Raw genomic sequence first — 210583 nt, forward strand, 5'->3', positions numbered from 1 at the left:
GTCCACACACACACACACACACACACACACACACACACACACACACACACACACACACAAGCGCGCGCGCACACACACACAAACAGTATACAAAAGCTCAAATCCAACAATATTCCACACTTCCACATTTGTTCAAAGTCGACAGTGTAATAGTCTCAAGACGACCGTGAATGCATTGGAGTCCATTTAGATTTTTAGATGACAAACATAAACCTGTGTGCAGTTTTGAAACTCAAACTGGTGTTTCTGGCGTCCATCAGAATGTATAGCCTGTACACTTAATGTTGTTAAAGCGTCCATATAAAACTATAAATATATAGATAAAAAGATTGTCATGGACTGTAGAGACAACACCCTGAGATCTAAAATGAACTATGGCTTTATCGTAACCAACAAGTTTGCAGTAATATTACACATGCTAGAATTCACAGGCTGGTCACATCGCACGAATAGTGCAACACAAACAGTAGACATCCTCTGCCGATAAATCGACATGCCGATAATATATATAGTTTCCTTAGTTTCCTCCCTGTTCTCACCCCGACGGTGTTGCCCTCAGCACTAATGACAGAGGGACAATAAAGAATCCTGTTCCGCGGCTCACAAAAGGGGTCCGGCACTTAAAACAGAAATCTGCATTTAATTTATTTAGTGACAAGGAAAAGCCTTTTATAGCTTGATTTTTATTGGTTCTTTTTCACTTTAAAGGAGGGGGGTGTGAGGTGCGTGTGTGGATGAGTGTGAGTGTTGCAGTGAGAGAGAGAGAAAGCATAACACACGCGCGCGCGCGCACACACACACACACACACACACCCCAGCCTCCCCCTCTGGTCCGTGTGCCAGCGCGAGCTACCCTATACGGTGGGAGGAGGGAGGTGGGGGGGCGCGCGGATAATTAATGCGGATTGACTGATTGCTCTTGAAACAGACCGGTCCTGCGCGCGGATTGTCCTCAAGCAATGAAGCGCTCCTGACTGACACTTTCCACCTTCCCTTCTCTTCGCCCCCCCCCCACACACACACTAGACCGGTGTGCGAGACTTCCTCCGCAACGAGGAGCCACACATCCCGGCCGCGCCTCTGGTCGTCCAGCCGGGCCAGTCGAGTTGCTCCCCCCCGCCCCACCAAGTGCTCTGGAGATGTGGCGCAAGCGTGTCACAAATGAACGAACCTGAATTGTACTAAATAAATCAGCAGATAAATTAAGCATGCACGGATTATTCATAGATTAGATTTTTGGGGTATTTTTGTTTCTTCTTGTGCGTAAAACCACATTTTCTCGCGCAGCCGGCTTGGCGCTGCCTTTTTTTTTCTTTTTTACGAAAATGAACTCTTTACTGCAACTTCCCCCCACGTGAGGAGTTATGCCTCCGTAAAACAGAACAAGGTGAGCAAGCCATTTTCCGCACATTAAAAAAGTGGAAGACGTGCGTTTAAAGTGGGTGCCGTATCCTCCAGTTGCAGCCATGACATTAATTGAATAAACTTCTGAACGTCTAAATAGGACCACATGAAAAAAAAGAAAGGAAAAAGAAAAAGCATAATTCACAGTGAACGGAAAACACATTGGCGAGGCTGGTTTTTAAATGAGGTCCAAATGGAGAGCTGTCTCCACGGGAGGCCCTCCGTACAGGGCAACCGTGCTATTCTCACCAGATATTTCTGATAGCCCTTTAATGAAGCGCATTTCCAAACAGGCTCGTTCACCAGGGAGACGCCCCTGCTATCTGAAGGTGGCGCAACCCCAGTGAGACAATAGAGCCATATTAGAGAGGAAAAGCCATGAGAAATGTGGAGCTGCTGCGCTTCACAACAAGGCTGTTTGTGTGCGTGCAGCGGCGGTGATGTGGGCACCGTTTCTCTCTCTCCACCCCCCCGCAGTCTTTGGTGGTAAAAATCCACCGCTGAGATGGAGCAGAAGACCTGATGGAGTCAGAAGTTGACTGGACACACACACGCTAAAAGTAAACCAAAAAAAATAACGTGACCTTTTCGTCTCTGTGTGCGCAGGACGGACGCTGCTCCCTCTGACGATCCTGACAGGAGAGAGAGAGCTGAGGCCCTCACGACGGGGTCATGCGATGCGATGACTCGAGATGTTCTCGACTAAAAGACGAAGTACTGCGAGGCTCCAGACACCCCAGATCAGGAGCAGGACGCTACAGCAGCAGCAGAAGAAGAAGAAGAAGAAGATGGCAGTGATGATGATGGTGACGGAGGCACCAAATTAGTAGCTGTCACAGAGCCATATATCCGGCTGTAACCACCAGCAGGCCTGTATGGATGAGATGAAAGCGCCAGCATCTATTTATAGGCCATCGAAACACGCAGGTGGAGGCTTTAATTAGCATTACCATTCCAACATAAACAGCCATGGCGTGCCGTCCTGCGCTGCGAGCTTCATGTGCAGTTAATATTCTGACAGGGAGGAGAATTGAAACTTAACAGCCAGTGAGAGAAACGCGCGCAAATAATGGGACTGAACGCGCCGCGCGCCTGACGTAGTGCCACCTCACTCTGCTGCGTCCGTCTCCCACAGTGTCACTTTCCTCTCCGGGACAACAAGGTGACGCGCACGTCCACGTAAGAAGAAACTTTTCGCTCTCCCTGGTAAAACGTGTTTTTGCTCAATCGGAAAAAATCTCGAAGCAAATGTTGAAAGTGCAATACTGAGCATCTCCAGCATGGGATGTGGGGGGGGGGTCAAAGGTCAGCTGACCATCTGCGATTCATCACTGGGGTTTTCAAGTGAGCCAATTGTTTCTTTCAGCAAAAACAAAGACTTATTTTGTAACCAAGTTCTTTGCATGACTCACAATTCAAAAGGTGCAGTACGTAGTTTTTGGGGAGGAAGACACAGACCCTCACCCACTGATATATATATATATTTTTTAAATATATGTCTAAATAAACAAAATAAACAAACTCTTTGCTTTCATGACAGAATAAACAGAATAAACAAACTGACCATAACACAATTTCATACTGTCTCACTTTGTTTTTTTTTTGGCGGACCCTGCCACCTTTTCTAGCTTCAAACACTTATTTCCCCCCGAGAACATCTTGTTTTGTCAGATATAGGAAAATACATATTTCTCAGTTTGAATTATTATTTGATTAATTTTGTAAATATCAAAATTATGTGTTTGAATTTCTTGTCCAAAACGACATAGCGCCCCTTTAAAGCCTTACACACAAAGCGCCAGCAACTGACTCCTCAGAGAGAAAACTGGATTTGAGAAAACCTTTCAGAGAAAAACACTACATCATGTCCTCTGTTGTTTTATGGTTCATTTAAAGCACCTGATCAGAGCTCTTCTCTGCGTCTGGATCTTCTCTCAAAGAGAAAACACAGCCAACAACAACTGCATGTCGAGTTCAACTCTGCGCGTAGGAGCCAGAAACATTTGGGAGTGGACACGCTGCAGCAAAGGGCGTCAGATTGTGTGGAAAAGTGTGGAGGACATAAGGGTCATATTTGAAAACAAAACAAAACAAAAAAACCAACTTGGATTTGTATGGTCTTCAACATATGCGATTTGAGGGGGAGGGGGACTGTATGAGGTCAGAGAGGATGGTCACAGCAGGGAGAACAAAACAAAACGGCGCATAAAAATTCATTTCACCTCATTTGTTTGTCAACACTTCAAGATATTTTATTTATTTATCATATAAATTTATCTATAAATCTATTTATTTTTTTGCTAATTATGATTTTTAAAAAGTCAGTTCAAAGAGTGTTTACATGGCACCCATGCGCTGCAGAATCAACGTTAAACTTAAATTCCAGCTACAGTGAACAGTGCCCAAACCACGACGCGACCTAGAATTTTTAAAAATGCATCACTTGTACGATCCACACACAGTAAATTACACTTTGTTATCGCTGCACATCATCATTTTGATAAGATTTCTTTATACCAAATGTGTCTTTAACTTGGTGATCTAAAACAAAATAAGATAAATAACATGAAATATAAATTAATTCCAAAGTCACAGTCAGTGCGCCTCTGTGCGCACAAACCAGTCAAGGTGTTTCTTGCAGACTTTCCTTCGCTGTGGCTTTTATTTTTCTTCACTGCAGCTAAACTACTGATGTGCACGTTCAGACGCGCGCATCAGGACGCTGGGTTCTGCTGCGCACATTGTGTTTAACTTGCTTGACCCCAGCATGACGGGCGCAATTATTCATAAATCAGACAATCGCGACAAAATCCAAATAAACAAAAGCGGAGTGCTGAATAATGGGTGTGCGTGGTGCGGATCTCTGTAGAAGACTCCCTCAGTCAACGTCCATCAACTTCATTACATCTGACTCCACTGCCACTGTCTCAGACTGAGTCAGAAATCACAAATGTGACCTGAAAAGGCAGCGTCATCTCGCGTGGACGGCTGTATGGCGAACGGTGTTGCCAAAAGCTCTTGCTGGTGTGTGTGTGTGTGTGTGTGTGTGTGTGTGTGTGTGTGAGAGAGAGAGAGAGAGAGAGAGAGAGAGAGAGAGAGAGAGAGGCAGATCAACTCCTTATACAGTTGTACCGTGTAACTCAATATAACACAAGTAAGCCTGACAAACTATAACACTCAACTGTGGAGCCGATCGACTGATGGGAACTCTGGTTTACATGGTTGGATCACCGTGTGTGTGTGTGTGTGTGTGTGTGTGTGTGTGTGTGTGTGTGTGTGTGTGTGTGTGTGTGTGTGTGTGTGTGTGTGTGCGTGCGTGCGTGTGTATTGGCACATGCCACCCCGAGAGGCCCCAACTGATACACCTTCTTGCGCGGGGCGCGCACCCAATGTTTAGGAGAGACGTCGAGATCCTTCGCTACATCCAGATAAACATCACAGTCATTATATTCACGTGTACAAAATAAGCACAAATACGAATGCGTGATTAGACGTTATAAAGTTGTCTGAAGCGTAAAAAACAGATTACGTAAACTTTTTTTTTCGCGTGTTTTATTCCGAACTAAAAAAAATTGCGTAAAACTCACAATCTAGGCCCTTCTAAATAGGTAAATAAATACACAAATAAATAAACAAATAAACAAACAAACTGGAGCCAGGAGCCTAAACCCCCGTCATTAAAAAACTCTTCAGGACTGTTATATCCCAAAACACAGGAGTCAAAACTCTGAAAAAACAGTGTAAAATTCTTATTTCTTACACAGAAAACTGAATACAAAATACAACACCTACCTATACAGTGACCGTCTCCGTCTGGCACCTTATTCTATTCAAGGAACGAAACAAGGAACGACAAAATGTGGTATGTCTTCCTCCCAGAAACTTAACAACTTAGTAGAAAAAAGAGAAGAAAAAAAAACAAACAAAAAAAGATCCTGCTCCTACACGCTTTATCCGAGCCAACGCGCATTCAAAATGTATGGCCTTAAATAGCCGCTCCTCCGCTTCCTTACGCGTTCATTCTCGGCTCAGTTTATCCACCGAGGGGTTTTCCCCGACTACAAGCTCCGGATCCGGTTAGATGCGAGTCTCCATGAGGCTGGAGAATAGCAAATTTATGTCTGGATGACGCGCCCGCTCTCTCTCCCACAATGGAGCCGGAGCGCTGACATTAAACAGAAAATTGATGGAGAAACTCTCTCTTTCTCTCGCTCTCTCTCCTTCCCTTTCCCATGCTCTCTCTCTCTCACTCTCTCTAGAAGGAAGCTTTCTTGAATTTTCTGTTGGGTGTGTGTGTGGGGTTTTTTTTTTTTTTTTTTTTTTAATCAGGGGAGGGGGCAGAGGGACATCAGTTACACATCAGGAATACACCCACTTCCATCCACGCCGACTAACATATAGCCTATACAAATGCAGGCTTCACACACACACACACACACACACACACACACACACACACACACACACACCTTTTTCTGACCAGTGTTTGCGTTTGTGATTGTGCTGGACTGGATCATGGAGGAGCAGGAGGTGGAGGCCCAGCACTTCTTCCACATTCATCTCGATAACGTGAGATCTGCACGAAAAGTTTGAACACAGCGAGCGGCGAGGATCGCTCCTACACCCGAGGCGTGGAGGCCGAGCTGCGAGGATGTTGTATGCTGGGAATAGTTTGACTCTGGCACGGAACGGAGCGACTCTCCTCCGGACATCCAGTTGATATTTGGATGTCCAGAGAAGAGCAATGACTGCAGGTCACAGTTTGCCCCCTTTTTTTAAAAAAGAAATCACCAACAATCCCTGCTACATACATACAAACATACATGCATACATGCATACATACAAACATACATACATACATACATGCATACATACAAACATATATAAAACATATATAAGCTCCTGCTGAGATTCACAAGCATTTTGTTTTCAGGATGACCGGCCGGCGCAGGCAAACACTGCTGTGCACACACACACACACACACACACACACACACACACACACACACACACACACACACACGGGTTCAATTGTAAGAGCACTATAAACATTTAGCACAGACGTTAAAAGAGTCCACGGCGTTCGAGCGCGTCTGCCCCGCAGCCTCTGATCCAGTCCAAACGCTCCCGACAAGTTTGTGCGTAAAAAGTGAATTTATCCCCCGCTCTCGCTCCTCGGCAAAAATAAAATAAATAAATAAATAAATAAATGGGGAGCTTCGGTGTGTCGCCGTGGACTCAAACAGACAAAGAAATGATCGTGCAGTAAACACACACACACACACACACACACACACACGTACACGGACAGTCGGGAAACTGAAGATGCGTCGGAACAAGAAGTGAGCCGCAGGTTGGAGATGAATGCGGAAGGAGCGGAGCTGCAGTTTGGAGGTAATTTGCAGGGACGCGGCGGTTGGTTTGGGAGTCTTCTTCCCCTCTTTCCCAAACGGGACCTCTCAGCCTCGGCTTTCTCCTCTCCTCGTCTCCCCCCGCAGCCCCCACCGGCTGCCCCCGTGGGTCACCGCTTCAGGAGCACCACGTCACCACGTTAACCCCTGCATCACCGGGTCCGGGGCAGAAGCGGGGCTGAGAGCCCTGTGGGGTGGTGCACGGTAGGTTAGGGAGGGAGGTGGAGGGCGGGGGAGGGGGGGGGGGGGGTCCCCAAATTGGGGTGCGGGGACCTCCAGGCGCCCCGAAGGGCGGGTCCAGGGGGTCTCTGGCAAAATGAGGGACAGGTTTCGTTTAATTTACTTCAATTCGGTGGAAATTCACCCTGCGACAGCTTCTATTAGAATAACTGCTGTAATTAGGCTGCAGCAGTCCTTCCTGTCTGTGTACACGAGCTGCTGAAGAACTGCACATTTCAAATGAGAGCCATTTAAAATCCTAATGACTTCAGGAAAAAAAAAAAAAAACGCGCGGGAAGGCCAGAAAACTGTGTTGCCATTGTCACAATCCGCATCAGCCCTGTCCAGATGTTATTTATGATTCATTTTCCCGAATTGATTTTTCAAGTAAATCAAACAAATCATGTGAATTCCTGAGTGGAGCAGCCGAACGCAGACCAAAGCCCTGACGGCGCAGTGAGCTCACGACAGGGATCTGACTTCGTCCCTTTGGTTTGTCACATATTTCGGCGGTCAGTTGACGGTGACATCAGACGTTTCCATCTGACAACAACAACAAAAAAAAATATGCATCGAGGCCCAGCAGGCAAATCCACTTAAACCAACTCACTGAAGCTCAGGCTAAGTAATTCTGTTATGACTTTCTCAAACCAAGGCTGCCCTCATCACAGTGATGAAAAATAGAAACTATTCACAAGACCAAGAGCAACAATACAAACATAAATCCTTCCAGTATGGTTTTGGCTCTGCCTTTGAAAGGATTTATGGGAAGGGGAAGTGGGAGGGTTCACGGCAGACCCCGCCCTCTCGGGAGCCTGACCTTTATTTGTGTATGTGATGGCCTTCTGTTGCATTGTGGGTTTTGCAGTTAGTCCATAAACTATTACACGTTTCACAAGTCACAAAGGACATTTTCTTCTCTGTGCACTAAATCGGATTCTAACGTAACTTATTGTTATCTTCTCATTTTAAATGAACATAGAACTTAAGTTAAATTCAACAATGTAACAGAACTTTAAAATGCACCTTTGACGTCTTTTGAAGAATTGTGTGTATTTTTTATTTCCAGTCCTGTTTCTGTCTTGTTTTTGGCTCTTCTTGACAACTTGAGCCTCTTTGTCACACTTCATCGTCATAAAGGCTGAAATATTTGCAGTGCAGGCTTCTGAAAAAGACGGATGCGTAGAATTTGCACCTTTCATATCACATGAACGTTTGTATGATACGTGTCAGGTCACATTCAGATTACATGTATAACATTTAGGTAAAAGTAAAAACATGTAAAGGGTGTATTTTTAACTAAAAAAAACTATTTTTATTTTACATAAGTATTCTAGTTCCCTACACAAAATAGCAACAAGAAACAAAAAAAGAGAAAGAAAACGATACGTAAACTCTGAACAGAACTGATTTTCATCACTGTTTTGTAAGTTGATGGTCCTGGTGCGACATCAATTATGGTGTTCCAGAAACAGCAATAGTTACACCTCCTTTGTGCCTAAACCTAAATGCACTATCAAAGCAGCATCGTCTCTACGTAAAATTCAGAATTGAACATTGAGAAATGTTAAGTTTCAACATGTCTGAGCTTTGCAGAAACATGCGTTGCAAACATTTACTCTGAGTCGTCTGATCGTAACTTTTTTCTGGAGGAATAATCGAGAGTCCACTCTTTTTTTCCTTTTGTGGTTGGATTTTTTGCATTGTTGAGGAACACATTACTGCACAGCAGCTTATACATCACATAGCTGTCCCTTTAAAACAAGTTCAAACAAGTCCTGCTTTATATGTGTCTAAATTCTTCAGCAAAACCTCATCGGAGCTTCCTGTCATAGCTGTGTCGCCCCTGGTCCTCGTCTTTCAACCCGAGTTCCAACTGCACACGCAAATCGGCCCGAGACCCAGCGGTTAAATAGATGCCGTTCATACACTCACTCATCCATCTACTTCAGCTCTGATGAGGGACGACTCTGCTGCATTGGAACCGTCGCCTGCGGCCTGAAATGCGACCCTTCGATCCTCATTAGAAGCGTCCCAAACAGGGCCAGTTTACAGCTAAACCCCTGGCCAGCCCGGACCCTCTCTGCTTGTGTTGGGTAAACACACCTTGATGAGATACTATCAGAGGTGTCAGGTGGTTTTCACTCCTGGATTCCTTCACATAGTGAAGTATATACAGCACCTGTTGGGAAACAAGAGTCTGTTTCTTGAGCAGAACTTTGCTTTTGGGAGCATGAAACTCCTTAAATAATATCCTCTACTAAGTTGTTTGCCAAAACGTCATTATGAAGTAAATACACTGATGCAGGAAACATCTGTAACATTCATTACAAAACACAGCAGCTGCTGAAAAGACAATAGTTGTCTTTTAGAGCATTTGGCTCGCGTGTTTCCGACAAGCTCTAAAGCCCATCATGATGTCGAACACATATGGTGGTATTGATAAACGTGGACAAATGTTTGAGATTTACTCCATAGATGTGATGCTTCTCATTTGCTGTGGTGTAATACAGTTGCTCACTCTTAACCCTGTTCAGATACCACTCGCCTGCTGCATGCGTGTGTATGTGGGCCCCTGGTATTAGTATGTGTGTGTGTGTGTGTGTGTGTGTGTGTGTGTGAGACACAGCTGCAATAGGTTAAGAATCAGACGCTAAACCTGTTTCTGGTTCCAGTTTGAGACCAGCTCCTCTTTGGCAAATGGAAAACACTTCAAGGTGCCACCGCGCCTAAAGACGGTTTCTGCACTTTACATGATCATGTGTTTTTTGGAGAACAGACGTTATTTGCCCCGGAGGCAAGTGCACTGCACACACGCGGAAACACACGCACACACTATGCACTTCTTCAAGTTTATGGAGGCCCAGTGGCCCCATAGGTGAGCGCGGCTGCATAACTGAGACCGCCACAAAGGGGTGAGCTAAGAGAGCAAAGCATCCTGGGACGTGACTTCTTGCCATAGCACTAAATTCTTTCATCTTTGCTCTCATATTGTAATGCATATCAGTCATAAAAGAGTGTGACATCACTGGACGCACAGTGGTGCCTTTATCCTGACTCTGCCATGTAGGTCCTCATCTCTCTCTATGAGTTATGGCGTATATGCATATTCTATGAAGCCACATTAAACCACAGTGTACTAAAGTGACAAACAGAGACATCTCTTAAACGTCATGCCAGCCCATTCAGTCCTCCATGCCATCGTCCATCCATCCTCTTCTCTCTCCGCTTTTTTTTTTTTTTTTTATTGCAGCTGCTAATGCAGCAGCCAGAACAGAAACAAAGCTAGCTTTGTGACCCCCCTCCCCTCCTCGCTGTCTGCTGACGCGTTTGCTTGTTCTCCATGTCACCCCCCAGCCCTTGTTCCCCTTCCAATCTTTCACTAAAAACTTCTTTTCTTCCTTTTATAATTTTTTTTTCTCCTCCTAACATCTGCAGCAGCATCACGCGGCCTGGCAATAGCCGGCCCGGAGAGTCATGTGATCTCCACAGTGGCTGTTGCTTGGGAGAAGAAAAGGGAAGTGTGTGTCAGAACCCATTTTTTGGCCCAGCTGGAAGGTCAGAGGTCAACTCAACGCTGATCCAATCAGTTCAAGCCACAAAAGGGCCGGCTCACTTTTACCCCGTCCTTGCCCTCTTTCTGCTGGTTCTAACTTTATCCTCCCTTTCTTCTTTGCTGCTCTTGCCTCTGGTCAGATCCAAATGTCAAAGCCTGAGGTTGACTGTGATTAAATATGCGCAGAAATGTGCTTTGTAAATCTTAACACCAGCAGAATATCAGGCGCTTCCCCACAACACGCCGGACACTGACTGTGTTTTGAGGAATTCTGACTATTCACTCTTGCAATTCATGTGAAAATGAGCACAAGTGTTATGCCTTATACATGTGAAACGCTGAGCCTTAAGGCATTTAGACAACAAGAGGTGTTGTGTCTATCACTGTGATTTTGTTTTATTTGAACATATCCACAGAATCAACCTGCAAAAAAGATCTGCAGGAACTTGGAATCAATTCACTCGCTCTCATGGTTCCAGTTAAAAAACATACAAACAGTTTAATGGTGGAATTCTCAGATCTGGATTAACATTAATCCCAAATCAATTTAGGGAGGTTGAGGGCTTTGTTTGAAGTTATACAGAACTTTAAACGGCCCAGTCGCTAGAATAAAATGTTTGTATTTCATGTTTCTGTAAACCATGAATACACTCGAATTTGCACTTGTCCTGTGTAACATTAGAGCATTTCTCCAGTGTCTGTGGAACTTCACACTAAATGTATAAGAGATGACTTTCACGTTGGGAGGTAAAAGGAATTGACCTCTGTAAAACTAATAGTTGAGATAACATACATACTTTCAACTGGAATATTTTTAATGAGACATTAGGACATTTTCCAGCCATGTTTGTTGTGACAGAACTAGCAAAATCTTGATCTTTTAACTCTAAACCTCACCAACCTTAAGCAGTGCTGGTCACATCATAAAGTAGAGAACCAAACCTCAAGAAACATGAAGTTGCAACATTATTAATAATTAAGTAGGCTATTAAGTCTGATCAAATAAAAAACTCTTAAATCCCCTAGATTTTTATTTGGATCCCCATCAAATTGTAACTCATAGATAAAAGGCACCTAAGTATATAAGATTTGTATTCTTCATTCATATTCATGCAGTACTGCCTAAGAAAAAAGGAGAAAAAGGAACCACCCTATCTCACTATGTTATAGAACATAAAAAATAATTCCTGGATCCGTAACTTTATCTGGATCCCCTCTGAAACATAATGGGGGTCTATTCTGGGCCGAAACTCAGCCTCCATCCGAATTTCTTGAAAATCTGTTCAGTAGTTTTTGTGAAATCCTGCCGACAAACCAACCGACTAACTAAAAAACTGATTGGTTAAGACGCAGAGGATGCAATACATACCACTCGGGGGTCCCTAAATCAAAACAATAAAAACAAATTGAGAGTTTGAATATATGTTGAAAAACTAGTGTGGGATCATGGGATTTGTTATCATTATTGTTAAGAAAAAACAACACTGCCACCAATGAAAATCTAACTGATGTGAGGCAGGCGGCATGTTCACTAAGAAAGTCTTGCTTTGACATTTTATTGACATTAGATTCAGTCACTTTCGCCAACGTCCTTCCTCTCTCCCTGACATATCATCTGATGTTTCATTGGACGGCAGAGCAACAGGCGAGCAAATGAAACGCGCCCTTGTCTTGAATAAGATACAGGATTTCTCTGGATTTGAAGATCGCTAGAAACATTTGGGATACTGTAAGCTGGGCAGGATCTTCAAGAACTTTATTCCAATGTGAATATTTCTATTTATTCATGTTTAAACACACACCGCGTTAGCTCTTCTATTCAACCACTCGAGTTATATTGCAATCATGTGGCATTTAAGTAATTTTGTTTGTTTACCAAATATGGAGGGGCCAAAACAAAAAGTCTGCCCAAAGTAATCTGTGCTTTTAATCCGGCCCTGAATTTAAGTATACAACTCAACAAAATATCAAACAAAGGTCCCGTCCCTTTTTAAACATTTTAAAGTGGAGGTTTAACATAATATAAAGGTCAGTGCTGTAAACTGATGCTGCTGCAGGTGTAACATCAGGAAGCTCCCTCGTAGACTTACAGCCATCATCCCCGACAACAGCAACAAGAGCTGGCGTGCACACACTCCGCTGATCAAACGTGAGTGAATGTGACGGCTGAGGAGTGAGTAGAAAACTTGTGCTGAGATGATGAAAGGGGAACAAAATGGGGATAGTTTATAGGTTCGTAGTGACTGTAATCATGATTGTCCTGTGTTGGCTTCTACTCTAACCAAATGTGGTTTGGGAGGGAAAAACCTTCTTAACTGCTGTTTTGTTTCATCAGCCCGGAGCTAATCCATCGAGCAGATAACGCAGAAATCCTTTTGATTGCCCGTGAATACGCTCAGAAATCAAACAGGAATCATGAAGAGGAGCTACACCCCGATGCTACACTGTACACACACGCACACACACGCACACACACACACGCACACCGCTTTAACTCTCCACCTCCTTTCTCCTCGGCATCCATAAAGACAGATATGTTTATGTGGCACATTGTGGAGGACTTTACACAAAGCAGATGCATTAAAACATCCATCTTACTTGGATGAAATTGTTCCACCCCCCTTTCCTTGCTATCGTCATCTCCAGCAACAAGTGGCCTCTTCCCCAGATGAATCTTTACGTCCGCGGTAATGCAGTCTGCTCCTCCTGACATGCAGCAAAGGGGGGTGTTGCATTGATTGTGCTCGTAGGGGTGACAGGTACACACGGAGGAAGTGTTCGGAAAAATAAAACAAGTGCATGCACGCACACTTCTGAGGCTTTTCCATCCCGCTTTCCACCCTCACCAACCCCCCCTCCCCCCCCTTGATCAACCTGAATGAGGGGGCTGCTCAAATAAAATTTTAGTGCCGTGGTAATGTTGCGGAGCAGCATGGCGCCACAGCTAATGGGGGGATCGTATCTACACCCCCCCCACCTCCGTTCCTGCACCCAGCTCTGCGTTAAAAACCCCCGGCGTCTGTCATCGTCCCGCGTGATACAACAAGCCTCGGAAAGTTCAAACGTCAAGCGCACATAAAAATTTTTTAAAAAAGATGGAAAAAAAACAACAATGTGATATTTCTGTGTTATGGAGGTTATGAAGGAACAGGCGGAGAAGAGCTGGTGAGTGTGTGGAGGGGAGAGATTGACACAGCTATTGTGCAGTTTGTGGAATCTCAAAGCCGGGCTCGATTTGCTATCGGGAGAAAAGAAATGCGAAAGTTAAAGGAGCGCTATTTGTAGTTCTGGAGAAGAGACTCGGCCTCGGAATTCTAACATTTGCAATATTAATGAGGTGATAATAAGAACACAGACATATTTACCTTTCCATAACAGAATAAACGAGCTGCTCTCAGAGGAAAATGAGGTTGCAGTTAGAAAGGTGGCAGGGTCCGCCACATATAAACAAAATAAACCAGTATGAAATTGTGTTAAGGCCAGTTTGTTTATTCAGTCATGAATACAAATACAGTTTATTTATTTAGTTTGTTTAGACATAAAAAAGATCAGTGAGTGAAGCTCTTTCTCCTCTTCCCCAAAAACTACATAGTGCTCCTTTAAAGAACTTCAAACTGACAATCGACGTGCAAGTGGTAAAAGGTGCATTTACTGCTCAGATAAACATACTCAACATGTCTAAAATCAAATTGAGGGGCCTGCAAGCGAAAGTGTGTGTGCATGTGAGTGAGTGAGAGTGTGTGTGTGTGTGTGCGTGTACATCATGTGAGCAGCGCATTATTAGGCCTTTCTGGGGAGTTATCCATTAATTCGGGGTTAAAGTCCATTTGCATCGAGACAAAAGGGACATGGGCCATCCATCTCTACACTGAGGGGAAGGGGGTAACAGAGGGAGGGAAGGGGGAGGGGTGTGTGTGTGTTCACATTTGTGTGTGTGTGTGTGTGTGAGAGAGAGAGAGGGAGGTGAACCGTCCTCTTGCAGATAAATCTGTTGCCCTCAGGGGTGCGTTTACATAGGTGAGGACTGACTGTTCTGCAAGCCGAGAGTGATTTATCTGAAAATACCACCACTAACACACACACACAAACACACACACACCTATAGCACTCCTCTGAATCAATTCCTTCACCATGGATGAAGCAGCCTATTTCACTTCCAGTGTGTGTGTAGATGAAGTCACAGCAGCAGGCTTGCACATGCAAACACTAATGTGCACAATAAACAGACACACACACACACCTACACACTGCTCAAGAAATCCATAACTTTTATTTTAAAGAAGGACCAAAATCTTTATTTGAAGGAGGATAAAAGTTGATGTCGTTTTGCAGAAGATTTTTTTTTTTTTTTCGAGTGCAGCTGCGATTTCATCCTGCTTGCAGATCCTCCCTCACACAACCACAGAAAGGATTTCCTAGCAACGATTATAATGCGCGCACACACACAGGCACACACACACGCACACACACAAGCTCAACGCGCTGGGGCTCCCTCCAGCTATCAGCGTGGGCTTCCCCCTCCTTCTCCCCCCCTCCTCCTCCTCCTCTTCTCCCTCGCCGCTCCGCCGTGGAGGGAAGGAGAGAGAGAGAGAGAGAGAGAGAGAGAGAGAGAGAGAGAGAGAGAGAGAGAGATCCCCTCCACACAACTCTCCCCTGGAAGCCCCAGCTGCTGGCTAGACTGCGCGGTTACACGGGCTGCCTGCCTGCTCGCGCATCGGAGTAGCGGTGTGCGGACCCGTTCTGCGTCAAAGCGGCCACCGGAGCGGCGGCCTGGAAGGAGCCGGGAGGACACGGCGGAGGAGACGGGGTTTGTGCGCACCGCCGCGGATCGTTTTCAAGCGAAAGTCGCGCGGAAGAGACGGGAAACGGCTCGTTGTTTTCGAGGAGAGAGGCAGCAGAGGGAGAGGGGGGATGGGGAGGCTCGGATAGCCGCGGAAGCCCGAGAGGTGCGCTTTTATTTGGTGCGTAATGACACGACGCGTCTCTCCGATGGTTGTACCGACGTGCTGTTGACGAGAAGGGGAGGGGGTTGGGGGGGTCGATTCAACGTGTGAGGTTTCACCGGCGAATACCGGGGACGGTTTTATATCCAGATACTACAACCGACACGGGAGCAGAGGCTACAGCCCCATTGCGCGTAACACGACGCACATGGCACGCCCCCCTCTGCCCCTCGCTCCGTCCTCCTCCCCACCTCCCCCTCCTCCCCACTGACAGGGAGGCGTTTGCTGCAGGGCGCCATTTTCAAAAGCCTTCTTTTGCATATGAGATTTATCTTGGTGCAGGAGGGCTGCAGCCGTCCTGCCGTCTCATGTTACACGCTAGAACAATATGGACCGACGAGCAGGAAAACAGGAAAAGTGGACCAAAAGTCAACCTGTCATCTTTTCTTCTTTTAACGATTGTTTTATTGTTGCAAAGGTGAGAAATTTTTATTTATTTATTTATTTATTTATTTATTTATTTATTTATTTATTTATTATTCATTAACAATAAGCACACGCAGCTGCAGCTCTGATCTCAGTGATATTGTTTGTTCCTCGTAGATTTGCACATAATTTGAATTTTACCCGAGTGGGAAACCGAAACAAAAAAAGATCGATGTTATTGTTTTAACATCATGCAAAAGCTTTTTTTTTCAATTATGAGGAGGTCTATAATTATGCAAAGTTATGCAATACAAAAAAACACACAATCTATCGTTTTAAAAGGAGATCAATGTGGGCCTGGTGTATGTCTGAACTAAATTACTTTACGTGTAATTAATTTTATTTGCAGTTTTATTTAATTTAAATTTAATGTTGGAATAATTTATTAAGAATACTAAAACTTTCCCGGATGTTTTCCCGTTATTTAAAAATCTGGCAGAAACAAGCGGTGGTGCGTTCAAGGCGCACAAATCGGAGCCAATAAAACGCAAAAATCGATCATTGGCGGGGTGGGCGAGCCACGACCAGCCATGTTGAGATCCTGTGTGTGTGTGTGTGTGTGTGTGTGTGTGTGTGTGTGTGTGTGTGTGTGTGTGTGTGTGTCCGGAGCTCCTATTACCCTGACCTCTATTTGTTTTTAACCAAAATATGAAATATAGCAAGCTTTATTAACATATCAAATGTAAGGTTTTTAAATGTAGAATACACACGAATTAAAATAAATTCTCTCGATTTAAGTCGCATTAAAATAGTTCAGAGAAGAAGAAAAAGAGCCTCAGAGATTCAGACTAAAGTTTTAGATTTGTTTTCACAGTTTCAGAGAGATTTCATCTGCTTTTCTCGCACTGGAAGTTTTTAATTTTAGGAACTTCTATTCTTGTGTCGTCTCGTCGTCTGATTCGGAGTTGTGTCTTCTTTTTTAAAGTCGACAGGCTTCAGAAAAAAAAGTGTTAAATTACAGGCTGGCTGCAGGAGCAGGCCTGCTTTACATAATTACACACGGTGGACTAGTCTGCTCACTTTGAAGAACACGCTTTTAGTTCTGCTAATCATCACAGCGTGTACAACGGCGGCTCATTAAAATGCAAACATATTATCCTTATTATCTTATTCGCACTTTTTCTGATTTGGTTTGAACATTTTTGACAAAAGGCAGCGTTTTGTTTTTCTTCTGTGCGTCTGTTTGTTTTCACCGCCAACACGGTCGATTAGTCGGAGTTTAGTTGAATAATCTCTCCGGACAAACAGCTAAAAAAAATAAAATAAAACCAAAGGAAAACACGTGTTTGTGTTTAGGTGTGTTTCCATAAAATTCAGAACATACTCAAACGTGTGTGTGTGTGTGTGTGTGTGTGTGTGTGTGTGTGTGTGTTTTGAGCTGCTGGAAGTGAGTGAGGAGTTTCCGTGTTGGTGAAGTTAATTCAAAGTGACTGCAGCAGGACGGACAGCTTTTCTGTGGCAGCAGGATGAGGCGATAATAGCAATAATAACAATAACAAGACACACACTCACCGGAACACACCGGAATATATATCGCCGGTATAAATCACCAGCAGCGGAGAGATACGAGCCTGGACCATTTCATTATTTTTATTCATTCAGGTGTGTTTGATACTCAGACCTGAGAGAGATGCATATGTCACTACATAAACAACAACAACAACAACAATACTACTACTACTACTAATAATAATAATAATAATGATAATAATAATAATAATAATAATACATTTTCAATCAAAAATTGGTAGTAAGTATTTACCATATACGTTATTATCTCACTCCAATTATCAAAATAACTAAAGTTTAAAAAATTTCATTCATGCTTTTAAATGTATGACTCACTGATTTCAAAATAATAAAATATGAAATGCTATAAATTATAAAAAATGTAAATTGTAAAAGATCCAAACGTTCCTTATGAAAAAAAGAACTGATTTAATTTTGCAATTAGATTACTGCTAATTTTATTTTGAATAAGCAGCTGCAGAGATACTCTAAACAATGATACTAAATACACAATTAAATAAATGAAAAAATAAACAAGACGATAAATGATTTTGACTGTGTTTATTTATCTTGCCTTACTTTTCATTTCCTCAGTCAGGCAGTGTTACTGGAGTGTGAATTTTATTTTTCTTTTCTTTTTTCCAATTAATTTTTACCAACATATTCACTTCATCGTAACATAGATTCCACAGCTGTGAACAGTCATGTGCTTTTATTTTGTAACTTTTAGAGAGATATTTGCGTAGCTTTATAAAAACTTTTGGCCATTTTTGGAATGTATTCTTTCAAAGCAGATCTGTTTGGCGAATCAAAAGTATATTTGACAGCTATAGGCTAATATAGTCATGTGCTGTTTTATTAATTAATTATTTATTTATTTACCTCGCTTTAACTGCATATACATTTACGTAATTTTGTGTCCTCTCAAATCAGCTATTTGCTTGTCTGTAGTCTAGACTTGACAGCTGTAGGCTGTATGCAATTGTGTTTTTTTGCCCTAATTATCTAAATATTTGTATAGATTTCTCAAGCTTTTGGTCATTTTTAGGTTTAGTTTCAGTTTTCTGTTACCTGACTGCCTGAAACACACGAGACATAAGTGGGGGTTTTTTGTTTGTTTGTTTGTTTTTTGACATCTCGTTGGTGTCTTTGTGTCATGATAATTATTCATTAAATACGTTAAACAAGTGAATGTTTCATATTTTCAGTTGTGGCCTATTTGCCTATAAAACGATTCCTGTGCGTGCAGGTGTGTCTGTTGTGCGTATGTAATTGCTGAGGGTCCACCTGAATTATTTAAAAATTTGCAAGACAAACAAGCTCCGTGTGTGTGTGTGTGTGTGTGCGTGCGTGCGTGCATGTGCGTTCACGTGTGTAATCTATGCAAACCTGAAAGAAGGCTGCTGCTCATAACTTCCATTATAGCCCAAAGTGCAGATAGATTTAATTTAAAAAAAAACAAACAAAAAAAAAAACGCGCACACTGTGGGTGGAGGAGAAAAGGGCTCGTGATGGGGGCCACAGCAGCGGGGCATGCTGGGATGTGTCCGTGCTGAGCTGCGTGGCGCTCGGAGGTGATTTTTTTTTTTTTTTTAGAAGCCAGTAGAGGCCACAAAATAAAAAGAAGAAAAAAAGAAAAGGAGCAAGTTCAGGGTGTCAGAGAGTTGATTTAAGAGGCCTGCGCCGTCCTCCTGCAGCACTGATGGGCGTCATGCAGACCATCCATATCTCCATAATTGCATCGCGGACAATTAAGACGCAAATTAACAAAGTGGTGGGCCCATGAAGTGGAATATAACAGAGTGCAGCCCTGTGCAACGTGTCTGCGATAACTCAGACAGCGATCAGACATTCAGGCTGCAGCAAGACGCACATAAACAGGTAAACCCTATTTGTTCTTCTTTATTTTTAATCCATCTAAACTCAGATAATCAGACTGATTATGAGAGCATACAAGGCTTTTCCAAACATGCTCACTTTTAACTTCTTTCCAACCATGGTGTTTGTTGAACCTATTTCTGCTGCCACGCACATTCAGAGAGCCATATCTGCAGCCCACTCTACATGAAAGAGGCCTATTTTCGCTACCAGTTGATTGTTTGGCATAAGACAGAGGCGGTGCTGAGAGGAGGAGGGGTGAGGGGGTGGAGGGGACCCCCACCCCTCCCTGCTGCACTGGGATGGCCTGAGAGAGACTCCCCCACCCTATAGCGAGAAGGCACCCAGCTACGAAACACAATACAAACTCAATTAAATGCAGTCTCCGCTGCGATTTACCCGCAATGAATGATAAATTGGCCGTCGTTCTCACACTGTAGGATCTCCGAAATTGCAATAATAGGCAGAATCGTTTTGTAAAATATGCACGGGCCCCACATTTACCAAATTTAGTCCAGGAGGGGCAAACTGTCCGTCCGCGCCTTTGTCCGGAAAATTCCTGCTCAAATAACCAGGTTTGTCTCTGGGAAGCGTGTGTTTAAGGTCAAACTGCTACATGGGCCAAATTGCCACATTGTTACCCGCGAGAGAGGACGGGGCCCCTCTGCTAAATAAAAATGAATCTACGTCTCACACATATTGCAAGAATGCTGAATAATTTTGTGGCTGTCTAGCGTGAAATTAGTACACGGCGAAAGATGGTTTAGCGGTAAACGGTGTAAACAATAATTACAAAGGGAGGGAGGGCGCGTGGGAGGGAGGGTCTTTACCTGCGGAGCAAGGGAGGAGAACAAAAACCACCTAAACTCATTTTAAACACAAACACACTCCCAATCATTCGCATGTATTTGCTTGAAACCAGAGAGCAATGTGGTGAGATTGCAAATAAGTCAGCGAGCGTTAAACCGCACGTCTTTTTTGTTACACGTTCATTCAAATATCCCGGGAGATGTGAGGATTTAAAAGATTAGACTAAAGTTAAGGGTAAGAATTTTTTTTAAATTTCCTTTAGGTTTAAAACTTGTTTAGCAGCTGTTTGTGTAATTAAAGCCTGGGGAGTGTTCATGTGTTACATAGTGGAGAGAAAACCCATTTTTTATAGATTTATACAGACCACAAGGACATGAGTGACCTTTATATCTAATTTTTTAGTGAAGCAAAATGGTCATTTTAGAGAAACTTTTCTGAGATCTGTCATTTTATACTTACACTTCTAAATTAGATAGATAGATAGATAGATAGATAGATAGATAGATAGATAGATAGATACTTTATTGACATCCCAAACTGAAAAACATCTATAGTAGCTGCAAAGTACTTGAAATAACTTAATAAAATAATACAAATAATTAAATATATAATGTAATTTATAATAAAACAGTCAGTGTGCAATGTGCCCAAATGCTGCCCATTACAAGTCAGTAATTCTGTAAAGGCTGGTTACATTCAAAATTTATTTAAAAAAAAAAAAAAAAAAAGTTATACAACTATTTTCAAAATAAAATAATTTGTTTTTAAAAACACTGAAATTCAGTGGGTAAAATATTTAGCCAGTGGAGAAACCGAGGTGAGTCACTGCTTTGATCCCATAATCCAACAGTTACAAGAAAAATAACACGAACGTTGAGTTAAAATATCCCATTGCTGCTTAACCCATTTAATTAGATGGGCATGACTGGATATGTAGATTTATACAAAATGTACTACTTTTCATCACATCTTTGCTATTGTTGCGGAATATTTTTGTACTTCACCAGATATATGAATGGAACTACCGTTTCCTGTGTAAATCTGATAGTCACTGCAGATTTCACAAGTTCAATCAGTAGATTTCCCTTTAGTCTGACTCTACTCGCTGTTTTCAGCATCAGATAAAAGCTCAAATACAAATTTCAGTCCTCATTTAAAGCCTAAATGTCACTCCTCAGCCTCAGAAATAAACCTCCAGAGGGTCTCGCATAAAAAAAGGAAAGAAAAACAGTAATGAGTTTGTAATTCCATGTAAAAAACATAACACAATTATTGGTTATATAAATTTCCACATTCATTTCAGATTCTAGATGTTGTGCCGGAGTCACCTGGTGAGTGTGTAAATACGCTGAGAGTCAAACCACTGAAACTCTTCTTTTATGACTCACACTCTCAGCAAATATCACAGTAAGTGGTATCGCGCTCATGTCAGTTATATGAGCTCGTAAGGCCCCCGGAGGAGAAGTGAAACCCGTGCTGAATGTATTTTATTTTCTTTCTTCTTTTTTTTTCTTTAATAAGAGTTATTTTTGATTATATTAACAGCACTGTTAAAGTGATCCTGCCGCTTTGGATTCAATCCATTTGTCGCAAAACTTGTATATTTGAAAAAAAAAAAAAAAAAAAAAAGAAGGACTGCATCTGGTGTTTTACCCCCCACCCCCCTCCCGTCAGGCTCTGCTCCCCCTTTGAGACAATCAACGCATAGTTCAATTCTCTCCTTACTGAGAGCATAAAACAACAAGGCCACTATTCATTTGTATCTGCACATTCCCCTTTTCTTCTTCTTCTTCTTCCTCTTCTTCTTCTCTCCCTCTCTACAATTACCCCGCCACGCTGAAACACACTAATTTAATAGAACTGAGAAATCGATGCACTATTATGCTCCTTGGGCTTCTTATTCTTTTTAGTCCCCCCCTCCCCTCCACTCACAGACACCAGCATGTTGACGTGAAGGAGGCACAACATGTTGGAACTGGGCGCAAAATATTATTCGCAAAGTGAGGAATGGTTTGCACTGCGAGCTATAGGAGGGACGGCCCGCTTGTATCTCAAAAAATGGCAAACCTCAGGATGAGATTCGTAAACAAATCAAATACTACAATTTCAAACAGACGCGTCCAATTAACTCAGATGTCAGATCGCAGTTCAGGACGGCTAATATTTAGGTTTTGATGGGGGTATTTTGTGCTTGTGTACGGCCAACAGCGAGGGCCGTGTATCATGGGAAAATATTGATTTTGCAGTGGCCAGAGAAAGACAGACACTCACTCACTCACTCACTCTTTCTCCTCCCTCTCCTCCTCTTCCTCCTCCTCCTCCTCTCCTCTTTATTCCATTAATCTCTCGGAGCAGTGTAAGATACTGGAGGGTTAGTGTAACATCGTGCAGCTCTAATGTATTCCAGCCCTCACTTTGCCTGTGGCATCCATATGTTTAATTCCACTACAAATGTTTTGACAGCAAATGAAACTCGTTTCTTTCTCCTGGAAAAAAAACAGTTCTTTTTCTCCTTTCTACCTTCTCTCTTTGCATCTAGAGGGCTTCTCGTTCTCTCTCTTTCTCTCTCTCGTGTGTGTGAGTGTGTGTGTGAGTGTGTGTGTGTGTGTGTGTGTGATGCTTTATTTAATTGGTTGTGGACCACCTGGAGTTTCAACATTTCCCCTGGCTGATTTCAGACTCCCTCAGGTCACCTATACATGTGATGTCTATAGCTGCAGAGGAGACGGATGAATTGTGTCATTTGCAATGCTAAACTGGTGTAATGTTGCACGGATTATGTTTCAACTCTTTGTTGTTTATTTGTGTTGTTAAAAAAAAAGCTGCAATGAAAAAAATAATAAAGAATTACAAAGGGAAATCTTTGAATTTTGGGGCTCTTATTTGCTAATAGCTTCACACACGCACACACACAAAGCGCACAATGAACACAAATGAACTGTGTGTAGGGCAGTGGACACCACAGACAGACCGACACTGCATCAGAATAGTGTGTGTGTGTGTGTGTGTGTGTGTGTGTGCGTGTGTGTGTGTGAACATGTGTCGGCCAAGGAAGGAAGGAGGCTTATGAGGTCACCAGGAGAGGAGGAGAAGGAGAGAGGATAGTGGACAAGAAAGCAAAGGAGGGAGAGGGACAGTGTGTGTGTGTGTGTGTGTGTGTGTGTGTGTGTGTGTGTGTGTGTGTGTGTGTGTGTGTGTGTTACGTGTGTGCATGAGTGTGTGGCAGTGGCTTTGTAACGTGTGCTTCCGGTGCAGGATAGCCCATTCATCATTTTCACATGGTGGATTTACTTTGCCAGTGATAGAGACGGGGGTGAGGAGCAGCAGCACCACGGGGAGAATTAATGTATGTGTGTGTGTGTGTGTGTGTGTGTGTGTGTGTGTGTGTGTGTGTGTGTGTGTGTGTGTGTTGGAGGAGGGGCACGTCAATTTAAGAATGGGACGGATGGCCAAACCAGATGTGAAGGAAGGTGTGCGTGTTTCTCCAGTGTGTGTGTGTGTGTGTGTGTGTGTGTGTGTGTGTGCGTGTGTGTGTGGAGGTGTGTCACAGGGTCAGATCCACTCCCCCTTCTCCCTCCCTCATAGCTGACATACATGTCACACGTCACCCCTCCTTCCCTCCCCCATCCTCACCTACAAAAAAATAAATAAATAAATAAAAATCTACACACACAGCTGAGCTCCACCTCTTTACATTCCTCCATGCGCACACATGAAGATGAAGCCTCACTCCAAGCTGAAGGTGTCTTGTTTGGGATGACATCACACCACAAATGTGTGCATGTGTGTGTGTGTGTGTGTGTTTGTGGGTTCAGAGTGAGGTCAGGTGACATAACAGATGATCCCGTCAGGCTCTCAAACAAACAGCTGCAGCCATGACAACAACTAAATATGCAACAGGCCCGTCCTGGGAAAGAGAAGAGGAGGAGGAGGAGGAGGAGGAGGTGGAGGTCAGCGGATGAGGAGTCACATCCTCCGTAGGTCAGGGTAAACTTCAACCTGCACCGTAGCGGCATCACACCTCCTCTCCAAGTTGTTTTTTTTTTTTATTGGTTTATTTTTTATCTGTTAAATCCTGAATCAGCTCAACTGGAACGCCTGGCGCCTTTCTCGAGGTCTGCTGACCCCTGACCTGCAGGATCAGCTGGTTTCGTGTTATGGGAAGCGACAGGAAGAGTCTCAAAGGACGAGCCACAGCCTCCCCTACTGGCCACATACCAGACCACACGCTCCTCTGTCTGCAGCAGGTCTGATCCAGAATCATCTGAATCTGATTAACTAAACCAATTAAAGGATCCGTGTGATTAAAAGTCAGCAGAGGAGGTGAGATTTGATGGAGCAGGGTTTTTTCTCCTTTTTTTTTTTTTTTGGTAATTTATTATTCTTTAAAGGGGAAACGGTGAAGGGTGAGAGAGGGGACACTGAGGCGAGGTCGCCGCGGTAACTGGGAATTGGGAACACCTGTGGGATCCTGGGATTCGTCATATCGTAGACATGCATGAATAATACGCCGATGCAGTGTGGACGTGCACGCAGGCAGGTCCTCTCCTCCTTTTTCCGGCAAACACACACACTTGGCAGTGCGCACACACACTCACACGTGCACATTTTCCTCTGACCTTGTTTGGGGTCACACAGAGGGGGACTGAAATGAGTTTCAAATGTTCACATTATTTATTATTGGGTATCATCTCACTGTACAAATCCCTTACAGATGTTAGCCTCTGGAGCGTGTGTATGTGTGTGTGTGTGTGTTGTGCGCATGATTAGGAAATGCTGCAGTTATACTTGTAAAAGGAGGATGGTATGTTAGTGATTGGTGAGGTATGGAGGTCAGTGTACGTTAAGTGACGGTGCATCTATGTGTGTGTGTGTGTGTGTGTGTGTGTGTGTGTGTGTGTGTGTGTGCTCTGAGTGACTGGAGAAGAAATGAGGGATGATCTTTATGTGGCAGCTTATTTGTTTTTAAATGCAAGAGGCTCAGAGGCCCACAACTTAAGGCATCAAACGCAGGGCAAGAAGGACGTCCGTCACTATACTGTCAGTACACACGCACACACACACACACACACACACACACACAGGGAGGGAGGGGGGAGAGAGAGAGAGAGAGAGAACAAGGCAACAAGAGGAAGACTAGAAACAGTAACACACTAGCTGCCCCGTCTCGTGATCCCCCGCCCCCCTTCTGAGTTCCGTTCGAGAGAACAGCTTCTTCATTTCACTAAGAGGAAACAGCGAGGAGTGAAATGAATCCGTGAGATATGAGAAATTGTACAATGACGATGTGATCCAGGATGACAATAGTTGAATAAACTAATATAAAGCAGAAAAGCAATCTAAAGGTAAATGCTGCAGATGTAAGGCAGCTGTGTCATGACCTCCTGAAATCTAAGACCTCTGTGAGCAGCTTAAACATTTTGCAAGTACGATTAAGAATGAAGGACATAAATATTGTAATATAGCATCTAAAGCAGGGGTGCCCCAAAACTGATGCTTAATGGTGGGCAAAGTGCCAAAAGTAAGCTGCTATTCTATTCTATTGTTAGGATGCAAAATTGTACTGTAAGATCCCAAATTCCCTTAACTGGCTGACTTTTTGTGTCATCTGCCCAGTATGCACAACTATGAATTAAAAAAAAAAAAACAACTACAGATTATTATTATTATTACTCAGGTTTAGGGGGAGCATTTCTAAATGATCAAAAAATTAAACAGTATAAACATTGTTATTATAAATACATTCTTCTTATTTTATTTTAATTATATTCTTTCAATTTTGTTTTGTGCCATTTTTTTGCATGTTTTTTCATCTGCTTCAGTTTCATGACTTGTCAAATTTGGCCCGCGAGCCACACTTTAAGCAGCCCTTATCTAAAAGGTAATATAGAGTAAAAGTCCCTTGTATATTTGCTGAGATTTCAAAGACGGGCTGCCAGGATATCAGATTATCACTACAAGATTACCATGATCAAACAAATTCGCAATAACGCTATTATCGCAGTATCTCTAGAAATTTGAGAAACACAATCTAGCAAACAAAACTATCTTTAAATTTTGTTTACTCTATGTTTTGTCTCTTTTTTTTTTTGGCAAATAAAGTGTGAGCAGAGAAGAGACTCTGTGATCATAACTGTGAAGAAAAGGGTGAAAAAAATAAATAAATAAAAAGGAAAAAAGTACAATTAGTATCATCTGCTCAATTATTAGCTAAAATGCAACCAGATGAACTCATAAACCAAAGTTGCACCAGGCAAAACATCTTCACTGGAACAATAAGATGATTAAATCATATGTTTATCATCAACACAATGTCAGTATTTCATTTGTTAATATCAGGTTATCATGAATTTTGCAATACTGTGACATATTTCAAAGTTTTCAGTGTGAGTCAAGTTTACAAATTGCAGTTGAAGTGTACATACTATGTTTGATTATTTTACACACCAATTCTAGTATTTTAAATATATTTAAATTTGACAGTAATTTGGATACAAATGAAAAAAATATATATCCTTGTATTTCCTCACCAGAATTTTTATGTGGACCATGTAAACCTTTAAGCTCTGTCTCAGAAGATGCAATGAAAAAATAAAAATTAAGTATGAAAAATAATAAATAATTAGAACATTTTACAGGCTTTCTTTTCTGTTCCGTTTCCCAGGGAGGGTACGGTTGAATTAGGGGTGTTCACGCTCAGGATCTTAAAATTTCTGGCTACGGTCCTGATAACGTCAGCGCGCAGGGAAGTTTCCAGACACACTGAGGGATTAAAAGGGGTTGAGAAAACGTTCTTAGTTCTTCCGCCAATAAAATCCATATAAATCCTTTGGATTATCTCACAAAGACTTGATCACGAAAATGAAAACAGGGCTGTTTTTCTTATTAATGGCGTACATTCAGCTGACAGTTTGGACACATAACTAAAATCTCGCAGTCGTGATTTTCTTTAACTGTCCTCAAATTGCTGTTATCAAGTGAAGATGAAGCAGTTGTCATGTGGTGTGAATATTATTTACAATTATTGCCAATCTGGAACAAACCAAAATGTGGATTTTCTCAACTGTGGTCCATGAAATTGGTGAAATTCGGGAAACCCCTCGTCAAATTACTTTTTGTAGTTTTAAGGATTAGTTTGACACGAGGAAATAAATGACAAAAGTTCAAGGTAAACAAATGAGAGCACATTTGATCATTTAGCAGCAGAGGAGAGGCCTGAACCTCCTGACGAGCCGCAGTGTGTCCGACGTCTGGTACCAATGAAGCTCTCAGTAAAAGGTCAGCGGTGAAACTCGGAGGAGAGGACTGGTTTGGTCACCACCAGGCTCGCCTCGGGACAGAGGGTCAGCTTCGTCGCAGCCTGGATGGGACTGCTGACCTTTCTGATGTCAGAGCGTGTGGATTTAATATGTGTGTGTGTGTGTGTGTGTGTGAGTGAGAGAGAGAGAGAGAGTGTGTCTTCGCCTGGGGGAAGATTGAAGGCAGGTCATATCTAAATGTGCCCACATGTTGAGACGTGGGGGAGGGGGGATGCATATCGTCTCTGCATTTGGGGATTTTCTTGTTTTTGTGGGTGGTTTGGAGTTGAATATCAGCAAATAAATAAAGAATATAGAGGAGGGGGGAGGGGAGGGTGGGGGGGTCTTTGGTACTTTGTAAAACACCTCGGGTTTCTGTTTTTGGCCCACACACTAGAGAGTCCTTGGCAGAAGCTAAATGGACGAAAGTAAATAAAAGTGGCCATTATGTGTGGGCTCCAGTAAATAGCTGCTCTCTTGTCTCTCTGTGCTTCAAAAAGAGGGGCGGAAGATGCGATCACGAGGAAAGCCCGTGTCTTTTCTTCTCCAGCCACTATAGAGAGAGGGGGCGGCGGCGGTGTTGGGGGGGGGCACTGGGGTCTGGCTCTCCTCCTCTGCCTCCCCCCTTCCTCCTCTTCTTCTCTACCCCTTTCAGCTTTCTCTCCCTGCTTCCTGTTCCTCTCTCTCACCCCCCTCTCTCCCTCTCTCCAGTTCACTTGTGTCGTCCCTCTCCTCCCTCCTCGTCCTTCTCCTCCTCGCCGCCTCGCTCTGCCCGCCCAGTGTTCCTCGAACATGCAGGAGGGGAGAGATCAATGGTGTCCTCGGAGAGGGAATTACACAGCTGAATTTCGATGAGAACAGAAGAAAGCAAGAGGAAGGGGAGAACAAGCAGAGGCGGGGAAGGCATGTGAAAAGGGAGAGAGAGGGAAGGAGGATAGTATATCCTTCAAGGGAAAAAAAAAGAAAAGGAAAAAAAAAGGAGAAATGGGAGGAATGTGGAAAAGTATGTGGAAGAGTGGATGAGTGTGAGCATGCCTTGAAAGACTTTGAAAAAAATAGAAATTAAAAACCTCGAAAATGAATCTTCGTGTGTGAGCGTGTCTCATTGTGTGTGTGTGTGTCGTTGTGTGTTTGTGTGTGTGTGTGTCGTTGTGTGTGTGTTGCAGGACAGAGATAACATCCATAACTGTGAGCATCGGCCCATAATTTGTGCTGACAAGTGAAAGTCTGTGCCTGTGTCGTATTTGCTGGGATTGAAGAGATATTTCCTGTTTATTGGGGGGGAATCTGCTGTGTTTGCATCAACACACACACACACGCACACGGACATAAGACTCAAGTGGTAAGAGCGATGAGAAAATGGCAAGAGACGGGGAGGAGAAAAAACAGAAGCTGTTTGTTCAGATTTGTATCATCAGTCAACTTTCTGTCTATCCCGGTGTGATGTTAGGAGGTGAGATGTTGATGCGTATTTAGAGTTGTGGGCCTAGATGTGACCTTTGACCTCTGCTTGAAGTTTTCCCTCTTCTTCCTCTAGCCGGAACATCCTGCTAACGGCCCTTCGTTGGATTCAAAATATGAAATTGCGAGAGGCTGATTAGGATGGAAACATTTAAATACATGCACAGACAGATGCAGATGCTCATACACACTTCGTCGACGTGTGCGTATCTCCATGTTTTCACCCTAACCGTCCTTCAGTTCGACCAGATTACAGCACATTTTCTCCCTTGGCCAGCAGCATCTCCTGCAAATACTTTGGGGTTTCGTCTGCTTCGGGTTCGACATATCTGTCTCTGAGGTTTGTGCCTCAAATGTGATTAATTTTTGAGGTGAAGGGGATTTTGTTTGTGGTGCTCGCAGCACTGAAAAGACACATTAAAATTTCATGAAAAAATGTCCTGGTTATTGTGGTGATCCACAGACCTCACTAACAGTTTTCATAGGAAATTTCTGGGGGATTGAAAAGAAGGCCGTTCACTCGTGCAAGTCACCACTGGAACGTTTAAAGCAAAAAAAATAATTAAATAATGGAAGGAAACTAATAACATGCTGTAATATTTCAAAGGTTTTGAGCACCATATGCAAAATTCAGTTTACCTCCATTGTATGGGGAGAGGAGCAGAGGTGTCCCACACAGATATATTAAAGAAGACAAAGGCTACTTTTCCCCCCTAATGTTTCCAGGTTGTAATTTTGTTGCCGTCCCTGTTGCGAAGATAACCAGATCACTTTCGGTTTTCCTCAGAGATGAAAATATGAACAGAACAGGACAAAACATGAGATTTTTAATTCTTTCAGTCTATAATGGAGGTGCAAAAATAGGGTAGTGATTTTATAAATATCACCCTTCTGAGTTTTTATCTATTTTCCAAAACTATAAGGTGCACCTTTAAACGAATAACTTAACCAGTAAATGAAACTGTTATCTTCTCGCCCCCATGCCAATGGAAAAAAAGGAAATAAGTTTCACAGTCCACAAAACATTTCTCCAGATTCACAACTAAAATTCAAATTAAAATCCGTCTTATTGTTAAAATAAACATTCATAATCGCAGACACCTCCACATTAATTTCATTAGCTAAACTTACAGCTTTCTGCGCCTCCACGTGGCAAGCTTGACACAAAAAATCCATTAATAAAAGAAAATATTTGCAGAATCTAGAAACAAAAGTGGAGAAGTGTTGACCCCAGACCTGCATGCTCTTTCACCTCACTACTTTAACGTCTGTTTCTTGACATGTCTCCTCTATGTAATCCAACTGTGGTTGGGAAAATTCCTCTCACATTAAGTGCACTTCACAAACATTTTCTAAAAGCTTTTTAATCTGGGCTGTGAGAGACCGTATCATACAAGGCTATTTACTGGGTTTGTTAAGGGCGTTCAGGCTGCTGTTTGTTCTGTCCCGGTCTGTAATAAATCAGCAAAGCCATAAAAAAAGAGAAAAAAAACAACAAAAAAAACGCAGGAATAATCCTAATATTAGTTGGGTAAGGACCTGGCTGTTCATGATAAGTGCCACTCCTAAAATCCTAATGATGCTGCTGGCACCAGAGAGCCGTATAAAGCTGTGTTTGAAGTGAAAGGCCTGTTTTCTGGCCGAGCAGCCGCAGACGGCCAGCGGGAGAAGGAGCAGTGGAGGAGCCTGAGGAGAACCCATCTCTCCTGGCTCTGAACTCTGCTCGGGCCTCCAACGCCGTCAATTACTGGGAGATATATGGGCCGGCCCGTTTCCACCACTTTACTGAGTCCCCTTCAGTCGCAGCCCGCTCCGACTGTAAATTATCACTTCCCCCGTCCAAGGTTTGCAGCAGTTTTGGAGTCACCAGTGAGACCCTCCTCTGTCTCGGCCCGAATCTGAAGGAATTCCCTCCCTCTGTGTGCCAAACCCCAAAAACCATCGTGAACCGGAGCTGTGGAGCATGCAGCTGCACGCCCATGTGGACACGCTCACTCGCAAACATTGATTTAAACGCACACAAATGCACACAAATGTTCGTATATGGTATATAAATTCCCCTGGAGCTATAGATCATTGGGAACAGGTAGAGAGTTTAGCTCACACACACAGACACACACAGACACACACAGACACACACAGACACACACAGACACACACACACACAGGCTGTAGATCACTGAGGTGGGCAGGGACGTCAGCACTCCCATACACAGTGAGCCTTATTGCAGAGTTTAATAGAGGAAAGCCAGCATGAATCCCCACAGTCATTCTGTTCCAGTCAAACACACCATTCACTACACACTGCTCCTGTGTGTGCGCGCTGATACACACATATGCAACTTCCTACACACTGTACATCATGTGCCTCAGATATGTATACTATATGCATATATGAATGTGATTAAGTGTGTTCTCATACAAATGCAACATACTATGTGTGTGTGCCACATGTGTGGTTACGCATGAGTACATTTGTATGCACTGTACCTGTGTGTGTGTGTCTGTGTGTGTGGTAGGATGGGGGGCATATTGACTTATCAGTGCTGCTCTGTCACCTCTTCTCTTTATGAGTCTGGCCTTTTAAAAACAAACTGGATTTATGGTCAGTTTGGGCGCTATCTCAGACATGGTGTGTGTGTGTGTGTGTGTGCGCGCGCGTGTGTGTGAGAGAGAGAGGGAGTCCACAAAAGACTTCTTTCCCTGAACACCGGCACTAATGTAGAAAGTTAGTTTTGTTTTGCTGTCAAAAGGGGAATTAAACGTATAAACAGTCAAAGTGATGAGAGGATTATTAGCTGCTACAGTACACTGAGAAAGGTTAGTTATGAGATATTTAGAAAGGGGAAGATATATCGACATCGACTTTGTCCCGACTCTGTTTATTAAACTTTACTTTAAAGGTTCACCCAAATATGAAATTTCACTCATTATCTACTCACTGACATGTTGATGGAAAGTTGGCTGAAAGTTTTGTAGTTCACAAAACATTTCTGGAGCTTCACGGTATCATAGTGTTGCAGCATTCTCCAAAATATCTGAAGTAGATGGGGACTTGTTTTAAAATACAAATAAACAACCTAAAAAAAAAGCATAAAATGGCTCCATACAGGTCTTACAGAAGCCTTGAAATTAATTTGAAAAGATTTTATTTACACCCTTGATGTGCGTTCTGGCTGGACACCCTCTTCAGACAGGGTGGACTTTTAGCTTGGCAGCGTTAGAGAAGATTTCAGCTTTTAAAAAGGGTGTAAATAACATCTTTTCAAATCAGTTTGGGATCTCAGTGCTTCTGGAGACTTGGATTACGCAAAATGGAGCCATTTTAAATTTTCAGAGTGTTCAGAGTGTTCAGCTATAGATCTTTTGGCTTTTTACATTTTAAAACAAGTCCCCATCTACTTCAGTTGTTTAGGGGAATGCTGCAGTGCTGTTTGTTAAAAATGTTCCTTTAATGAGAAAACTTTATAAACATGTGGACAACAATATACTAGTGTAAAAACATAATTAAGAAAATGAAATATAGTATTATAAATGTGATTATGATCTTTTGGCCCATAATAATTCAGAGTGTTCAGCTATAGATCTTTTGGCTTTTTTGGTAAACGATTCAGGATTAAATCAGCCGTTTTGTCTGTCATCAAGAGCTTTCACTTTATATACTGTATATAACTAATTTTCACCCAAAATGTCAAACCTTATAATGTAGTCTAAGTTGTCTCATTGTCTGATTTTACATGCAAGGAGTATCAGATACAGTACTACAATGTTTCCACCTCAGGTATCTCATCAGAAAATAAAAGAATGAAACTCATACGAAAAACTGCCTGGTTCAGCTGAACCCACAGCTGAATGTCTGGCAATCTTCAATAGCAGCAGAAAAGGGACTTAAATCAAAAATCCACCCATAGTGCTCTGGGGGGCGTACATCTGCTAGCATTAATAACATAAAAGCGCTAAAATACTTTCATAGTTTTGCAGACACATGTTTAGTTTGGTGTGTAAACTGTCCGAATCATGATGTTTACGCGTGTTGACCCAAGACCAGGTGATGTGAGTAAGAACAGAATTCTCCCTGCATGTAAACAAGGTGATGGATGTCAATATTCACGCTCACACACATGCATGCATACGGAGCTGAGCGGTGCAGATGGCGACTTGACATCTCCCTCTCTCCCTGTGTGTGTGTGCGTGTGTGTGTGTGTGCGTGTGTGTGTGTGTGTCGGACGCAAAATCCCACGTCATCTCACAGAACGCTCTGCCTCCAAATTGATTTCACAGTGCAAGAGCCCCCCTGGAGATTAACAAAGTAAATTCCACTTCTTCTCTCCAAAAGAAACACCCACAAAATTCTGCTTGGACCTCTGATAAGCAGACGTGGAGGGTTTTTCTTGGGACTATGCATCCTTTATCTGTGACTCGAGGTGCCATCTCACCGTGGATGGAGCCTAATGTGTGGTCCATTTGCTTCATTAATGGGGCAGACGCGCGCCGTTCAGCCAAGAAAACGCCTATTGTCCCCCTTTACCTTCCTGTTTTTTTAATGTGTAGCATTAGTCCAGCAGTTGTTAGTGCTAGACCATAGTGCTTTGCTGATGGTCAAATGACAAAGTCTTAATAGAACATAGTGGGACCGGCAGGACAAAGGTGGGCAATGTTCAGCTGGATGCAGCCAATTTCTGTGTGAGAGGCCTGCCTAAAAACCCCATTCATAGGCCGTCTAATGCTGGTGCGTAATTAAATGTGATTACTGGAGCAGAGGGCTCCTCTCTCCCTCTCTGAGGGCCACACACAGGACTGGAGGCAGCATGCATGCGCTCATTAAGGAGGCGCTAACAGATGTACACAAGCAACGACCACGGGCATACCTAAAAATCTAAGCCGTATCTCACACACAAACAGAGGTAGAAAAACCATGTATCTCCGACGTGTCAACTTCTCCAGCGCTAAGAAAAAGCAGGACTGGATTTGAAAGGGAATAAGCCCAAGGGTGAGTTTTTTTAACCGAGGAGTATGTAATCCTTCAGGTAAAGTTTAAACATGAAGCTGAGTTGCAGGATTTTTTTACCTGACCGAACAAAGTCTCTCCAAAAATAAAAACACACGAGGCTAAACTATGACCTTCAGTCAGTGATAATCATAAAGCAAACAAGCAGAAATATTTAACAAAAATCAATTATGGTTTACACATACATATACCTTGTCTGGCTCGCTCTCCGGACCAGTTTCCTGGGCAGACACAGTCCCCTGGTGCTCATGGGAAATAGTGAGCATGCCAGGCCCCACAAAGACGTCCATTCAGCCGCCCGCATGCTTGACCTGTGCGGGGTCAGCGCTCTGCTTTGTGCCCCGTGACCCCCGAGTGACCCGGGGTCATGGCGTGGGCCCAGGGGTCAAATCCAGATGCCTGCGTCTAATTTTGCCCCGACTGGGTTATCCGTCCAGATCTGCCCTAAAATTTGCCCCCACCCTAAAACCCTACTACTACCTCCACACATGACTGAGTCCTATAGAAATACATAGGTACTCTGCAGTCTAATTGGACTACTGTGGAGTAGTGCTCACACTCAAGCTCTCTCATACTAACGCACACACATGCTGGCCTGACCCCCTGTAACTGCACTAATACCCCATCCCATGGCCTTTGGTCTATCTTGAGGGATTAGGTGCAGAAAGACACACATACAAGCACACATACACGCACGCACGCACGCACACACACTTACGAGCGCAGCAGGCCTGGCTGAGGGTCTACCTTGAGGGATTAGGTGCAGAGAGACAGGACCCTCCAGCCAATCAACCGGTCTGTCACATTGATTTTGAGGGGTCACTGGTGCACAATGGCCAGGGTTTTCCTGTCTTAACCTCTCTGATCACACACATATGCACACACACACTCATACACATGCATGCGTAACGACAATCAGCTTTATTTATATCATTTACGGAGAAGTCAGAGCTGAGAAAAGTTCTTTGTGGGAGGCTAAAATATAAGAAACAATGGAGGGTAAAAATAGAAAGCACAAAAAAAAAACAAATAATGTGAATAAAATAAATTCCTGTTATTATAGAAACATGGGACCTTCTGCATTCACACACATACACACACATCTATACAATCCAGAATTCCCCCCCATACGCCCCTCAAAGCTTCATCACATCCCTGCTTCTGAAAATCCTCCATCCCTTGGGGGGAAAGCACACCCGGCTGAGGGGGAAAGGTCCCAGGCCAACCCTCCTCCCCTCCCCTTGCTCCCTCTTCTCTTTCCTGGTCAAACAACACAATAGTCACGTATCACAGAGGGCACCGGGCAGCCGCTTCAGCTGACAGAAATAAACCTGGCTACTGCCAGCTACGTTTCAGGTGCTTGGGACTGACTGTTCTCTCTGACGTCATCAACGAGCGGCCTGTTCTGTTTTAGTCCTTTTTTTGTTTCCCGCTCGCACCTTTAGCCCTCGTATCCCTCTGTTGCCTGTTTCCCTTTCCTGGAGGGAATCTCTGAGGCATCTGGAAAAACAGGATTCATGCGCGTCTGTTGGCATTGTTGTGATTACAGGGCTCATCAGCGGTGGAGGAATTGGGCGGGTACTTTAGTTCGGTAAAAGAGGGAGTGACATAATGGAAACATGTGCAATTACCTGAAAACAATTCAAAATCTTACTTAAGCAAAAGTATTCATTTACTCAATGTGCAGGAAAATGGCCCATGTTACATCATATATGTGACATTATCAGACTGTCACTGATGCAGCAACATGTCAGTCGCATTATATTTTTTACTGTATAGGTATACTGCTGTGGTTTAGTGGTTTTGTTGAGTAGTTGCCGACACAGGGTTCAGACTCCGCTCTAAAGGGTCATGAGATAAATCTAAGAGGGTTGTGAGATGCTTGATAATGTAGGAAAGAAGAAAACCTATAAATGCCACATTTCTATCTATTTTATTCTCTAATCTTTTATTTTTTTTTTATTTATTTTTTTTTTTCAAGGTCCCGTATTATGAAAAACACGTTTTCTCTGGTCTCTACATATATAAGCTGGTCCTCCCTGAGCCTGCCAACTCCCAGAATGAGGAAAACAAGCGATTCCTGCATGGTCTCTGCAGCCCACCCACTGGTAACACGGCGCTCCTACAGGCTGTTCAGATTCAGCTTCTTTCATTACGTAACGAAAGGAGCCATTTTCATACGCCGGCCTCCTCTGTGCAGAGATATCTGAGAGGGAGGTGTTCATTCCCGAGGTGAAGTTCGGTGTGTCCAGCAGTGAGACAGCAGAGTTTCGCAATGTCGTCGCTAGGGGCTGAACACGCAAATAGCTCTGTTGTTGGTTGTAAAAATCAACATCAGTGCCAATATTCTGTAACGTGGATCAGTACGAAGATCAGTCCCAACCATACCAGACCCAGCAATTGCATCCAAGCCACCGGAAAGTGTGGTCGCGGTTTGATAGTATTTACAGTTTCCTACGAGTATGGTTAAGTCAGCCTGAAGGCGGCTAACGAGTTAGCTCCGCTATGGTCCGCTATGCAGTGGCGTTTGAAGCGAGTCTCTCCTTCTGGGTCCAATTCTGGGTCAAACTGGTATGGCTGAGCGAAAAAATCTCCGCGAGCCATAGCGATACATCCACCGTAAACATTAGCGCATGCTAACTGCTAACGCAAGCGGCATCCTCTCCCTGAGAGTGACGTAGCAGGCAGGGCTCTCCAAGTAAAGGTGCAGACGCACAGACCGCTCTGAATAGAGCTCTATAGAGCGACTTTTAAACTGCTGAAATTCAAGACCACGCATGCGTTTGGGGCAATGTATATCAAATACAGTGTTGTTTGACCTCTGACAGCTGTGTGAAATTGATGAAAAACAGTATAATATGGGACCTTCAAAGATATTCATAGGGACTTCATCCGTTCTATATAAATTAGGCCTTTAACTGACTGTTACTTCTCATTGTTGTTTAATCTGTAGTTATTTTTCTTAATTAATCGACCAGTTGTTTGTTCTGTAACATGCCAGAGAATGGTGACAAATACTGATCAGTGTTTCCCAAATCTCATCATGACATCTTCAAATGACTTGTTTAGTCCATTACCTAAATATATTCAGTTTACTATCAATATTTACATTTCTCTGGAATCAGGGAATTTTTTTCTCAAAAAACAAACCTGAAACCAATTAATTTACGATGAAAACTAAAGGAAAGTGTCTGAAAAGTTAAGATGAAAATCACTCTTTAGCGGTGGAATGTGACTAAATGCATTTACTCAAGTACTGTACTTTACTTCAGTATTTCTATTTTCTACCACCACACTGTAGAGCCAAATTAGCACTTTTTCTCCTCTACAATTATTTGATAACTGTAGTTAGTGGTTACTTTGACAAAGGCCATAAGCAGAGACTGTTTGTGTTAGAGGTCAAAAGCTGAAAGCTTGAAACATTTAATCCTTTACATTGTATTTTCCAAGGTTATCACATGTTTTTTTAAAGTAAAATCTTCTGACAAGTAATTTGTAGGTATAGTAAAGAGTAAAAAGTACAGTACTTAACTGTGGTGGAGTATAATTTAATTTAAGTAGCATTAAAAGTAAATACTCAACTAAAGTACATGGCTACAGGGAGTTCCTAAGAAAATATGAGAATAACGGTGAACATGCTAGAAGCAAACAAGTACAACTAATGGTACCAGAGTCATGTCCCTCATGTGACCACTAGTGGGCGCCCGAGTCTTTCAGCAGTCTGACAGCAGCGCGCCGTGTTGTCTTCGGTCACTTCCTCGACTACAGTCCCCACTTCCTGGATACGCTTTCAGAAAGAACACCCAGGTTTTGACATCGTAATCCTACACAGAGTTTCTTCTAACCTGTAGCGTGTAAACACACTCAAACCAAGACGCGGTTTTCAACGACATATGACCGTTCTGTGTGAGGAAACTACCGATGATAACGTAAACAGGCCAGCGAGGCGGAGGCGCTGAAGTCGAGGAGAAAGGTGAAAAAGTAACGTTACTAACGGTTCACGGATGTTTGTAACAGCAGCGTTTGCCTGCTAGCGAAAATACTGATTTTAGTGCGGTAATATAGTTTATACTCGTGTTTCTGTTTGTTTAGTGTGTGTTTTACAGAATGACGAAAGCTTCAGGCGAGTCGAACATCAAACTCAGTTGTTGTCTCTTGTGTTTTCTCCCAGAGCGCCACGTCATTGATCGGCGGAGGAGTCAGAAAAACACACCCGGAATATAGTCCCCCAGTCCCCTCCGCCCCGAGGCAGGCACACGGTCAAACTGCACCGTGCACCTTCAATGAGCTGCTGTCGACGTGTCGTTTGACATTTTTCTTATCGAAGGGGGTTTCCTGTCAACAAGGGGGCTCAAAATGACGGCGTCCAACTGGGGTCTTATCATGAACGTGGTGAACAGCATCGTCGGAGTGAGCGTGCTCACCATGCCCTTCTGCTTCAAACAGGTGGGTCACCTGCGGCCGAGTGCGCGTACTCGCGAATGTGGAAATAAATGGTTCCCAGACACTCATCCGTCCCTGAACGCGTCCCCCATGTGATGACTGTACACAGCGGCAGGAGTAGCTCTTTAGATTATTCACCAAAGTAGCAGTATATTCTGTATTTAACACATGAGCAACAGAGTCAGTGGACGTTCACGTATACAGAATGACCAATGTTTGTTTTAATACAAGTCATAATAGGCCGATATTAATATAATGCATTCACATGCAACCAATACAATGATGTTGTAGTTTGTCAAGCTGGATCTCCTTTGTCTTGCATTATATACTGTTTGCTAGTTGCATTTCAGGAAACACATGTGGCTGTACACGCCCTATAACGACCTGATTAAATATTCTGTATATAATAAAAACCCCTGGCATGATTTCATCCCCAATACATCATCACTGAATTCATCAACAGCACAGAGGTTTTCACTCAAGTAGAAATTATCATGCTTCACTTTGTCATGATTCATTGAAATGATGTCATAAACAGTCAGATGTTGTTTGATGTTGACTTTTGCATATAGGCGTTTCTAATACTCAGTAAACATCAATGAAGACATAGAAACGCAAAATGTAAAAAAAAAAAAAAAAAACCTTTGGTGTAACACAACATGATTCAACCAGCTTGATGACTGTGCTTCATTTTAATCTTGCTGTGTTTATGCCCTCATCATACTAGAACATCACTGTGAAGGGAAATTTACCTAATAAGTGACTGTGCTATTGTAAAAGCCAGACAACTTCCTCATGATATCGATGGACGCTCGGTTGAACATAAACACTATCTCGGCATGTTGAATGACTGCATCAGTCTTTTAATTAATTGTCTTACAGGTTTAGGCACAAATACTAAAATTGTTTTTAAACCGTCTGTCTTTGCAGAAAGACATCATTGGGCTAAACACTTTGTGCGAGGCATTCCCCTCCAACCTCTACAAAACAGGGTTAAAAGGGAGGAGTATTCATACATTCAGTCCTAACGTCATTGTGATCACAGTCTGGTCTTAGGAACAAATGGGCTGTCAAGTTTGTCAGCCCACTTCCTGCCACACTTTCTCTCTGTCTTTGTTGTGTGTGACTATGAAACAAAGTGTACACAAGTAAACTGCAAGTTCAAAATTTGTGTGTTATTTATGTAGAAAGGGAACCTAAGATAAGGAGTCTGGGTGAAATGTATTTAACTTTCTTTTTCAGTTTCAGATGTGGATAAATGTTATGTCTCTTCTCTGTATTTTAAGTTGTGGATATCTTGTACATGGATAAGCCAGCCATTCTGTTGTTACATCATCGTGTGTGTGTGTGTGTGTGTGTGTGTGTGTGTGTGTGTGTGTGTGTGTGTGTGTGTGTGCATATCTTCCCAGTCTTTTCCTTTTCACACACCTGTCTTGAGTCAAATTATTTTGTGCATTTACAGTGTGTTTCCCTGTTGGACTGGTGTTGTAATTACGTTTAAAGACTGACTGTAATCAAGTTAGTTTAGTACGATTCCAGTTTGAATCCTAGCCAGGGCATCATGACTTAATCAAGGTCATGTTGAACGCAGAATTTAATAGAGCACATTATTAAGTGCCCCTCTGTCTTTTTACAGTGCGGGATTGTGCTAGGAACTCTCCTGTTGTTCTTCTGCTCGTGGATGACTCATAAGTCCTGCATGTTTCTGGTGCACACAGCAAGCAACACCAAAAGGAGGACCTATGCAGGGTTGGGTGAGTTGAAGTAGTAATGAGTGTCATTTTAAATGAATGTTACAATTTTGCAGATAAATTATATGTTGTACAGGGAATCATCTGTGTTCCTTTTTGCTGACAGTAACAGATACACTGTCTTTCCTAGAGTTGAGGAAGAAGTGTGTGTTTTGCTGTAACAGTGATACCCGCATGACTGTACAGACAGATAAAACAGTGTCACTTAAACAAACATAAGTGGGAGAAACCGCACCTTCACCCACAATGATGATAAACATGCTGATTTTAAAGTGGAACTTTCCCAGCTCCTAGCCTTTTTCAAAGTGGTATTATTGTTGGCACCACAGTCACAAAGACAACTGGAACATTTCTGTTTTCCTCAGAGTCGCAACTACCAGTAACACAGGAAGAAATGTGAGGTCCTTCACAATAGAGACATGAAAGCATATTTTTAAAAAAAGACAATTTGACTGGGTCACCAGTCAGCCTTCATTTTCCCGGAGATTTTGTGGACAGCGGAAGTCAAAATAACAGAGTGAAAGCAAAGTTTATAGGGAACCGATCTTAACTCAGATGGTGTCATTATTCTATAACAGTTACATTGTGCAGTCAACATTTACTTCATAATGATACGTTGAAGCAAAAAACATCTCTATTGCCAGTTTACAATGCTCTACTGTAGCACACATCTTGAATAAGCACAGTGGTGGTGCTTTGATAGGTATTGAGAGATATTAGGATAGCAGAAACTATTTTTAGGACACTGCCATCTGTCAGTCTGCATATCGTTCACACTGACGTCACTCTCTTCTCTGCAGCCTTCCATGCTTACGGGAAACCAGGAAAAACACTTGTGGAGACGAGGCAAGTCTCATTATTAATTCACGACACATTCTCTGCTGTGTTTAAAGTATTATGACTTGATTTTTTACAAATAAAAAACATTGTGGATGTTTGGTTTTTTTTACAAGAATCATGTAAACTGATAATAACTGTGTTTTCACCTTTCCCCTCTTTTTCCCTCTGTAGTATGATCGGTTTGATGTTGGGGACCTGTATCGCGTTCTACGTTGTTATAGCTGATCTGGGCTCAAATTTCTTCGCTCAGCTGTTAGGTTTACAGGTTTGAGATCAGTATTTGCTACATTCATCCCTGTATATCTGAGTATCTCTGAACAATATTATAATCAAGTCCTATGTTTCCACCACACTGCAATCATCAACTTTACTGTATGGCAAAACAGTTAATTAGTGTCCTTAAGAAACAATGTTTTGTTTTCATATGACGCTGTCCCCTAAAGGTGACCTTCGGTTTTCGCGTGCTGCTGCTCATCGCCGTGTCTCTGTTCATCGTCCTCCCTCTGAGTCTGCAGCGGAACATGATGTCCTCCATCCAGTCCTTCTCCGCGATGGCTCTCATGTTCTACACTCTCTTCATGTTCACGGTGAGCCCACCAGCACATAGACCACTACATTCCATGCAACGATTATAAAAAGACTGCAATGGAAAGTTACTTCAGGTATGCAGTCAAGGTGAACATATAAAGTATTAGTTAGAATGTAAGAAATGTAGAAATGTAAAAGTTCAAAGTAAATGGAGCTCAGATGGATTTAAATGTCTTGATACAAACTCATCTAACCTGTGTGAGATTACAGCAATTGATAATAAATTTGCTGTGTTGATTCTGCAGCCAATGTGCTCTTAATGCACGTCTTCCATCCCAAACACATGTTGCAAATAATTACTACATTCATGCTGCTCTCTATTTTAACTTGAAACATATTTGATTGCCAAAATATTGTTTGGATAAATGTTATTTTGTTGTATTCTGTGTAAATTCTTCCTTATTCGCTCCATTGTACAGAACTATGTCTTCCTCACCGACACAATATTGCCTTGCTCCTCTTTTTTTGTTTTTTTTAAAAGAGCAAATTCACTCTAAATCACATCCAGCAGAAAACAATTGCTGCTCTGCTCTTTATAAGCTGAAACAAAGACTCTCCCCTTGGGAAGGAGGCACTGCTTGGAAGTGGCCACTAGAGACTTTTTAAGCACTGCAAGTGCAAAGTAAATAGAGGTCAGATATTCAACAGCACTTAATCACAAGGAGTTGCAACTTTAGGGAATTGTCTTTATATATTTGCACATTTGTTGCCAGATATAAATATGTCAGATGCTTTTTGTACATTTATGTGATGTGATTTGTAATATCACATTACAGTTTCTAGGCCAGCTGCGGTGTGCACATTTGTTCTCCGATCGTAAGTCCTGTGTCATTTCTATTTCTACATACTGCTCGATCAATCATCATTGATTAGCAGCTTCACAGTGGCTCCTGCAAAATTTGGGATGTACTGTAGCTTATTCTGGAACCTCACCCAGATATATAACAAGCCGCCGAAATATATCTAGTAACCCATTTAGGCAGTTTATACTTTTTTATGTTTGTTTTAATTCTTCTTCGAGAGCGACGCCATCCACGATCAGTTAACTAGCTGAGCCCTCACTCTTCCCCTCCTGTCTACTGTCAATCACACATGCACTGTTTTGATCATCCACATAATTAACAACAAGCTTTCTCCTCATGCGAACAGACCCGAAAACCCAAATATATTCAAATTCCAGGAATAGTCGCAAATTCTCACATGGTAGCAGTTGGACCCAGCATATGTGTGACATTTTACATATTGGTGAATGACAGTAATTAGTTAGTGGACTATTCAATTCTGTACAAGTTCAAACTTGGCACAGAGGTGCACGTGTTTGCACGTCCACAGTTCAGTCAAAACAGGCACCTGTACAACATGGAGCACTTTGTGACCTCTGATAAACATGTATTAATACCCTTGTTACGAGTATTCACACAAGCCACTGAAGTATATCTGTTACAACACCGAGCAGCACTAAAAACACACAGCCCTCTCACAGCTGACTGAAGCTACAGGTTGAAGTGTGTCCAGCAGCAGTTTTCTGCCTGATGTGATTCAGCTCATTTTACTCTTTAAGTGTTCTGTTTTACTGACCTGTAGTGCTGCTTTCACAGACTCCTCACTGCCGTTTACAGTGTCTTTGTGCGATGTGATGATCGTAGCATGGCGATATACATAACCTGGAGCGTTGGTGTGGTGTGTGTCTGGCTTCAGAACCAGGCCCGGCCTAGTCCAGACCCCTAACCCTCTAACAGTGATGTATCTTCCCTCCTTCCCTCCCTCCTTTCATCCTACTCCTTTCTGCTTATTGCTTTTTTTTCCTCTCACTCTCCTCGATCATCTCTCCTCCTCCTCCTCCTCCTCTGCACCTCTTTGTTTGCTCCCACTGTTGTTTCTGTCGCCGGTGCTGTAGATAGTGTTGTCGTCTCTGCGCTACGGCATAATCTCGGGCTCCTGGGTGGAGCGGGTTCACCTGTGGCGCTTCAAGGGCGTCATTCAGTGCCTGCCCATTATCGCCACAACCTTCTGCTGTCACCCGTAAGTAAACCAAGGAAACCACCCCCACAATAACACCACCGTAAGGGCAGTGGCGGGGGGGTGGAGAGTGAAGGAAGCCTGATGTTCCCACTGCAACTTTACGCTCCTTACACCCCCCCTCCCGCCTACCTGTACGTTTCACCCTCTCCTCTCAGTCATCCCCATTTTTCCCTTTTTAATTCGGGTTTTGGTCTGAGCCATTTGTGCTCTGTGACTGTGTGTGTGTCTGTGTGTGTGTGTTTGGTGGCAGTAGTAAAAAGGCAGAGGAGTGCAACATGCTGAAATGAAATCATGATTTTTGCAGCCCTCCCACCACCGCCCCACACCCAGGATAAGCAGCCTGGGTGTGGGTGTCGGAGGCTGGAGGGTGACAGAGTGTTCTGCTGTCCTCCGGGACTTAAAGGAGCAAGACGTAGGAAACGCATGCTGATCAAAACCTGTGGGGTGCTTTGTGTCCAGATTACACTTCTGTAAGACTTTTATTTTCCTCTCAAATTTAGGATTTCACTTTGATTCATAACGTATCACCTTCATTGCTCAATTTTGTCCGTCGTGACAGGTTTTTAGTTCAGTGTGGGATTTCTTGTCATGTCTCTTTGTTGTTTCTTCATTTTCTCTGGTTTCCCCCCTCATCCCTCATTCATTACTTTCATTATCTGTCTGTGAGCCGTCAGCATGGGTGCAGCCCCCCTCCATCCCCTCATCTTCTTCGTGCTCTTCCCCCCAACGTGTCTTCATTTGGATCGGGCCGTAACCTCCCCTCCCTCCTCCCCCTCCTTCCCCCCTCAGATGGTGCTGTCCTCGTTCAAACACGGGCTGCTCAGCGGCTGGTGGCTAGAGCAGGTCAATGTGGTGCGCTGGGAGGGTGTGTTTCGCTGTCTCCCCATCTGTGGCATGGCCTTCGCCTGTCAGTCGTAAGTACTCCACCCGCCCCTCCACCCGCACGTAATGCAACCAGCGTCAAACAGGACTCGAAACAAGACTGAGAATATGGAAAATCTGACAGTAGTCCTAAAATCATGTGGTGGGACGATGCTCAAAATGTCCTAAACTGCAGTGAATTGAATCTTTCATTGCTGCATGTAGAAATTGAGCAAACATCCCAATTATTGCATGTGCACTGGCGTCATTCCGTTATAAGCCACAGTGGAGGGTTTGGGGTGAGTTTGTGACAAATTTGTGGTGGAGATGAGGTCGTTACTGAGGCATTTCTAGACCCAGTTTCTGCACTGCTTATTTGCTAATGTGCCTTTCACAGTCAGCTCATCTGTTTCTGTTCCAGTTAGGTCCGCCGTCGCAAGAATTAACCTGAAACTGCTTTGTGACCACACTAGTGCTTTTGTTGTCTCATATGATATGAATTAAACGTCAAAAAGTTGTCGAGGGACTTTTAAATGTCACATAAATTACAATGACAATACACCGCAAGAAAAATTATCAGCGTTCAGTAGTGCATAAGTGTTTTCCTTTCTTGGTTTTAAAGGCTGCATTAATGTAAAGTGCTGTTATTTTCTTAACTGTTCTACTCGTTCTGATACTTGCCTTTATGCTCTTGGCCACTACATCCACACCCTGTTAATGTTACTAACATAAAGCTTACATTAGGGCAGTACACGCTGCTGTGTGCATACTGTAGAACTCCACTGACTCGCAACGACCAAGAACACAGATACCTCGTGAAACCAGTGGTGTTATATTGTTGGCTGACAAATCTTGTGAGTAACTAGACCCAGCAGTCAGAATTCTTACACATACATAAACAAAACAATTATTTTGGACACTACATTTTAAAATTATTGATTCATACTCATAAGAATGTTTTTAGGGTAAAGCGATTTTTATCCTGCACCTTTCTACAAGCTCTGCAGAAAAAAAAAATTGTCGTCATAAAAAAGTGATCAATATGATCTTTTAACATCTTGCGAAAATACAAATAGTCACCCCTACCATATTGTTACAATACTTATATCAAGATGTTTGGTCAAAAATAGTGTGATACTTTTGAGAAGAAAATATCAAGATAAATATCTTGTATTGTTACCTTTTCTTAAAGCCATATTGCCCAGCCCTTTGCTGACCCTGCTAGTGTGGCAAATACTGTACATACATTGAGTTTATTTTCTTTACCAGGAGCGAAGAATGTTTTAATGCTTTTTTCCATGCGTAACATCCCATGCTGACCTCTACACTTACTCTGTGTCACTTCTCATAACTTAATCAGGGCACCTTCACTTTTTCATCTCTCCATTGTCGTCCATCTGCATGCTCTGTCACCGCACTTTTTTTTTTTCCTGGCCTTTGAGCTTTGCTGCTTGCTCTGGGTTTGCGTTGAGTCAAGCGGTAGAAGGTCTGCTTATCTTTGATTTGAACGCAGCACTGGGCAAGGATGCAGGGGGTGTTGTGGTGAGGTCATTAGGAGCCAGATGTTTGGGTGGTGGTACTGTATGGGTTTGTTTGTGTGTGAGAGAGAGTGAGGTAAGTGGCTGGAGTGGGTGACTGTAGCCTTGAGACTGAAACGAGACTTTAATTAATGTAATCGCACGAAGCCAACAGAACATTACGATATGTCGAGCGCTTTTATTAGCAAGTGAGGTGTGCCCATGTTAGAGGGAGGAAGAAAGTGTGCACTCTTGTGTGTTTATGCTTGTGCCTTTTGTGCGTCAGGTTCCTACTAGTGGCGCTGAGTGATATTTGGCAAGGCGATTTCTTGGCCTGTGGTCAGGCCGAGCAAGGCGAGCGCTCCGTTAGGCAGCAGGCAGCTTAAGCCAAACCACTAATCAACACATTGGACCACCGCCATCTTACAGACACACACTGATGTATTCACATGCTGATTAAACAGCTCTCAGCACATTGGATTTTTATTACATTCATGAAATGTGTTTACTTTCAGTTAAAACATTACTTAACATCACCATTATGTCGGGATGGGAGCTGGCCCCGTTGTTTTTTGGCTGCTCTTTGAATAGTGAAGAGCAGTTAGCTCATAATAGAGGGACATACGAAAAACACGTGCAGCGAAAATGTCCCTCTGTGATGCTACCGTCAGCATGCTTTCAGCTCCAAGTTAATGATATTATCTCCAGCACACACTCGAGCCCTCCCAACACACATGCACACTTCCCCCACGTTTGCTTTGAAGACCTTCTCCGTCATATTTCCTCCATTTAAGGGCAGCGTTAAAGCAAAAACACATTAGCCTCTGAGTCGGGACTATTGAGTGACCATTAGATGCTTTAGCTCCGCACTTACGATATGCCGTTTTATTTAACCTTGGCTCTGAGATTTACTGGTTTGCGGATTAAACAAGCGTCAAGAAAAAGCACCACGGGACAGTGCTGGCTCATAAAACCAGAGTGTGTGAAAGAGAGACGGGCAAAGAGGCCGAGAAAGTTATGGTTTCTTTCCCTCTCTCTCATTTCTTCTCTCTGTTTCTTCCTCTCACACATATAAGAGGGCGAGGGAGAGAGGAAGAGAGGAGGCGAGCACAAAGAGTCTGCCAGGAAAGTTTATAATGCTCTAAAACCTGCCAGGCACTCGCTGTTATATATAAAGCCTGTAAATCCATGGGGTAATGTGCGGATGGTCCGCTCCACACAGCACAGGAGATAGGTACCTGGGCGTACACACAGGCAAGTCTTAGGTACAACCTCAGCCAGCCTTGACTACTGTCACCCATTCTGTGTCACACACATACACACACACACACACACACACACACACACACACACACACACACACACACACACACACACACACTCCGACACACCTCAGCCCCACTGCCATCACATGACTCCCATCTCGTGTGCAATTAAAACATTTTGAAACAACTGTTATTATACTGTATTCATAATATGAAACAAAATCCACATGCTGAAAAACTTGATGCATTCATGTGCATGTCAGACGTACCTACAGACACACAACACTTGTTGATATGCTCTAAAGGCTTCTAAATTACATTGCACATTGTTGTGGAAAGCAGTCAATTGATAATTTGCAGCACAATTCCACCTCTTATCAGTTCAATTAGTGTAATTATTATAGTTTAACAGTTATTTGATAAATGGTGAAGAAGGATTTGAAGCAAACAAAGTACACGAGCAAGTGAAAAACAAACATATGTAATTAAATTTAAGTTGATCTTTTCCCATTGGGTAGGGATGTTCGGCTGTTAATTTCAAACTATTTCTCAGCTGTTTTTTGGTCAAAACTGTCAGCTTTGACTATTATCACCCATAGGCAGTCGGCAATTTGAGGGGGGACACAGTCCCCCTCCTTAGCAAAATGACCAAAATGCATCGTCAGTGATAATGGGGGTGTAAATCACCAGTTTTATCACGATACAATATGATATCTATTCATTGGATGGGGGTACAGTATTGGCCAATATCATAAATATCATTACCATGATACAATTTAAATTTTATTCAATTCAGGTGCCTACAATCAATATGAAATACAATATCATATGTCCATTTAACACAATCTGTCACCTGACCCTCCAGCATGAGGATTAGCCATTATGATATTATAGATTTTAGCAAGTTATACATAGCTTCTTAGTTTGCTTGTATGACTTTTATGTTGGAGCACGTTTTGCAGAAGATAGCAGTGACTGACATTTATTAGCAAAGAATGCAGATAATGTGGAAATTTACATTTGTGAGTAGGCATTAATGACAAACAGGAGATCTGACTGCAGCTTTGTAGACAATATAAATCTTCATAATCAAATGATGCATCTCTCTCCTCATGTCCTTGTCACCATCCAACTCAGACAAGTGATTTATTTTTGCTTGTTTAGTCCATTAAAGTTTAAACGGTGTAAGACTGTCATCAGTAATGCATCAAATTGAGTGGCACAAATGGGCCTCCATATGGCTGCACATTAAAGAAATCTACAGAGCAGTTTGCAGAAAAAAATCCCAACTCTGTCGATTCATGTAACAACCGGGAGACTACTTTCCCCTGACTCTCCCTGATAGATGTGGGAGTGCCACATCTCAGAGCAAAAGTTGTGTATCTGACAGTCCAGACAGCACATGAATACACAACAACAGCAGCGCAGATGTGGTCTTGTGTCATTCAGCTCGCAGATTGTTTTGTTGTTGGGCTGCTTGGATCTCACAGACAGGTGCTGCCGACCTACGACAGCCTGGACGAGCCTTCCGTCAAGCGCATGAGCACCATCTTTACCTCGGCCCTCAACGTAGTCACCATCTTCTACATCACTGTGAGTGGAGTACACACTTCCAGCCTCTGACATTTTGGACTCACTATATTTGCCACTGTCAGTGCTGTCACATGGAAACCTTGAGCTATTACAGTCTGCTCCTCCTGATTTTTTGAAAAAAGCCTTCAAATCGACGCCAAAAAAGTTAATGAAATCTGTTCTTTCTTGTGAGAACTCTAACACCTTTTATGCCTGTGTCGGTGGTAAAATTGGTCTTTTGTTGTTCTAAACTGGCATTAAGAGTGTTTTGGAAGGCGATGTTTCCATCAGACAGCACAGCAGATGTTATTCATGTGTACACAGTTTCAACTGAGGAACTTCTACACATTCACATCTCCATATTTCGCTTGCCTCCACCTCTCTCTGAGCCAGGTCGGTTTCTTTGGGTACGTCAGCTTCACGGAGAACATCGCTGGCAACGTGCTGATGAACTTCCCATCCAACCTTGTGACGGAGATGATCCGCGTTGGCTTCATGATGTCCGTCGCTGTCGGATTCCCCATGATGATCCTGCCCTGCCGTCAGGCCATTAACACCATGCTTTTTGAGCAGCAGGTGAGCGCAAGTGTTAGTGGTAAACCAGCTGTACGGGGAGTGCAGATGGTTTGAAGATTTGGATACAAGTTCTTCAGATTTAATTCATTTATTTTCGCTCATTTTAATCCCTGTTTCCGTCTTACAGCAGAAGGATGGGACGTTTGCTGCCGGGGGATACATGCCTCCTCTGCGCTTCAAAGCGATCACCCTCTGCATTGTGTTCGGCACCATGCTGGGAGGCATTCTTATCCCAAACGGTACGTCCTGTGTATGTGTGCGAACAATCAGACACGAATTGAAACTGTATGTGTGCTCGCTGACTGCAGGTCTTTAAGGTGCATGTGTTCCTTTATGTGGGCGGAGTAGCTGGGGAGCTTTACGACGTGTGTGAATGTGACTTTATGAGTCAGTGACTGTCACACTCTAACACAGTCCTTAAATCAGGGCCCTAACTTTTATCTCCTTTTAGACGGGCAGACGGGAAGATAGGGCCATTATTCTCCCAGTCTCTCTCAACACGCGCGCGCACACACACACACACACACACACACATCCATGTACACACCAATATTGGCTCCCCGTCAAGTTCTTTGAGTCTGTCCGTCCCTCTCAGGAACGACTCCAAAAAGGTGGAGATGTAAAGGTTAGCATGAGTTTATGTTTTATTCATCCTTTTATATGGTGGCTGTTTATTAAACTTTTGATTGGGTCCACACACAAACACACACAAACACAAAGCACGTTTGGCCGGCTCTTTGTGTATCTAATCAGACTAATAGACTGAGGAGAAGGGAGGTAAGGACCCTGGGGAGAATGGACACTAAATCTGAGGGAGACAATATGGTGTCCGTCCTCTGGATGAACGATGGGCTTCCAGGCCCGACGCCCAGCCGGCCTGGTCCACAGAGACAGGGGTGGGGCCAGGGCTTGCTACTGCCAGGAGCAGGGTGCCATGGATGGCAGCCTGGGGCTGGGCGGGTGCCGGTTATGAATGGCAGAGGAAGATGTGAATGGAGTTAGTAATGAAGATATACAGTATATATGGGGAAGTGAGTTTTTTTTTTCCATCAATACCCATTCTTCAGCACCACCTGTTGTTTTACAAATGTGTTTATTTTAATTGATTTTAATGTGGCTTTTGGGTAAGATAACAAAAAGTGAATATTGTTATAATGTTTCGCATAGATATTGTAGTCATCATTAAGGTTATGTTTCTATTTTTACTATGACTTGAGAGGGAAGATCTTTCAAACTTTTATCCCTTTCTTTTAGCCATATCAACTAATTATCAGCTTTTTAAACCGTTTATCTTCTATCTTAAGCAAATTGTTACAACTTTTCATTCACAATTGTTATCTAGCAAGAGAGAGATGAGATGAGATTATTTCATCAGGTTTTATTACTGCTATTATTATCACAGAATTACCCACTAGGGAACAGGTACCCGTGGGAGTCCCTGCTCTCCAGAATCGCAAGGTGTAATGCTTGTTTTTCTCTCCCTTTCTTTCTTTAGTGGAAACTATTCTGGGTCTGACTGGTGCCACCATGGGCAGCCTCATCTGCTTCATATGCCCAGCTCTCATATACAGAAAGATCCAGAAGAATGGCATCATTGCTCAGGTGATATAGTCATATTTAACAGTCTTAATCATTTGAAAAAAGGTTTATTCATTGTTTCTGACCTGTTGTGCTTCTCCCTCTCTTTCTCTATTCTGTAGCTCGTGCTTTTGGTTGGTCTGGGCATCCTGCTGGTCAGCACCTTTACCACCCTGTCAATTTCGGCCCGTAGTCCCGGCACCAGGGTCCAAGCTCCTCCTCCACCAGCACCCGACAAGAACAACCTGCTGCTACCGGACCTCCCTGAACTGCACGGTAAAGATCACAGCATGCACTAATGGCTGGCACTTATGTACTTGATGGGATGTAGAATAAAGTGCTTTACTAATGATCCATGGAAACATTTACCTCAACGGGCCGGAGCCAGGGTTGTCTGCTGTGTCTGAGAATGGACAGCAGTGCCGCATTTAATTATTTCATGCAAAAGGGACCAACAAGCACGGGAGACATGTTTATTTCTAAAGTCGCGGCACCCAAAGACGGCAACATAAAGAGTATATGAGGCCACAGTAAAGGGCCAATGAGACTAAATTAGAAACACAAAGCCACAGCCACAAAAAGGTTTCTTTCATCCCTGTAAGAAGAAAAGATGGAGACAGACGAAGTGACTGATAGACAGACAGCTAAGGTGAGGAGATAACCTCTTGATAATATCTGAGAGCAGCGCTGAGTGCTTGACATTGATGGAGCGAGAGTGATGCCCTTCAAACTCAAGTAATTTCTCTCCTCCACCCCTCTACCCCTGTTTCATTTCTCCTGCCATCCCCTCCCCCCAAAACACATTGTCTACACCCCCGTCTCCCCTGTATCTCCAGTGGCAGCTATAAAATGCCTCCAAGCTCTAGCTGCATAAAGGGAAGAGGGTGATATGGTTTTGGCGAGGGAAGAGGGGTGCAGACAAGGGGAGAGGGTTTTAGTGCCAGTTCTTGTCCTTACCCCATTTGAGCCTAATCGCAAAGGCTCAATCTTTGTAATTCTTTCTTTTTTTAGTCAGAACTGTTTCCTTATTTTTACTCCAGATGAAACACATGTGGTCTGATTTACACACCTGTTTCCTCTTCTCTTCTCTTCTCTTCTCTTCTCTTCTCTTCTCTTCTCTTCTCTTCTCTTCTCTTCTCTTCACTTCACGCCAATTGTATCAGCTTTGCCATTGTCAGTATTTGCTGCCACCTAGTGGATCCTCTCGTGAGAAATAGTCAGTGGAATCAATTACAAACAAGTGTGTTGCTGCAGCACATATGCAGAGTTGTTAAATTATTTTAATGCCGGCAGTTAATGTGTGCAATAAACACAGCTGTACCAGAAAATAAAGAGTGGATGTCAGGGCCAGTATTAAATAGGAATACAGTCGCTTTACTTTTCTCAGACAAGAGAAAATAGTGGAATAAACGAGGTGTCGAATTTACGGTTTCTCGATTTAGTCACGTTACTCTCGTTAATGCGTCTCATATTTTTCAGACTGACTGTATATACTGTCTGTGTGGGGAAAAGAACACAGCAAAGGCAAATAAAAAGAGCACTAGAAGCATTACTAAACAACAATTAAAAATATCTTGGTGTGAAAACTTAGTTTTTATGGATGTATAAATCTGTTACTAAGAACTAATTTACATAGTTGTTTTGCCCAAACAAGGAGCACAAAGGATCTTGGGGCTATGTTGGATATCTGACATGTTTGTGGAGGTGATATCCAGTTGCAGTACTCTGCGTTGTAACAGATTATGGTTTGTGTTTTTGCGTGTAGACAACCCTGTAAACAAGAAGCCAGTGGAGATTGAAGAGCCTGACCTTCCAGCTGTGAAGGAGGTACAACCTGTTGACAGGGTCGAGCCCCCCCAGATTAAAGGACCAGAGGAACTACCCAAGAAGAGGAAGGAGGAAGAGGTGCAGCTGGACCGCCCCGATGCTGGTAAGCAAACTGAACCACTACCTTAATCTTAAAGGGTACGTCTATCAGAGGTCTTTGGGAGTACTACTGCTGCTTTTGAAAAGCAGTTCACTGGTCTGTCATTGCATTGCTACAACACTTTTGAATTCATGGACAATTTCAAAACAAATGATTAGAATGACACAGCAGAATCAGAGATATTGCCTTTTTTATTTCACACATTCTTCTTGCTTTTCAAAAACTGGTGCCTACAATACCCACAATGCAAATTAGCCACTGAGAGACATCACTAGAGGCGATTTATCAGGTTGGATGCAGCTTGTTCTGTTTACAAAAAAGGCTTTATATTACTTCACATATGCAGTAGTTCTCTCCAAGACCTGTTAACACACTTCAATATATAAAATTAACTGTTTTTTCAATGAACTCTGTAGAATCAGTGATGTTTCTGTCTGTTTACCCAGGTGTTGCGGTGCCAGAGGCGGAGGCCCATCGCCATGAACCACCTATCCCTCATGACGAGGTCATGGTAGACCAAAGAAAGAACAACGAAGAACTGAAGGAGGACAAGGATCAAGCTCCTGCTGCAGGAGGAGAGGAAAAACCCAAAAGAGATGACAACCAAGGGCAGGCTGTGGAGGTGAACCAAAAAGACAGCAATGCTGAAGAGAAACCAAAGCCCGCTGAGGCCGTTGTGAAGAAAGAGGAAGTAGATTTGGGTGGAGGTGAAGTCCTGTCCAATGAGGTGCTGGAGAAGCCAGTTGGAGACGCAGGCAAAAAGCAGGAGGCCAACAAGCTTGATCCTGGTAAAGAACCTCTCGCAGGGAATGGAGCTGTGGTGGAAAATCAGGCTGCGGCGGGAAAAGATGATAATGTGGTTAAAGCTCCGGAGGCTGCAGGGAAAGGTGAGTATTTATGGCTTGTGGAACTGTAGTTTAAGGCAGCTGGATGGAAAAACAGTAAATGCAACATTGATGTGATATCTGCTGATCCTTCAGCTCCCGTTCCAGACGGAGAGCATCATCCTGCTGCAGACGAGGCGCCAGCAGCGGACGGCAAAGACACAGCAGATGAGAAGTTGGATGGTAAGTGGAGAAGAAAACGTTATCAACACCAGTTCATCATCGTAGATTACAAGTTGCATTACAGATGTGTCATACAGTGATACAACACTGATTTTTTTTCCACAAATATTAATAGGATTTGAAGATATATCTACATTAAGATATTTCTTGTCCAGCTAAATTAAAGTTTGGACACAAGTTTGAATTATTTACAAGTCAACAATCATAGAGCAAGTATGCTACGTAAATGAGGTGCGGATAGCAGCTTTTCCAGTGATGGTAGCTTCCATTGACCAGAATGCAATGTAACTGCACCTTTGTGTGGAAGGTGTGTAAGCTTATGAAATACAGTGGTCCTCTGGCAGTAATGCTGCCCTCAGGTGCTCCTCCACTTCATGTCTTTTAACTTGGGTGTGTTCATGTGTTGTCGTTTTGAAATGTGGGAGCAACACGGATGCTGAAAATAAGTTTTTTTTGTTTTGTTTTTTTTTTTACATTTTATCACTCAGAGCTTTCAAAAGTTGCAAGAAAGAGTAAATGTTGTAGTAAATGTGCAGTGTTTTGCTGCATGCTGTTTATGCCCCTGCCTCTCTTTTCTTCATCTCAGTTTGCTTGTGTTGATCTTATGTAATCTCTGGGATCTGCTTATGGTGCCTGTATTTGATGGCACAAATGGTGTAAAAGACAGCAGAGATGCACAGATTCATTCCTTTCCCCTACTTCTTGACCTGGCTTGTTACACTATGCAGTCATTTTTGGCTTTTGTTGACTTTTCTTCTGTTCTGTTTACCTTTGCCCTCTCTCTCCTCTTCTCCATTTTTACGCTTTTTTTTCTTTCTGTCTCTGCCGGACTCCTATCACAGTGATAAAAAAGCTGGTTGCAGGTATGAATTCCATCTTGCCTCCTCTCTTTACCCTCAGTCTGATGCTCTGTCATTCACTCAGTACATATACACAGTACATATAATTGTGTTTTTGTCATATCACTAAATTATGTGCCAGTTTAGACTCCAACCACTCACCTTGCCCTCTAACATTGTGTGTGTGTGTGTGTGTGTGTGTGTGTGTGTGTGTGTGTGTGTGTGTGTGTGTGTGTGTGTGTGTGTGTGTGTGTGTGTGGCCATAGTGGAATATTTGCGTTCCCTTCCCACACCAGCCTAACTAAGCTTCTTGACTAATGCATTGCCCTCTGACTTATCTCAGACTCATAGACTTATTTTAATTGAACATTTCTGTCGTGTAGAGGGCCAGCTCGACCACGCCGTGCTGCTGCAGGTGATCAAGGAGCAGCAGCAGCAGCAGAAGAGACTTCTCGACCAGCAAGAGAAACTGCTGGCTGTCATAGAGGAGCAACACAAAGAAATCCACCAGAAACAACCTGCAGGTGCGTATACACACCATGTTTTATTTTTGCAGATATGGCACTTGTGTTCAATTTAAGAAACTGATTTAACAAAGTGTTTATACCTTTTAAGGAGCTGCTGGTGAAGGCGAGGCAGAGAAAGGCCTCCAGGAACACTTGGAGGTGATGGAAGGTGGAGCAGCAGAGGCCAAAGATTCAGTAGTGGCCTCAGACCCGAAGCAACCTAAGGAGGTAGCCGGAGGTGTCGAGCCTCAGGCCCAGAAGGAAGCTCAGATTGTGGATAAGGGTGATGAGGTCGCGGCTCCTAAAGCACCTTACAAGGAGGACAGCCATGTTGAGGCTGGAGGAGAATCCCACAAGCACAGTCAGCTGGGGGCGAGGGGAGTGCCGCTGGGAAAGAAAGAGCCTGATGATCATGCGGAGGTACCGCCGAATAATCAGGCTGCTCAACTTAAAGATGAAGAAAGGAGCCTGGATAAAGAAAAGGAGAAAATTGATGATCTTAAAAATGAACAGATAGAGAAAGTGGTTCAGGCAAGGCTGGAAAAAGAACAGCTTGAGAAGGAGATAAAGGAGAAGATGGCCAGAGAGCAGGAGTTAGAAAAAATAGAGAAAGAAAGGATAGACAAAGAAGTGCAGGTGAGGTTAGAGAAAGAACGACAGGAGAAGGAGCAACAGGAAAAGCTGGCCAGAGAACAGGAGTTAGAAAGAGTAGAGAGAGAAAGGATAGAGAAAGAAGTGCAGGCAAGGTTAGAAAAAGAGCGGCTGGAGAGGGAGAAAAGAGAGAAGCAGGAGCTGGAGAAGGAGAGGATAGAGAAAGAAGTGCAGGCACGAGTGGAGAAGGAGCGGCTGGAAAGGGAGAAACGAGAGAAGCAGGAGCTGGAGAAAGAGAGATCACTGAAAGAGAAACTTGCACAGGGGAAAGCTGCCGAGGAGAGACATCAGCAGGAGATCCAGAGAGCAGACAATGAAATCCTTGAGAGAGCGAGGAAAGAGAAAAATGCGGAGGAGGCTCGAGAGAGGCTGGCCCAGCTGGAGCGAGCTGTGGAAGCCAAAAAAGTTGCACAGGGGGCTGAGAGAGAAGACGGCGAAGCTTTGAAGAATGGAGGACGAGACCTCAAAGAGAAAGCTGCCGCTCAGGCGGACCCCGGAGAAGATGTGGAAGACAGGGCCGTCAAAGTCGGGGCTCACCCCCAGGGCTCCCACGAGAAGGCCAGGGACCAGGGAGAGATGGATCTAAGGAGGAAGCGCAGGGCACTGGGACCCGGAGAGACCAGAGAGGCTGGAGGGCCTCCAAAGGAGACCAGGGCCATGCCGGGGCTGGAGCCCCTGCTGGAGCTGGGGGGCTCAGACCTGCACGCGGCCCTGGAGGAGCAGCTACTGGCTGGGGCCATGGTGCACTCACGGCAGATTAAGCAGGCTTCAGAGGACAAGGGAGCAAAATAACACACATCAGACACACACATACACACACACAGTACACCTGCAGAAAACTTCTCATACTGTGGACCGTGAAAATGCTGCCTTATATTCTTTCTTGCCTTCAAAAAATGTTATGGACAAAGAGGAACATCTCTCTCTATTGATACTGTGTACTCTGAATAACCCAAAGTCTATTAAAGAGCAAAGTGTTTGTAAATATTAACTTATTTTTGTCAGTCGGAGGGAGAATTTGAAGAGGTAACTATTGAAATGTATATGCAAATACCAAATTCTATGGAGCGAATATATTAACGTTTGTATTTGAATCACCTTGATTCCTTGTTCTTCACCAGCTTCGCAGAGTCTGCTTCTCAGTAGGATCTGTGCGTTATTGTCTCCTGTGCTGATTTTGTATTAAAAAGGAAGGAAGAATATATATATTCTGCTTCTTACCTGTTGTGCTATTTATCCATCTAGTTTGTTTCAGTGTGAGTTGTCAGAATTTGGACATATCGTCAGTCAGGATATCTGCCTTTTAAACAGCATAAGTAGCACAACAGGTAAGAGGTAGAATACAGTTTGTATTGCTGATTTTGGGGTGAACTGTCCCTTTAAGGCATTGGTCAACTTGTGCTTATCTGTTACTTTGAGATGTAAATATTGTAAGTGTTCTGTGATCATGTTTAAGGTTTCTTTGAACCAACATTAACCACATACTGGATGTAACGTGTGTTCACTTTCAAATGGAATTGAATGAATACAACCTCCATGCTGGAGCTATGAGGTATATAGTGTAGCCTTACTGTTTATAAACTGTGGACAATGGAGCAGCTCGATCCATCTGGGTCCATAACATTCCATCTTCAATATCTCTTCCTTGTTAGATTATCAGTGCCTTCCTAGCCAAATGCTGCAGCAACGATAATTTATCAAAACAAAAATATGTTTGTGGTGTTGTTCCTCGGGATCTCTTACTGTAAACAGTACAGTAATTATAAGAAAATTAGATATGAACATGCCTGTTTCTGTTTCTACAAAAGAAAATATGGTTGTTGTGTTTCTTAGTAATCAGACTTCTCTGAATTTACTTTTTCCATTGGCACTTCAACACATGCTGGACCTTTGCTTTGTACAAGAGGCTATTTTTATTATGGATATTTTTCTATGTGCATTGTATTTCTGTACATTTTGCTGAGAAAAATAAATACAAAACATCTCTGACAGCCATGTCTGTGTTCATTTGAAACAGATAACGGCTAGATTTTTATTCACCTCTGCACATAACAGAAATACATCAGTCTTGCATGTGAAAGAATTAAAACTACTACATGGCTTTGCTCAGCTTCAGTGACATGCACTATCCATGTCAATAAAGACCACACCGAATCAGTTCATTGACGGTGCCTAGTGGATCATGTTGCATCATCATCAAGATATAATAATAATAATAAAATGTTTCCAGCTCTGCAGGTCAACACTTGGCACTTAACATCTTCACTGGACAGTTGAGGTTGGTCCACTCCAACAAAGCCAGGACCAGTTCCATTCATTTGGCTTTCTTCTTGGCCTGTAATAAAAAATAAAAACTTTTCAGTGATAATCATCTATCCCAACTGTGTAACACCACTGGGAGGGTCCTTGTCACTTACTGCATTTATAAAACAGGTCTTCAGTGCTTGAAATTCCTTAGCACACAGGTCCTTCTGCAGCTCCTGTCTACTTGTTGTGGTGGCTGCAACACACTTCCCATATACCGCTGCCTGAGATGAGGAAAAACACATGAAAAAAAAAAAATCATCACTAGCTACAATACTGTAAAATCTGACAAGGTGATCTAACTTTAAAAAAACAAAAATGAATGCCTCTAAATTACAATAAGTAAACTAACAATTTTAAGATGTTAAAGCTTTTCAGTCTCTTATAACTTAAGTTTCATGATCTACTTTACTTTGTAATTTTGAGGTAATTGGTTTACACAATTCATACGTCAAAATAAGTCAGAGGGAGGCTTATCGTCAGACTGACTGCTAACTGCTATAAACTAGAGCTAGCCCTTAGCCAGTTAGCTCAGTTAGCCGTGTGGCTAGCGGTTCAGTCTGGGAACTTGGGGATCAGAATAGTGTTAGGGCTTGCAAAGGCGCTATTGATGCAAGCTGGTTAGCATGCAAACTTAAATAGATATCCAAGACACACAAACCATAGACACAATGATGTCAAAACCACTATTTCTTCACACACAGTTGATTTTGTTGTGGTTGTTTATTTTTCTTTCAACTAAAGTTCTTCCATAGTGCCCCTTTAACTTTTCCATTTTATTCTTATAATTTCTGTCTGTGCAGCATAGAAAAGTAGCTGCATTTCACTGTACAACCCTGTATTGGACGATGACAAACAAGCTCAACCAACTCCAAAGCAACAATCTACATTAACTAACTTAAATTAACAATGAATCCAGTTTAAAACATAGTTAATTAAGTGTCTGTGTGGCCCCTCAGCATCAGAGGGCAGAATGCAATAGATGGTGAACTGCATGGCTGATGTTTACATGAGGTCCTTTAATGGCATAGCTAGCTAATCTGAATGTAAACGTCAACCAGTTTCTTCGCACGTTCGCAGAATGTCACATAGTTTCCATCAGTAAGCCACGACTTACCTCTTCGGTACACTGTGCAAAAAGTTCGGGGAAGCGTCTCAATTTCTCTCGACTGCGACTCCACACGTTTGACCCAGACATGGTCGCTGTTCAGACGTTAACAGAGGTCATCTAAAGCCAGCTGACGAGCACGATAGTTCACAAAGTCACTCTGCTTCAGACTGTAAGATATACTATACAGCATAAACATTAAAAACGGTCATCAACTAGCGCTAATACATGTAGCATTTCTGTAGCTCATGGAGAGTGCCATATTGTTGACCCTGTCATCAAGGAAACGTCCTGCGGAATATTCTGTAATCTGATTCGCTCATCTCTCTGTCAATCAAAGAGTTGGGCGTAACCTGAACGCCAATAGACTTTAGGATTGCTACTCGCTGTTCCGTGATTGGCTAGCTGTCACAACGAGCCCCGCCCTCCCCTCGTACTCCTAGGAAGAAGATGAGTAACCCGCAGCCAGGACTGCTAAATCATGGCAACATTTATGGAACGATTATCTTTTCTTCAGAAAGTAAGTGCTGTTTACAGTCATTAGTAGTTGTGGAAACTCATAACAGCTAATGGGAGCGTTACGAATATGTCTTACGTTGACATGGCTTTTTGAATATGTGAAGTTGTGCCATCACTAGCTTGCTACTAGCCTGCTAGCTAACAAGCAGACACACATTTGTTAATTGCATTCAGCTAATGCCACTTACAAGTGACCCGCGAGCTTGTTTCGTTAAGGGCTAAAAGCAGCGGACGGGCTTATAACACTGGTATAGTTACTGACCTGGTAACGAGACCTGGTGTCATGCCAAGTTTATGTCCATGACAGAAGCTGTATCTGTAAGTACAAGGAGCTCTGTAATAATCAGATGGTTGGTGTGCTGTACAGTTGTCAGGGTTGCAGAACAGTCCCTTACTATCAGATCTGAACCACATATCACATATTATCTTTTCCACCAACTGAAGGTCCCTACTCTGATGAAGGCTACGTCAGATGATGAAAACCCCTGTCCTGGCTACCTTTTCCAAGAGATCGGAAGTATCCTTTGGCAGCCACTGTTGTGGTTCAGTTAGCAGTTACAACCTCTGAACATTATACTTAATAACATTGTGCTTCAAATATGATATGTGGCCCACGTGACATATGCAAATCACTTCATTTAGCTGAAAGCTACTGGATGCTTCAAAATGTCATCTTTAATCTGCAATAATATGGAAATTTCTCCAAAGGGGTGAAAGCCATTGCTCAATGACGTCATACAGCAATGGTATAAGAAGAATCACTTAACCCAGATGAGACATACTGAGTCTGTTACACTATGTTAATGTCCTTAACCACTGTCACACTAGAAATCTCCCATGAGTCTTCAGGTTGTGGTCAGTGTTTGTTGGAGTACCTTCTGGAGAGGCTGCAGGTGGAGTCCTGTCACGTCAAACTCAAGGTGAGAACAGTGGTTCTGTCTGTAAGAGAGGGAGCTGTGTCGTGTAGCCGTGATTTATTAAGCTTTAAACGTTGTGGACTTTCCTCCCTGTCCTGTTTGTGGCTGCTCCAGGTGCTGAAAATCTTTGTCCACCTTTGCGGTCACGGCTCGAACCATTTCCTCACAGAACTCCGAAGGAACTCCACCTTTATCCAGCAAGCATCAGGTGAGGCATAGCTCTTATAGCGCCATTAAACTTACATCACCTCACCGTCACCCGAATGTTAGAATTCGCTCACTCATGGGTGTTTTGCTTGTAAAGTTTACAGCGGCCCTCCTGATCCTATCCATGGTACAGCATTGTACCAGAAAGTCAGAAATACAGCGCAGGTGAGACACAGGTTTTATTTGACTGTCATGTCAAAGACATAATCTGTGACATCTTGGAAAACACGCAAAATTTTTACAACTTCTACTTGCAGGAAGTGGCCAGGTTGCTTTTCACGGATACATTTTCCACCAAAAGCGACGTCTCTCCGCTTGAGCTGGCTCCCCCAACAATGGGTGAGTATTAACAAGGACCATATTGAACACATGAAGTCATTACACCACCAGAAAGGTGGCAGGTTCTGCCAAATGTAAACAAAGTAAAACCGTATTCAGTCATTTTGTTTATTTAGTGTGTTTAGGCATAACAGATCAGTCAATGAAGACCTTTCTCTTCTTATTAAAATATCTCCCCTGAAACTATGTAGGGCACCCTTATTTAATTTAAATGAGTTGCATAAGGTTCTTTATATTTTGTAAACTTAAAGCCCTGAGTACAAAAGGTCAGTTGTGTCTTTCTGTCCAGGTATGGGCTCAGGAACCTCCCACAGGTCAGGAATGCAGGGCTTTGGTTACAGTCCAGGGAAGCAGGGGACAGGTGAGAGTGTCACACTAACACAGATCCAATCAAACCCATCTTTGTATATTTCTTGCACCTTTTTTATCTCTGTTTCTTTGCCCTTCCAGCCGGCAGTGACTCACTGCTGGATAAGATCCAGAAAGCTGCGGAGGTAGTGGCCAGCGCTGTCCTCCCCCCGACCGAACAGCAGGGCATCCGTCTCCATGACAACCACTACCGGGCCGTCGTTGCACCGTCTGCACCCATAGAGGTGGCCGTGCCTGCGTGTGCTTATAACCTGCCTGCTCGCAAACCAAAAGGTGAAATACTGGTTGGTGTGTTGGCGTCGTTGGCTTGAGTTAATGAATAAAAGGTTTGTTTCTTGATGCACCTGGGACAACTTTTTTTCTCCACAGCGATGACCCAGCGGTGCCCAGGACAGGTAGGAGGCGGCTGGGAAGAGACCGACAGCAGCAACAGCTCCTCTCACAACTCTTCTCAGGAACTTGCAGTTAACAGCAGGGCGTCTGTGGGGGGCAAATCAGCCGGTACAGGGAGCCAATCAGGGGCCAGCAGAGAGAGCAGTGGGGATCTTTCAGATCGGTGAGTGAGTGATAACATAGGATGAACCCCACATATGCTCACTTCCTCCATATAATTTCTCTCTCACATGCTTTCTGGTGTCCAGGGTGGAGGCCTTGCAGTTAGGGGACTGTGGCCAGGAGATGGCGCTCATCAGCAGACTGACTGTAGGATCCAGAGTTTTCCTATCCAGAGAAGAGAGCCAGCACTTCATCAAAGAGTCAGTGCATCAGTAATCACACTGCAAATAGATTTATCATCTGCATTTTTTGTTAATTTTTTTCTTGTTCAATCTGTCAGGTGCTCCATTCTCAACTGTGAGGTCGTGCTGGAGTTGCTCTCAAGCAAGCTTCAGGATCCATCTAACACTGTTAAAATGGTAATATACTCAGGATTTACTAAAAGTCTAGGTTTTCTGTATGATACCACGCAATCCTAATCCTCTTCCTTTAATCCTGCAGCGGGCGCTGTGTGCTGTATCATGCCTCCTGACCTCTGACCTCCTCTCTCTGGAGCAAATGTTTGGAGCTACACAGCGAAGGCTCCGCCAGCTGAGTGAGGGAGCTCCAGGACCTGTAGCCAACAAAGCCACCAAGGTAAGAGAGAAAGAGAGAGATACACACGGTGAAGAACAATTGGACAGAACTATATACGCTCAAAATGTTTTTTGTTCTTATCTCCTCTCACCAGATCCTGCGACAGTTTGAGGCTCTGATGGGTGGATCTGCACATGCTCCCCGGCAGGATGCCGCCAACAGCAGCCACCAGGCAACAACTAATCACCCTCCCACATCTACATACTTGAATAATTTACTACCAACACACTCTCCTGGCAACCTCAACCATCATCAGCCTGACATCTCAAACACGCAAGGAAATAACCCATCATCTTCTTCCAGTCTGGCCCAGACAGACTCTTCGGGGGAGCTGATGAATGAGGCTGATGATGAGAAACTTTCTCCCGTTCAGGTCGAGCCAGTCAGGACTGCTGGGGCTGAGTCGGTTGCTGAGGAATCGGGGTCTTCCCCCTCACCTCAGGGCGAGCAGCCCTGTCTGAGCAGACTGTCCCTGTTCAGCGGTATGCAGCTTGTGACCAAGGGGAGGCATGTGTGTCAAAAGGAGACGTCCCAGACAGAGACAGATGACAGTTTCAGGGAGGATCCAGCTGTGCAGAACTGTATCGGCATCGCCAGTGATGCTGCTCCTTCAGTTTGCAATTCAGTTGCATCTGATAGCAGCCAACCAGTATCAGCCTTCTCATTTGTCAGCTTTTGACCAATGTTTACAGCTGGAACTGTTAAAAGAGTTAAACCAATGATGTCATCATGTATATCCTCACAGAAATCTATTTAATTTTATAAGATCAGATCTGTTAGGTTATAACAATATATAAAGACAGCTGATTCATGTCATGTTAGGGTTTTCTGTTTTTATCTGTATGGTGCCTCTGTAGAAGTTGTGTTCAAAGAGCTGACAGAGATAACAAGATTATCAATGAGTGCAATCCACCTCAACTGCCATAAGTGAGGGCTGGTGTGTAAGCTGTGTGGCTTGAATTTCTCAGAAGTATTTTACCAAGAAAGGTTGTCTTGAATAACAGTTTGCTTTATCTCAGGTTTTCCTTTTAGTTATTCTTAGAGCCTCTGCAGCACGGCCAGAACCTCAATTTGTAATTTGCACTACAAATGCTTGTCTTATGGACTCTTAAAACTTACAAATGAAAGTTGTCTTCCATATTTTTTTGGTACTTATCAATTATGTCAACGTTAACGTTATCCAAGTGTTAGTTTACAACTTATTTATTACGTCTATCCTGCATTGATTAAAACATACCTGAGAGAGTGGTGGCAGAGTGCATGTCTAGAATTACAAAAAAAAAAAAAACTGTTGGGAAGAATTAATTAATATTGAGATGTTCTGTGTGCATAATCAATGTGTGGAACTACGTGTGATAAAACATCTGATATCAGCGCAATACAAAATATCTGCAATTTCATGGTTCATTTCAACGGTTGCTCAAATAATTAAAAAGCAAAGCAGATCACGTTCACTATCTCACCATTGTTATTTCAGTTACTGTACTGTGGCATTGATCACTGTGGAATGTGGTACAAACTACACGCCCAGATGGTCACCCAACCTAATGGAGCGTGCAACGAACACTACTGATGTATTTTGTTTCAGTGAACACGAGCTATGCTGTTGCACATGCTGATGAACAATAAAACAGTCTGTATTTTTGCTACAGCACTTACTACTACATCAGTGAGTCATGTTATACTGTATTTAAAGGTGCAATATGTAAGGTTTGTACTTTTGGCATAGTGTCATCTATGTATTGTGTTGCAGAGATATCCAATGCCGTTAGCATGCTAACCACCTAGCCCCTCCTGGTCCAAAACTCCTGTGCTAGCTGTGTCACCACCAACACTTCTCTGGAGCTTCGAGCTCCCAGGACCACCAGACACACTGCTAACCGAGCAAACAAGCTAACAGCAGCTACAATTAGCAGCAGTCAACAGCCATTCAAATCCAAATCAGGCTGTGAATGATATGTGAACAAATCCTTCTGCACAAACCTTCAGATTATAGATGGGATTAACACTTTTTACTTTGGTGTAGGTAGGTGCTACTTAAATTTAAGTAACATTTAATTCTGAGAAATGGCATTTAAAGACGTGTATTATAAAATTCCATACATGTTCAAGGTAGAATACGTAAGAATTGACACCCTCTCGACTCCAACTTCATATTACCAGAGTAACCACTAACTGAAGCTAAATGTAGCTGCCATTAATTAGTTAGCAACAATGGATATGCAAGCACTGCTTTATCTAAATGAATGTGCACTAATTTTCATACATCTCAGTGACACCTACATGTGGATTTTGACCATTGAAAGAAGACATGTTATGGCAGTAAAATATACTAAAATCTCAAAGTTGACCAGTGCAGGAAATGTCTGCCTGTAGTGTCTGCCCTTAACAGAATTCTGAATGTTATCAGTGACATGTTGCAGACATTACTTTCAGCAAACGCTTTATTTCAATGTCAAATGATTTGGCAAATTACATAAAATATGAATCACTCATACATCTCTCATTTTTATTTGCAACACAGTGTGCTGGTCATATTAAACCATACATAATCAAGTCTGGCTGACAGGCTTACGACACACACACACACACACACACACATACAAAGTGTAAGATGTTAAAGAAGTAAACACGTGGTTACAAACTGATTCAGAGAGCTTTTTGTCTTGAGGCCGTGTTTGTCAGAAGCACTGTGCTGAGCGTGACGACGTCTGTGCTGCAGACTTCAGCGCTTGCTCTCACGGCTCTATAATTAGCTTGGGTCTAATCTGAGGTTGGATTTTGGTGGCAAGGCTCATGAGGAATCTGTGCTCCATTACCTTGAACCTACTGACCTGCCACACCAGAACATTATAGATTCATTTAGATGTAGTACTTGAGGAAGAGCAAGGGCAAATTCACTGTACTTTAACTTTACTACTTTGGCTGGAGGGAACAACTAAGGCCTAACATGTTATAACTAGGTTGTTTTAATTATGCTCCTTGGGAGTGAGTCCGTTTACCTGGATGAACTTCCTTTGTGAAATGGATCACTACAATTCCCACTTCACTGATACAAACATGCGACTGACTTACCCAGTCGAGAGTAAACAGGATGAGGAGTTATTAAGTAAAGTGCTAAGCTTTATTTAGTTCTGCAAGCACTTTGGATCATCACACGTTTCTTGTGATTAGCACCAATGAAAATGTCCACGCATCAACACACACATGTAAAGAGAATGATATCTCTTTATAAAGTGCACAGGGTGCGTGCACACACACACACACGCGCACACACACACACACAAACAAACACACTTATACATCAATACTGCACAGAAAACCACAGTGGCTGGGCCATGGAAAGGCGGATGTGCTTATGGTCTTGACAAATGGTACATGGTGAGGTGGGGATGAGCCTTTACGCCCAAAAATCTGTAAACCTCCCCACACGTCGCCCCTCTTCCCTTTGACCCGAGCGTGTCACTTGAGACTTTCGAGGAGGAGCCAGCAGTTTCACCACTGATGGGTGAGGGGCCAAAGGTCAGGAGAGGGGTCAGAGGTCATGGTCATGTCGAGCCCGGACGTCCTCTTGTCTGCAGACTACTGAAGTGCGCCTCCCTCAGGACTCTATTGATGTAGTCATAGGAGAGACTGCTGCCGTCGCCATGGAAACCGTGCTGCAAGGAAATAGCGGAGTCTTCAGGCTTTGGGCTGGGGGAGGACTGGGTGATGCGGTTGTTCTGGCTGTGTATGCATGGCCTGGTGGTAACCACTATTGCTGTCTCTGGACTACTGATCCCGTTACTGCTGTCGCTGCTGGAAGACTGCAAATACAAAACACAGATAGGTTCTGAAGTGTAGTTTCATGGATGGATGCTGGAGCTTTAAATAAAACATTCTGAGCTGTTTCTGACAGTGGTGCATTGCATGTGAATGCAGAGTCACGTGTATCTATATGCATGATGACAGGTTACTTGCTCTATCCATAAATGTCATTGAGCTTTACATTGTTAAGTCAATAAATACATAAATGACCTTAGCAGAAACACTTTTCCTCTCCAACAATCTGATTAAATCTGGGACTATGTCAGTCCGATGGTCTAAAGATGAACGGAAACATCAAGTTAGTCTAACCTCTGAGTCCAGATCTGACACGAGCAGGCTGGGACCTCCTCCTGATCTCTTGGCCTGAGGACTCAGCTGTTGGTCTTCCTCGCTGTCACAACTACGGTGTCGTTTCCTGTGCAAATCAGAAATGGAAGGAACACAGAGTTTTGTGAGTGGGGAGGACAGTAGAGAGAACATCAAAGTGAAAGAGTGTGACGAGAAGGATGCAGGCGGTGGGGGGGGAGACACTGAGTGGAGAAAGAGAGAGATCATGAAGAGGAACCAAAAATAGCACCTCACACTCAGGCAGTTACATGATCAGACATGTGGCACTCCCATTATGAAATCACATTGATTAACATACCTTCACTGGGATCTATATAGAGACTGAACAGACGGTGTGCATGCTACGATGTTGTAATGAGAATATGTAATGTAATTTAGCTATTGCAATAAATGCCACTCTTATTACATGTTGAATTCTATATAACATTAAGCCTGTATAAAGACAAAGATAAGTAAAAATCGTTATCCTGGTCAACTTACCTGTTGTCAGTCAGCATTTCTGCAGTCTTGACGGATGATATTTTGGCAAAGAGAAAGGCTGACACTCCGTGTGAGCCGGGCTGAGATATCTTATTTAAAACCTTTGGCTATGTTACAGCTCCACGACCATTTCGCAGATACTCAGCAAGGCAAGCTCCCTCTCATCTCAACAGAGAGTCTTAGGCTTTGCGAGTAACCGATCTCCAGACGGCTGAAGCACAGGTCGCCGTAGGAAAGCACCAACCTCGGCTGTGAGTGAGTTCAGACCTGTCACCGCTCCAAGTCCTGTCCGCCCTGCCTACGCCTCGGCGCTGGTACAAACTGCTGCTGGCCGTCTGGAAGCTAACCAGCTAACGTTAACGCCTGGGTATTCTCGTTTACGAAGTGAAATCTCGAAGAACTCCGGGCATGACAGCACACGGAGCAAGCTAGCCTGCTAGCCGCTACCGTGAAATGTTTAAATCAGCTACTTGTCGGCTAACTACTTTAGCTAACTAATGCCGCACTATGCTAACAGAAAGTTCTTCCGCTTTCGTATTCCGTCCACTCGCTGTTAATTGTGGTTAACTGTTGCCTGTACTTGACAGCAGTCCGACACAAGAAAGAAGTGAGTAAAGTTAAAAATACATTAGTTTTTGATGTTGTCCGAGGTAGGGTAGCCGAAACGCCGGGCTCGTTATGCCTCTGCAGTGAGCTTGTCTTCTTTGCTTGTCATTAATGTCGACTCAAGTCAAGAGCTCCGCCCCTCTGTTTACCTGACGTCATCAGCAGGGAGCTGAAACGGCTTCCGGTATCAACATTATGGCGAACTTCATGTCTGCACTCGATTTTTAATCATTTTTTACCAACGAATAAGCCGACGCATTTGTTCTTAAAGACATGAATTGATAGGGTTTAGTGTTTTGTTGTCGAACGGACGTGTCGCACCGTGTTTTGTATGTCGTGGAGTTTGGAAAGCTCACAACAAATTCTACTAGCTGCCTAATATTTATTCCGTGGTGTATGTGAAGTAGATCAGTGGTGTATTTCCAGGCAGGTTTGTGTAACATTATCTACTGACACACTTCTGCTACTTTGAATATCCTCAATGTACTGCAGTTTATTGTTTTATAAATCATATTTCCATCCATTATGTGGGCTTGTAACCTGTCCAGTATTTTCTGTCACATAGACTTGCTTTGCTAACAGCCTTCGAGTTGACTTCTATAGAGTCAAGATAACTAGGATACATTTAGTCCTCTATAATTCTTTTGAATACATTTTTTTCATAAGCATCCATAGGGGGTTCAGATATGTAAGTGAAACTGTGGCAAGTAGAAGAAATGCTATCAAAGCTGTGTTGAAAATGTCACCTTGCTGATGATGGTTGTCTCTCCCGCAGATGAAGGTGATCCAGCACTCTGCCGAGACGCTGCAAACAGCTTTGGTCTCCAGTCGTCAAGATTTGGTTAAACTTTACAGCAGGTACACAAAAGTTGAAAGGCAACTGCTGGAGGAAGGGTTCCACCCAGGGCAGCCGGGTTCACTTTTCCAGCCCATCACAGTGCACTCTGACTCAGACTGGATCCCCGCTCACCCTGAGGAGCCTCAAGACTTTGAGAGCTTCTACAGAGACCCTTACCGCAAGACCCCTAATGCGAGTCACAATACAATTTATATTCAAACCATAGGTGAGTATATTTGTGTGTTGTGTGGCTAGAGCCTCTGTAATCTTCGGTCCAGAGTGTGGGAGTGGTGCTGATAGATATATTTCTTAAGGACAAGACATGCGTAGTTGACATTTCTCCATGCCATGTACCCATGACCACCACAGTAAACATGTCACCAATTACCCAAACTATGAAAATACGTAGTTGTTTTTTTGGACTCATGCAGCATGGGATACACGGTTTGCTGGCCTTAATTCTACACTGTGTTTCCTGTAGGTTCGTTTGGGGAGGCGGGGGCAAGGACAGACCAGTATGTTGAGTGGCTCAGAGACTACTGTCAGGCTTTCTTCCATGGACTTTCTGTCAAGCTACTGCCGGTGGTAACTGTAGCTGAAACAGGATGCTCCTTCAGAATTAACAGCCACTCGTATAACCTGCAGATCCTCACTGGTAAGTACCTCGGGCAAGTCTTAGGGCCTGGGTGGCTAATTTACATTTGGAGCTGCAGGAGTGTTAGCGGTACAATACATTGATCTCCAACTGGATCTGCCATTATTTTCTTCTCTTGAAATGTAGGTGACTTGCTACGATTCCTGGGGAACAGGAAACCAAAGGATGCTTTTTGCATTGTTGGAATCACAATGATTGACCTCTACCCTAAAGACTCCTGGAACTTTGTCTTTGGACAGGCCTCTCTTAGTATGGGTGAGATTTTACTTCATTGCCTTAACTAAGAAAATGCTACTTTATCTGTGATTATTAAGGATAGGTGCTAATACACTTAATAGTAATACTCCACTGAGTATCAACACAGACTAAATCTGATATTGAAAACAATGTGATATGTTCAGGACATGCACAAAGAGAATCAGTAAACATGGCTTTATTTATGATCGTCAGTGCTACCGCTGCCTGATGGTGTGATGTGGTTGAGTTGCCACCAGGTGGTGCCAAAGTCATTTACATACAATCCATTTCATTGCCTGTGTCATCACCATTGCAGGAATGGGTGTTTTCAGCTTTGCGAGGTATGATGACAACTTCTACAGCAGAACTTATGCTGGGAGGCTAAAGAAACAACTTCTGCCAAAGCAGGGAGACTACTCTGTGTTTGATGGTTACTACACTCCACCCATCACCAGCACCCTGTTGCTTCGATCCTGCAAGGTTTCTAACAATCTTGCTCCTCCACTCACTCAATTTTGGTACTATGAACCTCTTAGTGGTCCAGCCAAAGGTCCTTCTTCCCTTTATTGTCATCATTTCATGATTAAACTGTCAATACTCCTGTTATCTTTTTGTTATCAGCAAAACCTCATGTTAAATATTTATTTTCCAGACGATGACCCATGAGATCGGCCATATGTTTGGAGTGAAGCATTGCCAGTGGTTGAACTGTGTCATGCAGGGTTCCAACCACCTCGAGGAGTCTGATCGCAGGCCCCTGGATTTCTGTCCCATCTGCCTTCGCAAGCTACAGGTCGCCATTGGCTTCAAAATAGCTGAAAGATACCAGGTAAAAGATAAAACTATTTTTGTCAACAAAAATCAGACTGGTTCACAATGACAGGGAATTCTAACCGGAATTATATTTATGCTTCAGTTCCAGTGAGTGTTACAACTTTTTTCTGAGAATTTATTTTGTTTCGCACCGATACTTGTGACTGTGGCAAGTTAATTACACTGAAGTAATTCATTCTGACATGTGATCTCCTTTACAAAGAAGCATCTGTTTTTTCCAATAATTTCCCATAATTGAATGTTGTTGCTGTGTTCAATAGGCCTTACTGCACTGGATTGAGGAGGATCAGAGTCAAACATCCAGACCAGAGGAGGCATCTGCCTGTCAGTCTGTGCCGCACTATCCCAAACCCACTGAAGCCTTTCACACATCTGCACTGTGGCTCTGCAAGTGCCTGGACATACTAGAGAAAAGATCAACTTTAGTACCACTTTCTGCTACGGTTTGATTAGAAAACAGAATCTTAATTTTGTTGAGTGGTACACACAATGTTATACATACTGGATGATATATCTGGACTGTAAGATGTATATTAATTTTTAGACACAACCTTGCTTTAACAAAGTGAAAGATGCAAAATGTACATAAAATGTTTTTAATGGACAAAGCAACACTATTTAAAAAATAAATAAATAAATAAAACATTACTTCTGATTGAGAAGTTCAAATCACTCTGTTGGTTTATTGCGATTGAACAAATTTTCCATACAAAAATAGTTTGTATTTATTTGTATATTTGTCTGACATCCCCTCACACATAATAGCACATCATCAGCCTGGAAACAGTTTGATTAAAAAAAACACTTTCAATCACACACGTTATCTCCTGAGCTTTATGTATTTTCTATAACACGTGTTACAGAATCTGTGCAATTTATTGTTATGCAGTTACATTTGTGTCACAGTGTCTCCGGTTATCATTGCAGTATTGATCACCAGCTGGCAATTAGTTCATCAAGTATCAGTGTTGTGGAATATCTAAAACTGAGGCATGTCCACTAAAGGTTTGTTTCACTTTGAACACATCCATACTTCCACGTCTCACAAAATTGTCCTTTAAAGCATGGCCATATCAAAAGTTTACTCACTTAAAGCTGATTTAATAGTACTCTTTTAACAGTACTAAAAAACAATGTTTAGTATGCAAGTTATGTAAGGTAGCATTGGCACATACATATTGTGGTCCAAAAGATCTTGCTCCCAGAGCTCAGATCTACAATGACAGATCATATACACTCAACACTTATTATTGGTCTTTGTTTTCATTGTACTCATGACACTTTTGCACTTGCCAGCAGTTGTCCTTAGATAGCCTTTTACCTTCATAAGGCTTGACTCTTTTATCACCCTTACCCTATCGTTATCAGCTCAAGCAAAACTTATAACCTCCTCACTGTCTCTTGTGGCATCCACTTGGTTGCAGGCCAAGTTGTCATCTACTTCAGAGCAATCTTGAGGACTTTCCGTTCTTTTGTTCTGTTCACATACTGCACTCTGTTCCACAGAGTTCTCTGTTCTTTGATGTATGTTTTCAGGGTGTTTTGAGTTCCTTCTCCTGCAGAGTAATCCTCTCTTTGCAGGTCTTACCAAACCTAAGAACACGGCACTGACTGCCATGCCGATTGCACAAGAGTAGAAGGCAGCTCCGTAGTTTTGAGTCACATCCACCAGCAAGCCTGGTAGAGGACAGAAAAGGATTAAAAGGAAGCATTAAAGGGTATTCCAACAATTTTGCACATATAATTCACTTGTTATCAGGAGAGCAGTCCTGTGTAAACAATTATATAATGTCTTCTAGGGCTCTGAGAAAATTTGGAGACTACACGTTTTCTTGTGTAAAGCTTGCACAACAAAATGTGACAGGAAGGGTCTAATGCAAGAAGCTACTGAGTTGCCATAGGAAACAAAAGATCCTGTGTTGGAGAAAGTCTTAGACTAATGGTATGTAATGGTTGAAAGTATTTGACTTGAGTGAAAAATGTTTTGTTGAGTGTTGTGTGGGGAGGGTCGCAGGGAGTCAGAGGCAGAGCACCTTCTGACCTTCACTGTTGTGTGTTTATGTTTTGTAATGTTAACTGCTGACTGGATGTGGAGTGGAAATGTACTTTACTTCATGAATTTCATGAGAGTACTGCTGCTTGCAAGTTCACCTTCAAAGTACAGTCAAGTATTTTGTTTTGAGTAATGTGTGGCAACAATTCATCCTGCTTTCTATGTGAATACTATAAGGACTGAAGTGGAGGATATCTCAGCAGCTACTGCACCGAATCCCCAAAATTTATAGAATTCCAGTCCTAAAGAAAATAGAGTAGCACTTTAAATCTCACTGTATATTCAAACTAGACTTCAGAGCAGCATTTATGCATTGCATGGTTGTGTGCCCGTCTCGAATTACTTCTTCATCTCTAGCGCTTTGTTTTTAAGCTTTGATTTTGATTAAAAGAACTGAAAACTTGTCACTGCAAGAAAACACTTACCACCAAGGGGGGGTCCAGCCAGCCCAGCAAAGCTTTGTATGAACACATAGACACCAGCAGCTGAAGACATCCTCTCTATGCCCACCACGTCATCTTCAGCCAGGATGGGGATGTGAGTGCATGCTAGTGTTCCCATTAAGAACCCATACAAAGCACAGCATACAGCCAGGCCGTAGAACTCCGTGACCAAGGTAAATCCCACCAGATCTGCGGTCATTGCAATGACACATGCCAGAAGCACAAGCAGCTTCCTTTTCATGAGCTGCCTCCTTGTTAGGATCCAACCGATGGCGAAGCGGCCCAAGATTTCAGACACAGCCATGATAGAAAGCATGTAGGCTGCGCGGTCCCGCTCCACCCCTCGACTCACACTCAGCTCGATGATGTAGAGTTGAGGGGCAAAGAAGCCGAGTGTGGCGAACAGTCCGAACATAGAGTAGAGGATGAAGCTGCACTCTTTGAGGATGGAGAAATCTAGAAGTTTCTTTGCAGATAGCTTTTCATCGTCTGATTTAAGTTGATCTTTCATCACCTGTTTCTCTGCATCTGTGTTCTGTTTATCGTCTGTCTCAGACTCTTTTAACTCTGTCACACTGTTTTCCACAGATGTCTGTTTTTCTTTTTCCAGCAAAGTCTTTTCCTCCGTTTCCTTCAAAGACTGGACACCAGAGTCTCCAGTGCTCACAGAGCCTCTGGTGAGCTCATTATCCAGACTGTGGGAGGTATTCTGTCCATGTGAGGTATTACCTGTCAAAGAGTCTGCGTGGTTTGTGCTTTCTAAGTTCTCCTGTGAACTTAGTGCCTCCAGTTCCTTTGAGGACAATCTATCAGTCTCCGCCATATGAGTCGCTCTGGGTTTGATGATGATTGGCCGCAGAAGAGCACCACAGATGATGATGATGCTTTGCAGAGCTCCTATCACTGCCATGGTGTGTCGCCAGCCAATATGGTTCCTTAGTGCAGAAAAGGCTGAGAGGGCAAGAAGGGGTATGTAGTGAGTCAGTAAAGCTGCATAATGTGGTTTTAAGTTTGGTGTGTACACAATCTCACTTGGATAAAGACTATTGTGGAAAATGACATGAAAGAAACTATGGACATGACTTCAGTGTTCCATGCGTTGTTGTGTTATTGTCAACAAGTCCAATGAAAAAAGACTAAAACAACCATGTTCTGGTTTGTCTAGGCTCTTAGCCCATCCCAATTGTTTCCCATGATGGGTGTGACTCTTTAAAAACAGACCATAAATGTATAGGCTAAATTACTTCCCAGAACAGCTTGCCACTTTAGTGTTTGTTATAGATTACACAAACGGAACTAAAAAGTTAATTTGTTGGGGACTTTTTTTCAGCCACACTCAAATGAGTGTTTACAGCAGCAGGGTGGTTTGTGTGGGTGTTCATGTTAAGGAAAAAGCATGTCTAAGTGGTACTAAAGCATGTTTTTCATAGTTTTATGCTTGGAATATATGCTGGAAGTTTGTACTTGTTTGTAGGATCCCTTCATTGTTGGTTTTCTTTGCAATTGCTGGCATTAAGCAGCGCTCTAGACCAACTTTTTATTATTATATTTATTTACATTTTAATTTAACTTTATTTAACTTTAACAAATTAAACATGCAATATGCAAACACTTTTGCTGAAAACATTTTAAAAGTAATTAGAACTATCTACAGAAGGCGAAGAACCATTCTGATATTATGTCAATATATTGTTTTGCAGAGACATCTACTGAAGTTAGCATGCTAACCAGCAAGCCCTGTCCTGTATCTGTCCACAGGTCCTGGGCCAGCAGTGTAAAAACCAACACTCCCAGTCTGGACTAATAGATGATCTGCTGAATGAGCTAAATAGCTAACAGCAGCTACAGATAATAGCAATTAGCTGTTACTTGAGATGAAATGGCAACCCCCATTTGTTTTTAACAAATTAATTCAACGGGTGGCAAATTATTCAATAATGCCCCTTTCAGTAAATTATTGCAAACAGGAAAACATTTGTTCAAAGGCTAAACATGTAGTTGGTGTTTGTTAAAGCTATTTTTAAAGGCTTAATTTCTTAAATCTGACCTGCCTGTGTTTCTCTAAGCATTTTCTTTAGTAGTCAATACATAAGATACACAAGTCCTGTGTAAAGTCCTGTCCAAAGAATCACAAACTCAAGAACATATAAGAATAGAAAAAATAGGATAATTAAAAAGCAAGTAATTTCAAGTCAGTCTTCATTTTGATGAAGAAAAAAAAACTTTGTTGTCTTGAATATGAATGTATTTAATTCATTACTGCCCAGAAAGCAACACTTCTTAGCTATCTCAACAACAGAGTCACATCCGTACCAGTTACCCAAAACAAGCATATCTCAAGACACGGAGACAAGGCCTTATAATCTTTCTGTCTGGACAGTATGAAACCTAGAGCGTGTATGAAGGTTACAGTGATCCTTTTAAGTTATTGAAGTGCAGTACTTTTTCCTGCCACAAAAACCCATTCACCTGGTGCCAGGGCGAACATGGACAGGGACTCTCCAGTGGAAGCCACAGCTGTAACTAGAGCCCGACGATGGTTAAAGTACTGGGAGAGGATGGTCACAGTGGGCAGGAAGGTCAGGCAGTACCCAATACCTACACAGTGGAAAAGATGCAAGTTTGATTTAGCTACACAAGCTGCTAAGACACAAATTCAAAGAACATTATGTGATGCTCAGAGAGGAAGAAGAAAGCAATTAAATACCTGCGACCAGTCCATAGGTGATGTACATTTGATTGACAGAGATGGTAAAGCTGGTGGCTATGGTACCAGCAGAAACAAGTAATCCTCCAAGCATGACAACAAGTTGGAACCCAAAGCGGTTAGTCATCACAGAGGAGAGAGGACCTGAGGAACCATTGAGAACAGACTTTCATTATTTCATTATTTTGGCTACAGTCTGTACTTTATTGTGTTTTGTCAGGTGCCATTAACTCAACCTCATCAGCTGTACTCACCATTGAAGGTCATGACAAACACGCAGATGGAAATGATCCAGGAGACCCGACTGTTGGTCTCCCCGTACTCCTCCATCAGGTCCTGGAGGAAGATGCCGAAGCTCTTGATGGTACCGTAGGTGAAAACCTCCACCAGGAAGAAGGCCACAGCCACTGCCCATCCCCAGCCTCCATCAGGGGCCTCTGTGTACACATTGGGCCCCAAGAAGCGTGGTCCCTTGACTCCACACAGTGCCATGCCCTGTTAAGAGAAATTATGTTTTTAGTGAATGGTTGATGATCAGTCCATAGGGACTTGGCTTGGGGACTTGAAGGTCACTGGTTCAAGTCCCACTCGGACCAAAAAAGTACAATGTGGACTGGCAGTTGGAGAATGCTAGTTCACACCCTGGCCATTGCTGAGGTGCCTTGCTCAAAGGCACCCCAACACTGCTCGTTAGGCACTGTAGCATGTGTGGAAGCCCCTTCACTCATTTCCTCTACACTGGGTGTGTGTGTGCATGCGCCTGTAATGTGAGTGGAAATGTGACGTCAAAATGTATCCAAACAAACATCACTTATATGTCAGTCCTGTGTTACCGCTGGCTTCTCCTTATAATCAGAGAAATGGCATGTTAGTGTGGTTAACCTGCTCATACCGTCACGTTGGAGAGAGCAGCTGACTTGAAAATGCTGCCTGACTAGTAAGCATGTTATTGTATTTCCTCTTATATTCCTCTTTGCTTAGCAACTTGCCATTTAAATGAACAGCTTCGGTGCATCGTTACCTTACCAGGCTGCTGTTGAAGGTACAAACACTGTCTGTGCAGTGACCAAACATGGTAAAGGAGGAAAAGGCAGCAGTTGTTTAGGTGCAGCTCCTCTTTGCACAAGGTCGGGCCTAATCAATTATTAAAGCTAAAGTACACTGGGTGCAGCATCGGCAGCTCGTATAGTTTTAGTAGATCATGATAAATACTTAGTGGCCATGATTCTAGGTATGATATGTTAAAATGTTACACAACTGTATTTAAATTTGTCTCTTTGAGCCATTTTACTTTAAAGTCTTAAACATAGTGTTACTCTACAAAAATAATTCTGCAGACAGTGGCTCCTTCATCAACACCATGAAATCAAGGCACATAAAATCACATTTATGCACATATTGTCTACCTGTTTGCACTGTTTGAAGCAATAAATCCTTATTTCTAAACCGGATACATTGAGCTCTAAAACTAAGCAACAACATAATAGATATTAGGTTTAAAAATATATAGTTTAAGGTGTGATTTGATCATTAAACTGATAATTGTCAAACAGTCCTCAATCATCCAACTGAATAGAGTCTGGTGGTCAAAGGTCACCGAGGCTTCACAACACACATTTTTGTGTGACTAGATTCCCAAATTAGTCTGACACTGCATTTCGACACTAACCCTGGCTGTCCACCTCAAAACTGTGCTGATCATATAGATCTTATGTGTGCTGCCAGGCTGCAGATGTGTGTGAGGCTTTGGCTCACACACATCTGCCTCTGTACACCACAGTCCTCTGTACTCCTCTGTAAAAAAACACTCTCCAATTGTTGACAGCAAGATTCTCGCTGGAAATTATTCACTGGAATCATACATGTCAATAGCGACAACTTCAATTTTGCCAACAACAACAATTAATACCTTTAATTTGATTCTTTCAAAATGTTTACTACATTTGGTTTGCTTTGTTATGCCAGGTTTTTCTGTAACCAACAAAGAGGCCACCAGTCCAGTCTATGTTGTAAACAAACAGGGGAGAGCATGCCACCATGGTAACGGCCAACGTGGACATCGTAGCTTCAGTCCATTTAATTTATGTCTTCACCGTCTGTCGTCTGTCCATGTTGGCACGTTTTGGACCACAGTTCTTACATATTGTACGTGTAAGTGTTTTATCACAGTGTTCTTTATTAACTAACTGTCAGAAGAAGAAAAAAAACATGATAGGCTAATCCCTCTTTTTGTTTTTCGTTCTAGCTATTAAACTGAAAATCACTTCCTGTCCTGTTACGGGATACACCTTGATTTGTAGATGATAACTGGATTATTCACGATTTTAAAACACACAAGACACGTTTTGTTTGCTTTTAGTGCCTTGACCTGTGGAAAAAAAAAAGTCTTTTAGAGGAACTGTTTTTTTTTAACCGTTTTGAATTAAGCGGGATGGGAGGGGATACTGATGAGTAGTGGGAGCCATCTGTTTGGAAACCCGGCTGACGCAACGCTCCCGGCGGCGGCTCATGCGGTCGGTGGACAATGTGACTTTAATAACTGCTAAAAACACGTTGTAAGTACTCGTGTGTGGCTTCTTTGGGCTCTTGGTTTAGTTCAAGACGTACTGGAGACGTGTCCTCGGATAAACAGTTGATTTACGTGAGCAATACGGTGTATTAACGTGTATTTGAGCCGTGTGTCTCACCTGTGTGTTGCTAGTTTCGGGCGGATGTGCCTCCCTTGCTTTGCTCGTCTGTTGCTCCTCTAGTCCCGCCGCCTCAGTCAAAGAGGCAACTTTACATCCACATGTCCTCCGCACGGTCTGTGGCGGGCATATATATCCTCATAGACACACACATGGAGACACACTGACAAACATGCTGTCTCACACTGGCTCGCATTCATGGCCACCCCCCGCTCCCAGACGGGTGAGGGGGGCTGAGAAGGGTTAAGAGGGATCTGGTTACAGCCAGTTCTCCTCGCCCGGAGCGGTCGGTGGACTCCCCCACTGCCCTGCCTAACTGTGGGGTGCATGGGGTTGTCTGGGGGAGGTCATCTGAGGGTGTGGGAGACTGAATCTGCGGATGGTTGTTGTTGTGGCTTCAAGCTGTAAGTGGCCAAGTGGTATTTTTTTTTTTTTTTTAATGAAATACATAATTACTTAATTATCTACAAAATGTCAAAAAACATTGCCTAAAGTTATTGTATGTATGTATGTATGTATGTATGTGTGTATATATATATATATATATATATATATATATATATATATATATATATATATATATATATATATATATATATATATATATATATATATATATATATATATATATATATATATATATATTATAGATTTATGAGGTTAAGCATTGATTTCAGAATCTGATGGCTATAGAATGACACCAGTGGTCTTTAGACTCGTTCTACAGACCACTATATGAAGGTAATGAAAGTAAGGCTGATGGTATCTGGATCTGGTCATCTGGGGTTTGTGTAGTCTAGTCTTATCTGTGGCAAGCTATTTTATTTAATAGCGTTGTGTTTTTAAAGCCTGAAAAATTTATAGACTGCACTAAAAATAACAAAGGGTTTTTGTGGTGATGGTTGCACTGTAAGTCCAAAAATAAGACCGTAACCTCATAATTTTTTTTAGTATTAAGGTACATTGGCTGCTTTTTTTGTATTTCTTTGTATACATTTATTTACTCACAAGTGTGCTTGGATGCCATGCTGTTAATGGAATGCCAGCAAGGGATTCAATGAAACCTATGTGACCCTTTGCAGATTTTGACACAAAATGGCGGAAGTTTTCTCCTTGGTTCTTTTCTCTGGGATGCTGATGTGTGGTCTGCTGCTCCACATGATTTCCCAGCATGGAGCCAATGTTAAAAATCCCAGTGAGAAGCCTAATTTCATCGTCATACTGGCAGATGATATTGGCTGGGGTGACCTGGATTCTAACCAGCCGGAAGAGAAGGCAAACCTTACACCTTACCTCAACCTGATGGCCGAGCAAGGACTAAGGTAGAGAAATGAATCATCGGCCTGTTATGTCGCATTTAATAACATCTTCTATCATCAGATATTTAATGGGAATCATGACATTTCTAACATAATGGAACAATTTTTGTGTTGCATGATGTTTCACTTCCTGACATGGTAAAGTGAGATTGCGTGGGTAAGGTTATAAATGGTTGCCTGAGTATAAGTAACAGGATATTGTCCATTCTCTCTCCCTCTCTGAGCCATTTCTTCTTAAAAATGACCTTTCTCAGATTGACAGACTTCCACTCTCCTGCCTCAACTTGTTCTCCATCCCGTGCTGCCATCCTGACAGGCCGCTATGGCCTCAGAAACGGGGTGACTCATAACTTTGCTGTGGGCTCTGTGGCCGGTCTGCCTCTCTCTGAAGTCATCCTACCTCAGCTACTGCGGAAGGCTGGATATTACACTGCCATGATCGGGAAATGGCATCTTGGCCACAATGGACTGTATAGTCCAATTAAAAGAGGCAAGTGGGAGTTTGATATTTATCCCCCTAAAACCCTTTCAAAAGTGTGTGCATTTAGGTCAGTCCTCAATGTTTCAGCCTGATCTAATAGTGACCGTTCGCCCAAAAAAACTGAACTGAATTACTATTTTCTTTCTATCTTATAATGTCATAGAAGGAACGTGGATCTACTCATGGACGAGAGGCTCCCGCTTGTTGGGGGATGTAAGCAATAATGAGCTAAGCTTTAATGTTAACTTGGTTAGCAAGCCATTGTCCATGCATGATTCCTTCAGTGCAGTGATACAGTTGGTGGGTGTAGTTTGTTAGAAATTAGATAGTTCCCACCTGAAACTGCTCTCAACAAGGTCTGTGGATTATCTTGAGTAAATGCATCAAGTTGTCTGGAAAGAGACACTCCTGTCAAGTTTTTCAAATGTATTTTTTGCAGCCATCATCTTGTGTTTCGTTATAGTCAAGACAGAGCAAACATCTCTATGGCCTGTTACCTCCAAAACCTTGCAACTTAAACCAAAACATGATTAGGGGTGTACTGTCCCTTTTTAAAAGAGCTAAAAATACTCTGCTCCAGTTATAGCATGTTTTGCTCTGCTATTTGGTGTCCTTTCATAAACATATAGTACAAAAACAACCTTTTATAAACATATAGGTGAGATTAAATAAAGTTATCTGAGACCTCAGCAAACCCTCTGAGGAAAGTGGCGCGCCACATTGTCTATCTGCATTAGGCCTACAGTAGGCTTTGTAGGGTATTAAGATAAAATAATCATCATTTAACAGAGACTACACACCCAGACTACACCCACAACGAAAATTTAGATTTGATTTACCACAGTGGGCAAAATTAGAAATTAAAATTAGAGTAATTAACACACGCGCCTCCCCAGTGTCAAGGTGACCATATAGAGGTTGAATTCATGGCGGGACTGCTGAATCTGTGCAAGCAAGTTATCCCTGCACTCCACTGACTCTCCATGTCTTCTTGCTCTGACTGCAACTTTTTTCTCCAAAGAACCTCCATATATCCATAACAATTAACTACTAAAAATGCTGCAATCGTACCAAACAGTAGGCTAATAGACGGGCTCTGGCAATATCAGTGATGCATAGAAGGGGAGAGAATAACCCAGAGGTTGCAATTTGCAACAAATTATATATGGGCATATGCCATAAGGAAAGCCAGGTCAACTTCTGCCCAATTTGCCCTGGTGACAGTTTTGCATTTGTGGCTGCTGGCCGTTTGATATGCAACCACATAAAAATCTCTGGGGCTTTTTTAAGGCACAGAGATCCAGGGCTATAGTCTCAAATGCCTACGTCTAACGACGCGCCTGGAGCTATGTACACACACAAGTGACAAATCCAAATATTAACAGCTCCAAGGTTACAGTACAATCATGCGAATCTAAAAAATGCGTGCATTTTGCATTTATTTAACAATTGAGGGTTTTTAAACAATTTAAATATACAAAAATATTTGTAGTTGCCACCTAAAGCAATGAGCTAACACACACTCTCCTGTTGCACAACACTGAGTATTTTCAATACAGTGTTGTGGCGTTAGTAAGCTTTTCTAGGTCATTCCATCCTCATCGAGCGTGTGAGCCAATCCATCGGCCTCGCTGCAGGGAACAGACTACACACACGTCCCTGCAGCTGTGTCCTACAAGACGACAGACAGGTTTCTCAGCTTTTCACCCACAGCTGACTCAACACCCACCCCCAATGTATAACTAACCCTTCAGTACCTTACTCATTCCTTTTGTGTGTGCCCAAGTTGTTGCCTTCGCTACCTCACTTCAAATACCCACAGCCTTCAAATCCCATTGAATTTGTGAGGTTGTGCAGGCTCACTATCACTTAAAGTTCCACATTTATGGAATTTAAAGCCAACATCGACCGACCAAGATTTCCTCCCATGCAATTTCCTGTTAATGTACAGTGATGTACATCTGGGATGTACAGCTGATACAGTGGAAAAAGCACTACAGGGTCACTAAACACATTGCTATGGTATTTTGTTTATTAACAAGCGGACATGTCATCTCTTGTTCTGATACAAACACACTAAAATGGGTGTATAAGCTTTAGCAAAAGGAAACTGGTGTCAGTAAGTTCACACTGTTGAGGTCTTTGCTGGTAAAATCCTTTTAAACTGGACTAAAAGTAAACAAGAGATTAACAATGTTTTATAGCCAAGCAAACACTGAAGGAAGCTCAAGCTTATTGTCTCTTGAGCGGGTTTTGACTACTCATTTGATGCATTTATACATTGTGTTGCATGGGGGTAAATATCCAGTTTAATGTAGGAGATTGATAGGAAACGATAAAAAATATGTGATTAAAGGGAAACTCTGAATTTTACATATAAAAATGTGTTTACAAGTACTACTGGCTATGTCAAGAGTGCAGTAAAGCCTATTGTGGCTCCTGAGGAAGCTGCATGTTGTCTGATAAATTGCCTCCAGTGAAGTCACTCAGTAGCTAAGTTGCATTGTGGTTAATGTAGGCAGATGTGAAATAAAAAGGTGATACCTCTTCTTCTAACATATTAATGTTGATCATTTGACTTTGATCAACTGTCCATAATGAGTCCAGCAGTGTAATAGGGCTGCTTTTCAAAACCTGGACCCAACATCACCCACAGATGGCTTCATACCACCTTCTTTCAAATATGCAGTAGTATTCTCCAAGACCTGCAGACACACTGGTAACAGTTGGTGGAGTTATCCTTTAGATATTGTTGCCTCAAAATATGAGAAGACAGTCTGGCTGCTCTTAAATGTGCTTGGCTGTCTTTCCATAGTCAGTAGACACCAACCCCAATTTGGCTAGTGAAAATGCCAAACAGTGACTATATTAATTATTGGAAAATTAGTTTTTGTTTGTGCTACCAGTAAGTATTCTGTATGTTGTTATCACGTCAAACTACTTTTTCCACAGTGAAGCACAAGCTTTCATGCTCAGTTTCTTACTTATATTGACAAAACATTCTGTGTTATTGGTTGAAAAAAATATACTAGTTTATGGCACAATCCAAACATAATGCAGCTTTATCTGCTGGCAGATTTTCTTATGTTGCCAAAAATTCGCTCCAGTTGTATTGATACACATATTTGCACCATGTTTATTGTCTCTTGAGCAGGTTTTGACTACTACTTAGGAATTCCTTACAGCAATGACATGGGATGTACTGACATTCCTGGGTACAACTTGCCACAGTGTCCTCCCTGTGATTCTTCCGGACCCCAAGTAATCAGGTGTGGCTCTGTTCTCCTACTGTAACAAATATGATCATAATAAGAGTTGCTCAACTGACAAATGTTGTTATACACATTTATTTCTACATGTACATGGACATTTCTTAAAGAAGACTTATTTTTCCTGACCTTCAGTGTTTTATATAGGTTATTTTGCATGTAAAAGATATTGAAAGGTAAAAAGACCAGAGCCCACAGCAACAGAAGCTCCTCTCTCCTAGACTTGGAGCTGCACATAAAGTTAATACACATTTATTTTGTTCTCATGCTATTGCTCTCATGGTCTAGACTGAAGAGGAGTGGACATGGAGGCTGTTATTCCAAAGTGGGCCTTCCTCTAATTGAAAACAGCAGTATTGTGGAGCAGCCGCTCGACCTTTGGACACTAGCAGACCAATACAAATCCGCTGCAACCAGGATTATACAAAATGCAAGGTACAGTTCAGCTATGAAACCATTTAAATGGCACAATCACTCATCATACAAGTCAGCCTCCCCTTCCCATATTCTATGAAGTGACAAAATGTATGTGTGTTCATAATATAGGTCCGGAAGTATGAAGGGTTGACAATCAATTGTCTACGCCATCATATAAATGTTTTCCAGCGTCATAGTGCAAACATACATATGCATAAAATGACCTAGAAAAACAGCACGCTAGATGTAGCTGTTAATCAGAACAGTGCAGCAGAGCAGTGTGTGCTAAAAAAAAAAAAAAAACCTGAACACTTCTGTTTGAATTGTAGCAGATGTTGATAGTCTGTTGCAGTGCAAATACCCTGTGAATGAACAGTCCTTAAGGGTGTGAGCACGGCTTGTGCTAATCCTCACATTATGCAGCCTGTGTGTTGTAGAGAATAAGCTTCTCTTTTGCGCCTGTGTGTTGTCCACCGACTCGGCAGCCGGTGAGACTTTCAAGTGTGCTTTCTCTACATAAAGCGTGTGCATGAGGGTGTAACATTAGCACTCAGCTGTGATTTGGTCCAGAAGAGACAGCTGAGGAAATTTATACGTGTTTGTCAACAAGCACTAGCCCGAACACTCTGTGGGAGAAGTCTCAAAAAGTCCACTTGGCACTTCTACTTTATACTCCCATGTCAAGTGAGACACTGGTAACCTGGTCATGGCAGACAAAAAACAACTTCCTTTTGTAGATTATAATCATGGAGTTAAAGATCAAGGCGTCCTCTATGCTCAGTTCATACTCATAAAGGTAAATCAGAGGCAAGTGCTAACAGCTAAAATTGGTTACCATCTGTTGCTCAATGCCTTTCATTGGCATGCACATTATCTCTTTCCGGGATATGACGAAGTGCTGCAGTCTAGAAATGGGAGATGTAGTTTGACCACTTATTTGTGTGTCTGCTATAAAATAAAGGAGTATGTCACCTGAGTGCTGTGGTGTGGCTCTTTTTTGGTTTTCGAGATTGAAAAGGAGGAAGGCAGCTGAGTTTTATAGAGCTTTATTTCAATTTGTTGATACCAAAAAGATGATGTAATTTAAAGTATCAAGCCTGTGAGAAGCGGGTACCTGACCCAACCTTAGATCAGCTGTTCAGTGGATCTTACTGTCCTTATTCTGTATAAATACCAAGACAGCTGCATAATCTGTGTGTATTCCAGACAGTACTGTAAGTTTACATTTTTGTTTATTTTACCGCATTGAGGTGAGAATGCTGATGGAAATACAAGACTGTGTGCGTGATCTGATTTGTGCCAATTTTGGAAACACACGTCAGATTCAAGACTGTTAACTGGGGACAAAAGCTGACTCTTAATCCAGAAAATGCTGATTTGTAGGTCAGTGGTTAGGGCAAGGTTAAGGTTAGGGTTAGGGTTTGGCGAGTTTGGTAAGTAAGTATATGTGACACTATATAAATTCCCCAAATGTGACGTCCGTAAGATATTATGTGCGAGTGTGTTGAAAGGAAAATAGGAGGGCGGTAAGCCTGTTGCACAGGCTGCAGTTTGCAAACAGATGCTATAGTACAGGGTCATGTGAACCAGTGCAGCGGTTGTTAGTCATGTGCTGTACAGTCCCAGCAGTATGCAGGCTTTCTTTCATTCACATCATTTAGGGTGACTAATGCTGTGGACCAGATCTGCCAGGAAACTGGAAAGTTCACATTCCTTCTAAAGTGGATGTCAACACAGACTTTAAAGTAGGAATCCTGCTTCAGTGTGCACATACAAACCCTATGAATGCCACATGTTGTTTCCAACATGATTAGAACTTCAATAACTTAAAAACTTATTTACTTTTTTTGTAGTTTATAACTTGAAATCTCTGAAAATACTGTAAAAAGAGAAGAATTAAACATTTGCTGAGACATAAATATGTCTTAAGTTGTCTTAATTGTGCCTGCAGGGAGCAAGGCCAGCCATATCTACTCTACGTAGCGCTGGCTCACATGCATGTTCCCCTGTCCCCTCACCTTCCTCCGGATTTCTCCGCCACTGGCGTGCGCCCAGATGAAGTGTATGCTGCCAGCCTGCGAGAGATGGATGACCTAGTAGGCGCAGTAAAGAGTGCTTCGGATGACGCAGACAAAAACAATACTCTTGTCTGGTTCACTGGTTAGTCAGCCTGTACTTCCACACTAGTGTAATTACAGAAAAAGACCCAATTACAGTTAAATACAGTATGTTTGTGTTGTGTTTAGGTGACAATGGTCCTTGGGAGCAGAAGTGCCAGTTTGCAGGAAGTGTAGGACCTTTTAAGGGAAAGTGGCAGACCAGCAGAGGTATGAAAATCCAACTCCCTCCATGCACGCGTCAAGATTGGGGTGATGTGTTAAGATACAGTACACAGAGTAATGGCACATTTCGTTGACGTTAAACCTCATATTCCTAAAGTCATCTTTTGCCTGTGTGGTAGGTGGAGGCTCAGCTAAGCGGACAACCTGGGAGGGAGGTCACAGGGTGCCAACAGTGGCTTATTGGCCTGGGAGGATCCCTGCTAACACCACCAGCTCCGCCCTGCTCAGGTGCTCTCATTTTACCAACAGGCAGCAGTGGTTTTAAATTAATCCTCATACACCTGAAAAGTGCAAAATGTAAGAATTGGCTACTTTATTCTCAGAAGTGCAGTGAATATCTCTGGTACACAGTACGTAGACATCATAATGTCAATACTTTTATTTATTCATTTTTTTGATCATTTGACTTGATTAAGTGTTTTCAATCAAAAGTCTTACATATTGGCCCTTTAAGGATGTATTTATTTTTTAGACCTTAAGTTTATATAAGGACTCATCATTAGTAAAATGTCTCAACACCTGTTGGAAGAAATTTTGTACTGACGTTCTTGTCCCTTCCACTTTCCCAATCACAATCGATTTTCATCAGTCATCAAGTCAGAATTTTAGTCTCTCCACTAGTTTATGACTAAATACTTTCAAAACTAATGACATCAGCCTCAGTTTTACTTTGTGACTACAATAAACATGATTATACCCTACTCTACCCTATACTCTTTTCTTTCTTTTTTCTTCTCATTATCATTATCACTTCTAAGTTGATCATAAGCACCTTCATCTTAATGGACCCAAACTGTCCCCTCCTCACCTCCTGCAGTGGTATGGACATCTTCCCAACCCTCCTGTCCCTGGCAGGTGTAACTCCCCCATCGGACAGACGTTACGATGGCATTGACGCCACAAACATCCTCCTGAATGGTGAACAGAATGGTCATGAGGTACTAGTTACGTACTTCTTGTTGTTGATCTATATTCTCTATATTGTCACTGCTGGTTGTTGTAGACACAAGTTCTTTTCTGCTTTCCTGTAGTTTCTCTTCCACCCTAACAGCGGTGCTGCAGGGAAGTTTGGCGACCTGCAGACAGTTAGAACAGGGAAACACAAAGCTTTCTACATCACAGGTATGGGTCAAACACAGGTCACATGTCCACGATCTTAAGACTGTTATTTAACGCACTTATCTGGCAAAATGAAAAAAGATGCTTCTCCAACAGTGATGACAGTGATGCCACCACACGTGTTCACATATTCTCTGAGCATGACTCCAGAGGCTATGTGACAGCAGCCTCATTTTCATAGTGAAACATCCTGCTGTGTACATTTTGATATCTTAGAATTCAATTAAATATTAAAAGTATGACTCAGTAGTGCTGTAAGATATTAAAGGTGCAATGTGAAGGAATCATTCTAAAAACTCACTCTAATCGTTCTAAAATTAACTACAATTATCAGCAGAATGTGAGGCAATAATGTTTAGTGTTGTACAGATATCTACTGATGTTAGCGTGCTAACCAGCTAGCCCCAAGCCTGAAAACCTCTTTCCCAGTTGTGTAAAAACCAACAGCTACACGACTAACTAAGCATACAGTCATAAACAGAATGTAGTTAGCAGCAGTTAGCTACTGTGGTGATATGCTGCTCCTGTTTGTTTGGTATGACAAACATGTCCAACTTTACATATTGCACCTTTAGGTCCATGTTACAGTTGATCACAAAATCAGATATTCAAAACTCAGATAATAGATAATACAAGGGAAACATAAATGTGTTTGTTTTAGTGTGGTAAATGTGAAAGTGGCTGATAAGAAGTCACGTACACTTGTTCCTCTACAGGTGCGGCTGAGGCCTGTGGTGGTGCAACAGGACGGCAGCAGCTCCACGACCCGCCGCTGATATTTGATCTGCAGCGCGACGAGGCTGAGGAAACACCACTGGAGGTCGAAACACCTGAATACCAGGCGGTAGCGGAGAGGATCGCCCGAAGGAGGGAGGAGTTATTATGGGACATTGCCAGCGACGAGTCTGTGTCCACAGCGGACTACAGCACGGACGAATCAGCAGCGCCCTGCTGTGACCCCTCACTGCCTGTTTGTCGCTGCGACATGCTGGGCTGAGGTTGGGAAAATCACACACACAAACTCGCAAACAGATGTGGAGACAAACATCTCCTTTTAAATGTGCTCAGCTGTTTGTTTGTAGACCGTGATGTTTGGGAGGCTCAATGTCCAGATGCAGCGGGAGACGTGCAAACAAGCAGAGAGAGCAAAGAGGCGCCGGCAGCCAAACTTTATCCAGCTGGTATTGTGAAGTCAATCATTCGGGAAAAGATAAGAACTATCAAAACAGTTTAGACATGTTCTTTACCAATCAATTTTTTTGTAGTGAAATGCAACATGTTCGAACAGTGCAAGTTTCAAGGGTCAAAACCTTGACCCCTGAAAGGCGGCAGTTTGTAGTTTTGGGGAACAAGCCCAAACTTGGAATTTTAAGATTTAAAACACTAATGAATTTGTAATACAAACTCAGAAATTATTATTTTTTCAATGAGTGAATAAACAAGCTGTTCTCAGAGGAAAATAAAGTCCTCAGACCACTTGTTGAAGCTAGAAAGGTAGCAGGGTCCGCCACATATAAACAAAGTTAAACAGTATGAGCTTGTGTTGTCCTTTTAAGGACAGTTTGTTTATTCATCAGTCATGAAAAGTTTGTTTAATAAATTTGTATAAGCATAACAATTCAGTGAATAAAGATAAATCACTTTTGATTAATTTCTTTACCCCCAAAACTATATAGTGCACCTTTTAGCATGTACACAACTTGGCTTTGTTCTTATTTTGTTGGATATGACATCAATACAGGATTCATAATAAATGACCCAGTGCAGAGGTTGAACTTCTCAGCTTTAATGAGTCTCTGGTGTAAATGGCCAGTATCAAACAGCTCAATGCAGCGTAAGGGTGTCCTCACAGCGCCACCTTTTGGCAAATCAAATGGCATTACCATGTTACTTATTACAACAGAACTATATATAAATGTTATATATACATTATACACACAGTAAAAATCCTCAATATATAATTTACGCATTGGTAAGTCTATGCATTTGATGTGTAATACTTAAAACATTTTTGCAAAAAAAGAACATTTAATACATCAACGTAAAAATGACTTTCATATTAACAGACTGTATTCAGCATCGTTCAGTCAATAAAAAGGTCTTCAGGATACCACTGAAATTCACGGACCTGTAACTTTGTCATGTACAGCTTCGCCACCAAGCGTTTCACATTCAGCTGCTGCCACAGAGCCCATCATCAGGTTCTGACTCTGCCCGTCGTTTAGTCTCATATACACACTACCAGAATTAGTGATGACACCTGCATGTGCAGGTCATGTAGTACTTACTGCATGTGTCATGATTTAAATAGTGCATCACACGAACAACATGTTCTCCTTCTGCTCCTCTCTGCTGAGGTTTGACACGTTTAATGCCCACTGATGAGCACGCCAAATTCCTGACGCCTTATTGACAAAAATGCCCTCGTAATAGCTTGTCAGATGCCGATTCCCAAAAACAAGACATGAATCTTAAGAGATTTGGCTACTTCTAAAGTGACCTGTCAGGTGACGTCTTCCCATCTCTCTTTTTGTGCATTTGAGCATTGTTGTCAATCTGCTGTCTCTTCTGCCATCTTGGTATATTCATACCTCTTGCTAAAACTCTGCAGGACCAACCACACGCTCATCTGGTCGCTACCATGATAATATTGTGCAACAGTAATGTAACTGTGTTGTCAGGGTTTCTTTGCTTTGTACAGTAAGTCTTAAAAATAGGTTCAACACTGTTAATATGGGAGTTAAGAGTGGGTCTTTAAATAGTCTTTAAATCTGTCTAAGTGTTTAAGATGTTCTGAATGTAGTTGTTTTTTTAGTGTGTGTTGTTTTTGTTTGTTTATTTTGTTTGTTTTTTTTAGTCCTTATAAAAACGTGAGAGGGACACAGAATACGGAAACACCAGGAAGTAACACTCTGGCAAGATTTGACCCTAGGCCAGCAGGGGTGCTTGTTTTTTTGTGGGAGGGTGGGGGTGCCACAGTGTCTCACACACAGGAATATTTTCGTCCACTTTCCCTGCTCGAAACAAGCGAGTCTGATTGTTGTGCAGGGATCGGATGTTTTTTTTTTTAAATGGGGGAGGGTTTGGTCAGTTTGTCTGGTTGCCGACCGGAGGGAACTCATTCTCGTCGTCCAGACAGACGGGGCCCTCAGCGAACTCATGCTCTGGGATGACCTCACCTTTCTGGGCTCCACCGTCCTCAGAGTACCCTGGGGAGGGAAGGAAGCAGGAAAATGAGTCGGCCCCTTGATACTGATCATAATCTGCGTCGACTGGGAACTCTTGTTTGTTTCACATGTTATGTTTTGGAAAGTATGTACAGTGGAGTATTTGGTAAAGTTTACAAGAGTTAACAATTATAATAAAGGGTTTTTGGTGGTTTGCCTAAAGAAAGACATGAAAACCATCTTCCAACCCCTAAGTTTTTAATCCAAACTCCCAGTACAATCAGATATACTTGCACCAGAAGTTTAACAGAACATTGATAATCTGAGGACTGAAATAATTAATAAAAGGTCATTTATAGTCATTTAAAGGTGCAATATTTAAGAATTTTAATTGAAAACATTCTCAAATTCAAATAATGTGAAGAAATAATAGTGTTGAAGCTCTGATGCCTATATATTGTGCTACTGAGATATCTACTGAACTTGGCATGCTAACCAACATCCCCCTGGTTTATAATCATTTGTAAATGGTCAATAAATACTGTGTAGTTCTATAATCCATAACATTATTTTGATAGCAAAACAACAGTTGCAAAACAACAGTGGACGCCATAGTTAAAACGTCACAAATACAATGTAAGCGCTTGATTTATGTGGTAGCAAAGCAGAGTCAAAGGAGTCACTGTCCCATTAAGTATCAAGCTAAGGCCACTGTCCAATCCATGCAAAGCTTTGGTAAACCTTTACAAGTATAAACATCAGTTGCGACTTCATAAAAGCCGCCCAGATACTGTTCATAGATGAACTGCACGGTATTTATTAATCATTTACAAAGTATTACAGTCGTCATTTGAACCTTCACAATGAACTGCTTATAAACGTTAACAGCAGCTTTAACTTAAGTTCAACTACTTATACATTTCTCATTTTTGATCAATGTTTATCATAAAATATTGCCTCCATCAGTTGATCATGAGGAATACTGTACCCATGAGAGTGGTGGAGGAGGGCGGGGTTGAAGGTAGAGCCACGGTCGCAGCGTATGATTGGCTGGATGGTTGGGGAGGGACGTCCTCCGGTTTGTCCTCCTCAATCTGTTCCACCTGCTCCTCGCTGGAGTCAAACAGCCTGCGCGAACAGAGTCGACAGAGAGTCAACGACTGCCAGCTCGCTGTGATAAAACCAGCAGGCAGCATTGTGACATTTTAAAGCTGCATATGCAAGGTTTTGATGTATTTAAAAAGAAGAAAAAAAAGACACCAGCTGATGTTGTTTTCCATGGCAAAACTGATTGTAAGTGTAAAATATTAACTCAGTGATGTATAATCTTCAGGTACGTTTTCATTTTTACTTAGATACTTACAACACTACATTTCACAGGCTAAAAATGCAGTTTAAATATACCTTCCAATTCCTACATTTCTTCGCAAGTCACAAATGTTTTGAAATTTAGATGATTTTGGGCACCTAACGTAAATCTCTGCACCCAGTTTAGAAGTTACAGTATACTGACACATCCAGACACACACTCACTTGTGTTTTTGGACCAGGACACACTCGCCTCCATCCTGTGGATCCACATTGTAGATGTAGAGGAGGCCGTCTGAGGACGCCACCAGCAGGCGAGGGAGCTTCTGAATCCTGACAAACAAAAACACACACAAGATGTAAAGGAACCTGCACACGGGTACACCTCTGTCCTTGAATACACGTCCCTCCCCTGTCTTACGTAGCCAGGGCGCAGATGTTCTTCAGGCCGAACATGTTGAGTCGCACTGTGGCGAAGGCTCTGTCCTGATGCATCATGTCGGACACCTGGGAGGGCAGGTAGGTGCTGGCTGCTGTGAACATTTTGCCCACATACGCCGACCATGTAGGAGACTCCTCCTCTTGACTGGTTGGAAACAAGATGAGCGTGGTTTTTTTTTTGTTTTTTTTTTAACATAAATAAATATTTAGTGAAGACATTTGTGTTATTTTTTCTTGTTGTTCTTTTTATAGAAGGCCATTTTGTTGGACTTCATAGGAACACGAGCAGGTTGCTTTGCATGATAAATACAGCAGAGGGTGCTCATTGTTCCATGTTTTGTCCTTCTGTGAACCATACAAGGTTCAGAGGAGGACCATGGAGACATCTGATGCAGATGAATTGCAACATGAATGACATGTAATCTTAATCCCCAATAAGAAAATATTTTACCAGGGATAAAAGAAATAAGTCCCCTTTGACAGAAAATAGCGGTTTATTTTGGTATGGATTAAAGCACAAGCATGAGATTTATCAGAACCTTGTCTACGCTTGGTAAGCCAATTAATTAATTACTGAAGCTACAAAAAACAAATGACTAGCTTCATTCATCAAACTGTGTGTGTTTACCTGGGGCTGTGCTGCTCCAGTTTAAAGATGTGGACCGTCTCAGTGTTACTGGAGGCACACAGGAACTGGGCGTCCGCACTGAAGGACAATGAACTGATGCTAACGTATCTGACAGAGGGAAAAAGATTATGTTTAGATTTTCATTGACAACAAAAGACAGATTTACTCCAACACTCCAAATCAGCTCTTGAGAATCTAGTATTTCTGCTTTAAAAACGGAGATACTCGGTCAGAGACACCCGAACAACAAACTACTGTTGGCCTTACTCAGTGGACTATTCGCGGTGGACATTTTCCTCCAATGTCATGCTAAGAAGCTGCTCAAAAATCTTGCAAATCGTTACCATTTCACAACCTCCGCACTGATCAGCAGCATAAAGGTGGTTGATAGTGAACATTTTGAGGGACATTGGGCCTCATTTCAATGTGAAACACAAATTTGATTACCTATTAGCTAATGTTAGCATTCAGCCACTTCCAGGCTAACATCAGCGCTAGGTTTACATCCAGTGTGTGTGTGTGTGTGTGTGTGTCCAGGCTTAAATAATCAAGTCCAAGCTGTTAATGTTATACTCTGTAATACCCTCACTATGATGCTAACTAGGAGGCGGTTGAAAGCTAGCTTTCCAATTGAGGCTAAAATATGTTGTTCGGTCATGAAATGTGGTCTGGATCTTTGCACTGTCAATTGTTTTTTATTTTCGTTGCTGATCAGTCAGAAAGCCATGATAATTTCTCAGATTCCCTCCTTTTAAAAAAACTAACAACGTGGAGAACAGCTTGACAAGCGTGACGTCAGAGGTCACGGTCTCTTGGCCACTGAGCAGCAAGCGTCTGACTCACCTCCACACTAACTGTTGAGTAACAGGGGGGTCACTTGAACTACTCACGGTCACAAGCCCTTTGTTTAATCTGGCTTTAACCAAACACCATGAATCATCTTCACCACCATCTGTCCACAGTTTTGCTTGTTGACAGTTTCTTGTCCAGCTACATGAAAGAAGTGACCTAACCTCTTCATCCCTCTGCGGAACTCGAACAGCTTCTGTCCTTCAGGAACGCTGAACACTCTGATGACAGTGCCCTGCGGACGAGAGCAATGTTCAGCTAGAGTCTGGTGGATGGGAAAACAGAAGGAGGGATCTAAAAAGGTGAAGGAAATCGAGTCCTCACCTTCTCTGAAGCGCTGGCCAGCTTGGAGCCAGAGGCGTTGAAGGTGAGGGCTGCCAGGGGACTGTCATGGGCTTGGATCAGCGTCAGAGTGCTCTGAAGGTGGAAAAACAAGTGTGCTCTAATGACATCAGCACCAACCCTGGGCTGCTCCCCAGTGGGGTTACCAAGAGACATGATAAGAACTGCAATTTTGTTTCCTTTGTCGCTATGCCATGAGTGTTAATGCAGCCTCACCAGGTTGTTGGCATCATAGACGGTGATCTCCCCGATGCTGGCGCTGCCGGGGTACGCCAGGTAGGAGTTACTGTGGTTGACGGAGAGAGCGCAGAGACCTACAAGACGGCAGAGGGAACAATTCAGGCAGTTTTCTGCTTGCATCCTGAGCATCCATTCACAACAGGATTATAGAACATTATTTAGATTCTGTGAGAAGAAGTAACATTCTTCATGTTAATAAATGGGCAGCTGAGTTTAGAGGCAATAAAATGGTGGCTTGCTCAATTCCGTACAATTAGCGGTTACACTGCTACAGCCTCTTTTTGGTCTTGCATAACCAGTAGCTTAGAGTAGTCTAATTTTCACAACATTTAGATCAAGATATTGTTCTACTAAACTAAGATTTCTGCTTATGAATGAAGAATCTGTAGGCAAGGGACAAGATCATTATATCGGAAGCTTTCTGGTTTTCATTTGGAGACAGTTTGCATAGAAAGAAAAAAGAGGCTGATTGCGTTGGACGATTGCACCGCATAGCACTGCAATCTCAAGAACTAATCATCTGATGACGCAACTGCGTTTCATTATCTTTTTTAAAATGTTTATCGGCATTCATAGATAGGTCATAGACACCCTTCTGCAACTCCAGTCCTATTCTCGCGTCTCACATTGCTAATTGGAATGTAAACGATGACCAGAAGAGGAGAGGACGTTTTGGCCCGGACATCCGTTTCCTGAATCTCTGCTGGCTACAACAGAAGCCCTGAAACACTGGCCGTTGCCCCCAGAGGCTTAATTGTCATTAGATGATAGCTGATTGGTTCCAAGATTGCAATCAGTGTAACAGTGTTAATGATTATGCTGTAAATTTCACTTGTTGCCATACGTATTATCACTTATAACGTAATTCGGGTCCACAAGAATCAATTTACACACTTTATCTGGTTTATATAGATAAACAGTATATGTCTTCTTCACATCTGGAGCGTACCTGAGGGGTTTGTCGGTGTGTTGAGCAGGGTCTTGAGTAGTTTCATGTCTTTGATATTGTGGATGTAGACCGACTCCTCCAGGCAAACCACCAGTCGCTGTGACAGTGACAGACAGGGACATCACGGTTACCAAAACAAAAAAAAATGTAACATACACGCAACAACTTTGAGGAATTAAGAGGTAAATCAAGATCCATCATCTCCCGTTCTCACCTGTCTGTTGAGCCTGACGGAGAGGATGTTGTTGGAGTAGCTGTAGTTACAAATCTCTGTGCCTTTCTTGAAGTGGTAGACGTTCATTCGCCGTGGCATGGAGAGACTGACCACCACCACCAGACTGCTGGAGAACAGCCGCTCCACTATGTACACGTCTGGACACTCCACTGGGAAGGAGAGGAGATCAGATACTTTTATTCGGGAGAGTAATGGGAGCTCTCGTCTGAGTTCAAATTACAGTTCATGTACAGTAAATTCATAAACAGCTTCTTCTTTGCTGTCAATTCCTATATGTTTTCCTGCACTGTTACAAGTGACAATGACTGTAGCCAAGTTTCCACCCAAAGTACCAGCCACTTTAAGCCCCAGGAACTACTGAAATTCCTGCACTTTTGGAAAGTTATATCCCACGAGCAAGGAACTTTTCTGGGGGTGGGGAAATAATATCACATCATGTTGACCCTTGGCAACCCACAGAGTTCCTCCAAAAGGTCGGGAAGGGTCTTGCGGTGGAAACTAAAGAGAGAGTATACACTGATGACCTCAAACTGACTCAGACTTTCTCTTTCGCTGTGGCTATTGAGGATTATAAAGTGTAGGGTTCCCGTTTTTGCCCTCTGTCAACAGCAGAGCAAACATTCTGCAGGCTGTCTGAGGTGAAACTCACCACAGCTCAAACAATACTGTGCCGACTTCCATCGCTCTGCACTTATGTCACCTCAGGGAGGAGATGCTGGTGTGTCATGGCCTATTTGCTGTATGAGTGTCGTGTGATTTTTAAACAACACATTTCCTGTAATTCGAACTCCTTCGGATTACCGAAGAAAGCTAAGCACACGGCCCCTCATATTACCTCCTTCGTGGATGCAGTCCAGTTTGTCCACAGCAGTGACCGAGAAGAGCCGGTAGCCAGTCTTGGTGCCCACCGACAGAGACCTACAATAACGACACATACACACACAGCCGCACCCAACACTGTTACAATAAAAATAGCTTAGCTGTAATTACAGTTTTTAATTACAGTGATTTAAAAAGGAAAACTGACCCTGAAACACAAACACAATTACAGCTCAAGTCGAAAAATAATCCCACGGAACCTTTTTTTTCCCCCCGTCTGTTTGGTAACACTAGACCAGATTAGGGGATGGATTTGGAAAAAAAAACAAAAAAAAAACAATAGTTTGCTATTGAAAAGCATAGGATTATCCATGCACAGACACGCAGACTGCACAGAACAACGGGTCAAATCTAGGTTGTGGATGCTACATAACACTGCCCTTTCTGATTGCTAGTTTCCATCAAGGAATAAGTGCAAGATGACCGCAACACCATCATTGGAAACGCCGTAATGACCAATGCTGACATGAGACGGTCACCAGGTCACACCCCGGCTTGGTAGTCATGATTTCTTCTTCCCCAGACTCTCTTATCTTGTTTAGACAATGCAGCTGCCATTAAAATCCGTTGATTGCCCCAAAGAAGGCTGCCTTATCTTATCACGGTTGGAAAGAACATGATGACAGAGGGTTAACAAGGTCCTGTTGACCGTTTGGACACCTGCTTAGTTTTACAAGCAGAGACACAGGAGATGTTTATCCAGGTCGGCACACCTGTAACTGAAGAAGTCTGCTGGATTTGTCTGTTCTGCAGCAGTCTGCCCTCTAATAGTCCATGGGCAACTTCTGCTTGTAAAGTTGCATTCAGCAGTGTTTCTTACAACCTCAGAAAATACCACATTTGCCTTTACTGTTAAATCCAAATGATGAACATGTAATAATGTATGTTCAGTGGCATGAATCAAGCAGGAAATGTGCATTAGATACTACAGAAAAAAAGCCTGTTTTTCAATGTCTTGTTACACAACAGCCAGAAGTTTGTACAGTAACCACCTAGTTTAATGTGCAACAGGCCTTGAAGATTAACACAGTGGCCTAGTTCACTTTCATCTGCTCGAGTCTAATCCAGAAGTTTAGCCCGTAGTTTCATTTTGGACGCGCAGACACGACTGCACGATTGTTGCCGCTTATTACCAAATCACACAAAGACAAACACACAAAGAGTAGGCTGCGACCGAAAACAATTATGCAACAGTCAGGTGCATCAAGGAGATTTGAGTTCACGCTGGGCCCAGATCGCAGGTCGCTTACGTGGTGTCCTGGTTAAACGAGGCGCAGATGAAGCCTCGCTGCGCTTCGAGGGCGTCCGGTGCGTCCTGGGACTCCATCCGGACCGCCGAGATCCGTCTCCTCTCGCCGGTGTCGAGGTCGGAGGCCTCTGGGCTCGGGTCGATCCCCGCCGGAACCCGCTTCCCCTCCTCTGCTCCCCGACTCCAAGCGCCACGCTCACACTCTTCAGGGGAGAGGAATGTCCGGGCAGGCTGGCTCAGATGGCACACATGACACACACACCGAGCGGACAATCGGGACAGGACACCTGATGATCGATAACTACTCCCGAGTGAGCTGTTTCACTTTAATCCCCCGATACCGCTGATATTATGTTATTAACTTCTAAAATCCACACAGCAAAACAAAAACAGCTGATGGGTGGATGCGTCACGCTGCGGCGCTCCGCGATTGGCAGGCGGTGAAATGTCAGCCCCTCCGCTCCGGCACTCCTATTGGTCGAGCTGCCTAAAGCCTCCGATTCATTTGACAGAGCAGCTGTCAGTCAGAGGAGAGCCGCCTATTTTGGTGAAAAAACGGTTGATTGGCCAATTATACGTTCTGTCTCGTCACGAGGAATTGTTTTGATGATTTCATTGGATAAAATCCGTATCAAGGTTTTTTTCTTTTTCTGTTTTTTTCTCCCCTTACTTCCCGTTAGTGCAGTGACACATCAACAAGCTTGGGACAGAGACGTACATTTGTTTACCAAGACTATTTCATATTATTCACCCATTTTTGAAGCCATTCTTTTAAGCTTATCTTTACCTGCATGTAACGCTGTTTAATTCTCTGTTTATTTAGCCAATTCATATTATTATTATTATTATTATTATTATTATTATTATTATTATTATTATTATTATTATTATTATTATTATTATTGGTGGTGGTGGTGTTTTTTACGTGTATGTTTACATAAATTTTATAAGCAAATATTGAATACTGAAAAAAAATCAATATCTGCTCGGCTAAAAACAATAAACAGGCTTGTTTTAGTATTTATCATTTTAATTTAGCCGCTGTTACCCCAAGGTCAAATGCAATAAGGATATAGTATTAAGTTAATTTATCAGGTACTTGTATGTTCATTGTATGTTACTTTATTATCGTACTATAAAGCTAGCTATATTTGTTATACTACAAGTGCATGTTTTCAGTGATGACATGTAACTAAGCGCATTTACTCAAATACTGCACTTAAGTACAATTTTGTGGTACTTTACTTGAGTATTTCCATCTTCTGCTGCTTAACACTGCCACTCCACTACATTTTGGAGGCAAATATTGTATTCCATTACATTTATTTGTTAACTTTAGTTACCAGCGGCAGATTACATGCTGCATAAGAGTAAAGGAAGCGCTTTTTAAAAATATAATCACTTTGATACTTAAGAACATTTATTGCCAGAACATTACCTTTGATACTCACATACAATTAATATCAGATACTTTAAGATACTTTACTTTTACTCAAGCAAAAATATTATAATTATAACATAACACACGAGTGTTATGTTATGTTAATGAGTACTTTTACTTGAGTAGTTCATAGTTTCAGTGCATTATGCATATGATGCTTCTATATTGTATGCAGCCTAAGTAACCCTTTGAAAGCAGAACTAATGCTTGTAGTAGAATACTTTCACATTGTGGTCTTACTAGGCTACTTTATTCAAGTAAATGATTTAAATACATACACTTACATGATTTGTATAAGTTAATGTTTACAGCTTTGTACTTCACTTTATCTGTTTCAGGGAAGATTGAACTTCGCACTCATTTCATATGCTCCTATGAGAATGTATCTATCTGGGGAGCCCACTTCTGTCTTTTCAGTTCCCTCCAGGATATTTATCCCCAAATACCCCCATGGAGAATTTTTAAAAAAGAAGGCCATGCACCTTGCGGTGAGCCAGGATGGTTTACCCCTCTCTAAATAACACCACACAGAGATTCCCGTTATCAGGGTAGTTTTAAAACAGATATAAATCGATTTTTTTTTCTTTCATTTTCTAAACCATTTCCTTGACGTCACGGTTTCCGTACAGGCTCCTTTAAGGTTGCCAGGGGTTACGAGCTCACATGTCAGAACGAGGAGAATTGACGTCAGTGACGGCCGTTGATTGGTTCTCAGCCGTATCCGGTGGGGCAGCGGTCCAGGGCTCGGGAAAAAAAATCGAAGCGAGGAGGATCTGGTAACGGTACGCTTTGAGAAATCTCATCCATCCCGAGTCGCTGTCGAAGGGCTCGGCAGGAATTTACAGTTTCTTGTGAGTATTTGCGTTTCTTCTGCTCGTGGATCATATGACCTCTGGATAGGTGAAATTTGTTTCCTCCGTCTCTCGTTTGTTTATGATAGAGCTCAAGATGGCGTCATTGGAGGAGAGCTTTGCCTTTGCACGGAGCTAGCCAGCTAGGCATCAACTAGACCCCCTCTCTAACACAACGCAGGCCAAAGATAGCCAGGCAAAACTATAAAACGCGTATTAGTCATTTGTATTTTGTGTTTACTTGTCCTTTTCAGGGGAGGGTAACGTAGTGTTTTAGCATTAGCTCGCTTGCTGTAAGTTGCTCGGCTGCAGCCGTCAGCCTCCTCATGAAGCCTTCCTGACCTAGACGGTGTTATAGACGGGGCATTTTCCTCTCACTGTCTTTAAAGGCGACAACATTTACTCAATTTGTTAACCGTTGGATGCGTTGTTATCATGTATCACCCATCACACTCCCCTGTCACTCGTTCAGCAAGGTCATTTGTGCATCGCAGTGTTTTCTTTAATTTAATTGACAGCCCGCTTCTTCCACCAGACAGCAGAGGTGGTACTGCAGCTCAGTAACTCAGTTAGAGAATTAACATGTTTAATTGTACACTCTCACTACCTCAGATAAAAATAACCCAGATTTACTAATAATACAAGTCTGAGGAGGCTTGCTGTTGGCCCTTGTCTTAGCTCTTAATTTATACTACCTGATCCGAAAACAGTATCATTTAACACTTACTTATTTCTGTGAACGGTTTAGCTTAAAGCGGGCCTGCCAAGTTTCCACCATGAGTGCAGTAAGTTGCCAGCCTCATCTTTGATAACATGGTTAGTAATCTCTCCTGGGCCTTTTCAGATTAGAAATTATCCGAATCCTATTATACCGATGCACATGCTTGCTTGGTGCACTTGCAAGTGACAGGGTGGACTGGACCACAGCACTCGCTCGCTCATGTTCTTATTTAAAATGCACATGTTGGTTGCAGCAGGGCTTCGGAGGCCTTCCTGTTTCAGCTCAAAGCTCTCTGAAGAAGTTCATATCACAGAGGCCCATCACATGGTTTGAGATCTGACAAGCGGTTTTGCTCAGTGGCAGCATTGTGACCTGAAATGTTGAAACCCCAAGCAAGTGCATTTATATGTTTCACAGTGGATTGATTCACTGGCGCTCATTTCACCATTGCACTTAAATTAGGCTGTGTGTGTGTGAGAGATATTGTCCGACTGATAGAGGGCTTCATTCAGGCTGGTGAAAAACTTGAATTGTTTTGGGTAAATAAACCCAGGACACACAGAGTGTCTGCCCTAGTTTGTTGTCTGTGGTCAAAAATGCGTGATCACGTCATATGACCAGTCCAACACTCAGAGGCACTCAGGCTTCACAGTGCCAAAACAACACCCCACCTCTCAGTGCATTCGCACTCGGGCTCTATTTTTCTCACATTCTCACTTTCTCTGTCTGTCCGTTCCTCATCACGACCCCCCAACTTTTGTGTTGCTCTCTGTTCATCCAGAATTGTACAATGATCATCTGAAGTCATGCTTCCTTTTCCCCCCGCTACTGTCCACTCTCCCCAGTACAAAGGTTAGAGGTCACAGAGCAGGGTCGCCGTTGTCGTCATGGCATCTGGAAGTACGAGCAGCGAGGAGGAGCGGAGCCTGAGGGAGTGCGAGCAGTACGTGCAGAAACACAACATTCAACAGCTGCTGAAGGACTGCATTGTCCAGCTGTGCACCTCCAGGCCAGATAGGCCCATGGCCTTCCTCAGGGAGTACTTCGAGAGGCTGGAGAAGGTTTGTGTGTGTGCTTCTTTGTTATCCTTATGGAAACCGAGCAATATATACACTTGTATCACAACAGGCTGTTAAGATCTCAGAAGATAGCTAATGGTTGTCGTCATAAGCTTTATTTATTCACATTTAGTCGGACTGTGTGTCTGTGGCAAAAAGAAAAACAAAACACATCTATGATGCAGTCGGTGTCAAAGATGAAACAGTTTCTCACTCATGTTCCCTGAAGCATTTTTTGTGATATTATCAATAAGTTTTGCTTCACATGTTTTGGGTAAAATCTTCTTTGCAGTAGCTAAAAATGATTGTAACATTATCAAAGCAAACTAATTGGCTTTCTTTCAGGCGTGCTGGCCCCACTTAAATGACAGTTGCTACCTAACATCTGTGTGCAGTGCAGTTTATTTTCTTTCCCACTTACTTCTGTGTTTTGTTTCGCTGCAACTAGAGCCCCATTAGTTGAAAGCAACACACACACCACTTGTTTTCTTAGGGCGCAAGGAATCGCATCCCTCATAAACTAAATTGCAACGAAACATAGTTATCCCTGCACAAATGTGTTACCTCTGCATTGATTAAATTATTAAAAACACGCAGACGTTTCTCAAGACTCAAGCTAGGTCATCAAGAGCCCAACCAATGTATCGGTAGGGCAATATTATCTTCAGATATTGCCTGACCAATATTTTAGAGTTTATAATGATGAGAAAGATGCTTAAGGTAACACAGATTTATTGTATTCCCAGTTAAATTTACTGGTTCAGTGCACTGGTGTCATTTTAGACTGTAAAGGTTAATGTTAAACTATCAAATATCCTGCCTACATTACATATCATTGTCAAGTGTTTGATAACAGCATTTTAGGAATAACTGCAAATGAATTTCCCAATCAGTCCAGAAAAAAATCAAGCATTCATAGAGCTCTAGCTGCAACTGCGGCAAACTTCTTACCTCGATGCAAAACCAAAAAAATATCTATATTTGATACAGTCGTTGATACCATGGGGGAAAATTGACACAACATTTTTTTTAATGAAACATAAATATAGCAAGGCTATAACATGACAACGAGATGCATCTTCTCTTTCCTGGCTATTTGCAGAATGTACCGGTGTACTGATACTGCTGAAAATCTGTATTTATATTTTTATTATGCATATTGACAACACTACACAATGCTATATTACAAGATTTTTTTATACAATAAGCATGTGCTGTGGACAACACTTCCCAATGTACATGCACATGTAGGGATTAGTTTTATAGTCAAACCTGGCTGCTACATTTACTTTAATTATCGGTAAACTAACAGACCAATGAGGCAAATAAAGGGTTACTTGATTCAAATGATTATTTAGATTGAAATTAAGACAAACAGCAAAATTCCACATTACCACTACTGTGAACTGTTATTATTTTGAAACTAACTAACAAACAAAAAAGACCGTACAGCAATATTTTGTATCTTACACAAACAGCCAGTCAGGCAAGTTCATAGATCCAGCAAACAAACTAAATAAATACAAACAAAACAAAGCAAACTAAAACAAGCCAGAAAATATGAATTAAAAAATGAGAAGACAGTTAACGATGGGGGTAGTTTTTGCATGTCATAAACTTACATGAGCATTCATCTAACAGCATGTTTTATTAAAGTACAACATTTGATAGCTATTCCATCTCTTGTTTTCAGGATATGGTAGCTAAGAAGGGTGACTATTGTTATACTTATCGAGATAGCCTATATTCATTCAAGCTTAACTATTTAACTGTAATATTCCAGTCTTGAATGATCGAGCACTGCTGTGAATTGTTAATGTGAATTGAGGTCTTTTTAATGGAAGTACTTTGAATGCTATCTAGAGCCAGACTGACGAATTCATCACCAGTCTGGCTGTCAATATATTTATATTATATTGTCATTGTGACTATATGTGGTCTTAGATTTTGGATATTGATCTATCATGATACAACATGAGTGTGTTTTTTTTTTTGTTTTAAAGGCTGCATCACAGCAAAATTATGTTATGTGCTACCTGTTCTACCTTAACCTACTTAGTCACAGCCACATGATTATTTATCAAAAATCTCATTGTGTTGACATTTTGTGAAAGTTCCAGTAGTCATCCTTACAACACTGTGGAAATATCAATATTGAAGTACTTGGTAAAAAAAAAAAAAAAAAAGATATTTGATTTTGTCACCCAGTATTCTCTAGTCTGTATAAGTTGAGCACAAAAAATGCTATGTAAACAACCTTGACTTAACCTGGATGAACTGCTGCAGCTTTGAACCCTGTTGGTTGACTCCATCCCCTCCTTCCGTTCCAGGAGGAGGCCAAGCAGATTCAGAACCAGCAGAAGGCCAGCAGTTCCCGTTCAGACTCGCGCGATGAGGAGGTGTCTCCTCCCATGAACCCCGTGGTAAAGGGTCGCCGGCGGAGAGGAGCCTTCAGCGCAGAGGTCTACACAGAGGAGGACGCAGCCTCATATGTCAGAAAGGTAGACAGGCAGCCGTGGCAACACTTACATCAACTATCGGATACGATGAAAAGTTAAATTTGAGTGAAAATGTTTGAACAAGTCGCCTTTGGTTTTTTTTTAGGTCATTCCAAAAGACTACAAGACGATGGCAGCCTTGGCCAAAGCTATTGAAAAGAATGTGCTTTTCTCACACCTGGACGACAACGAGAGGAGGTACCTGTGTTTAAATGTTTTTTTTGTTTGTTTGGTTTTTTTTTACACTCTTTTTATTAATTTGGATTTTCAAGAAGAAAATGCCAACTAAATCCCACATTGAGATCATTTGCATAATTTGTCCAAGAAGCCAAACACAGCATTAATCTCCCATTTCTCTCTCTTTCTTACACAAAGATGAGTTCTCACACCAGTGCACTATCTCAGCCTCTCAGAAGTGACAACAATGACAGCTGTTGTAGTGCCTGTGTCTTTAAGACCCCCTGAAAAGCCCAGTCTGCTCTGATTGGTCAGCTCTCACAGGCCTGAGGAGGCAACCCCCAAAGTGTTTCCACATCAGCTCTGCCCCGTTTCTTTGCTACTACAGCTGTACCGACTGTATAGTTACGATACCACGACCTTACAGAAGTCCTCGCGGACGTGTAAAGGCTCAGTTTCTAAATATTAGCTGTCTGCATTTCTCTGTGGGTTGAGTGTTTTGACACATTCACAGTGTTCATGCAACAACCAGACTGGTTTTGTAATGAAAATAAATACCTGAAACTTATCACATGGGGCAAGTTGAATTTGTTTATGCTTCTGATGAAAAATTACTTCTAAAAAGTGATAGTCCTCAGAGTATTCAGAATGTCATTTTAAAAGTCTTAAAAAAATAAAGCTTCGATAACTGTGTAACCTTGTTCCTTGCTGATCAATTCTCAATTCTGTTCCTTTCCAGTGACATATTTGATGCCATGTTTCCAGTCACCTACATCGCTGGAGAAACAGTTATTCTGCAGGGTAGGTTTACATCTTTTCAGAATTTAATTGAACGATCATTTATCCAAATCACAGCATGTCTTCCATGCTAATGGTTTTGTTTTGTTTTGCATCCAGGTGACGAAGGTGACAATTTTTATGTAATCGACCAAGGAGAGATGGATGTGAGTATCTGATCCTTGTTTATTTCTAGAAAGCAATATTAAACCTACTATCTATGGCTGCAGCTAACACTGTCGATTGATCTGTTGATTAATTTCTTGATGAATCAATTAGTCGTTTGATCTACAAAATGTCAGATGATCAAACATTTTTAAAGGTTTCATGTTTAGGAAAGCTCAAGATTGTCTTGTTTTGTCCATAAACCCAAAGATATCCAATACATTTCTTAGAGAGTAAAGAAAAATATTCACATTTGAGAAGCTAGAATCAGAAAAATGTGACTAGTGGTTTGATTCATTGCTGCAGCTCTACAAATAATATATTTTTTCTTGGTTTCTTCCCATCAATCCGACAGGTGTATGTGAACAATGAATGGGTGACCAGCATCGGGGAAGGAGGCAGCTTTGGAGAGCTGGCCCTGATATACGGCACCCCGAGGGCGGCCACAGTTAGAGCCAAGACCAACGTCAAGCTGTGGGGCATCGACAGAGACAGCTACAGGAGAATACTTATGGTGAGGAGACATTTGACTGTACCTGCAAAGAAAGACTTAATAAAGCTTGGTTGTTTTAATTTTATTTTATACAATTCCACTAACACAGATATTTTTCTCCCTAGGGAAGCACTTTGAGAAAGAGGAAGATGTACGAGGAATTCCTCAGAAAAGTGTCCATTCTAGGTGGGTTCATGTCATTTTACTCTTTCTTTTTTATAAGTATCACTTCACTGCGTAACTTAAAAATAGATGAAGAGGAGCACATTGCTTGTGTTTGGTGCAGAGATTAAAATAACCTGAGAGAGAAAAATATATAAAAATATCTCACATGAAAAAATATCTCAATCAAATGAGATGCTAATTTCCTTTCTTCTTCCCCCCCCACCCCCACCACACACACACACACACACACACACACACACACAGAGTCTCTTGACAAATGGGAGCGTCTGACAGTTGCTGATGCCTTGGAGCCCGTCCAGTTTGAGGACGGACAAAAGATTGTAGTGCAGGGAGAGCCTGGAGATGAATTCTTCATCATCTTGGAGGTATGTACTCACTTTTGTCACATAAATACGACCTGATGCACCTGGGTTACTGTTTTGCGGTCGTCGTCTGTTCTTCAATGAAATAGTAACATTTCGCAGTGTAAGAGCTGTTGGATCTACTTTCAGCAGTGGGTATTTAAACCATTACAAGTAATTTGTTATCAACACATGTGCGCCCTCTTGTGGTGATGTGAAAATCTTCCCCAGAGCTGAAAAGATCTGTGGATTAATTGCTTAGTCAATCATCAGAAAATTAATTTGCAACTGTTTTGAAAATCGAAACGATAAAATGCAAGAATTTGTGAAAATGCTGCTTCCGGATTTTTAAATGTGATCATTTGTTCTTCTTCTTCTTCTTCTTTTTTTTTTTTTACATTATTGTAAAGTGGACATTTTTAAGAATGTATGACTGGTGTTTTTTACTTGCCTTTATAGAAAATAATCCAAGTAATGAAGATTATGTTGTGTTAGAATTATATTGCAATCTGTATCTCTGTAAACCCATGTTAAGCAGTGTTTCTTAGCTTTTCCGTGTTATCAGATGTCTTGTTTGTGCATTCAGGGGCTCTGTAATGAACATGATTATGTTGTAACATTGTGCAGCATTGACTCTTTGACGTAACCCATGTGGTTTCCTCCTCTGGGCCAACAGCCAGTGGTTGTAGCCAAGCTACTTTTGTTCATGTTAAGTTGATCATATAATCCATTTAGTGTCCTCTGTTATGATTTAATAACATTTCTACTTACTCTCTGAGCTGTTTTGGACATGTCCAGAACAGTATTATAATAAATGTCTGTTAGCTGCTGAGGAAAGGTCAGAAGAAGACGAAGTCCATCTTTTAAAAAACAAAAAACAAAATGAACACCAAATTTTGACTGGTGTTTCTTTTAATTTCTGGTAAATTCTTCCATTCCCAGATAAAGCAAATGTAAAATTAGGACTTAAGATGAGCCAGACTGAAACATAAGCTCCTCCTGAATCAAATGATGTGTGACTCCTGATGCTAACCACTCCACTTGAGTAGGAAAAACAAAGTGCATACACAAGAGGGAATCTGATATTATTACATACAAGTCATTCAGTTCTTTTTTTAAAGATGCACCTCTATACAGATGATAAACTTTCATCTGACACAAGTGCTGATAAGACTGAAGTTGAGCTAAATCTTGATTTTTTTTTTAAGCTGCTTGATGTCGACTGATCTGTGTTTGTGTTTTTCAGGGTTCTGCAGCCGTGTTGCAGCGTCGCTCAGAGAATGAGGAGTTTGTGGAGGTGGGGAGGTTAGGACCATCTGACTACTTTGGTAAGAACTGAAGCGACATCACAACAGCCTTTTATTTCATAATTACAGTATTTTATTAATATTAAATGTGTATCTGTTGTGCACTAGTGGCGCCAAACACATGACAAAAATGGGATTTCTGTAACTTATGTCTCTGACCCGAGTCAGATCTGCAAAACAGAATACAACACTGAGACTTTGTTCTTAATGAATTGTAATCAAAATATCTGCTAAATTGCTTTGCATGGATTTCTGTTTCTTGTCATTCATGGATTTACCGTTTCCTGTGTGTCTCTCCAGGTGAGATCGCTCTGCTGATGAACCGCCCACGCGCCGCCACCGTGGTCGCCCGCGGCCCACTGAAGTGCGTGAAGCTGGACCGACCTCGCTTCGAGCGCGTCCTGGGCCCCTGTTCGGACATTCTCAAACGCAACATCCAACAGTACAACAGCTTCGTCTCGCTGTCTGTCTGAAGGGGCGTCTCTCTCTCTCTTTCTCTCTCTCTCTCTCTCTCTTTCTCTCTCTCTTCCTCCTCTCCACCCATCCCTCTTTCTCTCCTTTCAGACCCAGGGTCCACCAATGCAATTTGCTTTTTTGTCACTTTCTTCTTCTTTGTGTTGGCTTTTCTCCCCCTTTTTTTAAATTTAATTTAATTTTTTTTTGTTTCACACACCGCGGAGATGGTTTTGTTGTTACCGCCTGTCACGCTGAGGTGACTTCTTTCAGCCATTCACCAGCGCTTAAACCAGCTGCTGTATGCTACCTTGTAGGCACAGTTACATCACATGTTACCTATGTTTATATACGTGTTTGCCGGCTTTCTTTTGAAACACAAAGCAGGATTGTGAGGGGATCAGAAAGACATTAGGGTCTCAGACTGACGAGACAGGACAATCAACCTTTACATGGCGCTTTTGGTAAATTTTTATCAGATTTATGTTGTAGATTTAAAGTGAAGAGAGGGCTGCTTCTTCCCTGTTAGAGTTTCCTTTTGACATCAGTGATTAGACAGCGTAGAGCAGAATCTAGAAGCCGTAGAAAGCAGGATGTTTTTTTCAGCTGTGCGACGGTTGTGCTCCATTCGGTTTTTTTTTTTTTTTTTGGTTACCTCCGATTGGTACGACGAGACAACGGCGAGCCTGTTTTTTGCTTAGTTTGAGAGAGCTTGTACAACTTTTTATTTTCTTGTGCAGCTACCAGGCTAGTGCCAAATGTTTGATTATGCATAGCCGTGGAAATGCAGTGCGTGTTCCGTTTCCCCTGACTATTTTTGGAGCTCAAAACAGGAAGTAGTTATCACCCTTATTGTCCTCTTAATCGGTAGAACGACCATACAAGAACTGCCTTGACTACTCTGAGGAAAAAAAAAAACATGATAAAAAAAGAAAGGAAAAAAAAACAAGAGTATTAAGTGTATTTCAGTATTCAATTTTTTTAGTATATACCAAATAACTTGGTCACTCTTCTGCTATGGTTTGTAATCAAAAATGTTATCATAGTATAGTTAAAATGATCATAGTTCTATTATTATCATGGACTAAATGATAAACTTATGGTTTGGAGTGATGGTGAACTTAAAAAAAAATACGTTTAACTGTCTTTTGTAAACATTTATTTTTCCATAAATTCTATTTTAGGTGTCCAGTGCCACAAAGTAAATAAATGCTTCTTCTTGTCAACTGACAAAAACAGTATGTAATTGTATTGTGTCATGGGTTAATTCAACCTTTTTAAAAATAGATCAATTTAATGGGTAATTACAGGTTTATTGAAGTGAAGTCTTGGAAAAAAAAATATATAAAGTTGGTTTATGGATTTCAGGACATCTGAAGTATTTTATGTATTAAAGCATCACAGGTGAGCTGACAGGCAGATATTTATTTCAGACTAGTGTCATCGCTTATTGCCTATTGAAAAAGGTGGCTGTCCTTTCATCAGAGTAGCTTGTGATCTGTTCTCTATGCTTACTTGGCATGATGTTTTTTAGGCATCCAGTGATCCGGTGTGAATGGGAGCGTGCATTGTAAAAAATAAAAATTTAAAAAAGAAGCGTGGCCCTGCTGCAGCTGCGTGCAGAAGCAGGAACTTTGTCAAATATTTGGTTTGTTACTCCCGAGCTTAACTGCTTCTATTTAGATGGCATAAGATGTTAAGTCTGTCTTCTTCTTCTTCTTCTTCTTCTTCTTCTTCTTCTTTTTTTTTCTTTTTTAAAGATCTTTACCAAAATCACATGATGTTGACTTTTGGATTTTAGGCTTAACTCTTCATTCCTGCCTCACTTGTCTGTTACCAGAGATGACGTTGAACCTGTCATGTGTCTGTTTTTCTGTTGTGTCTCATTCAGAGCGCTCGCTTAGAATCGAGATGTATGTTCGTACGTCCGAAAAAGATTTGATTTTGGTGCCGATTGCAGGGTAGTCAGGTTAGTGCGAGAAGTTTTTCGTTCATGGACATGAGTGTATTTTTGACCATCTTTATCTGCACCCCCTCTCCTAACGCCTCGTGAGTCTGGTTACATGTGGATTTGTGTCCACTGGCGACACGTCCCATTTGTCCTCATCCTCAGGAGAGGACTCCGTTAGGGGCGAGGGTGCGACTCACAAATGTTGTTTTCATGTAAATAGCAGCATCATCATCGGTTTTAGTCCAAAATGTTTTTAACCACACTGCAATCGTCCCGGTTTGCCTTAGCTTACCTAACCTGGGCTTTACAGTAGTAGTCAGTCACTCCTGCTAGCCCGACCTTCAGTGAGTTTGTCAGGCCCGCAGCGCAGAGAGCTGCAGGCGATCAGAGGACCATTCTTTTTCTATTCTACCCTGTATTCAGTTTGACCTCCTGTATGTGCAAAGATGTTTATCCTTTTGGTATAGATTGTTCCAGATGGCAGTTTAAGCAATAAAAAAGTAAAAATGAATCAACGTTTTGTGTCAAATTTCCTCCTTTTTGAACAAAAAAAAGACTTGTTTCTCTACTTGCAATGATAGTTCAGGCTCTAAGTTGAGTCATTCCCTCCTGTGTTTTTGTTTTAAGCATTTTGAATGATGTGGAGTTTACCTTAAAGGGGCTCTGTGGAGCTGCTGATGTGTTGTAGTAGTGCTGGCCAGCTCGACTTAGAAAATCTCAAACCTCCCCACAAGACACCACTGAATCTTGCATAGGCCTACTGGTTTTTAAAGTAAAGCAAGTGTCTGAAATTGATGATGGGCACTACAGGGCATGATTTTTGTGATTATATGTTGCAGGGTCCAACGTAGCACTCGTGTCTTAATCATATAGGCGACCTTGTATTCTTATTGGACGGTAGAAGACTGTCATCAAGTCAAGTCTCCGCTGCCTTCGAGTTGAGTCTCAAAGTCCAGACAGCTCTCTTAAATTACTGGTTATTTTCAGGACATGATTCAGGATTTGGGACGACCGCTTGTAATTCAGGATTGTCCCAAGCGTTTGTGTCTGGTCACCCTAGTCGACCTCCTGCTGTCAGCCGCTCCTGTTGTCGGTCCTGCAGCCCATTCAAATCAAAATTGCATTTCTCCATGGGGACCCTGTGGTGGCTTCGGGGGCCCAAAGCAACCACATCGCCTGATATTTACTGTAATGATTTTAGGTGGTGAAAGTGCTTGAAAAATCCTTCTCCTGAAAAGCTTTAAAGGTGTAGAGTGGATCTAAACACAGATGTAGCATGACATCTGTCCACCAGGGGGAGACATGTCGCTGCTTTGTCGAGCCTTATGACGGGCACCACAGCTTGTGTGTGTGTATATATATTTTAAAAGAAAAAAAAACCTCTTATTTTTGACCTTTTCTCATTCCCCTTTTGCAAGCCCTCATTATTTTTCAACATGTTTTTTTAGTGTGATTAATAACAAGCTATATCACTCAATTTTTCCTTCAACAGGATTTTTATGACTTCCGCAAACTTAGGTCATTTTTTTTTTTTTCCACGCAGCGATATTCTCGAATAATGAGCAAAAGTTTTGAACTTAATTATTAACAACTGAACTTGGCCCCGGAGAGCAGTGACATTCGCTGACTTAAAGCGCCATTAGTTACTCTGAGCTGGAAAAGTTCAGCCTGTTTCCCTCCTCGTGTTTATTCCTGTTGCTAAGTTTTGATGAAGACACACTGTGTTACTGCTGAGGGATGGAGGTATTTACATGTTGCGCTCTTATCAGCCTCCCTGCCTGACGTCTGGCTCTAGTTGGCACGACTCGCAGACTCTTGAGATCTCTTAAAAATAGTTGCGGTTGCTCGTCTTACTTTACATCAAACGGAGACCTGGAACGCGTCAGGTTTGTCGGATGGGAGCATCGGCAAGGCGCTCAGACATGTTCGCAGAGGAAAAACTCAATCACAGATTTGTATGGTTCAGAAGAACATAGATATATATATATTATATATATTTCTCCGATGCGCTGGGTTAGCAGTTTCTGTCTGAGCCCGTTTTGGTTGACGAAGTCGTAAAAGCTGTTTAAACACTCTGATGAGACGGAAGGATTACAAGTCTGGAAAGTGGGGTGGAGTGAACTAAATGGCTGTTTTATAGGTAGCACTTTTCTGTCTCTCTCTCTCTCACACACACACACACACACTCTGTTTCTTACAGGTGATGACTACAATCAAAACTTGCACCATGCCATCACATAAAATAACTTTATTTAATTATTTTGATATCACATGGACACCCAAAACTTTCTTTCTTTAATCCTTAATAAATATAAACTCTGGCTTCACGTGTCTCAGAAATATTCCCTGATGCTGTTTCCATTTCCATGTCAACGTGGTCATTTTTAATTGATCTTCAAAGGGCTGAAATTGACTGTATTCCTGACGGTGAGTGCACATGAAAGATTAGACTCCTGTCCTAAAATGAGTGTAGGAGCATGAGGGAAACAAAAGGGGTCTGGTAGGAATTTGAGGCCGGCAGTGATTCATGTTCTGAACCTCCACAAAGAGATTCCTTCCTTCTCTGACAAGCCCCTCTTGAAGATTTCACAGCGTCTTTCCATGTATGGCTTGTTCCTTAAATCGAAACCACCTTCATCTGCGCTTCATCATGAAGTCTTGCTTGCTGTCCAGAAGGAGGATGAGGAGGAGGATGAGGAGGAGGAGCGACCGTCCTCTGTTACCTGACCTTTTTCTTCTCTGTGGCAGCCTGAGGTCTCGCTGTGGATTTGACAAAGTCCCTGGTGATCACCTCGGCTTCGCCCAGCCTCCGGACACAGCTCTGCACCACGCCAAGGACCTTCTGTAACCTGCGGTCCAGCGCTAAGAGGTGGGGCTCCGTCAGGATGGGGCGCAGCGGGTCTCCCTCCAGGGACTCCCTCATCACGTCGCTGAGCCTGTACTCCGGTCGGGCCAAGAGCTGGAGACGCACCAGCGTGGAGCGCTTTATCCTGAGGAGGGAGAGAAGAGAAAGTAGTTTTCGTCCAGAAACGACCTCCACAAACTTCCCTGTACCGCATTTCACTTACATGCAGCACTGCGACAGCGGAGCCAGGATGGACATCTCATCCTGAGAGTGCCTCCCAAACCTGAGCACAAGACGAAAAAAACGGAAATGAAACCACAAAATCATAACATCGCAGTAATGATACCTGGTGTTCTGTGGTGCTCTTGCCTCACCCTCTGGCATTGTCCAAGTGGAGGAGGAATCCTTCGTCCCCGAATTTGGTAAAAATCTCGTAGTGGTGCCTGTCCATGTTGCCTGTAAGGTAGGGCCCAACACTTTACAGACATGCAACGAAAGCCAGAAAAAAGTTCTCACGCATATGTGAGTGGCAGATGATACCAGTAGTTAGTGGTGCAAAAATACTTATGAGGAAGTCGAAGATGGACATGTCGATGATGTTGAGGAGCCTGTTGCCTGAGTTATAGGGATACAGCTGCTTTATGGTGTCACAGAAGAACGGGTTCACCTCCCACCTTCAAAAACAGACAACAACGACGTTAGTCCTCACCCAGAAACTGCTCACTCAGATGAAGAAAACAGTGTTAAAAATGACACGACTCTGACATCACGCTGACACGACTCTGACATCACTGTCACATCACGCTAACTTAAGTAACTAGGTCATACTTATTTATATTCAAGAGAAGGCAGATATCTCCTCCTAAATTTCTCCTCCCTCAGCCTCCATATTTCATTTTGTTCCGCGTGTCACTGAGTTGGAGGAGGACTGAACCCCCGTTCACGCAGATCTATGGTGCAAAACAGGAAGTCTGGTACAAATTGACCTCATAAGTTACAAAAATAAGGGACGACACCATCCACAAAGACAGAAAGGGAATCATTTAAAAAAAAAAAAAAAGCCAGCTATTCCACCTCTTTCATCCTTAAGTGGAAAAGTCTGACCAAAGAGGTAAACATCCAATTTGATTCAGCATCAACAGGATTTATGGGGAAATCTGGTCTTCTATTTTATTGTGAAAACACTAGAATCTGACTGGAGGCCACCAACAGTCTCAACCGCAGTCGGATTATAGTCCTAAGACTTGACAGTAAATACGCCAAGGTCTTCCCACTGAGCCAGACAAGAAAACAGTTGGCCGAGTAGCGATTTGTGAAATAAAAAGTGCACAGAGGCTGAGCTCTCACTCCTCTCGTCCGGTGAAGGTGTAGGAGCGTATCCAGGGGTTGGGGATGGAGATGCGCGGGGCGATGCTGAGGCCGGGCAGGTAGGCGGACAGGGAGCCCTCCAGCAGGTCGGGGCTCCCACACACCGCGTACTCCGTCTTGCACACGTACAGGCACTTGGCAAAGAAACACGTGTTGTTCGCTGTCGGGAAGCAGAGCGAAACAGTGGAATACGAAATGAGTTTTCCTGCTCACATACAATTACATGGCTTCTGTTCAGCGCTGCAGTTCCAGCCAACTGTTTACTGTGACGGCAGCCGTTAAAACATCAAACCAGGACAGAAATTAGTCATGGATAGTCTTCGATTCAATGTGCATTGCTTGCAAAGATATAGGGACATATGCCTACGGTAGGTATTAAAGGGACAGTTCACTGGTTCACTGGTGTAGTTCGGGAAAGATAAAATAATGCCTATGTGAAAATGCTGTGCAAAATCTTGAGAAAACGGGTCGTGATCAAATGGATTTTTTGTCGCTTTGAGCGCCATCTACTTTGATTATATCCCAAAAAAAAAAGGGCAAACATCTCTACGCACGATGCCTCCGAACTTCAGCGACTCCCACCAAAAAGTCTAGCTGGATATATAATGCGACAGGTAAGAGGAAAGATGTGTATTTTAGATTTTTGATATTAGCCACCTAAATTTGTCATGAAATAGAGTAGCTCTTCACCTGGTGAGTTGAAGAAGACTGCGCGCAGGTCTTCGTTGTGGGTGACCTGGAGGACTTCTCCTGTGACGTTCACCAGCCTGCCAGCCACCGGCGGGACCCTCCGGAAGTCCAGGATCCTAGCGAACAATTTGATGAGATTCAGAGGATCCCTTTATCCCTTGAAATCATCTTGGTTTCACGTGTAAAGAAGGGTTTTGCAGTTCACACAGTTCATGCCTGAATAAATCCACTGTAAATGTAACGTGAACCCCTCTGAAGATGATGCTATCTAAATCTCTGTCTTCTCACCTCGTTTCACCTGAGCCCACGGTTCTTTTTTCTCTCCGATTCTTATCAATGAATGTACCTTATTGTCAAGTCTCCTCGCTGTGTAATTTGGCGGGCTGGGTTCATGAACACTATCAAGGGCTTATGCCTCCCCGAGGGCCATATTTCAGTCATGTCTCACAAACAGCAATCAAACAACAATCAGTGTGTGAAGCTGAGTAGCTGTTTCTCAAATCGTCAGCATTCCCCAACTGCTGATTGCGAGCTATAATGATAAGGGCTTCTGGCAGCCAACGCAGACACAACAGGGAGAAGACGACACACCGCCACCGATTAAAAACACACCGCCTCAAATTTAGAATCGGAGAGAGGGCAGAGACACGATCTGTCCGTCTGTTGATACGTTTTAAAAGCTAATAGATGTTGAAATACAAACAGATATACAGCGTAATTACAACTGTGTGGAACAGAGCTGTTGACGTGCCACTCCTCTAGTCTTGTGTGGTGAGGTGATGACTTATCATTGTGTGTGGCTCCTTAATGATACTGTCTAGCTCAGATGAGAGTGAATCACCTCACCTCAGCTAATGTGCGACTGCACGCAGACGCGAGTGTGTTCCCGTGTTTGTCCACAGTCTGTGGTTTCTGCCGATCAGCCAGTTTGGAAATCCTGGGCTGGGCACACATGTCGTAATCTTTGTGTAGGCTTGGTGGTTCATGTGTTGGCACCGGGAGCTGTCATTTTAATTTATGTCTTTTTGCTGATGACTGTGTTTAGTTTCTGCTCGGTGTTGTGCTTCTACGAGAGTGTTTTCTCTCTGTTTCGGAAGATTACAATCCAATTTCATCATTGCCCCTCTGAGACGTAATAAGGTTTTTGATCATTTCTTGATGATTTCGTATGATATAAATTTCAAGTTTAACACTAATGACAGTTGCGTGGCACAGCAGTGCTTTGGGCTAAATGTTAGTGTCACCATACTAACATGCAGATGCAAAGCAGGCAATATTCACCATGTTCACCATTTCCATTAAGCGTATTAGTATGCTTATATTTGCTAGTAGTGAACAATGGAGTGCTGTTAGTTTTGCAGGAATCTGGCACTAGATAGAAGGCCAGCAAATTACCAAAGTTACTGTGAACGGCAACCCGTCCTTTAGTTACTGAGATATTTAACTCGAAACCACAAATATTAAAGGATAAGTTCCCCACAAAACGAAAATTCAGTCATGATCTACTCACCTCCATGCTGATGGAAAGTTTGGTGAGGTTTTGTACTTCACAAAACATTTCTGGATGTGAAGCTCGAGAAAATCTGACTTTCCATTTGCATGTGGATGAGTAGACAATGGCAAAAATTTCGGGTGATCTCCTTTAATCTTGTGGTGGTGCTGGAGGAGAAATCAGGATTCACCCTCTGGGTGGCAATCCTTCCATATTTCAGCCTAGACCAGCTAGTGTTGGACCTACAGACCAACATGGCCGTTCCAACTTCAGCCCACATCCAAGTGTTCATAATTTAAAAACTAAAATCAACTTGCATTTTTCCTTGCTGGTTTGCTGAGTTTTACATCTGCATCACATATTGTGCCTTTAACATAAAGAGCCTAAAGAAAAGCATTCATAGCACTTTAGTATGGAGCAGAACCATAACCAGGGGCAATAAAGCGACAGACGTGCAACAAAACCTAAAATTACCCAGAAGTACCACTGCCATATAAATCCACTTGGAGACCACTTGAATTATACAGTGTGTAACAGAGATGACCGTAGAACAGGAAAACAATGAAGTTGTTAAGAGCGTTAGAGGAGGGGGTTCTTTCTCACCTGTCCAGGTGGAAGGCAGCGATCTCTGCATTGTGTCTCTGAAAGTCGACAAAGTAGAAGAGATCTTCTGGAGTCTCCTCGTCCCTCTGCTGCCTGACAAACACACACATACGACACTTATACAGTTATCAAGCTGTCTGCAGTGTGTAATCAACACATCAATTACTGTCATTTGAACAGATACTAGATGATTTAGCCTGACACAATTGAACATAGTGTAATACGATCGTATGTAACCTCACATTTTATAAACATTTCATGGACTCCAACTTCATGTTTTTAATCCACGTGTTGGGGATTGACATAAAATAGGTCGAATGATAATGTTTGGGGCTCATCGAACGTGGATTTCAGGCCTCACCTCATTGGTTTGAACATAGCTTTGGCAAAGTTCTGCATCTTCAGAGCCAGTTTCAGGTGATGTCCGCTGGGCTTCACAACTGGAGCAGGGAGATGGACAGAGGAGAACACGTTGGATGGTTAGGCACGAGTTGACATCAATCAACTTTTTATCACACGTTTGCTTTAGGCGATGTAGAAAATTCCGACTTTTACATATAAACTCTGAGCATCCGCTTACTGACTAAATGTTTGTTGTTTTTTTTTAGCTCAGTGCCCCCGAGACCAGCTCAAACTGGAATATTTTCTTGATCTGCCTGTTCCCTGTGATAAAGTAATTGGGGGTTGGTCACACAGCTTGCGCTCTGCTCTCTCGGCAGACTTGCGTTCCTCTCTCTCAGCCTGTCTGCATGTTATGTCACAGCAGTAGGCCCGAGCTAACCACACACACGCCTCCCCCCCGCTGCGCTCTGTGAAACTCCAGGGTTATTAATAGTTAACAATCATTTCAACGTTTACAATCGCGCCTTTTCTGTAGACGTGAATGAAACGAGGAACATAAACAGTCCTTGTTTGCCACTGAACGCCGTCGCTCTTTGGTTACTGAAATAACGAGCGAGTCTTTTGAAGTAGAATTTAAAAACCAGCGGGGACGGGGTTTGTTTCGTTGCATTTCTTCCTGGCAGCAAATGATGTTTGCGCGGTCAGCCGCCTCACTGCGCTGATGAGGCACGAACGGGACAGAAAGTGTGAGAGAGCAGCCTGCGTCGCTCAAGCAAATGTGAAAGACTGAAAAAACAGAAAAAAAAATCTGAGCTCGTTATGCCATCCAAATGATCTTTAAAGGTGCACTATGCAGTTTTATCGGAGAAACATTAATCAGAAGGGAAAGATCTTCACTGACAGATTTTTAATGCCAAAACAAACTGAATTAAGAAACCGACCTTAAGGGACAACTTCATACTGATTTACTTTGTTTATATTTGGCGGACCCTGCCACCTTTCTAGTTTCAAACAGTGTTCTGGAGACCCATATTTTCCTCTGAGAACTGCTTGTTCATGCAGGTACAGAAAATATTTTGTATTATTACCTCATTAACATATATACAATTCTGGATTTGGATTCCTCCTTACTATGCGTGACCCCTTTATATTTTATATTTCCGCATGATAAATTACACTACAGCCGTTACACATGCACTCAGTAGCCAATTAGCCAACAGCTAGCTGCATCACTCCTCCATCCATCTTATCTGCTAGTTTCTTGCTACAATAACATCTACCAAAAGTAGCTTTTACAGTTATCCATTTTTCCAGCTTTGCCTCGCGTGCTGCTCAAAGGTATAGCTGGAAGACGGAGTAGGTGGAGGCGGGCTTGTAGGTTGAAGCGCTGGAAACGGTGGCGTCCCTCGGAGCATGAAGACATTTAATTAAGAGCTTTGCCTTTGAACGCGAACAAACGTCTGTTTTTTGTTTTTCTCCCCCCCCCCGCTGCCCCCAAGCAAGAGTCTCACACAGGCCGACAAATCGTAATTTTGGTGCCAAACGCAAACAAAATCCTCTCTATCACAAAGGCAGCAGTGTGTTTGTCTCTGACAGTGCCGCCGAGCACAGCGAAGGAAGAGAGAGGAACAAAAGGAGCGAAACAAAGGGCGCCAGTCAGAGATCGAACAATCGTGCTGTTACATGCTGTACACAAAAAATATGAGATAAGCAACTTAAAACCCCGAACAGATACAGAATCCTCATCTGATTCAGCATTTAATGCGCCATACCTTGGGTACAATCACATGCTCCTTTCAGGGCTTTCTCATCTTGAGTGTAATCTGTAAGAGATAATGTTTGTTAGCTTGTAATTTAGCACACATTTATCGCCATAAAAGTGGTCACATGTAGCATTACAATGTCAATAGTTCAACACCACGAGGATTTGGAGACATAGCAAGAATTTTACCATTTCAACAGGCTCTACAATCGAGGACAATATTCATCAAGTCAGAAAACTGCTCTTTTACTTTACGGCACAACAGACGATTGCTTTATGGCACAAAATAGTAACGTTTCTCAAAATTTAAAATTTTAAAAGTGGGATATAAAGGCCGGATATTAAATCTGGCCTTAATTTTGATTTAAAATATGATGGTGTAAGTCTAGCTCTGTTGTTGTTAGCCGTGCTGGGTCAGGCATCCGTGAGCTGACCAATCACAGCAGACTAAGTATTCAGGAGGGGGGGCTTAAAGAGAGTGTTGAACATTGAAAATTATGAACCTAAAAATGAGCCTAATACGGCTCATTTATACGTCTATTCATCCATCACCTGCACTGACGACCGTCATGCTCTGCATCTCCTTGAGGAGCTGTGGGATGGCGGGGTCTTCGCGGGAGTACAGAGCGAAGCGGTTTATCCCCAGGTGAAACTTCACCCAGCTTGCGTCAGGGTCAAAGGTCACCTCGTGTTCGGTCACAGTGATGTTGGACACAGCTGCAGCCTCGCTGTAGGCCTTCATATGCCTAAGGAGCGAGAGGCCAAGCAGAGGTTAACAGTCGGGAGGTGGAAGCGTTCTCATACATTTTGAATGAGTGTTACATAAACAACAATGAGGCTGCCGACTGAAAGAGACTAGTGCTCTCTGGCTGTGGTGTTGCTAAACCTGGATTGCCAAAGTGAAAAAAAAAAAATCCACTGCTTGGGCAAAACTTCTAACAGCATTTAGCGAAGGCAGTGTTTTATTTTGGAAAGACCACAGATTTGGAGTGTACATGGTGCCAGAAATCTGTGGCAAAGTGCATTCAACAGGTTTTCTTCACAGCAGGTTCTCAAGCAAGAATCTGTTCAAAACAAAAGAGGATATGAGGAACTACACAAGGACACAATTATCTAATACACTTGTTATACGTACTGTTGTACTGGCCAATGTGCCCCCTGTAGCCCAGTGTGTTTTCTATTGTCTTTAAGAGAAGAATTTGCAAGAAGATCCTGAATTTCCACAGCTGTCTCTGCTCTCTGCTACACTCAAAGCCTGAGCAAGAATAACCTGATTCCAAAACAAATATGTCTGCGGTGAGAGGGTGCACCACATCGCCGGAGCTGACCGCTCTGAGTGGGATGGTCATCTCCCAACCCAAACAAACACCAGTCATGGGCTGAATGAAGCGGCGAGATAATACAGCAGGGGGGCTATAAATAAGAGTTTGTCATCCTACAGAGCTGAAGTGACAGATCAGGGTAATTGAGACAATATACAGTGCAGACCACGGACTGCAGAGTCACACAGGACATGTTCAGAGGAAGTGAGCAGTGCTTCCAGGAAGGTTAAACAAAAATGCAGGATGACTGGGGGCTCCATCACAGAAAAATCCCTAACTACTTGTCCTGTTTCAAGTTTGAAAGACAGGGAAAATCCCATTTTATATACAGAAGCAATGTTCTTACCTCACAGATGTGTCATGTTGTATCTCAGACCACAAAATCCTAACCAGCACAGTAAACTTTATTGCTCAATCAGCCCTCGTCCAGTCAAGCATCTGCAACTGGCTAAAATATGTGTTAGCTTTTCGAGCAGGTGAACATCAGTGTTAGCTTCTCCATGCTAAAAAACATGGTTAGCGTCTCCAAAAGTTGAGGTCAGAGAAGCTGTTCAATCAAAATACTCCTTTGTTCGTGGTCTCCATCTTTATTGTCATCACCATGCAGACCTAACAACAGAGGTGCTGCATTTTCTGGCAGGTATTTTGAATTTTAATGCCTCTCAAATTGGGATTCCTAATGTAGGAAATTCTTTGCCTAGGATGGGTCTGTCTTCGCTAAATCTTTGTCATAAAATAGGATTTTTTTTTTTTTTTCCTAAATGCAGTTTGGAAACATGGACCTCTAACACCAACAACTCTAAGTACCATCCTACACTGAAAGATGGGATTTCAGACTTAAAAATTGTAATTATGCCACGCAAAGCTAACTTAAACAGACAAGCAAACTGAGCCGATCACTCGAACAGCTCTGTTAGATGTTTGCGGCGTTGAGATGATGACGTTGCAGGAGTTTGCAAGTCTCAAACATGCCTTTGGGCTCTATCCATTTGTTTTTGTTTTTTCTTTCTTTCTGTCTTTACAAGGCAGCAGACGGAGGAGATCCGTTGCTCATATTTCTTCTTATTTTCCACCAGAGGAGCCCAAAGTGTGTATCTCTCGGAGGGAGCGCGCAGTGTCGGGATAGACAGACGGGCCCCACGCGCCAAGACAGCCTCGGCTCCCACAGATTAAAAACGGGCTTCGGCGGGTTTAAATCCTTGTTTACCTAAAAGAGAGAGCTCCAGACGAGACTTCTCAGAGTGACATGTTTGTGAGGGGTTTTTTTTCCTGCCACCACCGGCCCACTCGACATTTAGAGTTTTATGACGCACGGAATAGTCTACACATCCCGACCCGTCTTGTCCGTGGGTGTGCATCTGTTATCATGGGCAAATGCACAAGCGTGTGTGTGTGCGTGTGTGTGTGTGTGTGTGTGTGTGTTTGCGTGCGTCTGCTGAAGGATCGCCCGCAGTGTCAGTGACCCTGCCCCTTGAACATGTGCTCTCACGGTGAGATCCCTCCGCCAAAATGAACTTCTTTCACAATCAAGCTGAGTAACACCAGGAAAAAATGTCTCATTTAGTAACTTGTCCGCGGTTGCAAAATCACTTCTAATGTGTGGGAAAGAAAAAACAACACAAGCAATATCTCTTAATCTAGAAGAATGACACCTGAAACTGACCTTTCCCAGCGTGACACCTTCCTCCTGTAGTACTCCATCAGCTGCTCCACCTGCAGCAGCCTCTCCTCCGGCCCCAGCGTCGGAGGCTGGATGTTGTACAGGGGGTGAGCGAACAGCCTCCCCAGCTTTGAGCCCCCGTCCGCGGGCTCGGCCGTGGCGATCTCCAGGGGCGGCGAAGAGGTCCAGTTGGAGAGCTGCGGGGTGGCGAGACCACCGTGCCTGGGGAGGGTGAGGTTGCTGTCCGGACCGCACGGGCAGAAGTGGCCCGACCTCTGCCCCACGCTCCGCAGCTTGGGCAGGAGGATGAAGTAGAGGTCAGCGGAGAAGATGGCTGTGAGGGTCGCGGCTAAGAACAGGCGGTCCCGCCTCATCATCGCGACACAGAGAAGGAAGGAACACCCTGAAGAAGCTGAAGAAAAGTCCGGACTATGCGCGACGCATCACTTGCCGGCTGCCTCCAGTCTCTCACACGGCGCAGGCGAGAGGTAAAGCAGTCTGAGGCTGTGGTCCAAGTCTCTCTGTCTCTCTCTCTCTCCTCTATCTGTGTGTTTCAGTCTGTTCCTTTCAGTCTCACTTCTCCTCCTCCTCCTCTTCCTCCTCCTCCTCTTTCCTTGGCAGCGACAGAAGAGAGAGCCGAGCTGAGAACGAGCGTGTGTTTGCAACAGTCACTGACAGTTTGGCTGCTTCCAGGGACCTGCTGCTCCGAGGACGAGACAGCGCGCGCGCGTGTGTGTGTGTGTTAGAGAGAGAGAGAAAGAGTAGCGAGTGTGTGTGTGTGTGTGTGTGTGTGTGTGTGTGTGTGTGTGTGTGTGTGTGTGTAGACCGTGGGTGCAGGTGTGTAAATGACAGGTAAGTAGGCTGAGAGTGAGTGCGAGGAGGGTGGAGAGGAAGCGTGGCTGCACAGGTGTTTGGTGTGGAAGCGTGTGTGACCCGCCTCGACATCTCTCCCCTCCGTCACATCTTCTAGTCTCCTCCTCGCTCCAGCTCGCTCAGTAAAGTCCACTTTCGCTCCTCCTTCATCTCATCGAGCCGTCTCTCTCTCTCCTCCTGTCAGCCTCTTCCCCCTGTCATCTCTTTCTACCTCTTCCCTTCCCTCCTTTCTCCAACTCTTGCCTTATTTCGCTCGCCACAGAACTCCCGTCTGTCTCGCTCCAGGCACAAAAAAAAAATTAAATAAATAAAAAATTCCCAGCTGCACTTTTCCTTCCAGCTGCAGTTCCCACACATGAATCCCTCACTTTCTCTCCGACTGTCACGCTGATCTACAAAGAGACGCGAGCAGCGCTGGAAAAAAAAAACAAGAAAGAAAAGAAAAGAAAAAAACAAACTCTTGCACAACTTCGAGTGAGGAAACACGCAGGGAGGAAAAATAACACATCCCTTCGCTCTCAGGCCACCTTTTCTTTACTCTCCCCCTCTCTGATTCCTGTGAAATCAGACCGCGTATAACTTACGACCGCAGCTTGTTGCCCGTTTTCGGCTCTTAAAAGCCTTAAGCAGCTTTAAACCGAGGCAATGAAGACCTCACAGGGCATTTCCCAGCCTGCATCTGCGCTGTTGTTACTGTGGTATTTTGGAACATCTGTCGTCTGTTTGGGGCGTGTGTGCGTGTTTGTCTATGTGTGTGTGTGTATGTGTGTGTCAGACAAAATTACGCATTAAGGTCTGCGAGGTTGTTCTCGGGGGTGTTTTATCCCCTCTGAAGAGAAAACAGGCTGAGAGAGGTCTGATGTTGGAAATGACTGAGATTGAGCTTTAAAGGTGCACTGTGTGGTTTTGGGAGAGACGGTTTAAATTTCATGCTGAAACAAACAAAATTAACAAACTTTCCTGATTTTCCTGACCAACCGTAAAGAACAACACAGTTTTAGGCTGTTTTTGCTTTGTTTATATGTGGCGGACCCTGCCACCTTTCTAGCTTCAAACTGTGTTCTGGGGACCTTATTTTCCTCTGAGAACAAGCCTGTTTATTCACTCATGGAAAAAAATAAATATTTCTGAGTTTGTATCATTACCTCCTTAATATTGTAAATACCAAAAGTTTGAATACCTCCAAAACTACACAGTGTCCCTTTAACCTGGCTTCACAGAGACGGAGTGGGTGTTTTTTTCAGGGACCACAGCCACATAAACAAAAAAGGGACACTCTTGTTGTTCTTTTGACCCAAATGCATGCTGCAAAAATATCTTTTTAGACAAGCAGGAGCCACATTTTTCACAACTGAATGAGCTTTCCATATAAAGTTTCTGTCAGTGGTGCATGGCCTCTTGAAACTCTATTTTCAAACTGACTTTGTGAAGGAAAGAACGTCAGAATATCCCACAACTGAAAGCCCCGATAGACCCTCTGGGACAACAAACTGAGAAATGTATAAATATGTCATTGAGGTTTTATTCCACGTCACACACACACACACACACACACACCCACAAAAAGGCAAAAAAATATGTCAATCTTTTGGGTGAAATTTGTATCATTGGTATCAAACAGCCTGACAACACATTGGGTAGATTTGAGTAATGTGCAGATGCCTGAAGGGGCAAAAGTGCAGACTGGATGACTTGCCCTGTGTGTCCCAGCTGTGTCTGTTTGTATTTATCCCTAAGACACAAACTCAAGAAAAGGGAACCGCTCTTGCTTCCTCCTCCGCTAAAACATCCAGACTGGTGCTTAAAATAACCCGGTTTTCAGGGATGAGCGGGCAAGCACATGCAAATACGTACAAAATCGAATGTGGAAGGAAAACAAGTAAAAATAGGACATGGCGGCTTTGCATCACTGATTTGTGCGATTCAGCGGACCCGTGATGATAAGCAAAATGTGTGAATGTGAAGAAATGTCAGACGCATCTTCGTTTATGGCTGACTGGACGCGGGGGAAGTTCACTTTTCCTTCCAGATGCTGTGAGCTCAGCCTTTTTGCAGCCCGTCAAACTCTGATACCAGGGATTGTAGGTAAATCCTCAGTTGAAAAGGCATCTCCTGGAAAAGGAATATGAGTAAAATAAAAAAAAAAAAAAAACAAAGGAGGAAAATGAGGAACAGACTTTTTCTGCTTCAGGTTCAGAAAACAATTTTCATAAATATGGAGCACCAGCTTCAAGACATTCTCCCTTCAACACACATCTAAAGTGGCGAGATAAAGCGATGGAAGACTTTCAAACTTCCCGTCTGACCTCTCAGCGGTCACTCCTCATGAATTGGCAGGAAAAGCCTCTTCCATATCTAGGCCACAAAGGAGGCACAGTGTGGCAGCACGTACACAATATAAAGGGATAAGGAAACAGGAGAAGGAAACGGGGGGGAAAACGGAGAAGCTCAACAAAGGGTTAGATCAAGAGAAAGATTTAGAGCAGTGAAGACAAAAAACAAGAGAAGGAGGAAAAAGAAAATCAGATTGTTCCCATCAGATGCATCTAAAATAGAAGGCAGAATTTCTCTCTTCTGTCTGTTATTCCTCTTTCATTATCCCCTCACATCAATCATGTGATTTTGGACGTTTCTGCAGGCTGACTGTGGAGCGCCACAGCCACAGTTCTGGGACGAAAAGGAAGTGGAACTGCGCCCTCGCATTCCTCCAAGAATTGATCGAGCCTTTTATAGTCGAGTGTGCTGACCAGTCCTTTTCTACTGGCCGCTGCTGCAAACCTAAATTACCACGAGGACGAAAAACTCTGCAACTGTAATGTATTTACATAATACGTTAAATATGACATTTCACTTTTCACCAGGTAGTGCAGACCATCCTGGCAAAATGACTTTTGTAGGTGGGGAGCTATGAAATAAAGTTCATCGTTCATGAAACCTCCAGTCATCGCACTGTTAAAAGAGCAGATTGAAAAATGGCATGTCAAATTATTTGCGCATTCTGCATTTGGCTTTTAAATACAATACATTAAGCTCATTCTTTTCTTGTGAAGAGTTTCAGTTTGCTAAGGCGTCGCTCAACCGACCGGTCTACTTCTGTGCCTAAATTTCATCTAGCATGTCGACATTTAGCAGCTGTGTGAACTCACCAATTCAACTGATTTCACCATTTACACTAAATTTATGAACGAAAATGCCATTCTACTGACGGTTAAGATGTCATTTTAAACAGTACCAAATATAGGCAACTTCTCTGACACCTGTGAAGAAAGTCTCCAGACTCCCTTAAAAAATGGCTTCAATTTGTCAATTGTGGAGTTAAAAGAAATGTTATAGGCCTTGTGAAACACTTTTTGCAACACATTCTTAACTATTTGGGCCTGCTTGTTAATTAGGAAAACATTGTATGTGAAGATAGTTCTTTATTTGTGTAAAAAATGTCATATCTGTTTGTTCCATTGATCTATGTCTTTATTTGGATAGAGAGCAGGGAAGAGATCCAATCACAAGTGGTCACGCATGTCAGCGTCAGCTGTGAATGGTTTAGAGCTGTCTGAATTCCCCCAATGTAGCTTTTGCTAAACAGCAGTAACAGTAATGGGATCATTTTATGCTAAAATGTAGCTTTCTAGAAGCACAAGTAATGAAAAGTCAACTAACCGACTCACTAATGTAAGTTTCACAGCAAAATCTGTATGATGTTTGCCGGTACAAGCTAATGATCATACCAGACAAAGACAGGTTTAGATGGAAGTTTAACAGTTAATCTACACATTTAATTCTGCACTACAGTAAGATAGGTAAATAGTTTAAGGAACTGTTCAACATTTTGGGAATTAGGTTATTCGCTTTCCTGCCAAGAGTAATATTAGCTTTAAGACTTGAAACAGAGGGAGCCTGACTCTGTCCAATTGTAACAAAACCCACCTGTCAGCACCTCAGGTCTCTTTGCTTTTTGCTTAGTAACCTCTCAGTGATGACAAGACTCTAGGAAGTACATGTGCTATGCCAAGAAATACTTCTAGTCTAGCACATAACCTCTGTAAAACCACAAATTGTCATTTTACACCGCATACTTTGTATGGATTGAACAAACAAAAAATTACATGTCACTGACTGAGCTTTAGAGGTTCCTTGCTGGCTGTTTTTCCGGTTTCCAGTCTCTATGCTAAGCTTAGCTAATTAGCTGCTGGCTGCTGCCTAATATTTACTGCACAGAGATGAGAGTGATATTGACCTCTCGCAAATAAACACATTCCTCAGAACTATGCCTTTAAGTTTGATTAGTTTATATATGTCGGATTCTGGCAGTATTTTTGTAAGAACAGCACAATAAAAACAAGACTGCAATGAAAAGCATATTTGTAATTACAGTCACTGGACAGTAACGGAACGTGAAGCTTGTGCAGGAGGAGGAGAGAAGGGACGGGATCCAGTAATCAGTACCAAATTCACCTGTAGGATCAGAGTCTGATGGGGCGAACACATCCAATCAGCAGTGATTGCCGTGGCGGATGTCATCAAACAGATGTCTGCTCTCATGACACACGGCTACCTTCTGGCAAGAGTCCTCACGCAGATACTGACACACACACACACACAGATGATGGTAGAAAGGATGTAAGGATGAGGGAAGTTAAGAAGACAATTGAGATAAGAATGACAAGTGGTGTGACCATCAACGGTGTTTACACTCATCAGCTGCTGATTTTGTTTACCAAGGGCTGCTGAGGTTGCTCGTGTTCATTCTCCGGTGGTCTGATGGATGATGCTAAAGTGGATGACAGGAGACAATATTAGCCAGTGAGTGTGTGTGTGTGTGTGTGTGTGTGTGTGTGTGTGTGTTACTGCCTGCCTGGGTGTGGTTGCTGAAAAAGCACAGTTAATCGCTTATTTTGGCAGGTTCTGAGTTATGGGCAGACAGTGAAAGGAAAATGTAGGAAATGTGGATATTGCGGATACACACACACACAACACACATATACACACAAAAGCCTTGAGCGTTTTTGCACTTAATTTTTTTTTTTTTTTTTTTTTAATCTGGCTTGTGTCTCTGGAGCAGAACATTGCCCAAATGTTCCTGAGCTGAGCTCCAGATTTGAGGGGAGGAGAATGTGAAGAATGCTCTGACTCTTGTCTTCATAACGAGGTGAAATTGGCCATGATTTAATCAGAGTATCAGGTTTAATTAGCTTGGAAGGCCATCCTGACCTGTACGTACAAACCCTTTTCCTACAGTATCTACACGCATGCAAGCATGTACACACACACACACACACACACACACACACACACGCATATGAGTAGGATTCTGATGAGAGTGGTAATTACTGGAGGGGACATTCCTGGTGCACGGTGGCTGGAGATGGCCTGGGTCAGGGAGAGGCCATCTGTGTGTGTGTGTGTGTGTATGTGTGTGCAGCACCTTTACACACCTGTTTGCACTGAATGGTGACCTTCAGAGCAGCATTCTTTCTGTGAAGTTTCACCCCTGTCGTTGGGGTCAGTCACTTGACTTCTGACCTCTCTGAACCCCGCGTCGTCACTCTCAGCGCTCTCCTCCTCTGTGCCTTCTGACAGTTTTTTCCTATGAATGTCAGAAAAGATATTGCTGTTCGCTGAAGGCAATTCACTTGTGCAAACACAAAGCTGTTGACATTAGATTAGACAGGTTTCCCAATTTTGTTCATGTCACTGAAGTAGACGGGACTTAGACGGGTGATCTCTGTTGGATGATGTTTTGTCAGAGTCCAATATCTGTGTGTGTTTTTGTTGTTAGATTTGATTTAAACCAGAGCTGAAGAGGTTCCCAAGTTCTGTGGTGTAGTTGGCCTGGTCTTGAGCACTCTGTGTTCCCTTTGTGTTTGTGTGTTTGTGTGTGTGTGTGTGTGTGTGTGTGTGTGTCTACGAGCTTGTCATTCTTTTTTCGGTCTGCTTTTTTTGGTGAATTAAAACTGACTGATTATAATTTCAACATCTGCTAGAGCTCATCTTCATGGATATACAAGCTGATAGTAGCTCAGTACGCAATGTCATACCAATTGTGGTTTTGCAGCCTCTTTGTTGAAATTTGTGATGTTTTATGTATGCATAATAAAACATTTGATAATGTACAGTATCTGCCTCTTGGCTTAAAAACTGGTCAATGCATAGCTTAGAGTCTGCTGATTATCTTCGTTTGCTAATTAACAGTGCTGTGATAATGTTAGCTGTTAGCTAGCTGAAAGTCATATATAAATAAAGGGACAATCTGACAAACTGTTATCATTTTACTACTTCCTGATTGATCAAACTGATTGATCGAACCTGAGTAAAAATCGGGTGGGACATTGGGCCACATTTGAAGCAAAAAACAACTTAGTTGATTGCCTGTTAGCTAACATTAGCATTCAACCATCTCCTAGCTAATGTTACCATTTGAGTACATCCAGTGCATTTCACTCCCAAGTAAATGTGTCCAAGATGTGCATTGATATTTTAGAATTAATTCATGACTTCCCTATCATATAGAGTAATACTCAATACAGTTAGGAAGTTGCTGAATGCTAACATTAGCTTTGGTTTACGGTAAGTTAATAGATTATCATATTTGTTGTTGTGCCTTGAAATATGGCCCGATGTCCCTCCAGTTTACAGGACTTGCAACTTCCTGGAACACAGCATAACAACATTTAAGCTTCGACCCTCAGCGTTAAGTTGGGAAAATGGCCAACCTGTAAGTACGGTCCATGGCCGTCCATCCAATAGTTGTTGTGATATTTCATTCTGGGCTGAAGTGATGATAGCTGACTGACATTTCCATCCCCAGAGCTGCACTGCTAGCATGGCTATACAAATCTGAATTACAAAACTCTCACGTGAAAGCTACAGCAGGTATTAAGAGGTTTTAAGATTATGTGTTGCAGTCTGTGAGCTGTTTACCAATCAGAAGCCACAAAGGCAGTGACGGACGGAGAGAAGTTGATGCAGACAATATAAAATACTGTAATTCTGTACCACTCACATTTTTTCTCTCTTCCTTAAACACACGTGCACTAAATCACCATAACCTATTATTTAGATTTCAATACAGCTCTCCATGTGGTACGTCTCAATTAAGAGACCACAAGCAGCCATCAGCAGCATTTCGTCACAAGCGTTAAACCACAATGTTAAATATATATGAATACATACACCTGCATGCAGACGTGTATTTATGTACTTCAGCAAGTGCTGACTCTGTTTTTCACTTCATCTTCTTAAATTAGGAGCGTTCTTTCCTTTACCCAACATGTGGCAGAAATACAGTCAGGCACACAGCAGAGGGCCTCGTCCAAGCCAGAGTTTATGACCTTTAACCAAACTGAAGTTTCTATTTAAGACTCAAATGTCTGTGGAAACAACAAGGGAAGTTTCTTTTGGAGGAAGTTCTCAACCATGACGCACATTCTCTATATTAGATTTGGCACAAACCAATCACGGCTCAGTGTTGACATCAGTATTTGTTTGGACCTGTCCCGTACACTCTACTATGTGTTGGCAGAGCTGAGTGATATCATTTCAAAAAGGCTGCCATGTTTACACAGGTCATCCACAAATTTTTGTCCTGTGTAATCCAATATGCTTCACAGGCAGCATGTGCGCAGTCATTTTTAGCGTTTATGGCTTCCAGTGGAAGAGTTAGTACACCACTGAGCAACACAGAGTCAATCTGTTAACCCTTAGTGGGTTCACCAAATCTTCCAGTCAAGAAAATACGTTTTTTTTTTCCTTCAGATTTTGGGAAATTTTTCCCCCCACTAATGTGATTGTGTGTCGCAAATTTAAAGTAAAAATACATGTATCCCTATTCCTAAAGTGCTACTTATCCATCTAGATTGTTTTGGTTTGAGTTGCTGAGCTTTGGAGACATCATGAGGATGGATGCCTGCCTTCTCTTGAATTGAACAGAACTATTTTCTCTCTACCAAACTAAACCTTCTTTGCACAGTGATATGGCTGCCATGTTTAGTTGCACCATGAACCTGTGGATTATTTTGAGGAACTGGGTCATGATATCAGAAAAGAGACATTGCTGTTGAGATTCTCAAATGCTTTTTTAGGTGTTTTAAACATCGCAAGCCGAATGCCATCCAGTTCCATTATATCTAAGAGAAGGCAGACATCTCTACAGCCTATGGAAGACACATTCATTTTTATCTTAGACCTGGACTGTTCCATTAAGTCAATTTTGTCATGGATGCACTGTCAATTTCTAAGCTGCCACTCTGACTGATTTCATGTTTTCCTATTATTTGACTTGTGCTATCGTGCAACAGAGAAGAGCTGATCAACCTCACCTCTGGTAAGCAGCCGACTCAGTCATATTCCACATCACTTCCTGCCTGAAAGAACCCACGTGATCTCCATCTTTCGTCCACAGTCCAACAGAGCCGTCAGCCGAGGCAGTGAGGACGAACAATCTGTCAGCCAGCTCGAGGACTTCCACACTCACTAATGCTCTCTGATGAGCCTTCCAACACTGTAGCAGAGGAGGCCGCTCACAAACTGGCTGCGTAGAAAAAGAAGCCCACAGGTATATGGGACTGTACAGTACAGATTTGCTACATACATTACAGTGCACACACATCCTCACCTGGTTTTGGATGTCTACTGCAAAGTGGCAGATGTCCCAGATCTGAAGCCAGCCTGCGGTGTCTCCGGAGACCAGGATGGTGTTTTTAGGCTGATCTGAACTCAGTGTCCACACACACTCATCTGTCTGCTCTGGGGCGAAGAACTGGCCTGAAAAAAAAAAAAAGAAAAAAAAAAAAGAATTGTACTCCAAACATAAAGAAATCTAGATGGATTATCATTTCAACATTAGTCTCTGTAAGTCTGGTTTAACGAAGGTCTACAGGGGAACAACTGTTTCACTCAAAGTTGCATGTGAGGGAATATTTACAATCTGACACAAATTTCAAAACAGTCTTGACTTAAATGACAAATGTACCTCTGAGACAAATTGCTGCTCTTTAAAGGTTACTGTTATGTCACACACCTCCCCTATTATGTCACGCTCTCAAATTCCTTTCTGCTAGAAATATGCATGTATAGAAAGATACCGACACACTCACATAAATGCACCCTGGCTAGCTCATACAACCAAGCATGAGCGTACACATATGCAGCGGTCACAGTGCATGAATCCCACACCACTAAACACAGATGGGATCTGGAAAAAGACATAGTTGTGGGCTGCCAGGAATGGTACAGGCAGGAGGCCAAGTCAACAGTTCAGTCTGACTGTCACTGCTCGGGGTGTTTGTAAATCCATCTCTGCTTGTCAACTGCTTGCACACTTTGGTGCTTCTGCCTCCCTCATACTGTGAGACTTGATGCCTTTTAGTTTTTGATGCATTTCCCTCTGAAAAATACTCTCCGCATCCACCCTCCTCTCTCTGTCCCACTCACCATAAGTGTGTGTCGGTCCGGTGACGCTCCAAAAGCAGAGACAGCCGGCCTGGGATGAGACCAGGACACCTCTGTTTCTCAGCTTTCTGTCGCCAGCTCGATGCTGCAGGAACAACAGGCTGTCCACGGGGGGCACCACTCTAGATTAACATGAGCAGAAGAAAAAAATAACAGATATTAACAATGATTACATATTCACAGTAAGATAATAAGTAAAGCAAATAAAAAAAATATTTCTTACGAAAAAACATTAAATGTTAGAGTACCATCATAGTTAATGTTGTTTTTTCTAAGGATTTGGGGTTTTATTTATCATGATAAAGATATTTACCAAGTGTTTACCATGTACATTTACTATGCCTGTGCCAGTAGGGGACCAGTGGGCTCTGAAGTACATGTACTAATAAAACTATGTAAAAATACTCGGAATGCTTTTTAATAACCATCATTTAGAAATGGTAAATGTGTAGTTCAGTAACCCTTGGACCGAATTGTGTTGTGTGGAGAGTGCTGACGTGCTATCAGAGAACCATTTATAATCTACAAAATGTGCATACAGAAACCAAAAAATTAAAAGTGAATCAACTTCAATTTCAGTTTGATCACGATCAAAATTTGTGAGTAAGATGCACTAAGTTTCCTCACATCTCTCCAGTGGTTTCTATATTTTCACAAGGGATGGATGAAGCAAGGGGATGATGTTATTTCATACTAAAATGTGTTCATATTGGCATGATAAGTCAACAGCAGTGCTTAACCTTCAATTAAGTTTTCTCACCCTCGCTGTGTTGGACTCTGCAGGTGGAGCACTGGTCCTTGCGTCTCCAGCCTCCAGATAATGACCTCTCCATCATGGCTCGCTGTGGCAATGACCCCGAGAGCGGAGCACTGACTCACGGCCAGGATGTGGGATTTGTGGACGCAGCTGGACTTCCACGACATGTCCGCTCTGACATATAAATCCTGTAAGCACAATGAATACACAGATGCAAATATCAAACTACATCAAAAGTTTTTTTCTTGCTGTATTAATTATACAAACATTAAAAATTCAGATTGAGTAGCAGCGTGACGTCTTCAGGCTCTGCTCTGTGCTTGACATTGTGAAACTCACACCACTTCCTCCTGTGTGACACTTTACAAATGGTCCAGAATAACATGTAATTGTTTGTGTTGCCTTGTGGAGAGCAGCTCTATTTCCTTCTCTGGTTTACTGATTTTGTTTACACCTCTGGGCTACAGTGTTGCGGTCGGCTCTTAAAAAACGATGGAAACTCGGCGTGGCGGACGTCAGCGGAACACCGGCCCAGATATCCTCTGTGGTCTTCTTTGATCTCCCCAGGTGCATTTGAACATGTAATGTACGTCATTCGATGATATTTTTTTTTGTACTCCTGAAACAACGGTCCCACATTTTCGTTTCCCTTAATGTGAAAATTCTGGCTCTGCTGAAACAGGAGCCTTACAATTTGCTGGAGAAGCATGAATACTGAATGTAACAGCGGTATTCTTCAGGGGAGTACGTCTGACCGCACCGCAGAAGGTAGTTAAAGGTTAAGAGGTAAATTGTAACACAAGAATTTGAGGGGTGAGAATATGTACGTCTGCACACCCTCACTTCATACTGGTGTTTGTACTGGCACTGGCGATGCTTGGTCTTTATTTCCTAAGACCTGAGTGTCAGCATGTATAAGTATGTAAATGGATGTGGTTTATTATGCTCCGAAAAAGCCCAAGACATGTTTGTTGCTGTAATAAAAAGACATAGGAGGTCTCCTTTAAAGACATGACAGGCTTACTGACTTGGGTACCTTTTGTGCTACTTTTCGCAGGAAATATTTTCTGAGGTGAAAATTCAAACTGTTGTCAGCATTCTCAAGAAAAATGCAGTGTTTTTAAAGTCTGTACCAGATTAGTCACTATGGTGATAGGTGTTTGTGTGGGACTCATCATCCAGCAGTCAACATCTGGGGAAGAACTTGTGGACGAGCACAAGTGAGAAGGCTAAGATCTTGACATATTTAAGCTTTTTGGTCATTAGTGAATGTGATTGCGGCACTTCCCAGAAATCACCTGTCGATCACAAACGTCTGTGATGTATTTAATGCTGTGATCATCTGTCAGTGGCATTACGGAGCTGCACGGACCAGACATTCACAAAAAAACAAAAAAAACAACGTAAGAATGTCTGGTATTTTTGTTTCATTGAGTTTGTGGTATTTTCAATGTCCAAATCACACTGACTGTTCTCCAGCTACTTCAACTTATATATGTAAAGTACCCTGGGATGGTGCTGACTACTAGTAGGGCATTAGTATGGGGCACTCTTTAAAAAAAAAAAAAAAAAAAAAAAAAAAAGCATCTATATGTAGGTTTTTCAAACGCAGGTAAACCTGCTTTCTCACTGTCAGTAGACAGGTTTGCCTTTAGTGCCGTGTGCCTGGTTGGAAATGTTCAATGTCATGAATAGGCCAAAACACAGGGAAGTGTACAAAGCAGCAGACCGACTATTTTATCAGACTTCAGACTTTCAGAACAGTTTTTTAAAAAAAATAAATATGTTTTTTCTGAGCTGTTGACAGAAGCAGTTAAGAAGTGACGCATCTCACTTCTTTATCATCTCTGTTGGGAGTTGCACACAAGACAGTGTGACAATTTCATGGTGGTTTCTTTTTTATCTTTTACTTTTACAGTCTGTCTATCAAACTTGATGCTGATCGATCAATGTCTGACCGCTGCTGAACAGATGGATTGAAATGTATTCACGCGCCAATGTCCTTTCAACGTGCGTCACAGCATCGCCTTGGAAAATGGGCGAAAATGTGCATGTCCACCGGATTGTCATGTATCCATCGCTGCCAATTGGAGCTGGAGCTGATAAATACCTGTGACTACTGCATAGTCATTTTTCCAGGGAATGAAAGTTGACTATACCCATTCCCAATGAAGACAAAATACAGATGTTAGTTGGTGTTCGTGGGATTTCTTTATCCAGTGTGAAAGAGTGGGTCCAAATGACACACAGCCCTGCTGACGGTTTCACCGCTATTCCACTGAATTTGTTGCTGTCATGTACCAAAACATGCAGCAATGCATTGTACAATGTTTTAGGAATTCAGTATATTCAACATGTTTTTTTATTTAGCAGTGAATATAAACACAAACTTCATAGTTCCTTTCATGTTGTGTCTCTTATCTTTCAATTAAAAGTTAGTGAAAACCTGGAATACCAGACTAATAAACTGATTTTTAACCTCGGGGGTGGAGACCCCCAAGATGGTTGAGAGTTAATTTCCAAGGGTCACCAGATGGCTGGAAATTAAAATGTATTTAAACTGGGGAAGAGTTTTTACATTAAATTGCCTGTGTTAGTGAAATAATTTGCCTTTTAACAGGTTTTGACCTATATGTTCTCACCTATTTATTTCTACTTTTGTAAATTGTCATTACTTTAATTTTTGCATGCCATTTGTGGGGGCTGGGGGTTATGATTCTACTTTGTTTTGTACAATTCCAACCACAGTGTCTTCTTCAAAAATAAAAACGTTTAATTACAATAACAGCGTACCCACTCTTTTCTGGGCTTTTGCTTATCTCTCATTCTCCACGTGTTTTCCATGACTGGAAAACTGGTCAACTGTTTTTCAGGTTTTCCAGGACTTGTGGGAACCCTGGATAAATAGATTGTATTCATTGTGTTTATGAGAGTCAAAATGTGTGTTCTCATCGGACACAGCCACAAAAAAACTGGCACTATCAAGATGCATGAGTAAGAACTCCCAGTCACCGTCATTTTAGGCTCTTTATAATGTGTCTGTCACGCTGCTGGGATGTGGTCTGGGGGGGAGGGGGACTGCAATGACGGCAAAAGGTTGAGAACCACAGGGTTAAATTAGTAGTTTGTTGTATCAGTAATAAGTACAGCGACTTCAGAACCTGATGACAACAATCTTCTTTTTGCTGACCTCCAGGGGATTCATTTCAAACTTAGTTACAGTGACATACATGTGTACTCTGGCACCCTATAACATCACCTGTGTGATTACAGGTGCAACAGATCAGACTTGTGACCGCAGCCAACCACAGCAGAGGTGAAACAGGTTTGAAACTTGCGCTCAGTGACACGCTGCAGTCCAGTTAAATGACTCTCTGTCAAACTGCTGTAGATCTAAAGTTAATGTCACCTTGGCCGCTGCAATGTCGTACTGAACGATCCGCTGACTCCCCCCCACAGCCAGCAGCTGGTTGCCAGGGAGACAGGTCAACCCGGTGACCTCAGAGTCGGTGGCTGGCTCCAGCTTGTGCAAGTTGAGGCCGTTGAGTAAGTTCCACACCTGCACAGGAAGAGAAAATCCTCTCATTAACACACTAATTTCAAGTCTCTCATAAAATGTAGGATAAATATTTACATCTAAATTTACTGGACCTTGATGGTGCCGTTGCGAGCCCCAGTGATCAGTCTTCTGTTGGAAGAGTCGAGGGCCATGCAGGTGAGTTTCTCTTCTCCATGAGTGTTTAAGATCTGAAGCCGCCTCCTGCCTGTCTCCACGTCCCACAAAGACACAGATGAGTCGGCGTGTCCAGTCACCAACTGTCTCAGGGTGGAGTTGTACAGAGCACAGGAGAGGGCGGGACCACGCTGAACGTTTGGTCCACGTTCCCTCCTGTCATCCGTCAACCATCCGCCTCCTGCTCTTGTTGTTTCAGTCAGACGGAGCAGTGCGAGGTAATCTTTGCATCCCACCACTAAATGAGACTGCACGGAAAGAGGAGGGCTCAGCAACAGGAAAGGGAAGTTGCCGTGTTCTGGGATTCGACCTGGCTGCTGACAGGGGAACTGAAGGCGGACGGTTTTCAGGCAGCGATGGCTGGAAATGTCCCAAACCCTCAGCTCCTGGCCCGAGCAAACATCATTTCAGTAAACAGTATGATTTCATATGAAAAACAATAAGCTACTTTGATTTAATTTCTTGAATGACTCACAGCATCTCTGGAGTAGCTGAATATCTGCTCAACAGCCTGGTAGATTGAAACATCCAGTACAGCGGTGCGGTGACCCAACAGTGTAGCCACAGGACACGTGGTCACAAATGGAGTCCACAGTCGGACAGCTCGGTCACACCCTCCTGTGACCATCAGCTGCAGAGAGGCATTGTAGTCAAAACATTTAGCTCCCTGAAATGAGACAAAAGGAGCAGAATATGTTGCGTTGTGCATACAGAAGGGCACACAAACTATTGTTTCACAGTTGCGTGTTGGGAAAAATGTCCACTTCTAAAAATACAAATATAGTACGCTGGTCTCATTAGTGTGGGAGTTTGTAAGGTTGGGTTTATTGTTAAAAATGTCCAGACAGTTAATTGGAGTGTAAAATTAGACGAGAAAAAAAAATGCCATTGTGAATAACAGGAAGCTCCACCACCCACTTTAATAATGTTTTGTGCGAAAGCATTACTTCTTTTCTCCACAGTCGGTGGCACTCTGCGCCTCTGCGTGCTGGCTGAGAGTCAACTTCAGAAAAAGTAACTTGGATCAAATCTCATATTGTTCTTAAAGATAAAACTGGGTAATGATATGGATCACATAAGGATATTCACAGTCTTTCCTCGACTACAGATTTTTATGTGTTGAAAGTTGACATTTTTTTTAACCTTGAAACCCCCAGCTAGGTCCGTGTCACCCAGACCGGAGTACTGTGACCATCACGTGTCCATTTGACCTCGATCCACTTCAAAAGTGGATAACAACAAATTGTTGGCAAGACAACAGAAAAGAACAGGCAGAATACCAGGTTAGTATCTTAAAATTTTAAAAACCATTATTGTGAAACTATTACATTTGAGCTGTGTACTAACGTAGCCATTACACTTCTTGATGTGGGATTGGGTTGAGAAATGTACCTCTGATGGATGAAAACATACTTGATTACAGTGTTATGTAAGGCTGTAATTATACAAGTCTAACCCAAAGAAAAAGGTATCAATGTCAATATTTACAAATGCGAATACATGGTAACCCACTATCCAATGACAGATCACGCAAACTACACTGCGAGGGCAGTTACCTGCTTAAATTTCCAAATGTAAGGCTCCTGCTTCAGTGTCACATTCATGAAAACCACAGAGGTAGTGTCACTTTCTGATGAGGTCATGATGATGTTGGTGTCGGGCTCAAACATCACTCTGGTGACCGGCGCCTGGTGGATGTTGGGGATGTGGCGGTAGGAGACCATGTCGCTGTGTTCACCCAGGTCCTGTTTGTGCAGTAAATGCTTTAGTATTGTTTGTGAAATTGGAGTGTTATCAGTTTATATCATCGCTGTGAGACACATTTCTCTGAGCTCAGTAATTCGATAGGCAAAGCCAAGCTTACTGGGACAAAGATCCTCTGTGGGCTGTTCTCTTTCTTTGACAGATTCTTAAAAAGACCTTTAAATGGGTTCAGGAACCACATGAGGTGCACTCCACCCTTCTCGTCCCCCAGGAGCAGCAGGGAGGGTCGCTCTCGACTCTAGACACACGTAGATTTAAGCAATTAATCAATTGTTCTCAGAGTGAATTTGTTGGCTTTAAAAGAACATTGCAAAAGAAAAGTGGCCCTACCTGCATGTCATGCCAGTAACAAAGAGCAGTCGGGACACTGCGAAACCCTTGGAGAAATAATGAGACAAAGAGTTAACATTTAAAAACGTAGATGTTTGTACAGCAATTGGTTTTGATTGGTGACCAGCTCAACTTGAGTGCAATCAAGCTTACCAAACAGGTGGACATCCTCGAATACACTGGCTGTGGAGACATTGACAAAGTGCAAGTCCCTGCAGTCGGTCGCTATGGCAACCCTGTGGACATTGCCCATGGAGACGGCATCAGTGGTCCAGCCTCTGAATCTCCTCGTGTTGGCCACTTCCTCAGTTGGGTCTCCAGCAAGCTGGATTAAAAAGGATTAAATAGAAGTGTGTGTGTGGTTGTGTGTGTGTGTGTGTGTGTGTTGTACTTCCCAATGGATGCCATAAATAGTACCATGATGTCACTCACCCCTAGACTTTTGAGGATGTGTAGGCTGCTGTTCCAGACAGTGATTTGACCCCCTTTACTTACACTGAAATAGCGCAGGGGAGGAGGATGGGAAACAGCAACCACGCGCACCGTAGGCTCCCGCTGCAGAGGAATGAGTTCAACTGTCGTTAATAAAAAAAAAGGTCATCGGAATGATAAAAGTATTTCTTTTACATACGCAGAACTTGTAAATAGACAATAAATTGACAGAATTGTTGTCTCCATATTTGATATCCAACCTAAGGTAGCGAACAGACACACAATACTCACTTTTGGCTGATTAAGAACAGAGAAACTTTTATAAACTGACAGGCACACAGCAGGCCAATGTGGCTAACAACTGGCAACTAACAATTTACCAATTTAGCAGACAACAATCAAGTTGCATGTAAGTCTTGTTTCTTCTAATTTTATGAACGTACATCCAGTACTCAATTGTCTTGTTTGGTTTTGTTTTGCCTCTGCGGGCTTCTAAGGATGATACATCCGGCTTGTTAGCTTCCATTTTAGCTTCCCTCACCACCTAGCATAATTGCTATAACGTTAGCCACAGACAGTTAGCTTGGGTTAGCGTGTTAACAAAGCTTTTTCTGCCTGGGAGTTGCTGAGAATGGTAAGACTCACCAGAAAAAAATTCCACTAAAGGTAAATATGTGGGCCATAAAATTAAAAAACGGAAAAAAAAAAATTCTTAACAAATTTTCTGCAAATCACTGTAGAGGTAGGGGCCTTGCTGGAAAAACCAGCATAGACCTATGCTGTTTTTTCCAGAAGGGTTGTCAGGACCAACAGCAAATACACTGGTTAATTTAGCTATTTACAATTAGAAGATGCATTTAGATTTAGCTACTAGCGACCACTGGCTGTCCCTTGGTATGTAATTTAGACACAAGCAGGCGCAATCTGTGTTAAATTACACTGAGCTCTCTGCTCAGTCTTTTCCTCCCTTCCTCTTGTTTTTTGTGACCTGTAATGGTTTTGACCTTTGAGGATCCTGCCAAGACCCTTCCTTTTAATTTGACCAGGTGTAGCCACCCAGGTGGATCCTACCTTGTTGTAAGCGCAGTGTCTGATCTGTGGCTGGGAGTCCAGGAGAGCAGCTCTGGGGATGGAGGCTCTCTCTCTCTCAGTGTACTCCAGAAGCAGGTAGGAACACAACTGCTGCCACTCCACCTGCCCGGTACAGGTGATGTCTACCTGCACGTAGAACAGTTTAAGGACTCTGTTCTTATCTGTACTTCGACAAAGACTTAATTTCTCCTTACCTCACTGAAGAATCTCTCAACCCACACGTCCTCAATATCTGGACCGATCACAGACCTCAGAACGGCCCGAAACTCCTCGATCTTCATTCCACGCTCCTCATGTCCTCCTTCGTTCCTTCCCCTCCTTCTATTCGGCCTGTTTTCGTGCATCTGTTCTCCAGTTTTTGGACAGGTGAAAGCATTTCTCAGGAGCTGCAGGTGCTCGGGGCTCAATTTCTCTGCTGGGCTGACGCCACAGGCTGGATCACTGCAGAGGGAACCACACACCCGGGATTGATCAAAAAGGAAAATCTTAATTTGTGCCGAAATGTTGACAAGTTCTTGAACTCAGACCAGATTGGGACTGTCCCTGCTGTCAAGACCACCATCAGGAGCCACTTTTAGGGGCTTTAGGGAATTAAGACCTAAACCACAGGTAGTGCTTTACTAATATTTTCTGTGAGATACTCTTACAGGTAAGAGTGCTCTTACAAGCACCAGAATTCTATTTTTTATGTTCAATTTATGAACTCTTTTCTCATTTCAGGGACAGGACAAAAAAGCAAATTAAAAAACACAGAAAAAATATGAGGACATGGGATAATCAGTAAATCAAGACAGATTTGCATGTTCAAATAATTAGCTTTCTTCTACCCTCTGGAAAAGGCTGGTAGAGGTACAGTTAATGGCCTTTTACCAGCTGCCAGTGAGATCTGTAGGAGGTAGGCATCACCTTTACTTTGTTATTGCTACTGCCTTCCAAAACGTCAGAATGTTTTCATTATTCTCTAAAGCTTCTTTTAAGTTGGGAGCTAATCTTAGTTCCATAACCAGCTCCTCAGGTGGACTGTGATCAAAACATCAGTTTAGTTGGACTGAAGCCAAAGATCAATCAGGGACAATAAGGTGTGGTAGCATAACTTATTTTAAGCTTTTGTTTGTTTGAGTTCTTATTGTCAAGTAATTCCATCCAGTCACCGACATCTGGTCAGAATGCAGAATGGATGCAGCGCTCCCAAGTGGCAGCGCTGAGCCATCACACTGCTGATCCAAGTTTAATCCAACATTGTGAAGAGCACACAATGTATACTTATCTGAAGCATACAGCACTTGGTAAATATTGCAAGAGGGGAATAAGCGGTAAGTGTTTTGGAGGGTGTGTTTAACAGAGTGTCCCTGACCACCAGCAGCTCCTGTGTGGCCGTGTTGCTCAGGGAGACTTGGAGCTCCAACAATAAGTCAGCCCGGTGTCTCTCAGCACCGTGAGCTTTTTTTCCAGAGCCATCAGGACACACAGGAGTGGTCCTTTACGTCATGCAAATTACTCATGCAATTAACCAACAAAGCTAATGGAACTGTAAAGTAATTAAGTAGTAAAAGTGGATTAGTCTGCTGAAAGCTGAACGGCGTCAAAAGGCTGCTGTGTCTGAAAGAGCTGGTGAAGCTGTGTGGGAAGGATGTACATACAAGTGTAGAATGCTTAGAAGACCTGACATCTTTTCTTTAATTGTTATGGAAGGACGAACGTGTGGGTGGATGGATGAAGACTAAAACAGCATATTTCTTTCACTCTGTGTAAACATTTTTATGTATTAGACAGGAGGATATTTGAGATTATAAAATGTAAGGAGTCATGGACATATCATGGAGGCATATAAGCAGGTACAGAACACATAGCTCACAGGCATTTGTATGTAGGTCATATAGAGTGATCAGTTACATTCAACGAGATCAAGTCAGAACAAGAACACTCACCAGAATCTGCTGTGTGGCACTTCTTTCTCATAACACACCCATGGATTTCTTTTCTTTCTAAAGGCATCCATACTGATAACCTTAACAAACTCCTCTTTGAACGCCACACATTGCTCCATCTATTCTACGTTTAATCCACATTGCATTGTTTCCAGTTCTTTCGGTCCATATCCCGGTGACGAGCAAATACGCAGTAGCCACAAGTTCCCCTCAAAAGTGCTGAGACTTTGAGTTTGTTTCATCCCTCCTGTCGCCTTGTCTTTTCAGGCAAACCCTGACTGGCTCGAACAAAGCTCCTCATCCCCAGAACAGGGGAGGAATGTCCAGCAGGTCTGTGGTTCAGTGAGCCGACCGTCATATGTGTTTGACCACTCCGAGGGGGAGGAGGGGGGAGTCAACACATCGGCGGTGAGAAGAACACCGTGGGGAGATGAGGGTTTCCAAAATAACTGCAAGTCCGCTGGGGGTAACAGAGCCACAACCCCCACAGACGAGCCCTCTGTGGATTAATCATTTATAAAGGCAAAGTTAGTCAGGACCCAGGAGGGTAAAGATTGGTAACTTTTGCACAAGGACAGTTCAGATGTCCGATCATAATAAAAGACAATGCAAAAATCACATATGTCCTTGATACAGCAGTATATGTCCTTAAAACAAATGAAAAAGCGACAAGCAGTGACTTCCTGTTTTATTCCTATGGTCTCACGGTCCTCTAACTAATGGTGTTTAATTATTGCCAGGCAACCCGCAGCACTTCTGCTTCCCACTTCAATGAGCTTGAACTGTCCAGAGTGACCTCCCACTATGTTTAATGAACGCAGTGAAGTCCCACAGGAGACTGGTCTGCTGGGCAACTCCTACAGGTGAATGACCTAATACGTACACCTGTAGCCGAACCTGTAGCTGACTCAAATAAACTGGGGGCTGGGGCCTTTCTCTGTGGAGTTTGCATGTTCTCCCTACACTTGTGTGGATTTCCTCTGGGTACTCTGGTTCCCCCCACCATCAAAACACACATTATTTTCATTTTCAGTACACTGGCTGAATAAAAAAAGATCCTTCTTCTTTAATACCACACAGTAGAAATACTGTTACAAGTAAAATGTCCATGTAAGGTACACGCATCAAAGTATGCCTTAAGGACCAGAAGAAAAACTTCTCATTATGCAGTGTGACTCCTTTCAGAATAATGAATGTTATCAGATAATAATTATCGAAGCATGCCATTTGTTCATCACTTCAGTAGAATAGAATAGAACAGAGTGATTTTATTGTCTTTGTTAGCTCAGCTTACACTGAAATCACAAATGCGTCTCAGTCAGTGCAATACAATATCTTAAAGTTTGTGCAGATCAGTTATGTGATTTTTGCATTGATCTATTTAACTCATCATTTGCCCAGCACAAAGTCCCGAAACTGTTGAAGGAATCTGTTGTTTTTACCTGTGGCCAAGAGCAAATCCCCAAAAGACTGGTTAAACAGACAGTATATGTAAATCTGGGGTTTAACAAGAATCTGGAGTTCTATTAAAAATAGATGTTAAAGTTGTTTATGTTGGAGCTAATTAAGAGCTTTATAACGTGTGTATAACTCTAGGTGTTTACATTAATAATGATTATGATTATAGATGTTATGCCATCCATTTCTGTTTCTTAACTATTTATTATATCATTCATTTTTTACTATCATTATGATTATTATTATTATTATTATTATTTATTGTTAAATTGACTTGGCTAGAATTCATGAATGCAAAATGATTGCATTATTGTAAAATAATGTTTCTTGCACTGTCTCTGACAAATAAGTTTGAAATTGCACCACCTGGGATCAATATACTTTATTTAAACAAAATGATTTACTGATTGTATTTTGTATGATTAATCCTAAAATGTAAAGTCTCTTGTAACTAAAATAATCATTTATTTTGTACAATTTTTGCTTTTGGTTATGTCCAGATATGCTGCCTGTTGTACTGGTTTGGACCCTTCACTGTCCCTAGAGTCGACAGGTAGTTTCTCATGTTATAACCCAGCACGGCCACTAGATGGAGCCACAGTAGAACTATTCGCTCAGCCCTCAAACACGCAGAGCTCGAGTGTCGCTACTCACCAAACATCTGACGACGTTTACACTCAACTAACAACAGCATCGTGCCATCTACCACACAACTGATATATTTTTTACTCAACTTTACTGAACCATAACTTCACTTTCTTCTTAACTTTCGTCCTCTCGTCTCCTGTCAGCGCTCTATAATCTGAGACCTTCTGCGCTGGGCTCCACTCGCACGATGGCAGCAGCCGCTCACCATCCTCCACTCAGGGTAATTACACACCCGTGATCCGCCCTCGTTTCCCCCCACAGTTCTCACCATCGGGGCACGGAAACTTCCCTCAGCCCTGCCCTGTGTGCTGCAGTGATGGGGCAGTGAGGATGCCAGGGCGCGACAGTCCTCTGTAGAATTGTTTTTTTCCCCCACAACTTCAATGATTTAGTCCTATTTTTTTCTCCTTTTTCTAATTTTAACCTGTTTGTTGCCATGTTGCGGGTTGTGGTAGAATCGGCCAATGGTCTGCCCAAGAAGAAACTTGGAAATCCTGATCCAGTCACCTCTGTGATTTTTAAAGGTAAGTCTGACTTTACAATCTTTGACAAGTTCTGATTGTGTGTACAGTGGAAATAAGAGTGGCTCGGGAACTTAACTTAATGTTTTTTCTTATATGACGTCACTCTGATAACTTTGCTGTGATATGTATGACAGCTAATGCAGCCAATAGACTATAGCAGGACTCTTATTTAGTTTTCTTGTACTTGTGCATTACGTGGAAGTCCAAAATGTCAAAGAGCAAAAAGTTTGATCTCTTTGTACTGCCTTCTTAAATGCAGTTCGTTTGATCAGCATTAGTTGTATTAGCTGCACCCCAGACAGATTCTCCAACATGTCCCAGCATTTCCAAGATAGCAGACAGCTCAATAGGAGCCATGCTCAGACCTGCAGGATGGTCAGTGTGTGCACCTCAGCTCAGAGAGAATAAAGAAGATCACAATCAAAGGCAAGGCATACGTTAGAATTCAAGGAAGTGTTCTCACAACTACTGCTACTGCCTTAAATCAATAACAAACAGGGTTCCTATGATCCTGGCAATCAGCCCTAGTTGCTCTCAGCTGTTTTCTTTGGACTGCTGTCATCACCATCATCATCATCCACAGGTGTGGCACCTTCTGTGTCCTTTTTTTTTCCCCCCTGTTCCCTGTTGAAAGAGAAACTGCAAACCGCTAAAAAAACAAACATCCCTCTGCACACAAAACATGCACAACGGAGCCAGTTTAGAAAAAAGCTTAAATCCCGGAATGGGTCCAGTCATTCTAGGTGAATTATTGAGTTGCTTGACGCATGTGTGTCCGGATCTAATGGGGGGAACACACTTGTGTTTTGTGTCAGATCACAAGGAAAAAAGTGCAAATTCACAAAGCTCGACTTGACTTTGATTTCAGATGAGAAGAAGAAAACAAAGTCGATTGACAGTGAAGTGAATCCTGTGTGGAATGAGGTAAATCCATTACACAAACACAAACACACACACACACACACGATCGAACCTTTAGACCAGCTGCAGCAGAGAGCATGAATAACTGAAGATAAACGCAGCACCAGGCATCACATGATAAATATATACTGTGACAAACATCATATGACTGTCACAGTATGTATTGACCATGGTAATAGATTATGTGACTGAATCAAGATTTAAAAGGCGCCTGTGTCAGATAAAATGTTGATTCCTCATGACAGTACAGCGACTGAATATCTGATGGACTGCGTGTCCCTCATCTTGTCTTGTAGGTGCTCGAGTTCGATCTGAAGGGCACTGCGCTGGACTCCAGCTCCTACGTAGACGTGATTGTGAAAGACTACGAAACTATTGGGAAAGATAAGTAAGTGCAACTTAGCTCCTGATACTGAGCTCCCTTCTCAGCTTTGGCTTTATGGTTTGTGCAACGGAGAGATCACAGTGATGAAAGAGAAGCCATGCGCCTCACCTCACTGAGTCACTGTGCAAACTTCTTCTTGTCTCAGCGAAGACTTTTAAGACGGCAGGTTAGCCAACAGGAACAGGAGTTTTTGATGCACCTCATGTGTTAAATAGTTATTTGTAAAGGCCACCGCCCGCTGGTAAGGATACATATCATTATCAACACTGACTCAGTAATATACAAGGAAGTTGGATATTTCAGAGTCACCCAGTGTTTGAGTTATGTAGCTGGCTGCCTCTACCCCCTCACACCCTGCTTGCCATGCAGAGACTTGCCGGGCTGTGTGGGATGACTGTCCCTGATTGGGCAACAACTGATGGATGAATCGCTGTTTGTTTTCTCTTCCTCTCTGTCTCTGACTGGGATTTGCGTGGTACAGACGACAGGGAAAAATGTTAAACATACATGTGGCAGTTACTTGACAAACTCAGTTGTAGTGAGGTTATTGCAGCACATGCAGCGTGCATGAACTGCTTGAATGGTGGCTGAGGAGAGATGCTGCCAGGCAAAAGCAGTCAGAGTCGTTCCAAAACTGCTGAAGTGTTGCTGCTCCAAATAAAACCTGAGATGCATATGGGACCAATCTAGACCAACCACAAAGAATGTTTCCTTGACATCGCTAATTAGAGCGATCAGAGTCTTGTCTGTGGTAGGAAAACAAAGTTTATCTCTCTTCAGAATTTATGTCCAACACACCATATATGTTATGTCTTTTGTAAAAGTTTCCCCAGTGCACAGCACAGTCATAACTGTGGGAGGAGCTTTTCAAATGTGTGATTCCAGCACATGAGTCCATGTTAAATCGACTAAAGTTTTCCACTGGGCTGGCCCGTCTGACACACTCCCTGAAGATCTACACAGTGGGAACAGAAAATGTCTCTCTCTCTCTCTCTCTCTCTCTCTCTCTCTCTCTCTCTCTCTCTCTCTCTCTCTCTCTCTCTCTCTCTCTCTCTCTCTCTCTCTCTCTCTCTCTCTCTCTCTCTCTCTCTCTCTCTCTCTCTCTCTCAAATAGTTTTCCAGCTGCTGTTGTGGGTAATCCCTGTTGTCGTGGCAACTGAGGAGGGAACAAAAAATAAATCGGTGTCCTCTCAACTAATTTGATTTTAGACTGGAATCAGAAGATTGCAGGACAACATTTCCTTGTGTAAACAGCAACTTAGTGTTGATCATCAGATCTGAGAATTAACTTCTGCCTATTAAGATTTTCACGAGTTTAATCAAGGATGAGATGTTTTATTTCCTTTTGCATATATTTAGGAAATGAAATGCACAAGTTTGAGGTCTGTGAGGATGTACTTTATCACAGCTGTGCTTTGCAGTAAATGGTAATGTCCGCATGCTAACAATGAAAATTCTAAGATACAGATGTTTAGCAGGTAATGTCAGTGTGTTAGCATGCTAACATTATTTAGCACAGGAATATAGTCATAAACCAACGTACTGGACCACAGACATGTTGAACCGATGATGGTGCTAATGGAATGTGAGGGGATCACTTAAGTGACAAGTTAAAATTCATCCTCCAGGGACCATGAATATCTAACAGTGATCCATGCAATACTTAAAGCCCATGGTGGTTCTAAAATCAATAGAATTCAGCCTCTGGAGACCATGAATATCTGTAGCAAATTTCACAGCAGTCCACTGAATAGTTTTGAGATATTTTTACCCAGAAATGTCAACCTTAAGGGTGGCAGTAGATGAAAAGTCAAGGGATCACCAGAGTTGGTAAGAGTCATCCTCTTTGGGGCCATGAATGTCTGGACAAAAGTGTGTGCTGGTTCATTAGTGGATGTTCAGCTATTTCACCAAGTGAGTTAATTATTTGACCTGCTTCAGGAGAGTTCCTCCTCTTGGTACCATGAATTTCTGTACATTGCACAGCAATAAATGTGGCGATATTTCTGTCCAGACCAAAACGGTGGACTGATCGGTGGACTAACATTGTCTGGCTAAAGATTAACACTTAAAACTATCTACACAGGCAACTTAGTAAAGCTAGTTCATGATTAAAGAATAACCAGTCTCCTGCTTGTCACTTGGTTTGCATGCTGCTGTTAGAGAGCTTTGTTTTGTCCTGTTTTTTAATCCACATAAGGTAGACAAATGCAGTGTAAAATTCTCCCACAGAGTTGCAAGATAAGTGTTTTGATAAGACTAACATGATAATCAAATGACCACCCAAATATTATCATGTCCACGAAATATTAACTTTTTCTGCAGCATTCAAATGTTAACAACAAAAGCTGGGTAATACCCTTCACAGGATATGGCTTGAAAACATCAGTGTCTGAACATCTCACCTACTTTCACTGCTCTTGCTTATTGAATGCGTGTATAGATGGCGTCAAAGTGCTGACAACTCTGCAGATAAACATGAGTCAGCAGCAATAATCAGGGAACTGGGATATCTGACATGAACAGCCTGGAAACATGTCTCAGATTAGCTGTATCAACATCTCACAGATCTGTGAAAGGAAATGAATTATGACAGGAGAGAGGGTGGTTACATTTTGGAACTGAGACCGAGCCAAGAACACTCTGGCTCTGGTGAAGCTGCTTGTGTTGACAGTCACTGCTTCCCCTTCCCGCACAGGTGATCAGAGTTATTTGGTGTATTATTTGTGCATAAACAGAAGATGGGCCAGTTTTACTATTTAAGTTTTAACACTATCCTATAATAATTCACAATAATTCACCTTGTCTCTTGTCAATTGTGAAGATGCTGGGACTTAATTGGCTGGTCGTGGGATGTTCCCCTGTGACTCACCCTGTTTTGGTCATCTTGCTGTGTGTTTACATGGAATACAATAGGCAATTTGTCTGTCAAAGCTTGTCTTCCAGATTCAGAGCTCAGTGAATACAGAGTAGTGGGCTGGATTCAGTGTTTAGTACCCAGTTATGCAATGAAACCATTAACAACTAACTAGAATTATCAACACAATGTGATCAATTAACAGTTCTGATGTTATGTAGCTCTAGCTCCTAGCCACTTTTTACCTCGAGGTGATGATGGTGAACACCAATCCTACTGAGCGCTAACGGGACCACTAGCTACACAGCTAGCTTAGCGAACTAGCTAATAGCAGCTACATTTAACAGTTACTCTGGTGATTTTCTGCCTGCTATTTGTTTGGAGTATGACTTCGACAGGCAGGCAGTTCGTACATATTGCAAAAGTAAAAGTAAATTGTACATATATTAAAATGTGTTTATATACTGTACATTTTGGGTCAACTAATCTTCAGCCTGGTTGATTATCAGATTTGCTATTGAGCATTTTTCCTGTTGTTGTAGTTTTTTGAAACCAATTGCAGACAATATGTGAATTAAAAATGCACCACCTTGGCTCTTGCGCAGCATGCATTTCGCAAAGTAACTAGTTTCTAAAGTTATCAAATAAATGTACTAGTAAAAAGTACAATATTGGTCTCCAAAATATAGTGAAGTGAGTGGGAAATACTCAAGTACCTCAAAATTGTACTGAAGAACAGTATTTAAGTAATGGAACTAGTTACATTCCATCACTGGCTGTAATAACGTAATCAGGCTATTGCCGCTGCAAGTCAGTCTTTGACAAACATCCTATCATACCTACTGTATGACAGAATCTTTTTTATATTTGAGTGCTCTTGTCAGAATGCAGTGGAGCAGAAATGGTACTCGTTAAAAGTCAATTCTCAGACACTCCCATGTGCCCTGATAGAGGGTGAGAGCGACATCCTACCTCAAGACGCTCTTTTGATTGAAATTAAATCTGAGCGTAAGCTTTGTTGGTCACCCAGTCAGATTTGAGGAAACATACCAGGTTTATACAGTCACTGACTCCCTGGAGAGCCCCTGAGTCAGCCTCCTTCCTGCTGTGGAGTAGCCAAAACAATTGTCCTCCATCCTCTCTCCTCCCAGAAAAACTCTGTCAGATTGTTTTGTGCATTGATCGTTGGAAACCAAATAAGCAGCTGTGAGTTATTGTAGTACATCATAATATAGTGCAGCATTATTGTGCAGATTTTAGTGCATATTATGATAATTTTACTGAAATATTGCATGAATGATTTGGTGCTCAGTAAGACAAGCTCATACACATCTTAAGATCTAAAGGTAAATATTTGATTCACTTTGCCCTTGAAGTTTTTGATCAGTGAAAATGTGCTGTATCTTTAAAGAAATGCATTCTCCATAGAAGTCAAGTTTAAATGACGCAGAGGTTGTTCAGTCCTTCTTGGTTACATGGCATTTTCCATTTTCCATCCAGGACAAGTTGTTGGGGGAGAAAAAATATATATAGGTTTGAATATCTGTGTCCCATTTTACGCATTAAAGTGTGTTAAAAGTTCTTGGGGAGTGCAACTGCATAGGCTTTTGTGGCTTCAGAGAAAGCTGTATGTCATCTGATAAATTACCTCCAGCTATGTCACTCATTGGGTAAGTTGCATTTTGGGTAATGTAGGTGACAGGTTCTTTAAAACAGTTAAATTGTCTAGCAATACACTCCTACTGTCTAACATAGTTGGAGTCTTTATGCACAGTTTTAAACAAATGATCAAAATCAATAGAGCAGAACCAGAGTCATCACCTTCTTTTTCTTCTGACTCTGAGTCTGCACTGGTGTCATGTAATCTAAAGTCCACAGTGAATAACTGAGTTTCTGTCTCAGGGAAATTCCTCCTGTTAGGAATGCAGCCAAAGTAATATGACTCAGTCCACCCAGAGGACGGTATAGTTGAAAAGATGTTGTGCGTTCCCTTTGCTACAGGACATTGTGTTTCTCTGGAAACAATGCACTGAGCAGTATCTTAGGAGTTGCCAGTTTATTTGATGCACACAGTGAAAAACGAATGCAGTCTAACTACAGTAAATTGTTAAGATCTGTTTTGGAAGATTCGTTGTGATGAACAGAGGTGCTTCAGTTATTCAGCTAAAAAGACGGTGGACAAAATAACAGAAACACCTGTCACTGTGATGCTACTTTGCATCGGATGTGACGAATAAACTGTCAAGTGAGTGCATCTGTTTCCAATATCTGGGCGTCTAATGGTTTAGTGGTTTAGTTTTGTAAGATACATTTCTTTCTTCCTCTGCTGTTGGATTCACATTTACTCATGATTGTTGGCATGTAAACAAGTTGCACATGAAGCTGTGTAGTTCTTGGCTGCACAAGAGACATTAGCAGTGATCAACCACAAGCAACAACAAACACTTTCTAAGCATTTTTTTCAAACAAGACTTTCTGGTAAGACTGCAATTGGATTTGTGTCCTAAGAGCTCAGTATTCATGTTTGCAAAGTCTCACTTGCACAGACATTGAGTTTAATTTGATTTGATCGATGATGTGCTTGAAATATCTAAATAGAAGATGCCAGAGGAATGTAATTGCTACAGCTCCCATACCAACTCTAGCTCAAGTCCATCTGCGTCCTTTACTCACAGCCTGTCCTTGACAACAGTTTGACTAATTAGATTCAGTTTAATCATTAACATGTTGTAATTAACATTCCATAAAGAAAATGTCTGACTCACTCACAGAGGTAAATAGCTTAACAGCAGAACTGTGACAGTAAGTGTAAAATGCGGACAGTAAGAATAATGTTTTTGATGTCAGAGTTTCCTGTGATTTTCAGCCACGGCAGACAGAAGTGAAAATGTAGTTAACGGTGTCTCAGCATTCAGGTTACCCGTTTCATTCGACCACTGGAAAAGTACTTGGTAGTCTAGCTTGCAAGGCCTCCAAAGTCCCCCTGCTCCTGCTGGTCATGGCTGATATTTAAACGACCTCCAAATGGAAAGAAATGGATGAAATAGTTAATTTCAGTTGTCTTTTGTTGAAGGTCACAGATGATCAAAACAGACCGTAAATCACTGGCTCGGAGCTTCTGTGCTGTGTTGACTGAATGCTGGCTCATGGGGTGCGTTTGTTTGTCCGAGCAGGCAGGGTTTGTTAGCTCTGGGTGGCGACCTGCTATATGCCCCTTTTGTTAATGTGACTTCACTGAGCACACATATGGCATTGCACCTCTGTGTGGTTTGAAATACAATGGCTGCCTGGGTTTTAGCCCTATTAAATCAGGATATCAGGGCACAATTGTCACCAAGCAGTCACACGTTGTACTTTAAATCTATTTTGGTTATACTTCTGTTTTGTTTTATGTTCAGATTCCTCGGTGCCACCAAAATCTCTTTGAGAGAGCTTTCCTCTGGTCAAGTGAGATCACTACCGTCCAGAAATGTTCCTCTGGTCAATGAAAGTGGACAGAATATTGGAGTAAGTTCCTGTCTTTGAGGATCAAAAATAATAAGGAAGAACACCTTTCTTAATAAAAGAAACCCTAGCCCTGATCCTACTGATCATCCATGTCCTTCCAGGCTACAATCAACCTTGTGATTGGCTATGATCCTCCCCCTAATGCTGTACCTAATCTCAACGACCCTCAAGCAGGAGATGCTACAATGGATGCTGGTATGTTCATAATTATGCATTTCAATGCAGTAAAGATTGACTCGAGTCTTGTCAGGTGGTTGATCTCTCATCATTTTGTTTTTCTCTTGAGGAGGGGGTGGTGGTGGTGGTGGTGGTGAGGAGGGTGATGAAACTCTACCAGATGGGGGCCAAAGTGGCGCTGCAGGCGTCCCCTCGGCCCCCGGTCAGAATGCTAATCTCCGCCAGCGGGTGGCCAGGGCACAGAATCGCCACCGACTCGTCAATAAACCTCAGGACTTCCAGGTGAGTTTGATAGTGTTTTTGCTGAAGAGCTACACAATTATCAACTAAGATCAACAAGTTCAGCGCTAATCAGAATATTTATTTCACAGATCAAGAATGGAACCAGTTCTTGTTAAGCTTGCAACCATGAACGTAAAGCCACTATATGTAGGGTAGTGACTTTAATGTGGTATTTAGAGTAATTCAGCTAATGTTAGCAATGTGAGAGTAAGGTGGTTAGGTTAGTTAGTGTTACAGTTTACTGGGCACATGGGCCTACTGTAGAAAACATTTTTACAATCTTTTCTTTCTTCACAAACAGCAACTATCAAAACACAGATTCTTACTAGACAATACTATTTTTAAAGAAAAGAGATACTTTTATTCTGCAACTATCTTTGAGCTCTGTAGATATTTAAAAATATATATATATTGTCTACCTAAAGATTTATGAATATGACCATCAAATTTAAATGATAGTTTTGGGATTCATGTCTGAGTGATTTCTCAAGTTATGTTTCTATAATCATCAGTATATCTAAACAAACTGAGGTCATCTAGGTCAGAATCACATGTTCTCATACTGTCATAGATTGTATGCCTTCATCCTCATTCTGTGATAATATGTTTCTTCAGATTCGTGTCCGGATAATTGAGGCCCGTCAGTTGTCAGGCAACAACATCAAACCAGTGGTGAAGGTCAGTGTGTGTGAAGAGACCCACAGGACACGGATCAAGAGAGGAAACAACCCCTTCTTTGATGAGGTACTCTCACTTGACTCTTACACAGATTCGACACGGAATAAAAATTCCTTTTTGTTTTAGTGGCTCTTTGAATTTGACTTCAGAGCTAAGCCACCCAAAACTACAAGCTTGTGATGGGTATATACATTTTTTCTGTATTTTTGCAGATGTTCTTCTACAACGTCCACATGCTCCCATCTGATCTGTTTGATAAGCACATCAGCTTCCGGGTCAGTACACATATGTCCATTTTAAAGTTGCATCTTTTGTCTATATATATATAGATATATTAACTGTGAGTTGTTCCGCTCTTCTGCAGGTGTATAATTCCTACTCACTGAGGGCTGACAGTCTCATGGGGGAGTTCAAGGTAGTGTGGACACAGTTGTTGATAAGTAAAAAAGTGTGTTTTGTGGCTTAATGTGAGACTGGCTGATCTGTTTTTTTTTTGTTCTCTCACAGCTCGATGTTGGTTATGTCTACGATGAACCAGGTGAGCCTGTCACAAACCACAGATTTGGGTGTCATTTGCATTTGCTCAGAGGATGCTGTTGTTGGGATTGTGGATGTCAGAATGTGACAGGATTATTATAGTGTTTGGTCAAAGTGGGAAAGGCACAAAAGTTTAACAAAGTCATTTATTCACCAGAATAATAACTTGACAAAAGTGCAAAAAAAACACATGGAGGATGGTGGTCAGTGGGATTAGAAGTGTAGGGTGTGCGTGAGAGTGGAGATGGTGTGTGACTGAAGTGTTGTCAGATGCATTCAATGTAAAGGGAAGAACTGAACAGGAACTAAAAATACAACCTAACCAAATGGGCACCCGCAGGGAAGGACAGAAAGAGACTTTTAGCTACAGACTGGGAACACTGGGTCCAGGTGTTCTGAGAAATGACTCTCTGCCCCACCCACCATAGAGTGGACAGATTGGCAGGGAAGGGCAGGTGTCATCACAGTTCATATACGTGATTTTGTTCGGAACATGTGCCTTTAAATGTTGTTAACTTGAAAAAAAAAAAAGTATTGTTAAAGTAACATAATCAATATTTTTTCTCATTAATGGTAGGTCACATGACTACTCATATTGATATGGTGTCGATCAACAATTAGGGTCTTTCAGCAAATAATTAAAATGTAAAGTGGTGTAAAAGGCATATACATTTACCTTTTTTTTATTTCTAAAATTGATTTTTAAAAGTTGATTCAATTTGATTTGAAGCTTTTTGTGTGTATCATTAATGTGTGTATATATACATTAATGTATGTCTTGTTGCAGCCCACTGTGTCATGAGGAAATGGCTCCTGTTGAACGACCCTGATGACTCCAGCTCCGGGGCTAAAGGCTACCTCAAAGTCAGCCTCTTCATAGTGGGGACCGGAGACGAGCCCCCGGTACGACTCACAGCTCAGATCACTTTCACTGGCGCCGGTTGCTTCCTCTTTCCTAATGTAAATATGATGGCTACACCCCTCAAGCACACTTATGGACTGTTTTCTGTTCTTCCCTCTCACATACTGTAGGTGGAGAAAAGGGAGTCAAATGACGATCAGGATGACATAGAGAGCAATCTGCTGCTGCCAGCTGGTGTGACTCTGCGATGGGCCACCCTGTCACTGAAGGTGTTCCGAGCTGAGGACATTCCTCAGAGTAAGATGAGTTTTATTTGTAACAAATAAACATTTCATACACTGAAAACTCCATGTTGATAGTAATTCTCATTCCGTGGCTGCCACAACTAGTAAAAGCAAGAAGAATGTGTTACTAAACTGTAAGATAAATGATTTGATTTGATTAAATCTTCATGCTTGTTTTTATATCAGTGGATGATGCATTCGTCCAGACGATGAAGGAAATTTTTGGAGGCAATGAAAACAAGAAGAACTTGGTGGATCCCTTCTTAGAAGCTCACTTCGCCGGCAAAAAGGTTCCTTATCATTGACATCTTTATAGCTCAAGTTGATGTGACATTTGTTGTGTAATAGACGAAATGCTGATGCGACTGCTCTCTCTCTCCAGCTGTGTACTCAGATCATTGAGAAGAATGCAAACCCAGAGTGGAACCAAGTACTGAACCTCCAAGTCAAGGTAAGAGGTCATAATGATGGAAAGATGCATTCTGGTGAGAAAGTAATGGACATCATGAATTAAGCTTAAAAATATGTTAACCTTTTTTGTATTTGCTGTAGTTCCCATCTATGTGTGAGCGTGTCAAACTGACGGTCTTTGACTGGTAAGTCAAACAAGATTGCAATTATAACGAAAGGTGGAGTGTGGAGCATAGTTTTTATGTGTGGCTCCCTGTTTGTATTGCATATTGTAGTGAAATGCTCAAGAATGCATATGCAAATGGCTAGTGATATACACGTTGCTACTGGTTTGTGTTATTCCACTGATTGACAGTTGGCGGCAGTAATGCCCAAGGAAGCATAGCAATGCCCAAATAAAGGAACTGAAGAAGACAACTGGCAAGGAAACGCCAATGTAAACAAGGGACGGAGGTTTTTAAATATTACATTGGCTGTGTTTTATGAGGAAGGAAATGTACTGAGCAAGTTTTTGGTTAGAAACACTAAATGTAAACATAACTTTTGTTTTAAAGAAAACTGCACAATGTACCTTTTTATAAGAGATTTTAGTCTGTATCTGAGTAGAGGCAGCATTCTTTGATACTAAGAGTTATCCAGGGTTGAGAGAGTTTTTGCAATATTTGTGCAGTGTGGTCAGCTGTGCTGTGTAAGTGTGTGTATGTGTTTCCACACCATCACCAACCACATGAGAATACTGTAGCAGCCTATGACTAAGTGCTATGCAGGCCCCTCCCTTCCCCTCAGTAATATGCCCTGGGATCCTGTTGGCACCGTCTCTCTGCCAATTTTCGTTATTGTGTGTTTCTGAGTGAACGAAGAGTCCAGGAAAGCTGAGGGGGAAATAAGCACAAGGTTAGAAAAACTGTGCGTGCCCCAGAAGGTGGTGAAAACACAGTTCAGATCCAAGAGGCCAGTAGATGCATTGTTGAAAGGGAGTCTGTGTACTTCCTCCATTAAGTAGAGCATAACAGTTCTCCTACGTCATGAGATTTGCATGGTATTTAACAGTTAAACATAAGTCAGTGCTGTGTGTGTATGCTAAAGGTGATGTGCGTGTGATTGCAGGGATCGTTTGACAGGAAATGATGCTATTGGCACCATGTACCTCAACCTTGCCAAGATTGCCTCTTCTGGTGGAGAGATAGAAGGTATCAAAACTTATTCAGTGAAAACCCAAGTATAGTAGTTCATACCTTTTTTAGTCTTGGCATTTAAGAAATTAATCATTGTACCACTGTGTGAACCAGATAACATTTTACAGTTGAAAACCATTGTTACTCTCATTTGTCTGTTAATATTAACTTGTAAATGGTACTTAAAATTTCCTTTTTTCTCCTGGAATAGAGGAACATGCAGGAATTGGGGAACCGTCATTCGAAGGTTCAACTGTGCTTATTTTTTCGCCCCGTGTTGCATGAGATGTTACGCCTAAAGCATGTCATGCACGCCTATTGGCTAAATGAGTCTCATTCTGTGTGCACATTGCTAGTAAAGCTGTGTTGTGCTTTGTTTTGACATCAGCAGTAGGATTAAATGTTTAACAGTTTTTGTCGTTGTAGTGTCTGCCCCCTTGCTTCACCCAGCATTCACTGTTTGAGTCTGCCCATCACCACCGCTTCAATAAAAGCCACACCAACATACTAACATTAAAGGTGCACTATGTAGTTTGTGGAAGAAATTTTAATCACAAGAGAAAGGAAAAACTAAATCAACAAAGTTTGTTTTCATGACCTTAAAGGATAAGAAAACCTCATACTGGTTTTATTTGGTGGTTATGGAAAATATGAATATGACTTATTTTGTAGTATTACCTCATTGATATGTAAATATTATTATATTAATATTAAGTCTGAGTTTGAGTTTCTTCTCAAACTGCATAATGCCCCTTTAAAGCTTTGCTTAGCTTAGCTGGAGTCGAATCACAAAGAGGTTAAGTCCGCCTCCATGTCTCCACAGCTAACACAGGACAGGCAGAAGTTGGTTTCCTGCCTGTCTTCGGTCCTTGCTATGTCAACCTGTACGGGAGTCCCAGAGAGTTCAGTGGCCTGCCAGACCCCTATGAGGATCTCAACTATGGCAAGGTTGTGATGAAGACTTGATACAATAGTTATCCATCTTTTTTTCCTTCCCTTTAGTGGTTTCTTACATTTCATATAATGTTTTGCAGGGAGAGGGCGTTGCGTACAGAGGCAGGATCATGGTCGAGCTGTCCACTAAGCTCGAGGGGAAAGCGGATAAAGCAGTAGACAGTATCCACAGTGATGACATCCTGGTGGCACAGGTATGACTATTGTTTATGACAAGTGCCCTCTGTTTGATACCTGTTCCGTAGGACAGCAGTGTGGTTTAATACTTGCATAATTTATGCCTAGCACCTGGTTTGGCAATAATACATTGAATGCATAAATAACAAATTTAATGCAGCTGCTCTGTTATTGTTAGTGGTGCTGAGTCAGGCATGTGTGCGCTGACCAATCAGAGCAGACTGGAGGAGGGGCCTTAAAGAGACAGGATCTAAAACAGAACATTTCAGACAGAAGGGGAATACAGAGCTGCAGCATGAGAAAATGGATGTGTTTTTTGAGCCCGCAAGCATGTGAACCTTTTTCCAGTACTCACCTAAAATAAGATTATGAACCTGAACATTTGCATAAAATGTCTCATTTTAAAAAGATTCACTCTTCTCTTTTCATCCCTACATTAGAAGTACCAGAGGAGGAGGAAGTACTGTCTGTGTGCAGTCTTCCACAGCGCCACCATGATACAGGAACCAGGAGAGCCCATCCAGTTTGAGGTCAGCATCGGCAACTACGGCAACAAGTTGGACACCACCTGCAAACCGCTGGCCTCCACCACTCAGTATAGCTGTGCTGTGTTTGATGGTGAGTGAGGAAGCTGCTATCTGCTCTGTTCACACTAAAAAAAAAAACTGCGTTCTTATCAAGAGGGTTCTTAATTTGTGCATAATCTTCCTAGGTAATCACTACTATTACCTGCCCTGGGCGGACACTAAGCCAGTGGTTGTGGTGATTTCATTCTGGGAGGACATCAGCCACCGCTTGGACACTGTCAACATCATCCTCTACATTAGTCACCGCCTGGTAATACTGCACAATCCTCTGTAATCCACAAAAAACTTTAATAACAATCAGAGTTTATGATTTATGGCCTGTTGGTTTGCAGCCATTAAAGCACACAGTGTTGCACTAATGTTGGGTTACGTGTGCGTACTTGTGCCAATGTGAAAATCAGTCCTAGAAGTTCAAAGTGGGAATGTAATCCTCACCCCTTATTGTGTTGTTGTTGCAGCAATCCAACCTGGGGGCATTTAAAACCGCCATCCAGGGGAAAGTCTCCGACAACCAACTGGTAGAGGTGTGGCTGAAGTTGCTCAACCAGCTGATCGAAGACCTAGAAAGGTAAATAAAGGATGTGGTGTTTCTAAAGATTACAAGAAGATGATTTTTGCTGTCTGGGCCTTTTTTAAGTTAATGAAAAAATCAGAGTTGGAAAAAAAACAAGGAAAATGAGTTTTAAAGTAGTCTGACCAAAAACAAAAAATGGGTAGTAAACACAAAAGAGTGTATCGGGTGAGTAGTCAATATAGTCTTTGTTTGTGTGATGTTTTGACTGAAAGTAATTAAAGGTAACCTGTTATGTGGAGTATGTATCACTCTTGGCTAGTAGAAAGCAATCATTAGTTATTCACCTTTGCTTTGTTCCGTTATATCACGTATTGTTAGCTTAAATCAACAGAGTTGGAATAAATAAGTTGGTATCATAGGTAATGTAGGATGTGAAGCAGCCTCATTTGGCAAGCTTAGCCCACTAATATCTGTGACAACATAATATTTAGCAAATGTTCTGGTGGTAATTCTAGTTTCAGTTATGTCACAATCTGTTGGTAATACAAAGCAATTAAAACATGACAATTACTTTACAATCATACCTATAGTACCTATTGAGTCCCATGTTCGTCTCTGCTCTCCTGCAGTTACCCAACACCGGAGCTGGAGGGACGCTCCAACCTGACATCTCTGGACATCCAGATCAAGAAGTTGCGAGACAGCGCTTTGACCACGATCAGGGACGGGGCCAGACGTATGAGAGAAGAGGCCAGAGAGATCCGTGACACTCTGTCCGACATCGAGTCCTGGGCGGACAAACTTAAAGTGCTGGCTGAGGAGGTACGAACAGAACTCTCTGAACTGATACGGCTCTGGGATAGGAGTTCAGAAGTGTTCGCTAGAGCTTAGATTATTCACACTACCTCAGGCAAAACCAGTTTCAGTTTTTACAAAACTGGGGAAATTATGCAACAAGATTTCACATCAGAACATCCATAATCCTGCATTTGTTTGCATGTTTTTACTGTCACTGTGTCCAGCCCCAGAACAGCATGCCTGACGTGATCATCTGGATGCTGCGAGGTGAGAAGAGGGTGGCCTACGCCCGTATCCCTGCTCACCAGGTCCTCTTCTCCACCTACAGTGAGCAGGCCTGCGGACAACACTGTGGCAAGACACAGACAATCCTTTTACAGGTACACATCCATTATAATCGGGCTAAAAGGTAGTTAAGAGATTATTTCTCTGAAATCATGACTCATGTGGGTGTTTTTGTTTTTCGTTTCCTCTCAGTACCCCATGGACAAGAATAAGGGCCTGAAGGTGCCGGTTCAGGTTAGGGTCAACATGTGGCTGGGTCTGTCTGCACATGAGAAGAAGTTCAACTCCTTCTCCGAGGGAACCTTCAGCGTGTTTGCTGAGATGGTATAACAATTAAAAAAAATATATACATGTATCTCTGTGAGATTTTCTGAAGATTATTCAGAGCCCAACAGTCCAGTCAGCACCTAAAACTAAACATGTTCTCCTGTTACATCCCAGTATGAGAACCAGGCCCAGGTGTTTGGGAAGTGGGGGACCACGGGGCTGGTGGGGCGCCACAAATTCTCAGATGTAACAGGCAAACTGAAGCTGAAGCAAGAATACTTCCTGCCACCGAGAGGATGGGAGTGGGAAGATGACTGGTTCATTGACCCAGAGAAAGCGTGAGTGTGATTGTAGATGGCCATCCTCCTCTAAAATCTTCCACTGTACACACATATTTCTGTGGGCTGCAGAGGAAATGTCTCCTCTCTGCTGTTTACATTCCTCTTATGATTTAATGACAAAGTACCAGGCTGTACCAGTGAGCTAAAAGTTATTTACTCTTACTTTTGTTATCTGATTCTGACTCCAAATGTACATGCACAATGTTGAGTTTTCCACAGCAGCCTTATCAGTACTACTGTTTGTCTGCTATGTACAGACAGGTGAGAAAATAATGGAAAAAGGTGAATAAAGGTGGAGAAACAACACATTTTTTATACATGACATGAGAGGACAACATCTTTGTTTGTTTTTCCTTTAATTCATGACCTTCTATGCATGTTGTAAGTGAACCATTACAATATATAACAAATACAGTGAGCATCAATTGGAGAACACAGTTTCATTTGAATAAACTTCTTCTAGAGTATGGCCAACAGTTGGGATACTCCCAACATGTAAACAGTGACTGTGAAAACAAGCAAACTTTTTCCTCTCTCTCTCTGCACCAACATTATTTGACAAAAGCTGTGGCGTGCCCTGGTGTGCCAGGGTGTTTTTCATGCAACCACTAGAGGGCACCAAATTTCAAACATCGCAGTGAAAAAAATGCTTGTAATGAGTTAAAATAAAGGAAATGGAACAATTGAAAAGTCCCTGACTTGTTACTTTAAAGGTGGTCGTGTCTTACATATAGTAAGTGTACTGAGATTTTTTTTTTTTTTTTTTTACCACAAATGAGACAAATATTGTCTGGATTTTTTTATTTTTGCAGCATTGTTGTGGTAGTGGTGGAGGTAGTAGTAGTGTATTTTCTTGTCTCACACGCAGGTGGATCATGTCTTTGTCTTTGTGTTTCAGTCTGTTAACGGAGGCAGATGCCGGTCACACCGAGTTCATGGACGAGGTGTTCCAAAACGAGACTCGCTTCCCTGGTGGGGAGTGGAAGGCCGCCTCCGAGCCCTTTACTGATGTGGTGAGGAAAAATGGCGCTTTGACATGCAAATGATGTGCAGGGCGACTTCAAACATCACACACAAAAAAATAAATAAACACACATCCCATTATTCCTTCCAAAAAACGTAGATGAACGTTACCCAAGCTTACACTTTGTCTTGACTTTGATGCCAGTTGTTTTCCATTATTTTCTCCTCTCTGCTTTTCTCCTGATGCGTATGATGGAGGAATAATCTATTGTCATGTATGAGTAGGCCAAAACACATGATGAAAATCATCAAATGAAAAAAAGAACTTGTGCTTATGCCTAACTGAGGTTTTGTGTTGCACAGAATGGAGAGAAGAGCCGTAACCCCGGAGAGTTTGATTGTCCTCCAGGTTGGACGTGGGAGGACGAGTGGACTGTGGATGACAACAGAGCTGTGGATGATCAAGGTGCAGTTGTCAGTCTCACCATCTAAAATCTGTTTTTCAAGCAGTCTTAGGCAAAAGTAGTTATTCAAGAAGGAAAGGACAAAATGGTGTCAGATGTTTCTTATTTACAGGACTCTGACTCACTCGTGCTAGCTCATAATAATAACAAATGAAACTCATATGGCGAGATCTAAACCATACGCTGTTGCATCCACACAGAAATAAAACTGTGTTTGTGTGCATCTTTCTGTGTCTGTGTGTGCATTCTTCAGGCTGGGAGTACGGAGTCACCATCCCCCCGGATGACAAGCCTCGGTCGTGGGTCCCTGCAGAGAAGGTGTACCATGTCCACCGCAGGAGGAGGCTGGTCCGACCTCGCAAGAGAGCTGCAGGTTCTGCAGGAGCTGCTGCAGAGGTCAGCAGAGGACAATAAGGCTACACTACTGTTTATACTGTAGCACACATACAATGTTTTTTTTTTGTCAGGAAGATGAATTTGTCAAACACACTTCTGATCAAGAGAGAGAAATATTTTGACACCAGTTTTAATCTTATACCAGTATATAATCTTGCATTACTATTTACTGTATTACTCTGATTTCAATTGTTGCTCACAGAGGCGGGACAGAGGCGACCCCGAGGGCTGGGAATTCTCTTCCCTGATTGGCTGGAAGTTCCACAGGAAGGAGCGTTCATCAGACACGTTCCGTCGAAGGCGCTGGAGGCGGAAGATGGCCCCAGAGGACCGGCTTGGAGCGTCGGCCATCTTCCAACTGGAGGGAGCGCTGGTGAGTAACTAATGTTACAAAAAAAAACTTGGCTATTCTCTGAGATTCAAGTAGTACATTTACAAGAAGAAGAAACATTCCTGTGAGTCAGGCTTATTCAGAAGAAAACAGCAAACTGACTTGGACGAGCTGATAACTGTTGTGCAGGTTACAGGCCATTTCAGATGGCAGGCAGATGACAAGTTTGACATCATCTAAAGTCATTGGACTTTTGCTGGCAAATGAATCGGGGGTTCGGGATACAGGCAAAATATGGAGAAGGTTACATTTACATTTTTATTTGCATATATTACCAAATTATATTGCTGGTTGAAAATCGGTAAAGTTCCCATTGAAATCTCATTTTTTTCTTGTAAATTTACCTTTTTAATCTCAGAATATCTGAGGTTTTTTTCCTTAAATGTCCAATTTAAGCTTGCAAATTCACAGATTTATCTGAGAATATCACCCATCCACCCAGCTCTGCATTTTTTTATCCCAGTATATTGTCACAGGATCTGGTTACACAAAGACATAGAGACAGTAAGACCACAGTATTAGTAGGAGCTGTTCATAATTAATAGGAAAGGAAGGGCTGGCATGAAACCATGAGCCGGATCTGAGCTAACTGATATATTCAAATATTGACTCATCTATTAAACACATCTGCAAAGCCGTGGTGTGTTTTTAGTTGTCAGTGTGTGACTCACGAAAAGCTCTGAGTTGTGCTCTTTGCTTTACGATGCAGGGTGTTGATACTGACGTGAAAGAGAAAGGCTCCAAGGCTGATGCCACCAAGCTGTTTGGCGCCAACACGCCCACCGTGTCCTGCACCTTTGACAGTGAGTTATGCATTATTATGGCACAAATTAAATGATCATACACATTTATACATCAAACATTTATACATAAATATATCCCACTGAATATTTTCCTTTGCTCCACAGGGTCACATATGTACCATCTGCGCGTTTACGTCTATCAGGCACGAAACTTGGCATCGATGGACAAAGACAGCTTTTCTGGTAGGAATCTACCTGCTGGTCAGAAACATAATTAAATGATTCAAATGTCAAGACTGCTGATGGATTTTAATTTCATTCACAGATCCGTATGCACACGTCTCCTTCCTGCATCTTAGTAAGAGAACAGAGAAGCTGCAATCCACACTGAACCCGACCTGGGACCAAACTCTGATTTTCAACGATGTGCAGATTTATGGAGACCCTCAGAACATCGCTCAGCAGCCCCCTGATGTTATCCTGGAGTTCTATGACAATGACCAAGTGGTGAGTTTGAGCAGTTATAAATGGAGGGTGTTTGCACAACTAATATGCAGTCTAATGAAGTACAGATGGGTGAACATTCAAAGAAAAAAAAAGTTCCTTGAACTCTCCTCATTTTCAAGTATATGTTCAATTGATTCACATCTTTTTAGGTTTTTCCTTTAAATTTTTCACCCGTGCGTATCATTCTAATACATCTGAGGATTATTGCAGATAGTTGCTATAGCAAATGATGAAATGACTTGTATATGTCACATGGAGGTGCAGTATGAGGAAACAGTTTTGATGTTATGTCGACATATTGTGATGCAGAGATATCTACTGAAGTAAGAGTAGCATGAACTATCTGCGAAGATTATGTTATGCTTTTGCCTTTTTTTGTTTTCTTCTTTCTTATCTTAATGTCCACCAAATGTTTGAAATGTAATGGTTAAAAAATAACCTCCTTTGTCCGAGGAAAAGTTATACTATTACATTCAGGTTTACTTGCCTCAAATGAAGATATCAGTTTAAGGCACAAAAAATGTAACCGTGACATGTTAATCTTGTCCCCAGGGGAAGGATGAAATGCTTGGCCGCAGTGTCTGTGCACCAATCGTGAAGTTGAATCCAGGCATGGATCAGATACCCAAACTGCTGTGGCACCCCATTATTCAGAAAGGTCACAAGGCGGGGGAGGCACTGGTGGCTGCTGAGCTCATCCTGAAAGACAAGGTTTGGAGGACGAGCTAGTTTCGCATTACAAGGCGTTTACCTAAATACAAACTCATTCAGCTGGTCCTCAAGTGTGATCAAATTTGATGTTACTGCAAAAACCATAAAGGTGAGTATAATTCATAATTTCCCTCCTCTGTAGACTGGCGAGTCAGATCTTCCTCTGGTTCCCCCAAAGAGAGCAGAGAACCTCTACATGGTTCCCCAGGGCATTCGGCCTGTGGTGCAGCTCACCGCTGTGGAGGTAACACACAACCTTTAGACACTGTCCCTCTGAACTGACACACAGTATGTCTCTAAATCCCTCCTCTCTGTGTGTATATCCAGATTCTAGCATGGGGCCTGAGGAACATGAAGCCGTACCAGCTGGCCTCAGTGTCGTCACCCAGCCTGGTGGTGGAGTGTGGCGGGCAGAGGTTGGAGTCAGCCGTCATTAAGAACATGAAGAAGAGCCCAAACTTCCCCAGCTCCGTCCTCTTCATCAAAGTGGTAATGGGAGAGCAGAGTCTTACAGCTTTTATAGAATACTGTAAATTCACAATACTGCTGTGCCTGTGTCTGATATTTCCTCTCTGTCCTCGGTCCAGCTCCTTCCAAAGGATGAGATGTACACGCCTCCTATTGTGCTGAAGGTGATCGACCACCGTCCGTTTGGCAGGAAGCCTGTGGTGGGTCAATGCACCATCACAACTCTGGAGGAGTTCAGATGTGACCCATATGTCGTCACTGCAGAGGGAGCCATGTCCTCCAAAAGTAAGAGGGCAAAAGGAAAAACATTCTGATACACCTAACTCAGAGACAAAAAATCCTAATGTCGTCCTCACACTGATTACAGTGGCACTGATGGCGGCTTCTCCCTCCAAACACGTCTCCATTAACATGGAGGAAAGAAGACCACTGCTGGAGGCTCAGGTAAACTCCATCACAAAATGATTCCTAATAATTCCTAATAATTTTTAATCCCTTGTCTCTTTCAAGCCCCTCCTGTGACTAAGAAGTGCAGAATTTGACTCTATTGTCAAATTTGACAAACTGTATCACTCTGACTTACAGTTCATGTACAGCATGTCAGCTGCTGTCAACAAAATGGCTTCCCCCTCCTCCCACTTTGTATGTATGATTACATATTGTAGCTTTCTAATTCACAAGGCTGGGCACCAATGACACTGGAAGGCTGAGATCACTTAATCCACGCTACAGCAAGCTTGACAAAAGGACTCAATGATGTTGCAATGACACTAATCTATGTGGGAGTTGTCACAATTATTCTGATTTATATTTCATTAGATTGACACTGATTTAATGAGCACATTTAATATTTTTTTTTTCCACAGCAGGGGCGTAACAAATGAAGGGGCCCTGGAGCAAATAAGGCCCCTAAGCACCTAACTAACTAACATGAAAGCTGATTTTGCTGTCACACCATAACTGCCATGATGTTACTGGAAGCGCAGTTGTAGATATTCAACACAAGTTAGACACATTTTGGGAAATTGCAGAAGATTGATACCACTCTGTTTTTATGCTAAAAATGAAGCTACCACTAGCCAGTCAGCTAGCTGAGCATAAATACAGGAAATCCAGGAAATGCTACTAGCACCTTTTAGAGTGCAATAATTGAATTGTCCCAGGTATAAAATTACCTGGATCTTCCTCATAGTGGGGCTGGTAGAGCATGTGAGCTGGTTAATTTGACTGGCATTAAAATGATTTAATTCTGTAACTCTACTTGATTTTCCAACTTTCATTGGGCTGACAAAATGGGTCCTTTCTTATGACAATTTTCTCCAGACACAAGAGTGCTATCAATCTTCTTAATTAAGTCAGAGCAAGTCCTTGTTTTGAACGAGAGTTAAACTGATCTCTCACAGTTTCCATGCTAAAAATATACATCACTTAATAATCACTGCTGTGTTGGAAGAGAAAGAGGGGTTCTTATCCTTCTCAGTAATTATTATTGTTAAAGTAAGTGACATGATTCAAAGCTATGTCCCACTCATGGCAGGCATGGATACCACTAAACCACTGGTGCCATGTTAGAAGTGACAGGACGAGTGGTGTTAGTGGGCCCCCTACAGGCCGAGGGCCTGGATGCACATTACCTTACTTTGTTACGCCCTTGTTTTCAGATTTTCTATCAATCGTAAAATTGCAGCCAGGGTCTTCTCATCAACCTCTTGTACACCACCATTCATCATTCCACGTTCTTTATAGCCTGTTGTCTATACTACATGTGTGTTTTTGCATTGTGTTTCTGCTGGACGTGTATAGATCTGTGACTTCTTTTCTGTTTTTTGTCATCTTCTTTTCTCCAAAGATTGCAGAGAAGGTGAGAGGAAGCAAGAATGTGACAAGAAATTCAGATTCTTACCCCAAATGCAGAAAACTATGTATATATATGAAGACTAAAATTGTGCAATTTGATCTTTAGGAAAAAGAGACGGTTGATTGGTGGAGTAAATTGTACGCTTCAACCGGAGACCAGGAGAGATGTGGCCCTTACCTCAAAAAAGGATATGACACCCTCACAGTAAGTTTATTTCTTCCCAGATGACACAATTCAATGTATTTATTTACTTGGCTGTGGTTTGTAATAGATGGGAGGAAGCTTCTCTCTCCTGAGCTGTAGATTACATGAATGTGGTTGTGGATCCTCAGGTGTATGACTGCGAATTGGAGAATGTCCCAGAATTCAAAGGGCTGACTGATTTCTGCAACACCTATAAACTGCTGCGAGGGAAGAACGAAAATGGGGACGAGGACCCCACTGTGGTTGGAGAGTTGAAGGTAGCATGAACACTTGATTGGACATTATCAAATGTTTGCTAAAGATTTTATTAGTAACTATTATATCTTATTTCTTCTTGTACCTGCAGGGTTCATTCAAGGTGTACCCTCTGCCAGACGACCCAGGTGTTGCTCCCCCTCCCCGTCAGTTCAGAGAGCTGCCAGATAGTGGACCTCAGGAGTGCCTGGTCAGGATTTATGTGGTCAGAGCGATAGACCTGCAGCCCAAAGACAACAATGGCAGAGTGAGAATGATTTAATGTCTTACCAGGAGTAAAAGCAGGAGATTTTGTCTCATTGGCTCAGTCTGTATCTTCTGTTTGAACTTGTGGTCTCTCTTCTGCCCAGTGTGATCCGTACATCAAAATAGCACTGGGAAGGAATACAGTCGATGACAGGGACCATTACTTACCCAACACCACCAACCCTGTGTTTGGAAGGTAAACACTATGAAGAGAATAAATTATTATGGGCTAAATTATCCTCAAAGTCAAATCTGGTGCACTATCTCACTTCTCAAACACTCACATGTTTTGTTTAGGATGTTTGAGATGTCGTGCTTCCTGCCCCAGGACAAGGACCTGAAAATCTCAGTCTATGACTATGATCTCCTGAGCCGTGACGAGAAAGTCGGCGAGACAGTGATTGACCTGGAGAACCGCTTCCTGTCCCGATATAACTCCTACTGTGGCCTGCCACAAACCTACTGCATGTAGGGAACTCTGCAGTTAATTGATGAAAGTAAGAGATATTCATGACTTACCTGTGTAGGCAGGATTAATCACCCTTCTGTTTGTCTTTCTTGGCAATTTAGATCCGGTGTCAACCAGTGGCGAGACCAGCTGAAGCCGTCTCAGATCCTGGAGAACCTGGCTCGTATGAAAGGCTTGTCCAAACCCAGAACTGAAGACAACGGCACATCACTCACCTTCAATGGCACACAGTACACACTGGCTCAGTTTGGTAATGTCATTGATTGAAAATGTAGCTGTATAAATGTGTGCTTAAAAAAGCTTAAAAAGTGATTACATTTGCCTCTTGTATTCTTTTGTATTAATTACACTATTAATGTACTTTCCTACATAGTTTTCCATGTAAATAATTGATTTTTAGATTTTTATAATTTATTTATTCACATACTTATTTTTTAATATTGATTAATGGCTAATTTTTTTAATATATATTTTGGTGCATTTTGGGGCATATTAATTTATAAAACTATCATTTTGGGGGGCAGTTTCAGTCCTCCATACTCACGAACTTTAGCATGTCAAAAACCTGCAATTGCACTTCTCAATGTAATAATAGAATCCTGTTTGACATTTTGACGTGACTCAATTATTTGCCCTGTTTGTATGTTTTTTCAAATGCAGAGAACAACAAGGAAATTCATCAGCACTTAGGTGAGGCCCGCGAACGACTTTGTCTGCATGTGCTCAGAAAGCAGGGACTTGTCCCTGAACATGTGGAGACCAGGACCCTGTACAGCTCGTTCCAGCCCAATCTGTCTCAGGTTAGATGTCACAGCTCACACACACTGCATCTGTGTACATCCACGTCCAATCTGACAGCTGTTTTGTAAAACATCTATGTTTTATTCATTTAGGGAAGCCTTCAGATGTGGGTGGATGTTTTCCCCAAATCCATTGGCATTCCTGGACCTCCATTTGTAATCACACCACGCAAGCCTAAGAGGTGAGTGCTGTGCAGCTTCAGTACCTCAACACGGGGTCACATGAGATGCCACTGAGTTAACCTCTGCCCTGTTGGAATGCTCAGGTACTTCCTGCGTGCCGTCATCTGGAACACCACAGACGTGACCTTAGATGAGACCAGCATCACAGGAGAACGGATGAGTGACATCTACGTCAAAGGGTATGACTGATAAATCATCGAAATCACACATTTTCTGAGTCCAGCCTCATGATGTTGTTTCTTATCAGCTGTACTATCTGTAGAAGGGTACTGTGGAACCTGTTGGTGATGATGTTGAATACTCACAGCTGTTGTTCCCATTACCAGCTGGATGCCAGGCATGGAGGAGGACAAGCAGAAGACTGATGTCCACTACAGGTCGCTGGACGGTGATGGCAACTTCAACTGGAGGTTCATCTTCGAGTTCGACTTCCTGCCTGCCGAACAACTCTGCCTCGTTTCCAAGAAGGTGAGGCTTGTCATGACCAATCAACCAATGGCCTTACAAAGGCCCATGTTATTGACATTTAAAAAAATAATCTTTTTTCCACTCCTTTTCTTTAACCAACAGGAGCGCTTCTGGAGTCTTGATGCAACCGAGTTCAGGATTCCCCCAAAGTTGATTGTTCAGATTTGGGATAACGACAAATTCTCATTGGATGATTACCTCGGTAAGACACTTCAGTTAGAGATACAAAAAAGTAGTTTCAAGTGTGTGATTTACCTAGAGACAATCATTTCAAAGCCTGACTACAGTATAACGCTGTGATCACAGGCACACTAGAGCTGGATCTACGTAACCTGGTTGCTCCTGCAAAGACCCCTGAGAAGTGTTCTCTGACAATGATGGACGATGTGGAAGTCAGAGCTCCACACAAGACGGAGCAAGCCAAGTCTCTGTTTGCCCAGCAGTCAGTCAGAGGCTGGTGGCCCTGTTCCATTGAAAAGGATGGAAAGAAAGCTCTGGGTGTAAGTATGAATAGAAAGTATGCAGACAGAGTCATGAATGCATTTTTAGGTAAACTGGCATGTTCAGACTTGTACTATTGAGGAAATGAATGAACAACAATGGGGTTGCGGTTGGAATGAAGGCTGATTAAAATGGTTTCTGGTTTCATGACTCTTACTCGTGACTGACGGAACAAAGCCATTGCTCCTAAATAAAGCATTCATAATCTGCAGAAGCTTTATGAACACATTTCTGCCCCATTGATCATCATTATCATGTTGTTGCCAGACTTGAGCAATATCCAAAATGTTATATTAAGAGTTTGTCCTGCCCAAATATAGCAATAGATGATACTAACATAACTTGTTCGCTCAGCGAGTCTAGCCAGATGAGCTTCGCTGGCTGATGGTGAAGGTGAGGGGGAAATTTGTGCTGCTGCCCTGTAAACGGCTTAAAGCAAAGACGACATGCAGCCTCATTCAAATCCCCTGGCGCTCCATTTTTGTCCCACTTAAACCAAAATTACTGCCAAATCGCTGAGCTGGTGTTCTTGGAAACAAAGTCCTCCATGGACTTTGTTTCCTTCTGCTGCCACAACAGCTCTGCGTGTTTACTTTTCAGAATAAAAGGCAGAGGATGCCATTGCAGCTGTTCGATACAAAATATTTTAAAAGATACTGCATTTGACGACAAATGATTTTCAGTCATATTTAGTATCCCAAGCCCAGTTGTCATAGCTTGCTCATTGTATCTGCTCGTCTTGTGTTTTCAGGGAAAAGTGGAGATGACTCTGGAGATTGTGAGTGAAGCTCACGCAGAGGAGAGACCTGCAGGAAAAGGCAGAGACGAACCCAACATGAACCCAAAACTGGACTTTCCCAAGTAAGATCCCACTGTGGAACATACCCTATTTTATATCCTGTAGATGAGATTGAAATAAATTAATGGTTTGGATGACTAAGGTAAAGTGTGGTTTTACTATCAATACATGGGCTGTTATGTCTAATAAATACACTTTTGTACTTTTACTCTCATCAACCATCAGTCGGCCAGAAACCTCCTTCTTCTGGTTCACCAACCCGTGTAAGACCATGAAGTTCATTGTATGGCGTCGGTTCAGATGCCTCTTCATCGGACTCATCATCCTCATCATAGTCCTTCTCTTCCTCGCCATCCTGCTATACTCTCTACCGGTAAGCACAGACAAGAGGGAGACTAAAGGATATATTAGAAAATAATTTGGTCCAGTTAGCATAACCTTAAGGTAATCTATGCTTCATTTTCACGATGAATCGATTAGTAGTTTTGTCTGTAAAATGGCAAAAGATGGTGAAAAGTTCTTTTGACAATTTCAGAGCCCGCAGAGATGCCTTCCACTTGTTATCTTCTTCAATGAACAGTCCAAAACATTCAGAGAAAGGCAGCAAATCCGTTCATTTAAGAAACTGGAACAAAAATCAAATGCTTGATTATCAAAATGAATGAATGAATTGAATGCTTTCTTTTGCCTTTTCCAGAACTACATCTCAATGAAGATCGTGAAACCACTAAAATAACTGTACGATGGAGGACGAGCAGCAGAGGAACTGAAAAGGACGATTCTGCGGGATCACATTAACTAGACACTTAATTGCCGAACCATCTCAATATCTTTTTTTTTTTACTACCTATAGTATTTTATAAAGGTCTACTTAAATGGGATGGGGTGCTTGCACTTTTGCACTATGCCGTTGAATTTTACCTTGAACACTTTTTTACACTGCTGAACTGTGACACATTTGTGAGCAATACATTCCTAATGAACCATTGCTTTTTTATCGTGCACACAAACACTGCGTGATGAGAAAATAGTTACAACTGTACATGTTAATGCAATCCAATACAACAGTCCTGTAATCAACACTTACCATTTTTATTTGTTGGTGATATCGTAGTAATTCTTGAGGCTCTAATTATTGATGTGTTTTATGATTGCACATTAGTGTGAAGTGTTCTGATATTTCTTATAGTGTAAATGAGGGGATTAACAATCATGAGTAGTTAAGTTTCACTAAGGTAGTATTTATTACAGGACTGTTATGTTTTATTGCATTGCAATGTGCAAGGGTTTCTTCTTTTTCCTGGTCACTCAACATAATCCTGCCAAAGAGAAGTTAAAAAAAAGATTTCATGTCCCAACAGTCAAGTGTGTGTGTCTTTTGTACATTCCATTTTCATGGATGACTTAAATTAAAAATATTAAAACATTAGTCAACAGATGGTAGTGTCTGTTTCATCGGTGGTTCAAAATTGCATGTTTTAATATATTTAAAAGGGCTGTTAACAGTAGGAAAATTAAAAAGCGGACCAAGGGAACCCTTGAGCCTGGCAGGTGTTAAAAGTACACACATTTTTTTTACTCAAGCAGGACAGGTACATAACTGTATAAAAAGAAACTCTGGTACAAGTACTGATTCAACTTTTTACTCAAGTAAGTAAGTACAGGTTACTCAAAGTATAAAACTCAAAAGTATTCCTCTGAAGGACATTGTTACTGGCCATTTCTATACAAAGCTAACTGAACCTAACACTGCATTAATGATTCAAAGACAATTAAAGTTGAAAGTCCGATCTGTTCATGAATGCACCAGAAAGATTACCAGGACATCCAATACACATTTTAGGTTTGTAAAGTGTCCCGAGTGCAGCGAAAGAGTGATAATTAAGAAAGTCCAGGCAGAGGGCTGCAGGGTCTCTGCAGATACAGCCACCACCACACACACACCTCTGCTGGCTCATAAGTGGTGATTGTTAAGGGACTGTGTTTGTACGAGTTCGGAAAATGCTGCACAATTCTGTCACTTTTTTAACATGGTTTCGTCTCACTATGCCTGCCATGCGTGATCTGAACTGACAGATTGAAATCAGTCTTGTGATGTTGGGAACACAGTATGCAATGACACGAAATAAAAACAAGTGACTGTTCCCCTTAAGTTATTTAAAACTAAAGCAATGAGCCTGCTTTATGAATGTCAGGACTTTAAAGTACAGATATGTGTAAAAATGGAGTAAGCGGTAAAGTACAGGTACCTGAGAAATGTGCTTAAGAACACAACAGTTATTTCCCACCTCCATGTGTAAATATAAAGTAATTACAACAGATTTCTTTCAAGAAAATCTGATCTCAGAATATATAGCAGATGAGATTTCAAACGACAAAATAGGTGCATGACAATTAACATTCAGATATGTACAGTGCATGTTGTGCAGAAGTCCTGATGATTTACATTTTGACATAAATTACAGTTTGCGTGTGCTTGAATGCATCATTTCATATTTGCTAAAAATTATGAATGAATCTAAATGTATTGTTTTCCCATCATATAAAGTCGTATTGTATTGAGCCATTACTGGATTTATTCTTCCCCGGAGGTGAGCTGTTTGCAGTGCTGCTGCAGTAAAGCCTCCACCTCTCCTCTTCGGGCCAGGCTGTTGGCTTTGCCCTGGAAGCGTCCGTTCTTTCCTGCTCCCTTCCCTTGGAGAATCTCCAACACCCTGCAGAGCACGGAGAATCATACTATGCCAACCTACATCAAAGTTTTAAAGGAAGATGTAGATTAAAAATGTCGGGGGTGTCTCTTACCGGGGTCCCAGCTCTGCCACTGGTCCACTGGGTCCGGCCAGTACAAACAAACCAGGTCCCTTCTCCTCTCCGACAGTCAGGAAAACCAAAATTTCCTGAGAGCAGACAACAGGGAGCTTAAGAAAAATATTTAACTGCTAACACTGAGATCTATGCAGTCATGATAATCATCTTACCTCAGTGTTGAGTTCATTGGCAATGATATTCATGAACTCGTTGTCCCCCTCTTTTCTGTTGAAAGAGAAAGAGACATTTTTTCATTTCTGTGATACTCATATTGATGCTTGTCCGGGTCTCCCTACAGATGTCTCAGTCATTGTTGCGGGGATATTCAACATGAGGGAGAAGTATAATGCCTCTGGACAGTCTCTTACTTGTGCAAGCTGAAGAAGCTTCCTCTCTGGGGGTCGTTCTTAAAATTCTGAGCAATGAGGACAGCCATGTCTCGTAGCAGGCTCAGGTTAGTCTGCACGAGATATTCTGTTGATTAGGGAATCTGTCTATGAACATGTGATTAAAAATCTAATAGTGCCCTCTTCTGACCAGCAGCAGGAGTGAGCACCTAGCAAAGAGGTCACCCATTAAATGTTCTTACTTTCTGCAGCAGCTTTGCAGACTTCTGCAACTTGTCGACCGCCTCCACGTGCTCATCAGGTCCGGTTCTATTAGAAAATCACAGGATTTTATCCGACTTAGAACTTAATAAAAAGAGAAAAACACATTTGTGATGGTGTGATGATAAAGGCTTTGAACTTACTTGAGCAGAGACACAAGCGATCGCTCTGTGCTGTAGCTTTTCTCTGCATACATCAGCACCCTGTTTCCTGCCAGGAAGATCAGGTTGGTTTTGTTTTTCTTTCCTTTCTCGGTTCCCAGCAGCTTTATAACCTAAAGTCCAGATAAATACAATCATCTGTGGTACACTTAATCTTACATATATGATAAATAAATGATGTGTGTAAGTAACATGGATTTAGTGGGTTAAACTTCCACATATTTAGAAGTAAGTTAAAGTGCTTGTGTGTCTGCACGCGCGTATGATCTTGAACCTGTAAGTGACTGAGGTTAGACACGTGGGTTCCACAGCACATGTTGGCATCAACGCCCTCGATATCGATGATCCGAATGGGCCCGGCGTGGTCGTCTGGCAGCCCTCGACTCCTCACCTGGTTATCACAAACACAACTGACTCATGTCACATATATTATACACGTAAAATCTCATGTTAATGGATGAAGTACATTTTACAGAAGACGTGATGAAACATATCTAAGACTTGTGAGTCACTGATCGATCAGAGAGAAATATGCAGTATATGCACCTTTTCTACGGCAGGATCATCTATAGAGAGAAGCTGAACATTCACAGGGATGTGGGCCCTGATCTTTTCGTTTACGGCTTCCTCCAAGGTTTGCAGCTGGGCGGCCTTCACAGAGGGAGTGTCCAGTTCAATGGTGCTTCTCTGGCGCCCAAGGTCCCTGGAAAGAGAAATAAAAATACAATTGAAGAGTGGTAATCCCACACGTTTTTTATGGCTACAGTGGAAGGAATCTGTGCAGCGGTGATTTTACCAGGATGTAGTCTTGTATCCAAAAAGTGCATCTGCCAAAGCTGTGATCAAATGTTGACCTGAGAGTCAGCAAGAAATGATCATAGTCATGCATTCAGTCTGATAAAGGAGTTACTCCATTACTGAGCATGTACAACAGTCCCTTAACCGTCTTTGCTTCTCACCTGAGTGTTGCTGCATGTGGTCAAACCTTCTCTCCCAGTCCACCTTCACCTGCACCTGCTGACCCTCCTCCAGAGCTGAGCTCACAAAGTGTACAGCCTCGGGCCCCTGCCGCGTCACCCTCAGAACTGAGACGTCTCCAATCAGCCCATGATCATCTGGCTGGAGGAACACAACACATGAAAATGATTTGACTTGAATATTACTTCTGGCACAAAGTAGCAACCTGGAAACTAATAGACATACCAGCAGCAGCCAGTGACAACAAGAACTAGCTTGATGTGGAAACTGAATTACAGGAGTATTATTTTGAAAAGCCAGCTTACCTGGCCGCCTCCTTCAGGAAACAAAATGGTGTCCTGTAGCTTCACATTAAAACCCTTCAGGGTTTCTTTCTTCCCGTTGACTTCATGTTTGAGCTCTGCTGGGCAGCAGGATACCACAGAGGTAACAAACTACACGGAAAGAAACATGAAGTGAAAACTTTAAACTTACAGTAATGATCAGCTGCATGTGAATGGGTGTAGATTCAGTTTTAGCTTATCAAATGTGTGCATTTAAACGACGACAGACGTATATAGCGTGAAATAAAAATATTTTAACATATTTTCAAATTGTATTTATTTTTTCATGAACAAATGCACATTGCTTGAAGAGTACTCAGTTACATTGGGTAACCAGTCATTGCTGCCACTGTTGTTAGCTAACGTGCTAACCTCTGCAGCAGTGAATGAATCCTGCTTTTCCGTCAGGTGTTTTCACATGCAGCTCAACAGTCCAGCCGTAATAAACTGTTCTGAAGCGGATTCGTACCTCTTTCATATAGCAATCTCGTTGACACTGAAAAGCCATTTTGGAGTGTTATTAAGGAAGAAGTTTCCCTGAAGGCACCATGAATGGAAAGCACACAAGTCCAACGATTGACAGCGTCAGAGCTCAGTACGGCAAGCAACGTAGTCCAAACATCATTTATTCCGACTTTGGCTGGTTGCGACTTGTTTCATTCTTTTAATGAAATAGCTTGTGAATATTAGGCAGAAGGACACGCACACGCTTTAAAGGGAAAGATAACTTTAAACTTTTGAGGCAAACGTTTGATCATGTAAAAAGTACATTTTACTCAGAATTGAATAATGAGATACTCTCAGTAAGCTTTGTAAAACATGTGCTAGACCTGTTGCATACATTATGATAAAAATACAGTGTGTGTATACGTCTATATATGTACACACACACACACACACACACACACACACACACACACACACACACACACACACACACACAGTAATGAAATGAAAAAAAAAGAGTTTTGGTGACATTAGCAAGTTACGGCTTTATTCTAATTTTTTGTCTGCATCTGTTTAGTTGCTGGTTTATTTGTAGAGATGAACCAACAAGAGTGAATAATAAATGAAAGAAAATGGTACCCTTACTGCTGTTTACTGACATCATTTGGAGTTACTGAGACAAAATTATGAACATAGAATATATGACCCCCCATATGGAACCCTCCAAGCACCACATTAAAATGACTTTCAAACCATGTTGAAAAATCACATTTTTTATTAAAACTGCGGATAATGCCAGTGCACAGTGGACAATAATTAGTCAATAAATAGTCCCATAGAAAATATCACATATGTAAAAACAGTATTTTGAACACACAAAATCATTGGCAAATATTACAAGCTTCAGCAAACGTAGTGTTGTCCTCTGGTTCTGAGCAATGAAGTTGCAGTGGCCTCCAACACAAGAGAGAGTGTACTGTGAGGCTCAGTCAGACTGAAGAGGAAGAATTTAAACATTTGAATGATCAATAAAATAATGAGTCGTACATCACAGCATGCCAATATTATCAGAAAGTAAAAGCCGAGAGTAGAGACGGCTATATCTATTTTTCTATCAGCAAGAATCAATTTAATATTTTTGAAAAACAAAAAACAAAACAAACATACAAAAACACTGGTTATCCATATTACAGTTTTAAGTAAGCCCCCCATTATTATTGCTCTGCACTTACATCACTTAGATCGTCCATATCTGGTGCTGCTCCTTTATTTTCCGAAGCCATTTCTTTGATCATCTGAAAAAAATCAGACAAGTAGCAATGATGTGACTATAGCTCTTGAGCATTATCAGAGTATAGGTAATCTCATTATTGGACACATTACTTGTACTCACATCTGCGTATCTGTCAAACTCTTCCTTCCCTTCGTCTTCCTCGTGCTCCCAGTCCCTCCAGTTATCAAAGTCGACAGCGATCCAGCTTGGCTGCAAAAAGAAGGAGAAACAACACAATTTTTACTTTTTATTTTAAAAAGTTTGGTTCATATTTATATAGCTATATATTATATATATTGCTGGGAGGGGTCATTGTATTTGCCTATAGTCAACTTTATAGTACACTTAGATATACATTTAAACTCGCAGATCACAGGTATCACTCCCATGTTTTATATTTAGCGCATGCAAGTGCACGCACACACACACACACACACGCACACGCACACACACACACACACACACACACACACACACACACACACACACACACACACACACACCTCTTACCTTAGCTTCATCCCTCTGGAGACGAGGCCATGCATAGTCAGGCTTCATCTTCCTCAGCAGGACATGGATGGTGCGTTCATGGACTGTTTCTCTTGAGTCCTTTTATGTTGTTGAAAGGAGAAAAAAACACACTAAATTTTGACCCCCACACTTACTTCCTATATCGTCCATGTTATTTATCATACATTACATTTATATTGCTTACAAATTTTTGAACTTTGTCGTAGAAGTACAGCTCATTGTAGATCACGTCATCTGTTTGGTTTTTGCAGCTGTTGGGTCAGAGTTGTCAAAGGAAGAGTTTAGTACATGATATAAATAATTTGCAACATTTTGTGGTACAGACAGCTGTGTACTACATGTGGTTTATGTTTAACAAGAGAGAGATAGAAAGCATAACAGTGACAGTGATTTCACTAGCAGAGTAACGGAATGCCATGCACTAGTGATCTTACTCACCATAAAATCATTTTATCATCCTGGATATCCACCTGGACATCTTTAGGTCTCTGAACCACAAAGTTTATAGTGACGTATTTCTTCCTGTCAAACCACAGCGCATGTGCGGGCTGGCTGTTAAGACACAGATTAAAGTATTATACTCATGAATCAAATGTGTGAGAAGTTGTATTGGTTTTCTTGTCAAAGGTGACACTATTCGTAATAATGTACAAAGTAAGGGAAAAAGTGTGTGTGTGTCACTTACCTCTCCTCCGGTCTGGCAATTTTGGGCTTGTTCATTGTATTTCAAGCACAAAAACTAAATCAGAAACTTCCAGAAAGGTAAAAAGCATGTGGCTTCCCTCGGCCTCTGCTCTACTGCAATGACCAGGCCGTGGAGGCTATATATAGACGGGTTTGGTATCAGCTGCCGGGAGATTTGCCTGCCACAGCCCCTTCCCCTTCCCTTTATAGTCTGTGAGTGGAAGTCTCGGGAAAACAGATGCGTTTTCTGGGTTCCACCCCCGACTGGGTGATGAGAAGGTGAAGGAGGGGGCAGGGGGAAACAAAACAGAGAAGTACATGTCAACAAATGGGACATCTGAAAATATACATACATCATTTTGAACCAATTTAGTTTTTCTTGTCTCTCAAAGTTACATTAAAGGGGCACAATGTCATTCTAGGGATGAAATTCGAATTCAAGATTTTAATATTTACAATATTAACACAAACTATAATAAACAAGCTGTTCTCATCGGAAAATAAGCTCCCCAGATCACTGTTTGAATCTAGAAATGTGGCAAGGTCTTTTAAGGTCAGTTTGTTAATTCAGTTTATTTAGTTATGACAGCGACAAATAGTCAGTTGATTTAGTCTGTTTTTTTGGTATGTAAAAAACAGCCAATGAAGATATTTCTCTTCTGATTAGAATGTCTTTAATTCAATTGATGAAAAAACTATTACGCCAGTGTGGAGGAGGATCATCAAGAGAACTGAGGGAACAAATACAACCTAGATACATACCAAGATAGATTTGAATTATTTTCTTGTTCATGTATCATGTATAAAAAAAAGGGGGGGGGGGCCTGTAGTATGAGTTTTATAGCCAAACGCAGATAATAATGGTGTAAAGGTGTCTTGACACTACTACACTCTGAGAGAAAGCCGTTTTAAATAAATAAATACTTGCCTAAGTAGATTGTTGGGGGTTTCGGAGCACGACACACAGTCGCCCCCTGCCGGTCTGGAGGCTCACACACATACATTTCCAACCGGAAATGCAATTCTCTGCTCTGTCTGTGCGGGGAATGTGGCGCGAGAGACCCAGGCAACCCTGTGTACATATAAACTTCTGCCTGTAAAATAATCAATAAATAGTTTTCTGACGTCTCTTTAACCAGCATTTGTGGAATTTTGCTGTTTTGGACTAAACGCCCACCGGAAGTACCGTTCAACAAGGTGAAAATGCCTCGCAGACGACAGGTACGAACAAATGTAGGTCGCACAAGAGGGTAACTAGCTAACTTAGCACCGATGTGTTCCAGTCATTCGAATGGGAAGGATGTTCCACCATATTCCATTCAAAAAACCCTATAATTTAGCATGTCATATTATAGCATTAGTCTTGCATACGACCAGTTAACCTTACTGCGTTTGAACCATTTTACTAATTTCCAACTGTATTAGTTGTCCTATGTCCCTTTGTCAACATTTTCAGAGAACATTAAAGTAAGTTTACTAGAAATTGGTGGGCGGTAACGAGCAGCTAGCTATGGCAAATTTTAAACTTGGACTCGGGTATTATTGAAAATAAACGGTAATTCGTGGGTTATGTGTATGCCGAACTCACCAAAAGACGACAATTAATTTTATTATGTTAGTAATGTGTAAATAGGTACACGATCAAAGACACCAGTAACCGCTACATCTGAAACTACTTGATTTGTTTATGCAGTTTGGTGCCACAGTCCATTAGCCGTATGAGGGGAGCATATTAGCTAGCGTTAGCTAACTTGACACGCTGAGCTAACAATAATGATAGGTTACGAAGTGCTAACCAGGCTTGCTACTTTGTCGTACAGCTACTACTGTGGCCTGCAACTGCCACGCTGTTTGATTAGTTAATCGCTGCTAGAAAAGTACCAAATGCTAATTGTAGTAAGATACAGGCCTATCAGTTAGCCGCATAAGGCACAGCTGTTTAGCCGGCTACAGTCCCGGCTAACAGCGAGCGATCAGCTGTCTGTGGCCTTTCTCTAAGAGCATGATTACAAAGAAGTCTGGATTAAAAACAAGAGGGCAAACCTGTGAACAGCTCTCGTTGCTCAAGCGTCCTGTTGTCCCAGATTTTGGCATGCTGGCTTTATGACTCAAAAAATCAACAGTTATTAGCGAGCTAACCTCGTCGATGGTGCTTTTCAAGGCAGAGCCCTATCGTTGACAGTGTGATTGACATGACTGACACTTGCTGCCATGAAACACGAGCCTCAACATTTTCACCGTGATTATGGAATTTGTATAGGATGCTGATGATGATTTAAAGTTTTCTCCCCTGACAGAGACATATGCCAGGGAGTGGTTCAGATGGGACTGAAGACTCGGACTCCTCTGCTGAGAGAGAGCAAACCAATAGTTCAGAAAGTGATGGGAACATGCACAAGAGACAGCGCCTCACCAGAGCCTCTACTCGCCTTAGCCAAAGCTCTCAGGGTTAGCCAACACGTCCTGAAAATTAAAGATGAATCTTTAACATTGTTCTGCATCTCAGCCGTGTAGTCAACATGCTGCTTTGACTCCTGTTGCTTTAGATACTCCAGACTTGAAGCGAGCCGCAGACCACGATGAGTCTCCACCCCTGACGCCAACTGGAAATGCCCCCTCCTCTGAATCTGAGCTGGACATCTCCAGCCCTAATGCCTCGCACGATGAGAGCCAGTCCAAAGACCAAGCCAACAGAGACTCAGATAAGGATCTCTCCCATCGACCCAAGCGCCGCCGCTGTCATGAGACCTACAACTTTAACATGAAATGTCCTACGCCGGGATGCAATTCACTCGGTAAAAATCTTGCCCTTTTGAAATTTTGATACATTATTTAATCTAGGCTATTCCTGATTATTAATCTCATTGTATTCTGTGGCATATTGTGCTATCATAGAGTAATTGGAGCAAAATGTATTTCCTTCTATTCTCAATTTGCCCAGGTCACCTCACAGGGAAACATGAGCGTCATTTTGCTGTATCAGGCTGCCCTCTTTACCACAATCTCTCTGCTGATGAATGCAAAGTAAGTATCTCCTAAAAAATCATTGTAGCACTTTTTTTCTTATTTGATGGTCTCAATTCATTTCAGTTGCTTGTCCACCGTTAGTAGCTATGATTTGGGTAGCCAACAGTGTCTTGATATGTTTAACTGTGGGTTTAACTTTTGTTTGCGTCCTTTGTCCTTCTTCGTCTTCCATGATTTATTTTTCCCGTCATGATTACCGAATCCTTCTAATATTGATATTTCACATAATGCCTCTTGGGTGTTTTTATGAGTTCCACTGTGGTTTGATGCATGGATATTTAATATTACGATCAGACACAGTGATGTAGAACTGTATTTTTTCAAATTAACCGACAGGGTATTATGGTAACATTTCATTAAATAAATTGTCCAGACCGTACAACAGTGGCAGTCCTTCTCAGACTTTTCTTTTACACAGACTGTAATCCTTTCACTGCTCTTCATTATAGGTCAAAGCCGTCAGCCGTGAGAAACAAGAAGAGGAGGTGAAGGTGCAGGAAGAAAGCAACTCTCGCCACGCAACTCGACACCAGGTAGCCTCTTTTTACAGTTATTGGCACAACATTAATTAGATTTGCTTTCTAACAGCTAGCATATAAATGTTATTTTAGACTGGTGCAGAATTGCTTACTGCTTTCATTTATGTGCCAAAAATAGATATCAGATAATAACATTTGTTATTTTGCCAGTCTGATATCACCGTACAAGTTCATTTATTTATATATCTTGCTTTTCAGACGCCAACATCAAAACAGAGCAAATACAAAGAGCAGGTGGCTGAGATGAGGAAAGGGCGAAACTCTGGCCTTCAGAAGGAACAGAAAGAGAAGCACATGGTATGTCACTGGCTCACTATTTCATCTGGCACTCTGGCTTACCCTTACTCTGGTGTGTTTTTGTATATCGGATCATATATCATCGTATCTCTGTTCCTCTCTCTGTTTGGTCTTCAGGAGCATCGGCAGACACACGGCAACACAAGAGAGCCTCTGCTGGAGAACATCACCAGCGATTATGACCTGGAGCTCTTCAGGAAAGCCCAGGCTCGTGCATCTGAAGATCTGGTACTGAGCTGTTGCACATCTCCCATCAATGTCACTCTTGTCTCAAATTGTTGTTATTGCTACATTCTTCAGTACTTCCTATCCTGAATGACCAATAAGAGCCAATTCTCAGCATATTGGCACAACCGTTTTTGCTGGACAGTCGCACAAGTTGATGCTATGACCAGCAGTTTAACACCTTGTCTTCCTTCCTGCAGGAAAAGCTGCGTATCCAGGGTCAGATCACCGAGGGCAGCAACATGATCAAGACCATCCTGTTTGGCCGCTACGAGCTGGACACCTGGTACCACTCACCCTATCCTGAGGAGTATGCACGTCTGGGTCGCCTTTACGTCTGTGAATTCTGCCTCAAGTACATGAAGAGCCAGACCATCCTCAGGCGACACATGGTGAGCGGCAAAATGAAATTTCACCATACACCCTAATTGTTGAGCCAAAGTTCTTTTAGGATTTGAATTGTATAACAGATTTTTTTGTTTTGTCTATTCATGACCAACTGAGTTATGGTTGATGATCACATTTATAGACGGGGTCTGGCAAAGAACTGTTTTTTATGTATACTACAGATCAGGCCTTTTAAACACTACATTTCAAATATATATTCATACTCGCTGAGTCCTTTGGGAATAACGCTGATATGTTTTTGTTGTGTTCCTTTCAGGCCAAGTGTGTGTGGAAGCATCCTCCAGGAGACGAGGTGTACAGAAAGGGGTCTATATCTGTGTTTGAAGTCGATGGTAAAAAGAATAAGGTAAGGAGACACACACACAGTTTCTGTTTTCTAGTCAATATTAAAAGATTGGTTACATATTCATCTGTCAAGCGCGATAAGGAAACCTTACTTTTTATTTGTGAATAAATAACAATAACAAATTAAGTAAGTGCCTTTTTATCCCCAGATCTACTGCCAGAACCTTTGTTTACTTGCCAAGCTCTTTTTGGACCATAAAACCTTGTACTATGACGTGGAGCCTTTCCTATTCTACGTCATGACTGAGGCCGACAACACTGGCTGCCATTTAGTGGGATACTTTTCCAAGGTAAACGGAAAAAGAATTTAAAAAAAGTTTAGGTGTGTGTGTGTATACAACAGTTATTTATGGAATAAATTCTATTTTTGTATACAGAAGCAACTGCAATGTTTTCCATTTTTTTTTTAAAATCACTTCCAGGAGAAGAATTCCTTCCTTAACTACAACGTATCCTGTATCCTGACGATGCCACAATACATGAGGCAAGGCTTTGGCAAGATGCTCATTGACTTCAGTAAGTATAATGTTCACTGATTTGTTTTGTTTTTTTGTTTTTTTTTCTTTACTAATAAAAATTTGTATTGACTGTCCCAACAGTGGGATGATTCCATAAAGCTGAATACTCAGTTTAAAATATGTTTGTTCACATACATTAAAAAAACTAATATCTCAATATCTAAGACACTGATGCTGATGATCTGTTTGGATCTGTTTTCTTAAGGTTTAGGGTAACGTTTTTGTTGAGCTAAATCTTCCTTTAAGTGAAGCTGTTGTATAATATGCTGAAGATTATTTCTAATGTAAGCTTTATTAAGGTAATGTTTATCCTGGGCTTTAGCATTAGATTATACGAGACTTTAAAGTTGTTTGTGACTTTATGATACCCCTCTGTATGTTTATCCTCTTGTAATAGCTACCAGTAGGTAAAGCACATTATACAGTTTGTATGTAGATTATTGCGCCACCGCTAGATTTGTTACCTCAGATTTATTCTTGACTAAACTGTCTGTTTGAATCAGAATTTTACCATTGAAATTTATATTATTTACACAATACTGTAGTCTGTACATAGACATGTCTTGCTGACTGCCCTCTGTGCTTTGTTCAGGCTACCTGCTGTCCAAAGTGGAGGAGAAGGTGGGCTCACCAGAGAGACCTCTGTCTGACCTGGGCCTCATCAGTTACCGTAGTTACTGGAAGGAAGTGTTACTGCGATACATGTACAATTTCCAAGGCAAGGAGATCTCAATCAAAGGTGAGTGAGAAGACACAGAATTAATGCAGGCTGCCAGCTGTTGCCGGTGGAAAAGGTTTATTAACACCTGAAAAGACTGTCTTGAACAAACAGCTGCATATACAGTTATATACGTTTTGCTTTGATCCACAGAGATCAGTCAGGAAACGGCTGTGAATCCGGTGGACATCGTGAGCACCCTGCAGTCTCTGCAGATGCTGAAGTATTGGAAGGGAAAGCACTTGGTGTTGAAACGACAGGTAAGATACTGGCCTGTTATTCTGTGAGATTCTTAGGTTAAAAAACATTTTTATGGTTGTTTATCATCTGTACAGAAATTTCAATCCCCTGTTCTAAATGAAAAGTTACATCTTAAGTATAGTCATGCTAATCCAGTCAGACAAATCATTTAACTAGGATGGATATGAGTACATTTTATATACCTCATATCTTTTGCATTTTTCCTGTAGAGTGATTATAATACCCAAAAATCAGGGTTTCTGCAGGTCCTTAAACATTCTTAAAATGTCTTACATTATAAATACTTAGTATTAAATGTCATGAAATGGTCTTGTATACGAATTTGTGAAATCTTGACACTAAAACTTTACATTTGAATTAATTTATCCAGCTTTTAATTTCCTTCTGTAAAAGCTTGTCTGCATCAAAGTAAACACTTAAGAATATTTTAAACTTGCCACTGACCAAAATACTGTATTTTTACATTATACCTGACTTAAAATGGCAAAAACAATTCTTGGCAGGTTAATGCCACTCACACTAATAAACTTATTTATTTATAAATCTGTGGAGGAAATAAACAAATAAGTTGCTGTTCAGTGCACCAGAATTAAAAATAAACATTGCTTGTCTATGGATTTACTTTGGTATTAGTTCCCCTATTTATGTAATATGTTTACCCTTTTTCCTTATTCATTTATTTATGAATTTGTAAATAATTTGATTATGTGTTATTTGTGCATTTATTTTTGTATTAACTTGCAAAATGCAAAGGGGAAAATAATACAGAAATAAATGTGCTACTAAATAAACTTGAAAATCAATCAAATGGAAAATTAAATAGGGAAGTACATAAATAGTGGGACTGTTATGAAGGTAAATAAGTACATTAAAACAGAATTGTCAATGTATTTAACATTTTATGAATTATTAAATGCCTGCATTTATTGTTATATTTGATGCATTAAATAACATCTGATTATTTATAGAGCCATCTATTTAGTTTTGATTTTGTCAGTTTCAGTCTTTTTATACTTACACTAAGTGCTTTAAATAATCTGTCTAAAATTTGGTTGACAATGATCTGAAGTTGTCCCTAGCATTACATTTCAGTATTTGTATTTGACCGCCCAGTTTGTTACTTTTATTCTCCCTCCCAGGACCTGATCGATGAGTGGAGAGCAAAGGAGATCAAGAGAGGCAACAGCAACAAAACCATCGACCCCAGCTCACTTAAATGGACCCCTCCTAAAGGCACATAAGCACTAAGATCCTCAGGCTACTGAATGAACTCACCTGCAGCCTCACCAGCCACAAGTAGCCTAGACCTACAAACTGTCAATAAAGACCAGAGTTCCTTCTTTCTTTACTGTTTTTAGCCTGCTTTTTTTTTTTTTTTTTACTTTTTATATTTTACCTTTGTTTGTATTTTAAACACCATACGTTCCAATTCCGATGACTTTTGATTTAAACAATGTCAGACAGTAGAGAATTCATTCATCCTGTATGTTTTTAAACCGCCTGCGTCTATTAAGCTTTGAATGTTAAATGATAAATGGTCCAGTGTGGTGGATAAAATGAATGTTTTGCTTTGCTCACGCAAAAAAAAAGAGAATACATACCTATAGTTGGCAGCATTTGCAGGCTGTCATTTTTTTTTTATTTCATTCAAGAAATGTGCATTTTGAAGGTGGTAGCTGTTTTTGTTTGGGATAAACACAATAATTATAAGCATGAACTGAAACAGTAAGCAGGGTGTGTTTTGAGGAGTGTGATGTATGGTAGCGCCTTCTTTGGTTGGTGTAAAATTGTATAGATGATATTAAATTGTATTTCTTTTCTCTAGCTCCATCAATACAGGATTTGGACCCATTCCTCTGATGAACCTGCCAAAAAAAACAAAAAAAAACAGAACAATAGATTTTAAAAGTGATGACATTACCACTGTAAGAATGCACACAGAAATAAAACAACCTCAGGTTTTTATACTGATACAATCATACCCTGCTTGTGTGGTTTCTCCGAGACATCGAGGGCAGTGGTTGTTGCAGATGGAATCATTCTGTTTAAAGATTCTGTAATGCACAGAACACATTTTTAATGGGACTGTCTTTGCTTTGTATTTTGAATCCTAGCTGTTAAATGTGTGTTAGCAATTTGATATTTTTAATATCAATAAAGCTGCCTTGATATTTTGAGACAAGATCTTCTTGGGTTTTTGTGCTTACCGCCGCTGGAAATGCTTCTTCCCATCAGACCCACGAACGTTTCTCCTTTATTTCCTACAAATGTGAGAAAGATGCACATGTGTACAGAGTACCAAATTCATGATTATGATATTTCCATAGTTATTTGAATATCAGCAGTCAGATATTGTGATATTTTAAATTCACAGGCATTTCACGTTCGGACAGAAGAGCTGCAACAATTAGTCAAAATAAAATTAACTCCTAAATCCTTTATTAATCAAGCGATGGAGTGATATTTCAAATAAAAATGTTTTACTAGCTTCTAGTACTACTAGTCCCAGCTTCTTAAATATAAGGATTTGCTTATTTCCTTTGTCTTTTATTTATGTATTTATTTATTTTTTCTGTTTTGTTTTTTTTTGCCCACCACCACCCACCCTCTTTGGAGGAGAACTTTGTCTTTATTTAAGCATATACAATAAAATAAAAAAAATGGTTTATGCAGCTCCAGACCCACTCACCCTAACGCAAACAAACAAAACAAAATCAAACAATTTTGGTCCTTTGTCTTTTATGATAGCACATGAAGGGTTTTTGGATTTTGGACTGTCGGTCAGACAAGAATTTGTGATGAGCATTTTCCACAGATTTTTGAGACTTTATAGACTATCATGATCACGAGTATAACTAACAAAGTCAATCAGCGATGAAATGAATTCTTAATTGCAGCTGTATTAGGAAATGTTTGCATTATTTTATCATACAGTTTGAAAACATCAAGCTACTTACGTCTGTTTACTTGAAATGGTTTCTTTGTACCTGAGAGAGAAAAAAAACAGGTGTGTTTTTTGAATACATCAGTCCATGCATATTCACACAGCAGACATACTCTATAACAAGAAACACTTGTTGCATATTGTTTTTTTTATTTGTTTGTTTTTTTAAATTAAGAGAGGAGGTGGGAGGTCACCTGAGCGTTTCCCCATGAGTCCATAGAAGCGAAGGGCTTTTGCTCTTTTCATCAGACTGACCATCGGGTGGGTGAGACCTGCCTCCAGTGACTCAGCCTGACAGGAAAGATCCAGAACATAATTGATTTTGATCACAGTAAAGTCAAGTCACAGTATTGAGCATTTCATATCATCCCTATCAGTCAAGCACTGCATTTCTGCAATACAACATTGATTTATCATTACTGATGGTGCTCACCTGCCAGTCTTCAGGTAACCATCTCTCCTCTCCCACAGTAGAAGACAGCGCCTGATAAGTTTGCACCAGTGCACAAAAAGTCACAACAGCAAGCTGGATCTTCCAGTTATCCATTTCTTGGTCGCGGAAAAATGCTTTGCTTTTCGTCCCTTCAAACAAAGTTGTAATTTTTTAGCCAAAAAACCTCAAAATTCATTAAAAAATGGACATTAGGTAGATTAGATGCTCCAGTGTTATTGTGTCTGCCCCAGCTGTACCCAGGCTGCATTTATACCTCTTCACCCTGACAGACCCCTCCTCTCCAAACATGATTACGCACTGATGTCTCCATTGCATTTAAAAAAATACATCTTTTGGATTACAATATCTTTTAACTCACATGTTCAGTATTGTGAAGCCATTAAATTTTAAGTGGATGATTCATCAAGACTGCATTGTTTTCACTTGAAAACAGAAAATCTGTATTACTTCAGTTTTTCTACAGATGGAAGGATTATGTCACGAAAACATTTACAAGCAGTGTTAAATTCTAAGAAAAACCCTTCATGTTCAATAACTTTAAAGTAAATATTTACATTTGGCATGGTCACCTTTCATCTCCATTTTTATTAGACGTCTGGATCGCTGCTGGTCTAAAAATATTCTGTGATGCGTACATAGGTCTTTGATATCACCGGGGGGAGAGGGCAGGACGTGCAGGCGCGTCTGGTCTTTGTGTGATGCTTTGCAAATATGACCATGTGCTTTGAAGGCAGCGCTTTATTGGTTAGGTCGTTGACTTGCTGAATTACTGCGAGATCTGGATTCATTAAAGGTGCACTGTGTCATTTTTTGGGAGGAAGTTCTAATTCTTCATTGATCGATTTTTATTGCTACTACAACCAGAAAAAACAAACTCTTTGTGGTCATGATTGAATAAACAAACTGACCTTAAAAGACAACCCAAGTTCATACTGTTTTGTTTATACGTGGCGGACCCTGCCACCTTTCTAGCTTCAAACGGTGTTCTGCGGACCTTTTTTTTTTTTTTTTTTGCCTCTGAGGAGTTACAGAAATAATAGATATTTCTGAGTTTGTATTGATACGTTATCATTTCTGAATTTCTTTTTTCCAAAACATCACAGTGTCCCTTTAAATGGGGCAAGACAGGTGTGTTAATGTCGGAACAGCTACATTATATGTGTATATTTGGACCACTGATGGTCAGAAGTCAATGAGACAATTAAAAAAAGAGCTCATTATTTAAGAACGCCTGCGAACAAGTGGCTGAAATCTCAAGTGCAATGAAATATGTATGAAACAAGTTGCACACCTCAACCTGAAATAGCTAAAAATGTGAATATTTGTTGTTTGTTATTTCTTGTTTACTCTGTATGTCAGAAGGGTCATTTATCTTCCACCCTCTGAGATAATGACACTGTTATTAAACCTTTTCATTATCTTTACTTATTTAGCCATTTAAATGCTCCGTTTTGATAAAAAACAAAAAACAAAACGTGGGCTCCTCTTCCAACACAGAGGCTATAGAAATTTCTGAAGAGGCAATTACTCGACGATCTGTGCGCCGTGAGGACACCCACTCGAAACAAAGCTGACACGCACACATCCAGCGCTTTGATCCGGGCACAGGTGCTTCCAAAAGCAAGAAAAGCCCGGGGACAATTAGGCCTGAAAGGCAATTACACCTGAACAGCCCCCTCGTGTGCGCACAGCTAACTTGGAGTGCTGAATCAAAAGAAATCAGAGGCTTGGCATCTGCATATGAAATGGTCCAGTGACAAAGAGCCCGGCGTAATGACACAACGCTGCAGCTCACTGTGACGCAGGGGAGCGGTTGTTGGAAGGCCATTTCGGGATTTGCACCGCTCTGTGGCTGTTGAGTCTGATGTTAACCTCTGATCCATTTCACCTGCAAACATGTGACTCTCCCAGTGTTTTCTTGCCGAATTATGAATATTATGTGACGGTTCAAGTGCTGCGTCGCAAAACGTAATCGTGAAGCCATCGGCCCTCTTTGGAGAGCTCTGATTCATATAAAACAAATATGTTACTTTGATCGCTCTGAGTCACCCCCTTGCAGTTGCATCATGGGATATGTAATTGTCAGATAAAAGGTTGAGGTCGCCCAGCAATGGAAATCCAGTCATTACCTACTCATCCCCATGCCGATGGAAATTTCGGTGAAGTTTTGTAGTCTGCACAACGTTTCCAGGGTGTCGCAGCAAAACAGAGTTGCAGCATTCTCCTGAAGTAGATGGGGCACTTGTTTTAAATCGATTTTGGGATACCAGGTCTTCTGGAGAATTGAATTACGTCAGATAAGCCATATGGAGCCACTTTATCATTATTTATTTATTTATTTTTTAAGTTTTAAACAACAAGTCCCCATCTAGTTGCTATATGATAATGACCGAATTTGCATTTTTGGGTATGCTTTAACCTGTCAACCTTTAGGAACTGTAACTGTAATCAGACAAAAATAACTGAGAAAAATAACTTTTCATGCTTCTATGGAACTGTTACTGTCTTAGTGGGAACTGCTTGTCCATATAAACATCATCATGTTTTGGTTTTTATTGAGGATTAAGGAGATTTTGACATAAACAGTCAGTCTCACATCCCCTGCTGTCACACAGTTCTTCAGTTAACCAGTAACACATGTTGCTTTGTTTGAGTGGGCTGTGATTTCAGACCTTGATTTAAATGTCAAAATTAACAAGGGCCTGAATGGTCCAGCTTATGTTTTTATGGTCCAGCTTTACGCGTTCATTTCAGTTTAATCCACATGTGGGGCATTTTTATGCCTTTTTGGGGGGCAGCTCATGGTGAAAATCATCTCTACCATCACAGTGCTTTGGTTCACAACATTTTCTGTAAAGTGATTCGGTTTTCCTCCAGGTTTAAACCAGTGTATTAGATGGCAGATAGTAAAGAGATGACAGTGAGGGACTGACATCCAGCAAAGATCTCCAGCCAGAAGCACTAGGTAGCTGATGGCTCAACCCCAGGGCCACATGATCGGGGCTCAGCTTGTTGAGGAAGATGCTAGATTAGAGGTGCGATATGTAACCACCCGAAAAGTTCGTATTCCAAACATTTCACTTTGTTTGAAAAAGGACAATACTTCATAACTGCGTACCACTTTAATGCAGGTCTCAAAGGGAGAATTTGATTTGTCTGCTCCCTCTGTGACGTGTCACTGGCGTCCAGGCATCTTTCATGGATATGGTTCCACTTACTGAGTTGTTACACTAAGACAACTGCAACTGTTGCCTCTGTTATGGAGATCCAGCCTGCTGTATTACATGGATCATCATCCAGCAGGGAAATTGTACATGACAGACACAGGCTACACTGTCTGCGCATCATTTCGTTGTGGTTGGAAATAATGAGAAACATCATCATACTATTCATGTGAATAACTGCTTTCACATGGCCTTTTTTTGCAGATGCAACCATGTTGTCACTTCACTGCTTTTCTTACAGACAGATTTGAGAACATCTACAGATAAGCAGATAATCAGTGACACAAGGTGGCGCTACAACAAACAACCGGCACTAACCGGTCGAGGACGGCTCCTTGTTCTGAGCTGAGGGCCTTAAGCTCCTGTTGACAGACACTGTGTTATCAGATGAGTCAAGCCGCACAGATGCTGCACTGTGGTGAGCTTAGACTGGAGGCCTGATATCATCACCTCGCAGGCTGACTGAGCGGCTTTAAGGCCAACCAGCTATCCCTGCGCTATCTTAACATCTTAACACTGACAAATGGGTCCATTCATATGTCTAAGTGGGATTCATTGGAGCTGGTCAGTTAAGTAAAGAGAAGGGACAAAGGGTATGTAAATGTATTGTCATTTTGTTTAGCTTAAGCAGAAAAATGATTGTCTTCATGTTATACACCCGATGAATGTGAAAGCTGCCACCTAATGTCAAACTTTCTTTCTATCTATCTATCTATCTATCTATCTATCTATCTATCTATCTATCTATCTATCTATCTATCTATCTATCTATCTATCTATCTATCTATCTATCTATCGATTTATCTATCTATCCAGCCTCCATCATCTCAAAAATATTTCCAGGATTAGACCAGTTCTTTCTACCAAACATCTGGAAACTGTTGTACATGCCTTCGTAACTGCACGATTAGACGGTTGTAATCCTTTACTCTCTGACATCAGTAAAAGATCCCTCTCTCGCCCTCCGGCTCATCCAGAACTCTGCTGCCAGAGTTTTGACTTGGGCCGGGCCAGGAAACATGACGACATGAAACTGCTCCCAGCCTCCTTCCTCTGTTTACCTGTCATGTTTAGAATTGATTTTAAGACTTTATTGATTACTTAGTTCAGTTTCTTAACAGATCATCCATTACTCCTTGAGATCCTCAGATGTGTCGTTCCTTGTTCCAAGGTCTCGGTTAGTACACAGGTCAGAGAGCCTTCACTGTTAAGGTTAGCATGCTAGCTTTAGTAGATACCTCTGCAACACAAAACGTAGACATCTTTGAGGTCATGTCACTACTTGTGTTTCCTCACGGTTTTTTGATAATGTTAGTTCATTTCTGATAGTTTTAAACGAAATTTCCTGCTTGCTGCACCTTTAATATATGAGATCTACATATAGGCAAAATATATATCCTTCACATGAGGTTAAGGAGTTCAATTTCAGTTCATCTTTTGCCGAAAGGACTTCAAGATGCTCAATTAAATCATCAAATGACTTCTGTAAAGACTTCCATGAGTTACTGTGAGACAGGATCCATCTCATCCAGCAGGTGGCTGTAGTGTCACACATATGAAATCACAGAGCCGAAAACCTGTAGTGCAACTGCCTCAGAGCCAAAATGGAGATATTTCAACAAGACCGTCATGGCCTCCTGATTAATTTGTTGTCTGTGTGTTTGGCTGACATGTCCAAACACAAAAGAAGTACTGCCGTGGTCACGTGAAATGTGACACAAATTATGATTGCCTTTGATTTTTATGGGTCGCTTGTGAGTTTTAAGATCAATTTTTAAAAGTGCCAGCATGCAATATTTTTACCACCTCAAAGAAATTCAGATATTTGTTGTTGCACACAGTAAACTGGTGAAGTTCTCGCTGTGTTAAATTAGTAAAAGATGAAAACCATGTTGCTGAAAAGGGCTAGTTTTGCATAAATCAAGAAAATCTAGGGACTTGTAATGACATCTGCTCAGACCACACAGTACATAACCATAAAAAAACACTTTTGAAGTCTCTCAGTCGAGTAGAAAAAAAAAAGTTTCAAAGCTGTCATCACAATAACATCACTAGAACATCATGCAATTTTTCTAATTATTTTAAATCCTGAGAAGTAAAAATGATAAATTTCTATATGAGATACTGTGGCGTCTTTAAACAGATCGCATTTTTTCCCCTTGTATTTACTATAACACATTCAGCGAGATGACACAAATCGTTTTCATGTCAAAGTATCACACGCTAGAATAGATCAGACGCTGTAGGATGAAGACTCCATTCATACAATGGTAGGCGGTACGGCATAAAGTGCATGTAGCTATAAATTATCATACGCGTTTTACAGTTCGCCTGGATGCCTCCTAACTCTTGCTCTCCGAGTTGTTTTTCCCGTTTGGTGCCCTGTGGCACTTTAGTGTGGTTTCTCTACAGAGGCGTACATTCGGCTCTTCAAGGCTCTCTGAGAATGAAATACCGCTGTCTGCCTTTGCATGCTCAGACTGGGGGCTTCAGGCTGGTACTGTGGTGATTCTGTCTCCATGTGTCTAACAGGGTGAGACAGGCTCCGGGTCATGGGACTGGTTGCACTAGTCATGGGCTGAGAGGAGCTTCGGGTGGTTATTTTGTGTGTTTTACGCCTCTAACACCACAGCAGTGCCGTATCAACGCTGCTGTGAGTGCACTGCACTGCACGGATGTCATCACGGGTAGATAATAACGCCCCCCACCCCACCTGCACACTCAGATGTTGGCAGGTTGCGTAGATGTCTTATCGCGGCGGTCACGCTTTTTTGGAGGTGATGTCAGGTGGCGGAGGTTCACTGGAGCTTCCTCAAACACAAGGCTTCACTCAAGAGGCCTGTGTCAGGAGCAGCTGATTCTCGGCTTTGATCAAAATCTCCGCGAGGAGTTTGTGTTTCAGTGTTACCTCATGTCTGAGAGGACACTTTCAGTCACCAAAACATCATGTCCTACTTCCCCTCTGTCTGTGATGGCATCATTGTCGGCAAGATTTTTTTTCATTGCTGAAACCTGGCTTGAAAACTGTGTCATGACCTTTTGCTTTTTGACTGTGGCATCTACTGTGCATACCATCACATTAGTACATTGCAGGTTAGTTTATCTGCTCGCACTGTAATTACTTAAATTAGGTGGTTATGTAACTATTCATGGTGTTCTTTCGCTCACATGGAACATACTTCAAAGTGCAACATTAGCTGACCTGGATATTTTCAGTTCAGTTCATACTGGATTCCTCAATGGAAAGTTATGTGGAGCCATGCCAGCTGTTTCCTTGTGCCAGTCTTTGTACTAAGCTAATCAACTAGCTTCACATTTACTGTACGGACATAAAAATACAAAATAAATTTGAACAAATGTCTTTCCAGAAATCATGACCTTGTGTGCATTTTCACGTAGAAAGTGCTTCTGTAGAAGCACAACTGCCAATTGTATCACTGCGCAGAAGGAGGCGTTCATCTACTCATCAACAAGGGGCTATAGCTAACTAAGCTAACTAAGCTAACCAAGCGTACAGCTCAGCCGGGCAGGACACCATTGATGTTTACGTCCGGCGCCATCATGAGCACAAACCTCTCGTCTCTGTGTATCTGTATGCTTTCTTTTGTGCAGTGATACAAAATCATTGTTGTTTAAGCCTTTTTTTAATACTGTCATGTTTGTCACAGTTTCATGTAGGAACTATTTTCTTTCTACCAAACAACATCCGCCAGAAAGAAAACTAGCACCCACTCATGGACAATGAGGTTCGTGCTTGTGACAGCGCCAGATGTAAGCCAGATCTAGCTAGCTTGGTTAGCTTAGTTAGTTAGCCTCTATGAGTAGAAGCCCGCCCTCTTCTGCGTGGTGATACAGTTTGTGGGTGTAGTTCGGCAGAAAGAAAATAGCTCCTACATGAAACTGCTTACAACAAGGTCTGTGGATTTTTTTGACTAACTGGGTCACGAATTCTGGAAAGAGACATCGCTGTCAATTTTTCCAAATGTATTTTTCCCATGTCTGTGAGTTAAATGTGAAGCTACGGCCGGCAGCTAGCTAACTTGACTTAGCACAAAGACTTGCACAAGGAAACAGCGAGCATGGCTCTGTATAACTCTCTGCTAGGGAGCAAAAAGGAGTATTTCCCACAATGACACACTTTTCTTTTGAACCAAAGAATGTTTAGTCACTTCCAGAAACAGAAAGTGCAAGCTACATGCTTGAGTTTGAGCTACACAAGCTGAGAACCATCTAGTTACACTGCATTGGAGAGAAGGCAGTCATCTGTAGCCGATACATCCAAAACTCTGCAACTCACACCAAAACAATCTAGATGGAGAAATAACACAACAGGTAAGAGAAAGCATATGTATTTTTTGTTTTTGGGGTGAAGTGTCTCTTTAAGTTCTAGCTGTCATATGTTAAGCGAGCCATCAATATGTCACATCCCTCTCTCTCAGTATGATTATTTGTTGTCCTTTCCCACACTCATTACAGTGCACATCTGTTGGTTCTTAGGTCAGAACCCACCGGTCCCTGGAGGCCCATGACCGGGCCCTGCTAGTGATGTTCTATTTTGCTGGGCTCTTGTGGCTTCTTCGACACTCTCAGCCGATGGCAGGGCCCCCATTCGGTGAGATGTGCTTACTTTGTCGAGGAGCCAATCGCCAATTCATTCCCAAAGCCTCAGAGGTTCAAAAGCCAAGTGCATAATTGCTCCTTAAATCAATCTGCAAATTTCGTGGTATCCTCGCTGCAAACAGTTGGCCTGGAAGCGTTTATTCAAGAGGAACGGCTGTCCGCGGTATGTATTTAGAGTCACACAAAATACTACGGTGTCCTGGAGAAGATTACGCTCAAATCAGAGGAGATACGTTCAATTATGGGCCTGTGGTTTACATACATTTTACATTAAGCCCGGTACAATTCAACCCATTTGTTCAGCCTTTATGGGTGTCATTGTGTTTTTGTGGTTCTGATGGTGGGACGGGCCACACAGCTAGAACTGTACATCTGAGAGGCCCCCCCCCCCCCAATAGTTTGAGCCTTTATCCCTCAATCCCTACTTCATGAACTTCAGTCAGCTGCTAGGAGACGTGAGAGGCAGACAGTGTGGTTGCAGCAGTGTCACTTAAAAAAAAAAAAAAATAGACTCATCTCCACCTTAATAACAGCTCCTCTCCACACACACACATACTTTGATGCCCAGGGCTTTACGAGCCCTGTTTAATACACACCGTCCTGCTCGGTGCTTCTCTCCATGTCTCTCTTCTGAGTTTTCTGTCTCTATCTCCTTCCTCCTTCCCTCCCTCCTTCTGTCTTTCTCTCTCTGTCTCTTCCCTCCTCCTCCTCCTCCTCCTCCTCTCCCTGCTGTATTTGCAGGCAGCTTTAGTGCCAGACACCCTGAGGCAGCGGTAGCGCCAGCGAGTCTTCCCACCTCTGTTTTTGTGGTGGGAGATGACATGTCGAAGCTTTGAAGGGCAGGGGAAGGGAGGGAGAGGGGGAGGGAACGGGAAGGGAGGGAGGGAGCACATCACTCGCCGTGGAGGAAAAAGCAAAGGGACCCAGAGAGAATGTCATGTGGCCTGCAGTCCGCCCAGATATTCTCTTTCTCTCTCTTTCTTTCTCCGGCTGTCTATGTGGGCAGGCAGGAATGGCGACAGGAAGCAGCAACCCCCCCACCCCACCCCCCTTCCTCCCCTCCCGCCCTTCCTCCCGCCTTCCTCCCTTCATCCTCTCCTACCCTCCTTCAGCTCTTCACTCACTCAGTCACTCACTCCTCATGTCGCCCACCCCACTTCTCTGCCGCCCCTCTTTTCCTCTTCCACACCTTCCATCCCTCCACTCATGCTCCTTCTTCTTCTCCCCTATTTTTATCTGCTGTGTTTTAGCCTTCTTCTCACCCACTTCTTCACTCCCCCAGTTTGTCCCTCTCCCCAACCCACCCACAGGCGTGCCCGTGCATCATAAGTCAAACTGGTGTTGAAGTGTGTTGAGGTGTGTTCAGGTGTGAACCTCGAGTGAGTTGCAGGCAAAATATGTTTGAGATCCTCAGGCGTAACTCATATTCTCGCCTGAGAAAGGGAAGCAGCAGCAGTACTTTTCCAAAAATATAGGTTGCATTGGCTTATCACGAAAGTACAGACTTAAAGGGGCACTGTGTAGTTTTGGGGGAGAAATTTAAATATTTAGAATATTATAGAAGTAATAATAAAAATGGAATATAACTGAGTAAACAAGCTGTTCTCAGAGGAAAACAAGGTCCCCAGAACGCTGTTTGAGGCTCGAAAGGTGGCAGGGTCCGCCAAATATAAGCAAAGTAAAACAGTAACGAAGTGTGTTGACATAAGGTCAGTTTGTTTATTCAGCCATGAATACAAAGAGAGTTTGTTTGTAAAAAAAAAAAAAAAAAAAATCAGTCTGATTAAAATGTCTTCCCCAAAACTACATAGTGCACCTTTAAAGACTTAAATAGGGACATACAGCTGAACACAATACCTTAACAGGTGGGCCGGTCTGTCAGGCATTTAGCTGTTTATATTTCCCCTGAGTGAATGATGTGTTTGTGTACTCATTCGTGTATCAGAGCGGCGGGGATCAGCACCGAGGCAGACAGGATGGGGCCACGCAGACGTGATCAAACGCAGGAGGCTCCGTCGAATGTATGGGGTAGCGTCTCGGCTCTGTTTGGCCTCGCGGAGAAAACACAAGATTTCTCCCAGTCAGGCAAATAAAAATGATGAAAGGGAAGCAGAAGCCTCCACTCGGGGTGTAAAAAAAGTTTCCGCTCGCTTTGATATGGGCTCTCTGATGGCACTTCAACCGTACCTGCTCGGTCTCATGTGGCTGCCTACTCTCACCTGTGCGCTTTCAAAGCAATTAGCTGCACATTGTAAAGCTCTGAAACCGAGACAGGGGACTTTTTAAGGTGGGTATTTTTCAAAGCGGAGACTGAAGGCACGCCGTTCAGTATCCCACATCAGCGGGTTAGTCGAGTCTTGCTCTTCGACTCTGAGATCAACAGAGACAACACAGGATCAGTCGCAGGCAAATAACCTGAAAGGTAAAAAACAAAAGGGTAAGTTGCCTTTTCCAGCTCGGGTGAGCTCACTGGAAGCTGCGTCTACCGCGTGTGTGTGTTTGTGTCACCGTATGACATACTATTTGTGTCTGCATGTGTTTGTAGGGATTGTATCACTGCAGGCCAGTTTGATATTCCAAGTCATTACCAGCGTCAGAAAGGGAAGAGATTACAGGGTACAGCGGCAATAACACACACTATTAGCAAGACAAGGTGTTATTATGCCTCTGGTGTCAGGTGAGATGTCAGAGCAGCCAGTCTGTGTCATGCTTACAATCGCTGGATCAGCAGGATTACACGGTAACACATGAGTAATACACAACACATTAACAACAGACACTACTGTATAAATCTTTTCTGAGTGGAAAGCCTTGTGATTCTGCGCTTTGTGTTTCGATAATCCAAGACTTTACCGAACAAGGTCTCGGTTTATGATGATGAAAAAACTTTTTTGTCTGCTGATGTGAAAATTTGCCTTCAGTTTCCCCTTAAGACGTGCTGTAAAAACAAACCCAAGCAACATCCATTTATCAAAAAACATGTCATAAAAACATACAGTAAATACTTGTTAAGCGCGAGTATTTCTTCCACTTATATGAGAGCGACGCAAATATTCTCTTTTTTAATAGTGCATGGAGCCTCATTGAGACACTTGACCACAGCCAGTTTTGTGAAATACTTTAGAATTATGGATGCAATATGCTACACAGCTAGCATGCTATCAATGTTGGCTGAATATGCCAACAAAAGCAAAGAGCAACAGAAGGCAGCAGATTATACTCCTCATCAGACTACATAAAATTCTGACTCAGGCACAACATCTTTCCAGAGATGATGATGTGAGTTGCTAAGGAGGAGTTTCTAGTCTCTGTTGAAAGTTGCACATGTGCAGAACAGATCAGGCAGCTGACTTGCATGGAAGCTAACAACGGTTACTTTTTAAAATATCACAACACAAGTCTCTCTCTTAAAACTCAGCAGCAACTGAGCGATGTTTGAGCGCTGTTTGAACAGAGACGGATGTAAAAGTACTACCAAGGCCAGTGGCCTTAACTTCAACACCCGCCATATAATCGCGCCTGGGAAGTGGAGAAAATAGCATGTTAAGGCGGATGTCGTGTTTTCATCACAGCCAGTTGAAACCCATGATTGTTGCAGAGTCAACTGATGTGGGATTAAATGCAGATTACATACATTCACATTGAGGACAGAAGCCAGATGTTAGCAGATGTGTCTTTTTTGTCCAGTGTGAGAGGGGTACAAGTTAGAAATGTTCATCTTACTCAAAGCACGTTGTTGACTGAAATACAGAAAAACAAACTCATCAGCAATCACAGAGGTTACCATAAAATTAAGAAGACTGTAGATTAATTTTCATTTGCACACAGATCAATGTGAAAACAAGATGAGAGACATCTCAGCAAGATACATTGATAAAAACTACACTGGTCCAACAGCCCCCTTTAATTCAGTATTTAATTTATTAATATACGATATATGTATGCATCTAAATGTACACACTCATAGATACCCCTGCTAGTTATGCCTGATTTTCAAATCAAGATCCATGCATTGATCCCTGAACAATTAACATAAATGTAGAACAATCTTGGAAAATTTAATTAAATGAGAATAATATCCTGGATGCATCACTTCATCCAGATCCGCCACAAAAGGCATCGGGGGCAATTCTGGGTCGAGACCCGTCCTCCATCCAAGTTTCCTGGAAATATTTTCAGTAGTTTTTGTGTAATCCTGTTGACAAACCAACCAACAAACAGACACGGGTGAAAACATAACCTCCATGGAGGAGGTGAAATTACAACTCACGATAAACGAGTCTAAATTATATACACAAAATACAAGAGTTCAAGAAATTAACCTACTGGGCAAAACACAGCAGCAGAGCCTCAGGAGCACCACCCTGTATCTCAGTGTTAGGAACAGACTCTAGTTTATGAAGTGAAATATTCTGTACAAAAATACATTTTGACTCAACATGACATTTTCAAACTGTGCTTGTGTAACTTGTCATCACATTGCAACGTGTAATCCCTCTATTGTTTGGACAGAGTCACAAACTATCGTTACAGTGCAGTTTTTTCTTTCACTTTCAGATTTGAAATTCTCTCGGAGAGCCGTACAGTGAGTGTGTTAAAAACATTAAGAAAACGCTCGCGGCCGCAAATGTGAATGAGCACATAAATTTCGCCTGCCTCCTTTTTTTTCCCCCCCTCTGTCTTTCTTGTTGCGTCTAAATTTTCCATGCCTGGCCTCCCCACTGCTGAGAGTGCTGTTCCTCGAAGCCGCAGTGTATTTTGAAGCAAGGTCGGGAGAGAGCCAGTGGCTCCAAAATCAGGCACAAGACTCCCAGTGTTCCACTGTTGGGCTTTGCTCTTGGCACCGGCTCCTGACCAGAGAGGTCTAGCTAGCCACAGCCACTGTGTGTGTGTGTGGATGTGTGTGTTTGTGTGTGAACATATATAGCCCTCCCCCTCCACCTCCTCCCAGCCTCTAAAGCCTATATAGAAACAGCTTTGGTTGACTCATTTATGGGCTCTCCCACATTGAAAGGTGTGAGTCAGAGAGTTGATTTTGGAGGAATTTTCAGTTTTGTTATAACCCCCCCGATCCTTACCTCTCTCATGTACACACACACACACACACACACACACACACACAAGTATACATGAAAGTGAAGTGGAGGAGGGCCCAGATGTAGTGGAGTTTGACAAATCTGAACACACAAGCAATTCAGGGGAGCTCCCCTAAATTGGTTCCATACCTTGGCTGACAGTGGTGAGGTCATCCCCCACAGAAAAAGGGGCAAATCTGACAATGCTCAAATTTCATGCTTTCCCTGCTGCTGTCATTACAGGCCATCATACAAAATGTCAAGTATTTACAAGGATGATAGTCTGTCTTCAACCTTAACCTGATGTGAAAGACCTACAGCGTTTTGTCTGAAAGGTGAAAAAAATGCTAAAAAAAAAAAAAAAAAAACAACCCACGGAGGACGGGGCGGACCACACATCGAAACCTCACACTCGATTAACACATATGGATCTGACATCAGTCCTGAGCGTTCCTTTAAGTGTGTCAACGGAAAGCCATCCGTCTGTCTTCGTCTTCAGACAGAATATCCACCCGGGGTCTGGAAGTCTAGGACGCAACACGCAAAACCACAGCGAATATAAATAAATGGCTGTATTTCTCTCCCCTGCTTTTGTCTGGTCAGGACACTCCGTGGAGAGCCTGCCAAGTTGAGCATCTACATTTGGGTTTGGCTGTTCCCCTCTCCCGACAGCTCGGCCCGGGCCAAACCACAGGAAAAGGAAGCGAAAAGGTCCTCTCTGAAGGGCTTATAAAATATTGTCCCGGGTAAAAATGGCCGACATGAATGGCAACATTCAGTCCCTCCACTACAAACAAAAGGCCTTTGAAGGAGAAACATGGGGTAGTCTCTGTTGTTTTTACTACCTTTGCTGCCCAAAACCTTGTGTTTTACGGTTTCTCATGGTTCATTTGAGTTTCTAGTAAGTGCTTTGTGTTCTCTGGCAGAGATATTGTGCATGATATGGTGTAACAACCTCTGAGAACAGCCCTTTAACTGTTTGTTGGCACTGCCGAGACAGAGTTATGGCTCTAAATTACCTGGAAAGACAATCTAATATAAATTCTGCCAGTGCTATCAGTGCATGTAGAGCATATTTCTTAAATTCTGCACATTCAGATTCGGTTTTGATGCCTTGGACACGTACATGATCAACTGCAAAGTCTGTAAATGTGTTATCATTTTCTCAACCAAAGACTCTAGTTACCTACTATTTCGACGACCACAGTTTAATTTGATATTTCTCAAGTGAGTTTGGAACTTCCCTGGTTCAAATCCGCAATGTAGCTGGGAAAAAGTTGAAATACACTTACTGCTGCTGATGTGCCTTTAAGCAGGACCTCTTGCTCCTCCAGTGGAGCTGCTCAGTTGCTGAAAGTGTAATTAGTATGTGGTTTTCCTGGCTATTGCTGGAAAACATTTATACTCTGCTGAGTTTCAGTGGATGAAGAAAATGCTGGGCTAAAAATCTTCAGATAGAAAGGTGTTTTAGTTTGAAAAGAAATTTTAAAAATACATTTGATTTGACCTTCCAGATGTTTATAGGAAAACATCAAAACATCAAAGGAGGAGTTACGTTAGTTTTTTGCTGTTTTATTTTTTGCTAGGTAAAAAAATGCTTTTTATATCCACTACAAGGAACTGTCATTTGTTGTTGATTCAGGCGCCTCTCTCCGCTTAAGCTAACAGAGAGCAAGAGTAGCTAACGTCAGTTTGAAAATGCAGTCCGCTTCTTCCTGTCTGCTTTTTGAGAGATAAGAGAGAAGATTAATAGCCGACCACTCTCACACTTGTATGCTAAATATTGTGCAGCTCTGTTAGCTTAGCATAACGATTTGGAGACAGCTAGCCTGGCTCTGTCCAAAGGTCACAAAATCCACCTAATTCACTCAGAAAACTCTATGAAACCCAATGATTATGACTTTAAGACTCAGCATTAGACTTCCTGCTGCCACTCACCAAAATTAAGTGAAGATGCATTGTTTTTGTGTGCATAAATCAAACAAGTGCAAGTGCTGGTAGGTGGATTTTGGTTCCTTTGGGCAGAGCTAGACCGGCTGGTTTTGAAGCTAAGCTAATCACCTGGTGGCTACAGCATCATATTTACTGCTCAAATTTGAGAGTGGTATCAATCTTATAACTCTCAGCAATGCAGGAAATATGTTCCAAAAATGTCAGACATTTACTAACAGTGCTGCCTTGGCTGTGAATTCAATGCTACAATTTGAGCTTTCAGCACTTACACGAGTTAGCGTCATAAAACCTCAGTAAAGTCGGAATCTCCTGAATATGATCAAAACATTTTAAAACGGTTGGAAGCCACATCAAGTGTCAGTAATCCGAACACTGAAATTGGTTCAACAACGGCGGTAAATGACTGAGTTACGACTTGACCAATGTACGGTTTACCTGCAGTGTAAACGTCCAGCCGTGAAATTGAACTGATATGCGGGGGCCGCGGTAAAGACCTCTTCCATTTCAATGTTTTTCCATCTTTGCTCCGTGGAGATTTACCCTCCCGACACGCACATACACAAACACAGTTTTACACAAACCAATGTCACAAATACTTACAGTCAAACAGTAAAGCAAACTAATCGCCTCCTACACACACAGATACAAACCAAACACACAAACATGCACCACACACACACACCACACACTCCCTCCCATCCTGCCACCCACTGTCCCTCTCCTCCACAGAATGTAGTTGCACAGTCTTGTGTGTCGTGTGACCTCGTATTTACCTCCTTGTAAGCATGAAAACACATACCTACACACTCATGTACTGTATGTAGACGCCGAGGCGGAGCAAGAACGCACGGTTAAATGCACCGGTGCATGCGGGATCTGCACGCACAAGGTGTGTGTGCGTGGGCTCGCTGTGCCGTCGTGCTGTGTGTGGAAGGCCATCTGGTCACCCCTGCCATGCCGTGGTCCCTGTGAAGTGCTGTCAGCGTGGCCGTTGTGGTCTCCCGTGGCGACTGAAGGCTTGCTGCACAGCACTTCCAGCCCAGGCAGCCGACCTCAGAAAAGGAAATTTGGGTCGCTCAAATGGAGGGGTTGCTCCCGAGCTATTTACAGAGCCCTCTACCGGTCCAGCGCCACCCACGATATTCCATATGAGAACCAGTGTGTGTGTGGTGCCTGTGGTGTGGTGTGGTGTGTGAGTGTTGGGGGTTTAAGGGGGGGTTGGCGGGGGAAACTGTGCGTGTGTATGTGAATGCAAGCGCTTTTATGAGGAAATGCAAGGCTTTATATTCATGTCTGTAGGCATGTGTGGTGTGTCCTGGTATTAAAATGCATTATGCTTTATTAAAAGTCATCCTATTACCAGAAAGTCTCCTCTTTACATTTGGATTTTGAACCTGCAGGGATTAAAATAATTAGTATCAAAAGTAAACAGACATCTTTGACTCATTTGCAAATGTCAAAGATGAAACATGTCCTATTCTGCTACAAAATAAAACCACATATTCCATGAATCACAAATCATAAATCACTGTCAAATTTATGGATATTGTATCTAAAGAGTGCATACCGGAGCTGAGACTGAGCCAATCTTTCTCTGTATAAACATCTGGGGCGTCATGGTTGCTGATCATGGAAATACGATGAGGATATGGAGAGGAGCGCAGCCTCAGATTAATGAGAAACCTGCCTGTAGGAAACTTTGGTTCAAGTGAGATCATGGGCACTTCTCTTTTGATGCCCATCAATTGGGTTTAGTGGTTTTCTGCTTGAGCTCTGGAGACGTGGGGAATAATGCTGAAACAGGACTACGGAGCGGTTCACCAGGACACTGACGGATCTGTTGCATATTCACAATATACTTGTGATAAACCACATCTCGCCTACTGAATACAAACATGACTAAATGAATTGAGAGCTGGGACAAGACCAAAGTGAACCGAGTGCTGGTTCTGGTCGGTGAAAGTGCTGGTTCGAAGTTGGTTCAACCCGTGAAACTGCCTGTTTTTTCACAAGTATGGGAGCTACTGTAGAGTCAGATCAGTCAGTTACTGTTCATGTGTCTAATTTCCCCACATTTCTAGGAACAACATTGGCTGACTGCAACAACTCTGTTGCCTGCACTGGCATCCAAACATGACCGATCCTCGCACTGCCGTTGCGTTGATTAGTGAAAATAGTTGAAGCCGTGTGCTTTTTCTCCCAAGTGGGTCAAAAGTGGTTTTAGTTGGTCCTTGGTCACAATAACCCTGGTCCCAGCCCCTGATGCCAGCAGTTCTTAAGAAGCTCTGGAACCAGTTTTCCTGGCCGTGAGCCTGTTTTTGCAAAGAACTGGTTCCATAGTGGGCAGAAGCTCCCAACCAGCACCTGAACTACCGCAGCCAAAAAGGGGTATCAAGTTGACCGGTTGAACACGTTTAAAGGCATATCAAGAACTGCGGTAGGGTATGCTTTGAGCACCGGTGCAACAACGAGTACCCTGCCTATCCTCTTGATGTATCTAAGAGAGGTAAGCAAGTAAACAATCTCTTACACGCCCACAGACTCAGGACGGTCCACCGCCACCCAAGGGGAGACCTCCAGCATTTCTCAAAGTCTCCCTATGTTGTGAATATTAGGTTAAGGTTATTTTAGGCCGACCCGCTCTAGAAGCAAATTACAGTGCAAGAGAGGGGGTGAAAAACCAAGTGGGCTGTCCACCATGTAATTTTCCTGTTTCTCTTTCAAAGGATGAGGTATTCCTCGAGGAAGCCCTGTTAAATTTACAAGCCATGACCCCACATCAGCGGGACGGAGGCTTCTCTGACAGGGAAGAGGAGGCATGTATGGAGTTTTACGATCATTCGTCTAGCACTTGATGGAGCTGTGTTGCTGCTTTTTCAGATCTTGCGTTGTCTGATCAGGAGTCGCCTGGCTCGGCAATCAAAAGAAGAGATAAATCATTCACCTTGTACTCTTCTGTCATGGTTTTGCATTCATGCATAACAAGCTTGGCTGGCACAAGATTCCTGATCCAAAGGAACCTCACCCTGAATAAAGGTCTTTCCTGCCCGAACAAGAGAGCAGCCTTCAGAAAAATGAAGATGATCACTGGTTACTCTCTAAAGTGTTCCTCCAGACGTCTCAACCATAATTATGCCAGTCTGGAAGAATTACAGGTACCCTGGCATTACTTCTAATACACACTAACATACACACACGCTTACCTCTTATTTATCGAAAGGTACTACACTCTTGTTTTCTCTTGCTTCGAGTTCGTAAACTCTTCAGAAAACCATTTAGCTTTTCAACTTTGATCATTGCCAAGAGTGCCTTACCGGCTATAATTATATGGTCTGAACATCTCATGCTAAATTGCAACCAGGGAATTCATAAGGCTTGAAAGCGAATGATCCTGAACGTTGACACTTTGTGCTTTTAATACACATACTGTATCAATAGGTTGTCTTCCAGAGCATCCTCATCTCCAACTCAAGTCTGTATATTCTTCCTCCGAGTTTCCGAGGGGCCCCTGCAGGAGTGTGGGGAGGGGGGAAGGGATGTGCGCTGCAGTGCGGCTTGCTGGTTAATTATGGGTCGCGAGCTGCAGCTCGGCTGGCCTGGGCGGGTGTTGGAGCCAGTGGGTCTGGCACAGGGAGGTCTGGCCACAGACCCCGGCGGTGACGGCATGAAGTCTGGGACGAGTCAGAACACCAGCCCGGGGTTTGGAGCATTCCTCACATTCCCTCCTCCCATGGCTGCCTGCCCGTGTGTGTGTGTGTGTATGTGTGTGAGACAGTGAGCAAAGGAAGGAGATGTGAGAAGGATGCGATGCATGTGCATGTTCATAAGAACATGTGTGCATGGGTTTGCATCCTTGGCTGTGTGGGCTGTGCAGCAGCATCAGTGTAGACCCCATCCCAACCAGAGGTATCATGATATCTGGGCTGAGCAGGGGAGTGAGAGGGGAGGCTAAGTCTCTGATGCCCCTGCTGTCACTGAATAGATAGATTTCTCTGGCACTTTCACAAGTAACTTTTGAATGATTTTGACATCCATAACCAGTCTAATATCTTGTACACATGTCTAAAGCAGAGCAAGGGCTCAGTTTCATGTGCTTTCCCAGTGGAGGAACAATTCTGTCCTGAAGGCAGAGGCTAGAAAATATGTGTAAAAAATGTGATTTTCTTGCATTATATGGTATTAAAAAGAGCCAAGAATGATTCTCTGAAACCTGAACTTTACTCAGTGAGTAAACTCTCACAACTGAGAAAACCCCTACGCCATGAAACTCACCTCCGTATCGTTTCACAATCCCAATGTTTTCAATCTTCTCTCCCATGTAGGTTTACTTTTATGGGACATGACAGATTGGCAGCAGGACAACACATGCTGCATATAAGAGACAGCACAAAAATGCATCCATGCAAGAGTTAGAATAAGATTCAGTCATCTTCTTTGCAACTATATTTGAGACCGTATAAACACAAGACATGCTATTTGCAAATGCAGACGCATCAAGAGGTGACAGTAAAAGATGAGTTATTTTGTTTGAATCACAGTAGTGGTAATACTTAATGTTACGAAATGGAGAATTTCAAGTAAAGTTTTCAGGTAAAGTTGACTTAAAATGGAGGGATTTTATGTGGTTTCATACTTCTCCTCCACTACATGCCAGCTTGTACTTTTTGCTCAATTTCATTCGTCTGACAGCTTTAGTTACTTTTCAGATTACAGTTTTTGCTAAACTTCCTGTCGAGTGAAAAGCGGGATTTTCCAGTTTAGGTGATTCTGAATATGAATGTTTGAACAAACTGAAGGATTAACTGTATCCTTATGGGCCGAGAAAATTCCTGTGCTTCTTGAACTAAATGAACAGTTCAAAAAGCCCTCTTGGATAATCAGGAAAATGCATTGTCATGGTCTCCTCCTCTCCTCATTTATATTGCCTAACACTTCATTTCTTATTTTCATGTATTCGTCTTCTCTTTTACTTTGTGTACTTGGTGCTCTTGTGTCTGTGGACGACTGTCATTATTCATTTATATTTGCAGGGTTCCCCCCCAGAGAATGGTGGGAACTAAGCACGGACAGATGCAGAAATCCATGGCATCTATTCCTGAGGTTGTGTCTCTGAACATATGGCTGCACTGTACGATTTCACTGGATTAAAGGAAACCAAAAGTTTCTTCTGACAACATTAAAAAATATTACTTTTTAGAGAAACATAGTTCTTAGATGATTGCCATGCTAAAAACTCATGAGGATCTTATAGAACACGATGCGCTGCTGAATAAACTGCCCAACTGAGTATAAAGATGTCAGAATGAGCTCAACCTTAACCTCAACCTTTGACTCATATTTTTCAAATTCCCCCCTGCTAGGGTTTCCCTGTGGTATTACTGTTGGCGCTGTTGTCCAAAGCAAAAAATAACCATAAGAATCCAAATGTGACCTAGAAACCCTGATCTCACAGTCACAAAAAAAGTCAGAGTGAAACACTTGGTGGTGTTACTGTGTTTTTTCCTACTGATTTGGTAGAAAGAATGCAGGTTTTGAACTGTCTCAAGTCCCAGTGGAAAGGGAAACACAGACACTGACAAAACAGTGACGCTCTCCGTCGGTTCACTCTTGTTGTACCTCGGCTATTATCACGCTCACTCTTCACCTTCTTCCCCTCCTCGATATACGGGGTTATTTTTCTCTCCATAGTTGTTCCAATTGTTACCCAGAGATAGTGACCAGGGACACGATGCGTCTTCCTGTTTTTGGTTGGCGCAGTGGCAGATTCCTTTGTGTCGTCATTCATCCCTGGCGGGAAAAAATTCTAGAAATTAGCGTTGTGAAAGTTTATAGGGAACTGATTTATACACGGATGGTGTCATTTTATAGTGTAAATGGGAATCACAGTGTGGTTATTTACACTAATTAGCATTTTTACTTTTTACTTAGCCTGTGGAAATGATCTTAATAGTCTGTAAATAATGTGTTTGGGAAAAAACAAATATAATTAATATAACTCTGACTCATTATAACTCATTATTCTCAGTGGAGCTGAAGTGACGAGGCTCAGTCTCCCGCCTGGTCAGGGGCTGTACTCTCAGCAGGTGTTCAAAGCACTTTTAAAGCATTTTTCATGTGTGCTCAGGGGAGACAAGACACTGCCGCAGACACAGACAGGTGAGTGGGCCGCAAAGGCGACGAGGAAGTCTCCGCTCACTGAAAACACAGATCAAAGCAGGCTGCGTGTCAACAGGCTGCAGTGTGTACATAGCTCAGACAAATCTTTACATTTAAGCCTTTTTTTTTTGTTGTAAAGAAACAGGGCCCCCCTTCAGCTCACCTGCCTGTTGTAATGAACACGCTACAGTGCCAGTGTCAAAACCTCTTTCCCATCCAGTTACGGAAGTTTCACAACTTTTAAAGCCGACGGCCTTATTTTTAGCTCCCTTGATGTCGAGCT

The 210583-nt window shown here is 42.2% G+C and overlaps 16 protein-coding genes and 3 long non-coding RNA genes across 43 annotated transcripts; 10 read left to right on the plus strand and 9 right to left on the minus strand.

Annotated features, from left to right (window-relative positions):
• Positions 1–37720: 37720 nt before the first annotated feature.
• On the plus strand, positions 37721–57977 carry slc38a10 (solute carrier family 38 member 10). 3 transcript variants are annotated; one of them, XM_037080678.1, is made up of 18 exons: positions 37721–37956; positions 38155–38429; positions 40063–40180; positions 40978–41023; positions 41189–41282; positions 41461–41604; positions 44417–44541; positions 48761–48863; positions 49236–49418; positions 49546–49657; positions 50914–51020; positions 51119–51272; positions 52762–52926; positions 53370–53810; positions 53904–53990; positions 54833–54853; positions 55213–55353; positions 55445–57977. In XM_037080678.1, the coding sequence occupies exons 2-18, from the start codon at positions 38340–38342 to the stop codon at positions 56776–56778; spliced, it is 3465 nt and encodes a 1154-aa protein (XP_036936573.1). In that variant the 5' UTR covers positions 37721–37956; positions 38155–38339; the 3' UTR covers positions 56779–57977. The 3 variants fall into 3 exon arrangements, with proteins under 3 accessions (XP_036936573.1, XP_036936572.1, XP_036936574.1); XM_037080677.1 differs by lacking the exon at positions 44417–44541 and adding an exon at positions 43503–43627 and having other exon boundaries at positions 37722–37956; XM_037080679.1 differs by lacking the exons at positions 44417–44541; positions 54833–54853 and adding an exon at positions 43503–43627 and having other exon boundaries at positions 37723–37956.
• Positions 57978–58173: 196 nt separating this feature from the next.
• On the minus strand, positions 58174–59681 carry ndufaf8 (NADH:ubiquinone oxidoreductase complex assembly factor 8). The gene is made up of 3 exons (XM_037080682.1): positions 59408–59681; positions 58404–58514; positions 58174–58321 (listed from the first exon to the last, which is right to left on the minus strand). Exons 1-3 carry the CDS (start codon positions 59486–59488, stop codon positions 58301–58303), a joined length of 213 nt encoding a protein of 70 aa, XP_036936577.1. The 5' UTR covers positions 59489–59681; the 3' UTR covers positions 58174–58300.
• A 93-nt stretch (positions 59682–59774) lies between these two features.
• Positions 59775–64544, plus strand: tepsin (TEPSIN adaptor related protein complex 4 accessory protein). The gene is made up of 13 exons (XM_037080680.1): positions 59775–59918; positions 60362–60434; positions 60746–60837; positions 60949–61042; positions 61139–61206; positions 61299–61380; positions 61670–61741; positions 61831–62022; positions 62119–62305; positions 62391–62504; positions 62585–62663; positions 62746–62880; positions 62975–64544. Exons 1-13 carry the CDS (start codon positions 59880–59882, stop codon positions 63557–63559), a joined length of 1812 nt encoding a protein of 603 aa, XP_036936575.1. The 5' UTR covers positions 59775–59879; the 3' UTR covers positions 63560–64544.
• Positions 64545–65306: 762 nt separating this feature from the next.
• On the minus strand, positions 65307–68215 carry si:dkey-21c1.1 (protein FAM104A-like). Its single transcript, XM_037080482.1, has 3 exons — positions 67516–68215; positions 66997–67102; positions 65307–66686 (listed from the first exon to the last, which is right to left on the minus strand). Exons 1-3 carry the CDS (start codon positions 67530–67532, stop codon positions 66429–66431), a joined length of 381 nt encoding a protein of 126 aa, XP_036936377.1. The 5' UTR covers positions 67533–68215; the 3' UTR covers positions 65307–66428.
• Positions 68216–68302: 87 nt separating this feature from the next.
• Positions 68303–71357, plus strand: LOC119009336 (archaemetzincin-2). Of its 3 annotated transcripts, XM_037080480.1 has the most exons (8): positions 68303–68551; positions 68788–68809; positions 68897–69185; positions 69441–69614; positions 69741–69869; positions 70168–70331; positions 70504–70680; positions 70946–71357. In XM_037080480.1, the coding sequence occupies exons 3-8, from the start codon at positions 68897–68899 to the stop codon at positions 71132–71134; spliced, it is 1122 nt and encodes a 373-aa protein (XP_036936375.1). In that variant the 5' UTR covers positions 68303–68551; positions 68788–68809; the 3' UTR covers positions 71135–71357. The 3 variants fall into 3 exon arrangements, with proteins under 3 accessions (XP_036936375.1, XP_036936376.1, XP_036936374.1); XM_037080481.1 differs by lacking the exon at positions 68788–68809 and having other exon boundaries at positions 68303–68547; XM_037080479.1 differs by lacking the exon at positions 68788–68809 and having other exon boundaries at positions 68304–68551.
• Positions 71349–78841, minus strand: LOC119009333 (monocarboxylate transporter 7-like). Its single transcript, XM_037080470.1, has 6 exons — positions 78576–78841; positions 76143–76383; positions 75889–76032; positions 75651–75779; positions 73164–74132; positions 71349–72362 (listed from the first exon to the last, which is right to left on the minus strand). Exons 2-6 carry the CDS (start codon positions 76378–76380, stop codon positions 72055–72057), a joined length of 1788 nt encoding a protein of 595 aa, XP_036936365.1. The 5' UTR covers positions 76381–76383; positions 78576–78841; the 3' UTR covers positions 71349–72054.
• LOC119009338 lies at positions 72267–75638 on the plus strand. 2 transcript variants are annotated; one of them, XR_005071693.1, is made up of 6 exons: positions 72267–72403; positions 72485–72627; positions 73130–73354; positions 73770–73858; positions 73963–74150; positions 74940–75638. It is a non-coding gene; the product is annotated as an uncharacterized LOC119009338 (long non-coding RNA). The 2 variants fall into 2 exon arrangements; XR_005071694.1 differs by having other exon boundaries at positions 73153–73354.
• Positions 77893–88977, plus strand: arsg (arylsulfatase G). Of its 6 annotated transcripts, none has more exons than XM_037080476.1 (11): positions 77893–78033; positions 79658–79897; positions 80149–80384; positions 83530–83644; positions 83933–84079; positions 86013–86221; positions 86308–86388; positions 86523–86631; positions 87221–87341; positions 87435–87525; positions 88239–88977. In XM_037080476.1, exons 2-11 carry the CDS (start codon positions 79671–79673, stop codon positions 88517–88519), a joined length of 1617 nt encoding a protein of 538 aa, XP_036936371.1. In that variant the 5' UTR covers positions 77893–78033; positions 79658–79670; the 3' UTR covers positions 88520–88977. The 6 variants fall into 6 exon arrangements, with proteins under 6 accessions (XP_036936371.1, XP_036936369.1, XP_036936366.1 ...); XM_037080474.1 differs by having other exon boundaries at positions 77896–78039; XM_037080471.1 differs by having other exon boundaries at positions 77911–78039; positions 79746–79897.
• Positions 88978–89070: 93 nt separating this feature from the next.
• On the minus strand, positions 89071–98455 carry LOC119009335 (WD repeat domain phosphoinositide-interacting protein 1-like). The gene is made up of 12 exons (XM_037080478.1): positions 97811–98455; positions 96517–96599; positions 95661–95830; positions 95447–95543; positions 94474–94571; positions 94240–94332; positions 94080–94150; positions 93067–93174; positions 92419–92583; positions 92223–92330; positions 91678–91817; positions 89071–90731 (listed from the first exon to the last, which is right to left on the minus strand). The coding sequence occupies exons 1-12, from the start codon at positions 97885–97887 to the stop codon at positions 90610–90612; spliced, it is 1332 nt and encodes a 443-aa protein (XP_036936373.1). The 5' UTR covers positions 97888–98455; the 3' UTR covers positions 89071–90609.
• Positions 98456–99943: 1488 nt separating this feature from the next.
• On the plus strand, positions 99944–110739 carry LOC119009603 (cAMP-dependent protein kinase type I-alpha regulatory subunit). The gene is made up of 11 exons (XM_037081022.1): positions 99944–100101; positions 101668–101883; positions 104211–104381; positions 104485–104576; positions 105295–105356; positions 105453–105499; positions 105853–106011; positions 106116–106176; positions 106420–106541; positions 107764–107845; positions 108125–110739. Exons 2-11 carry the CDS (start codon positions 101710–101712, stop codon positions 108295–108297), a joined length of 1143 nt encoding a protein of 380 aa, XP_036936917.1. The 5' UTR covers positions 99944–100101; positions 101668–101709; the 3' UTR covers positions 108298–110739.
• A 1717-nt stretch (positions 110740–112456) lies between these two features.
• On the minus strand, positions 112457–124166 carry fam20a (FAM20A golgi associated secretory pathway pseudokinase). Its single transcript, XM_037081021.1, has 11 exons — positions 122316–124166; positions 119883–120076; positions 119341–119391; positions 117588–117666; positions 117227–117319; positions 115132–115247; positions 114421–114601; positions 113638–113747; positions 113448–113529; positions 113297–113356; positions 112457–113218 (listed from the first exon to the last, which is right to left on the minus strand). The coding sequence occupies exons 1-11, from the start codon at positions 122687–122689 to the stop codon at positions 112948–112950; spliced, it is 1611 nt and encodes a 536-aa protein (XP_036936916.1). The 5' UTR covers positions 122690–124166; the 3' UTR covers positions 112457–112947.
• A 521-nt stretch (positions 124167–124687) lies between these two features.
• Positions 124688–145683, minus strand: LOC119009311 (WD repeat-containing protein 49). Of its 7 annotated transcripts, none has more exons than XM_037080428.1 (19): positions 145664–145683; positions 140935–141181; positions 140720–140866; positions 139649–139771; positions 139370–139541; positions 139217–139263; positions 138987–139124; positions 138679–138867; positions 137598–137789; positions 137041–137508; positions 136799–136948; positions 133393–133577; positions 132615–132754; positions 131797–131945; positions 131501–131712; positions 128618–128769; positions 127901–127953; positions 127638–127764; positions 124688–125297 (listed from the first exon to the last, which is right to left on the minus strand). In XM_037080428.1, the coding sequence occupies exons 2-18, from the start codon at positions 141082–141084 to the stop codon at positions 127675–127677; spliced, it is 2757 nt and encodes a 918-aa protein (XP_036936323.1). In that variant the 5' UTR covers positions 141085–141181; positions 145664–145683; the 3' UTR covers positions 124688–125297; positions 127638–127674. The 7 variants fall into 7 exon arrangements, with proteins under 7 accessions (XP_036936323.1, XP_036936319.1, XP_036936322.1 ...); XM_037080424.1 differs by lacking the exon at positions 145664–145683 and adding an exon at positions 145043–145247; XM_037080427.1 differs by lacking the exon at positions 145664–145683 and adding an exon at positions 144781–144993.
• Positions 129520–134906, plus strand: LOC119009315. The gene is made up of 5 exons (XR_005071688.1): positions 129520–129897; positions 131480–131505; positions 131584–131736; positions 133416–133579; positions 133857–134906. It is a non-coding gene; the product is annotated as an uncharacterized LOC119009315 (long non-coding RNA).
• On the plus strand, positions 140179–143041 carry LOC119009316. The gene is made up of 3 exons (XR_005071689.1): positions 140179–140282; positions 140695–140815; positions 142936–143041. It is a non-coding gene; the product is annotated as an uncharacterized LOC119009316 (long non-coding RNA).
• LOC119009310 (myoferlin-like) lies at positions 145166–173152 on the plus strand. 8 transcript variants are annotated; one of them, XM_037080416.1, is made up of 55 exons: positions 145166–145298; positions 146167–146222; positions 146516–146607; positions 152860–152968; positions 153070–153163; positions 153255–153427; positions 154043–154171; positions 154318–154380; positions 154470–154520; positions 154613–154643; positions 155430–155545; positions 155675–155801; positions 155975–156078; positions 156171–156239; positions 156341–156384; positions 157307–157389; positions 157586–157621; positions 158198–158322; positions 158409–158522; positions 158946–159123; positions 159218–159342; positions 159551–159660; positions 160236–160428; positions 160629–160784; positions 160882–161013; positions 161131–161294; positions 162196–162310; positions 162624–162726; positions 162978–163120; positions 163323–163493; positions 164221–164314; positions 164420–164497; positions 164580–164761; positions 165314–165472; positions 165615–165716; positions 165800–165961; positions 166060–166225; positions 166308–166384; positions 166526–166582; positions 167790–167801; positions 167904–168002; positions 168131–168259; positions 168349–168504; positions 168608–168699; positions 168801–168971; positions 169074–169222; positions 169633–169772; positions 169866–169954; positions 170039–170134; positions 170282–170423; positions 170526–170625; positions 170730–170923; positions 171676–171785; positions 171949–172096; positions 172421–173152. In XM_037080416.1, the coding sequence occupies exons 1-55, from the start codon at positions 145211–145213 to the stop codon at positions 172457–172459; spliced, it is 6237 nt and encodes a 2078-aa protein (XP_036936311.1). In that variant the 5' UTR covers positions 145166–145210; the 3' UTR covers positions 172460–173152. The 8 variants fall into 8 exon arrangements, with proteins under 8 accessions (XP_036936311.1, XP_036936312.1, XP_036936316.1 ...); XM_037080417.1 differs by having other exon boundaries at positions 153258–153427; XM_037080418.1 differs by lacking the exon at positions 145166–145298 and adding an exon at positions 145912–146041.
• A 198-nt stretch (positions 173153–173350) lies between these two features.
• aarsd1 (alanyl-tRNA synthetase domain containing 1) lies at positions 173351–177226 on the minus strand. The gene is made up of 12 exons (XM_037080434.1): positions 177071–177226; positions 176584–176712; positions 176260–176419; positions 176097–176154; positions 175847–176003; positions 175575–175691; positions 175283–175413; positions 175121–175187; positions 174900–174991; positions 174702–174756; positions 174526–174620; positions 173351–174437 (listed from the first exon to the last, which is right to left on the minus strand). Exons 1-12 carry the CDS (start codon positions 177107–177109, stop codon positions 174299–174301), a joined length of 1239 nt encoding a protein of 412 aa, XP_036936329.1. The 5' UTR covers positions 177110–177226; the 3' UTR covers positions 173351–174298.
• A 574-nt stretch (positions 177227–177800) lies between these two features.
• Positions 177801–181790, minus strand: ptges3l (prostaglandin E synthase 3 like). The gene is made up of 8 exons (XM_037080436.1): positions 181580–181790; positions 179538–179800; positions 179291–179404; positions 179037–179103; positions 178832–178930; positions 178442–178531; positions 178281–178343; positions 177801–178042 (listed from the first exon to the last, which is right to left on the minus strand). Exons 2-8 carry the CDS (start codon positions 179570–179572, stop codon positions 178034–178036), a joined length of 477 nt encoding a protein of 158 aa, XP_036936331.1. The 5' UTR covers positions 179573–179800; positions 181580–181790; the 3' UTR covers positions 177801–178033.
• On the plus strand, positions 180552–188056 carry kat7b (K(lysine) acetyltransferase 7b). Of its 2 annotated transcripts, none has more exons than XM_037080432.1 (14): positions 180552–180769; positions 181834–181984; positions 182083–182331; positions 182478–182560; positions 183013–183096; positions 183301–183399; positions 183517–183627; positions 183825–184016; positions 184289–184378; positions 184527–184667; positions 184800–184893; positions 185488–185634; positions 185767–185873; positions 187014–188056. In XM_037080432.1, the coding sequence occupies exons 1-14, from the start codon at positions 180740–180742 to the stop codon at positions 187113–187115; spliced, it is 1680 nt and encodes a 559-aa protein (XP_036936327.1). In that variant the 5' UTR covers positions 180552–180739; the 3' UTR covers positions 187116–188056. The 2 variants fall into 2 exon arrangements, with proteins under 2 accessions (XP_036936327.1, XP_036936328.1); XM_037080433.1 differs by having other exon boundaries at positions 180553–180757.
• Positions 187705–189540, minus strand: LOC119010205. Its single transcript, XM_037082180.1, has 5 exons — positions 189252–189540; positions 189013–189109; positions 188832–188861; positions 188082–188135; positions 187705–187739 (listed from the first exon to the last, which is right to left on the minus strand). Exons 1-5 carry the CDS (start codon positions 189363–189365, stop codon positions 187705–187707), a joined length of 330 nt encoding a protein of 109 aa, XP_036938075.1. The 5' UTR covers positions 189366–189540.
• Between the last annotated feature and the right edge of the window lie 21043 nt (positions 189541–210583).

This window comes from Acanthopagrus latus, chromosome 20 (genome assembly GCF_904848185.1).
Source record: "Acanthopagrus latus isolate v.2019 chromosome 20, fAcaLat1.1, whole genome shotgun sequence".
NCBI classification, from domain to species: domain Eukaryota; kingdom Metazoa; phylum Chordata; class Actinopteri; order Spariformes; family Sparidae; genus Acanthopagrus; species Acanthopagrus latus.

What these genes read in the sequence shown, in the direction of transcription:
- slc38a10 (XM_037080678.1), top strand. Translation starts at nt 38,340, where the DNA reads ATGACGGCGTCCAACTGGGGTCTTATCATGAACGTGGTGAACAGCATC. An exon ending in GAGGACCTATGCAGGGTTGG is followed by an intron (nt 40,181 to 40,977) that starts GTGAGTTGAAGT and finishes TCTTCTCTGCAG; the next exon opens with CCTTCCATGCTTACGGGAAA. An exon ending in AGGCATTCTTATCCCAAACG is followed by an intron (nt 49,658 to 50,913) that starts GTACGTCCTGTG and finishes TTCTTTCTTTAG; the next exon opens with TGGAAACTATTCTGGGTCTG.
- ndufaf8 (XM_037080682.1), bottom strand. Translation starts at nt 59,488, where the DNA reads ATGTCTGGGTCAAACGTGTGGAGTCGCAGTCGAGAGAAATTGAGACGC. An exon ending in TTGCACAGTGTACCGAAGAG is followed by an intron (nt 58,515 to 59,407) that starts GTAAGTCGTGGC and finishes TCCTCATCTCAG; the next exon opens with GCAGCGGTATATGGGAAGTG. An exon ending in AGACCTGTTTTATAAATGCA is followed by an intron (nt 58,322 to 58,403) that starts GTAAGTGACAAG and finishes TTTTTATTACAG; the next exon opens with GCCAAGAAGAAAGCCAAATG.
- tepsin (XM_037080680.1), top strand. Translation starts at nt 59,880, where the DNA reads ATGGCAACATTTATGGAACGATTATCTTTTCTTCAGAAA. An exon ending in CTTTATCCAGCAAGCATCAG is followed by an intron (nt 61,043 to 61,138) that starts GTGAGGCATAGC and finishes TTGCTTGTAAAG; the next exon opens with TTTACAGCGGCCCTCCTGAT. An exon ending in AGCCAGCACTTCATCAAAGA is followed by an intron (nt 62,505 to 62,584) that starts GTCAGTGCATCA and finishes TCAATCTGTCAG; the next exon opens with GTGCTCCATTCTCAACTGTG.
- si:dkey-21c1.1 (XM_037080482.1), bottom strand. An exon ending in TGTCAGATCTGGACTCAGAG is followed by an intron (nt 66,687 to 66,996) that starts GTTAGACTAACT and finishes TTGTATTTGCAG; the next exon opens with TCTTCCAGCAGCGACAGCAG.
- LOC119009336 (XM_037080480.1), top strand. Translation starts at nt 68,897, where the DNA reads ATGAAGGTGATCCAGCACTCTGCCGAGACGCTGCAAACAGCTTTGGTC. An exon ending in AATTTATATTCAAACCATAG is followed by an intron (nt 69,186 to 69,440) that starts GTGAGTATATTT and finishes TGTTTCCTGTAG; the next exon opens with GTTCGTTTGGGGAGGCGGGG. An exon ending in ACAGGCCTCTCTTAGTATGG is followed by an intron (nt 69,870 to 70,167) that starts GTGAGATTTTAC and finishes TCACCATTGCAG; the next exon opens with GAATGGGTGTTTTCAGCTTT.
- LOC119009333 (XM_037080470.1), bottom strand. Translation starts at nt 76,380, where the DNA reads ATGGCACTGTGTGGAGTCAAGGGACCACGCTTCTTGGGGCCCAATGTG. An exon ending in CATGTTCGCCCTGGCACCAG is followed by an intron (nt 74,133 to 75,650) that starts GTGAATGGGTTT and finishes TTGCCCTCTCAG; the next exon opens with CCTTTTCTGCACTAAGGAAC. An exon ending in GGCTGGACCCCCCCTTGGTG is followed by an intron (nt 72,363 to 73,163) that starts GTAAGTGTTTTC and finishes GTCCTCTACCAG; the next exon opens with GCTTGCTGGTGGATGTGACT.
- arsg (XM_037080471.1), top strand. Translation starts at nt 77,926, where the DNA reads ATGGTAACGGCCAACGTGGACATCGTAGCTTCAGTCCATTTAATTTAT. An exon ending in AAAGTGGCAGACCAGCAGAG is followed by an intron (nt 86,389 to 86,522) that starts GTATGAAAATCC and finishes CCTGTGTGGTAG; the next exon opens with GTGGAGGCTCAGCTAAGCGG. An exon ending in CAAAGCTTTCTACATCACAG is followed by an intron (nt 87,526 to 88,238) that starts GTATGGGTCAAA and finishes GTTCCTCTACAG; the next exon opens with GTGCGGCTGAGGCCTGTGGT.
- LOC119009335 (XM_037080478.1), bottom strand. Translation starts at nt 97,887, where the DNA reads ATGGAGTCCCAGGACGCACCGGACGCCCTCGAAGCGCAGCGAGGCTTC. An exon ending in GGACTGCATCCACGAAGGAG is followed by an intron (nt 95,831 to 96,516) that starts GTAATATGAGGG and finishes TCTCCTTCCCAG; the next exon opens with TGGAGTGTCCAGACGTGTAC. An exon ending in TGGCCAGCGCTTCAGAGAAG is followed by an intron (nt 94,151 to 94,239) that starts GTGAGGACTCGA and finishes TCTCGTCCGCAG; the next exon opens with GGCACTGTCATCAGAGTGTT.
- LOC119009603 (XM_037081022.1), top strand. Translation starts at nt 101,710, where the DNA reads ATGGCATCTGGAAGTACGAGCAGCGAGGAGGAGCGGAGCCTGAGGGAG. An exon ending in CAGCCTCATATGTCAGAAAG is followed by an intron (nt 104,382 to 104,484) that starts GTAGACAGGCAG and finishes GTTTTTTTTTAG; the next exon opens with GTCATTCCAAAAGACTACAA. An exon ending in AGAAACAGTTATTCTGCAGG is followed by an intron (nt 105,357 to 105,452) that starts GTAGGTTTACAT and finishes TTTTGCATCCAG; the next exon opens with GTGACGAAGGTGACAATTTT.
- fam20a (XM_037081021.1), bottom strand. Translation starts at nt 122,689, where the DNA reads ATGATGAGGCGGGACCGCCTGTTCTTAGCCGCGACCCTCACAGCCATC. An exon ending in GCTGCCTTCCACCTGGACAG is followed by an intron (nt 115,248 to 117,226) that starts GTGAGAAAGAAC and finishes ATTGTTCGCTAG; the next exon opens with GATCCTGGACTTCCGGAGGG. An exon ending in ACCTTCACCGGACGAGAGGA is followed by an intron (nt 113,748 to 114,420) that starts GTGAGAGCTCAG and finishes CTGTTTTTGAAG; the next exon opens with GTGGGAGGTGAACCCGTTCT.
- LOC119009310 (XM_037080416.1), top strand. Translation starts at nt 145,211, where the DNA reads ATGTTGCGGGTTGTGGTAGAATCGGCCAATGGTCTGCCCAAGAAGAAA. An exon ending in AGCTCATCCTGAAAGACAAG is followed by an intron (nt 165,473 to 165,614) that starts GTTTGGAGGACG and finishes CCTCCTCTGTAG; the next exon opens with ACTGGCGAGTCAGATCTTCC. An exon ending in GTACACACTGGCTCAGTTTG is followed by an intron (nt 169,223 to 169,632) that starts GTAATGTCATTG and finishes TTTCAAATGCAG; the next exon opens with AGAACAACAAGGAAATTCAT.
- LOC119009311 (XM_037080424.1), bottom strand. Translation starts at nt 145,212, where the DNA reads ATGGCAACAAACAGGTTAAAATTAGAAAAAGGAGAAAAAAATAGGACT. An exon ending in ACGACATTGCAGCGGCCAAG is followed by an intron (nt 133,578 to 136,798) that starts GTGACATTAACT and finishes TTGTGCTTACAG; the next exon opens with GATTTATATGTCAGAGCGGA. An exon ending in AGCAACCTCAGCAGCCCTTG is followed by an intron (nt 127,765 to 127,900) that starts GTAAACAAAATC and finishes TGTGTGTGTCAG; the next exon opens with TATCTGCGTGAGGACTCTTG.
- aarsd1 (XM_037080434.1), bottom strand. Translation starts at nt 177,109, where the DNA reads ATGGCTTTTCAGTGTCAACGAGATTGCTATATGAAAGAG. An exon ending in ATGATCCTGCCGTAGAAAAG is followed by an intron (nt 175,692 to 175,846) that starts GTGCATATACTG and finishes TGTGATAACCAG; the next exon opens with GTGAGGAGTCGAGGGCTGCC. An exon ending in TCGCTTGTGTCTCTGCTCAA is followed by an intron (nt 175,188 to 175,282) that starts GTAAGTTCAAAG and finishes ATTTTCTAATAG; the next exon opens with AACCGGACCTGATGAGCACG.
- ptges3l (XM_037080436.1), bottom strand. Translation starts at nt 179,572, where the DNA reads ATGAACAAGCCCAAAATTGCCAGACCGGAGGAGAG. An exon ending in GATGATAAAATGATTTTATG is followed by an intron (nt 179,104 to 179,290) that starts GTGAGTAAGATC and finishes CTGACCCAACAG; the next exon opens with CTGCAAAAACCAAACAGATG. An exon ending in ACGACAAAGTTCAAAAATTT is followed by an intron (nt 178,931 to 179,036) that starts GTAAGCAATATA and finishes ACAACATAAAAG; the next exon opens with GACTCAAGAGAAACAGTCCA.
- kat7b (XM_037080432.1), top strand. Translation starts at nt 180,740, where the DNA reads ATGCCTCGCAGACGACAGGTACGAACAAAT. An exon ending in AACAGAAAGAGAAGCACATG is followed by an intron (nt 183,400 to 183,516) that starts GTATGTCACTGG and finishes TTTGGTCTTCAG; the next exon opens with GAGCATCGGCAGACACACGG. An exon ending in CCATCCTCAGGCGACACATG is followed by an intron (nt 184,017 to 184,288) that starts GTGAGCGGCAAA and finishes TGTTCCTTTCAG; the next exon opens with GCCAAGTGTGTGTGGAAGCA.
- LOC119010205 (XM_037082180.1), bottom strand. Translation starts at nt 189,365, where the DNA reads ATGGATAACTGGAAGATCCAGCTTGCTGTTGTGACTTTTTGTGCACTG. An exon ending in ACTCATGGGGAAACGCTCAG is followed by an intron (nt 188,862 to 189,012) that starts GTGACCTCCCAC and finishes TTTCTCTCTCAG; the next exon opens with GTACAAAGAAACCATTTCAA. An exon ending in ACCATTTCAAGTAAACAGAC is followed by an intron (nt 188,136 to 188,831) that starts GTAAGTAGCTTG and finishes TCACATTTGTAG; the next exon opens with GAAATAAAGGAGAAACGTTC.